General features: G+C 46.3%; 2 protein-coding genes and 1 long non-coding RNA gene across 4 annotated transcripts; 2 read left to right on the top strand and 1 right to left on the bottom strand.

The window, feature by feature from the left end:
- Positions 1-39789: 39789 nt before the first annotated feature.
- On the bottom strand, positions 39790-273096 carry LOC142761180 (uncharacterized). The gene is made up of 5 exons (XR_012883539.1): positions 272809-273096; positions 45844-45956; positions 42511-42612; positions 40670-40952; positions 39790-40364 (listed from the first exon to the last, which is right to left on the bottom strand). It is a non-coding gene; the product is annotated as an uncharacterized LOC142761180 (long non-coding RNA).
- On the top strand, positions 53359-56283 carry LOC142761178 (histone H3-like centromeric protein A). The gene is made up of 4 exons (XM_075864374.1): positions 53359-53444; positions 55145-55281; positions 55350-55427; positions 55730-56283. The coding sequence occupies exons 1-4, from the start codon at positions 53360-53362 to the stop codon at positions 55859-55861; spliced, it is 432 nt and encodes a 143-aa protein (XP_075720489.1). The 5' UTR covers position 53359; the 3' UTR covers positions 55862-56283.
- Positions 115621-206437, top strand: LOC142761177 (histone H3-like centromeric protein A). Of its 2 annotated transcripts, none has more exons than XM_075864371.1 (6): positions 115621-115838; positions 200684-200796; positions 203432-203530; positions 205228-205364; positions 205433-205510; positions 205816-206437. In XM_075864371.1, the coding sequence occupies exons 3-6, from the start codon at positions 203446-203448 to the stop codon at positions 205945-205947; spliced, it is 432 nt and encodes a 143-aa protein (XP_075720486.1). In that variant the 5' UTR covers positions 115621-115838; positions 200684-200796; positions 203432-203445; the 3' UTR covers positions 205948-206437. The 2 variants fall into 2 exon arrangements, with proteins under 2 accessions (XP_075720486.1, XP_075720488.1); XM_075864373.1 differs by having other exon boundaries at positions 203429-203530.
- Positions 273097-276673: the final 3577 nt, after the last annotated feature.

The following is a 276673-nucleotide window of genomic DNA, read 5'->3' as shown; positions in this document are numbered from 1 at the left end:
ATGCCGGTTTATCGGACTGCAGAAAATTCTGGAATTTTGAGCTGAAAATCAGCGCATGATAATCCCCGCAAGTACTCCAATCATGTACACACGTTCTCGGTATTTTGCCGGATTATCGGACTGCACAAAATTTTCGATTTCCGGGCTAAAATTTAGCCTATCATAATCCCCGTAGTCACCTGAAGCATGTACACATGTTTCTGGTAATTTGCCGGATTATCGGAATTTTTTTCCAAAAACAATTTCCTTATTCTAAAATGCATTTGTGACACAAAACTGGGTTTCTACAACATTCATACAAATACTGCCATAGAGATCAGGCACTTTATCCTGAGGGTAGGATTTATTTTAGACTTGACCAGATTTTTACACTAAAAATACCCTCATGTGGCCCCTCTATTCCTTAGGAGTACTACCGGGAAGGTGACCTACCAGACAGGAAGGTGCAGAGCAGAGTTTGTAAGAATTAAGTCTTCTTACCTTGCTGCAGCAGTGGTCTGCACGTTCCTTCGTCCGGGAGGTCGCCATTCAAGTCCCGGGAGATCCCCTGGGTGGGGTGCCGTCCTTCTGGTCAAGTCCCTGTTCGGGCGCCAATTTCTGTGATCGCAATGGGGTCACTTTACGCCTTGATCTCCATGCAGGTTCAAATCGATAGGTAGGACGAGCTGCTCGGAGAAGTAACAGATACACTGAGACGTTTCTCAAGGTAAAATACTTCTAATTTATTGAACTACAAACGTTCATACTTATAGCATCAGACGAACAAAGAACATTCCATAACATATGAGTCATCTGTATATTCAAGCCTTACATCTTCCTTTCCCATAAAGCTCATTGGTGGAGCACCAGGTATTCCCTTATGTTTCCTTTATGCTTAGGGGGGTGGTCAAGTGATTGACCACCATCTGTTTGCAATTTTCAAGGGACGGCAGAGCATCTGCAAACTATTTCTTCTCTTAACCTTTCTAAAATACCCATTATATTGTAACACATGTTCTCCTTTATAACATTTCACTCCTTATGGTCCCAAATACATTATATATGTATATTTATACCATAACAGGAGTAACGGCCGTTTCGGCCGTCCACCCGACATATACAGGAGCTGTGACAGCTGATGTCTCGTACAGCAGCTGTAACAGCTCCTACAGCGGGGACCGATCGCTGTGTCCCCGCTGATTAAACCCTTAAAAGCTGCATTCAATAGAGATCGCGGCTTTTTAGGGGTTAAGCTGCCATCGCCGGCCTGCTACACGATAGCGGCCGGCGATGGTGACTATGGCAACCGGACACCAAACAATGGAGTCCGGTTATGCCATCGGCGGAAGCCTAGTGGGTCCTGACAAAGTCAGGACCCACTATGCTTGCTTTCAGTGAGTAGCTGACAGCTCTAATACACTGCACTATGCATGTAGTGCAGTGTATTAGAATTGCGATCAGGGCCTCCTGCCCTCAAGTCCCCTAGTGGGACAAAGTAATACAGTAAAAAAAAAAGTAAAAAAAAGATGTGTAAAAATAAGAAAATAAAATTAAGTAAAAATCCCTCTTTTTACCTTATCAGTCCTTTATTATTAATAAAAATATATAAATAAACTATACATAATTGGTATCGCCGTGTCCGTAACGGCCTGAACTACAAAATTATTTCATTATTTATCCCGCACGGTGAACGCCGTAAAAGAAAATAATAATAAACCATACCAGAAACACAATTGTTTGGTCACTTCACCTCCCAAAAAATGGAATAAAAAGAGAGAAAAAAGTCGCATGTACCTAAAAATTTAACTTATCGAAACTACAGTTCGTTACGCAAAAAATAAGTCCTCGTACGGCTTTATTGATGGAAAAATAAAAAAGTTCTGGCTCTTAGAATAAGGTAACACAAAAAGTGAATGATTTTTTACAAAACGTATTTTATTGTGCAAACGCTATAAGACATAAAAAAAACTATAAACATATGGTATCGCCATAATCGTATCGCCCCGCAGAATGCAAGTTAAAAAGGCGTATTGTTGGTCACTAAGGGGTTAATGGAGCTGTAGGCACATGTATGCAGTGAGCGCACCCCCTAATAGTCGGCCATAGCGAAGAGACTGCTGAATAAACAACCTGCGACTAGAGACATGCTGGGCGTTATAGTACCACATAGCAGCAGACCACTACTGAACGTCATTACCGGAAAGAGCGTGTCCTGTCAGCGGAGCACACGACACACGAGAAAACCGCCTCCCCTCTCGGGTAATACCTCACGCCGGTCCTGCAGGTGTCGCTGTCCGCGGCCGCTTGGTCTCACGTTTTTTCCTCGCTTTGAATCTAAACATCCGACCACGTCCAGTCCGCTCTCTGCTGTTACTTAGGAAACGGGGCGGAACCTATAACTGGCCAATAGCTGCTGGCCATTTTTTCTTTATCCAATAAACTTTATTGTACAGAACAATTTAGACAACCTAAAGCTGCTGCTCGCTGGCGTTCGCCACCGGGGTGCTTAGGGTGGCAGGAGGTCCTGCCCGTCTTATCAGAGTTGTCCTTGAATTAAATGGAGAAGATGTTTTGGAATATTGGGCAGGGGCATAGCTGGGGGGGAAACAGTTATGAAAAATGGGGGAACCCCACATCGATTTTTCCAATTATTATTTATTTATTTTTTTAGATCGACGTGGGCCCCTCCCCCCCACATTTTTAGAGCCAGCCAGATACAACAGAGCAGCAGCCGAGCATTACCAGGGTGGGAAGGGCCACTGTTTTTGTACTTTACCAGCCTGCGGCCGCCCCGGTGCCGGCCATCACTACAGATGGCGTCCGCCTGCCGGGACCTCCGCCAATCAGCTGTATTGGAAGGGGTGCAGAGATAGTGAAAGCACTGCTTCCCCTTCATTCCCGTCACTTCTGAATCACCGTCAAACCGCAGTGAGAGCGCTGCACCCCCTTCAAAACAGCTGATTGGCGGGAGTCCCGGCAGGCGGACCCCGACCCATCAGCTATTGATAGCCTATCCTGGGGATAGGCCATACATTTTTAGGGACTGGACAACCCAGGCCCCAGCAGGCAGTAATAGTATACTTACCCTCCTCTTCAGCTCCGACCGCAGCGGAGGTCCTGACTCCATCCAGAGTCGGGATTTTGCGCACAGCGATGCGACATCATGACGTGAAGAGACGCCAGGATCTCCCCTGCGCACGGAACAAGGAGGATAAGTATATTGTCAGTAACTATAGTAACAGGGGCCCGTGTAGTTTATTTCACAGGCCCCAGGAGGTACTATAGTAACATTTTATAGACGTGCGGGAGGCCGCGGGAAATTGCGACCACTGCGACCCCTACAGTTATGCCACTGTATGGAGAAATGACTATACAAGGGATAAGATTTATTTGCTAATAGTGGACTGCCCCTTTAAGGGGATTAGTGACTGCTATACTGTATAAAAGGGCGTCTGTTATTCAGGGACTTTGCTGGTTACTCAGAAAGGGGCGTGTGAAACGTTTTCAGCTAAAAAGAGAGCCTTGGTGGACTATTCCTTTAAAGAGGCTCTGTCACCACATTATAAGTGGTCTATCTTGTACATGATGTGATCGGCGCTGTAATGTAGATTGCAGCAGTTTTTTATTTAGAAAAACAATCATTTTTGACGGAGTTATGACCTATTTTAGCTTTATGCTAATGAGTTTCTCAATGGACAACTGGGTGTGTTTTACTATATGACCAAGTGGGCGTTGTGGAGAGAAGTGTATGACGCTGACCAATCAGTGACCAATCAGCATCATACACTTCTCTCCATTCATTTACACAGCACATCTTGATCTTACTAGATCTCTATGTGCAGACACATACACACACTAATGTTATGTTAAGGATCTGCCAGGCACAGCGTCTGTACCCACGCCCATAGGTAATCAGCCTGCACCTGCTTCTATGTCTGTGAGACTGACTCCATCTTCCACCACTCAGGATGGCAGGCTTAGGAGTGGGAGAGCCTATCATAGCCTGGCCAGACGGAGCTAGCTCCCGCCCTCTGTCTATTTATACCTGCCTTTCCTGTTCCTCCTTGCTTGTGATTTTTGTTTTGTTTCCTGGCCCTGCTGCAGCTTCTTTATCCATTTGACCCTGCTTCATATCGACCCTGGCTTACTGACTACTCTCCTGCTCTGCGTTTGGTACCTCGTACACTCCTGGTTTGACTCGGCTTGTTCACTACTCTACTGCTCTGCATTTGGTACCTCGTACACTCCTGGTTTGACTCGGCTCGTTCACCACTCTTGTTGCTCGCGGTGTTGCCGTGGGCAACTGCCCCTTTTCCCTTGCTTCTATGTACCCTTGTCTGTTTGTCTGTCGGGCACTTATTGAGCGTAGGGACCGTCGCCCAGTTGTACCCCGTCGCCTAGGGCGGGTCGTTGCAAGTAGGCAGGGACTGAGTGGCGGGTAGATTAGGGCTCAGTTGTCTGTTTCCTTACCCCGTCATTACATGTTACTCAAGTGTCCTGACAGTGAATAGACATCACTACCAGCCAGGACGTGATGTCTATTCACAATCCCGACACTTCAGTAACGTTTGAGTTTGACTTACAACACAGTTTATCGAGATCACGCTGGGCTGTCATTTACAGCGAGATCTCATTGTGCTGTGCTGTAAATCCCACACAAACATTAGCGAAGTGTCAGGATTCTGAATAGACATCATGTCCTGGCTGGAGATGATGTCTATTAGCTCTCAAGACACTTCAGTAACGTTAATGTGTGTGTATGTGGCTGCACATAGTGATCTAGTAAGATCACTATGTGCAGAGTAAATGAACGGAGAGAAGTGTATGGCGCTGATTGGTCAGCGTCATACACTTCTCTCCACAACGCCCACTTGGCTAAAATGTAAAACACGCCCAGTTGTCTATTAAGAAACTCATTAGCATAAATCTAAAATAGGTCATCACTCCGTCAAAAATAATCGTTTTTCTAAATAAAAAAACACTGCTGTAATCTACATTACAGCGCGGATCACATCATGTACAAGATAGGTCACTTATAATGTGGTGACAGAGCCTCTTTAAGTGTCTTTTAGAATATGTTGGAGATCTGGGATCAGTGTAAGAAGATGTATTACCCATAGTGTTTGCTAGTCGACTTTTCACTCACTAAAATCCAATGTAATTTAATCCGGCATTTGATAATCCAGAAAGTCTGATGATCTGGCTCTTGTTTCCAGCACAAATCTGTATAATGTGGAACCAATGAAGAAATTCCTCTAAGGAAATGTTGTTCTGAAATAATGGAAAGGGTGAAGCTGGGCCCTGAGGAGTCGGGGGCCGACATGCCACATTAGAGGACTCCAGTACTATACATGGACATGATAATTGGGGGTCCCTGATACAGATTTACATTGGGAGCTTCAAGTTATGACTGCTTACAAGTCAGTTTCATATACCTTTGTGTGTCGTCTGATAATCGAGCACCTATAAAGTCCCATTGATGCCAGATTAAAGGAATTTTCTGTACGTTGTGCACTACAGAGTCATGTAACATTGCTGCGTCCCTGAGGCGTCTTGTGAATATACAAGACTGTTCTGGAAACAAGTGCTGAATTATCAGATTTTCTGGATGATCGGAAGCCGGATTAAGGGAATTTCAGTGTATTTACATCACGTGCGCCGCGCGACCTGACTCATCTTTATTTTTATACAGACGTCACATGACCTGGTTGTTGTAGTTTTATTTTTTATTATATGAAAGTTCCCACATATTAAATCCTTGTGTGAATGATGGGAATCCGAATCCCATATATGAGGCCAGCCCCGCAGAGAACAAGATTATGTAATATATTGATTATAGGCGTATGGATAGAGAACAGTCCAGCAGGCAGCACAGTATCGTCTTGTATCTATTGTGAAGCGATTTGGCGGCAGAATCAGGTTTTGTCGTGTACGGGTTGAACCCACGACTATTAGTAATAATGAAGCGGATCATATTGGTACATCGTGCCCCCTCCCCTCTCAGATCCGGTTATTCCGTGTCCATTCGTTGAACGGTTTCTTCCACCAGATCGCAGCGAGTTACGGTTTCGCTCAGGACGGCGGTGGTGCCCCGCAGGTAACGATAAGAAGCGAACCTGGGATGAGAGTAGGGAGGATTATACGTAGACCGTGCGACATTGGTACCATCTGATGGAGTGTCCGCAGCGGGGGCATGTATAGGGGACGGGGCAGGACATGTTCACATTATGGCTCATGGTATATTCACACCCAGGGTCGTACTGGCCCACCAGAAGATCCTGCGGTTGGCCCTGAAGATCAAGCAGAAGACCCCCCCATTGGGAGCTGACACCACACCAATCATAAGTGTAGAGCTAACCTGAGCCCCCGACCCATGGGCACCATAGCAGCCGTAGGGGCTGATTCTATGTACGCACTGCAGGGTTTTATGTAAGTTCTGCAGCTTTCTAATGTGCTTTGTACTTCAATTCTCATCATTTCCAAGATATCTGCTTGCTATCAGTGAATGAAGCATGCATAGTTGCAACCCATTATGTCAAGCTGAAAATGTGCGTTGCTTGTCACAGTCAGACGGTGTGATCAAGTTGTGGTGCATTGCCATGAAATTGTTATGGTAATCACAAATATAAACCGCGATTTGACTGCACCATGTGAATAGACCCTAGCAGAGTTAGGTCAGAACGGATTTTCATTTTCTGGATGTAAACAATTAATATTTCCATTCACTGCAAGCAAGCAGAAATCTTGAAATGGGTGAGGAGTTAGAGCTGATAGTATATTAGAAAGTTGCAGAACCTTTCATTATACAGTGATTAAAACATAAACCCTCCATTATGGACGATCCTTGTTCTCCCCCACAAGAGATTTCAGGGGACACTGCCGCCATCAACATTACATTGTCAGCGAGGTAGCATTGATATGGGGGTACCCTATATATGTATATGGCCTCTTATATTATTTTACCTTTTTCCCTTGGCCTCCATTTCGGTGTAACCCCTTAATACCTGTGCCCCTCCACGTGTAATGACACAAAGATCCACGCCACTGACGGAGCCAAGGTCACAGATGATGCCCGCCGTTATGGAGTCCGTGACTAGTTGCTTAGCGTCCTCCAGCTGAGAGAAGGTGGGAGTCAAATTAAATCTTACTGTCTGCATAGTGAATGAGTCTATTCACAGTATATGAGTCTATTCACACAGTGCGTCATATCGCAGCTCACTGCCACAAAGCAATAAACCACAATTTGACTGCATTGTGTGAATCGACCTATAATGCCACTTGATCAATATTTCAGGCAAACCCCCTCCTTTGCGCAATAATGATCTACTAAAAATGAATTGAACTCATTATTTGGCAGGTATGAAAGTGCCACAGATGACCAACAGCAGCCACTATTGTTGTATAATCTGTGGTGTATGGCCAAATCACCCCGTTATACAGTGACATGACGGATAATGAGGTAATGTTGCCATTCAGGAGCCTGGGAAAGCTGGGCGGCAGTTCCTGGTGGCCATATTAGTTGTCACTAAGAAATGACAGAAAAGAAGGATAACATCTTGATAGAAGAGGGCGGCTTTTTTGGGCTCCGCAGCTGCAGGGATATTACATTTCACATTGATGCCCACATTTATGGCCCCCTGTATTCTGTGAATGGAGAGAGCATAGGGGCTGCCATAAAGTGTGACCGGCCATGACAGCAGTTTTCACTTCCCTCCATTCACGGCCTGGATCCTGCAGACGATGCTGGCGGTGATTTGAGTTCTGGATATATATTAGGGACAAGCTTACAATATATTTCCCCTATAAACTACTTAGAGGGGCTCCATGAGGTGCTCCACTTTCACTGTACTTCACGTCTTATGAGGAATATATGGCTACCTACATGAAGTTATTACGCTCTCTCCTCCATGTCGGGTTTGACCATCAGACCCCAGACCATCACATTACCTCCACCATGCTTGACAGATGGCGTCAGGCACTCTTCCAGCATCTTTTCAGTTGTTCTGCGTCTCACAATATGTTCTTCTGTGCAGGGGCGTAGCTAAAGGCTCATGGGCCCCGATGCAAAAGTTCTTATTGAGCCCCCCCCCCCCCACCCCGCAAACTCTCCTAAGTGACCCAACAATGCAGCACTAGCAGCCGGGGCGTCACTAAGGCTGGGCTCACACACCCTATTTACGGACGTAATTCGGGCGTTTTAGCATTGAATTACGTCTGAAATTGCGGCTCAAAAGCGTTGGCAAACATCTGCCCATTCATTTGAATGGGTCTTACGATGTTCTGTGCCGACGGTCATTTTTTTTACGCGCCGCTGTCAAAAGGCGGCGCGTAAAAAAGACGCCCGCATCAAAGAAGTGCCTGTCACTTCTTCAGACGTAAATGGAGCCGTTTTCCATGGACTCCATGGAAAAACAGCTCCAATTACGTCCGTAATTGACGCAGCGAAAGGCACCTGCACATGCTATTACGGCTGAAATTACGGTGCTGTTTTCTCCTGAAAACAGCACCGTAATTTCAGCCGTAACGGACGCTGCCGTATGAACATACCCTCAGGGCTTAAAATGTCAGGGGAAATAGCCCCAATACATATGTGTCCGCCCCCCAAAAAATGTGTGTATAGGAGACAGCATATCTATAGCACTACGACCCTATAAACTATGGATAGGATTAGATACATTGGCTGAGCAGACAGTATCACACATGATAGGATTAGATACAGTGGCTGAGCAGACAGTATCACACATGATAGGATTAGATACAGTGGCTGAGCAGACAGTATCACACATGATAGGATTAGATACAATGACTCAGCAGACAGTATCACACATGATAGGATTAGATACAGTGGCTCAGCAGACAGTACCACACATGATAGGATTAGATACAGTGGCTCAGCAGACAGTATCACACATGATAGGATTAGATACAGTGGCTGAGCAGACAGTATCACACATGATTAGATTAGATATAGGGCCCAGCAGACAGTATCACACATGATCGGATTAGATATAGGGCCCAGCAGACAGTATCACACATGATCGGATTAGATACAGTGGCTCGGAAGGCAGTATCACACATGATAGGATTAGATACAGCGGCTCAGCAGACAGTATCACACATGATAGGATTAGATACAGGGCTCAGCTCGCTGACATTGCGGCTCCAGCGTTGGACCCAGGAAAGGTAAGAATAATAATTTTGCTTCTTTATGTGTTATTGATTATTTTTGTGCGTTTGTGTTTTTTTACAGGTTCGGTTGTTGGACTTCGGATACGAGGACTTCAATGATGGCGTTTTTTTTATTCTCAATAAAATGGTTAATGAGGGTTGTGTTTTTTTATTTCAATAAAATATTTTTTCTATGTGCTTGTATCTTTTTAAACTTTATTATCACCGCCTTAGTAACGGCCGCTGGCTGATTGACAACCTCCATTACTAAGGCGGGGCTTAATGTTAGCAGGTGCAGAGGCCAACACTAACCCCCCATTATTACCCTGGTACTCACCGCCACCAGGGGTACTCGGAAGAGCCGGGTACGAACCAGTACCCGACCATCTGCAGTGACGGTCAGGCACCGGGGGCGGCCGCAGGCTGGTAGTATTAGGCTGGGTTCACACGACCATGTTACGTCCGTAATGTACGGAACGTATTTCGGCCGGAAGACCCGGACCGAACACACTGCAGGGGGCCGGGCTCCTAGCATCATAGTGATGTACGACGCTAGGAGTCCCTGCCTCGCTGCAGGACAACTGTCTCGTACTGTAATCATGATTACAGTGCGGTACAGTAGTTCCACGCAGAGGCAGGGACTCCTAGCGTCGTACATCACTATGATGCTAGGAGCCCGGCCCCCTGCAGTGTGTTCGGTCCGGGTCTTCCGGCCGAAATACGTTCCGTACATTACGGACGTAACATGGTCTTGTGAACCCAGCCTTAGGCTGGGGAAGGCCAAAAACAGTGCCACCTACCACCCTGGTAATGCTGCCTGCTGCTGCTGTGTTGTATCTGGCTGGTTATGAAAATTGGGGGGGGACCCGACATCAGTCTTTCCAATAATTTTTTATTTATTTTTTTTTAAATGACGTGGGGTCCCCCCCATTTTTCATAACCAGCCAGATACAATAAAGCAGCAGCAGGCTAGCATTACCAGGGTGGGAAGGGCCGCTGTTTTTGGGCTTTCCCCTCCTGATACTACCAGCCTGCGGCCGCCCCACTAGCCGACCATCACTACAGATGGTCAGGTACTGGATCGTACCCGGCTCTTCCCAGCACCCCTGGTGGCGGTGGGTACCGGGGTAATAATGGGGGTTAATGTTAGCCTTTGCACCGGCTAACACTAAGCCCCGCCTTAGCAATGGATGCTGTCAATCAGCCGGCGGCCATTACTAAGGCGGTAGTAATATAGTTTAAAAAAAATCAAAGACATAGAAAAAATATTTAATTGAAATAAAAAAAAAACCCACACAACCCTCATTAACCATTTTATTGATAATAAAAAAAAAAGCCGTCATCGAAGTAGTCCTGGAATCCGACGTAGTCTAATGACCAAACCTGTAAGAAAACACACAAAAAAACACGATTAGTAACACATGTGTTAGGCTTAGATACAGGGCCCATGTGTGATACTGTCTGTGGGACCCTGTATCTAAGCCTACCACAAGTTAGGCTTAGATACAGGGTCCAGCAGACAGTAATCTTATAAAGTATAAGATTACTGTCTGCTGGACCCTGTATCTAAACCTACAGTGTGGTAGGCTTATATACAGGGCCCATCAGACAGGATCACACATGGGCCATGTATCTAAGCCTACCATGTGATTGGCTTAGATACAGGGCCCAGCAGACAGGATCACACATGGGCCATGTATCTAAGCCTACCATGTGATTGGCTTACATACAGGGCCCAGCAGACAGGATCACACAATCTGTGATCCTGTCTCATGGGCCCTCTAAGCCTGCTAAATAGTAGGCTTAAAGGGGTTGTGCAGTCCCTAAACATTGATGGCCTATCCACAGTACAAATCCATCGGTATGATGTGCACGGCCAACTTCTTATACATATAGCATGGCGCTGTAGGGCTTCAGGACTTGATCTGACAAGTCCAACCCTCCCATGTACCTATTGTAATCCAGGATGCAGTCTGGTTTGGGGGTCTCTGTACTGGTACCTCGTACTGGTACATGGGTACTGGTGTGGCCATGTATTGTTGTCAATACAAGGACATCTCTCTTGTCCTTGTACTTGACACACAATATGTTGCTGCTAGAATGTTCCCTGCTCTCACCCCTTCTGAGTGTTTGCCCAAGCAGAGTCTTAGGGAGGCCTCTCAGATTTCTTCTAGCAGTGCCGCATGACTGGAAGCGAGGCAGTTGAAGAGTGGGACGCTGGTATAAAAATAATCCAGGGACAGGTGGTAACCCTGGTCCAGCAGTGGGTGCACCAAATCCCACACAATTTTTGCATTAACTCCCAGTAAGCATTCTGGGGGCTGACTACTGGTGTCCTTCCCTTCATATATCCTAAACCTGTAGGTATACCCTGATGCACTTTCGCACAGCTTATACATCTTCGCGCCATACCTTGCCCTCTTACCCGGCAGGTACTCGCGGAATTGAACCCTCCCTTTAAAATGTACCAAGGACTCATCAATAGAAATACACTTCTTGGGGGTGTATGCTTGGGAAAACCGGGCACTGAAACGGTCTAATAGGGGTCTCCGTTTATACAAACAGTCAAAACTGGGGTAATCTCGGGTGGGCACGGCTCATTATCAGTATAATGTAAGAAGAGAAGTATTGCCTAATTTTTTTATTTTTTAGTTTACAGTTCAGTTTTGAAGTTGCATTGAGGGGCCCATATATTAGAAACCCCTATCAAACACCCCATTTTAGAAACTAGACCCCTCAAAGTATTCACAACAGCATTTAGAAAGTTTATGAACCCTTTATGTGTTTCACAGAAATTTAGAGCAAAGTAGAGGTGAAATTTACATTTTTTTTTTGTCAGAAAATCCTCTTTATACCATTTTTTTTTATAACACAAAAGGTTTTATCAGAGAAACGCAACTCAATACTTAATACCCAGATTCTGCAGTTTTGAGAAATATCCCACAAATGGCCCTAGTGCGGTAATGGACTGAAGCACCGGCCTCCGAAGCAAAGGAGCACCTAGTGGATTTTGAGGAATCTTTTTTATTAGGCACCATGTCCGGTTTGAAGAGGTCTTGTGGTGCCAAAACAGTGGAAACCCCCCAAAAGTGACCCCATTTTGGAAACTAGACCCCTTGAGGAATTCATTGTAGTTTTCTTGGGATTTTTGATCAGTTTTTATTCTATTTTTAGGTGGCGTGGTGACTAAAAAACAGCAATTCTACTATTGTTCTTTTATTCTATTTTTTTTATAGCGTTCACCATGAGCTATAAATGACATATTCACTTTATTCTGCGGGGCGATACGATTATGGCGATACCATATGTTTATAGTTTTTTTTATGTCTTATAGCGTTTGCACAATAAAATACGTTTTGTAAAAAATCATTCACTTTTTGTGTTACCTTATTCTAAGAGCCAGAACATTTTTATTTTTCCATCAATAAAGCCGTACGAGGAATTATTTTTTGCGTAACGAACTGTAGTTTCGATAAGTTAAATTTTTAGGTACATGCGACTTTTTTCTCTCTTTTTATTCCATTTTTTGGGAGGTGAAGTGACCAAACAATTGTGTTTCTGGTATTTATTATTATTTTCTTTTACGGCGTTCACCGTGCGGGATAAATAATGAAATAATTTTGTAGTTCAGGCCGTTACGGACACGGCGATACCAATTATGTATAGTTTATTTATATATTTTTATTAATAATAAAGGACTGATAAGGTAAAAAGAGGGATTTTTACTTACTTTTATTTTCTTATTTTTACACATCTTTTTTAAACTTTTTTTTTTACTTTATTACTTTGTCCCACTAGGGGACTTGAGGGCAGGAGGCCCTGATCGCAATTCTAATACACTGCACTACATGCGTAGTGCAGTGTATTAGAGCTGTCAGCTACTCACTGATAGCAAGCAAAGTGGATCCTGACTTTGTCAGGACCCACTAGGCTTCCGTCGATGGCATAACCGGACTCCATTGTTTGGTGTCCGGTTGAAATAGTCACCATCGCCGGCCGCTATCGTGTAGCAGGCCGGCGATGGCAGCTTAACCCCTAAAAAGCGATCGGTCCCCGCTGTAGGAGCTGTGACAGCTGCTGTACGAGACATCAGCTGTCACAGCTCCTGTATGTGTCGGGTGGACGGCCGAAACGGCCGTTACTCCCGAGACGTACTATTAGGTCATGGAGCGCGAACGATACAGCTACCATGACCTAATAATACGTCCAGGAGCGGGAAGGGGTTAATGAAGCTGCCAGTTGAGGACCTGTGAGGCGTCTATTTCTCAAACTAGAGACTCTAATGTACTTGTCTTGTTGCTCAGTTGAGCAGCGGGGCCTCCCACTTCTCTTTCTACTCTGGTTAGAGCCTGTTTGTGCTGTCCTCTGAAGGGAGTAGTACACATCGTTGTAGGACATCTTCAGTTTCTTGGCAATTTCTCGCATGGAATAGCCTTCATTTCTAAGAACAAGAATAGACTGTCGAGTTTCGCATGAAAGCTCTCTTTTTCTAGCCATTTGCAGAGTTTAATCGAACCCACAAATGTAATGCTCCAGATTCTCAACTAGCTCAAAGGAAGGTCAGTTTTATAGCTCCTCTAAACAGCAAAACTGTTTACAGCGGTGCTAACATAATTGCACAAGGGTTTTCAAGTGTTTTCTAATCATCCATTAGCCTTCTAACACAGTTAGCAAACACAATGTACCATTAGAACACTGGAGTGATGGTTGCTGGAAATGGGCCTCTATACACCTATGTAGATATTGCATTAAAAACCAGACGTTTGCAGCTAGAATAGTCATTTACCACATTAACAATGTATAGAGTGTATTTCTGATTAATTTAATGTTATCTTCATTGAAAAAAACTGTGCTTTTCTTTCAAAAATAAGGAAATTTCTAAGTGACCCTAAACTTTTGAACGGTAGTGTATATGTGTGTATGTATATATATATATATATATATATATACACATGTGTGTGTTATATATATATATAATGTGTGTGTGTGTATGTATATATATGTTTGTATATGTGTGTGTGCGTGTGTGTGTGTGTGATATATATATATATATATATATATATATATATAATGTGTGTGTATATGTATATATATGTGTTTGTATATATGTGTGTGTGTGTATATATACACACACACATACACACACTGCATATTATATTACACACACTGAGGCCTCGTTTCATTTGTCTTATCCATCATTCATCTCCCCTTGACTTATTCTCCGCTCACCCTCTGCGTCCAAGGTCAGTACAGTCCTGTCATTCATTAGAACGTAAAGAGGTAGTGGAAAAAGGGAGGATCCCATGAGGCGCTGCTGCGTGGCTGTTGAAGGAACTCAGCGATGGTAGACAAAATGATATAAATAAATATATGTTTATTGAAAAACATTAATAATAATGGCTACGCGTTTTAACGCTGTACTAGCGTCTTCCTCAGGCCGTTAAAATTACATACAAAAGAGGTTGTGTAATGACGGGGGGTAGGGAAACGGACAAGTGAGCCCTAGTCTACCCGCCACTCTGTCCCTGCCTACTTGCAACGACCCGCCCTAGGCGACGGGGTACAACTGGGCGGCGGTCCCTGCGCTCAGTAAGTGCACGACAAACACGACAAACATACAAGGGAATACAAGCAAGGGAAAGGGGCAGTTGCCCACGGGAACACCATGAGCAACCAGAGTTGTGAACGAGCCGAGTCAAGCCAGGAGTGTGCGAGGTACCAAACGAAGAGCAGAAGAGTAGTCAGTAAGCCAGGGTCTGTATGGAGCAGGATCAAAATAGAAGGAGCTGTAGCTGGGCCAGGAAACCACACGAAAAGAATCACAAGCACCGAGGGACAGGAAGGGCAGGCTTAAATAGACCGAGGGCGGGAGCTAGCTGAGTCAGGCCAGGTTGCGATAGGCTCTCCCACTCCTAAGCCTGCCAGCCTGAGTGGTGGAAGCTGGAGTCAGTCTCAGGGATGTAGATTCAGGTGCTGACTGATTAATTATGGGAGTTAACCCCGAAGCTATGCCTGGCAGATCCTTTACAGTACCCCCCCCTTTTATGAGGGGCCACCGGACCCTTTCTAAGTGGACCTGGCTTACTGGGGAAACGCAGGTGGAACCTCCTGACCAATACCCCAGCGTGAACATCCCGGGCGGGTACCCAAGTCCTCTCCTCGGGCCCGTATCCTCTCCAATGGACCAGGTACTGGAGGGAGCCTTGGACCATCTTGCTGTCCACAATCTTGGCCACCTCGAATTCCACCCCCTCAGGGGTGAGGACGGGAACAGGAGGTCTCCTCGAGGGAGCCAAGGACGGGGAGCAGCGTTTAAGGAGGGAGGCATGAAACACGTCGTGTATACGAAAAGACGGGGGTAACTCCAGCCGGAAGGAGACAGGATTGAGGACCTCAATGACCTTATACGGCCCAATAAACCGGGGAGCAAACTTCTTGGATGGAGCCTTGAGACGCAAGTTCCTAGACGACAACCACACCAGATCCCCGACCATAAACAGGGGGTTAGCAGAACGCTTTCTATCAGCCTGAGTTTTTTGTACGCTCTGGGACGCCTCTAGGTTCTTCTGAACCTGGGCCCAGACTGTGCACAGTTCCCGATGAACGACCTCTACCTCGGGATTGTTGGAACTACCAGGTGAAACGGAGGAGAACCGTGGATTAAACCCAAAATTACAGAAAAAGGGGGAGACCCCTGATGAGTTACTGACCCGGTTATTAAGGGAAAATTCGGCGAGGGGAATGAATGAGACCCAATCATATTGACAGTCAAAGACAAAACACCTTAAATATTGTTCTAGAGATTGATTAGTCCTCTCAGTTTGGCTATTGGTTTCAGGATGGAAGGCAGAGGAGAAGGACAGATCAATCTCCAACTTCATACAGAAGGCTCTCCAAAACAATGAAACAAATTGTACTCCTCTGTCCGAAACAATATTGACAGGGACCCCATGGAGACGCAGGATGTGTTTGACAAACAAGGTAGCCAACGTCTTGGCGTTGGGTAGTTTCTTGAGGGGCACAAAGTGGCACATCTTACTGAAGTGGTCTACTACCACCCACACCACCGACTTGCCTTGGGATGGAGGCAAATCGGTGATAAAATCCATGGAGATATGTGTCCAAGGTCTCTGGGGAATGGGCAACGAACGCAGTAAGCCCGCTGGTCGGGACCTGGGAGTCTTGGACCTAGCACAAACCTCACAAGCGGCGACGTAGGCCTTAACGTCTTTAGGCAACCCAGGCCACCAATAGTTTCTAGTAATGAGGTGTTTGGTACCCAGGATGCCTGGATGACCAGATAGTGCCGAGTCATGATTTTCCCTAAGTACCCTTAGCCAGAATTGCAGGGGAACAAACAGCTTGTTCTCAGGAAGGTTCCCGGGAGCTGAACCTTGATCAGCAGCAATTTCAGAGACTAAATCAGAATCGATCGAGGAAATGATTATACCTGGAGGCAAAATACAAGCAGGATCTTCCTCCGAAAGAGGGCTGGCCATGAAGCTACGCGACAGTGCATCAGCCTTAATATTTTTAGACCCAGCCCTATAGGTAACCAAAAAATTTAATCTGGTAAAAAATAACGCCCATCGAGCTTGTCTCGGGTTTAGCCTCCGGGCAGATTCTAGGAAAACCAGATTCTTGAGGTCGGTAAGGACCGTTACCTGGTGCCTAGCCCCCTCCAGGAAGTGGCGCCACTCTTCAAATGCCCATTTAATGGCTAAGAGTTCGCGGTTGCCAATATCATAGTTACTCTCAGTTGGCGAAAACTTCCTGGAGAAGTAGGCACAGGGGCGGAGATGGGTGAGGGACCTGGTACCCTGGGACAAGACAGCCCCCACTCCCACCTCAGATGCGTAAACTTCCACGATAAATGGCTCCATTTGGTTGGGCTGAACCAGCACCGGGGCCGAGATAAAGCACCTCTTAAAGACCTCAAAAGCCTGGACAGCCTCAGGAGGCCAGTGGAGGAGATCAGCTCCTTTGCGAGTGAGGTCCGTAAGAGGCTTAGCGATGACCGAGAAGTTAGCAATAAATCTCCTGTAATAATTAGCGAACCCCAGAAAACACTGTAATGCCTTCAGGGAGGCAAGTTGGACCCATTCCGCCACAGCCTGAACCTTGGCGGGGTCCATGCGGAATTCATGAGGAGTGAGGATTTGACCCAAAAATTGTATTTCCTGTACCCCAAACACACATTTTTCGGTTTTGGCAAACAGTTTGTTTTCCCGAAGGACCTGGAGCACCTTCCTGACATGCTCAATGTGGGAGGACCAGTCCTTGGAAAACACCAGTATGTCATCAAGGTACACTACAAGAAATATCCCCAGGTAATTTCTCAAAATCTCATTTATGAAATTCTGGAAGACCGCAGGGGCATTACACAACCCAAAGGGCATGACGAGGTATTCGAAATGGCCTTCGGGCGTGTTAAACGCAGTCTTCCACTCATCCCCCTCTTTGATGCGGATAAGGTTATACGCCCCCCGTAGATCCAACTTAGAGAACCATTGGGCCCCCTGAACCTGATTGAAGAGATCAGGAATCAAAGGAAGGGGATACTGGTTCCTTACCGTGACCTTATTCAGGCTACGGTAGTAAATGCATGGCCTAAGACCACCATCCTTCTTCCCTACGAAGAAGAAGCCAGCACCTACCGGAGAAGTAGAGGGACGAATGTAACCCTTGGCCAGGCATTCCTGGATATACTCTATCATGGCTTCACGTTCGGGACAAGAAAGATTAAATATTCTACCCTTAGGAAGCTTAGCTCCTGGTACCAATTCGATAGCGCCATCGTATTCTCTATGAGGAGGTAACACTTCGGAGGCCTCCTTAGAGAAAACATCAGCGAAGTCCTGAACAAACTCGGATAGCGTGTTCGCCTCCTCAGGGGGAGAAATAGAATTAACAGAAAAACATGACGTAAAACATTCATTACCCCATTTGGTTAGCTCCCCAGTATTCCAGTCAAACGTGGGATTATGCAACTGCAACCAGGGAAGGCCTAGAACCAAATCGTACGATAATCCCTGCATCAACAGTACAGAGCACTGCTTCAAATGCATGGAGCCAACAAGGAGTTCAAAAACAGGGGTATGCTGTGTAAAATAACCATTAGCAAGAGGAGTGGAGTCGATACCCACTACCGGGACAGGTTTAGGCAAATCAATCAGAGGCATAGCAAGAGACATAGCAAATTCCACAGACATAATATTAGTAGAGGACCCTGAATCCACGAAGGCACTGTCGGTAGCAGACCTACCACCAAAAGAGACCTGAAAGGGAAGCAAGATCTTAGTACGTTTCCTATTTACGGGAAATACCTGTGCACCCAAGTGACCTCCCCGATGATCACTTAGGCGCGGAAGTTCTCTGGCTGCATTCTTACGCTTAGGACAGTTGTTCACTTGATGCTTGTCATCCCCACAGTAGAAGCAGAGACCATTCTTCCTGCGGAATTCTCTACGTTGTTGGGGGGACACGGAGGCCCCGAGTTGCATAGGTATCTCTGAGTCTTTTGGGGAGGAACGAAGCAACGGAACTTCGGGAGGCATCATGGGGGAGTCGGAGGAGAAAACACATAAACGTTCACGTTGTCGTTCCCTGAGACGTCGGTCAAGTCGTACCGCTAAAGCCATAACCTGGTCTAGGGAGTCAGAAGAGGGATAGCTAACTAGCAGGTCTTTCAGGGCATTCGACAGACCCAACCTAAACTGGCACCTTAAGGCAGGGTCATTCCACCGAGAAGCTACGCACCACTTCCTAAAGTCAGAACAATACTCCTCAACAGGTCTCTTACCCTGACGTAAGGTCACCAGCTGACTCTCGGCAAAGGCAGTCCTGTCAGTCTCGTCATAAATAAGTCCGAGAGCAGAAAAGAAACAATCAACGGAGGAAAGTTCAGGGGCGTCAGGAGCCAAGGAGAAGGCCCACTCTTGGGGCCCTTCCTGGAGCCGGGACATAATTATACCCACCCGCTGGCTCTCAGAACCTGAGGAATGAGGCTTTAAACGAAAGTAAAGCCTACAACTCTCCCGAAAGGAGAGAAAAGCCCTCCGGTCCCCAGAGAACCGGTCGGGCAACTTGAGGTGGGGTTCAAGAGGTGAGGTGAGGGGAACTACCAAGGTAGCATCAGGCTGGTTGACCCTCTGAGCCAGGGCCTGGACCTGTAGGGAGAGACCCTGCATTTGCTGAGCCAGGGTCTCACGGGGGTCCATAGTGGTGTCAGGGACCAGGGTAGACTAGGTATGGGCTTGTGATTATGTAATGACGGGGGGTAGGGAAACGGACAAGTGAGCCCTAGTCTACCCGCCACTCTGTCCCTGCCTACTTGCAACGACCCACCCTAGGCGACGGGGTACAACTGGGCGGCGGTCCCTGCGCTCAGTAAGTGCACGACAAACACGACAAACATACAAGGGAATACAAGCAAGGGAAAGGGGCAGTTGCCCACGGCAACACCGTGAGCAACCAGAGTGGTGAACGAGCCGAGTCAAGCCAGGAGTGTGCGAGGTACCAAACGAAGAGCAGAAGAGTAGTCAGTAAGCCAGGGTCTGTATGGAGCAGGATCAAAATAGGAGCTGTAGCTGGGCCAGGAAACCACACGAAAAGACTCACAAGCACCGAGGGACAGGAAGGGCAGGCTTAAATAGACCGAGGGCGGGAGCTAGCTGAGTCTGGCCAGGTTGCGATAGGCTCTCCCACTCCTAAGCCTGCCAGCCTGAGTGGTGGAAGCTGGAGTCAGTCTCAGGGATGTAGATTCAGGTGCTGACTGATTAATTATAGGAGTTAACCCCGAAGCTGTGCCTGGCAGATCCTTTACAGGCTGCTTATATATCAACGGAAATCTAAGCACACAGGAAGGAAAAAAAAAAGGGGTCAAAAGGGGAAAGGTCAAAGAATGATTGTGACGTCATAAACAATTCTAAACAATTTTCCAATATAGATGTTATTTATGACGTCACAATCATTCTTTGACCTTTCCCCTTTTGACCCCTTTTTTTTCCTTCCTGTGTGCTTAGATTTCCGTTGATATATAAGCAACCTCTTTTGTATGTAATTTTAACGGCCTGAGGAAGACGCTAGTACAGCGTTGAAACGCGTAGCCATTATTATTAATGTTTTTCAATAAACATATATTTATTTATATCATTTTGTCTACCATCGCTGAGTTCCTTCAACAGCCACGCAGCAGCGCCTCACGGTATCCTCCCTTTTTCCACTACCTCTTTACGTTCTAACTAGCGGTGACCACCTGGTTTACCGGTTTGGATCCAGGCAGCAGCACCTGTGCACTTTTTCATTGCCTTTTCCAAGCACTATCGTGGTGAGCATAATAGACCACGTTCAATATTCTATTTAAACCCCATTGACCTGCACTATGTGGCGCCGTGCTTTTTGCTTTTCTGGTCATTCATTAGATGAAGCGATAAAACACAGGGGAAGGTAACCTATTTTCAGACATAAACAAGGCGTATAATGCCTCGTTTTACGTCTGAAAATAGGGCTACAATACGTCGGCAAACATCTGCCCATTCATTTGAATGGGTTTGCCGACGTGCTGTGCCGACGACCTGTCATTTACGCGTCGTCGTTTGACAGCTGTCAAACGACGACGCGTAAAATGACTGCCTCGTCAAAGAAGTGCAGGACACTTATTTGCAACGTAATTTGAGCCGTTCTTCATTGAAGTCAATGAAGAGCAGCTCAAGATTTACGAGCGTCACAGACGCCTCGCATAATGCGAGGAACTTTTACGTCTGAAACGACGCAGCTGTTTTCTCCTGAAAACAGTCTGTCTTTTCAGATGTAAAAGGTAGCTAGCGTGTGCACATACCCTAAAGGTCTGCAATGCTGTAATTGCTGCAAATGGAGCATTCTTTGACGAAAGCAAAGTTTGAAGGAGAAAATTATTATTTCAAATCAAAATCATTATTTCTAACCTTGTCAATGTCTTGACTATATTTTCTAGTCATTTTGCAACTCATTTGATAAATATAAGCGTCAGTTTTCATGGAAAACACAAAATTGTCTGGGTGACCCCAAACTTTTGAACGGTAGTGTACGTACATTAGCGATGCTGAGTTTGTCAGCTTAGCAGAGCTGTAATGGCTACCATCACTAGTTGTCATCTGAAATCTATTTCCTGTGTTAGAGACCAAGATAATATAGGAATGGCAATAATTGTATAAATTAGTGATCATTTTTTTTATGAGTCTAATATAATGTCTAATTTATGTAGTATTTGTCTCAAAAGCAAACAGACTTCTTTAGGCGATACTTAAACAATGAAAGAAATAGTGCTTTACAGAGATCTTAGTAATTTGAAGCTTCTACTGTCCAAAAGGAAAAAATCTATTCCTGCTTGAGTTTATTTTGTAGTATATTATAATGACACCAATGATAATATAATGCATTAAATTAGAAGAATATTTTTTTTGTTATACATGAACACCATGCAAATTCAGAAAGTTTAGTATGATAAATAACATGTACTACATACTAATAGCTACATTATGTAAATGCAGTACAAACTGAAACACAATTCATGCAAGCCTTCAGTTATAATAGTAGGCCCATAAATATATTTACATTAAATCAGAATCAGTCAAACACTTGAGGTTGACTTGGTAACAAAGTAGACCACATACAGTGACCATATTTTAACCAGGCAAGCATGCGGGTGGAACGATAGAACCTTTTCCTTTTAATTTTTTCAAAATGACATTAATGACATGTTATTATTTACTTAAATCACATAACTATTGTAGAGTGCCTGTGATTATTATTATGTTTATTTAATTTTTACTTAATAGAGAAAAGAGAAGAAATGAATAGAAATAGAGCAGATTTGTAATTTTATGTCTTCCATTAAAGGGGTTGCCTCTTGATAACAATCTCCTTCTATATATCCTATTAGCGTGAATAGAGTCGGCCTTAGGATAGATGATGTCCCATCCGAAATCATCTTTCGGCGGTCCACCCCATCATAAATGCCCCATAAATAAGTATAATGCCACCACACAGTGTAATGCCCTATATAGTGCCCCCACATAGTATAATGCCCATTCAGTGCCCCACACACAGTAGAATGCTCCTTTAGTGCCCCCATACAGTATAATAATATTTAATATATATTATTCAAGAACACAGTATTTTGTCCCCTAATGCTGCCCACACAGTATTATGCCCCCTAAGTGTCACACAGTATATTGCTCCCTGTAGTGCCCCTACACTGTATAATATGTCCGCCTAGTGGCCTCCATACAGTATAATGCCCACCTCCCCTGGCTGCCACACACAGCCACCCCCCCCCTTGTAGATAGTGTCCCCCTGTAGATAGTGCCCCCATACCTGTCCCTGTAGACAGTGCCATAATCCCCCACCTGCACCTTGTAGGCAGTGCCACACAGCCCCCTGTAGGTAGTGCCACACAGCCCCTGTAGGTAGTGCCACACAGCCCCCTTGTAGGTAGTGCCACACAGCCCCCTTGTAGGTAGTGCCCCACAGCCCCCTTGTAGGTAGTGCCCCACAGCCCCCTTGTAGGTAGTGCCACACAGCCCCCTTGTAGGTAGCACCCCCCTTCTGTAGATAGCGGCACTATAGCTCCCTGAAGGAGCGGAATCCCCCTGTGGCTGCGGTTTCCGTTCCTGGATGGAGAGCTTGATGTCTCTGTCCAGTGACATCAGGGGCAACTCCTGAAGCGGAATCCCCATCCACAGCGTTGACGACACTGTGACCGGGGATTCCACTCCATGAGAAGCTCCTGACGTCTCTGTCCTTTTATTGACAGTGACGTCAGGGGCTTCGCCTGGAGCCAAATCACTGCGCCAGCAACCCTGTAGGCGGGGATTCCACTTCACGAGTTGCACCTGATGTCACTGTCCATATAATCCCCGGCCACAGGGGGATTCCGCTCCTTCAGGGAGCTACAGTGGAGCTATGTACAGGAAGGGGGGGTGCTATATACAGGAAGGTGGGGTGGGGGGTGCCATCTACAGAGGCTGCAAAAAATCCCCTTCTCCTCCCATGCACTGCACGCTGTGAGGAGGAGGAGAGAAAGCATGGCCGTGGTTCAGAGGAATGTTGCGGCACCCTTGAAGTGTTCTCGCGGTACCCTGGTTGGGAACCACTGGCCTAGTAGATAGAAGAGCAGGGAGATAACATGGGGGAGCCGTCCAGGCGGGAGGCACGTGCACCCTCATGCCCGGTGTTGCCGCTAGTAGCCGCTTTGGCTGCTACAACGATAGTGACGCCACTGACCGAAGAAGCGACCGGACGGAAATGCAGCTGCTGATTCGCCAGGCCCGGGTGCTTCTGAAACACAAGCAGGGGAATGGAGACCTGTGCAATGGCACAGGTCGCACACCAATAAGGTCGGCCCTGAGCATGAATAGACCTAGAGGGGTTTCCTAGTTCCTGGTAACCCCCATCTGAGAAGCTCATGAGAAAATAGAGCATAGAGACCTGACCTATATAAGTAATATAAGTATATTAAAAACCGCAGTTAAAAAAAAAACTTGGTGTGAAAGAGGCCTAAAGGGCTTTTACACTCACATGCAGATCACTGGGAGAATATAGACATGTAGCCTTATCTTTTTTTGTATACACTACCGTTCAAAAGTTTGGGGTAACTCACGCTTATATTTATCAAATGAGTTGCAAAATGACTAGAAAATATAGTCAAGACATTGAGAAAGGTTAGAAATAATGATTTTTATTTGAAATAATAATTTTCTCCTTCAAACTTTGCTTTTGTCAAAGAATGCTTCATTTGCAGCAATTACAGCATTGCAGACCTTTGGCATTCTAGCTGTTAATTTGCTGAGGTAATTGGGAGAAATTTCACCTCATGCTTCTAGAAGTCCCTCCCACAAGTTGGATTGGCTTGATGGGCACTTCTTGCGTACCATACGGTCAAGCTGCTCCCACAACAGCTCTATGGGGTTGAGATCTGGTGACTGCGCTGGCCACTCCATTACAGATAGAATACCAGCTGCCTGCTTCTTCCCTAAATAGTTCTTGCATAATTTGGAGGTGTGCTTTGGGTCATTGTCCTGTTGTAGGATGAAATTGGCTCCAATCAAGCGCCGTCCACAGGGTATGGCATGGCGTTGCAAAATGGAGTGATAGCCTTCCTTATTCAAAATCCCTTTTACCTTGTACAAATCTCCCACTTTACCAGCACCAAAGCAACCCCAGACAATCACATTACCTCCACCATGCTTGACAGATGGCATCAGGCACTCTTCCAGCATCTTTTCAGTTGTTCTGCGTGTCACAAATGTTCTTCTGTGTGATCCAAACACCTCAAACTTCGATTCGTCTGTCCATAACACTTTTTTCCAATCTTCCTTTGTCCAATGTCTGTGTGCATTTGCCCATATTATTCTTTTCCTTTTATTAGCCAGTCTCAGATATGGCTTTTTCTTTGCCACTCTGCCCTGCAGGCCAGCATCCCGGAGTCGCCTCTTCACTGTAGACGTTGACACTGGCGTTTGTTTTGCGGGTACTATTTAATGAAGCTGCCAGTTGAGAACCTGTGAGGTGTCTATTTCTCAAACTAGAAACTCTAATGTACTTGTCTTGTTGCTCAGTTGTGCAGCGTGGCCTCCCACTTCTCTTTCTACTCTGGTTAGAGCCTGTGTGTGCTGTCCTCTGAAGGGAGTAGTACACACCGTTGTAGGAAATCTTCAGTTTCTTGGCAATTTCTCGCATGGAATAGCCTTCATTTCTAAGAACAAGAATAGACTGTCGAGTTTCACATGAAAGTTCTCTTTTTCTAGCCATTTTGAGAGTTTAATCGAACCCACAAATGTAATGCTTCAGATTCTCAACTAGCACAAAGGAAGATCAGTTTTATATCTCCTCTAAAGAGCAAAATTGTTTACAGCGTTGCTAACATAATTGCACAAGGGTTTTCAAGTGTTTTCTAATCATCCATTAGCCTTCTAACACAGTTAGCAAACACAATGTACCATTAGAACACTGGAGTGATGGTTGCTGGAAATGGGCCTCTATACACCTATGTAGATATTGCATTAAAAACCAGAAGTTTGCAGCTAGAATAGTCATTTACCACATTAACAATGTATAGAGTGTATTTCTGATTAATTTAATGTTATCTTCATTGAAAAAAATTGTGCTTTTCTTTCAAAAATAAGGAAATTTCTAAGTGACCCTAAACTTTCGAACGATAGTGTATTTGTGTATATATATATATATATATATATATATATATATATATGTATGTGTGTATGTATAATGTGTGTGTGTGTATGTGTATGTGTATACACACACACACACACAAACACTGCATATTACATTACACACACGGAGGCCTCGTTTCATTTGTCTTATCCATCATTCATCTCTCCTTGACTTATTCTCCGCTCACCCTCCGTCTGCGCCCAAGGTCAGTACAGTCCTGTCATTCATTAGATGAAGCGATAAAACACAGGGGAAGGTCACGGTCACAGGATCTTGGGCTGTGAATAGAAACTCCATCATTTAAAGGGCCCCATCCACCCTATAGATAAACCGCACAGCACCTGGGCAATGTAGTGCGCAGGACCTGTAGGCGATGTGATATAATTTGTAGATTGCTGTAGAGAGGAGTTCAGAGCCCCCAAATCTTGCCGCCAATGTAATTTGGACTTGCAGTGATCCCAGGCTGAGGAGTCCACTGTACTGGGCATGTGCAGCCTGAAGCTTGTGATCCTCTAGAGCGGAGACTCTCCAGCGGTTGTGAAACTACGACTCCCAGCATGCCAGGGCCTTGCCACCTGGTGAGGTTATTAAAGGGGAACTCCACTCAATTTATGGCTGTGCATAAAATGTGTCTTCTCCACACTGAGTGCTCACCCTGTGTACGGGAGAATTGCGGCCCCATTCATTTTTCTGGGGCAATGCACACGACTGTAGTTTTTACGGTCTGTGCATGGCCCGGGAGCCCGCACCGCAGAAAGAACGGACCTGTCTTATTACGGCTGTCTTCTGCGGTCCGGGCTCATTGAAAATAATGGCCGCGGCCATGTGCATGTCCCGCGATTTGCGGGCGGCTCGTGGCTGACAGTCCGCAGCCGGCTGACCCGAAATTCACGGCCGTGCACATGGCTACGGTCGTGTGCATGAGGCCTAAGTCTTCAGCTTCACTATGGTCCCTCTGCTGCTGCCGGCCCTCGTCGTCCTCTTCTTTCTATACTTAAGATGTTCCCACTCCAAATGTCGCCTGTCAGGACTCGACCAGAACCAGCGCCCTCCGCGTCCCGCACCACTGCCCTTCATCGGGAATCTGATGGATCTGGGGCGCAGTGATCTTCCTCGACATTTCATGCGCCTGGCCCAGAAATACGGCCCCATCTATCGTCTCAGCTTCTGGGGTCAAGGTATGTGAGGGTCCGGGGTTTTTTTGTGGTATTTTATTACTAAAACTGCTTTACTTCCAAAACTAGAAATAATAAAAATGACACTGGCACTAAAAAAGTGACGACCAGTGCGCCAAGCATTAGATGTGGTCACTTCTTTAAGGACACTTGCACCGAGACCAGCACCCATTCTGCTGGAACAATGTAAATTGACGATTCACATGGTCATTACGAAGGACTCCTATGGTCAGCCATACAGCAGGCAATAGGTGGCTCATGAGCCACTGGTTGGGAACCCCCGCTGTAGCCTGTGACTTACGGGTAAAATGGTTTACAGCGGGTCTAGAAAATCTTTATTGGCACAACAAGGCAATGTGTTATGCGGGCCGAAAAAATACCCAAAATAGGCCGTGTGAACATACCCTTATAGCTCTTTAATATGTAGCTGCCTCTTTTTCAAAGGACCAAAAGGTAATTGGACAATTATCTCAATAGGCTATTTAATGGGCTGCATGGGCTATTCCCTCGTTATTCCATCACCAATTAAGCAGGTAAAGGGTCTGGAGTTGATTCCAGGTGTGGGATTTGCATTTGGAAGCTGTTGCTGTGAACCCACAACATGAGGTGAAAGGAGCTCTCAATGCAAGTGAAACCGACCATCGCTAGGCTGAAAAAAAATGAAGAAATCCATCAGAGAGAAGCACAAATGTCAGGAGTGGCCAAATCAACAGTTTGGTATACTCTTAAAAAAAAAAAGAAAAAAAAAGAGCACACTGGTGATCTCAGGAACTCCAAAAGGCCTGGACGTCCACGTAAAACAAGAGTGGTGGATGATCGCAGAATCCTTTCCATGGTGAAGAAAACCCCTTCACAACATCTACCCAAGTGACGAACACTCTCCTGGAAGTAGGTGGATCAGTATCTAAGTCCACCATAAAGAGAAGACTTCATGAGAGCAAATACACAGGGTTCACAAGGTGAAAACCATTAATCAGCCTCAGAAAGGCCAGATTAGACTTTACCAAACAACAAGTAAAGAAGCCGCCCAGTTCTGGAACAGCATGTAACTAAGATCAACCTGCACCAGAATGATGGGAGGAAGAAAGTATGGAGAAGGCTCGAACGGCTCATGATCCAAAGCACACCACATCCTGTGTAACACATGTATAGCATGTGTAGCAATGTGGTGGCATGGCGGGGGCAGTGTGGTGGCATGGGCATGCATTGCTGCCTGGCACTGGGTCACTAGTGTTTGTTGATGATGTGACTGAAGACAGAAGCGGCCGGATGAATTCTGAAGTGTTCAGGGATTTACTTTCTGCTCAGATTCAACCACATGCAGCAGGTGATTGGACGTTGCTTCACAGGACAGATGGACAATGACCCAAAACATTCTGCGAAAGCAACCCAGGAGTATATAAGGCAAAAAAGTGGAATATTCTGCAATGACCGAGTCACCAGATCTCAACGCGATCGAGCTGCATTTCTTTAGCTTAAAGGGAATGTGTCGCTAGAAAAATGTTTTTTGTTTTTTTAGTTAAACTGTTAGTATATAAATGATTAAACATTGTTCTAATTTTTTAACATTTTTTCACAAGTCAGGAAATATTATAAATTAGATTCTAATTTATAACATTTCCATGTGCTGGTCACTAGAGGGAGAAATTCCCAAAATTGCAGCATTGGCATGTGGTAAAGCAACCTCATTGCTTTATGCTGCAAAATTGGAGAAGACACACTCGCTTTAGCGTCCTCAAACAATCCCCCCTCCTTTATCCTGGCTAGTGCCAGGAGAAAGGAGGGGGTTGAATGTTCAAACCTCCTACACTGTGTGTCGCCATTTTTTGAGCGAATGTACAGTGTAGGAGGATTAGATACAGTGGTAAATACACAGTATAACACGAACATACACAAACATAACTTACCTGCTCCTGCCGCCGCCGCTCCGTCCGCTCCTAGTCCTTGCTTCTGAACAAATGGACGGAAGCCGCGACCGTAAGTAGTCATCTTACTGTCCGGCCGCGACTTCCGGTCCACATGAAAATGGCGCCGGATGTCGCTCGGCTGAAGACCTTCCTTTTGGACTGTGTGGGAGCGGCGCATGTGCCGTTCCCACACAGACGGCGTACGCTATAGTGAATGAAACGGCTCCCGTTCGCATTCTCTATGGGGATGTATGTGCCGTATTCCATCTCTGTATGTGTCGTTAATCGACACATACAGAGATGAAAATAAAATGGCAGCCCACATAGTGAAGTGAAGTAAAAGTAATAGTAATAAAAAAGTACAACACAAAAACATAATAAATAAAATTTATTTTAATAACATACTAAAAGCAATAACATATAAAAAAATTAATAAATTTGCGCGACACCTTCCCTTTAAAGATTAAAGGTTCTCTTTAATCTGTGTCAATATTGCAGGATGCGATCAGGTGGCCCTGTAAATATAGGAGGTGTCCATTTGCAATAGAAATGAATGGATGAGTATTTTTATCTGCAATTATGGTCCGTAATGGAGTGTGAGGTGTGTGCCAATATACAGAGCTTTACTAGCCTATTCTGCTGCCTTAAAGGGAATGTGTCGCGAATTAAACCTTTTTTTTTTAAGTGTTGTTACTTATTGCTATTATATTTTTTACGTTTTTTTGCTATATTTTTTTTTTCTTCCATATGGTGGAAAGTATTAAAAATTAAATAATAATTTGACATGTTTTCCCATGTTGGCCACCAGGGGGAGAACTTCCCAGAATTACAGCAAGGTGAATAAGGCAAAGCAACCTGACTCACAGCTGCCGTAAATGTGGGAGGGAATCTCACCCCCCCCCCCTCCCACAAGCCAGGAAAAGGTGTCTTCAAATTGCTAAGCAGTGTCCGGCAGCCATTTTGGGTGTGATTCTGCATCTGGCAGAAGTTATAGGAAACACCAAAAGGCTAAGTGTATTTTCACACGCTTACTAAACAAAGGGAAAACTGCTCCTGATTTTCAGCCATTTTTTAATCTAACTCACGTTTTTACGGCCGTTTTTGGAGCTGTTTTTCTATAAAGTCAATTAAAAACGGCTCCAAAAACGTCCCAAGAAGTGATATACACTTCATTTTGGCGGGCGTCTTTTTACGTGCCGGTTTTGGAAAACGACCACGTAAAAAACGCCCTGTCGGAACAGAACGCCGTATCTCCCATTGAAACCAATGGGCAGACGCTTGCAGGCGTCCTGCTTCCGATTTTTCAGCTGAAAACACTGCCTGTGAACATACCCTTAGAATGATGAAAGTGAAGAGAATGACTTTTCAGTTGACCGGTTCACACGCCGTGTATTTTTTGCACATTTTACGTGCCAAAAAGCACATTAAAAAAAATGCTTGATTACACTTGATTTTGCACAACTAGAGATTTATCGTTCGGGGGTCTGGGAAAGCTGGGTGACCACCATTACCCCCTCCTACTGGAGTGTGTTTGGGGATGTGACTAATGAACCTTTCACACTCCAGTAGGAGGGGTAATGGTGGTCACCCAGCTTTCCCAGACCCCTGAACGATAAATCTCTCTAGTTGTGCTGAGACTGAGAGGTTAATTAGTCACATTCCCAAACAGTCTCAGCACAACTAGAGAGATTTATCGTTCAGGGGTCTGGGAAAGCTGGGTGACCACCATTACCCCTCCTACTGGAGTGTGAGAGGTTCATTAGTCACATCCCCAAACAGTCTCAGCACAACTAGAGAGATTTATCGTTCAGGGCTTTCCCAGTACAGTTGCATCATGTGTCCTTCATACAAGGGGGGGGGGGCCCGTCGGGGGCCACGAGAGCGGGGGTCTGTGAGATAGAGAGTGGGACAGACAGAGACACACACCTTACCTGCAGTGCAGCTGGTCTTCAGTATGGCGCCTGCTATCTCCCTGCAAACAGCTGCTCTGCTGTGTGACTCTGACCTGCGTCTGCGCAGTACAGAGACAGAGAGCAGAGTCAATGGAACGGCTCCCGTTCATTGACTCCTATGCCCTGTAGCTGCCGTATTCCATCTCTGTATGCGTCGTTAATCGACACATACAGAGATAAAAAAAAAATGGCAGCCCCCATAGAGTAAAAGAAAGAAAAAAAAGAAAAAGTACAACACAAATAAATAAAATTTATTTTAATGACATACTAAAAGCAATATTATATAGAAAAAAATAATTTTGTGATCATCCTACCATATATCCAACTTTACAGGTGTTTAGAAAGGTGCGGAGTAGAGAGGGAATATCACAACTGTTATCACCCCTCACTCCGGTTTTGGGTAACCCGGAATTTGGCCCAGGTCTGTCAGATCAGACCTTTAAGATATGGGTACAGCAGGGGCATTTTAGAGTAAGTCGTTTTTATAGGGGCAATGCATGGCTGCGTGCAGGGTCGCCATCAGGAATTTCAGGGCCCCCTACAGCTAAATTTTCTGGGCCCCCCTACCGTGGCACCGCCTGTGAACGGTACTCCGTCCAGCACTATATCATGCTACCCAGGGCCGCCATCAGGGGGGGGTATTATGGGTACTGATGTGAGAGGCCCGGCCAAACCTAATTGAAAGGGGAGCCCGGCAACTGCCGCGACTTGCCTTTGGTAGAAAAAAAACAGGTCCCTGCAATGGGGCCCGTTTTTTTCACCAAAAGAATGTCGTGAGCTGCGGGCCCCCTTTCAATTCGGTTTCGCCGGGTCTCTCACATCAGTACCCATAATGCCCCCCCTGATGGCGGCCCTGGGTAGCATGGGGGTCGTCATGGGGGCCGTCAAACACTGCCGCCCGTGCGACCGATCGCGCGCACCCGCAAACTCCCGCGCATGCGCACCCGCGACCGCCTGGAACCGCGCACCGAATTTTGAGGCAGATTTTGACCTGCCCACACTATCTTGCCGCGTTTTTTGCCTGCGGCGATTGAGGACAGCAGACAAAAAACGTAGGGAAAAATGCATTTTCTGCCTCCCATTGATTTAGATGGGAGGTCAGAGGCGGAACCGCGGCAAGAAAGGACGTGCTGCTTTTTCTTTTTTCCGCGACTGGCTCCCATTGATTTCAGATTAAATCAATGGGAGGCGGTTTTGGAAGTTGTTTGGTGCTGATTCTGACGCAGTGTCCGAGTCAATATCAAGGCCCAAAAACTCTGAACTGGGCCTTATTGTTAGGGCTTATTCAGACGAACGTGTAATACATCCGTGCAACGTGCGTGATTTTCACGTGCCTCGCACGGACCTATGTTACTCTATGGGGTCGTGCAGACTGTCAGTGATTTTCAGCCAGCGTGTGTCCGTGTGTCCGCTGCGTAAAACTCACGACATGTCCGATATTGGTGCATTGTTCGCGCATCACGCACCCATTGAAGTCAATGGGTGTGTGAAAATCACGCCCAGCACTTCCGCAGCCGTATAAACTATGAATGAAATTAGAAAAGCACCACGTGCTACAAACATACAAACAGAGTGTCATAATGATGGCGGCTGCGCGAAAATCACGCAGCCGCGCATCATACGCTGCTGACACACGGAGCTGTTATGGACCTTTTGCATGCGCAAAACGCCACGTTTTTTGCGCGTGCAAAAAGCACACGCTTGTGTAAATCCGGCCTTAGGGTAGGGACACACTAGGCATGAACACTGCGGATTTTATGCAACACATTTTATTGTGGAAAATCCGCAGCGTATCACAGTCACAGCCGAGGGGGTCAGATATGAACAAATCTCATCCACACGCTGCAAAAATAATGGACCTGCCGTGTGGCTTTGGCTTTTTAAGTCGCAGCGTGTCAATGTATTCTGTGGAATCGCTGCTCCTCTGTTGCGGAAATGCTGCGGTTCTGCCGCAAAAATCACACAAGAGAAGAAAAAAAAGGTACTTTTTTAAATTGATAAAGTTTAGACTTGCCCCAGCCGTAGTCCTGGTGACGCGATCCTCTATTCTTAGCGCAGCCCGGCCTCCTGTCATGACGTTTCATCCCATGTGACTGCTGCAGCGGTCACACGGTCTACAGCGTCATCCCAGGAGGCGGGGCTATGTTCAGAAGAGAGAGATGCGTCACCAGGACTACGGCCGGGGCAAGTCTAAACTTTTTTTTCCCTGCAGGATTCCCGCAGCGGACACGCCTCACCAAGCCTGCGCCACTATTTGGTGCGGTTTTGCTGGCAGAATTCCCTGCGGCTCCCGGGATAAGCTGTGTAGTTTTACTCAGCATATCCGCCTAGTGAGTCCCTTATGATGTCGCTCCTGGAGCTGCTGCCGGTCTCTAAATAGGCAGTTGGTCCAGTAGAATTTGGAATTATTTTTTTTTGTGAACCAGCTTAAAAAAATACAAAACTTTTGTGTTAGGGCCTGTTCACATCACTGTTCGCTTCCGCTCCGGGGTTCCGTCTGAGGTTTCTGTCGGGTGAACCCCGCAACGGAAAGTGAAAGTGATAGCACAGCTTCCGTTTCCATCACCATTAGCGCAGTCGACTGCGCTATTAATTCCGTCCGAAAACCAGCCGGAATGGTGACGAACGGAAACCATTAGCGATGTTTCCGTCACCATTGAGATCAATGGTGACTGAAACGGAAGCTGTGCTGTCACTTTCACTTTCCGTTGCGGGGTTCACCCGACAGAAACCTCAGACGGAACCCCGGAGCGGAAGCGAACAGTGATGTGAACAGGCACTAACACAAAAGTTTTGTATTTTTTTAAGCTGGTTCACAAAAAAAAATAATTCCAAATTCTACTGGACCAACTGCCTATTTAGAGACCGGCAGCAGCTCCAGGAGCGACATCATAAGGGACACACTAGGCGGATATGCTGAGTAAAACTACACCGCTTATCCCGGGAGCCGCAGGGAATTCCGCCAGCAAAACCGCACCAAATAGTGGCGCAGGTTTCGTGAGGCGTGTCCGCTGCGGGAATCCTGCAGGGAAAAAAAAGTTTAGACTTACCCCGGCCGTAGTTTAAGTGACGCATCTCTCTCTTCTGAACATAGCCCCGCCTCCTGGGTTGACGCTGTAGACCATGTGACCGCTGCAGCAGTCACATGGGATGAAACGTCATGGCAGGAGGCGGGGCTACGCTAAGAATAGAGGATCGCGTCACCAGGACTACGGCCGGGGCAAGTCTAAACTTTTTTATAAATTTAAAAAAGTGCCTTTTTTTTTTTTTCTCATTTGTGATTTTTGCGGCAGAACCGCAGCATTTCTGCAACAGAGGAGCAGCGATTCCACAGAATACATTGACATGCGACTTAAAATGCCAAAAAGCCACACGGCAGGTCCATTATTTTTGCAGCGTGTGGATGAGATTTGTTCATATCTGACCCCCTCTGCTGCGACTGTGATACGCTGCGGATTTTCCACAATAAAATGTGTTGCATAAAATCCGCAGTGTTCATGCCTAGTGTGTTCCTACCCTAAGGCCGGATTTACACAAGCGTGTGCTTTTTGCGCGCGCAAAAACGTGGCGTTTTGCGCTTGCAAAAAGTCCATAACAGCTCCGTGTGTCAGCAGCGTATGATGCGCGGCTGCGTGATTTTCGCGCAGCCGCCATCATTATGACACTCTGTTTGTATGTTTGTAGCACGTGGTGCTTTTCTGTTTTCATTCATAGCTTATACGGCTGCGGAAGTGCTGGGCGTGATTTTCACCCACCCATTGACTTCAATGGGTGCGTGATGCGCGAACAATGCACAAATATCGGACATGTCGTGAGTTTTACGCAGCGGACTCGCGCTGCGTGAAAATCACTGACAGTCCGCACGGCCCCATAGAGTAACATAGGTCCGTGCAAGGCGCGTGAAAATCACACACGTTTCACGGACGTATTACACGTTCGTCTGAATAAGCCCTAACAATAAGGCCCAGTTCAGCGTTTTTGGGCCTTGATATTGACTCGGACACTGCGTCAGAATCAGCACCAAAAAACTTCCAAAACCGCCTCCCATTGATTTAATCTGAAATCAATGGGAGCCAGTCGCGGAAAAAAGAAAAAGCAGCACGTCCTTTCTTGCCGCGGTTCTGCCTCTGACCTCCCTAAATCAATGGGAGGCAGAAAATGCATTTTTCGCTGCGTTTTCTGTCTGCTGTCCTCAATCGCCGCAGGCAAAAAACGCGGCAAGATAGTGTGGGCAGGTCAAAATCTGCATCAAAATTCGGTGCGCGGTTCCAGGCGGTCGCCGGTGCGCATGCGCGGGAGTTTGCGGGTGCGCGTGATCGGTCGCACGGGCGGCGGAGTTTGACGGCCCCCATGCTACCCAGGGCCGCCATCAGGGGGGGTATTAGGGGTACTGATGTGAGAAGCCCGGCCAAACCTAATTGAAAGGGGGGCCCGCAGCTCATGACATTCTTTTGGTGAAAAAAACGGGCCCCATTGCAGGGGCCTGTTTTTTTTCTACCAAAGGCAAGTCGCGGCAGTTTGCCGGGCCCCCCTTTCAATTAGGTTTGGCCGGGCCTCTCACATCAGTACCCCTAATACCCCCCCTGATGGCGGCCCTGGGTACCATGATATAGTACTGGACGGAGTACCGTTAACAGGCGGTGCCACGGTAGGGGGGCCCAGAAAATGTAGCTGTAGGGGGCCCTGAAATTCCTGATGGCGGCCCTGGATGTCGCTCCTGGAGCTGCTGCCGGTCTCTAAATAGGCAGTTGGTCCAGTAGAATTTGGAATTATTTTTTTTTGTGAACCTGCTTAAAAAAATACAAAACTTTTGTGTTAGGGCCTGTTCACATCACCGTTCGCTTCCGTTCCGGGGTTCCGTCTGAGGTTTCCGTCGGGTAAACCCCGCAACGGAAAGTGAAAGTGACAGCACAGCTTCCGTCACCATTAGCGCAGTCGACTACGCTATTGATTCCGTCCGAAAACCTGCCGGAATGGTGACGAACGGAAACCATTAGCGATGCTTCCGTCACCGTTGATCTCAATGGTGACGGAAACATCGCTAATGGTTTCCGTTCGTCACCATTCCGGCTTGTTTTCGGACGGAATCAATAGCGTAGTCGACTGCGCTAAGGGTGACGGAAACTGTGCTGTCACTTTCACTTTCCGTTGCGGGGTTCACCCGACGGAAACCTCAGACGGAACCCCGGAATGGAAGCGAACGGTGATGTGAACAGGCCCTAACACAAAAGTTTTGTATTTTTTTAAGCTGGTTCACAAAAATAAATAAATTCCAAATTCTACTGGACCAACTGCCTATTTAGAGACAGGCAGCAGCTCCAGGAGCGACATCATAAGGGACACACTAGGCGGATATGCTGAGTAAAACTACACAGCTTATCCGCCCCGGTAGCCGAAGGGAATTCTGCCCGCAAAACCGCACCAAATAGTGGCGCCGGTTTCGTGAGGCTTGTCCGCTGCAGGAATCCTGCAGGAAAAAAAAAGTTTAGACTTGCCCCGGCCGTAGTCCTGGTGACGCATCTCTCTCTTCTGAACGTAGCCCCGCCTCCTGGGATGACGCTGTAGACCATGTGACCGCTGCAGCAGTCACATGGGATGAAACGTCATGACAGGAGGCCGGGCTGCGCTAAGAATAGAGGATCGCGTCACCAGGACTACGGCCGGGGGAAGTCTAAACTTTTTTATAAATTTAAAAAAGTACCTTTTTTTTTTTCTCATTTTGTGATTTTTGCGGCAGAACCGCAGCATTTCCGCAACAGAGGAGCAGCGATTCCACAGAATAAATTGACATGCTGCGGCTTAAAAAGCCAAAAGCCACACTGCAGGGCTGTGTGAATGAGATTTGTTCATATCTCATCCACTCTGCTGCGACTGTAAGGGTATGTGCACACACACTAATTACGTCCGGAATTGACGGACGTATTTCGGCCGCAAGTCCCGGACCGAACACAGTGCAGGGAGCCGGGCTCCTAGCATCATATTTATGTACGATGCTAGGAGTCCCTGCCTCTCTGCAGGACAACTGTCCCGTACTGTAATCATGTTTTCAGTACTGGACAGTAGTTCCACGGAGAGGCAGGGACTCCTAGCATCGTACATAAGTATGATGCTAGGAGCCCGGCTCCCTGCAGTGTGTTCAGTCCACTACTTGCGGCCGAAATACGTCCGTCAATTACGGACGTAATTAGTGTGTGTGCACATACCCTTATACGCTGCAGATTTTCCACAATAAAATGTGTTGCATAAAATCTGCAGTGTTCATGCCTAGTGTGTTCCTACCCTAAGGCCGGATTCACACAAGCGTGTGCTTCTTGCACGCGCAAAAAACGTGGCATTTTGCGCATGCAAAAGGTCCATAACAGCTCCGTGTGTCAGCAGCGTATGATGCGCGGCTGCGTGAGTTTTGCGCAGCCGCCATCATTATGACACTCTGTTTGTATGTTTGTAGCACGTGGTGCTTTTCTGTTTTCAGTCATAGTTTATACTGCTGCGGAAGTGCTGGGCGTGATTTTCATGCTCCCATTGACTTCAATGGGTGCGTGATGCGCCAACCACGCACAAATATAGGACATGTCGTGAGTTTTACGCAGCGGACACACGGACACACGCTGCGTGAAAATCACTGACGGTCTGCACGGCCCCATAGACTAACATAGGTCCGTGCGAGGCGCGTGAAAATCACGCACGTTGCACGGACGTATTACACGTTCGTCTGAATAAGCCCTAACAATAAGGCCCAGTTCACAGAGTTTTTGGGCCTTGATATTGACTCGGACACTGCGTCAGAATCAGCACCAAAAAACTTCCAAAACCGCCTCCCATTGATTTAATCTGAAATCAATGGAAGCCAGTCGCGGAAAAAAGAAAAAGCAGCAAGTCCTTTCTTGCCGCGGTTCCGCCTCTGACCTCCCATCGAAATCAATGGGAGGCAGAAAATTCATTTTTCGTTGCGTTTTTTGTCTGCTGTCCTCAATCGCCGCAGGCAAAAAACGCGGCAAAAAAACGCGACAAGATAGTGTGGGCAAGTCAAAATCTGCCTCAAAATTCTTTAAGGAATTTTGAGGCAGATTTTTTTTTGCCTGCAAAATACTGTGTGAACAGGGCCATACATAAACAGCACTTTGAGATAATTTACTCACCGTGTCAGAAGAGCTGCTCCCACTCCAGTCCTCTTCCGGCGATGTCTTCCAGGCGAGGTCTTCGGTCCAGACGTCCAGTCCTTCACCTCCAGCCAGGCTCCAGGTAAGTTTTGTCCATGTGTGACCGCGGCTGCGCGTGCTTCGTTCGCGGGTGCGTGCTTCCGGGCTTTCGCTGGTGCGCGCGAGGGCGGTCTCGAGTGCGGGCGTTCGTGGGTGCGCGCTCGCGACTGCGCACGCGCGGGAGTTTCCTTGTGCGTGCGATCGGTCGCGCGCGGTTTGACGGCCCCCCATGGGGAGGGGGCCCGCAGCAGCTCACGACATTCTTTTGGTGAAAAAAACGGGCCCCATTGCAGGGGCCCGTTTTTTCCTACCAAAAGAATGTCGCGGCAGTTGCCGGGCCCCCCTTTCAGTTAGGTTTGGCCGGGCCCCTCACACCAGTACCCCTAATACGCCCCTGGCTGTGTGGAGAAGAGCTTTCCCAGCCAGAGGGTCTCCCGGACGCGTCCCAATGGCAGGCGTTACAATTGACTCATTACTTGTCAAGACTACCTACACCGGCTTCCTATGACCGAGCTCTATCTTCCTTTGAAACTTTGTGTTCTCAAACGGGGCATGTGAGACGGGCCCTGTCCAGTCTTTACTGCGTGCTGCTCACTCCTGCTGAGGATTTCATCCCACCATATATTACGAAATGGGAAAGAGATCTTCAGATTACTCTAACACAAGAGCAAAGGGAAAAGATCATGCTCCTCACACATAAGGCGTCTATTAGTAACGCCTATCAGGAAACCAGTTTTAAAATACTATCCCGTTGGTACAGAGTCCCACATGTGCTACATAAAATGTTCCCGGATGTTTCTCCTTAATGTTGGAGATGCGGCAGAGAAGAGGGAACGCTTTTACATATATTCTGGAGCTGTGAGAACCTTCGCACCTATTGGTCAGAGGTTCAAGATATCATTCTGGAGATCACAGGAATCTCGCTGGGAGATGATCCGGCATGGATTTTGCTGCACCACCACGATATACCTGTGGGGCGCTACAGGAAGATGTTAGTGAGACATTTGCTTAACGCAGCTAAGGCTTGTATTCCGGGGGGTTGGAGATCCTCTGAGCCTCCTGTGACTAGACAATGGCTGGAGCGCATTCACGAAATTCGGAGAATGGAGGAGTTGCTCCATTCCGCACCCGAACGAGCAACGCAGTTTCAGAAAACCTGGTTCTATTGGTTTGACTTCTGCAAGTCGGACAGACACAAGAGGGCCATGGGTGAACTGATTAGTGGAGAACCAGGGAGCTCTTGAGTTCTCTCTGGTCTGTGATGTGCTGTGGGGGGGGGAGAGTGAGGGGAGAACATCTCCCCTTCTCCCTCTTAAGATTTTCCCTATACCCCCACCCTTCCTTTTGTCCTTCTACCCTTCGTTTACTTCCCTATTTGAATCAATCGTTACTAAGAATTGACTGAGATGTGGGTGATGGAGGAGCGGATGAGGGTGTAATGCTGGTATTCCTGTCTTGCTATACTAATGCTTGTAGTGTATTGATGGTACTATGTTGGGAGGACTTTGATTGCATATTTACTTATTGTTGTTGAAATATAGGTTGAAATGATCGGCCCTCATGGGCTTTTTCTGTACCCATGTCACCCCCTTTTCTTTTTCTGTATCCCCATTTCTTTTCTTGAAAATAAAAAATTAGAAATATAAAAAACAAAAAAAACAAAGGAGGAAACCCAGCGTCTGGTGATGTCCATGGGTTCCAGACTTCAGGCCATCATTGCCTGCAAAGGATTCTCTACAAAGTATTAAAAAAAACATTTATGGTAATGTTAATTTGTCCAATCACTTTTGATCACCTGAAATGAGGAGGTTGTGTAGAAAAATGGTGGCAATTCCTAAACTTTTCACAGGAGATTTTTGTTTAACCCCTTGAAATAAACCTGAAAGTTTAAACTTCAATTGCATCTCAGTTGTTTCATTTCAAATCCAATGTGGTGGCAGCAAAACCCAAATCATGAAGATTGTGTCACTGCCCAAATAATTCTGGACCCAACCCACACCCACCCACACAGCAAACACTCTGAACAAGCATAGCTGCAGTGTAAAGAATGGGGGTGGGACAGAGCAAGAGTATTGAACTACAGCGAAGCTGGAGTCATTGATCATATCCAAGCCCTTATGAAGATTAGTCTAAAACGATGAAGATCAAACTTATAATATACATTTTTTTTTTATTTGAAAAAATTAACAAATCTTCACAGAATAAAAACAGGAAGCGGATCATAAACTTAGCAGAACAATTAGAAGGTCGGCCAGATCAGGTTTCATTAGCGGTTGTGTCCAGCGTCTTTGTTAGCGGTTTTGTCCAGCAGTGCCACCTTGTGGTCATTTTCTGTGCTACATCCTGGACCCCTAAAACCCATTACATAGCTGGACAGAAAAACGACTGCACTACCACCCTGCAAACTGCAGCGGCAGCCATATTGGTTGTAACAACTTTCCCATGAACAGATAAAACAAAGAAAAAACCTCCACTGTAACCAGTGTCAGGAGGGGGCGCTAAAGCCGGTTTACTCTTCCAAACTGGATCTTTTATGCAATGGTAAAACTTGTATTTCCCAATAGATTTTCTCCATTAATATAAAACTATTTACACGTGATCATTCTTCATCAAATCTTGAGAGATAAAACGGCAGCGTTATCACAGTTCATACGGGATGCCTCGGATTCTCCGTGCGAGCTGCATGTCCTTCACAAAGAGAGTGCCCCTATTGGCCTGGTGACTGAAGAGGTAAGAATCTTCAAAGAGACTCACGAGGAAGTCCTCAGCTGACTGTGGATACAGAAGAGCATTAGTCCCTCTTAAAGTGACAGCACTCCCGGTATAATTTACTACACAGCTTGAAGGACTGATCAGATTTCACTTTTATGAGCTGTTAGCTAGAGTGATGGTGTGGGGGGGGGGGGTCTGGCCTCTGGAACTCCCACAATGCATCACAACCCCTATGCAAATGTCCCGCTAGGGCATATGGATGTGTTAGAGGGGGCGGGGGCTGAGTAGTGAACCACTGCAAAGAGCAGCTCCCTCTCTGGTTGACCCATGCGTTACATGGACAGTGCATTGTATGAGATACTGACCTCTTGTAGCGCCATAAGTGCGGTGCTTTGCCAGTAGTAAAACACGCCGCGGGAATACTTCAGGCAGATCTCTCTCACCTGCAAGAATAAAAGGGGAATATCACTGACAATAAAGAGGAGCAGCCGCAGAGGACACATCCACTCACCAGGCGGAAAAACGGGGTTTTCTGAATGAGCAGATTGGTTGATTTTTGGTACTTTCTTATTTCCATCAGCGCACGGGCTCCTGGGCGGTAGCGTCTTCTTCGTTGCGTGCTCGGTCTGTGACTTGTTTCCCCTCTACCTGTAAGAAAGAAATCCATAATCACAGCTGAAAATGAATCTCCCGCTACATGGAAATTCACTGTCTGGCCGGGTTCACACGTAGGGTAAACACGGCGGATTTTCTGCAACCGATTTCATTGCGGAAACTCCACAGCGTAATACAGAAGCAGAAGAGTGGAGGAGATTCAAACAAATCTCATCCAGACGCAGCGGAAAAAAAACCGCCAAACTTACCCAGATCTCTCTGCTCCTGCGTTCAACCCGGCCTCCAGGGATGATGTCTCATCCCATATGACTGCTGCAGAACATCAGAGGGACACGTCACCATGGCTACGGGTAAGTATGGTTTTTTTTCTACCTTCTATGGACATTCCAGCTGAAAAACTGCAGTTTTTCAGCCAGAATTATCTCCGGTGCCCAGGGCCAATACGCTGTGTACTTTTACGCCGCGTATCTGCCCTGTGTGAACATGGCCTATTACCTTAATGTCCCCCAAGGAACATCAGGTAAACAGATTTAAAACATAACATGCTACCTGCAGCCACCACTAGAGGGAGCTCATTGTATATGGTTGTACATTGAACTTGGTAACAAAACAGTATGCAGTGAGCTCCCTCTAGTGGTGGCTGCAGGGAGATACTTTTCTATGACTGATAATTTGGGGTCCATCAAGTCCCATTGATACCTACCTGATTAAAGGGGTTGTACCACGAAAATAATTTTTCACCTATCCACAAGATAGGTGATAAATGCCGGATCGCTGCGGGTTGTTAACAAGAGTGCGGGTCCCAGAGTGGTGGTCACTCAAGTCATTCTCTATGGCAGTGGTCCCCAACCTATTTTGCACCGAGGACCGGTTTGATGCAAGAACATTTTTGCGGGGACTGGCGGGGGGGGGGTGGGGGGTGGGTGGAGGGGTTAGAGTCAGTTCACACATTACGTAAATACGGCATATACCTGTATTATAATGCGGAAAAATCGGCAGCATAATACAGTAGCAGCAAAGTGGATGAGATAAAACACGTCTCATCCACACGCTGCATAAACGGAGTAGAAAAAAGGCTCACAAATTGACGTCACAACATCGCGCCTGCTTGCGCGGAGCCGCTCACGGCAGAGTGCATAATTGGGCAAGGAGCAGTCAAACTTGACTATTTCCGGCGATACCATAGGGAATGAATAGAGCGGTCGGACTGCAGGTTGGAAATTCTTAGATCCCTCATTTCATAATATATCTTCATGGGTGTGAGCTGTGTTCTCAGATTCCCTTCCCAGGGCCATATAGTAACGTGCTTCCTGCAACCACCACTAGGGGGAGACGATTGTGCACATAATACAGCTCATGTTGTGCCTATATAAATCAGTCCTCAGTTTGCTCCCCCTAGTGGCGGCCTTGTGCTACAGAAATTTCTGTATGTAACAGATTTTTACCTGCATAGAAACGAACCCTCTAAGATATAAAGCTGAGAAACGGATTACAATCTAGTATTACACGACCCGAGGTTATCTGGAATTCATTTTTAAAATAAAATATATAATGAGAGTGATAAGATGATCAAGGTGCAACTTTCTCTTACTTGGCAGAGATTGAGGAGGAGCTGCAGGTTTCTTCTGCGGCTGCGCCGACTTCCTGCGGGACGAGCTTTTCTGGGGTGGTTTCATGATGATGTAAAACGCTGCTGAGAGTCATACAATCAGTTAAGCGGATAAGAGACGGTGACAATTCAGCAGAATGACAGGTGACGTAGGATAAACTGAGCGGTTTTATACGGACTGATGCCACCAATGAAAGTGATGACATTGACGGTGAAGATATGAGATTGCCGGATGTCAGTAATTAACGCACGCTGCATCAATGAATACAATAGATCCTCGTGGCATCAATTACCAGAACAGCGACATCAATGATCTATTTAATAATGCGGCAACAGAAGAGCTACCCGCAGCAGATCCCGCAAGCAATGGGCAGATGTTTGCAGACGTAATGGAGCCGTCTTTTCAGGCGTGATTCGAGGCGTAAAACGCCTGAAAATAGGTCGTGTGCACAGAACCTTACAGAGAATCCGTAATCCAGACAAAGGTGGGAAATTTAAAACTGGAGCAAAGGAAAAGTGGAGCAGTCGTCATGGAAATGAAAGGCCGCAGCTGGAGGACGATGAGCTGCAACAATGCAGTACAAATATACAGAAATAAAACATCTAATAATCCATATGATCTCTAGACACGCAGCAGCGAAAATGTACCGTCAGCCCCCCACTCCCAGTAATGACCGTCAGCCCCCCCACTCCCAGTAATGACCGTCAGCCCCCCCACTCTCAGTAATGACGTCAGCCCCCCACACCCAGTAATGACCGTCAGCCCCCCACTCCCAGTAATGACCGTCAGCCCCCCCACTCCCAGTAATGACCGTCAGCCCCCCACTCCCAGTAATGACCGTCAGCCCCCCACTCCCAGTAATGACCGTCAGCCCCCCACTCCCAGTAATGACCGTCAGCCCCCCACTCACATTATAATGATCCCTCAGTAAAGCCACCATCAGCCTCCGTCCCCCCAGTAAAATGACCATCAGCCCCCTCCAGTAAAGCCACCATCAGCCTCAGTCCCCCCGCCCCCCGATAAAATAACCATCTGCCCCTCTAGTAAAGGGACCATCACAGACAGAAAGTGTGCTTACCCCTGGGGAAGGAATAAATAAGGATGTATAAGAACAACAACTCCCAGCATGTCCAGGATGTTATGTGATATCAGAGAAAGTTTACAGGAGGAGGTATAAGAGGAGAGGACTACAACTCCCAGCATGTCCAGACTTAATATGGGATATCAGAGGACATTACAGGGAGGAGGTATAAGAGAAGAGGACTACAACTCCCAGCATGTCCAGACTGTTAGGTCAGATTCACACGAACGTTGCGTTTTTGCGCGCGCAAACAACGCGGCGTTTTGCAAGCGCAAAAAACATTTGACAGCTGCGTGTGTCATGCGTGTCTGATGCGCGGCTGCGTGATTTTCGCGCAGCCGGCATCATAGAGATGAGGCTTGTCGACGCCCGTCACTGTCCAAGGTGCTGAAAGAGCTAAATCTTTCAGCACCCTTGACAGTGAATGCCGAACACAACAGCGAAAAACCTGTAAAAAAAAAAGATAAAGTTCCTACTTACCGAGAACTTCCCGGCCGTTGCCTTGGTGACGCGCCTCTCTTGACATCGGGCCCCACCTCCCTGGATGACGCGGCAGTCCAAGTGACCGCTGCAGCCTGTGATTGGCTGCAGCCTGTGCTTGGCCTGTGATTGGCTGGAGCTGTCACTTGAACTGAAGTGTCATCCCGGGAGGTCGGACTGCAGGAAGGAGACAGGAGTAATCGGTAAGTTAGAACTTCGTTTTTTTTTACAGGTTCATGTATTTTGGGATCGCAAGTCACTGTCCATGGTGCTGAAACAGTTTAAGGGTATGTGCACACACACTAATTACGTCCGTAATTGACGGACTTATTTCGGCCGCAAGTCCCGGACCGAACACAGTGCAGGGAGCCGGGCTCCTAGCATCATACTTATGTACGATGCTAGGAGTCCCAGCCTCGCTGCAGGACAACTGTCCCGTACTGTAATCATGTTTTCAGTACGGGACAGTTGTCCTGCAGCGAGGCAGGGACTCCTAGCATCGTACATAAGTATGATGCTAGGAGCCCGGCTCCCTGCACTGTGTTCGGTCCGGGACTTGCGGCCGAAATACGTCCGTCAATTACGGACGTAATTAGTGTGTGTGCACATACCCTCACTCTTTCAGCACCATGCACAGTGAATGTCTCCCGACGTCGCGGACCGGAAATTTTTTTGCCGAGTTCGGCCAAAACGAGTTTGGCCGAACCCGGTGAAGTTAGCTTCGGTTGTCGTGGTTCGCTCCTCGCAAAGACACTCCGTTTGGATGCTTGGAAACAGAAAAGCACGTGGTGCTTTTCTGTTTCCATTCATCCTTTTGACAGCTCGTGCGCTGTTTCAGTCGGTTCGCACGGAAGAGCTTCCGTGCGACCTGACTGGTTTTCACGCACCCATTGACTTCAATGGGTGCGTGATGCGTGAAATACGCAGAGTTATTGAACCTGTCGCGTATTTTGCGCAGCGAACAAACGCTGCGCAAAATACACGGACTGTGTGTACTGCCCCATAGACTTCTATAGGGCATTGCGTGCCGCGCGAAAACCACGCGGCCTACACGCTGCCAAATCACGCTCGTGTGAATCCCCCCTTATTATGGGATATCAGAGGACATTACAGGGAGGAGGTAGAAGAGGAGAGGACTACAACTACCAGCATGTCCAGGACGTTATTATGGGATATCAGAGGACATTACAGGGAGGATGTATAAGAGAAGAGGACTACAACTCCTAGCATGTCCAGGCTGTTATTATGGGATATCAGAGGACATTACAGTGAGGAGGTTTAAGAGGAGAGAACTACAACTCCTAGCATGTCCAGGCTGTTATTATGGGATATCAGAGGACATTACAGGGAGGAGGTATAAGAGGAGAGGACTACAACTCCCAGCATGTCCATGCTGTTATTATGGGATATCAGAGGACATTACAGGGAGGAGGTATACGAGGAGAGGACTACAACTCCCAGCATGTCCAGGACGTTATTATGGGATATCAGAGGACATTACAGGGAGAAGGTAGAAGAGGAGAGGACTACAACTCCCAGCATGTCCAGGACGTTATTATGGGATATCAGAGGACATTACAGGGAGGAGGTAGAAGAGGAGAGGACTACAACTCCCAGCATGTCCAGGCTGTTATTATGGGATATCAGAGGACATTACAGGGAGGAGGTATAAGAGGAGAGAACTACAACTACCCACATTCCCCTGGCTCCATTTCTCACACAACTGCTAAGAAAGTAAAGAAAACCCACTTACCCTGCCCAGTGTTAATGGCTCCTCTCCCTCCGTCAGGCTTCTAGTGGGAAGCGGTGGGCGGTGCTTGTAACAGACGTCCGCGCGTCACGCCTGCTACAACGTCGGGGGCGGAGCTTGTAGCAAAAAAAAATAAAAAAAATGTAAACAAAAATTTATTTATTTTTGCCGTGGATGAGCCGCGGCACCCCTGAACAGCTCTCGGCACCCCGGTTGGGAACCACTGGTATAGATTATATAATAGCCCCACAATATAAAAGCCAAGAAAAACCAAAAGGCTCCCGCACTGCGTTCTTCCAGGTTATGTATCGCCCCCTTGTGGCTAATAGAAGAAGTACACCAAATGTTCAAACCATCGCTAAAGCCAACAAAACTATATCCTGATGTTTGATCTCCCACAATCTATAATAATAATATAACCGCGCGGTCTCAATGACGTCATCAAGACCTCGGCTGTAAAGAAAAGCCTGTTTATACCCCTGGGTTCCAGGATGGGTCTATTTTAGGCTCGATGGGTTTCTATCAAGTTCTATAGAAAATGCTTAGAAACGTTGTGATATAAAAAAAAAAACCTTTTATTGACATTAAGACCCCTTTACCAATGCCGATAATCATACGAGCGCTTGTTTTCGATCACGGGCAGCGACGATCAGACGATAAACTGCACTCATTGGTCAGCTGATCACATCTTTTATGCGTCCCAAAAAATCCTCGTTGTCCACAGCGTACAAACAGGGGATGTGCTGCCGACAATACGTAAACTGTACGAGCACGGACCATCGTATTAACCATCGCTCATCCCCGTACAGCGTGCGTCGGCTCGTGTAAATGAGCGCCGACTCACTGGATACATCGTTGATCGTGCAAGTTCCATCTAGTGAAAAACTGTAAACAGGGAGGAGGGGGATGCAGCTGCAGTTTCTTATGCCCCACGCACGCGACCGTATTTTTCATCAGTAATTACAGCAGGGACTCTCCCATAGAAGTCTATGGGCGCTTCCGTAAATATGGGCGGCTATGGATACGCATCCGTACTCTGACCGTATTTATGCTACGCACAGCTTACATATATCCTAATGTACTCCGCCCAGCTTACATATACCCTGATGTACTCCGCACAGCTTACATATACCCTGATGTACTCCTCACAGCTTACATATACCCTGATGTACTCCGCACAGCTTACATATACCCTGATGTACTCCGCACAGCTTACATATACCCTGATGTACTCCACAGTTTACATATATCCTGATGTACTCCGCGCATATTACATATACCCTGATGTACTCCGCACAGCTTACATATACCCTGATGTACTCCGCCCAGCTTACATATATCCTGATGTACTCCGCGCATATTACATATACCCTGATGTACTCCGCACAGCTTACATATACCCTGATGTACTCCGCCCAGTTTACATATATCCTGATGTACTCCGCCCAGTTTACATATATCCTGATGCACTCCACCCAGCTAACATATACCCTGATGTACTCCGCACGGCTTACATATACCCTGATGTACTCCTCACAGCTTGCATATAGCCTGATGTACCCGCACATATTACATATACCCTGATGTACCCCACAGTTTACATATATCCTGATGTACCCCACAGTTTACATATATCCTGATGTACTCCACAGTTTACATATATCCTGATGTACTCCGCGCATATTACATATACCCTGATGTACTACACACAGCTTACATATACCCTGATGTACTCTGCGCATATTACATATATCCTGATGTACTCCGCCCAGTTTACATATATCCTGATGCACTCCACCCAGCTAACATATACCCTGATGTACTCCGCACAGCTTACATATACCCTGATGTACTCCCCAGTTTACATATATCCTGATGTACTCTGCGCATATTACATATACCCTGATGTACTCCGCACAGCTTACATATACCCTGATGTACTCCGCACAGCTTACATATACCCTGATGTACTCCGCACAGCTTACATATACCCTGATGTACTCCGCACATATTACATATACCCTGATGTACTCCGCCCAGTTTACATATATCCTGATGCACTCCACCCAGCTAACATATACCCTGATGTACTCCGCCCAGCTTACATATACCCTGATGTCCTCTGATATCCCATAATAACAGCCTGGACATGCTGGGAGTTGTAGTCCTCTCCTCTTCTACCTCCTCCCTGTAATGTCCTCTGATATCCCATAATAACGTCCTGGACGTGCTGGGAGTTGTAGTCCTCTCTTATACCTCCTCCCTGTAATGTCCTCTGATATCCCATAATAACGTCCTGGACATGCTGGGAGTTGTAGTCCTCTCCTCTTATACCTCCTCCCTGTAATGTCCTCTGATATCCCATAATAACGTCCTGGACATGCTGGGAGTTGTAGTTCTCTCCTCTTATACCTCCTCCCTGTAATGTCCTCTGATATCCCATAATAACGTCCTGGACATGCTGGGAGTTGTAGTTCTCTCCTCTTATACCTCCTCCCTGTAATGTCCTCTGATATCCCATAATAACAGCCTGGACATGCTGGGAGTTGTAGTCCTCTCCTCTTCTACCTCCTCCCTGTAATGTCCTCTGATATCCCATAATAACGTCCTGGACATGCTAGGAGTTGTAGTCCTCTCCTCTTATACCTCCTCCCTGTAATGTCCTCTGATATCCCATAATAACGTCCTGGACATGCTGGGAGTTGTAGTCCTCTCTTATACCTCCTCCCTGTAATGTCCTCTGATATCCCATAATAACGTCCTGGACATGCTGGGAGTTGTAGTCCTCTCCTCTTATACCTCCTCCCTGTAATGTCCTCTGATATCCCATAATAACAGCCTGGACATGCTAGGAGTTGTAGTTCTCTCCTCTTATACCTCCTCCCTGTAATGTCCTCTGATATCCCATAATAACGTCCTGGACATGCTGGGAGTTGTAGTCCTCTCCTCTTCTACCTCCTCCCTGTAATGTCCTCTGATATCCCATAATAACGTCCTGGACATGCTGGGAGTTGTAGTCCTCTCCTCTTCTACCTCCTCCCTGTAATGTCCTCTGATATCCCATAATAACGTCCTGGACATGCTGGGAGTTGTAGTCCTCTCCTCTTATACCTCCTCCCTGTAATGTCCTCTGATATCCCATACTAAGTCTGGACATGCTAGGAGTTGTAGTCCTCTCCTCTTATACCTCCTCCCTGTAATTTCCTCTGATATCCCATAATAACAGTCTGGACATGCTGGGAGTTGTAGTCCTCTCCTCTTATACCTCCTCCCTGTAATGTTCTCTGATATCCCATAATAACAGTCTGGACATGCTGGGAGTTGTAGTTCTCTCCTCTTATACCTCCTCCCTGTAATGTCCTCTGATATACCATAATAACAGTCTGGACATGCTGGGAGTTGTAGTCCTCTTCTCTTATACCTCCTCCCTGTAATGTCCTCTGATATCCCATAATAACAGTCTGGACATGCTGGGAGTTGTAGTCCTCTCCTCTTATACCTCCTCCCTGTAATGTCCTCTGATATCCCATAATAACAGTCTGGACATGCTGGGAGTTGTAGTTCTCTCCTCTTATACCTCCTCCCTGTAATGTCCTCTGATATACCATAACAACAGCCTGGACATGCTAGGAGTTGTAGTTCTCTTCTCTTATACCTCCTCCCTGTAATGTCCTCTGATATCCCATAATAACAGTCTGGACATGCTGGGAGTTGTAGTCCTCTTCTCTTATACCTCCTCCCTATAATGTCCTCTGATAACCCATTCTAAGTCTGGACATGCTGGGAGTTGTAGTCCTCTCCTCTTATACCTCCTCCTGTAAACTTTCTCTGATATCACATAACATCCTGGACATGCTGGGAGTTGTTGTTCTTATACCTCCTTATTTATTCCTTCCCCAGGGGTAAGCACACTTTCTGTCTGTGATGGTCCCTTTACTAGAGGGGCAGATGGTTATTTTATCGGGGGGCGGGGGGACTGAGGCTGATGGTGGCTTTACTGGAGGGGGCTGATGGTCATTTTACTGGGGGGACGGAGGCTGATGGTGGCTTTACTGAGGGGTCATTATAATGTGAGTGGGGGGCTGACGGTCATTACTGGGAGTGGGGGGCTGACGGTCATTACTGGGAGTGGGGGGCTGACGGTCATTACTGGGAGTGGGGGGCTGACGTCATTACTGGGAGTGGGGGGGCTGACGTCATTACTGGGAGTGGGGGGGCTGACGTCATTACTGGGAGTGGGGGGGCTGACGGTCATTACTGGGAGTGGGGGGGCTGACGGTCATTACTGTGAGTGGGGGGCTGACGGTCATTACTGTGAGTGGGGGGGCTGACGGTCATTACTGGGAGTGGGGGGCTGACGGTCATTACTGGGAGTGGGGGGCTGACGTCATTACTGGGAGTGGGGGGGCTGACGTCATTACTGGGAGTGGGGGGGCTGACGGTCATTACTGGGAGTGGGGGGGCTGACGGTCATTACTGTGAGTGGGGGGCTGACGGTCATTACTGTGAGTGGGGGGGCTGACGGTCATTACTGTGAGTGGGGGGGCTGACGGTCATTACTGTGAGTGGGGGGGCTGACGGTCATTACTGTGAGTGGGGGGCTGACGGTCATTACTGTGAGTGGGGGGCTGACGGTCATTACTGTGTGTGGGGGGCTGACGGTCATTACTGTGTGTGGGGGGCTGACGGTCATTACTGTGAGTGGGGGCTGACGGTCATTACTGGGAGTGGGGGGGCTGACGGTCATTACTGTGAGTGGGGGGCTGACGGTCATTACTGGGAGTGGGGGGCTGACGGTCATTACTGTGAGTGGGAGGCTGACGGTCATTACTGTGAGTGGGGGGCTGACGGTCATTACTGGGAGTGGGGGGCTGACGGTCATTACTGGGAGTGGGGGGCTGACGGTCATTACTGTGAGTGGGGGGCTGACGGTCATTACAGTGAGTGGGGGGCTGACGGTCATTACTGTGAGTGGGGGGCTGACGGTCATTACTGTGAGTGCGGGGGCTGACGGTCATTACTGTGAGTGGGGGGCTGACGGTCATTACTGGGAGTGGGGGCTGACGGTCATTACTGGGAGTGGGGGGCTGACGGTCAGTACTGTGTGTGGGGGGCTGACGGTCATTACTGGGAGTGGGGGCTGACGGTAATTACTGGGAGTGGGGGGCTGACGGTCATTACTGGGAGTGGGGGGCTGACGGTCATTACTGTGAGTGGGGGGCTGACGGTCATTACTGTGAGTGGGGGGCTGACGGTCATTACTGTGAGTGGGGGGCTGACGGTCATTACTGGGAGTGGGGGGCTGACGGTAATTACTGGGAGTGGGGGGCTGACGGTCATTACTAGGAGTGGGGGCTGACGGTCATTACTGTGAGTGGGGGGCTGACGGTCATTACTGGGAGTGGGGGGCTGACGGTCATTACTGTGAGTGGGGGGCTGACGGTCATTACTGGGAGTGGGGGGCTGACGGTCATTACTGGGAGTGGGGGGCTGACGGTCATTACTGGGAGTGGGGGGCTGACGGTCATTACTGGGAGTGGGGGGCTGACGGTCATTACTGTGAGTGGGGGGCTGACGGTCATTACTGGGAGTGGGGGGCTGACGGTCATTACTGTGAGTGGGGGGCTGACGGTCTTCAAGTGGTTTCCGCCTCTGACCTCCCATTGAAATTAATAGGAGGCAGAAAAAACCTGCGGCGCTCGTTTGGTGCTTTTTTGTCTGCGGTTTTTGCATTCGCTTCAACGGCTTAAAAAAAATGTGGGAAAAAAATAAATAAAAAAAAGTCAAACAGCGCTGTCAATTCATAATCTGCCTCAAAATTCGTAAATGAATTTCGAGGCAGACTTTTTGTTTCTGCCTTACAAAAAAACGTTGTGTGAACATAACCTAAGAGTGTACTGCTTGTTTTTCGCCATTTTTTGTCGTTTTGCAAACAATTTTTGGTAGGGGTGCCCTGAGAATTATTTTTTTTCCCTGGGGTGCCTCGAGCCTGAAAAGGTTGGGAAACTCTGATGTATACAGTCGTCCTGGTGTATCTGGCAGTTTTCTAGAGTTCAGTGTATAATCATTGATAGATACGGTGACGCTGAGATCACGCCGGGCAGCACGTGCGTCCTCATGAATTATACAGGATACAGACAATATTATTAAAGAGGAGCCGTCACTTCTCCTGACGTGTCTGTAAGGCTCTGTTCACACGCAGTGAGCAAAAACGTCTGAAAATACGGAGCTGTTTTCAGGCGAAAACAGCTCCTGATTTTCAGATGTTTTTTTAACCACTCGCGTTTTTCGCTGCGTTTTTTACAGCCGTTTTTGGAGCTGTTTTCACGAATCTATGAGAAAACGGCTCCAAAAACGTCCCAAAAAGTGTCCTGCACTTCTTTTGACGAGCCGTCATTTTGCGCGCCGTATTTTGACAGCGACACGTAAATTTAAGGCTCGTGCGAACAGAACATCGTAATTCCCATTGAAAGCAATGGGCAGATGTTTGTAGGCGTATTAGGGGCGTTTTTTCAGCCGTAATTCGAGGCGTAAAATGCCAGAATTAGGTCTGAAACCACTGCGTGTGAACATACCCTTATAGTAAATACCTGTATTCCCCATGAAATAACTATTCTGGAGCGTATTTTCTCAGATCTCTGGCTTGTGCCATTCCTCTGTGGTTCCTCCTAGAAATGTATGTATTAATAGATAACTTGGTGTTGCCATTCTCCTCATCAAAGGTCGTGTCCCTACAGTCTCTCTGTCAGCACTGATTGGACGTTGTCAGTTTGTGTAGGGACACACCCCCAACTGGTAACACACAGCTGTCAATTCTTACATTTCCAGGAGGAATAACAGAGAAACGGTACAAAGCAGAGAGTCCTAAGAAAAGTTGCGCACTCGACTGAATGTTTCTTCTCCTCGTCTATCGTGTGTGTTGATTTTATACATTTCCGCTGCTGCGTGTCTAGAGATCATATGGATTATTAGATGTTTTATTTCTGTATATTTATACTGCATTGTTGCAGCTCATCGTCCTCCAGCTGCGGCCTTTCATTTCCATGACGACTGCTCCACTTTTCCTTTGCTCCAGTTTTAAATTTACCACCTTTGTCTGGATTACGGATTCTCTGTAAGGTTCTGTGCACACGACCTATTTTCAGGCGTTTTACGCCTCGAATCACGCCTGAAAAGACGGCTCCATTACATCTGCAAACATCTGCCCATTGCTTGCGGGATCTGCTGCGGGTAGCTCTTCTGTTGCCGCATTATTAAATAGATCATTGATGTCGCTGTTCTGGTAATTGATGCCACGAGGATCTATTGTATTCATTGATGCAGCGTGCGTTAATTACTGACATCCGGCAATCTCATATCTTCACCGTCAATGTCATCACTTTCTTGTCACTTGCATTGGTGGCATCAGTCAGTATAAAACCGCTCAGTTTATCCTACGTCACCTGTGATTCTGCTGAATTGTCACCGTCTCTTATCTGCTTAACTGATTGTATGACTCTCAGCAGCGTTTTACATCATCATGAAACCACCCCAGAAAAGCTCGTCCCGCAGGAAGTCGGCGCAGCCGCAGAAGAAACCTGCAGCTCCTCCTCAATCTCCGCCAAGTAAGAGAAAGTTGCACCTTGATCATCTTATCACTCTCATTATATATTTTATTTTAAAAATGAATTCCAGATAACCTCGGGTCGTGTAATACTAGATTGTAATCCGTTTCTCAGCTTTATATCTTAGAGGGTTCGTTTCTATGCAGGTAAAAATCTGTTACTTACCGAAATTTCTGTAGCACAAGGCCGCCACTAGGGGGAGCAAACTGAGGACTGATTTATATAGGCACAACAGGAGCTGTATGCATGTGCACAATCGTCTCCCCCTAGTGGTGGTTGCAGGAAGCACGTTACTATATGGCTCTGGGAAGGGAATCTGAGAACACAGCTCACACCCATGAAGATATATTATGAAATGAGGGATCTAAGAATTTCCAACCTGCAGTCCGACCGCTCTATTCATTCCCTATGGGATCGACGGAAATAGTCAAGTTTGACTGCTCCTTGCCCAATTATGCACTCTGCCGTGAGCGGCTCCGCGCAGGCAGGCGCGATGTTGTGACGTCAATTTCTGAGCCTTTTTTCTACTCCGTTTATGCAGCGTGTGGATGAGACGTGTTTTATCTCATCCACTTTGCTGCTACTGTATTATGCTGCCGATTTTTCCGCATTATAATACAGGTATACGCCGTATTTACGCAATGTGTGAACTGACTCTAACCCCCCACCCACCCCCCCCCCCCGCCAGTCCCCGCAAAAATGTTCTTGCATCAAACCGGTCCTCGGTGCAAAATAGGTTGGGGACCACTGCCATAGAGAATGACTTGAGTGACCACCACTCTGGGACCCGCACTCTTGTTAACAACCCGCAGCAATCCGGCATTTATCACCTATCTTGTGGATAGGTGAAAAATTATTTTCGTGGTACAACCCCTTTAATCAGGTATCAATGGGACTTGATGGACCCCAAATTATCAGTCATAGAAAAGTATCTAAAATTTGAACGTCCACATTTATATCCTTTTTAGGTCCAACATTCTGTGCTGATTAATTTCTTAATGTCGTTTTACAGCAGTGTGAGCACAGTTTTCTGAAACGGAGCTCTAAATCTCCTGCGTAGACAGTTACATGGTATAATTTTGTCTCCCTGCAGCCACCACTAGAGGGAGCTCACTGCATACTGTTTTGTTACCAAGTTCAATGTACAACCATATACAATGAGCTCCCTCTAGTGGTGGCTGCAGGTAGCATGTTATGTTTTAAATCTGTTTACCTGATGTTCCTTGGGGGACATTAAGGTAATAGGCCATGTTCACACAGGGCAGATACGCGGCGTAAAAGTACACAGCGTATTGGCCCTGGGCACCGGAGGTAATTCTGGCTGAAAAACTGCAGTTTTTCGGCTGGAATGTCTATAGAAGGTAGAAAAAAATCCATACTTACCCGTAGCCATGGTGACGTGTCCCTCTGATGTTCTGCAGCAGTCATATGGGATGAGACATCATCCCTGGAGGCCGGGTTGAACCCAGGAGCAGAGAGATCTGGGTAAGTTTGGCGGGTTTTTTTCGGCTGCGTCTGGATGAGATTTGTTTGAATCTCCTCCACTCTTCTGCTTCTGTATTACGCTGTGGAGTTTCCGCAATGAAATCGGTTGCAGAAAATCCGCCGTGTTTACCCTACGTGTGAACCCGGCCAGACAGTGAATTTCCATGTAGCGGGAGATTCATTTTCAGCTGTTATTATGGATTTCTTTCTTACAGGTAGTGGGGAAACAAGTCACAGACCGAGCACGCAACGAAGAAGACGCTACCGCCCAGGAGCCCGTGCGCTGATGGAAATAAGAAAGTACCAAAAATCAACCAATCTGCTCATTCAGAAAACCCCGTTTTTCCGCCTGGTGAGTGGATGTGTCCTCTGCGGCTGCTCCTCTTTATTGTCAGTGATATTCCCCTTTTATTCTTGCAGGTGAGAGAGATCTGCCTGAAGTATTCCCGCGGCGTGTTTTACTACTGGCAAAGCACCGCACTTATGGCGCTACAAGAGGTCAGTATCTCATACAATGCACTGTCCATGTAACGCATGGGTCAACCAGAGAGGGAGCTGCTCTTTGCAGTGGTTCACTACTCAGCCCCCGCCCCCTCTAACACATCCATATGCCCTAGCGGGACATTTGCATAGGGGTTGTGATGCATTGTGGGAGTTCCAGAGGCCAGACCCCCCCCCCCACCATCACTCTAGCTAACAGCTCATAAAAGTGAAATCTGATCAGTCCTTCGAGCTGTGTAGTAAATTATACCGGGAGTGCTGTCACTTTAAGAGGGACTAATGCTCTTCTGTATCCACAGTCAGCTGAGGACTTCCTCGTGAGTCTCTTTGAAGATTCTTACCTCTTCAGTCACCAGGCCAATAGGGGCACTCTCTTTGTGAAGGACATGCAGCTCGCACGGAGAATCCGAGGCATCCCGTATGAACTGTGATAACGCTGCCGTTTTATCTCTCAAGATTTGATGAAGAATGATCACGTGTAAATAGTTTTATATTAATGGAGAAAATCTATTGGGAAATACAAGTTTTACCATTGCATAAAAGATCCAGTTTGGAAGAGTAAACCGGCTTTAGCGCCCCCTCCTGACACTGGTTACAGTGGAGGTTTTTTCTTTGTTACAACCAATATGGCTGCCGCTGCAGTTTGCAGGGTGGTAGTGCAGTCGTTTTTCTGTCCAGCTATGTAATGGGTTGTAGGGGTCCAGGATGTAGCACAGAAAATGACCACAAGGCGGCACTGCTGGACAAAACCGCTAACAAAGACGCTGGACACAACCGCTAATGAAACCTGATCTGGCCGACCTTCTAATTGTTCTGCTGAGTTTATGATCCGCTTCCTGTTTTTATTCTGTGAAGATTTGTTAATTTTTTCAAATAAAAAAAAATGTATATTATAACTTTGATCTTCATCATTTTAGACTAATCTTCATAAGGGCTTGGATATGATCAATGACTCCAGCTTCGCTGTAGTTCAATACTCTTGCTCTGTCCCACCCCCATTCTTTACACTGCAGCTATGCTTGTTCAGAGTGTTTGCTGTGTGGGTGGGTGTGTGGGTTGGGTCCAGAATTATTTGGGCAGTGACACAATCTTCATGATTTGGGTTTTGCTGCCACCACATTGGATTTGAAATGAAACAACTGAGATGCAATTGAAGTTGAAACTTTCAGGTTTATTTCAAGGGGTTAAACAAAAATCTCCTGTGAAAAGTTTTGGAATTGCCACCATTTTTCTACATAACCTCCTCATTTCAGGTGATCAAAAGTGATTGGACAAATTAACATTACCATAAATGTTTTTTTTAATACTTTGTAGAGAATCCTTTGCAGGCAATGATGGCCTGAAGTCTGGAACCCATGGACATCACTGGGTTTCCTCATTTGTTTTTTTTTGTTTTTTATATTTCAAATTTTTTATTTTCAAGAAAAGAAATGGGGATACAGAAAAAAAAAGGGGGTGACATGGGTACAGAAAAAGCCCATGAGGGCCGATCATTTCAACCTATATTTCAACAACAATAAGTAAATATGCAATCAAAGTCCTCCCAACATAGTACCATCAATACACTACAAGCATTAGTATAGCAAGACAGGAATACCAGCATTACACCCTCATCCGCCCCTCCATCACCCACATCTCAGTCAATTCTTAGTAACGATTGATTCAAATAGGGAAGTAAACGAAGGGTAGAAGGACAAAAGGAAGGGGGGGGGGTATAGGGAAAATCTTAAGAGGGAGAAGGGGAGATGTTCTCCCCTCACTCTCCCCCCCCCACAGCACATCACAGACCAGAGAGAACTCCTCCATTCTCCGAATTTCGTGAATGCGCTCCAGCCATTGTCTAGTCACAGGAGGCTCAGAGGATCTCCAACCGCCCAGAATACAAGCCTTAGCTGGTTCAACAAATGTCTCACTAACATCTTCCTGTAGCGCCCCACAGGTATATCGTGGTGGTGCAGCAAAATCCATGCCGGATCATCTCCCAGCGAGATTCCTGTGATCTCTAGAATGATATCTTGAACCTCTGACCAATAGGTGCGAAGGTTCTCACAGCTCCAGAATATATGTAAAAGCGTTCCCTCTTCTCTGCCGCATCTCCAACATAAAGGAGAAACATCCGGGAACATTTTATGTAGCACATGTGGGACTCTGTACCAACGGGATAGTATTTTAAAACTGGTTTCCTGATAGGCGTTACTAATAGACGCCTTATGTGTGAGGAGCATGATCTTTTCCCTTTGCTCTTGTGTTAGAGTAATCTGAAGATCTCTTTCCCATTTCGTAATATATGGTGGGATGAAATCCTCAGCAGGAGTGAGCAGCACGCAGTAAAGACTGGACAGGGCCCGTCTCACATGCCCCGTTTGAGAACACAAAGTTTCAAAGGAAGATAGAGCTCGGTCATAGGAAGCCGGTGTAGGTAGTCTTGACAAGTAATGAGTCAATTGTAACGCCTGCCATTGGGACGGGTCCGGGATAACCCTCTGGCTGGGAAAGCTCTTCTCCACGCAGCCAGGGCCGCCATCAGGGGGTATTAGGGGTACTGGTGTGAGGGGCCCGGCCAAACCTAACTGAAAGGGGGCCCGGCAACTGCCGCGACATTCTTTTGGTAGGAAAAAACGGGCCCTTGCAATGGGGCCCGTTTTTTTCACCAAAAGAATGTCGTGAGCTGCTGCTGCTGCGGGCCCCCTCCCCATGGGGGGCCGTCAAACCGCCCGCGCGCGACCGATCGCGCGCACAAGGAAACTCCCGCGCGTGCGCAGTCGCGAGCGCGCACCCACGAACGCCCGCACTCGAGACCGCGCGCACCCGCGAAAGCCCGGAAGCGCGCACCCGCGATCGATCGTCCGCGCGCGCACCCGCGATCGCCCGCGCACTAGCGAACGAAGCACGCGCAGCCGCGGTCACACATGGACAAAACTTACCTGGAGCCTGGCTGGAGGTGAAGGACTGGACGTCTGGACCGAAGACCTCGCCTGGAAGACATCGCCGGAAGAGGACTGGAGTGGGAGCAGCTCTTCTGACACGGTGAGTAAATTATCTCAAAGTGCTGTTTATGTATGGCCCTGTTCACACAGTATTTTGCAGGCAAAAAAAAATCTGCCTCAAAATTCCTTAAAGAATTTTGAGGCAGATTTTGACTTGCCCACACTATCTTGCCGCGTTTTTTGCTGCGTTTTTTGCCCGCGCCGATTGAGGACAGCAGACAAAAAACGCAGCGAAAAATGAATTTTCTGCCTCCCATTGATTTCGATGGGAGGTCAGAGGCGGAACCGCGGCAAGAAAGGACTTGCTGCTTTTTCTTTTTTCCGCGACTGGCTCCCATTGATTTCAGATTAAATCGATTGGAGGCGGTTTTGGAAGTTGTTTGGTGCTGATTCTGACGCAGTGTCCGAGTCAATATCAAGGCCCAAAAACTCTGTGAACTGGGCCTTATTGTTAGGGCTTATTCAGACGAACGTGTAATACGTCCGTGCAACGTGCGTGATTTTCACGCGCCTCGCACGGACCTATGTTAGTCTATGGGGCCGGGCAGACCGTCAGTGATTTTCACGCAGCGTGTGTCCGCTGCGTAAAACTCACGACATGTCCTATATTTGTGCGTGGTTGGCGCATCACGCACCCATTGAAGTCAATGGGAGCATGAAAATCACGCCCAGCACTTCCGCAGCAGTATAAACTATGACTGAAAACAGAAAAGCACCACGTGCTACAAACATACAAACAGAGTGTCATAATGATGGCGGCTGCGCAAAACTCACGCAGCCGCGCATCATACGCTGCTGACACACGGAGCTGTTATGGACCTTTTGCATGCGCAAAATGCCACGTTTTTTGCGCGTGCAAAAAGCACACGGTTGTGTGAATCCGGCCTTAGGGTAGGAACACACTAGGCATGAACACTGCGGATTTTATGCAACACATTTTATTGTGGATAATCCGCAGCGTATCACAGTCGCAGCAGAGTGGATGAGATTTGAACAAATCTCATTCACACGCTGCAAAAAAAATGGACCTGCCGTGTGGCTTTTGGCTTTTTAAGCCGCAGCATGTCAATGTATTCTGTGGAATCGCTGCTCCTCTGTTGCGGAAATGCTACGGTTCTGCCGCAAAAAGCACACATGAGAAAAAAAAAAAAGGCACTTTTTTAAATATATAAAAAAGTTTAGACTTGCCCCGGCCGTAGTCCTGGTGACGCGATCCTCTATTCTTAGCGCAGCCCGGCCTCCTGTCATGACGTTTCATCCCATGTGACTGCTGCAGCGGTCACATGGTCTACAGCGTCATCCCAGGAGGCGGGGCTACGTTCAGAAGAGAGAGATGCGTCACCAGGACTACGGCCGGGGCAAGTCTATGGGTATGTTCACACGGCCTATTTACGGACGTAATTCGGGCGTTTTTCCCCCGAATTACGTCTGAAAATAGCGCCTCAATAGCGCTGACAAACATCTGCCCATTGAAAGCAATGGGCAGACGTTTGTCTGTTCACACGAGGCGTATATTTACGCGCCGCTGTCAAAAGACGGCGCGCAAATAGACGCCCGCGTCAAAGAAGTGACCTGTCACTTCTTTGGCCGTAATTGGAGACGCTATTCATTGACTCCAATGAATAGCAGCGCTAATTACGGCCGTAATTGACGCGGCGTTCAAGCGCCTGCACATGCCGCTACGGCTGAAATTACGGGGATGTTTTCAGGCTGAAACATCCCCGTAAATTCAGCCGTTACGGACCCCCGCCGTGTGAACATACCCTAAACTTTTTTTTTCCTGCAGGATTCCCGCAGCGGACAAGCCTCATGAAACCTGCGCCACTATTTGGTGCGGTTTTGCGGGCAGAATTCCCTTCGGCTACCGGGGCGGATAAGCCGGAATGGTGACGAACGGAAACCATTAGCGATGTTTTCGTCACCATTGAGATCAATGGTGACGGAAACATCGCTAATGGTTTCCGTTCGTCACCGTTCCGGCAGGTTTTCGGACGGAATCAATAGCGTAGTCGACTGCGCTAATGGTGACGGAAGCTGTGCTGTCACTTTCACTTTCCGTTGCGGGGTTCACCCGACGGAAACCTCAGACGGAACCCCAGAACGGAAGCGAACGGTGATGTGAACAGGCCCTAACACAAAAGTTTTGTATTTTTTTAAGCTGGTTCACAAAAAAAATAATTCCAAATTCTACTGGACCAACTGCCTATTTAGAGACCGGCAGCAGCTCCAGGAGCGACATCATAAGGGTAGGAACACACTAGGCGGATATGCTGAGTAAAACTCCCGGTAGCCGCAGGGAATTCCGACAGCAAAACCGCACCAAATAGTGGCGCAGGTTTCGTGAGGCTTGTCCGCTGCGGGAATCCTGCAGGGAAAAAAAAGTTTAGACTTGCCCCGGACGTAGTCCTGGTGACGCATCTCTCTCTTCTGAACGTAGCCCCGCCTCCTGGGATGACGCTGTAGACCATGTGACCGCTGCAGCAGTCACATGGGATGAAACGTCATGACAGGAGGCCGGGCTGCGCTAAGAATAGAGGATCGCGTCACCAGGACTACGGCCGGGGCAAGTCTAAACTTTTTTATAATTTTAAAAAGTGCCTTTTTTTTTTCTCATGTGTGATTTTTGCGGCAGAACCGCAGCATTTCCGCAACTGAGGAGCAGCGATTCTACAGAATAAATTGACATGCTGCGGCTTAAAAAGCCAAAAGCCGCACTGCAGGTCCATTATTTTTGCAGCGTGTGGATGAGATTTGTTCAAACCTCATCCACTCTGCTGCGACTGTAATACGCTGCGGATTTTCCACAATAAAATGTGTTGCATAAAATCCGCAGTGTTCATGCCTAGTGTGTTCCTACCCTAAGGCCGGATTTACACGAGCGTGTGCTTTTTGCGTGCGCAAAAACGTGGCATTTTGCGCATGCAAAAGGTCCATAACAGCTCCGTGTGGCAGCAGCGTATGATGCGTGGCTGCGTGATTTTCGCGCAGCCGCCATCATTATGACACTCTGTTTGTATGTTTGTAGCACGTGGTGCTTTTCTGTTTTCAGTCATAGTTTATACTGCTGCGGAAGTGCTGGGCGTGATTTTCACGCACCCATTGACTTCAATGGGTGCGTGATGCGCGAACAATGCACAAATATAGGACATGTCATGAGTTTTACGCAGCGGACACACGGACACACGCTGCATGAAACTCACTGACAGTCTGCACGGCCCCGTAGAGTTAGATAGGTCCGTGCGAGGCGCGTGAAAATCACGCACGTTGCACGGATGTATTACACGTTCGTCTGAATAAGCCCTAACAATAAGGCCCAGTTCAGAGTTTTTGGGCCTTGATATTGACTCGGACACTGCGTCAGAATCAGCACCAAACAACTTCCAAAACCGCCTCCCATTGATTTAATCTGAAATCAATGGGAGCCAGTCGCGGAAAAAAGAAAAAGCAGCACGTCCTTTCTTGCCGCGGTTCCGCCTCTGACCTCCCATCGAAATCAATGGGAGGCAGAAAATGCATTTTTCCCTACGTTTTTTGTCTGCTGTCCTCAATCGCCGCGGGCAAAAAACGCTGCAAGATAGTGTGGGCAGGTCAAAATCTGCCTAAAAATTCGGTGCGCGGTTCCAGGCAGTCGCGGGTGCGCATGCGCGGGAGTTTGCGGGTGCGCGCGATCGGTCGCACGGGCGGCAGTGTTTGCCGGCCCCCATGACGACCCCCATGCTACCCAGGGCCGCCATCAGGGGGGGTATTATGGGTACTGATGTGAGAGACCCGGCCAAACCTAATTGAAAGGGGGGCCCGCAGCTCACGACATTCTTTTGGTGAAAAAAACGGGCCCCATTGCAGGGGCCTGTTTTTTTTCTACCAAAGGCAAGTCGCGGCAGTTGCCGGGCCCCCCTTTCAATTAGGTTTGGCCGGGCCTCTCACATCAGTACCCATAATACCCCCCCTGATGGCGGCCCTGGGTAGCATGATATAGTGCTGGACGGAGTACCTTTAACAGGCGGTGCCACGGTAGGGGGGCCCAGAAAATTTAGCTGTAGGGGGCCCTGAAATTCCTGATGGCGACCCTGCATGCAGCCATGCATTGCCCCTATAAAAATGACTTACTCTAAAATGCCCCTGCTGTACCCATATCTTAAAGGTCTGATCTGACAGACCTGGTGTAATGATAGGGGTAGGGAAACGGACAAGTGAGCCCTAATCTACCCGCCACTCTGTCCCTGCCTACTTGCAACGACCCGCCCTAGGCGACGGGGTACAACTGGGCGGCGGTCCCTACGCTCAGTAAGTGCACAAGACAAACATACAAGGGAATATAAAGCAAAGGGAAAGCGGCAGTTGCCCACGGCAACACCGTGAGCAACAGAGTGGTGAACGAGCCAAGTCAAACCAGGAGAGCACGAGGTACAAAACGCAGAGCAGAAGAGTCGTCAGAAAGCCAGGGTCAGAATGGAGCAGGATCAAATTGTTCGGAGCTGTAGCTGGGCCAGGAAACCACACGGAAAGAATCACAAGCAAGGAGGAACAGGAAAGGCAGGTATAAATAGACAGAGGGCGGGTGCTAGCTGAGTCTGGCCAGGCTGCGATAGGTTATACGGCCCAATAAACCGGGGAGCAAACTTCTTGGACGGGACCTTAAGACGCAAGTTCCTAGATGATAACCACACCAGATCCCCGACCATAAACAAGGGGTTAGCAGAACGTTTTCTATCAGCCTGAGTTTTTTGTACGCTCTGGGACGCCTCTAGGTTCTTCTGAACCTGGGCCCAGACTGTGCACAGTTCCCGATGAACGACCTCTACCTCGGGATTGTTGGAACTACCAGGTGAAACTGAGGAGAACCGTGGATTAAACCCAAAATTACAGAAAAAGGGGGAGACCCCTGACGAGTTACTGACCCGGTTATTAAGGGAAAATTCAGCGAGGGGAATGAATGAGACCCAATCATATTGACAGTCAGAGATAAAACACCTTAAATATTGTTCTAGAGATTGATTAGTCCTCTCAGTTTGGCCATTGGTTTCAGGATGGAAAGCAGAGGAGAAGGACAGATCAATCTCCAACTTCTTACAGAAGGCTCTCCAAAACAAAGAAACAAATTGTACCCCTCTGTCCGAAACAATATTTACAGGGACCCCATGGAGACGCAGGATGTGTTTGACAAACAAGGTAGCTAACGTCTTGGCGTTGGGTAGTTTCTTGAGGGGCACAAAGTGGCACATCTTACTGAAGCGGTCTACTACCACCCACACCACCGACTTGCCTTGGGATGGAGGCAAATCGGTGATAAAATCCATGGAGATATGTGTCCAAGGTTTCTGGGGAATGGGCAACGAACGTAGTAAGCCCGCTGGTCGGGACCTGGGAGTCTTGGACCTAGCACAAACCTCACAAGCGGCGACGTAGGCCTTAACGTCTTTAGGCAACCCAGGCCACCAATAGTTTCTGGCAATGAGGTGTTTGGTGCCCAGGATGCCTGGATGACCAGATAGTGCGGAGTCATGATTTTCCCTAAGTACCCTTAGCCGGTATTGCAGGGGAACAAACAGCTTGTCCTCAGGAAGGTTCCCGGGAGCTGAACCTTGATCAGCTGCAATTTCAGAGACTAAATCAGAATCAATAGAATAAATGATTATACCGGGAGGCAAAATACAAGCAGGATCTTCCTCCGAAGGAGGGCTGGCCATGAAGCTACGCGACAGTGCATCGGCCTTAATATTTTTAGACCCAGCCCTATAGGTAACCAAAAAGTTGAATCTGGTAAAAAATAGCGCCCATCGAGCTTGTCTCGGGTTTAGCCTCCGGGCAGATTCTAGGAAAACCAGATTCTTGTGGTCGGTAAGGACCGTTACCTGGTGCCTAGCCCCCTCCAGGAAGTGGCGCCACTCTTCAAATGCCCATTTAATGGCTAAGAGTTCGCGGTTGCCAATATCATAGTTACTCTCAGTGGGCGAAAACTTCCTGGAGAAGTAGGCACAGGGGCGGAGATGGGTGAGGGACCTAGTACCCTGGGACAAGACAGCACCCACTCCCACCTCGGATGCGTCAACTTCCACGATAAATGGCTCCATTTGGTTGGGCTGAACCAGCACCGGGGCCGAGATAAAGCACTTCTTAAGGACCTCAAAAGCCTGGACAGCCTCTGGAGACCAGTGGAGGAGATCAGTACCTTTGCGAGTGAGGTCCGTAAGAGGCTTAGCGATGACCGAGAAGTTAGCAATGAATCTCCTGTAATAATTAGCGAACCCCAAAAAACACTGTAGCGCCTTCAGGGAGGCAAGTTGGACCCATTCCGCCACAGCCTGAACCTTGGCGGGGTCCATGCGGAATTCATGAGGAGTGAGGATTTGACCCAAAAATGGTATCTCCTGTACCCCAAACACACATTTTTCGGTTTTTGCAAACAGTTTGTTTTCCCGAAGGACCTGGAGCACCTTCCTGACATGCTCAATGTGGGAGGGCCAGTCCTTGGAAAACACCAGTATGTCATCAAGGTACACTACAAGAAATATCCCCAGGTAATCTCTCAAAATCTCATTTATGAAATTCTGGAAGACCGCCGGCGCATTACACAACCCAAAGGGCATGACGAGGTATTCGAAATGACCTTCGGGCGTGTTAAACACAGTCTTCCACTCATCCCCCTCTTTGATGCGGATAAGATTATACGCCCCCCGTAGATCAAACTTAGAGAACCATTGGGCCCCCTGAACCTGATTAAAGAGATCAGGAATCAAAGGAAGGGGATACTGGTTCCTTACAGTGACCTTATTCAGGTTACGGTAGTCAATGCATGGCCTAAGACCACCATCCTTCTTCCCTACGAAGAAGAAGCCAGCACCTACCGGAGAAGTAGAGGGGCGAATGTAACCCTTGGCCAGGCATTCCTGGATATACTCTCTCATGGCTTCACGTTCGGGACAAGAAAGATTAAATATCCTACCCTTAGGAAGCTTAGCTCCTGGTACCAATTCGATAGCGCAATCGTATTCTCTATGAGGAGGTAACACTTCGGAGGCCTCCTTAGAGAAAACATCAGCAAAGTCCCAAACAAACTCAGGTAGCGTGTTCACCTCCTCAGTGGGAGAAATAGAATTAACAGAAAAACATGACGTCAAACATTCATTACCCCATTTGGTAAGCTCCCCAGTATTCCAGTCAAACGTGGGATTATGCAACTGCAACCAGGGAAGGCCTAAAACCAAATCGGACGATAATCCCTGCATCAACAGTACAGAGCACTGCTCCAAATGCATGGAGCCAACAAGGAGTTCAAAAACAGGGGTATGCTGTGTAAAATAACCATTAGCAAGAGGAGTGGATTCGATACCCACTACCGGGACAGGTTTAGGCAAATCAATCAAAGGCATAGCAAGAGACATAGCAAATTCCACAGACATGATATTAGCAGAGGACCCTGAATCCACGAAGGCGCTGCCGGTAGCAGACCTACCACCAAAAGAGACCTGAAAGGGAAGCAAGATCTTATTACGTTTCATATTTACGGGAAATACCTGTGCGCCCAAGTGACCTCCCCGATGATCACTTAGGCGCGGAAGTTCTCCGGCTGCATTCTTACGCTTAGGACAGTTGTTCACTTGATGCTTGTCATCCCCACAGTAGAAGCAGAGACCATTCTTCCTGCGGAAATCTCTACGTTGTTGGGGGGACACGAAGGCCCCGAGTTGCATAGGTACCTCTGAGTCTTCCGGGGAAGAACGAAGCGACGGAACCTCGGGAGGCATCATGGGGGAGTCGGAGGAGAAAACACATAAACGTTCGCGTTGTCGTTCCCTGAGACGTCGGTCAAGTCGTACCGCTAAAGCCATAACCTGGTCTAGTGAGTCAGAAGAGGGATAACTAACTAGCAGGTCTTTCAGGGCATTCGACAGACCCAACCTAAACTGGCACCTTAAGGCAGGGTCATTCCACCGAGAAGCTACGCACCACTTCCTAAAGTCAGAACAATACTCCTCAACAGGTCTCTTACCCTGACGTAAGGTCACCAGCTGACTTTCGGCAAAGGCAGTCTTGTCAGTCTCGTCATAAATGAGTCCGAGAGAAGAAAAGATCAACGGAGGAAAGTTCAGGGGCGTCAGGAGCCAAGGAGAAGGCCCATTCTTGGGGCCCGTCCTGGAGCCGGGACATAATTATACCCACTCGCTGGCTCTCAGAACCTGAGGAGTGGGGCTTTAAGCGAAAGTAAAGCCTGCAACTTCCCCGAAAGGAGAGAAAAGCCCTCCGGTCCCCTGAGAACCGGTCGGGCAACTTGAGGTGGGGTTCAGGAGTTGAGGTGAGGGGAACTACCAAGGTAGCATCAGGCTGGTTGACCTTCTGAGCCAGGGCCTGGACCTGTAGGGAGAGACCCTGCATTTGCTGAGCCAGGGTCTCAAGGGGGTCCATAGTAGTGTCAGGGACCAGGGTAGACTAGGTATATGGGCTTGTGATTATGTAATGATAGGGGTAGGGAAACGGACAAGCGAGCCCTAATCTACCCGCCACTCTGTCCCTGCCTACTTGCAACGACCCGCCCTAGGCGACGGGGTACAACTGGGCGGCGGTCCCTACGCTCAGTAAGTGCACAAGACAAACATACAAGGGAATATAAAGCAAAGGGAAAGGGGCAGTTGCCCACGGCAACACCGTGAGCAACAGAGTGGTGAACGAGCCAAGTCAAACCAGGAGAGCACGAGATACAAAACGCAGAGCAGAAGAGTCGTCAGAAAGCCAGGGTCAGAATGGAGCAGGATCAAATTGTTCGGAGCTGTAGCTGGGCCAGGAAACCACACGGAAAGAATCACAAGCAAGGAGGAAGAGGAAAGGCAGGTATAAATAGAGAGAGGGCGGGAGCTAGCTGAGTCTGGCCAGGCTGCGATAGGCTCTCCCACTCCTAAGCCTGCCAGCCTGAGTGGTGGAAGCTGGAGTCAGTCTCAGAGAGATAGACTCAGGTGAAGACTGATTACCTCTGGAAGTTAACCCCGAAGCTGTGCCTGGCAGATCCTTTACACCTGGGCCAAATTCCGGGTTACCCAAAACCGGAGTGAGGGGTGATAACAGTTGTGATATTCCCTCTCTACTCCGCACCTTTCTAAACACCTGTAAAGTTGGATATATGGTAGGATGATCACAAAATTATTTTTTTCTATATAATATTGCTTTTAGTATGTCATTAAAATAAATTTTATTTATTTGTGTTGTACTTTTTCTTTTTCTTTTTTTTCTTTCTTTTACTCTATGGGGGCTGCCATTTTTTTTTTTATCTCTGTATGTGTCGATTAACGACGCATACAGAGATGGAATACGGCAGTTACAGGGCATAGGAGTCAATGAACGGGAGCCGTTCCATTGACTCTGCTCTCTGTCTCTGTACTGCGCAGACGCAGGTCAGAGTCACACAGCAGAGCAGCTGTTTGCAGGGAGATAGCAGGCGCCATGCTGAAGACCAGCTGCACTGCAGGTAAGGTGTGTGTCTCTGTCTGTCCCACTCTCTATCTCACAGACCCCCGCTTTCGTGACCCCCGACGGGCCCCCCCCCCTTGTATGAAGGACACATGATGCAACTGTACTGGGAAAGCCCTGAACGATAAATCTCTCTAGTTGTGCTGAGACTGTTTGGGGATGTGACTAATGAACCTCTCACACTCCAGTAGGAGGGGTAATGGTGGTCACCCAGCTTTCCCAGACCCCTGAACGATAAATCTCTCTAGTTGTGCTGAGACTGTTTGGGAATGTGACTAATGAACCTCTCAGTCTCAACACAACTAGAGAGATTTATCGTTCAGGGGTCTGGGAAAGCTGGGTGACCACCATTACCCCTCCTACTGGAGTGTGAAAGGTTCATTAGTCACATCCCCAAACACACTCCAGTAGGAGGGGGTAATGGTGGTCACCCAGCTTTCCCAGACCCCCGAACGATAAATCTCTAGTTGTGCAAAATCAAGTGTAATCAAGCATTTTTTTTAATGTGCTTTTTGGCACGTAAAATGTGCAAAAAATACACGGCGTGTGAACCGGTCAACTGAAAAGTCATTCTCTTCACTTTCATCATTCTAAGGGTATGTTCACACGCAGTGTTTTCAGCTGAAAAATCGGAAGCAGGACGCCTGCAAGCGTCTGCCCATTGGTTTCAATGGGAGATACGGCGTTCTGTTCCGACAGGGCGTTTTTTACGTGGTCGTTTTCCAAAACCGGCACGTAAAAAGATGCCCGCCAAAATGAAGTGTACATCACTTCTTGGGCCGTTTTTGGAGCCGTTTTTAATTGACTTTATAGAAAAACAGCTCCAAAAACGGCCGTAAAAACTTGAGTTAGATTAAAAAATGGCTGAAAATCAGGAGCGGTTTTCCCTTTGTTTAGTAAGCGTGTGAACATACACTTAGCCTTTTGGTGTTTCCTATAACTTCTGCCAGATGCAGAATCACACCCAAAATGGCTGCCGGACACTGCTTAGCAATTTGAAGACACCTTTTCCTGGCTTGTGGGAGGGGGGGGGGGGGTGAGATTCCCTCCCACATTTACGGCAGCTGTGAGTCAGGTTGCTTTGCCTTATTCACCTTGCTGTAATTCTGGGAAGTTCTCCCCCTGGTGGCCAACATAGGAAAACATGTCAAATTATTATTTAATTTTTAATACTTTCCACCATATGGAAGAAAAAAAAAAATACAGCAAAAAACTTAAAAAATATAATAGCAATAAGTAACAACACTTAAAAAAAAAAAGGTTTAATTCGCGACACATTCCCTTTAAGGCAGCAGAATAGGCTAGTAAAGCTCTGTATATTGGCACACACCTCACACTCCATTACGGACCATAATTGCAGATAAAAATACTCATCCATTCATTTCTATTGCAAATGGACACCTCCTATATTTACAGGGCCACCTGATCGCATCCTGCAATATTGACACAGATTAAAGAGAACCTTTAATCTTTAAAGGGAAGGTGTCGCGCAGATTTTTTTTTTTTATATGTTATTGCTTTTAGTATGTTATTAAAATAAATTTTATGTATTTGTGTTTTTGTGTTGTACTTTTTTATTACTATTACTTTTACTTCACTTCACTATGTGGGCTGCCATTTTATTTTCATCTCTGTATGTGTCGATTAACGACACATACAGAGATGGAATACGGCACATACATCCCCATAGAGAATGCGAACGGGAGCCGTTCCATTCACTATAGCGTACGCCGTCTGTGTGGGAACGGCACATGCGCCGCTCCCACACAGTCCAAAAGGAAGGTCTTCGGCCGAGCGACATCCGGCGCCATTTTCATGTGGACCGGAAGTCGCGGCCGGACAGTAAGATGACTACTTCCGGTCGCGGCTTCCGTCCATATGTTCAGAAGCAAGGACTAGGAGCGGACGGAGCGGCGGCGGCAGGAGCAGGTAAGTTATGTTTGTGTATGTTCGTGTTATACTGTGTATTTACCACTGTATCTAATCCTCCTACACTGTACATTTGCTCAAAAAATGGCGACACACAGTGTAGGAGGTTTGAACATTCAACCCCCTCCTTTCTCCTGGCACTAGCCAGGATAAAGGAGGGGGGATTGTTTGAGTACGCTAAAGCGAGTGTGTCTTCTCCAATTTTGCAGCATAAAGCAATGAGGTTGCTTTACCACATGCCAATGCTGCAATTTTGGGAATTGCTCCCTCTAGTGACCAGCACATGGAAATGTTATAAATTAGAATCTAATTTATAATATTTGCTGACTTGCGAAAAAATGTTAAAAAATTAGAACAATGTTTAATCATTTATATACTAACAGTTTAACTAAAAAAAAAAAAAAACATTTTTCTAGCGACACATTCCCTTTAAGCTAAAGAAATGCAGCTCGATCGCGTTGAGATCTGGTGACTCGATCATTGCAGAATATTCCACTTTTTTGCCTTATATACTCCTGGGTTGCTTTCGCAGAATGTTTTGGGTCATTGTCCATCTGTCCTGTGAAGCAACGTCCAATCACCTGCTGCATGTGGTTGAATCTGAGCAGAAAGTAAATCCCTGAACACTTCAGAATTCATCCGGCCGCTTCTGTCTTCAGTCACATCATCAACAAACACTAGTGACCCAGTGCCAGGCAGCCATGCATGCCCATGCCACCACACTGCCCCCGCCATGCCACCACATTGCTACACATGCTATACATGTATTACACAGGATGTGGTGTGCTTTGGATCATGAGCCGTTCCGAGCCTTCTCCATACTTTCTTCCTCCCATCATTCTGGTGCAGGTTGATCTTAGTTTCATGCTGTTCCAGAACTGGGCGGCTTCTTTACTTGTTGTTTGGTAAAGTCTAATCTGGCCTTTCTGAGGCTCATTAATGGTTTTCACCTTGTGAACCCTCTGTATTTGCTCTCATGAAGTCTTCTCTTTATGGTGGACTTAGATACTGATCCACCTACTTCCAGGAGAGTGTTCGTCACTTGGGTAGATGTTGTGAAGGGGTTTTCTTCACCATGGAAAGGATTCTGCGATCATCCACCACTCTTGTTTTACGTGGACGTCCAGGCCTTTTGGAGTTCCTGAGATCACCAGTGCGCTCTTTTTTTTTCTTTTTTTTTTTAAGAATATACCAAACTGTTGATTTGGCCACTCCTGACATTTGTGCTTCTCTCTGATGGATTTCTTCATTTTTTTTCAGCCTAGCGATGGTCGGTTTCACTTGCATTGAGAGCTCCTTTCACCTCATGTTGTGGGTTCACAGCAACAGCTTCCAAATGCAAATCCCACACCTGGAATCAACTCCAGACCCTTTACCTGCTTAATTGGTGATGGAATAACGAGGGAATAGCCCATGCAGCCCATTAAATAGCCTATTGAGATAATTGTCCAATTACCTTTTGGTCCTTTGAAAAAGAGGCAGCTACATATTAAAGAGCTATAAGGGTATGTTCACACGGCCTATTTTGGGTATTTTTTCGGGCCGCATAACACATTGCCTTGTTGTGCCAATAAAGATTTTCTAGACCCGCTGTAAACCATTTTACCCGTAAGTCACAGGCTACAGCGGGGGTTCCCAACCAGTGGCTCATGAGCCACCTATTGCCTGCTGTATGGCTGACTATAGGAGTCCTTCGTAATGACCATGTGAATCGTCAATTTACATTGTTCCAGCAGAATGGGTGCTGGTCTCGGTGCAAGTCGCCTTAAAGAAGTGACCACATCTAATGCTTGGCACACTGGTCGTCACTTTTTTAGTGCCAGTGTCATTTTTATTATTTCTAGTTTTGGAAGTAAAGCAGTTTTAGTAATAAAATACCACAAAAAAACCCCGGACCCTCACATACCTTGACCCCAGAAGCTGAGACGATAGATGGGGCCGTATTTCTGGGCCAGGCGCATGAAATGTCGAGGAAGATCACTGCGCCCCAGATCCATCAGATTCCCGATAAATGGCAGTGGTGCGGGACGCGGAGGGCGCTGGTTCTGGTCGAGTCCTGACAGGCGACATTTGGAGTGGGAACATCTTAAGTATAGAAAGAAGAGGACGACGAGGGCCGGCAGCAGCAGAGGGACCATAGTGAAGCTGAAGACTTAGGCCTCATGCACACGACCGTAGCCATATGCACGGCCGTGAATTTTGGGTCGGCCGGCTGCGGACTGTCAGCCACGAGCCGCCCGTAAATCGCGGGACATGCACATGGCCACGGCCATTATTTTCAATGAGCCCGGATCGCAGAACACAGCCGTAATAAGACAGGTCCGTTCTTTCTGCGGTGCGGGCTCCCGGGCCATGCACAGACCGTAAAAACTACGGTCGTGTGCATTGCCCCAGAAAAATGAATGGGGCCGCAATTCTCCCGTGGATTTTCGGGGGAATTGCGGCCGCAAAAGCACGTTCGTGTAGATGGGGCCTTAGGAGATGCTGGGTGTATATGTAGAGACAGGCGTAACCTTGAGGACAGGAAATATACAGAGGGAGGCATGGAGATTGATAGGAGAGGAGGCAGCGGACACAGGGTGAGCACTCAGTGTGGAGAAGACACATTTTATGCACAGCCATAAATTGAGTGGAGTTCCCCTTTAATAACCTCACCAGGTGGCAAGGCCCTGGCATGCTGGGAGTCGTAGTTTCACAACCGCTGCACATGCCCAGTACAGTGGACTCCTCAGCCTGGGATCACTGCAAGTCCAAATTACATTGGCGGCAAGATTTGGGGGCTCTGAACTCCTCTCTACAGCAATCTACAAATTATATCACATCGCCTACAGGTCCTGCGCACTACATTGCCCAGGTGCTGTGCGGTTTATCTATAGGGTGGATGGGGCCCTTTAAATGATGGAGTTTCTATTCACAGCCCAAGATCCTGTGACCGTGACCTTCCCCTGTGTTTTATTGCTTCATCTAATGAATGACAGGACTGTACTGACCTTGGGCGCAGACGGAGGGTGAGCGGAGAATAAGTCAAGGAGAGATGAATGATGGATAAGACAAATGAAACGAGGCCTCCGTGTGTGTAATGTAATATGCAGTGTTTGTGTGTGTGTGTGTGTGTGTGTATACACATACACATACACACACACACATTATACATACACACATATATATATATATATATATACAAACACACATATATATACATATATACACACACATTTTATATATATATATATATATTACATACACACACACACATATACAGTATATACACACACACACATATACATATATAAGTATACATATATAAGTATATATATATATACACACATACATATATATATATATATATATATATATACACACAAATACACTACCGTTCGAAAGTTTAGGGTCACTTAGAAATTTCCTTATTTTTGAAAGAAAAGCACAGTTTTTTTCAATGAAGATAACATTAAATTAATCAGAAATACACTCTATACATTGTTAATGTGGTAAATGACTATTCTACCTGCAAACGTCTGGTTTTTAATGCAATATCTACATAGGTGTATAGAGACCCATTTCCAGCAACCATCACTCCAGTGTTCTAATGGTACATTGTGTTTGCTAACTGTGTTAGAAGGCTAATGGATGATTAGAAAACACTTGAAAACCCTTGTGCAATTATGTTAGCACCGCTGTAAACAATTTTGCTGTTTAGAGGAGATATAAAACTGATCTTCCTTTGTGCTAGTTGAGAATCTGAAGCATTACATTTGTGGGTTCGATTAAACTCTCAAAATGGCTAAAAAAAGAGAACTTTCATGTAAAACTCGACAGTCTATTCTTGTTCTTAGAAATGAAGGCTATTCCATGCGAGAAATTGCCAAGAAACTGAAGATTTCCTACAACGGTGTGTACTACTCCCTTCAGAGGACAGCACACACAGGCTCTAACCAGAGTAGAAAGAGAAGTGGGAGGCCACGCTGCACAACTGAGCAACAAGACAAGTACATTAGAGTCTCTAGTTTGAGAAATAGACACCTCACAGGTCCTCAACTGGCAGCTTCATTAAATAGTACCCGCAAAACAAACGCCAGTCTCAACGTCTACAGTGAAGAGGCGACTCCGGGATGCTGGCCTGCAGGGCAGAGTGGCAAAGAAAAAGCCATATCTGAGACTGGCTAATAAAAGGAAAAGAATAATATGGGCAAAAGCACACAGACATTGGACAAAGGAAGATTGGAAAAAAGTGTTATGGACAGACGAATCGAAGTTTGAGGTGTTTGGATCACACAGAAGAACATTTGTGACACGCAGAACAACTGAAAAGATGCTGGAAGAGTGCCTGATGCCATCTGTCAAGCATGGTGGAGGTAATGTGATTGTCTGGGGTTGCTTTGGTGCTGGTAAAGTGGGAGATTTGTACAAGGTAAAAGGGATTTTGAATAAGGAAGGCTATCACTCCATTTTGCAACGCCATGCCATACCCTGTGGACAGCGCTTGATTGGAGCCAATTTCATCCTACAACAGGACAATGACCCAAAGCACACCTCCAAATTATGCAAGAACTATTTAGGGAAGAAGCAGGCAGCTGGTATTCTATCTGTAATGGAGTGGCCAGCGCAGTCACCAGATCTCAACCCCATAGAGCTGTTGTGGGAGCAGCTTGACCGTATGGTACGCAAGAAGTGCCCATCAAGCCAATCCAACTTGTGGGAGGCCCTCCTGGAAGCATGGGGTGAAATTTCTCCCGATTACATCAGCAAATTAACAGCTAGAATGCCAAAGGTCTGCAATGCTGTAATTGCTGCAAATGGAGCATTCTTTGACAAAAGCAAAGTTTGAAGGAGAAAATTATTATTTCAAATAAAAATCATTATTTCTAACCTTTCTCAATGTCTTGACTATATTTTCTAGTCATTTTGCAACTCATTTGATAAATATAAGCGTGAGTTACCCCAAACTTTTGAACGGTAGTGTATACAAAAAAAGATAAGGCTACATGTCTATATTCTCCGAGTGATCTGCATGTGAGTGTAAAAGCCCTTTAGGCCTCTTTCACACCAAGTTTTTTTTTAACTGCGGTTTTTAATATACTTATATTACTTATATAGGTCAGGTCTCTATGCTCTATTTTCTCATGAGCTTCTAAGAGGGGGGTTACCAGGAACTAGGAAAACCCTCTAGGTCTATTCATGCTCAGGGCCGACCTTATGGGTGTGCGACCTGTGCCATTGCACAGGTCTCCATTCCCCTGCTTGTGTTTCAGAAGCACCCGGGCCTGGCGAATCAGCAGCTGCATTTCCGTCCGGTCGCTTCTTCGGTCAGTGGCGTCACTATCGTTGTAGCAGCCAAAGCGGCTACTAGCGGCAACACCGGGCATGAGGGTGCAGGTGCCTCCCGCCTGGACGGCACCCCCATGTTATCTCCCTGCTCTTCTATCTACTAGGCCAGTGGTTCCCAACCAGGGTGCCGCGAGAACACATCAAGGGTGCCGCAACATTCCTCTGAACCACGGCCATGCTTTCTCTCATCACAGCGTGCAGTGCATGGGAGGAGAAGGGGATTTTTTGCAGCCTCTGTAGATGGCACCCCCCACCCCACCTTCCTGTATATAGCACCCCCCCCCTTCCTGTACATAGCTCCACTGTAGCTCCCTGAAGGAGCGGAATCCCCCTGTGGCCGGGGATTATATGGACAGTGACATCATGGGCAACTCGTGAAGTGGAATCCCCGCCTACAGGGTTGCTGGCGCAGTGATTTGGCTCCAGGCAAAGCCCCTGACGTCACTGTCAATAAAAGGACAGAGACGTCAGGAGCTTCTCATGGAGTGGAATCCCCGGTCACAGTGTCGTCAATGCTGTGGATGGGGATTCCGCTTCAGGAGTTGCCCCTGATGTCACTGGACAGAGACATCAAGCTCTCCATCCAGGAACGGAAACCTCAGCCACAGGGGGATTCCGCTCCTTCAGGGAGCTATAGTGCCGCTATCTACAGAAGGGGGGTGCTACCTACAAGGGGGCTGTGTGGCACTACCTACAAGGGGGCTGTGGGGCACTACCTACAAGGGGGCTGTGGGGCACTACCTACAAGGGAGCTGTGTGGCACTACCTACAAGGGGGCTGTGTGGCACTACCTACAGGGGCTGTGTGGCACTACCTACAGGGGGCTGTGTGGCACTGCCTACAAGGTGAAGGTGGGGGATTATGGCACTGTCTACAGGGACAGGTACGGGGGCACTATCTACAGGGGGACACTATCTACAAGGGGGGTGGCTGTGTGTGGCAGCCAGGGGAGGTGGGCATTATACTGTATGGAGGCCACTAGGCGGACATATTATACAGTGTAGGGGCACTACAGGGAGCAATATACTGTGTGACACTTAGGGGGCATAATACTGTGTGGGCAGCATTAGGGGACAAAATACTGTGTTCTTGAATAATATATATTAAATATTATTATACTGTATGGGGGCACTAAAGGAGCATTCTACTGTGTGTGGGGCACTAAAGGGGCATTATACTATGTGGGGGCACTATATAGGGCATTACACTGTGTGGTGGCATTATACTTATTTATGGGGCATTTATGATGGGGTGGACCGCCGAAAGATAATTTCGCATGGGACATCATCTATCCTAAGGCCGACTTTATTCACGCTAATAGGATATACAGAAGGAGATTGTTATCAAGAGGCAACCCCTTTAATGGAAGACATAAAATTACAAATCTGCACTATTTCTATTCATTTCTTCTCTTTTCTCTATTAAGTAAAAATTAAATAAACATAATAATAATCACAGGCACTCTACAATAGTTATGTGATTTAAGTAAATAATAACAAGTCATTAATGTCATTTTGAAAAAATTAAAAGGAAAAGGTTCTATCGTTCCACCCGCATGCTTGCCTGGTTAAAATATGGTCACTGTATGTGGTCTACTTTGTTACCAAGTCAACCTCAAGTGTTTGACTGATTCTGATTTAATGTAAATATATTTATGGGCCTACTATTATAACTGAAGGCTTGCATGAATTGTGTTTCAGTTTGTACTGCATTTACATAATGTAGCTATTAGTATGTAGTACATGTTATTTATCATACTAAACTTTCTGAATTTGCATGGTGTTCATGTATAACAAAAAAAATATTCTTCTAATTTAATGCATTATATTATCATTGGTGTCATTATAATATACTACAAAATAAACTCAAGCAGGAATAGATTTTTTCCTTTTGGACAGTAGAAGCTTCAAATTACTAAGATCTCTGTAAAGCACTATTTCTTTCATTGTTTAAGTATCGCCTAAAGAAGTCTGTTTGCTTTTGAGACAAATACTACATAAATTAGACATATATATTAGACTCATAAAAAAAATGATCACTAATTTATACAATTATTGCCTTTCCTATATTATCTTGGTCTCTAACACAGGAAATAGATTCCAGATGACAACTAGTGATGGTAGCCATTACAGCTCTGCTCAGCTGACAAACTCAGCATCGCTAATGTACGTACACGACCGTTCAAAAGTTTGGGGTCACCCAGACAATTTTGTGTTTTCCATGAAAACTGACGCTTATATTTATCAAATGAGTTGCAAAATGACTAGAAAATATAGTCAAGACATTGACAAGGTTAGAAATAATGATTTTTATTTGAAATAATAATTTTCTCCTTCAAACTTTGCTTTCGTCAAAGAATGCTCCATTTGCAGCAATTACAGCATTGCAGACCTTTAGGATATGTGCACATGCTAGCTACCTTTTACGTCTGAAAAGACAGACTGTTTTCAGGAGAAAACAGCTGCGTCGTTTCAGACGTAAAAGTTCCTCGCATTATGCGAGGCGTCTGTGACGCTCGTAAATCTTGAGCTGCTCTTCATTGACTTCAATGAAGAACGGCTCAAATTACGTTGCAAATAAGTGTCCTGCACTTCTTTGACGAGGCAGTCATTTTACGCGTCGTCGTTTGACAGCTGTCAAACGACGACGCGTAAATGACAGGTCGTCGGCACAGCACGTCGGCAAACCCATTCAAAAGAATGGGCAGATGTTTGCCGACGTATTGTAGCCCTATTTTCAGACGTAAAATGAGGCATTATACGCCTTGTTTACGTCTGAAAATAGGTTACCTTCCCCTGTGTTTTATCGCTTCATCTAATGAATGACCAGAAAAGCAAAAAGCACGGCGCCACATAGTGCAGGTCAATGGGGTTTAAATAGAATATTGAACGTGGTCTATTATGCTCACCATGATAGTGCTTGGAAAAGGCAATGAAAAAGTCCACAGGTGCTGCTGCCAGGATCCAAACCGGTAAACCAGGTGGTCACCGCTAGTTAGAACGTAAAGAGGTAGTGGAAAAAGGGAGGATCCCGTGAGGCGCTGCTGCATGGCTGTTGAAGGAACTCAGCGATGGTAGACAAAATGATATAAATAAATATGTTTATTGAAAAACATTAATAATAATGGCTACGCGTTTCAACGCTGTACTAGCGTCTTCCTCAGGCCGTTAAAATTACATACAAAAGAGGTTGCTTATATATCAACGGAAATCTAAGCACACAGGAAGGAAAAAAAAGGGGTCAAAAGGGGAAAGGTCAAAGAATGATTGTGACGTCATAAATAACATCTATATCGGAAAATTGTTTAGAATTGTTTATGACGTCACAATCATTCTTTGACCTTTCCCCTTTTGACCCCTTTTTTTTTTCCTTCCTGTGTGCTTAGATTTCCGTTGATATATAAGCAACCTCTTTTGTATGTAATTTTAACGGCCTGAGGAAGACGCTAGTACAGCGTTGAAACGCGTAGCCATTATTATTAATGTTTTTCAATAAACATATATTTATTTATATAATTTTGTCTACCATCGCTGAGTTCCTTCAACAGCCACGCAGCAGCGCCTTACGGGATCCTCCCTTTTTCCACTACCTCTTTACATTCTAATGAATGACAGGACTGTACTGACCTTGGACGCAGACGGAGGGTGAGCGGAGAATAAGTCAAGGGGAGATGAATGATGGATAAGACAAATGAAATGAGGCCTCAGTGTGTGTAATATAATATGCAGTGTGTGTATGTGTGTGTATATATACACACACACACACATATATACAAACACATATATATACATATACACACACATTATATATATATATATATATATATATATATATATATATCACACACACACACACGCACACACACATATACAAACATATATATACATACACACACACACACACACACATTATATAAATATATATAACACACACATGTGTATATATATATAAACATACACACATATACGCTACCGTTCAAAAGTTTAGGGTCACTTAGAAATTTCCTTATTTTTGAAAGAAAAGCACAGTTTTTTTCAATGAAGATAACATTAAATTAATCAGAAATACACTCTATACATTGTTAATGTGGTAAATCACTATTCTAGCTGCAAACGTCTGGTTTTTAATGCAATATCTACATAGGTGTATAGAGGCCCATTTCCAGCAACCATCACTCCAGTGTTCTAATGGTACATTGTGTTTGCTAACTGTGTTAGAAGGCTAATGGATGATTAGAAAACACTTGAAAACCCTTATGCAATTATGTTAGCACCGCTGTAAACAGTTTTGCTGTTTAGAGGAGCTATAAAACTGACCTTCCTTTGAGCTAGTTGAGAATCTGGAGCATTACATTTGTGGGTTCGATTAAACTCTGCAAATGGCTTGAAAAAGAGAGCTTTCATGCGAAACTCGACAGTCTATTCTTGTTCTTAGAAATGAAGGCTATTCCATGCGAGAAATTGCCAAGAAACTGAAGATTTCCTACAACGGTGTGTACTACTCCCTTCAGAGGACAGCACACACAGGCTCTAACCAGAGTAGAAAGAGAAGTGGGAGGCCACGCTGCACAACTGAGCAACTAGACAAGTACATTAGAGTCTCTAGTTTGAGAAATAGACGCCTCACACGTCCTCAACTGGCAGCTTCATTAACCCCTTCCCGCTCCTGGACGTATTATTAGGTCATGGTAGCTGTATCGTTCGCGCTCCATGACCTAATAGTACGTCTCGGGAGTAACGGCCGTTTCGGCCGTCCACCCGACACATACAGGAGCTGTGACAGCTGATGTCTCGTACAGCAGCTGTCACAGCTCCTACAGCGGGGACCGATCGCTGTGTCCCCGCTGATTAACTCCTTAAAAGCCGCATTCAATAGAGATCGCGGCTTTTTAGGGGTTAAGCTGCCATCGCCGGCCTGCTACACGATAGCGGCCGGCGATGGTGACTATTTCAACTGGACACCAAACAATGGAGTCCGGTTATGCCATCGACGGAAGCCTAGTGGGTCCTGACAAAGTCAGGATCCACTTTGCTTGCTATCAGTGAGTAGCTGACAGCTCTAATACACTGCACTACGCATGTAGTGCAGTGTATTAGAATTGCGATCAGGGCCTCCTGCCCTCAAGTCCCCTAGTGGGACAAAGTAATAAAGTAAAAAAAAAAAGTAAAAAAAAGATGTGTAAAAATAAGAAAATAAAAGTAAGTAAAAATCCCTCTTTTTACCTTATCAGTCCTTTATTATTAATAAAAATATATAAATAAACTATACATAATTGGTATCGCCGTGTCCGTAACGGCCTGAACTACAAAATTATTTCATTATTTATGCCGCACGGTGAACGCCGTAAAAGAAAATAATAATAAACCATACCAGAAACACAATTGTTTGGTCACTTCACCTCCCAAATAATGGAATAAAAAGAGAGAAAAAAGTTGCATGTACCTAAAAATGTAACTTATCGAAACTACAGTTCGTTACGCAAAAAATAAGTCCTCGTACGGCTTTATTGATGGAAAAATAAAAAAGTTCTGGCTCTTAGAATAAGGTAACACAAAAAGTGAATGATTTTTTACAAAACGTATTTTATTGTGCAAACGCTATAAGACATAAAAAAAACTATAAACATCTGGTATCGCCATAATCGTATCGCCCCGCAGAATAAAGTGAATATGTCATTTATAGCTCACGGTGAACGCTGTAAAAAAAATAGAATAAAAACAATAGTAGAATTGCTGTTTTTTAGTCACCACGCCACCTAAAAATAGAATAAAAACTGATCAAAAAGCCCAAGAAAACTACAATGAATTCCTCAAGGGGTCTAGTTTCCAAAATGGGGTCACTTTTGGGGGGTTTCCACTGTTTTGGCACCACAAGACCTCTTCAAACCGGACATGGTGCCTAATAAAAAAGATTCCTCAAAATCCACTAGGTGCTCCTTTGCTTCGGAGACCGGTGCTTCAGTCCATTACCGCACTAGGGCCACATGTGGGATATTTCTCAAAACTGCAGAATCTGGGTATTAAGTATTGAGTTGCGTTTCTCTGATAAAACCTTTTGTGTTATAAAAAAAATGGTATAAAGAGGATTTTCTGACAAAAAAAAAATGTACATTTCACCTCTACTTTGCTCTAAATTTCTGTGAAACACATAAAGGGTTCATAAACTTTCTAAATGCTGTTGTGAATACTTTGAGGGGTCTAGTTTCTAAAATGGGGTGTTTGATAGGGTTTCTAATATATGGGCCCCTCAATGCAACTTCAAAACTGAACTGTAAACTAAAAAATAAATAAATTAGGCAATACTTCTCTTCGTACATTATATTGATAATATGCCGTGCCCACCCCGAGATTACCCCAGTTTTGACTTTTTGTATAAACGGAGACCCCTATTAGACCGTTTCAGTGCCCGGTTTTCCCAAGCATACACCCCCAAGAAGTGTATTTCTATTGATGAGTCCTTGGTACATTTTAAAGGGAGGGTTCAATTCCGCGAGTACCTGCCGGGTAAGAGGGCAAGGTATGGCGTGAAGATGTATAAGCTGTGCGAAAGTGCATCAGGGTATACCTACAGGTTTAGGATATATGAAGGGAAGGAAACCAGTAGTCAGCCCCCAGAATGCTTACTGGGAGTTAATGCAAAAATTGTGTGGGATTTGGTGCACCCACTGCTGGACCAGGGTTACCACCTGTCCCTGGATTATTTTTATACCAGCGTCCCACTCTTCAACTGCCTCGCTTCCAGTCATGCGTCACTGCTAGAAGAAATCTGAGAGGCCTCCCTAAGACTCTGCTTGGGCAAACACTCAGAAGGGGTGAGAGCAGGGAACATTCTAGCAGCAACATATTGTGTGTCAAGTACAAGGACAAGAGAGATGTCCTTGTATTGACAACAATACATGGCCACACCAGTACCCATGTACCAGTACGAGGTACCAGTACAGAGACCCCCAAACCAGACTGCATCCTGGATTACAATAGGTACATGGGAGGGTTGGACTTGTCAGATCAAGTCCTGAAGCCCTACAGCGCCATGCTATATGTAAAAGAAGTTGGCCGTGCACATCATACCGATGGATTTGTACTGTGGATAGGCCATCAATGTTTAGGGACTGCACAACCCCTTTAAGCCTACGATTTAGCAGGCTTAGAGGGCCCATGAGACAGGATCACAGATTGTGTGATCCTGTCTGCTGGGCCCTGTATGTAAGCCAATCACATGGTAGGCTTAGATACATGGCCCATGCGTGATCCTGTCTGCTGGGCCATGTATCTAAGCCAATCACATGGTAGGCTTAGATACATGGCCCATGCGTGATCCTGTCTGCTGGGCCCTGTATCTAAGCCAATCACATGGTAGGCTTAGATACATGGCCCATGTGTGATCCTGTCTGATGGGCCCTGTATATAAGCCTACCACACTGTAGGTTTAGATACATGGCCCATGCGTGATCCTGTCTGCTGGGCCCTGTATCTAAGCCAATCACATCGTAGGCTTAGATACATGGCCCATGTGTGATCCTGTCTGATGGGCCCTGTATATAAGCCTACCACACTGTAGGTTTAGATACAGGGTCCAGCAGACAGTAATCTTATACTGTATAAGATTACTGTCTGCTGGACCCTGTATCTAAGCCTACCTTGTGGTAGGCTTAGATACAGGGTCCCACAGACAGTATCACACATGGGCCCTGTATCTAAGCCTAACACATGTGTTACTAATCGTGTTTTTTTGTGTGTTTTCTTACAGGTTTGGTCATTGGACTACGTCGGATTCCAGGACTACTTCGATGATGGCTTTTTTTTTTATTATCAATAAAATGGTTGATGAGGGTTGTGTGGGGTTTTTTTTTATTTCAATAAAATATTTTTTCTATGTCTTTGATTTTTTTTAAACTATATTACTACCGCCTTAGTAATGGCCGCCGGCTGATTGACAGCATCCATTGCTAAGGCGGGGCTTAGTGTTAGCCGGTGCAGAGGCTAACACTAACCCCCATTATTACCCCGGTACCCACCGCCACCAGGGGTGCTGGGAAGAGCCGGGTACGATCCAGTACCTGACCATCTGTAGTGATGGTCGGCTACTGGGGCGGCCGCAGGCTGGTAGTATCAGGAGGGGAAAGCCCAAAAACAGTGGCCCTTCCCCCCCTGGTAATGCTAGCCTGCTGCTGCTTTATTGTATCTGGCTGGTTATGAAAAATGGGGAAGACCCCACGTAATTCAAAAAAATAAAAATAAAAAATAATTGGAAAGACTGATGGCGGGTCCCCCCCCCAATTTTCATATCCAGCCAGATACAACACAGCAGCAGCAGGCAGCATTACCAGGGTGGTAGGTGCCACTGTTTTTGGCCTTCCCCAGCCTAATACTACCAGCCTGCGGCCGCCCCGGTGCCTGACCATCACTGCAGATGGTCGGTACTAGTTTGTACCCGGCTCTTCCGAGTACCCCTGGTGGCGGTGAGTACCGGGGTAATAATGGGGGGTTAGTGTTGGACTCTGCACCTGCTAACATTAAGCCCCGCCTTAGTAATGGAGGTTGTCAATCAGCCAGCGGCCGTTACTAAGGCGGTGATAATAAAGTTTAAAAAGATACAAGCACATAGAAAAAATATTTTATAGAAATAAAAAAACACAACCCTCATTAACCATTTTATTGAGAATAAAAAAAACGCCGTCATTGAAGTCCTCGTATCCGAAGTCCAACAACCGAACCTGTAAAAAAACACAAACGCACAAAACGCACCTGTATCTAATCCAATCATGTGTGATACTGTCTGCTGAGCCGCTGTATCTAATCCTATCATGTGTGATACTGCCTTCCGAGCCACTGTATCTAATCCGATCATGTGTGATACTGTCTGCTGGGCCCTATATCTAATCCGATCATGTGTGATACTGTCTGCTGGGCCCTATATCTAATCTAATCATGTGTGATACTGTCTGCTCAGCCACTGTATCTAATCCTATCATGTGTGATACTGTCTGCTGAGCCACTGTATCTAATCCTATCATGTGTGGTACTGTCTGCTGAGCCACTGTATCTAATCCTATCATGTGTGATACTGTCTGCTGAGTCATTGTATCTAATCCTATCATGTGTGATACTGTCTGCTCAGCCACTGTATCTAATCCTATCATGTGTGATACTGTCTGCTCAGCCACTGTATCTAATCCTATCATGTGTGATACTGTCTGCTCAGCCAATGTATCTAATCCTATCCATAGTCTCCTATACACACATTTTTTGGGGGGCGGACACATATGTATTGGGGCTATTTCCCCTGACATTTTAAGCCCTGAGGGTATGTTCATACGGCAGCGTCCGTTACGGCTGAAATTACGGTGCTGTTTTCAGGAGAAAACAGCACCGTAATTTCAGCCGTAATAGCATGTGCAGGCGTCTTTCGCTGCGTCCATTACGGACGTAATTGGAGCTGTTTTTCCATGGAGTCCATGGAAAACGGCTCCATTTACGTCTGAAGAAGTGACAGGCACTTCTTTGATGCGGGCGTCTTTTTTACGCGCCGCCTTTTGACAGCGGCGTGTAAAAAAAATGACCGTCGGCACAGAACATCGTAAGACCCATTCAAATGAATGGGCAGATGTTTGCCAACGCTGTTGAGCCGCACTTTCAGACGTATTTCAATGCTAAAACGCCCGAATTACGTCCGTAAATAGGGTGTGTGAACCCAGCCTTATTGACACCCCGGCTGCTAGTGCTGCATTGTTGGGTCACTTAGGAGAGTTTGCGGGGGGGGGGGGGGGCGGGCTCAATAAGAATTTTTGCATCGGGGCCCATGAGCCTTTAGCTACGCCCCTGCACAGAAGAAGATTTGTGAGACGCAGAACAACTGAAAAGATGCTGGAAGAGTGCCTGACGCCATCTGTCAAGCATGGTGGAGGTAATGTGATGGTCTGGGGTCTGATGGTCAAACCCGACATGGAGGAGAGAGCGTAATAACTTCATGTAGGTAGCCATATATTCCTCATAAGACGTGAAGTACAGTGAAAGTGAAGCCCCTCATGGAGCCCCTCTAAGTAGTTTATAGGGGAAATATATTGTAAGCTTGTCCCTAATATATATCCAGAACTCAAATCACCGCCAGCATTGTCCGCAGGATCCAGGCCGTGAATGGAGGGAAGTGAAAACTGCTGTCATGGCCGGTCACACTTTATGGCAGCCCCTATGCTCTCTCCATTCACAGAATACAGGGGGCCATAAATGTGGGCATCAATGTGAAATGTAATATCCCTGCAGCTGCGGAGCCCAAAAAAGCCGCCCTCTTCTATCAAGATGTTATCCTTCTTTTCTGTCATTTCTTAGTGACAACTAATATGGCCACCAGGAACTGCCGCCCAGCTTTCCCAGGCTCCTGAATGGCAACATTACCTCATTATCCGTCATGTCACTGTATAACGGGGTGATTTGGCCATACACCACAGATTATACAACAATAGTGGCTGCTGTTGGTCATCTGCGGCACTTTCATACCTGACAAATAATGAGCTCAATTCATTTTTAGTAGATCATTATTGCGCAAAGGAGGGGGTTTGCCTGAAATATTGATCAAGTGGCCTTATAGGTCGATTCACACAATGCAGTCAAATTGTGGTTTATTGCTTTGTGGCAGTAAGCTGCGATATGACGCACTGTGTGAATAGACTCATATACTGTGAATAGACTCATTCACTATGCAGACAGTAAGATTTAATTTGACTCCCATCTTCTCTCAGCTGGAGGACGCTAAGCAACTAGTCACGGACTCCATAACGGCGGGCATCATCTGTGACCTTGGCTCCGGCAGTGGCGTGGATCTTTGTGTCATTACACGTGGAGGGGCACAGGTATTAAGGGGTTACACCGAAATGGAGGCCAAGGGAAAAAGGTAAAATAATATAAGAGGCCATATACATATATAGGGTACCCCCATATCAATGCTACCTCGCTGACAATGTAATGTTGATGGCGGCAGTGTCCCCTGAAATCTCTTGTGGGGGAGAACAAGGATCGTGCATAATGGAGGGTTTATGTTTTAATCACTGTATAATGAAAAGTTCTGCAACTTTCTAATATACTATCAGCTCTAACTCCTCACCCAGTTCAAGATTTCTGCTTGCTTGCAGTGAATGGAAATATTAATTGTTTACATCCAGAAAATGAAAATCCGTTCTGACCTAACTCTGCTAGGGTCTATTCACATGGTGCAGTCAAATCGCGGTTTATATTTGTGATTACCATAACAATTTCATGGCAATGCACCACAACTTGATCACACCGTCTGACTGTGACAAGCAACGCACATTTTCAGCTTGACATAATGGGTTGCAACTATGCATGCTCCATTCACTGATAGCAAGCAGATATCTTGGAAATGATGAGAATTGAAGTACAAAGCACATTAGAAAGCTGCAGAACTTACATAAAACCCTGCAGTGCGTACATAGAATCAGCCCCTACGGCTGCTATGGTGCCCATGGGTCGGGGGCTCAGGTTAGCTCTACACTTATGATTGGTGTGGTGTCAGCTCCCAATGGGGGGGTCTTCTGCTGGATCTTCAGGGCCAACCGCAGGATCTTCTGGTGGGCCAGTACGACCCTGGGTGTGAATATACCATGAGCCATAATGTGAACATGTCCTGCCCCGTCCCCTATACATGCCCCCGCTGCGGACACTCCATCAGATGGTACCAATGTCGCACGGTCTACGTATAATCCTTCTCCCTACTCTCATCCCAGGTTCGCTTCTTATCGTTACCTGCGGGGCACCACCGCCGTCCTGAGCGAAACCGTAACTCGCTGCAATCTGGTGGAAGAAACCGTTCAACGAATGGACACGGAATAACCGGATCTGAGAGGGGAGGGGGCACGATGTACCAATATGATCCGCTTCATTATTACTAATAGTCGTGGGTTCAACCCGTACACGACAAAACCTGATTCTGCCGCCAAATCGCTTCACAATAGAGACAAGACAATACTGCGCTGCCTGCTGGACTGTTCTCTATCCATACGCCTATAATCAATATATTACATAATCTTGTTCTCTGCGGGGCCGGCCTCATATATGGGATTCGGATTCCCATCATTCACACAAGGATTTAATATGTGGGAACTTTCATATAATAAAGAATAAAACTACAACAACCAGGTCATTTGACGTCTGTATAAAAATAAAGATGAGTCAGGTCGCGCGGCGCACGTGATGTAAATACACAGAAATTCCCTTAATCCGGCTTCCGATCATCCAGAAAATCTGATAATTCAGCACTTGTTTCCAGAACAGTCTTGTATATTCACAAGACGCCTCAGGGACGCAGCAATGTTACATGACTGTAGTGCACAACGTACGGAAAATTCCTTTAATCTGGCATCAATGGGACTTTATAGGTGCTCGATTATCAGACGACACACAAAGGTATATGAAACTGACTTGTAAGCAGTCATAACTTGAAGCTCCCAATGTAAATCTGTATCAGGGACCCCCAAATATCATGTCCATGTATAGTACTGGAGTCCTCTAATGTGGCATGTCGGCCCCCCACTCCTCAGGGCCCAGCTTCACCCTTTCCATTATTTCAGAACAACATTTCCTTAGAGGAATTTCTTCATTGGTTCCACATTATACAGATTTGTGCTGGAAACAAGAGCCAGATCATCAGACTTTCTGGATTATCAAATGCCGGATTAAATTACATTGGATTTTAGTGAGTGAAAAGTCGACTAGCAAACACTATGGGCAATACATCTTCTTACACTGATCCCAGATCTCCAACATATTCTAAAAGACACTTAAAGAGGCTCTGTCACCACATTATAAGTGGCCTATCTTGTACATGATGTGATCCGCGCTGTAATGTAGATTACAGCAGTGTTTTTTTATTTAGAAAAACGATTATTTTTGACGGAGTGATGACCTATTTTAGATTTATGCTAATGAGTTTCTTAATAGACAACTGGGCGTGTTTTACATTTTAGCCAAGTGGGCGTTGTGGAGAGAAGTGTATGACGCTGACCAATCAGCGCCATACACTTCTCTCCATTCATTTACTCTGCACATAGTGATCTTACTAGATCACTATGTGCAGCCACATACACACACATTAACGTTACTGAAGTGTCTTGAGAGCGAATAGACATCACCTCCAGCCAGGACGTGATGTCTATTCAGAATCCTGACACTTCGCTAATGTTTGTGTGGGATTTACAGCACAGCACAACGAGATCTCCCTGTAAATGACAGCCCAGCGTGATCTCGATAAACTGTGTTGTAAGTCAAACTCAAACGTTACTGAAGTGTCGGGATTGTGATTAGACATCACGTCCTGGCTGGTAGTGATGTCTATTCACTGTCAGGACACTTGAGTAACATTAATAAGTATCATTCTATCACCCTGATTGTCAGGAAATCCAAGGCCTCCACGGGGACTCCTTACTGTACACGGCAGATGTCTTCAGCCGGCTCTATCCAGAGATTTCTGACCGACGCTGCATCTGGAACATCATCTAAGATGGCGCCGCTGGAGGGGAGGTGTGATGGCGCCGGGACTTCGCTTTCAGAGGGGCTATCATCTGCAGCCGGCGTCGCTGCATCAGGTACCGCTAGTGCCTTCCCCTCGATATCGGGCTCTCAGGGGCAGTTTCCCTCCTTGCTGGATGGGATTGAGCCGAGCTCTTCTGGGGCTGAGATGGCGCTGCCTGCGCGGGACTGCTCGCCACGTGGTGCCTGTCATGGCGGCCGGGTTTCTCCCTTATCCTCCCCTCATGTGCGGGGGCCTGCAATGCTGTCTTCTACCTCTCCCAGAGATATGGCTGTTCATCCCTCCTCTCACATAGGGGGTTCTGCTGTCCTAGGGGATGATTTACAGGGCTTGAGACAGCAGTTATCAGCATTGCCCACTAAACAGGACATGGAACGTTATGTAAACCGTCTGGAGACGACATATAAATCGGAAATACAATCTCTTACTACCAATTTATCTCAATTGTCCGATCAAGTACAGCGGATGGAAAGCGATGTATCCAGTATTACTCAGCAACAAGTTTCTCATGCCGACTGATTGGATTAGCACTCTCAGCAGATCCACACATTATTTAATCTTGCTGAGGATCATGAGAATCGGAATCGCCGTAATAATATTCGGCTGCGGGGCATTCCTCAGGATATCTCTCCGGGTCAACTTATTCCTGCTCTACAGTCTCTGTTTAATTCTGTACTCGGGTGCCCTGCTGATGATCCTCTGGAGCTGGATAGAGCTCACAGGACTCTAGGTCCGCGCAACCCGGATCCTGATAGGCCTAGAGATGTGCTATGTCGTGTCCATTTTTTCTCTCTTAAGGAGCAGATCATGAGGAAGGCCCGGGATAAAGGCGAGGTGTTATTACAGGGAGTCAAGATCCAGCTACTGTCTGATTTGTCCAGGATGACTTTGGACAAGCGCCGAGTGCTATGTCCTTTGCTGGATGCCTTGAGAGAACATGAGATCTCCTACTCTTGGGGTCACCCCTTTCAATTGCAGGTTCGCAGGAACGGGGCACTGCTGAGTGTTCGTGAACCGGGGGATGTTCCAGATTTCTGCGAGGCTCTCCGTTTGCCTAGAGTCTCTCTCCCTGATTGGCCTTATGTTCCCATCCCGCCGCCGCGTCCACGATCACGCAGGCGAGGTCGTTCTCCTGCCTCTCCTATGAGGTGTCATGATGGTCGGCCTGTGGAGCCGATGTGATGCCCTTTTTAATGTCTCTTAATTGCAGCCTGCTATCGGAGCCTAATTACAATGGTTATTGTGTTTATCAGCTGAAGCAATTGTATGCGGAGTTACATATGGTCATTACTGAATAGGTCTGCATTATGTATCACAGGTGATTGCTGTTGGAGACCTGGTGGCTATATAGGTCGATTGCCGTTAACACGCCACAATCGTGAATGTATTATTATTTTTATTATTTTTCTTTATTGCTAACCTGTTTGTACATTTATGCTGACAATGAATGTATGCAGGGGTGTTCGCTGTTGGGGTTTCTTTAGGGCCCTACTAACAACGTAACTCTTATTTAATTATTTTTGGGTATCACACTAAGTGCCTTGGTTTTCCTTTCTTGTGTGTTATATCGTTATTTGCTATATAAAATTTGCTGGGTTGGGGGGTGCGGGGCACTGGCTAGACCTTGTCCTGACACTCCTCCTCTTAGGGTTTCACTGGTTATATCCGGTGTATATTGGATTGTTTCTCCTTGATTAGATCAAGGAGTGGGTGCTTGTTCACCCGCTTGTTTGTCCTCGTTGTCGTGTCTCCCTTCCTTGTCTGTCTTGTCCTTCTCTTCACTGTTGTAGCACATTTCTTGATTTGCTAGACATACGTGCGTTGGAAATGGCGCAGCTGAAAATCTGTACCTTTAATGCTAGAGGGCTTAATGTCCCCGAAAAGCGTTCGCAGATATTGTACAACATGCACAAAGAACGTGTGAATATCCTGTTTTTACAGGAGACTCATTTTCAGGTGGGCCACACCCCACAGTTTACAAATCGTTATTATCCAGTCTGGTTCCACAGTACCAACCCGGAATCCAAGTCCAAGGGTGCTAGTATTTGTATCCACAAGTCACTCTCTCATAAACTGGTAGACGTTCTGGTTGACCCGGGTGGTCGTTATGTGTTTCTTAAACTGTCCATTCGGAATAAGCTGTTCACCTTAGCTAATTTGTACCTCCCCAATCAGGATCAGGCGCGAGTGTGCTGCAGGTATTTGCGGAAATTGGAGGAGTTCACGGAGGGAGTTTTGATTGTGGGCGGTGATTTTAACCTGACGTTCGATGCCAGGCTTGACACCTCCTCGGGCAGGTCAGCGGTTCCGAAGTCCCACTTGGGAGCCTTGAAAACTGTGATGCATTCCATGCAATTGATTGACGTGTGGAGGATCCTGCATCCTCAGGCAAGAGAATACACTTACTTCTCCCCGCTACACAATATGTATAGTAGATTGGACGCCATTCTTATTAGCCACCGTATTCTTACCTGGCATCCTATTTCTGAGGTGGGCCCTATGGTTTGGTCGGATCATTCCCCTGTATTTCTGACACTTACGTTTCCTAGTTCAGTACCCAATTTCCAATCTTGGAAACTTAACGATAATCTATTGGGTGACTCAGTGTGTGTGTCAGCTCTTAAGGACTCGCTAAACGTTTTTTTGAGGTACATACACGTGACACCACCCCATTACCGTTACAGTGGGAGGCGCTAAAGTGTGTAGTCAGGGGAGTCCTGATCCAGCATGGGGCTCGTTTGAAGCGGGAAAAAGGGGTGGCCATTACGCGGCTCCTTGCTCAGATACGGGACCTTGAATCCCGTCATAAGCGAGTGCTTTCCTCACAGATATTTGCGGAACTTACTGCAGCGAGAGAATCCTTGCGGTCTTTGATAGACCAGTCACACGCTCGATTCAGGGACCGTATGCGAAAACACTTGTACGAATTTGCAGATAAATGTGGCAGGTCTCTGGCACGGATACTACATCCTCGCACCCAGGCGTCATATATCCCTAAAATTACTTCTCCTTCGGGCGGTGAGGTTCATGATCCGGTGGGCATCACTGATTGCTTCAGACAGTATTACTCGGCATTATACAATCTTAAAGGCCATTTTCAGGATATGCAGGCGGATGCGTTGCGTGATAAAATAGACCGTTATGTGCACGACACTGCGCTACCGTCCCTGGGGGACGGGGAGGCTTTGGGACTTGAGGAAGATTTTCTGGAAACGGAGGTGGAGCGCGCTATTGGAGATTCCCCCTTGGGCAAAAGTCCAGGACCCGATGGGTTTAATAATAAATTCTACAAGACATTTAAGGATCAATTGGCTCCGTTCTTGACGAAAGTTTTTAATTCAGTGTCTTCCTCATGTCCCTTTGCACCCCAATCCCTTGAGGCTCATATTACCCTTTTACCAAAACCGGGCAAAGATCCGACGGCGTGCGCAAACTTCCGACCAATATCATTGATAAATGTTGACTTATCATTGTTAAATATCATTGTTAAATGTTAAGATTTTTGCGAAGTTGCTGGCCTCTCGACTCTCGCCTCTCTTACACGATTTGGTCACAGATGACCAGGTGGGGTTTGTGCGTGGTAGAGAAGCACGGGACAACACTAACAAGACCCTACTTTTAACATCATACTGCCAATCCCATAAGATACCGATGTGTTTACTCTCGGTCGATGCGGAAAAAGCATTTGACAGGGTACATTGGGTGTTTCTCCGCAGTGCCCTGACACAGGTTGGCCTAGGCGCCATTATGGTGGATAGGATTATGGCATTATATCATGGGCCTACGGCACGGGTTCGAGTTAATGGTCTGTTATCTGAATCTTTGTCTATTTCTAATGGCACGAGGCAGGGGTGCCCACTCTCACCTTTACTCTATGTTTTGGTCATGGAACACCTGGCCGTGGCACTGCGGAACAACCCTAATGTTAATGGTGTCTGTGTTGGCGCAAAACATCACAAATTAGCATTGTATGCCGATGATCTCCTGGTATACATTACGACTCCCATGGAATTTAAGCGGTTTGGCCATGTGAGCAATTTCAAAGTCAATTATTCCAAATCGGAGGCATTGAATATATCTCTCGATACTGCCTTAGCCACCCATCTCGCTCGAGTTTTCCCGTTCAAATGGCAATCTAAATCTCTAAAATATCTGGGGGTGCAAATTCCCATACACCAGTCGGATTTGTTCGCTCTAAATTACACACCCATCCTGCAACGCACCTTGAAGGATTTAATGGCGTATGGTGGGAGTCGCATATCGTGGTTTGGGCGCATTAACGCGGTAAAAATGGACATCCTACCCAAATTCCTTTACATATTCCAAACCGTCCCTATCATAATTCCAACGAGCTTCTTCCAAATATTGCATAGGGCCATAACTAAATTTGTTTGGGGCTCCTCTAAGCCTCGTGTTCGTTTTACTGTCCTTAGTCGACCGAAAATGGAGGGGGGGGGCAGGATTGCCGGATTTTAAACGCTACCACCAAGCTGCGTTACTGATGCGATTGGTAGACTGGTTCCGCTCAGGTGCGGGTAAGCAATGGGTGCGCATTGAGAAGGCTATGTCTCCCATTGCACTGTCGTCTCTGCCTTGGTTGTCTGCTTCTCAGCGGCCTACATCTTCTCTGCCTTCCCTCACACGTCAGTTTCTTGTAGTCTGGGAGCGGATCATTGCTACGATGGACATTGTTCACCGTCCAGGTCCTCTAACTCCTCTGTTTGATGATCCTTCCTTCCCTCCGGCGGTGGGTGTGGACACATTCCTCTGTTGGGAGAGACAGGACGGTGGTTTCTTGGCTAAGACTCTTACACCTGAGGGTACAATATTGTCACAGTCTGAGGTCTCTGGGGCCTGCCCGGGGGGACGTCCGGTTTGGTGGTCCTATTTTCAGTTGTACTCCTATCTTTTTTCAATGGGCGACCGTTGTGCTTTGCTGCAGGATAAGACTCCTCTGGAACACTACTTGTTGTTGACCACTGCCCCCTCTCATGTGCTGTCCTTTTTACACAGGATCCTTCTACCTAAATACGATTACTCTCAGCTGACATTCACTACCGCATGGGATGAGGAATTGGGGACTAGACACTCTGCTGAGGAGTGGGGCACATCTTTCTTCCTGGCGCATAAGCTACCGACCTCGTGCTTTGCTCAGGAAAAAAATTATAAGATTCTCACTAGATGGTATCGCTGTCCTTCTTTGCTGCATAGGATATTCCCTGATGTACCTGATGAGTGCTGGAGGTGTGGGGAGGCTCCTGGAACCATGCTGCACATTTGGTGGGATTGTCCCAAACTTCGTCCCTTTTGGGGAAAGATTTTTGATCTCGGTAATAAACTTTGTCATACTGAGGTTCAGACCTCGGCCTCCATTGGTTTACTTTCCATGGTTCCGGGATCACTCTCACACCTCAAAAAGAGTGTCTTTCGGCATTTTTTAACCGCAGCAAGAGCAGTGATTCCTCGTCATTGGAAATCTAGCACTGTGCCTTCCCTGAAGGAATGGGTGACGGAGGTGAACGGAATTATGAGGATGGAGGAGTTGATGTCTGCTGATCAGGGTAAAGCTGAGCTCTTTGTCCGCACCTGGGCAGTGTGGTGTGGATTCCGGGGTGGTGATGATTTACCTCTCTGGCTGGATGGCCTTTTTTGAATACCTATATCAAGTCTACCTTTTGCGTGCTATGTCCGTATGTGTTTCCCTTTGTTGTCTTGTGTCTGTGTTAGTCTGTCGTATAATGTGCACTTTTATGCGATAATTGTCATCCACCTGTGGGGACTGGTTTCCCTAAATAATGCACTATCTTTGCTGCACTTATGATATTGTTATTTTCACTGCATTTTTATTTCGTTTTTGCTTACTGACTAGGAGGTTGCCTCCTTCTACTGTTCTATGTCTTTGCATATGTTAGGTGATATTGAAGTGGTTATATTGCACTGTGTGTGAATTTTGCAAATGTATGAAACCATGTATATGCTGTTATGTTGTGTATATTCTCAAAAATAAAAATCTTTGATAAAGAAAAAAAAAAAGAGAGAAGTGTATGACACTGATTGGTCACTGATTGGTCAGCGTCATACACTTCTCTCCACAACGCCCACTTGGTCATATAGTAAAACACACCCAGTTGTCAATTGAGAAACTCATTAGCATAAAGCTAAAATAGGTCATAACTCTGTCAAAAATGATTGCTTTTCTAAATAAAAAACTGCTGTAATCTACATTACAGCGCCGATCACATCATGTACAAGATAGACCACTTATAATGTGGTGACAGAGCCTGTTTAAAGGAATAGTCCACCTAGGCTCTCTTTTTAGCTGAAAACGTTTCACACGCCCCTTTCTGGGTGACCAGCAAAGTCCCTGAATAACAGACGCCCCTTTTATACAGTATAGCAGTCACTAATCCCCTTAAAGGGGCAGTCCAATGTCAAGTCCGTATTTCACACCGAATAACCACCTCTGTAAATTGAAAGCTGAAGGCATGCCTGGAAGAAGTAAACCAGCCAAATATGTTTGGTACACAGCTTCCCTCTCTCAGCCAGGAGGAAGACTGAAAATGTTTATTCAGAACAAAGAAACACAGAAAGAGACACATGCCTCCTCCCCAGAGATGTGGGAGTGCCCAAGCCCCCACCAGTTTCTCAGACTCATTCTTCTTGCATTCCAGGGGGCGGTGTCTTCCATAGGTGTGTCCGACATGAACAAAGAACTTGTTATATATGTCAGTATATTACACAAAGAACTGAAATGTATATACATATGTGTGAGGATAATATTTTTCAAACAATATACATAGTAATGATCCCTGACAGTCCCCCCTAAAAATATTATTACTCTATCCCTGAGTCTTGCCTAGCAACCTATCACTGACCACTCGAACCAGGCGGGTAGGGGTTTTGGATTTCTTCACCAGCTTGAGACGAGCTACTCCTGATGAGTAACCCCCCTTTGTACCTGGACTTCCAAGGTGTCGGAGTGGTCCTAACTTTCCCTATTCTCCTCTGGATACAGGATGGTTGTCTTGATATAATCTACAAACCGCTGCTGGTTGTAATATATATATATATATAATTAATCCGGTCTACATTTTTATTAACAGTAATAATTGTCGCACTGTCACTTACTGTCCTAATGGGACTTTACCCCTGCAGATATGACAGGTCATGGGCAGCACAGTGATCTTCACCTCACACCTCCACATAAAACTCCTCAGATTGTAATTTGCAGCACCGTGGCATATTTACACACATTATAATTATAAACCTCAGACATTATGAACAATAGGGCCTCAACTAATAATCATAATGCTATCACCCTCAGGTTTCGGGTCCCATCAGTTCATTGCCAGTCCTGTACACCATCGTCTTCTTCTTCTCCTGTCTTCTGCTCTTCACTGACTGTCACCCTCAGGGTAACCCACACAATTGTGGAGTCAGACTACGTTGGTGTCCAGTGGGGGAGTTATTATTACCCCCTCCTAGTCACTTACTTATCAAAATACTTGATCCTGCTGACGGATTCACTCAGGTCTTTGGTCTTTACTTTGATCTTTGCTGATGTCATCAGGACTTGGTTTGATCCTTCTCATCTGTCCGACACCGTCTCCTTTAGTTTACGTCATCAGGCTGTACATAGCACCTCATGCTGTGAGCCTGGGGTGAGATCCCACGTAGGCGGATTAGTGGAGTTGTATTGTGACTATCACGAACCCTCCGCATCTGTACTCTTTCTCTGGCAAGTTACTTGTCTGGGTGGCCGCTTAGAATTGTGACACTGCCGTCTGTTCATGATAAACGCGTTGTAGTGGCTCAGGCTGCGCCTGCCGCATCTCAGTGATGGAGTTCATCATATAAAAAGTCTCTTAGTTCATATTTACTGGCACTTGCTGGGGACCCCCAACTCTTGTCAATTGTTAAAATAAATACTAATCTGGTGATAACATCATCCGCATACACTATAAACGTTGTTCTAAGTACATACAATAATGTCAGGCCCTTAAACGACATCAAACACCTTTATATAAGGAAAAAAACAAAAAAAAAACTTCTCTGTTACAATGGACATGGCACCTAGAAGATGTGTAATTATTGGGTACTTCATTTGCACTTGGTGATACTCTTTCAGCAGGATTTCTACCTTGATCTCAGCTGATTGCCTAGAACATCTCCACCTCACAGAAACATACACAGATTCCACATGTTTATTTGACAAGTGTCTCAAACCAATTTTTTCTTACTCTAATCTGGTTCGTTCTACCTGGGAAGGCCTCTCAAGGTCGGTTCTCTTTGTGGGAGGCGGGTATGATAAGGTTGGCACCGGTCTGCGAGGACTGTTCTGTAGGCAAATCAAACAGCTCTAACAGAATTTAGCAGCAACAGCTGTAAAACCTGGGACATACCAATTAGATCTTACCAAATCGATCCTTGCAGTCTTGGGGCATATGTGAGGTCATACACCATCAATGCAAAAGCCATCAAGAGTGCCTTGGGTGTTACCGGTTCACATTCCCTTATCCGTCCACATTCTGTTAGAATCTGGTTCTCACGCCTTCCGCTCCCAGTTGGACTCTTCCTGTGGAGAACAAGCTTTTCATAGCCTAATCAGTAATTGATCTTAATCAGATAATTAACTTGAAGAAAAACATAAACAATGACAGATTTATGTTAAACGTTCACACTGGTCAGTAACTAAAACTGATACCTACAAACTGATTTCTCTTTCCTTTATATATATATCTATACATACACATATATACACTGCACAGAATTCTCTGCTCTAAAATTTCCCTTTCACAACAAAAATAAAAAGAAACAAATAAAAATGTTTTCGAATGGGAATATTCCGCTTCTGTACCTTTTATCTGACGCATGACTCTAATAGTCCAATGCTAAGGCTGGTCTAGAACTTTACATAAAACTTAACCTCAGTATTTAATATTCCCACAACACTTCTTAAATACAGTTATTAAACAAACTAACTTTGGGATAACATCTGGAGAACTGCTGATATCTTATTGTACAAACATCAGGTCAATACTTGGGATAACATTGTTCCCCCGTCACTTACACACAACATCTGCAGTGGGGAAGATACAGGCCGGGCTTCAGGCCCCCCTGAGAACAAGTCTACACACACGAGCACATTGTCATACACTTCTACCTCGGGTAGTTGTATGTTCTGCAGTCGCTGGAACTGGTAATCTGGCCGGGCTGCACTTTTCACAGGTACCTTTGCTGTTTTACCTATGTCATGCCGTACGCACATCATGCCGGCTGCTTCAAACCTAGTGGTGGCATTATTGTATCCAGGGACAAGCCAATTTACTGACACCTGGCTGCACATACCCTTGTTGTCAGGTCTGTCTTCTCTCGCTCTCTCAATTGGCTTACCCGATGATCCAATAAAGTTCCTACTACCAATGGGCCCATAATTGTGGGAGATGCCAAAAGCGTACCTAGAGTCAGTGTAAATGTCGGCCGTCTTACCTTTTGCCAGGTTACAATCCTCAGCGAGCACCTCCAGCTCCGCTCCTTGAGATGAACAAGAAGGTGAGAGTGGTTTCTGGGTAATTTACCTGGTGCCTCGTATCCTGTCTTGTACATACTGTATAATAAAATCTCTTTATTACAAATTTACATTAGAAACCCATGTCGCATATAGATAGAACATCTCAAAGGGGTGGCGTCTTCATCCTCTAAAATAAAACTAAATGTTATACACTTGTCCACACTCATCTGATAATCCAGAACACTTTGAGAATCTCACTTTTATCAGGTTCTGCAAATACTTGATTAATACAAAGACAAATAAAAAATAAAAGAAATTCCTAAAAACTTTACATCAAATTAACAATGTCCAGACAATTTTTGTTTTGCCTTCTCCCCCATCTAAATCCATAAAGACTCGTGTGGGTGACGTTACCTCTGCCTCCTGTGTAAATTTGCTGGAGGGGGATGGTCTTTTACACAATACCTCATATTGGATGGAGACTACAGCACAGCTTACCCAGTGCCATATTTACTGTTCTGGAAAGATCTGGAACCATCTACACAGAAAAACCTCAACATTTAGGTTACTCTCATACACATTTAATCTGGATTACTCATTGGGGTCTCTTACACATTTTTAGATCTCCTGAAACCAAATTAATTAATTCAAAACAAACCAAAATTGTACCTGATCAGTCCCTTCACCATTCCCCCCTTTGTGGACTCTGCGAAAGTAATGTAGCAGAGTTCAAAACTACATCTCAACATAACAAAGTCGGGCACTAGTTTACCCTGTAATGTACAACAGCCTGAAACAAAAATGACTTTTTCCTGACGAAAATACATTTTATCTTTACAATGACATAACTCATGTGTGAAATCATTATAATGTGAAAATATTATATCTGATAACATTAATTACTGCAAACCAATAAACTGTATATAAAAATAGGGAACGGTGGGGGCACATACATTTTCAAACCCCCCCCCCCCCCGTGTCTCACAGTATCTATAGCTTAATACATCTGAATTAACATCAAAACACATGAAATCTGATCACATCACAACACATAAATATCGTAACTTTTATAAACAACAGCGCATGCGCAAAGAGAAGAAATTTATTTAGGTTTGTAGACATCACTGATATATATATATATCTCTATCCTTTGTCTCATCAGCCCTGCAGACTGCACCCAGTCAGCCCCCCTCCTCCTCCCAAACACAGCATACTACAGGGGGGAGGCGGGGGGGTCACACACTCACAGCTTCTAACAGCGTCTAGTCTCACAATCTTAACACTTTGAATGCCGGGAAAACTACATACGTATCTGCAATCATTCATCACACCATTGTATAGGAATTATCTATATTCAAAACATCAACCACATAATCTGTAACAGTATCCAATCTGTCGGCCACCATCTCTATATTATGATGACGTGTTGCTTCATCAGTGAACAGCGTCTAGCATGGAACCTAAAAATAGGAAAGACACTAAAAATGACAAAACTAACAAGGCGATTATTTCATACTGATTTGGTTGGGCCGGGCGTGGCCACATCAGGGGTGGGTGGTGGGGGGCAGCCTCTCCCATTGGAAACACAGTGCGCAGCTGTGAGGGGGGGGGGGTTTCCCACCCACAATGAGGACACACTCAACATGAGGTACGGACACCATTACCGGGCGTCGGCTGGTCCTGTGTTTTCTAATACCTATAACATACAATACCTTTCTTATTCCTAACTTCCATTCACTTCACCAAATCATGAATAGGATCGGGTGATCCTGATGATTTGAATATGGACCATAAACCATCCATTCTAACAGTCTATATTATACACGTAATTTATATAACAATCTTCGGTCTATAACTCTCTGACATGGTTAATATATATATATATATATATATATATATATATTACCCACGACTTATCACACAACTTAACAGGTTGTTTTTTTTGTTTTTTTTTCATACACCCCGCGTATGCCTTATCACACGACTTATCAGTGTTTTTTGTTTTTTTTTCAGTTTATACACCCCGCGTATGCCTTATCACACGACTTATCAGTGTTTTGCATTGCACCCCGCGTGCACCTGTCTCACGTCTTATCACACGTCTTATCAGCGCATCATTGCACCCCGTGTGCCCGCGTATAGGACAGGTTATAATACTATCCACGACTTATCACACATCTATATTGTGTCCGCGTATTTTCTATCTAGTCCCTAATTACCCAGACGATGGTTAGTCGAGCGCGACTAAGGTCTCACAGGTTTTTTTGACCTCACAGCGGAAAATATCACCTCTGTCGCCTGAGATAATCCAGGAAATCAACAAAAGGGTTCTACAGATCGCCACAAGACTGTCCACTAACACAGATAAGTCGAAGATTCATAAAATTAACTCGCTTACCGTGTTGCGGAGGTGATCAAATTCCTTCAGTGGGCAACTTTGAGTCCTCTGTTTCACCCTGTGATTGTCGATTGTCCGGATTTTGATATTTCCTCGAGTGAGGCCCCACGTTCGGGCGCCAAATGTTAAGTCCGTATTTCACACCGAATAACCACCTCTGTAAATTGAAAGCTGAAGGCATGCCTGGAAGAAGTAAACCAGCCAAATATGTTTGGTACACAGCTTCCCTCTCTCAGCCAGGAGGAAGACTGAAAACTTTTTATTCAGAACAAAGAAACACAGAAAGAGACACATGCCTCCTCCCCAGAGATGTAGGAGTGCCCAAGCCCCCACCAGTTTTTCAGACTCACTCTTCTTGCATTCCAGGGGGCGGTGTCTTCCATAGGTGTGTCCGACATGAACAAAGAACTTGTTATATATGTCAGTATATTACACAAAGAACTGAAATGTATATACATATGTGTGAGGATAATATTTTTCAAACAATATACATAGTAATGATCCCTGACACCACTATTAGCAAATAAATCTTATCCCTTGTATAGTCATTTCTCCATACAGTGGCATAACTATAGGGGTCGCAGCTGCCACAATTGCCTGCGGCCCCTCGCACCACATCTATAAAATGTTACTATAGTACCTCCTGGGGCCTATGAAATAAACTACACGTGCCCCTGTTACTATAGTGGTTGACAATATACTTATCCTCCTCGTTCCGAGCGCAGGGGAGATCCTGGCGTCTCTTCACGTCATGACGTCGCATCGCTGTGCGCAACATCCCGACTCTGGATGGAGTCAGGACCTCCGCTGCGGCTGGAGCTGAAGAGGAGGGTAAGTATACTATTACTGCCTGCTGGGGCCCGGGTTGTCCAGTCCCTAAAAATGTATGGCCTATCCCAAGGATAGGCTATCAATAACTGATGGGTCGGGGTCCGCCTGCCGGGACCCCCGCCAATCAGCTGTTTTGAAGGGGGTGCAGCGCTCTCACTGCGGTGTGACGGCGATTCAGAAGTGACCGGAATGAAGGGGAAGCAGCGCTCTCACTATCGCTGCACCCCCTCCAATACAACTGATTGGCGGAGGTCCAGGCAGGTGGACCCCATCTGTAGTGATGGCCGGCACCGGGGCGGCCGCAGGCTGGTAAAGTACAAAAACAGTGGCCCTTCCCACCCTGGTAATGCTCGGCTGCTGCTCTGTTGTATCTGGCTGGCTATAAAAATGTGGGGGGGAGGGGCCCACGTCGATCTAAAAAAATAAAAAAAATAATAATTGGAAAAATCGATGTAGGGTTCCCCCATTTTTCATAATGTTTCCCCCCAGCTACGCCCCTGCCCAATATTCCAAAACATCTTCTCCATTTAATTCAAGAACAACTCTGATAAGACAGGCAGGACCTCCTGCCACCCTAAGCACCCCGGTGGCAAACGCCAGCGAGCAGCAGCTTTAGGTTGTCTAAATTGTTCTGTACAATAAAGTTTATTGATTAAAGAAAAAATGGCCAGCAGCTATTGGCCAGTTATAGGTTCCGCCCCGTTTCCTAAGTAACAGCAGAGAGCGGACTGGACGTGGTCAGATGTTTAGATTCAAAGTGAGGAAAAAACGTGAGACCAAGCGGACGTGGACAGCGACACCTGCAGGACCGGCGTGAGGTATTACCCGAGAGGAGAGGCGGTTTTCTCGTGTGTCGTGTGCTCCGCTGACAGGACGCGCTCTTTCCGGTAATGACGTTCAGTAGTGGTCTGCTGATATGTGGTACTATAACGCCCAGCATGTCTCTAGTCGCAGGTTGTTTATTCAGCAGTCTCTTCGCTATGGCCGACTATTAGCGGGTGGGCTCACTGCATACATGTGCGTACAGCTCCATTAACCCCTTAGTGACCAACAATACTCCTTTTCACGTTCATCACTAAGGGGCCTTAGGCTAGGCTTACGCCTTTTCACGTTTGTCACTAAGGGGCCTTAGGCTAGGCTGACACCTTTTCACGTTCGCCTAGTCTAAGTCCTGCACGTGTCTCCCGTGCAGGCTGGAGTCGGGGCTCAGCTGTCTGATGACAGCCGAGCTCCTGCTAAAATGCCCGCGATAGAAGTTGACTTCGATCGCGGCCGTTTAACCCGTTAAATGCCGCCAATAGTGACCGCGGCATTTAACTTGTTCACCCATCGGCGGCCCGCAAATGCAATCGCGGGTCTCCGAAGGGTTGTCATGGCAGCCATGGGCTTGATAAAAGCCCCCCGTTCTGCCCTGGACATATGCCTGTTAGGACGCGCCGGAGGCACGTCCTAATAGATTGCCTGTCAGATTTACACTGACAGGCAATAATGCTCTGGTATACGAAGTATACCAAAGTATTATAGCAGCGATCTGAAGATCGCACAGTAAAGTCCCCTAGTGGGACTAATGAAATAAGTAATAAATGTGAAATAAAGATTATTAACCCCTTCCCGCGATTGGGCGTGACTGTACGTCCGAAATCAAAGTGATTTCCCGCAGACGGGCGTACAGTTACGCCCTGCAGATAAAGCAAGCACAGGAGCTGTGCGCGCTTTATCTTCAGCGGCTGTCAGCTGTTATACACAGCTGACATGCCGCTGCAATGGCTGCGATGGCTGTTACCGCCGATCGCAGCCATTTAACCCCCTCAATGCGGCTGTCAATGACGTCCGCCGCATTGAAGTGGTTGACAGAGGGAGGGAGCTCCCTCTGTACCCCCCGCGCGCCCCGCGATGGATCGCGGGTGGCGATAGTTGCTATTGCAACCGGGAAGCCGTTACTAGGCTTCCTGGTTGCCCAGGTATGGTAGCCTATTAGGTCCTGCCCGAGGCACGACCTAATACGCTAACTGTCAAATGAAGAATGACAGTTACGATGCACTGCACTACATAAGTAGTGCAGTGTATCGTACCGGGGATCAGAAGACCAGATCTTCAAGTCCCCAGGTCAATGTAAAAGAAAAAGTAAAAAATGTAAAAAAAAATGTGAAAGAAAAATAAATAAATAAAAGTTAATAAATAATAAATAAATAATAAAAACAACACTTGCCCTGTTTCCCTGATCAACTTCTTTATTAGAAAAAAAATTAAAATATGAAAAAAACCTATACATAATAGGTATTGCCGCGTTCGGAACGGCCTGATCTATAAAAATATCACATTATTTTTACCGCACGGTGAACACCGTAAACATTTTTAATAAAAAACAATGACAGCATTTTAGTTTTTGGTCATCTTGTCTCAAAATTTTTTTAATAAAAAGTGATCAAAAAGTTGCAAGTAACGCAATATGGTACCAATAGAAACTACAGTTCGTCCCGCATAAAATAAGCCGTCCCGCAGCGATATCAACTAAAAAATAAAAAAGTTATGGCTGTCAGAAAATGGCGACACTAAAACATGATTTTTTTAGAAAAGAGTATTTTTATTGTGGGAACGTAGTGAAACGTAAAAAAACGATATAAATTTGGTGTCGCTGTAATCGTATCGCCCCACAGAATAAAGTTAACATGTTGTTTATACTGCACGGTGAACACTGTAAAAAAAAACAAAGAAAAGTGCTAGAATTGCTGTTTTGTTGTTTCCTCATCTCCCAAAAAATGGAATACATAGTGATAAAAAAATCGCATGTACCCCAAAATGGAACCAATAAAAATTACAGCTCGTTCCACAAAAAACGCGCCCTCACACCGCTCAGAAAAATAACACGTTATGGCTCTCAAAACGCAATGATGCTAAATGACGACCCAGACTAATTTTTTAGGTCCAGTAGAATTTCACTAAATATCCCACATCGTCATTTGCTGGACCCCACAGGTGGACCCTGTAGATGCATCGGAGATGAGGAAACTTTAGGGCCTTGTGCGGCTTATAGGGCTAGTGAAGAAGTCAAAGATTAGGCAATACTGGAGCACAGATATGTTGCATAATACCCAATAAACCCGGCCTGTGTATAAAGGATTGGTTCAAAGCGTACCACACCAATCCATGGATTATTCATTCACCCCATTATTACATCATCCTATTATGCCCTGATGTACTCCGCCCAGCTAACATATACCCTGATGTACGCCACCCAGCTTACATATACCCTGATGTACTCCGCCCAGCTTACATATACCCTGATGTACTCCGCCCAGTTTACATATGCCCTGATGTACTCCGCCCAGCTTACATATACCCTGATGTACTCCGCCCAGCTTACATATACCCTGATGTACTCCGCCCAGCTTACATATACAATGATGTACTCCGCCCAGCTTACATATACAATGATGTACTCCGCACAGCTTACATATGCCCTGATGTACTCCGCCCAGCTTACATATACCCTGATGTACCCGCACATATTACATATATCCTGATGTACTCTACAGTTTACATATATCCTGATGTACTCTGCGCATATTACATATACCCTGATGTACTCCGCACAGTTTACATATACCCTGATGTACTCCGCCCAGTTTACATATATCCTGATGCACTCCACCCAGCTAACATATACCCTGATGTACTCCGCACAGCTTACATATATCCTGATGCACTCCACCCAGCTAACATATACCCTGATGTACTCCGCACAGCTTACATATACCCTGATGTACTACACAGTTTACATATATCCTGATGTACTACGCACAGCTTACATATATCCTGATGTACTCCGCACATATTACATATACCCTGATGTACTCCGCCCAGCTTACATATACCCTGATGTACTCCGCACAGCTTACATATACCCTGATGTACTCCGCCCAGCTTACATATACCCTGATGTACTCCGCCCGGCTTACATATGCCCTGATGTACTCCGCCCAGCTTACATATACCCTGATGTACTTCGCCCAGTTTACATATACCCGGATGTTCTCCGCCCAGCTTACATATGCCCTGATGTACTCCACCCAGCTTACATATACCCTGATGTACTCCGCCCAGCTTAAATATGCCCTGATGTACTCCGCCCGGCTTACATATACCCTGATGTACTCCGCCCAGCTTACATATGCCCTGATGTACTCCGCACAGTTTACATATACCCTGATGTACTCCGCCCAGTTTACATATATCCTGATGCACTCCACCCAGCTAACATATACCCTGATGTACTCCGCACAGCTTACATATATCCTGATGCACTCCACCCAGCTAACATATACCCTGATGTACTCCGCACAGCTTACATATACCCTGATGTACTACACAGTTTACATATATCCTGATGTACTACGCACAGCTTACATATATCCTGATGTACTCCGCGCATATTACATATACCCTGATGTACTCCGCCCAGCTTACATATACCCTGATGTACTCCGCACAGCTTACATATACCCTGATGTACTCCGCCCAGCTTACATATACCCTGATGTACTCCGCCCAGCTTACATATGCCCTGATGTACTCCGCCCAGCTTACATATACCCTGATGTACTTCGCCCAGCTTACATATACCCGGATGTTCTCCGCCCAGCTTACATATGCCCTGATGTACTCCGCCCAGCTTACATATACCCTGATGTACTCCGCCCAGCTTAAATATGCCCTGATGTACTCCGCCCGGCTTACATATACCCTGATGTACTCCGCCCAGCTTACATATGCCCTGATGTACTCCGCCCAGCTTACATATATCCTGATGTACTCCGCCCAGATTACATATACCCTGATGTACTCCGCCCAGCTTACATATATAATTGTCACGGACACAGGGTATGTGGACCCACTAGGCCGCACCGCCGTAGCGGGGAGGCAGCTGACCAGGTCACAGTCTATGCGGAAGTCAATGGCAGACAGTAATGCTTTGGGTACCTGAAATAGTCCCGGCGGTGGCTGTGGCTACAGCACGGATGGAGGCAGATGTGACAGGTGGCGCAAGACGTGGCGGGCAGTATCCGATGAAGCGGAAGACACTTGGCGTGGCAGATGACACTTGGCGTGGCAGATGACACTTGGCGTGGCAGAAGACACTTGGCGTGGCAGAAGACACTTGGCGTGGCAGATGACACTTGGCGTGGCAGAAGACACTTGACGCTGGTAGGCACAGGAATTGGATACGGGATACGGAATACAGGAGCAAGGTACACTGGGAGGCTGGAAGACACTGGGAGACCATAAGCAAGACGAACAACGGGAAAACTAACTGGCAAAGGGCAAGAGGGCAGAGCCCTTTTTATAGCCTGGGCCAGATTACAGCTTTTTACAAAAACGCGCGCACTGGCACCCGCCGGAGACACTCGGAATCCGGAAGAGAGTGCCGGCGCCTGACTGGGTGACGACGCTGCAGGCAGGTAAGCTGTCCATGGCCACGGCCATCGGGGTTAACGACCGATCGACGGGCCGTGGCCATAGACGTTACAGTATCCCCCCTCTTACGCCCCCTCTTCTTGGGACCAGAGCGAGAGAGAAACTTCCTCACAAGAACAGGGGCATCGATGTTCTCCTCTGGCTCCCAAGACCTCTCTTCTGGGCCGAACCCCCTCCAGTCCACCAAATAAAATGTCCTTCCTCCCACCTTCTTGGTAGCCAGAATCTCCTTTACCTCGAAAGTCCCAGATGGACCGGCAGGAACCACTGTGGTACTAGGAGTCCTGGAGTAGCGGTTCAGGACCACCGGTTTTAGCAGGGAGACGTGAAAGGAGTTAGGAATCCTGAGAGTGGGGGGGAGCCGCAGCTTGTAGGATACCGGGTTAATTTGTAGCAGGACTTCAAAGCGACCAAGGAACCTCGGGGCAAATTTGCATGACGGCACCTTCAGCCGGATATTCCTAGAGGACAGCCAGACTTTAGTCCCTGGAAGGAACTGCGGAGGAACCCGTCTTCTTGTATCTGCCTTTCTCTTCATGCGGTCCACCGCCAAGAGGATAGAAGATCGGGTCTGTTGCCATATCTGTAGAAAGTCCCTGAAGGTGGAGTCGGCTGCAGGCACCTGGGACATTGTAGAAACAGGAAGAGGTATACGAGGATGTTGGCCGTAGACGATGAAAAATGGACTGGATGTGGTCGACTCACTGGTGTGGTTGTTATAGGAGAACTCTGCCCACGGGAGCAACTGCACCCAATCATCATGGTGCCTGGACACAAAGTGACGTAGGTAGTTCTCCATAACCTGGTTAACTCTCTCGACTTGCCCGTTGGACTGGGGATGATAAGCCGAAGAGAAGTCCAATTTCACACCAAGGAGCCCGCAGAGTGCTCTCCAAAACTTCGAGGTGAACTGGACACCTCTGTCCGAGACAATATGCAGGGGCAATCCATGCAGACGGAAGATGTGCTGTATGAAGAGGTCAGCCAACCGCGTAGCAGACGGCAGAGCGGTCAACGGGATGAAGTGAGCCATCTTGGAAAATCGATCCACCACCACCCAGATCACACTGCAACTCGCAGAAGGGGGAAGATCCGTGACGAAGTCCATAGCGACATGTTGCCACGGGGCAACGGGCACAGGCAGTGGTTGGAGCAGGCCCGCAGGTCTGGAGTGAGCAACTTTATTTGCTGCACAGACTGTGCAAGAGGAGACAAAGTCCATGACATCTTTGGGCAGCGTGGGCCACCAGAACTGACGGGTGATTAAATCTTGGGTCTTACGAGCACCCGCGTGACCTGCCAGCTTAGAGCTGTGACCCCAGCAAAGAATTCTTCCTCGGTCAACCAGACGCACAAAAGTCCTACCCAGAGGAATGTCTCTAACTTGCAGGGGATTCACAGAGAAGATACAGGATGGGTCAATGATATTTTGTGGAGATTCCATGGAGTCCTCGGTTTCGAAAGATCTAGACAAGGCATCGGCCCTCACATTCTTGTCGGCGGGACGGTAGTGGAGTTCGAACCGGAACCGAGCAAAGAACAATGACCACCTGGCTTGACGAGGATTCAACCGCTGGGCCGTCTATAGGTAGGTCAAATTCTTGTGATCCGTGAAGATCAGGATAGGGTGAACCGCGCCTTCCAGTAGGTGTCTCCACTCCTGCAGAGCCAGTTTGATGGCCAGTAACTCCCGGTCCCCAATCGAGTAGTTACGCTCTGCGGGAGAAAACAGCTTGGAATAGTAGCCGCATACCACGGCCTTGCCTTTCGGTCTTTTCTGGAACAACAGTGCACCAGCACCCACTGAGGAGGCGTCCACCTCTAACGAAAACTGTAAGGATACGTCCGGATGGTGCAGAATGGAGGCAGATGTGAAAGCTTTCTTTAAGGATTCAAATGCGGCTTCAGCCTCCGGAGTCCACATCTTGGCATTCATACCTTTCTTAGTGAGGGTGGAAATAGGTGCTGTCAAAGATGAGAAGTTGGGGGATGAAGAGTCGGTAAAAGTTGGTGAATCCTAGAAAGCGTTGGATGGCCCTTAAGCCTTGGGGGCGTGGCCACTCCTGGACGGCCTTTACCTTCTGGGGATCCATCTTGAGACCCTGATCTGAGATAATATAGCCCAGGAAGGATAGAGACTTCTTCTCGAACACACACTTCTCCAATTTGGCGTAAAGTCGATTCTCTCTTAGACGGAGCAACACCTGGCGGACATGACTTTGATGAGTTACTGGGTCTGGGGAAAAAATCAGAATGTCATCGAGGTACACCACAACACAAACATACAGGAGATCACGAAAAATGTCATTGACAAATTCTTGGAATACTGCGGGAGCGTTACACAGGCCGAAGGGCATGACTAAGTATTCGTAATGCCCATCACGAGTATTAAAGGCAGTCTTCCACTTGTCACCTCGACGAATCCGGATCAGATTATAGGCCCCCCGCAGGTCCAGTTTAGAAAAACTTTTTGCCCCCCGTATGCGATCAAACAGTTCAGAAATTAAAGGCAGAGGATACCTGTTCTTTACCGTGATCTGGTTTAGGCCTCGGTAGTTGATGCAAGGTCGTAATGATCCATCTTTCTTTTTAACAAAGAAGAACCCTGCTCCGGCCGGGGATGAAGATTTACGAATGAAACCCCTCTCCAGGTTCTCCTTGATGTAAGCCAACATGGACTGGGTCTCTGGCAAGGAGAGAGGATAAACTCTACTACGAGGGGGAGACGATTCCGGGACCAGGTTGATTGGGCAGTCATATGCCCGGTGTGGCGGCAAGGTCTCGGCCTCCTTTTTATTGAAGACATCGCCGAACATGGAGAAACAGAGGGGCAAACCTGCCAATGACTGAAGAGGAGCGGGCTGTGGCGACTGGATGTGACTCAGACAGCGGTCAAGACACTTCGGGCCCCACTGGAGAACCTCTCCAGAGTTCCAATCCAGGACGGGGGCGTGCAGACGAAGCCAAGGCAACCCCAGCAGCATGGGGTTGACGGCCTTGGACAGGACGAACAGAGAGATGATCTCAGCATGAAGGGCTCCCACTTGGAGTTTCAACGGCTTGGTTATGGACACAACTGGGTCTGGTAATGGCAGTCCATCCACCGAGGCAACGATCAACGGCCTTTCAAGCGGGATAGTGGGCAACTGTAGGAGATCCACAAGATCCTGGCAGATGAAGTTGGCTGCAGAGCCGGAGTCCAGATATGCGGAGACCTGATGAGACCTCTCGCCTGCAATGATGGTTACAGGGATAAATAGTTTGGAGGAGAGTTCTTGCTTCAATGTGTTGACGCCCAGGGTTGTCTCTCCAACCAAGCCTAGGCGCTGGGGTTTTTTGGCTTGTGAGGACACAGACGCACGACGTGGCCAGCGAGGCCGCAATATAAGCACAGTCCAGAGGTGCGCCTGCGCTGTTTCTCCTGGACCGATAATTTTAGTCGGTCAACTTACAACGGAACCTCGGGCAAAGCGGTAGAAGCAGGCAAGAGGGGTTGCTGAAAGTTGGGCGCCAGTCTAGGGCGCCGGCGCTCCTGACGAACCTCATGGGATCTCTCCCTCAGCTTTATGTCAACCCGAGTGGCAAGCAGAATCAAGTCATTCAACGCGGGAGGCAGGTCTCGAGCAGCCAGTTCGTCCTTGATCTCGGGCGACAGGCCATGCCAATAGGATGCCACAAATGCCTCATTGTTCCAGGATAGGTCTCCTGCCAGGGTCCGGAAATGAATAGTATACTCGCCCACGGAGTTGTCCTCTTGGCGAAGGTTGAAGATGGCAGTGGCGGCTGATGAGACTTGCCCTGGCTCCTCAAAAACGGTTCAGAAAATCCGTGCGAACTCCTGGAAGTCTCGGGTCTCGGATCCCTGACGTTCCCAGATAGGGTTAGCCCATGCCAGGGCCTTGCCGGTCAGGAGGGAGATGATAAATGCGATCTTGGATCCATCTGACGGAAATGCCCGAGAGTGCAGGGTAAAATGAATGTGGCATTGGTTCAGGAACCCCCGACAAGCACTGGCGTCTCCATCGAACCGAGAGGGCAATGGCAGCGAGAACCGAGGGTCCGTACAGGAACTGCCAGGAGGAGCAACAGGAGGTTCGGTTTGAGGAACTTGCATAGAAGCAGGAATGGAGGCAACTAGCGTCCCTAGCTGCTTCGCCATAGAGTCCATGGCCACGAGGAGCTGGTCCTGCCTAGCTCGGAGATCCAGCAGATCCGCCTGCATGGCTTGGGAGGGTGACAAGCCCTTGAATTGGCCAGCGGGGTCCATGGCCAGAGCGTACTGTCACGGACACAGGGTATGTGGACCCACTAGGCCGTTCCGCCGTAGCGGGGAGGCAGCTGACCAGGTCACAGTCTATGCGGAAGTCAATGGCAGACAGTACTGCTTTGGGTACCTGAAATAGTCCCGGCGGTGGCTGTGGCTACAGCACGGATGGAGGCAGATGCGGCAGGTGGCCCCAGACGTGGCGGGCAGTATCCGATGAAGCGGAAGACACTTGGCGTGGCAGATGACACTTGGCGTGGCAGATGACACTTGGCGTGGCAGAAGACACTTGGCGTGGCAGAAGACACTTGGCGTGGCAGAAGACACTTGGCGTGGCAGATGACACTTGGCGTGGCAGAAGACACTTGACGCTGGTAGGCACAGGAACTGGATACGGGATACGGAATACAGGAGCAAGGTACACTGGGAGGCTGGAAGACACTGGGAGACCATAAGCAAGACGAACAACGGGAAAACTAACAACGCTCTGGCAAAGGGCAAGAGGGCAGAGCCCTTTTTAAAGCCCAGGGCATCCTGGGCCAGATTACAGCTTTTTACAAAAACGCGCGCACTGGCCCTTTAAGGCCATGCACGCGCGGGCGCGCGCACTCGCCGGAGACACTCAGAATCTAGAAGAGAGTGCCGGCGCCTGACTGGGGGACGACGCTGGAGGCAGGTAAGCTGTCCATGGCCACGGCCGTCGGGGTTAACGATCGATCGACGGGCCGTGGCCATAGACGTTACAATAATGATGTACTCCGCCCAGTTTACATATGCCCTGATGTACTCCACCCAGCTTACATATACCCTGATGTACTCCACAGTTTACATATATCCTGATGTACTACACACAGCTTACATATATCCTGATGTACTCTGCGCATATTACATATACCCTGATGTACGCCGCACAGCTTACATATACCGATGTACTCCGCACAGCTTACATATACCCTGATGTACTCCGCACAGCTTACATATACCGATGTACTCCGCACAGCTTACATATATAATGATGTACTACGCACAGCTTACATATACCCTGATGTACTCCTCACATATTACATATACCCTGATGTACTCCGCACAGCTTACATATACCCTGATGTACTCCGCCCAGCTTACATATACCCTGATGTACTCCGCACAGCTTACATATACCCTGATGTACTCCGCCCAGTTCACATATGCCCCCACATTATAAGCTGAAATACCACTAATACACCAAGCAAAATCTGCGCTTCAAAAGCCAAATGGTGGTCCAACTGAGCCTGGCAGTGTACCCAAACGGCAATTTATGACCACATATGGTGTATTCTGGAGAACCCGCTTAACAATTTATGGGATGTGTGTCTACGGTGGTACAAGCTGGGCACAACACATTGGGCACTGAAATGGCATATTTGTGGAAAAAGCCATTTTCAATCTGCAACATCTATTGTTTACTCATTTTTGCAAAACACTTGTGCGGTCAAAATGCTCACTACACCCCTAGATCAATTCTTTGAGGGATCTAGTTTCCAAAATGGGGTAATTTTTCGGGGGGTACCGCTGTACTGGTACTATAGCTCAATGCAACATGGTGTCAAAAAACGAATCTTATAAAATCTCCACTCCAAATACTAAATGGCGCTCCTTCCCTTTAGAGCCTTGCTGTGTGTCCAAATAGCAGTTTATGACCACGTGTGGGGTATTTCCCTACTCTGAAGAAGTTGCTTTACAAATGTTACGGTGCTTTTTCTCCTTTATTTGTTGAGAAAATGAAACATTTTTAACTAATGCTGCGTCTTATTGGAAAATAATGTCATTTTTCATTTTCACTGCCCATTTCTAATAAAATATATGAGACACCTGTGGGGTGCTGAAAAAATAAAAAAGTTAGAGCTCTTTGAATGCGACTATAGAAAAACGAATAAAATAGCTCGGTCATTAGGGCCTAAAATGGGATGGTCACTAAGGGGTTAACGTCAGTTAGCACAATATAAATACATTTACAGTATCTCCCCCTAGTGGCGACTGCCGGTAGCTTTCCACTGAAGTGTAGTAACCAGGACATGAGTCTAAGGCTATGTTCACACAGAGTTTTTTGCAGGAGGAATATCTGCCTCAAAATTCCGTTTGGAAGTTTGAGGCACATTTTCCTCTCCCTGCACGCCGATTTTCGCTGCGTTTTTCGCCCGCGGCCATTGAGCGCCGCGGGCATAATACACCGCGAAATACGCTTTCTCTGCCTCCCATTGAAGTCAATGGGAGGTCAGAGGCATAAACGCCCGAAGATAGGGCATGTCGCTTCTTTTTCTCGCGAGGCAGTTTTACTGCTCGCGGGAAAAAGACGCCGACGCCTCCCATTGAAATCAATGGGAGGCATTATAGGGCAGTTTTTGACGAGTTTTGCGGCGCGGTTTCCGCGAAAAAAAAACTCGTCAAAAAACTCAGTGTGAACTTAGCCTAAAATGTTCTTTACACAGGACGATTATCGGGCAGACAAGTGTTCATATAACGCTCGTTGCTGATAATTGCGCTTTGTAAAAAGGGCAGCAATCCGCAGATGAACGAGCAAACACCCAATCATCTGCTGGTCGTATCGTTTTAAAAAAGTGAAATATTATTGTTGTCTGCAGCGCATCTCCCTGTGTAAACAGAAAAACGCGCTGCCGACATGATAATATCGTTTGGGGACGAGCGATCGGAGTAACGACCGCTCGCCCTCATCCATAGCTCCGTGTTATCCATAGCTCCGTGTTATCCATAGCTCCGTATCATCCATAGCTCCGTGTCATCCATAGCTCCGTGTTATCCATAGCTCCGTGTCATCCATAGCTCCGTGTTATCCATAGCTCCGTGTTATCCATAGCTCCGTGTCATCCATAGCTCCGTGTCATCCATAGCTCCGTGTCATCCATAGCTCCGTGTCATCCATAGCTCCGTGTCATCCATAGCTCCGTGTCATCCATAGCTCCGTGTTATCCATAGCTCCGTGTTATCCATAGCTCCGTGTTATCCATAGCTCCGTGTTATCCATAGCTCCGTGTTATCCATAGCTCCGTGTTATCCATAGCTCCGTGTTATCCATAGCTCCGTGTTATCCATAGCTCCGTGTTATCCATAGCTCCGTGTTATCCATAGCTCCGTGTCATCCATAGCTCCGTGTTATCCATAGCTCCTTGTTATCCATTGCTCTGTGTCATCCATAGCTCCGTGTCATCCATAGCTCCGTGTTATCCATAGCTCCGTGTGACCGGAGCAAACGAGCAGATATGTCATAAATGTCAGGTAGATTGGGGTTCCACCTCTGGGACACGCATTCACTACTATGGGAGTTACGGAAACAGATCAGACAAAGCCGGAGGTGGGACCCTCATCTATCTGACATCCTATGGATACGTCATAAATGTGTCTGATGGGAAGACCCCTTTAATGAGTATATCAGTAATAGTATAACTAGCAAGTACCAGCCGCTACCCCTCCCCCCTCATTGCAACACCAAGTAAGGCCCCATGCACACGACCGTATTTTCATCTATCCCGAAAAACTGTCCATATTGCATCGGTATATACGGATCCGTAAAAAAAAGAGGGAGGATGCAAATGATGTCATCAGCATGTTGCATAGCAACACTTCCATAAATATGGTCAGAGTACGGATGCGTATCCATAGCCACCCATATATACGGAAGCGCCCATAGACTTCTATGGGAGAGTCCCTGCTGTAATTACTGATGAAAAATACGGTCGCGTGCGTGGGGCATAAGAAACTGCAGCTGCATCCCCCTCCTCCCTGTTTACAGTTTTTCACTAGATGGAACTTGCACGATCAACGATGTATCCAGTGACTCGGTGCTCATTTACACGAGCCGACGCACGCTGTACGGGGATGAGCGATGGTTAATACGATGGTCCGTGCTCGTACAGTTTACGTATTGTCGGCAGCACATCCCCTGTTTGTACGCTGTGGACAACGAGGATTTTTTGGGACGCATAAAAGATGTGATCAGCTGACCAATGAGTGCAGTTTATCGTCTGATCGTCGCTGCTTGTGATCGAAAACAAGCGCTCGTATGATTATCGGCATTGGTAAAGGGGTCTTAATGTCAATAAAAGGTTTTTTTTTAATATCACAACGTTTCTAAGCATTTTCTATAGAACTTGATAGAAACCCATCGAGCCTAAAATAGACCCATCCTGGAACCCAGGGGTATAAACAGGCTTTTCTTTACAGCCCGAGGTCTTGATGACGTCATTGAGACCGCGCGGTGATCGTGTATTATAATTATTATAGATTGTGGGAGATCAAACATCAGGATATAGTTTTGTTGGCTTTAGCGATGGTTTGAACATTTGGTGTACTTCTTCTATTAGCCACAAGGGGGCGATACATAACCTGGAAGAACGCAGTGCGGGAGCCTTTTGGTTTTTCTTGGCTTTTATATTGTGGGGCTATTATATAATCTATACCAGTGGTTCCCAACCGGGGTGCCGAGAGCTGTTCAGGGGTGCCGCGGCTCATCCACGGCAAAAAAAAAAAAAAAAAATAGAATTTTTTTTTTACATTTTTTTTTTTTTTTTTGGTACAAGCTCCGCCACCCACGTTGTAGCAGACGTGACGCGCGGACTTCTGTTACAAGCACCGCCCACAGCTTCCCACTAGAAGCCTGACGGAGGGAGAGGAGCCATTAACACTGGGCAGGGTAAGTGCGGTTTTCTTTACTTTCTTAGCAGTTGTGTGAGAAATGGAGCCAGGGGAATGTGGGTAGTTGTAGTTCTCTCCTCTTCTACCTCCTCCCTGTAATGTCCTCTGATATCCCATAATAACGTCCTGGACATGCTGGGAGTTGTAGTCCTCTCCTCTTATACCTCCTCCCTGTAATGTCCTCTGATATCCCATAATAACAGCCTGGACATGCTGGGAGTTGTAGTTCTCTCCTCTTATACCTCCTCTCTGTAATGTCCTCTGATATCCCATAATAACGTCCAGGACATGCTGGGAGTTGTAGTCCTCTCCTCTTATACCTCCTCCCTGTAATGTCCTCTGATATCCCATAATAACAGCCTGGACATGCTGGGAGTTGTAGTTCTCTCCTCTTATACCTCCTCTCTGTAATGTGCTCTGATATCCCATAATAACGTCCTGGACATGCTGGGAGTTGTAGTCCTCTCCTCTTATACCTCCTCCCTGTAATGTCCTCTGATATCCCATAATAACAGTCTGGACATGCTGGGAGTTGTAGTTCTCTCCTCTTATACCTCCTCCCTGTAATGTCCTCTGATATCCCATAATAACGTGCTGGACATGCTAGGAGTTGTAGTTCTCTCCTCTTCTACCTTCTCCCTGTAATGTCCTCTGATATCCCATAATAACGTCCTGGACATGCTGGGAGTTGTAGTCCTCTCCTCTTATACCTCCTCCCTGTAATGTCCTCTGATATCCCATAATAACAGCATGGACATGCTGGGAGTTGTAGTCCTCTCCTCTTATACCTCCTCCCTGTAATGTCCTCTGATATCCCATAATAACAGTCTGGACATGCTGGGAGTTGTAGTCCTCTCCTCTTCTACCTCCTCCCTGTAATGTCCTCTCTGATATCCCATAATAACAGCCTGGACATGCTAGGAGTTGTAGTTCTCTCCTCTTATACCTCCTCCCTGTAATGTCCTCTGATATCCCATAATAACAGTCTGGACATGCTGGGAGTTGTAGTCCTCTTCTCTTATACCTCCTCCCTGTAATGTCCTCTGATATCCCATACTAAGTCTGGACATGCTGGGAGTTGTAGTCCTCTCCTCTTATACCTCCTCCTGTAAACTTTCTCTGATATCACATAACATCCTGGACATGCTGGGAGTTGTTGTTCTTATACCTCCTTATTTATTCCTTCCCCAGGGGTAATCACACTTTCTGTCTGTGATGGTCCCTTTACTAGAGGGGCAGATGGTTATTTTATCGGGGGGCGGGGGGACTGAGGCTGATGGTGGCTTTACTGGAGGGGGCTGATGGTCATTTTACTGGGGGGACGGAGGCTGATGGTGGCTTTACTGAGGGGTCATTATAATGTGAGTGGGGGGCTGACGGTCATTACTGGGAGTGGGGGGCTGACGGTCATTACTGGGAGTGGGGGGCTGACGGTCATTACTGTGAGTGGGGGGCTGACGGTCATTACTGGGAGTGGGGGGGCTGACGGTCATTACTGGGAGTGGGGGGCTGACGGTCATTACTGGGAGTGGGGGGCTGACGGTTATTACTGTGAGTGGGGGGCTGACGGTCATTACTGTGAGTGGGGGGGCTGTCGGTCATTACTGGGAGTGGGGGGCTGACGGTTATTACTGTGAGTGGGGGGCTGACGGTCATTACTGGGAGTGGGGGGCTGACGGTCATTACTGGGAGTGGGGGGCTGACGGTCATTACTGGGAGTGGGGGGCTGACGGTCATTACTGTGAGTGGGGGGCTGACGGTCATTACTGTGAGTGGGGGGCTGACGGTCATTACTGGGAGTGGGGGGCTGACAGTCATTACTGGGAGTGGGGGGCTGACGGTCATTACTGTGAGTGGGGGGCTGACGGTCATTACTGTGAGTGGGGGGCTGACGGTCATTACTGGGAGTGGGGGGCTGACGGTCATTACTGTGAGTGGGGGGCTGACGGTCATTACTGGGAGTGGGGGGCTGACGGTCATTACTGGGAGTGGGGGGCTGACGGTCATTACTGGGAGTGGGGGGCTGACGGTCATTACTGGGAGTGGGGGCTGACGGTCATTACTGGGAGTGGGGGACTGACGGTCATTACTGTGAGTGGGGGGCTGACGGTCATTACTGTGAGTGGGGGGCTGACGGTCATTACTGGGAGTGGGGGGCTGACGGTCATTACTGTGAGTGGGGGGCTGACGGTCATTACTGGGAGTGGGGGGCTGACGGTCATTACTGGGAGTGGGGGGCTGACGGTCATTACTGGGAGTGGGGGGCTGACGGTCATTACTGGGAGTGGGGGGCTGACGGTCATTACTGTGAGTGGGGGGCTGACGGTCATTACTGTGAGTGGGGGGCTGACGGTCATTACTGGGAGTGGGGGGCTGACGGTCATTACTGGGAGTGGGGGGGCTGACGGTCATTACTGGGAGTGGGGGGCTGACGGTCATTACTGATAGTGGGGGGCTGACGGTCATTACTGTGAGTGGGGGGCTGACGGTCATTACTGGGAGTGGGGGGCTGACGGTCATTACTGGGAGTGGGGGGCTGACGGTTATTACTGTGAGTGGGGGGCTGACGGTCTTCAAGTGGTTTCCGCCTCTGACCTCCCATTGAAATTAATAGGAGGCAGAAAAAACCTGCGGCGCTCGTTTGGTGCTTTTTTGTCTGCGGTTTTTGCATTCGCTTCAACGGCTTAAAAAAAATGTGGGAAAAAAATAAATAAAAAAAAGTCAAACAGCGCTGTCAATTCAAAATCTGCCTCAAAATTCGTAAATGAATTTCGAGGCAGACTTTTAGTTTCTGCCTTACAAAAAAACGTTGTGTGAACATAACCTAAGAGTGTACTGCTTGTTTTTCGCCATTTTTTGTCGTTTTGTAAACAATTTTTGGTAGGGGTGCCCTGAGAATTATTTTTTTCCTTGGGGTGCCTCGAGCCTGAAAAGGTTGGGAAACTCTGATGTATACAGTCGTCCTGGTGTATCTGGCAGTTTTCTAGAGTTCAGTGTATAATCATTGATAGATACGGTGACGCTGACATCACGCCGGGCAGCACGTGCGTCCTCATGAATTATACAGGATACAGACAATATTATTAAAGAGGAGCCGTCACTTCTCCTGACGTGTCTGTAAGGCTCTGTTCACACGCAGTGAGCAAAAACGTCTGAAAATACGGAGCTGTTTTCAGGCGAAAACAGCTCCTGATTTTCAGATGTTTTTTTAACCACTCGCGTTTTTCGCTGCGTTTTTTACAGCCGTTTTTGGAGCTGTTTTCACGAGTCTATGAGAAAACGGCTCCAAAAACGTCCCAAAAAGTGTCCTGCACTTCTTTTGACGAGCCGTCATTTTGCGCGCCGTATTTTGACAGCGACACGTAAATTTAAGGCTCGTGCGAACAGAACATCGTAATTCCCATTGAAAGCAATGGGCAGATGTTTGTAGGCGTATTAGGGGCGTTTTTTCAGCCGTAATTCGAGGCGTAAAATGCCAGAATTAGGTCTGAAACCACTGCGTGTGAACATACCCTTATAGTAAATACCTGTATTCCCCATGAAATAACTATTCTGGAGCGTATTTTCTCAGATCTCTGGCTTGTGCCATTCCTCTGTGGTTCCTCCTAGAAATGTATGTATTAATAGATAACCTGGTGTTGCCATTCTCCTCATCAAAGGTCGTGTCCCTACAGTCTCTCTGTCAGCACTGATTGGACGTTGTCAGTTTGTGTAGGGACACACCCCCAACTGGTAACACACAGCTGTCAATTCTTACATTTCCAGGAGGAATAACAGAGAAACGGCACAAAGCAGAGAGTCCTAAGAAAAGTTGCGCACTCGACTGAATGTTTCTTCTCCTCGTCTATCGTGTGTGTTGATTTTATACATTTTCGCTGCTGCGTGTCTAGAGATCATATGGATTATTAGATGTTTTATTTCTGTATATTTGTACTGCATTGTTGCAGCTCATCGTCCTCCAGCTGCGGCCTTTCATTTCCATGACGACTGCTCCACTTTTCCTTTGCTCCAGTTTTAAATTTCCCACCTTTGTCTGGATTACGGATTCTCTGTAAGGTTCTGTGCACACGACCTATTTTCAGGCGTTTTACGCCTCGAATCACGCCTGAAAAGACGGCTCCATTACGTCTGCAAACATCTGCCCATTGCTTGCGGGATCTGCTGCGGGTAGCTCTTCTGTTGCCGCATTATTAAATAGATCATTGATGTCGCTGTTCTGGTAATTGATGCCACGAGGATCTATTGTATTCATTGATGCAGCGTGCGTTAATTACTGACATCCGGCAATCTCATATCTTCACCGTCAATGTCATCACTTTCTTGTCACTTGCATTGGTGGCATCAGTCAGTATAAAACCGCTCAGTTTATCCTACGTCACCTGTGATTCTGCTGAATTGTCACCGTCTCTTATCTGCTTAACTGATTGTATGACTCTCAGCAGCGTTTTACATCATCATGAAACCACCCCAGAAAAGCTCGTCCCGCAGGAAGTCGGCGCAGCCGCAGAAGAAACCTGCAGCTCCTCCTCAATCTCCGCCAAGTAAGAGAAAGTTGCACCTTGATCATCTTATCACTCTTATTATATATTTTATTTTAAAAATGAATCCCAGATAACCTCGGGTCGTGTAATACTAGATTGTAATCCGTTTCTCAGCTTTATATCTTAGAGGGTTCGTTTCTATGCAGGTAAAAATCTGTTACATACAGAAATTTCTGTAGCACAAGGCCGCCACTAGGGGGAGCAAACTGAGGACTGATTTATATAGGCACAACAGGAGCTGTATGCATGTGCACAATCGTCTCCCCCTAGTGGTGGTTGCAGGAAGCACGTTACTATATGGCCCTGGGAAGGGAATCTGAGAACACAGCTCACACCCATGAAGATATATTATGAAATGAGGGATCTAAGAATTTCCAACCTGCAGTCCGACCGCTCTATTCATTCCCTATGGGATCGACGGAAATAGTCAAGTTTGACTGCTCCTTGCCCAATTATGCACTCTGCCGTGAGCGGCTCCGCGCAGGCAGGCGCGATGTTGTGACGTCAATTTCTGAGCCTTTTTTCTACTCCGTTTATGCAGCGTGTGGATGAGACGTGTTTTATCTCATCCACTTTGCTGCTACTGTATTATGCTGCCGATTTTTCCGCATTATAATACAGGTATACGCCGTATTTACGTAATGTGTGAACTGACTCTAACCCCTCCACCCACCCCCCCGCCAGTCCCCGCAAAAATGTTCTTGCATCAAACCGGTCCTCGGTGCAAAATAGGTTGGGGACCACTGCCATAGAGAATGACTTGAGTGACCACCCTCTGGGACCCGCACTCTTGTTCACAACCCGCAGCGATCCGGCATTTATCACCTATCTTGTGGATAGGTGAAAAATTATTTTCGTGGTACAACCCCTTTAATCAGGTATCAATGGGACTTGATGGACCCCAAATTATCAGTCATAGAAAAGTATCTAAAATTTGAACGTCCACATTTATATCTTTTTAGGTCCAACATTCTGTGCTGATTAATTTCTTAATGTCGTTTTACAGCAGTGTGAGCACAGTTTTCTGAAACGGAGCTCTAAATCTCCTGCGTAGACAGTTACATGGTATAATTTTGTCTCCCTGCAGCCACCACTAGAGGGAGCTCACTGCATACTGTTTTGTTACCAAGTTCAATGTACAACCATATACAATGAGCTCCCTCTAGTGGTGGCTGCAGGTAGCATGTTATGTTTTAAATCTGTTTACCTGATGTTCCTTGGGGGACATTAAGGTAATAGGCCATGTTCACACAGGGCAGATACGCGGCGTAAAAGTACACAGCGTATTGGCCCTGGGCACCGGAGGTAATTCTGGCTGAAAAACTGCAGTTTTTCGGCTGGAATGTCCATAGAAGGTAGAAAAAAAAACATACTTACCCGTAGCCATGGTGACGTGTCCCTCTGATGTTCTGCAGCAGTCATATGGGATGAGACATCATCCCTGGAGGCCGGGTTGAACGCAGGAGCAGAGAGATCTGGGTAAGTTTGGCGGGTTTTTTTCGGCTGCGTCTGGATGAGATTTGTTTGAATCTCCTCCACTCTTCTGCTTCTGTATTACGCTGTGGAGTTTCCGCAATGAAATCCGTTGCAGAAAATCCGCCGTGTTTACGCTACGTGTGAACCCGGCCAGACAGTGAATTTCTATGTAGCGGGAGATTCATTTTCAGCTATGATTATGGATTTCTTTCTTACAGGTAGAGGGGAAACAAGTCACAGACCGAGCACACAACGAAGAAGACGCTACCGCCCAGGAGCCCGTGCACTGATGGAAATAAGAAAGTACCAAAAATCAACCAATCTGCTCATTCAGAAAACCCCGTTTTTCCGCCTGGTGAGTGGATGTGTCCTCTGCGGCTGCTCCTCTTTATTGTCGGTGATATTCCCCTTTTATTCTTGCAGGTGAGAGAGATCTGCCTGAAGTATTCCCGCGGCGTGTTTTACTACTGGCAAAGCACCGCACTTATGGCGCTACAAGAGGTCAGTATCTCATACAATGCACTGTCCATGTAACGCATGGGTCAACCAGAGAGGGAGCTGCTCTTTGCAGTGGTTCACTACTCAGCCCCCGCCCCCTCTAACACATCCATATGCCCTAGCGGGACATTTGCAGAGGGGTTGTGATGCATTGTGGGAGTTCCAGAGGCCAGACCCCCCCCCCCCCACCATCACTCTAGCTAACAGCTCATAAAAGTGAAATCTGATCAGTCCTTCGAGCTGTGTAGTAAATTATACCGGGAGTGCTGTCACTTTAAGAGGGACTAATGCTCTTCTGTATCCACAGTCAGCTGAGGACTTCCTCGTGAGTCTCTTTGAAGATTCTTACCTCTTCAGTCACCAGGCCAATAGGGGCACTCTCTTTGTGAAGGACATGCAGCTCGCACGGAGAATCCGAGGCATCCCGCATGAACTGTGATAACGCTGCCGTTTTATCTCTCAAGATTTGATGAAGAATGATCACGTGTAAATAGTTTTATATTAATGGAGAAAATCTATTGGAAAATACAAGTTTTACCATTGCATAAAAGATCCAGTTTGGAAGAGTAAACCGGCTTTAGCGCCCCCTCCTGACACTGGTTACAGTGGAGGCTTTTTCTTTGTTTTATCTGTTCATGGGAAAGTTGTTACAACCAATATGGCTGCCACTGCAGTTTGCAGGGTGGTAGTGCAGTCGTTTTTCTGTCCAGCTTTGTAATGGGTTATAGGGGTCCAGGATGTAGCACAGAAAATGACCACAAGGCGGCACTGCTGGACAAAACCGCTAACAAAGACGCTGGACACAACCGCTAATGAAACCTGATCTGGCCGACCTTCTAATTGTTCTGCTGAGTTTATGATCCGCTTCCTGTTTTTATTCTGTGAAGATTTGTTAATTTTTTAAAATAAAAAAAAAATGTATATTATAACTTTGATCTTCATCATTTTAGACTAATCTTCATAAGGGCTTGGATATGATCAATGACTCCAGCTTCGCTGTAGTTCAATACTCTTGCTCTGTCCCACCCCCATTCTTTACACTGCAGCTATGCTTGTTCAGAGTGTTTGCTGTGTGGGTGGGTGTGTGGGTTGGGTCCAGAATTATTTGGGCAGTGACACAATCTTCATGATTTGGGTTTTGCTGCCACCACATTGGATTTGAAATGAAACAACTGAGATGCAATTGAAGTTGAAGCTTTCAGGTTTATTTCAAGGGGTTAAACAAAAATCTCCTGTGAAAAGTTTAGGAATTGCCACCATTTTTCTACACAACCTCCTCATTTCAGGTGATCAAAAGTGATTGGACAAATTAACATTACCATAAATGTTTTTTTTAATACTTTGTAGAGAATCCTTTGCAGGCAATGATGGCCTGAAGTCTGGAACCCATGGACATCACCAGACGCTGGGTTTCCTCCTTTGTTTTTTTTGTTTTTTATATTTCAAATTTTTTATTTTCAAGAAAAGAAATGGGGATACAGAAAAAGAAAAGGGGGTGACATGGGTACAGAAAAAGGACAAAAGGAAGGGGGGGGGTATAGGGAAAATCTTAAGAGGGAGAAGGGGAGATGTCCTCCCCTCACTCTCCCCCCCCACAGCACATCACAGACCAGAGAGAACTCAAGAGCTCCCTGGTTCTCCACTAATCAGTTCACCCATGGCCCTCTTGTATCTGTCCGACTTGCAGAAGTCAAACCAATAGAACCAGGTTTTCTGAAACTGCGTTGCTCGTTCGGGTGCGGAATGGAGCAACTCCTCCATTCTCCGAATTTCGTGAATGCGCTCCAGCCATTGTCTAGTCACAGGAGGCTCAGAGGATCTCCAACCCCCCGAGAATACAAGCCTTAGCTGCGTTCAGCAAATGTCTCACTAACATCTTCCTGTAGCGCCCCACAGGTATATCGTGGTGGTGCAGCAAAATCCATGCCGGATCATCTCCCAGCGAGATTCCTGTGATCTCCAGAATGATATCTTGAACCTCTGACCAATAGGTGCGAAGGTTCTCACAGCTCCAGAATATATGTAAAAGCGTTCCCTCTTCTCTGCCGCATCGCCAACATAAAGGAGAAACATCCGGGAACATTTTATGTAGCACATGTGGGACTCTGTACCAACGGGATAGTATTTTAAAACTGGTTTCCTGATAGGCGTTACTAATAGACGCCTTATGTGTGAGGAGCATGATCTTTTCCCTTTGCTCTTGTGTTTGGGTATGTTCACACGGCCTATTTACGGACGTAATTCGGGCGTTTTTGCCCCGAATTACGTCTGAAAATAGCGCCTCAATAGCGCTGACAAACATCTGCCCATTGTAAGCAATGGGCAGACGTTTGTCTGTTCACACGAGGCGTATATTTACGCGCCGCTGTCAAATGACGGCGCGTAAATAGACGCCCGCGTCAAAGAAGTGACCTGTCACTTCTTTGGCCGTAATTGGAGCCGTTATTCATTGACTCCAATGAATAGCAGCGCTAATTACGGCTGTAATGGACGCGGCGTACAAGCGCCTGCACATGCCGGTACGGCTGAAATTACGGGGATGTTTTCAGGCTGAAACATACCCGTAATTTCAGCCGTAACGGACACCCTCGTGTGAACATACCCTTAGAGTAATCTGAAGATCTCTTTCCCATTTCGTAATATATGGTGGGATGAAATCCTCAGCAGGAGTGAGCAGCACGCAGTAAAGACTGGACAGGGCCCGTCTCACATGCCCCGTTTGAGAACACAAAGTTTCAAAGGAAGATAGAGCTCGGTCATAGGAAGCCGGTGTAGGTAGTCTTGACAAGTAATGAGTCAATTATAACGCCTGCCATTGGGACGGGTCCGGGATAACCCTCTGGCTGGGAAAGCTCTTCTCCACGCAGCCAGGGCCGCCATCAGGGGGTATTAGGGGTACTGGTGTGAGGGGCCCGGCCAAACCTAACTGAAAGGGGGCCCGGCAACTGCTGCGACATTCTTTTGGTAGGAAAAAACGGGCCCTTGCAATGGGGCCCGTTTTTTTCACCAAAAGAATGTCGTGAGCTGCTGCTGCTGCGGGCCCCCTCCCCATGGGGGGCCGTCAAACCGCCCTCGCGCGACCGATCCCGCGCACAAGGAAACTCCCGCACGTGCGCAGTCGCGAGCGCGCACCCACTAACGCCCGCACTCGAGACCGCACGCACCCGCGAAAGCCCGGAAGCGCGCACCCGCGATCGTCCGCGCGCGCACCCACGATCACCCGCGCGCGCACTAGCGAACGAAGCACGCGCAGCCGCGGTCACACATGGACAAAACTTACCTGGAGCCTGGCTGGAGGTGAAGGACTGGACGTCTGGACCGAAGACCTTGCCTGGCAGACATCGCCGGAAGAGGACTGGAGTGGGAGCAGCTCTTCTGACACGGTGAGTAAATTATCTCAAAGTGCTGTTTATGTATGGCCCTGTTCACACAGTATTTTGCAGGCAAAAAAAAATCTGCCTCAAAATTCCTTAAAGAATTTTGAGGCAGATTTTGACTTGCCCACACTATCTTGCTGCGTTTTTTGCTGCGTTTTTTGCCCGCGCCGATTGAGGACAGCAGACAAAAAACGCAGCGAAAAATGAATTTTCTGCCTCCCATTGATTTCGATGGGAGGTCAGAGGCGGAACCGCGGCAAGAAAGGACTTGCTGCTTTTTCTTTTTTCCGCGACTGGCTGCCATTGATTTCAGATTAAATCAATTGGAGGCGGTTTTGGAAGTTTTTTGGTGCTGATTCTGACGCAGTGTCCGAGTCAATATCAAGGCCCAAAAACTCTGAACTGGGCCTTATTATTAGGGCTTATTCAGACGAACGTGTAATACGTCCGTGCAACGTGCGTGATTTTCACGCGCCTCGCACGGACCTATGTTAGTCTATGGGGCCGTGCAGACCGTCAGTGATTTTCACGCAGCGTGTGTCCGCTGCGTAAAACTCACGACATGTCCTATATTTGTGCGTGGTTTGCGCATCACGCACCCATTGAAGTCAATGGGAGCATGAAAATCACGCCCAGCACTTCCGCAGCAGTATAAACTATGAATGAAAACAGAAAAGCACCACGTGCTACAAACATACAAACAGAGTGTCATAATGATGGCGGCTGCGCAAAACTCACGCAGCCGCGCATCATACGCTGCTGACACACGGCGCTGTTATGGACCTTTTGCATGCGCAAAATGCCACGTTTTTTTCGCGTGCAAAAAGCACACGCTTGTGTGAATCCGGCCTTAGGGTAGGAACACACTAGGCATGAACACTGCGGATTTTATGCAACACATTTTATTGTGGAAAATCTGCAGCGTATTACAGTCGCAGCAGAGTGGATGAGGTTTGAACAAATCTCATTCACACGCTGCAAAAAAAATGGACCTGCCGTGTGGCTTTTGGCTTTTTAAGCCGCAGCATGTCAATGTATTCTGTGGAATCGCTGCTCCTCTGTTGCGGAAATGCTGCGGTTCTGCCGCAAAAAGCACACATGAGATAAAAAAAAAAGGCACTTTTTTAAATTTATAAAAAAGTTTAGACTTGCCCCGGCCGTAGTCCTGGTGACGCGATCCTCTATTCTTAGCGCAGCCCGGCCTCCTGTCATGACGTTTCATCCCATGTGACTGCTGCAGCGGTCACATGGTCTACAGCGTCATCCCAGGAGGCGAGGCTACGTTCAGAAGAGAGAGATGCGTCACCAGGACTACGGCCGGGGCAAGTCTAAACTTTTTTTTTCCTGCAGGATTCCCGCAGCGGACAAGCCTCACGAAACCTGCGCCACTATTTGGTGCGGTTTTGCGGGCAGAATTCCCTTCTGCTACCGGGGCGGATAAGCCGGAATGGTGACGAACGGAAACCATTAGCGATGTTTTCGTCACCAGTGAGATCAATGGTGACGGAAAAATCGCTAATGGTTTCCGTTCGTCACCGTATCGGCAGGTTTTCGGACGGAATCAATAGCGTAGTCGACTGCGCTAATGGTGACGGAAGCTGTGCTGTCACTTTCACTTTCCGTTGCGGGGTTCACCCGACGGAAACCTCAGACGGAACCCCGGAACGGAAGCGAACGGTGATGTGAACAGGCCCTAACACAAAAGTTTTGTATTTTTTTAAGCTGGTTCACAAAAAAAAATAATTCCAAATTCTACTGGACCAACTGACTATTTAGAGACCGGCAGCAGCTCCAGGAGCGACATCATAAGGGTAGGAACACACTAGGCGGATATGCTGAGTAAAACTCTCGGTAGCCGCAGGGAATTCCGACAGCAAAACCGCACCAAATAGTGGCGCAGGTTTCGTGAGGCTTGTCCGCTGCGGGAATCCTGCAGGGAAAAAAAAGTTTAGACTTGCCCCGTAGTCCTGGTGACGCATCTCTCTTCTGAACGTAGCCCCGCCTCCTGGGATGACGCTGTAGACCATGTGACCGCTGCAGCAGTCACATGGGATGAAACGTCATGACAGGAGGCCGGGCTGCGCTAAGAATAGAGGATCGCGTCACCAGGACTACTGCCGGGGCAAGTCTAAACTTTTTTATAATTTTAGAAAGTGCCTTTTTTTTTTCTCATGTGTGATTTTTGCGGCAGAACCGCAGCATTTCCGCAACAGAGGAGCGGCGATTCTACAGAATAAATTGACATGCTGCGGCTTAAAAAGCCAAAAGCCGCACTGCAGGTCCATTATTTTTGCAGCGTGTGGATGAGATTTGTTCAAACCTCATCCACTCTGCTGCGACTGTAATACGCTGCAGATTTTCCACAATAAAATGTGTTGCATAAAATCCGCAGTGTTCATGCCTAGTGTGTTCCTACCCTAAGGCCGGATTTACACGAGCGTGTGCTTTTTGCGTGCGCAAAAACGTGGCATTTTGCGCATGCAAAAGGTCCATAACAGCTCCGTGTGGCAGCAGCGTATGATGCGTGGCTGCGTGATTTTCGCGCAGCCGCCATCATGACACTCTGTTTGTATGTTTGTAGCACGTGGTGCTTTTTCTGTTTTCAGTCATAGTTTATACTGCTGCGGAAGTGCTGGGCGTGATTTTCACGCACCCATTGACTTCAATGGGTGCGTGATGCGCGAACAATGCACAAATATAGGACATGTCATGAGTTTTACGCAGCGGACACACGGACACACGCTGCATGAAACTCACTGACAGTCTGCACGGCCCCGTAGAGTTAGATAGGTCCGTGCGAGGCGCGTGAAAATCACGCACGTTGCACGGATGTATTACACGTTCGTCTGAATAAGCCCTAACAATAAGGCCCAGTTCAGAGTTTTTGGGCCTTGATATTGACTCGGACACTGCGTCAGAATCAGCACCAAACAACTTCCAAAACCGCCTCCCATTGATTTAATCTAAAATCAATGGGAGCCAGTCGCGGAAAAAAGAAAAAGCAGCACGTCCTTTCTTGCCGCGGTTCCGCCTCTGACCTCCCATCGAAATCAATGGGAGGCAGAAAATGCATTTTTCCCTAAGTTTTTTGTCTGCTGTCCTCAATCGCCGCGGGCAAAAAACGCGGCAAGATAGTGTGGGCAGGTCAAAATCTGCCTCAAAATTCGGTGCGCGGTTCCAGGCGGTCGCGGGTGCGCATGCGCGGGAGTTTGCGGGTGCGCGCGATCGGTCGCACGGGCGGCAGTGTTTGCCGGCCCCCATGACGACCCCCATGCTACCCAGGGCCGCCATCAGGGGGGGTATTATGGGTACTGATGTGAGAGACCCGGCCAAACCTAATTGAAAGGGGGGCCCGCAGCTCACGACATTCTTTTGGTGAAAAAAACGGGCCCCATTCCAGGGGCCTGTTTTTTTTCTACCAAAGGCAAGTCGCGGCAGTTGCCGGGCCCCCCTTTCAATTAGGTTTGGCCGGGCCTCTCCCATCAGTACCCATAATACCCCCCCTGATGGCGGCCCTGGGTAGCATGATATAGTGCTGGACGGAGTACCTTTAACAGGCGGTGCCACGGTAGGGGGGCCCAGAAAATTTAGCTGTAGGGGGCCCTGAAATTCCTGATGGCGACCCTGCACGCAGCCATGCATTGCCCCTATAAAAATGACTTACTCTAAAATGCCCCTGCTGTACCCATATCTTAAAGGTCTGATCTGACAGACCTGGTGTAATGATAGGGGTAGGGAAACGGACAAGTGAGCCCTAATCTACCCGCCACTCTGTCCCTGCCTACTTGCAACGACCCGCCCTAGGCGACGGGGTACAACTGGGCGGCGGTCCCTACGCTCAGTAAGTGCACAAGACAAACATACAAGGGAATATAAAGCAAAGGGAAAGGGGCAGTTGCCCACGGCAACACCGTGAGCAACAGAGTGGTCAAACGAGCCAAGTCAAACCAGGAGAGCACGAGGTACAAAACGCAGAGCAGAAGAGTCGTCAGAAAGCCAGGGTCACAATGGAGCAGGATCAAATTGTTCGGAGCTGTAGCTGGGCCAGGAAACCACACGGAAAGAATCACAAGCAAGGAGGAACAGGAAAGGCAGGTATAAATAGACAGAGGGCGGGAGCTAGCTGAGTCTGGCCAAGCTGCTATAGGTTATACGGCCCAATAAACCGGGGAGCAAACTTCTTGGACGGGACCTTAAGACGCAAGTTCCTAGATGATAACCACACCAGATCCCCGACCATAAACAAGGGGTTAGCAGAACGTTTTCTATCAGCCTGAGTTTTTTGTACGCTCTGGGACGCCTCTAGGTTCTTCTGAACCTGGGCCCAGACTGTGCACAGTTCCCGATGAACGACCTCTTCCCCGGGATTGTTGGAACTACCAGGTGAAACTGAGGAGAACCGTGGATTAAACCCAAAATTACAGAAAAAGGGGGAGACCCCTGACGAGTTACTGACCCGGTTATTAAGGGAAAATTCAGCGAGGGGAATGAATGAGACCCAATCATATTGACAGTCAGAGATAAAACACCTTAAATATTGTTCTAGAGAATGTCCTCTCAGTTTGGCCATTGGTTTCAGGATGGAAAGCAGAGGAGAAGGACAGATCAATCTCCAACTTCTTACAGAAGGCTCTCCAAAACAAAGAACCAAATTGTACCCCTCTGTCCGAAACAATATTTACAGGGACCCCATGGAGACGCAGGATGTGTTTGACAAACAAGGTAGCTAACGTCTTGGCGTTGGGTAGTTTCTTGAGGGGCACAAAGTGGCACATCTTACTGAAGCGGTCTACTACCACCCACACCACCGACTTGCCTTGGGATGGAGGCAAATCGGTGATAAAATCCATGGAGATATGTGTCCAAGGTTTCTGGGGAATGGGCAACGAACGTAGTAAGCCCGCTGGTTGGGACCTGGGAGTCTTGGACCTAGCACAAACCTCACAAGCGGCGACGTAGGCCTTAACGTCTTTAGGCAACCCAGGCCACCAATAGTTTCTGGCAATGAGGTGTTTGGTGCCCAGGATGCCTGGATGACCAGATAGTGCGGAGTCATGATTTTCCCTAAGTACCCTTAGCCGGTATTGCAGGGGAACAAACAGCTTGTCCTCAGGAAGGTTCCCGGGAGCTGAACCTTGATCAGCTGCAATTTCAGAGACTAAATCAGAATCAATAGAAGAAATGATTATACCGGGAGGCAAAATACAAGCAGGATCTTCCTCCGAAGGAGGGCTGGCCATGAAGCTACGCGACAGTGCATCGGCCTTAATATTTTTAGACCCAGCCCTATAGGTAACCAAAAAGTTGAATCTGGTAAAAAATAGCGCCGATCGAGCTTGTCTCGGGTTTAGCCTCCGGGCAGATTCTAGGAAAACCAGATTCTTGTGGTCGGTAAGGACCGTTACCTGGTGCCTAGCCCCCTCCAGGAAGTGGCGCCACTCTTCAAATGCCCATTTAATGGCTAAGAGTTCGCGGTTGCCAATATCATAGTTACTCTCAGTGGGCGAAAACTTCCTGGAGAAGTAGGCACAGGGGCGGAGATGGGTGAGGGACCTGGTACCCTGGGACAAGACAGCACCCACTCCCACCTCGGATGCGTCAACTTCCACGATAAATGGCTCCATTTGGTTGGGCTGAACCAGCACCGGGGCCGAGATAAAGCACTTCTTAAGGACCTCAAAAGCCTGGACAGCCTCTGGAGACCAGTGGAGGAGATCAGCACCTTTGCGAGTGAGGTCCGTAAGAGGCTTAGCGATGACCGAGAAGTTAGCAATGAATCTCCTGTAATAATTAGCGAACCCCAAAAAACACTGTAGCGCCTTCAGGGAGGCAAGTTGGACCCATTCCGCCACAGCCTGAACCTTGGCGGGGTCCATGCGGAATTCATGAGGAGTGAGGATTTGACCCAAAAATGGTATCTCCTGTACCCCAAACACACATTTTTCGGTTTTTGCAAACAGTTTGTTTTCCCGAAGGACCTGGAGCACCTTCCTGACATGCTCAATGTGGGAGGGCCAGTCCTTGGAAAACACCAGTATGTCATCAAGGTACACTACAAGAAATATCCCCAGGTAATCTCTCAAAATCTCATTTATGAAATTCTGGAAGACCGCCGGCGCATTACACAACCCAAAGGGCATGACGAGGTATTCGAAATGACCTTCGGGCGTGTTAAACACAGTCTTCCACTCATCCCCCTCTTTGATGCGGATAAGATTATACGCCCCCCGTAGATCAAACTTAGAGAACCATTGGGCCCCCTGAACCTGATTAAAGAGATCAGGAATCAAAGGAAGGGGATACTGGTTCCTTACAGTGACCTTATTCAGGTTACGGTAGTCAATGCATGGCCTAAGACCACGATCCTTCTTCCCTACGAAGAAGAAGCCAGCACCTACCGGAGAAGTAGAGGGGCGAATGTAACCCTTGGCCAGGCATTCCTGGATATACTCTCTCATGGCTTCACGTTCGGGACAAGAAAGATTAAATATCCTACCCTTAGGAAGCTTAGCTCCTGGTACCAATTCGATAGCGCAATCGTATTCTCTATGAGGAGGTAACACTTCGGAGGCCTCCTTAGAGAAAACATCAGCAAAGTCCCGAACAAACTCAGGTAGCGTGTTCACCTCCTCAGGGGGAGAAATAGAATTAACAGAAAAACATGACGTACAACATTCATTACCCCATGGTTAGCTCCCCAGTATTCCAGTCAAACGTGGGATTATGCAACTGCAACCAGGGAAGGCCTAAAACCAAATCGGACGATAATCCCTGCATCAACAGTACAGAGCACTGCTCCAAATGCATGGAGCCAACAAGGAGTTCAAAAACAGGGGTATGCTGTGTAAAATAACCATTAGCAAGAGGAGTGGAGTCGATACCCACTACCGGGACAGGTTTAGGCAAATCAATCAAAGGCATAGCAAGAGACATAGCAAATTCCACAGACATGATATTAGCAGAGGACCCTGAATCCACGAAGGCGCTGCCGGTAGCAGACCTACCACCAAAAGAGACCTGAAAGGGAAGCAAGATCTTATTACGTTTCATATTTACGGGAAATACCTGTGCGCCCAAGTGACCTCCCCGATGATCACTTAGGCGCGGAAGTTCTCCGGCTGCATTCTTACGCTTAGGACAGTTGTTCACTTGATGCTTGTCATCCCCACAGTAGAAGCAGAGACCATTCTTCCTGCGGAAATCTCTACGTTGTTGGGGGGACACGAAAGCCCCGAGTTGCATAGGTACCTCTGAGTCTTCCGGGGAAGAACGAAGCGACGGAACCTCGGGAGGCATCATGGGGGAATCGGAGGAGAAAACACATAAACGTTCGCGTTGTCGTTCCCTGAGACGTCGGTCAAGTCGTACCGCTAAAGCCATAACCTGGTCTAGGGAGTCAGAAGAGGGATAACTAACTAGCAGGTCTTTCAGGGCATTCGACAGACTCAACCTAAACTGGCACCTTAAGGCAGGGTCATTCCACCGAGAAGCTACGCACCACTTCCTAAAGTCAGAACAATACTCCTCAACAGGTCTCTTACCCTGACGTAAGGTCACCAGCTGACTCTCGGCAAAGGCAGTCTTGTCAGTCTCGTCATAAATGAGTCCGAGAGAAGAAAAGATCAACGGAGGAAAGTTCAGGGGCGTCAGGAGCCAAGGAGAAGGCCCATTCTTGGGGCCGTCCTGGAGCCGGGACATAATTATACCCACTCGCTGGCTCTCAGAACCTGAGGACTGGGGCTTTAACCGAAAGTAAAGCCTGCAACTTCCCCGAAAGGAGAGAAAAGCCCTCCGGTCCCCTGAGAACCGGTCGGGCAACTTGAGGTGGGGTTCAGGAGTTGAGGTGAGGGGAACTACCAAGGTATCATCAGGCTGGTTGACCTTCTGAGCCAGGGCCTGGACCTGTAGGGAGAGACCCTGCATTTGCTGAGCCAGGGTCTCAAGGGGGTCCATAGTAGTGTCAGGGACCAGGGTAGACTAGGTATATGGGCTTGTGATTATGTAATGATAGGGGTAGGGAAACGGACAAGCAAGCCCTAATCTACCCGCCACTCTGTCCCTGCCTACTTGCAACGACCCGCCCTAGGCGACGGGGTACAACTGGGCGGCGGTTCCTACGCTCAGTAAGTGCACAAGACAAACATACAAGGGAATATAAAGCAAAGGGAAAGGGGCAGTTGCCCACGGCAACACCGTGAGCAACAGAGTGGTGAACAAGCCAAGTCAAACCAGGAGAGCACGAGGTACAAAACGCAGAGCAGAAGAGTCGTCAGAAAGCCAGGGTCAGAATGGAGCAGGATCAAATTGTTCGGAGCTGTAGCTGGGCCAGGAAACTACACGGAAAGAATCACAAGCAAGGAGGAACAGGAAAGGCAGGTATAAATAGACAGAGGGCGGGAGCTAGCTGAGTCTGGCCAGGCTGCAATAGGCTCTCCCACTCCTAAGCCTGCCAGCCTGAGTGGTGGAAGCTGGAGTCAGTCTCAGAGAGATAGACTCAGGTGAAGACTGATTACCTCTGGAAGTTAACCCTGAAGCTGTGCCTGGCAGATCCTTTACACCTGGGCCAAATTCCGGGTTACCCAAAACCGGAGTGAGGGGTGATAACAGTTGTGATATTCCCTCTCTACTCCGCACCTTTCTAAACACCTGTAAAGTTGGATATATGGTTGTAATGGCAGGAAGGAGGTGAAGGGAAAGTGAGCCCTAATCTACCCACCGCCCTGTCCCTGCCTACTTGCAACGACCCGCCCTAGGCGACGAGGTACAACTGGGCGGCGGTCCCTACGCTGTCTAAGTGCACAGGAAAACAAACAGGGAACACGCAAGGGAAGGGGCAGTAGCCACGGAACGCCACGAGGAAACGGAGCGGCGAACGAACAGTCAGGACCAGGACGAAGTGAGTACACCCGAGCGGGCACGGAGACAGAAGCAAGCCAGGGGCAAAGCAAAGCAGGTCAAGCAGAACTGCAGCAAGGCAGAAGCACGGCAGAAGCAGGCTGGAGCAAGCAGCAGTGGGGCCAGGAATCCAAAAGAATTACAAGCACTGAGGGAGAGAACAGGGCAGGTAATAAAGGACAGGGGGCGGAGCTAACTCCGACAGACCAGGCCGCGATAGGCTCTCCCACTCCTGAGCCTGCCACCCTGGTTGGTGGGAGATGGTGTCAGTCGAACAGGTCTGGCCTCAGGTGTGGATTGATTAATCCCAGGAGTATACCTAGATGAAGTACCTGGCAGATCCCTAACAGTACTCCCCCTTTTATGAGGGGCCACCGGACCCTTACTAAGGGGGCCCGGTTTAGTGGGGAAGAGAAGGTGGAACCTCCTGATCAATACCCCAGCGTGAACATCACGGGCAGGTACCCAAGTCCTCTCCTCCGGCCCGTATCCTCTCCAATGGACCAGGTACTGGTGGGAGCCCTGGACCATCCTACTGTCCATAATCTTGGCCACCTCGAATTCCACCCCCTCAGGGGTGAGAACGGGAACAGGACGTATCCTCGAGGGGGACCAGGACGGGGAGCAGCGTTTAAGGAGGGAGGCATGGAAGACGTCATGTATGCGAAAGGATGGGGGGAGCTCCAGACGGAAGGATACAGGGTTGAGGACTTCAATGATCTTATAAGGTCCAATAAATCGGGGAGCAAACTTCCTGGACGGGACCTTAAGGCGCAAGTTCCTGGACGACAACCAGACCAAATCCCCGACGACAAACCGGGGGTTAGCAGAACGTCTACTATCCGCCTGAATCTTTTGTGCGCTATGGGACGCCTCTAGGTTCTTCTGAACCTGGGCCCAGACAGTGCACAGTTCCCGATGAACATCCTCTACCTCAGGATTATTGGAACAACCAGGGGAGACGGAGGAGAACCTTGGGTTAAACCCGAAATTACAGAAAAACGGGGAGACCCCTGACGAGTTACTGACCCGGTTATTCAGGGAAAATTCAGCAAGGGGAAGGAATGAGACCCAATCGAATTGACAGTCAGAGATGAAACACCTTAAATATTGTTCCAGGGATTGGTTGGTCCTTTCCGTTTGGCCATTAGTTTCGGGATGGAAGGCGGAGGAGAAGGACAGATCAATCTCCAACTTTTTACAAAAAGCTCTCCAAAATAAGGAAACAAATTGTACCCCTCTGTCAGAAACTATATTGACTGGGGCCCCATGGAGACGCAGGATGTGTTTCACAAACAAAGAAGCTAACGTCTTGGCGTTAGGTAGCTTCTTAAGGGGCACAAAGTGGCACATCTTGCTGAAGCGGTCGACTACCACCCACACCACCGACTTGCCCTGAGATGGAGGCAAATCGGTGATAAAATCCATGGAGATATGGGTCCAAGGTCTCTGGGGAATGGGCAAGGAACGTAGTAGGCCCGCAGGTCGGGACCTAGGGGTTTTGGACCTAGCGCAAACCTCACAAGCGGCGACGTAAGCCCTAACATCTTTAGGCAACCCAGGCCACCAATAGTTTCTGGTAATGAGGTGTTTGGTGCCCAAGATGCCAAGATGACCAGATAGAGCGGAGTCATGGTTTTCCCTGAGTACCCTCAGCCGGTATTGCAGGGGAACAAACAGTTTGTCCCCAGGGACGTTCCCGGGAGCTGCACCCTGATCAGCCGCGATATCAGAAGCTAAATCAGAATCCGTGGCAGAGACGATTATACCAGGGGGTAAAATACAAGCAGGATCCTTCTCGGAAGGAGGATTGGCCATGAAACTACGTGACAGAGCATCAGCCTTAATATTCTTGGACCCAGCCCTATAGGTAACCAAGAAATTAAATCTGGTAAAGAATAGTGCCCACCGAGCTTGTCTAGGATTAAGCCTCCGGGCCGATTCTAGGAAAACCAGATTCTTGTGATCCGTAAGGACCGTTACCTGGTGTCTGGCCCCCTCCAGGAAGTGCCGCCACTCCTCAAAAGCCCATTTAATGGCTAGAAGTTCGCGGTTGCCAATATCATAGTTACTCTCCGTGGGCGAAAACTTCCTAGAGAAGTAAGCACAGGGGCGGAGATGGGTGAGGGAGCTGGTACCCTGGGACAAGACGGCCCCCACTCCCACCTCGGAAGCGTCAACCTCCACAATAAATGGCTCCTCTTGGTTGGGCTGAATCAGCACGGGGGCCGAGATAAAGCACTTCTTGAGAGTCTCAAAGGCTTGGACGGCCTCAGGGGGCCAATGGAGGACATCAGCACCCTTGCGGGTAAGGTCCGTAAGAGGCTTAGCGACGACCGAGAAGTTGGCAATAAATCTCCTGTAATAGTTGGCGAACCCTAAAAAACACTGTAACGCCTTAAGGGAGGCAGGTTGGACCCATTCCGCCACAGCTTGAACCTTGGCAGGGTCCATGCGGAATTCATGAGGAGTGAGGATTTGCCCTAAAAATGGTATCTCCTGTACCCCAAAGACACATTTTTCAGTCTTAGCAAACAGATTATTCTCCCGAAGGACCTGGAGCACCTTCCTGACATGCTCCACGTGGGAGGACCAGTCCTTGGAAAACACCAGTATGTCATCAAGGTACACAACAAGAAAATTACCCAGGTACTCTCTCAGGATTTCATTAATAAAATTCTGGAAGACAGCAGGGGCATTACACAACCCAAAGGGCATGACCAGGTATTCGAAATGACCCTCGGGTGTGTTGAACGCAGTTTTCCACTCATCCCCCTCTTTGATGCGGATAAGGTTATATGCCCCCCGTAGATCGAACTTAGAAAACCATTGGGCTCCCTGAACCTGATTAAAAAGATCCGGAATCAAAGGAAGTGGGTACTGGTTCCTTACGGTGACCTTATTCAGGTTACGATAATCAATGCACGGCCTAAGACCACCATCCTTCTTCCCCACGAAGAAGAAGCCAGCACCTACAGGAGAAGTCGAGGGGCGAATGAAACCCTTGGCCAGGCATTCTTGGATATACACCCTCATAGCTTCACGTTCAGGACATGAAAGATTAAATATCCTACCCTTAGGAAGCTTGGCACCAGGCACCAAATCGATAGCGCAATCGTAATCTCTATGGGGGGGCAACACCTCGGAGGCCTCCTTAGAAAACACATCGGCGAAGTCCTGAACAAACTCAGGAAGCGTGTTTACCTCCTCCCGGGGAGAAATAGAGTTAACAGAAAGACATGACATAAGACATTCATTACCCCATTTGGTGAGATCCCCAGTATTCCAATCAAACGTGGGATTATGCAACTGCAACCAGGGAAGGCCTAAAACCAGATCAGACGATAATCCCTGCATCACCAGTACAGAGCACTGCTCCAAATGCATGGAGCCAACCAGGAGTTCAAAAACAGGAGTATGCTGAGTAAAATAACCAATAGCAAGGGGAGTTGAGTCGATTCCTACTACAGGGATAGGATAAGGTAAATCAATACAAGGCATCTTTAGAGACATAGCAAATTCCACAGACATGATATTAGCAGATGAGCCAGAATCCACGAAAGCACTGCCCGTGGCAGACCGGCCAGCAAACGAGACCTGAAAGGGAAGCAAAATTTTATTGCGTTTCACATTAACGGGAAATACCTGTGCGCCCAAGTGACCTCCCCGATGATCACTTAGGCGCGGAAGTTTTCCGGCTTCTTATTCTTGCGCCTGGGACAGGTGTTCAGTAGATGCTTGTCGTCCCCACAGTAGAAGCAGAGACCATTCATTCTGCGAAACTCCCTACGTTGTCGAGGGGACATGGAGGCCCCGAGTTGCATAGGTACCTCCGAGTCCTCCGTGGGGGGGCAAGGAGACGGGACCTCGGGGGGGATCGCAGAAAAGTCAGAGGGGAGCACACTGAAGCGTTCTAGCTGACGTTCCCTGAGACGTCGGTCAAGTCGTACTGCTAGGGCCATAACCTGGTCAAGGGAGTCAGACGAGGGGTAGCTAACCAGCAGATCCTTCAGGGCGTCAGATAATCCTAACCTAAACTGGCACCTTAGGGCCGGATCGTTCCACTGAGAAGCTACGCACCACTTCCTAAAATCAGAACAGTATTCCTCAACCGGTCTCCTACCCTGACGTAAGGTCACCAGCTGACTCTCGGCTAAAGCAGTCCTGTCAGTCTCGTCGTAAATGAGTCCGAGGGCAGAGAAAAAACGATCAACAGAGGAAAGTTCAGGGGCGTCAGGAGCCAAGGAGAAGGCCCACTCTTGGGGCCCTTCCTGGAGTCGGGATATGATGATACCCACCCGCTGGTTCTCGGAACCTGAGGAGTGGGGCTTTAGGCGGAAATACAGTCTGCAACTCTCCCGGAAGGAGAGAAACGTCTTACGGTCCCCTGAAAACCGGTCAGGTAACTTGAGGTCGGGTTCTAGAGGTGAGGTGAGGGGTACTACTAAAGCAGCGTCACCCTGATTGACCCTTTGGGCCAGGGCCTGGACCTGTAGGGAGAGGCCCTGCATCTGCTGGGTCAGGGTCTCAAGGGGGTCCATGATAGCGTCAGCGTAGGAGAAATGGTACACTAGGTAAGGGCTTGTAATTATGTAATGGCAGGAAGGAGGTGAAGGGAAAGTGAGCCCTAATCTACCCACCGCCCTGTCCCTGCCTACTTGCAACGACCCGCCCTAGGCAACGAGGTACAACTGGGCGGCGGTCCCTACGCTGTCTAAGTGCACAGGAAAACAAACAGGGAACACGCAAGGGAAGGGGCAGTAGCCACGGAACGCCACGAGGAAATGGAACGGCGAACCAACAGTCAGGACCAGGACGAAGTGAGTACACCCGGGCGGGCACGGAGACAGAAGCAAGCCAGGGGCAAAGCAAAGCAGGTCAAGCAGAACTGCAGCAAGGCAGAAGCACGGCAGAAGCAGGCTGGAGCAAGCAGCAGTGGGGCCAGGAATCCAAAAGAATTACAAGCACTGAGGGAGAGAACAGGGCAGGTAATAAAGGACAGGGGGCGGAGCTAACTCCGACAGACCAGGCCGCGATAGGCTCTCCCACTCCTGAGCCTGCCACCCTGGTTGGTGGGAGATGGTGTCAGTCGAACAGGTCTGGCCTCAGGTGTGGATTGATTAATCCCAGGAGTATACCTAGATGAAGTACCTGGCAGATCCCTAACAATGGTAGGATGATCACAAAATTATTTTTTTCTATATAATATTGCTTTTAGTATGTCATTAAAATAAATTTTATTTATTTGTGTTGTACTTTTTCTTTTTCTTTTTTTTCTTTCTTTTACTCTATGGGGGTGCCATTTTTTTTTATCTCTGTATGTGTCGATTAACGACGCATACAGAGATGGAATACGGCAGTTACAGGGCATAGGAGTCAATGAACGGGAGCCGTTCCATTGACTCTGCTCTCTGTCTCTGTACTGCGCAGACGCAGGTCAGAGTCACACAGCAGAGCAGCTGTTTGCAGGGAGATAGCAGGCGCCATACTGAAGACCAGCTGCACTGCAGGTAAGGTGTGTGTCTCTTTCTGTCCCACTCTCTATCTCACAGACCCCCGCTTTCGTGACCCCCGACGGGCCCCCCCCCCCTTGTATGAAGGACACATGATGCAACTGTACTGGGAAAGAGCTGAACGATAAATCTCTCTAGTTGTGCTGAGACTGTTTGGGGATGTGACTAATGAACCTCTCACACTCCAGTAGGAAGGGTAATGGTGGTCACCCAGCTTTCCCAGACCCCTGAACGATAAATCTCTCTAGTTGTGCTGAGACTGTTTGGGAATGTGACTAATGAACCTCTCAGTCTCAGCACAACTAGAGAGATTTATCGTTCAGGGGTCTGGGAAAGCTGGGTGACCACCATTACCCCTCCTACTGGAGTGTGAAAGGTTCATTAGTCACATCCCCAAACGCACTCCAGTAGGAGGGGGTAATGGTGGTCACCCAGCTTTCCCAGACCCCCGAACGATAAATCTCTAGTTGTGCAAAATCAAGTGTAATCAAGCATTTTTTTTAATGTGCTTTTTGGCACGTAAAATGTGCAAAAAATACACGGCGTGTGAACCGGTCAACTGAAAAGTCATTCTCTTCACTTTCATCATTCTAAGGGTATGTTCACACGCAGTGTTTTCAGCTGAAAAATCGGAAGCAGGACGCCTGCAAGCGTCTGCCCATTGGTTTCAATGGGAGATACGGCGTTCTGTTCCGACAGGGCGTTTTTTACGTGGTCGTTTTCCAAAACCGGCACGTAAAAAGATGCCCGCCAAAATGAAGTGTACATCACTTCTTGGGACGTTTTTGGAGCCGTTTTTAATTGACTTTATAGAAAAACAGCTCCAAAAACGGCCGTAAAAACGTGAGTTAGATTAAAAAATGGCTGAAAATCAGGAGCGGTTTTCCCTTTGTTTAGTAAGCGTGTGAACATACACTTAGCCTTTTGGTGTTTCCTATAACTTCTGCCAGATGCAGAATCACACCCAAAATGGCTGCCGGACACTGCTTAGCAATTTGAAGACACCTTTTCCTGGCTTGTGGGAGGGGGGGGGGTGAGATTCCCTCCCACATTTACGGCAGCTGTGAGTCAGGTTGCTTTGCCTTATTCACCTTGCTGTAATTCTGGGAAGTTCTCCCCCTGGTGGCCAACATAGGAAAACATGTCAAATTATTATTTAATTTTTAATACTTTCCACCATATGGAAGAAAAAAAAAAATACAGCAAAAAACTTAAAAAATATAATAGCAATAAGTAACAACACTTAAAAAAAAAAAAGTTTAATTCGCGACACATTCCCTTTAAGGCTGCAGAATAGGCTAGTAAAGCTCTGTATATTGGCACACACCTCACACTCCATTACGGACCATAATTGCAGATAAAAATACTCATCCATTCATTTCTATTGCAAATGGACACCTCCTATAATTACAGGGCCACCTGATCGCATCCTGCAATATTGACACAGATTAAAGAGAACCTTTAATCTTTAACCCCTTAACGACCAAGGACGAAAATGAACGTCATGGTCGGCTGCTAGTTCCCGCACCATGACGTTCATTTTCGTCCGCATTTCAAACTGTCACTCTGTGTAAACACAGAGTGACAGACCCGCGCTGACAGTTGTCCCCGACAGCTGAGACATCAGTCTTGCCGGACAGCGGACCATCGCCGCTGATTTCGGCAGTTAACCCCTTAAGTGCGGCGACGGAATGCCGTCGCCGCATTTAAGTGGTTTGAAGCACATCAGCAGCCCCCACGAAGTGATCGTGGGGGCTACCGATGCTTGTCACGGCAATCGGAGGTCAGATAATGACCTCCGGGTTGCCATGCACGGAAGCCTCGGAGGAACAGCCTCCGGCCGTTCCTCCTCTGCTTCCTGTCAGTGTGACAGTCACGTCACAATGACAGTTAGAGTACATTACACTACGTGTGTAGTGTAATCTACTCTAGCAGCGATCAAAGCTGCAAGACTAAGTGTCCCCTAGTGGGACAAGAAAAAAAAGTAATAAAAATGTTTTAAAAAAAGTGTAAAAATAAAAGTTATAAGTTCTATAAACACTAAATGCTTTTTTTCCTATAATAAAACTTTTATTATAGAAAAAAAAATGAACACGTTAAAAAAGTACACATATCTGGTATCACCGCGTTCGTAACGACCCCGACTATAAAAATATAATGTTGTTTTTCCCGCACGATGAACACCCCAAAAAAAAATCAATAAAAAACTACGACAGAATCGCAATTTTTTGGGTCACCACCGCTCCCTAAATAAAGAATAAAAAGTGATCAAAAAGTCGCATGTACCCGAAAATAGTACCAATAAAAACTTCTATCCGTCCCGCAAAAAACAAGCCCTTACACAGCTTTTTTGACTAAAAAATTTAAAAATTACGGCTCTCAGAATATGGTGACACAGAAATTTTTTTTTTTATAAATAAGTCATTTTATTGCGCAAGCGCTAAAAAAAAGGACCAAACCTATATACATATGGTATCGCCGTAATCGTACCAACCAGCAGAATAAAGTAAAAATGTCATTTATAGCGTACGGTGAACGCCGCAAAAAGAAAACCTAAAAAACGGTGTCAGAATTCCTGTTTTTTGCTCAGGATTGCAAAAAAATTGAATAAAAAGTGATCAAAAAAAATCGCATGTACCCCAAAATGGTACCAATGAAAACTACAGATTGTCCCGCAACAAATAAGCCTTCACACCACTCTATTGATGGAAAAATAAAAAAGTTATGGCTCTTGGAAAGCGGTGAGTGAAAATCTAAAATATGAAAGCAAAAAATAGATCAGTCCTGAAAGGGTTAACTCATTTCTAATGAAAAAACGTATGACAACATGTTGGGTATTTCCGTACTCGGGAGAAATTGCTTTATAAAAAAATGGTTGTTTTTTTCCTCCTTTATCCCTTGTGAAAATGAGAAAATGCAACATTTTAGTGGAAAAAATGTTGATATTAATTTTCGCGCCCTAATTCTAATAAACTCTGCAAAAGACCTGTGGGGTCTAAATGCTCACTATACCCCTAGAAAAATTCCTTGAAGGTTTTTCCAAAATGGGGTCACTTTTGGTGGGTTTCCACTGTTTTGGTCCCTCCAGTGCATTGCAAATGCGACATGGCACCGAAAACCATTCCAGCAAAATCATAAATCCAAATGGCGCTCCTTCCCTTCTGAGCCCTGCTGTGGGTCCAAACAGCAGTTTATTACCACATATGGGGTATTGTCGTAATCGGGAGACATTGCTTTACAAATGTTGGGGTGCATTTTCTTCGTTATTCCTTGTAAATAATAAAAATTTCTATGTTGTTTCAGAAAAAAAGTACATTTTAATTCTTAGAGACTAATTTCAATATATTTAGCGAAAAACCTGTGTGGTCAAAATGCTAACTATACCCCTAGATAAATACCTTAAGGGGTCTAGTTTTCGAAATGGGGTCGTTTATGGGGAGTTTCTATCATTCTGGCAGCTCAAAGCTTCTCCAAATGTACATTGGGGCCTAAAACATTTTCAAGCAAAATATGAGTCCTGAAAGCCTCCGGGTGTTCCCTTCCTTTGGGGCCCTGCCGTGTGTCCAAACAACGCATTAGGGCCATAATGTGGGTATTTTTGAAAACAGGAGAAAGAGGGTGATAGATTTTGGGGTGTGTTTCTTCATTTTCATGGTCGCTTTACAAAGAAATCGGTCTTCAAACTGATACTTTTATGAAAAAAGTGAAATTATTATTTTTTTCACCTGATATGCATTAAATTTAGCAAAAAACTGTGGGGTCAAAGTAATTACTATACCCCTAAATAAATACCTTATGGGGTCTAGTTTTCTAAATGGGGTCATTTATGGGGAGTTTCTATCGTTCTGGCAGCTCAAAGCCTCTCCAAATGTACAGTGGGGTCTAAAACATTTTCAAGCAAAATATGAGTCCTGAAAGCCTCCGGGTGTTCCCTTCCTTTTGGGTCCTGCCGTGTGTCCAGGCAGCGCATTAGGGCCACAATGTGGGTATTTTTGAAAACAGGAGAAAGAGGGTGATAGATTTTGTGGTGTGTTTCTTCATTCTCATGGTCGCTTTACAAAGAAATTGGTCTTCAAACTGATACTTTTATGAAAAAAAGTGAAATTTTTTTTTTTTTCACCTGCTATGTATTAAATTTAGCAAAAAACTGTGGGGTCAAAATACTTACTATACCCTTAGGTAAATACCTTAATGGGTCTAGTTTTCTAAATGGGGTCATTTGTGGGGGTTTCCATCACTCTGAGACCTATGAGCCTCTGAAAACCTGGCTTGGTGCAGGAAAACAAAATGTACTTCAAAATGTATAAAATTATTATTCAATTTGTAAGTCCTCTAAATTGCTGAAAATTTATTTTATTTTTTCAAAAGTGCTGCCAAAATAGAGTAAAGAGATAGAAATATATATTTAATTAAAAAAATTGTACAGTATGTATGTACATATGTGACATATTGCAGTTAAAAATAGGGGAAAATGGTAATTTTTACAAAATTTCTTCTGTTTTTTAATTACCGTATTTTCCGGACTATAAGGCGCACCGGATTATAAGGCGCACTTTCTATGAGCGCCTTGTAAGCAATCATGTTTCATATATAAGGCGCACTGGATTATAAGGCGCAGCACATTACCGTTAAATAAACCATTGCTCAGACTGCAAGTCAAAATTTATTACACTTTTTAACAATAACTTGCAACTGGTTCAGCTGTAATTGCAAATCAAAACGTTAAGGGTATGTGCACACACACTAATTACGTCCGTAATTGACGGACGTATTTCGGCCGCAAGTCCCGGACCGAACAGTGCAAGGAGCCGGGCTCCTAGCATCATACTTATGTACGACGCTAGGAGTCCCTGCCTCGCTGCAGGACAACTGTCCCGTACTGTAAACATGATTATACTACGGGACAGTTGTCCTGCAGCAAGGCAGGGACTCCTAGCGTCGTACATAAGTATGATGCTAGGAGCCCGGCTCCTTGCACTGTGTTCGGTCCGGGACTTGCGGCCGAAATACGTCCGTCAATTACGGACGTAATTAGTGTGTGTGCACATACCCTTACCGTACTTTTTCAGTTCATTCCTCCACCAGAAATCCATCAAATCCGTCATCTTCAGTGTCGGAGTTGAACAGTTGGGCGATTTCGGCATCAAGCATGGGGTCCTCCTCTTCATTATCCGAGTCGGTTTCGTTGCTGCTGCTAGGCTCTTCAGTGGTGATTCCAGCCTTCCTGAAAGCTCGGATGACACTGGAGACTGATACATTCTTCCAGGCATCCACGATCCACTGGCACATAGTGGCATAACTCGCACGGCGTTGCCTCCCTGTTTTGGTGAATGTGTGGTCACCTTCTGTCATCCAATGCTCCCATGCAGCTCGCAATTTAACTTTAAATGACCTGTTGATGCTGATATCTAGCGGCTGGAGCTCTTTGGTTAATCCACCAGGGATGACAGCAAGCTCCGAATTAGTTTTCTTCACTTGGGCTTTGACAGTATCGGTCAAGTGGGCGCGCATCGAGTCACAGACCAATAGGGATGGGGATTTGTGAAAAAAGCCACCCGGTCTCTTGACGTAGACCTCCCTCAGCCACTCACTCATCTTCTCCTCATCCATCCAGCCCTTTGGGTTAGCCTTAATGATGACACCAGCAGGAAAATTTTCTTTAGGCAAAGTCTTCCTCTTGAAAATTACCATGGGTGGTAGTTTCTGGCCATTAGCCTGACAAGCGAGAACTACAGTGAAAGATGACTTCTCATTTCCTGTGGTACGTATAGATATCGTACTGGTCCCTGTTTTCTCAACAGTACGGTTTACGGGGATATCGAAAGTGAGGGGAACCTCATCCATGTTAATAATGTGTTCTGGCTGGATATTCTTTTCATTTATCTTGGTTATGCAGTAGGTGCGGAAAATGGCCAGCTTCTCTTCATAATCCTTTGGTAATTGCTGGCACACAGTAGTTCTGGTGCGAATGGAGAGATGACGCCTTTGCATGAAACGAAAGCACCATGAAGGACCTCCTCGAAAGTCCTTGATCTCCATGTCACGTGCTAAAGCAGTGGCTTTGAGTCTAATAGAGACAGTGGAGACGCTTCTACATGCGTTTCTCTGTTCCATAACCCACTGTTCTATTTTGTCCTCCAACTGTGGCCACCTTGCTTTGTTTCCTCGGAAACTCAGTTTGGTCTTCTTTACTTGGCGGAGGTCATCTTCTTGTTTTCTCCACTTACGCACCATGGATTCATTAATGTTGAATTCTCTTGCAGCTGCCCTATTTCCATGCTCTACTGCATAACTTATAGCTTTAAGCTTGAAACCTGCATCATAAGCATGTCTCTTAACAGGAGGCATTTTTTGGGGTAGTGGGTATAGTTAACGCTAAAGCAAAGATATATTGCAAGGATCCTACAGAGCTGTAAGTATCACTCAGTGTGGCTCCTGATTACGGTGGCCGTAATGCTCAATCCATTTATGGATACTGTAAAAACCCAAGTGAAGAATAAATTCATAGGCGCACGGGGGGGAGGAGCATGGTGTGTGCTGTGGTATGCCGCCGCCGACCCCTGCCGCCCACGATAGAGGTAAAGGATCCTGTATGAACCCCTCTCTTTACTGTCGGGTTCATATATAAGGCGCACCGGATTATAAGGCGCACTTTCTATTTCTGAGAAATTCTCAACATTTTATGTGCGCCTTATAGTCCGGAAAATACGGTAATTTCCGCAAATCGTATCAGTCTACTTTTACCACTAAAATAAAGTACAACATGTGACGAAAAAACAATGTCAGAATTACTTGGATATTCAAAACTTTCACAGAGTTATTCTCTGATAAAGTCAGACATACCAGATTTGACAAATCTGGCTTGGTCATTAAGGTACAAACATGCCCGGTCATTAAGGGGTTAAAGGGAAGGTGTCGCGCAGATTTTTTTTTTTTTATATGTTATTGCTTTTAGTATGTTATTAAAATAAATTTTATGTATTTGTGTTTTTGTGTTGTACTTTTTTATTACTATTACTTTTACTTCACTTCACTATGTGGGCTGCCATTTTATTTTCATCTCTGTATGTGTCGATTAACGACACATACAGAGATGGAATACGGCACATACATCCCCATAGAGAATGCGAACGGGAGCCGTTCCATTCACTATAGCGTACGCCGTCTGTGTGGGAATGGCACATGCGCCGCTCCCACACAGTCCAAAAGGAAGGTCTTCGGCCGAGCGACATCCGGCGCCATTTTCATGTGGACCGGAAGTCACGGCCGGACAGTAAGATGACTACTTCCGGTCGCGGCTTCCGTCCATATGTTCAGAAGCAAGGACTAGGAGCGGACGGAGCGGCGGCGGCAGGAGCAGGTAAGTTATGTTTGTGTATGTTCGTGTTATACTGTGTATTTACCACTGTATCTAATCCTCCTACACTGTACATTTGCTCAAAAAATGGCGACACACAGTGTAGGAGGTTTGAACATTCAACCCCCTCCTTTCTCCTGGCACTAGCCAGGATAAAGGAGGGGGGATTGTTTGAGTACGCTAAAGCGAGTGTGTCTTCTCCAATTTTGCAGCATAAAGCAATGAGGTTGCTTTACCACATGCCAATGCTGCAATTTTGGAAATCGCTCCCTCTAGTGACCAGCACATGGAAATGTTATAAATTAGAATCTAATTTATAATATTTCCTGACTTGTGAAAAAATGTTAAAAAATTAGAACAATGTTTAATCATTTATATACTAACAGTTTAACTAAAAAAAAAACAAAAGCATTTTTCTAGCGACACATTCCCTTTAAGCTAAAGAAATGCAGCTCGATCGCGTTGAGATCTGGTGACTCAGTCATTGCAGAATATTCCACTTTTTTGCCTTATATACTCCTGGGTTGCTTTCGCAGAATGTTTTGGGTCATTGTCTATCTGTCCTGTGAAGCAACGTCCAATCACCTGCTGCATGTGGTTGAATCTGAGCAGAAAGTAAATCCCTGAACACTTCAGAATTCATCCGGCCGCTTCTGTCTTCAGTCACATCATCAACAAACACTAGTGACCCAGTGCCAGGCAGCCATGCATGCCCATGCCACCACACTGCCCCCACCATGCCACCACATTGCTACACATGCTATACATGTATTACACAGGATGTGGTGTGCTTTGGATCATGAGCCGTTCCGAGCCTTCTCCATACTTTCTTCCTCCCATCATTCTGGTGCAGGTTGCTCTTAGTTTCATGCTGTTCCAGAACTGGGCGGCTTCTTTACTTGTTGTTTAGTAAAGTCTAATCTGGCCTTTCTGAGGCTCATTAATGGTTTTCACCTTGTGAACCCTCTGTATTTGCTCTCATGAAGTCTTCTCTTTATGGTGGACTTAGATACTGATCCACCTACTTCCAGGAGAGTGTTCGTCACTTGGGTAGATGTTGTGAAGGGGTTTTCTTCACCATGGAAAGGATTCTGCGATCATCCACCACTCTTGTTTTACGTGGACGTCCAGGCCTTTTGGAGTTCCTGAGATCACCAGTGCGCTCTTTTTTTTAATTTTTTTTTTTAAGAATATACCAAACTGTTGATTTGGCCACTCCTGACATTTGTGCTTCTCTCTGATGGATTTCTTCATTTTTTTTCAGCCTAGCGATGGTCGGTTTCACTTGCATTGAGAGCTCCTTTCACCTCATGTTGTGGGTTCACAGCAACAGCTTCCAAATGCAAATCCCACACCTGGAATCAACTCCAGACCCTTTACCTGCTTAATTGGTGATGGAATAACGAGGGAATAGCCCATGCAGCCCATTAAATAGCCTATTGAGATAATTGTCCAATTACCTTTTGGTCCTTTGAAAAAGAGGCAGCTACATATTAAAGAGCTATAAGGGTATGTTCACACGGCCTATTTTGGGTATTTTTTCGGGCCGCATAACACATTGCCTTGTTGTGCCAATAAAGATTTTCTAGACCCGCTGTAAACCATTTTACCCGTAAGTCACAGGCTACAGCGGGGGTTCCCAACCAGTGGCTCATGAGCCACCTATTGCCTGCTGTATGGCTGACCATAGGAGTCCTTCGTAATGACCATGTGAATCGTCAATTTACATTGTTCCAGCAGAATGGGTGCTGGTCTCGGTGCAAGTCGCCTTAAAGAAGTGACCACATCTAATGCTTGGCGCACTTGTCGTCACTTTTTTAGTGCCAGTGTCATTTTTATTATTTCTAGTTTTTGAAGTAAAGCAGTTTTAGTAATAAAATACCACAAAAAAAACCCGGACCCTCACATACCTTGACCCCAGAAGCTGAGACGATAGATGGGGCCGTATTTCTGGGCCAGGCGCATGAAATGTCGAGGAAGATCACTGCGCCCCAGATCCATCAGATTCCCGATAAATGGCAGTGGTGCGGGACGCGGAGGGCGCTGGTTCTGGTCGAGTCCTGACAGGCGACATTTGGAGTGGGAACATCTTAAGTATAGAAAGAAGAGGACGACGAGGGCCGGCAGCAGCAGAGGGACCATAGTGAAGCTGAAGACTTAGGCCTCATGCACACGACCGTAGCCATATGCACGGCCGTGTATTTCGGGTCGGCCGGCTGCGGACTGTCAGCCACGAGCCGCCCGCAAATCGCGGGACATGCACATGGCCGCGGCCATTATTTTCAATGAGCCCGGATCGCAGAAGACAGCCGTAATAAGACAGGTCCGTTCTTTCTGCGGAGCGGGCTCCCGGGCCATGCACAGACCGTAAAAACTACGGTCGTGTGCATTGCCCCAGAAAAATGAATGGGGCCGCAATTCTCCCGTGGATTTTCGGGGGAATTGCGGCCGCAAAAGCACGTTCGTGTAGATGGGGCCTTAGGAGATGCTGGGTGTATATGTAGAGACAGGCGTAACCTTGAGGACAGGAAATATACAGAGGGAGGCATGGAGATTGATAGGAGAGGAGGAAGCGGACACAGGGTGAGCACTCAGTGTGGAGAAGACACATTTTATGCACAGCCATAAATTGAGTGGAGTTCCCCTTTAATAACCTCACCAGGTGGCAAGGCCCTGGCATGCTGGGAGTCGTAGTTTCACAACCGCTGCACATGCCCAGTACAGTGGACTCCTCAGCCTGGGATCACTGCAAGTCCAAATTACATTGGCGGCAAGATTTGGGGGCTCTGAACTCCTCTCTACAGCAATCTACAAATTATATCACATCGCCTACAGGTCCTGCGCACTACATTGCCCAGGTGCTGTGCGGTTTATCTATAGGGTGGATGGGGCCCTTTAAATGATGGAGTTTCTATTCACAGCCCAAGATCCTGTGACCGTGACCTTCCCCTGTGTTTTATCGCTTCATCTAATGAATGACAGGACTGTACTGACCTTGGGCGCAGACGGAGGGTGAGCGGAGAATAAGTCAAGGAGAGATGAATGATGGATAAGACAAATGAAACGAGGCCTCCGTGTGTGTAATGTAATATGCAGTGTTTGTGTGTGTGTGTGTATACACATACACATACACACACACACACATTATACATACACACATATATATATATATATATATATATATATACAAACACACATATATATACATATATACACACACATTATATATATATGTATATATATATATATATATATATATTACATACACACACACACATATACAGTATATACACACACACACACACATATACATATATAAGTATACATATATAAGTATATATATATATACACACATACATATATATATATACACAAATACACTACCGTTCGAAAGTCTAGGGTCACTTAGAAATTTCCTTATTTTTGAAAGAAAAGCACAGTTTTTTTCAATGAAGATAACATTAAATTAATCAGAAATACACTCTATACATTGTTAATGTGGTAAATGACTATTCTACCTGCAAACGTCTGGTTTTTAATGCAATATCTACATAGGTGTATAGAGACCCATTTCCAGCAACCATCACTCCAGTGTTCTAATGGTACATTGTGTTTGCTAACTGTGTTAGAAGGCTAATGGATGATTAGAAAACACTTGAAAACCCTTGTGCAATTATGTTAGCACCGCTGTAAACAATTTTGCTGTTTAGAGGAGATATAAAACTGATCTTCCTTTGTGCTAGTTGAGAATCTGAAGCATTACATTTGTGGGTTCGATTAAACTCTCAAAATGGTAAAAAAAAGAGAACTTTCATGTGAAACTCGACAGTCTATTCTTGTTCTTAGAAATGAAGGCTATTCCATGCGAGAAATTGCCAAGAAACTGAAGATTTCCTACAACGGTGTGTACTACTCCCTTCAGAGGACAGCACACACAGGCTCTAACCAGAGTAGAAAGAGAAGTGGGAGGCCACGCTGCACAACTGAGCAACAAGACAAGTACATTAGAGTCTCTAGTTTGAGAAATAGACACCTCACAGGTCCTCAACTGGCAGCTTCATTAAATAGTACCCGCAAAACAAACGCCAGTGTCAACGTCTACAGTGAAGAGGCGACTCCGGGATGCTGGCCTGCAGGGCAGAATGGCAAAGAAAAAGCCATATCTGAGACTGGCTAATAAAAGGAAAAGAATAATATGGGCAAAAGCACACAGACATTGGACAAAGGAAGATTGGAAAAAAGTGTTATGGACAGACGAATCGAAGTTTGAGGTGTTTGGATCACACAGAAGAACATTTGTGACACGCAGAACAACTGAAAAGATGCTGGAAGAGTGCCTGATGCCATCTGTCAAGCATGGTGGAGGTAATGTGATTGTCTGGGGTTGCTTTGGTGCTGGTAAAGTGGGAGATTTGTACAAGGTAAAAGGGATTTTGAATAAGGAAGGCTATCACTCCATTTTGCAACGCCATGCCATACCCTGTGGACAGCGCTTGATTGGAGCCAATTTCATCCTACAACAGGACAATGACCCAAAGCACACCTCCAAATTATGCAAGAACTATTTAGGGAAGAAGCAGGCAGCTGGTATTCTATCTGTAATGGAGTGGCCAGCGCAGTCACCAGATCTCAACCCCATAGAGCTGTTGTGGGAGCAGCTTGACCGTATGGTACGCAAGAAGTGCCCATCAAGCCAATCCAACTTGTGGGAGGGACTTCTAGAAGCATGGGGTGAAATTTCTCCCAATTACCTCAGCAAATTAACAGCTAGAATGCCAAAGGTCTGCAATGCTGTAATTGCTGCCAATGGAGCATTCTTTGACAAAAGCAAAGTTTGAAGGAGAAAATAATTATTTCAAATAAAAATCATTATTTCTAACCTTTCTCAATGTCTTGACTATATTTTCTAGTCATTTTGCAACTCATTTGATAAATATAAGCGTGAGTTACCCCAAACTTTTGAACGGTAGTGTATACAAAAAAAGATAAGGCTACATGTCTATATTCTCCCAGTGATCTGCATGTGAGTGTAAAAGCCCTTTAGGCCTCTTTCACACCAAGTTTTTTTTTAACTGCGGTTTTTAATATACTTATATTACTTATATAGGTCAGGTCTCTATGCTCTATTTTCTCATGAGCTTCTCAGAGGGGGGTTACCAGGAACTAGGAAACCCCTCTAGGTCTATTCATGCTCAGGGCCGACCTTATGGGTGTGCGACCTGTGCCATTGCACAGGTCTCCATTCCCCTGCTTGTGTTTCAGAAGCACCCGGGCATGGCGAATCAGCAGCTGCATTTCCGTCCGGTCGCTTCTTCGGTCAGTGGCGTCACTATCGTTGTAGCAGCCAAAGCGGCTACTAGCGGCAACACCGGGCATGAGGGTGCAGGTGCCTCCCGCCTGGACGGCACCCCCATGTTATCTCCCTGCTCTTCTATCTACTAGGCCAGTGGTTCCCAACCAGGGTGCCGCGAGAACACTTCAAGGGTGCCGCAACATTCCTCTGAACCACGGCCATGCTTTCTCTCCTCCTCCTCACAGCGTGCAGTGCATGGGAGGAGAAGGGGATTTTTTGCAGCCTCTGTAGATGGCACCCCCCACCCCACCTTCCTGTATATAGCACCCCCCCCCCCCCGTTCCTGTACATAGCTCCACTGTAGCTCCCTGAAGGAGCGGAATCCCCCTGTGGCCGGGGATTATATGGACAGTGACATCAGGGGCAACTCATGAAGTGGAATCCCCGCCTACAGGGTTGCTGGCGCAGTGATTTGGCTCCAGGCGAAGCCCCTGACGTCACTGTCAATAAAAGGACAGAGACGTCAGGAGCTTCTCATGGAGTGGAATTCCCGGTCACAGTGTCGTCAACGCTGTGGATGGGGATTCCGCTTCAGGAGTTGCCCCTGATGTCACTGGACAGAGACATCAAGCTCTCCATCCAGGAACGCAAACCTCAGCCACAGGGGGATTACGCTCCTTCAGGGAGCTATAGTGCCGCTATCTACAGAAGGGGGGTGCTACCTACAAGGGGGCTGTGTGGCACTACCTACAAGGGGGCTGTGTGGCACTACCTACAAGGGGGCTGTGGGGCACTACCTACAAGGGGGCTGTGGGGCACTACCTACAAGGGGGCTGTGTGGCACTACCTACAAGGGGGCTGTGTGGCACTACCTACAGGGGCTGTGTGGCACTACCTACAGGGGGCTGTGTGGCACTGCCTACAAGGTGAAAGTGGGGGATTATGGCACTGTCTACAGGGACAGGTACGGGGGCACTATCTACAGGGGGACACTATCTACAAGGGGGGGTGGCTGTGTGTGGCAGCCAGGGGAGGTGGGCATTATACTGTATGGAGGCCACTAGGCGGACATATTATACAGTGTAGGGGCACTACAGGGAGCAATATACTGTGTGACACTTAGGGGGCATAATACTGTGTGGGCAGCATTAGGGGACAAAATACTGTGTTCTTGAATAATATATATTAAATATTATTATACTGTATGGGGGCACTAAAGGAGCATTCTACTGTGTGTGGGGCACTAAAGGGGCATTATACTATGTGGGGGCACTATATAGGGCATTACACTGTGTGGTGGCATTATACTTATTTATGGGGCATTTATGATGGGGTGGACCGCCGAAAGATAATTTCGCATGGGACATCATCTATCCTAAGGCCGACTCTATTCACGCTAATAGGATATACAGAAGGAGATTGTTATCAAGAGGCAACCCCTTTAAAGGAACAGTGTCATCACCCAAAAAAAATTTCATATGTTCAAGATGTTAGTGCTTTATTAAAAACGTTTATATTTATTTGTATGTTTGTGTTTTACTTTTTCTTATTTTTACACTTTTTCTTCCCTATGGGGGCTGCCATTTTTTGTTCCATTTCTGTCTGTGTCGATTAACGACACATACAGACATGGAATACGGCAGCCACAGTCCCATAGGGACTGCGAACGGCTCCCGTCCCATTGACTTCAGTGTACGGCGTCTGTGTGGGAACTGCGCATGCGCCGCTCCCACACAGTCCAATTCTAAATTGGCGCCGTCCGGCGCCATTTTCCTGTGGACCGGAAGTCGCGGCCGGACAGTAATATTACTACTTCCGGTCGCGGCTTCCGGATTTGTGCACTTGGACCAGCGGCAGCAAGCGGAGCGGACGGGCCGGAGGGAGCCGCGGCGGCAGGAGCAGGTAAGAGATTTCAATGTATGTTCGTGTTTGTGTGTGTTTACTACTGTATGTAAACCTACTACACTGTGTGTTAGCTCAAAAAATGGCGACACACAGTGTAGGAGGTTACACCGTTCAAACCCATCGTTTATCCCGGCACTAGCCAGGATAAAGGAGGGGGGATGCTGAGAGCTCACTAGAGCGAGGGCTTTTAACCCAATGTTGCAATGCTGCAATTTTGGGAATAGCTCCATCTAGTGACCAAAAATGGGTAGTATTATAAATTAGAATTAATTTATAATATTTCCTGACTATTTCCTGACTCGTGAAAAAAATAAAAAAAATTTGAACAATGTTTAATCACCCACACACTAAATGTTTAATTTTTAAAAAAAAAACATGTTTTTCTGGCAACACATTCCCTTTAATGGAAGACATAAAATTACAAATCTGCACTATTTCTATTCATTTCTTCTCTTTTCTCTATTAAGTAAAAATTAAATAAACATAATAATAATCACAAGCACTCTACAATAGTTATGTGATTTAAGTAAATAATAACATGTCATTAATGTCATTTTGAAAAAATTAAAAGGAAAAGGTTCTATCGTACCACCCGCATGCTTGCCTGGTTAAAATATGGTCACTGTATGTGGTCTACTTTGTTACCAAGTCAACCTCAAGTGTTTGACTGATTCTGATTTAATGTAAATATATTTATGGGCCTACTATTATAACTGAAGGCTTGCATGAATTGTGTTTCAGTTTGTACTGCATTTACATAATGTAGCTATTAGTATGTAGTACATGTTATTTATCATACTAAACTTTCTGAATTTGCATGGTGTTCATGTATAACAAAAAAAATATTCTTCTAATTTAATGCATTATATTATCATTGGTGACATTATAATATACTACAAAATAAACTCAAGCAGGAATAGATTTTTTCCTTTTGGACAGTAGAAGCTTCAAATTACTAAGATCTCTGTAAAGCACTATTTCTTTCATTGTTTAAGTATCGCCTAAAGAAGTCTGTTTGCTTTTGAGACAAATACTACATAAATTAGACATTATATTAGACTCATAAAAAAAATGATCACTAATTTATACAATTATTGCCTTTCCTATATTATCTTGGTCTCTAACACAGGAAATAGATTCCAGATGACAACTAGTGATGGTAGCCATTACAGCTCTGCTCAGCTGACAAACTCAGCATCGCTAATGTACGTACACGACCGTTCAAAAGTTTGGGGTCATCCAGACAATTTTGTGTTTTCCATGAAAACTCACGCTTATATTTATCAAATGAGTTGCAAAATGACTAGAAAATATAGTCAAGACATTGACAAGGTTAGAAATAATGATTTTTATTTGAAATAATAATTTTCTCCTTCAAACTTTGCTTTCATCAAAGAATGCTCCATTTGCAGCAATTACAGCATTTCAGACCTTTAGGGTATGTGCACACGCTAGCTACGTTTTACGTCTGAAAAGACAGACTGTTTTCAGGAGAAAACAGCTGCGTCGTTTCAGACGTAAAAGTTCCTCGCATTATGCGAGGCGTCTGTGACGCTCGTAAATCTTGAGCTGCTCTTCATTGACTTCAATGAAGAACGGCTCAAATTACGTTGCAAATAAGTGTCCTGCACTTCTTTGACGAGGCAGTCATTTTACGCGTCGTCGTTTGACAGCTGTCAAACGACGACGCGTAAATGACAGGTCGTCGGCACAGCACGTCGGCAAACCCATTCAAATGAATGGGCAGATGTTTGCCGACGTATTGTAGCCCTATTTTCAGACGTAAAATGAGGCATTATACGCCTTGTTTACGTCTGAAAATAGGTTACCTTCTCCTGTCTTTTATCGCTTCATCTAATGAATGACCAGAAAAGCAAAAAGCACGGCGCCACATAGTGCAGGTCAATGGGGTTTAAATAGAATATTGAACGTGGTCTATTATGCTCACCACGATAGTGCTTGGAAAAGGCAATGAAAAAGTCCACAGGTGCTGCTGCCAGGATCCAAACCGGTAAACCAGGTGGTCACCGCTAGTTAGAACGTAAAGAGGTAGTGGAAAAAGGGAGGATCCCGTGAGGCGCTGCTGCATGGCTGTTGAAGGAACTCAGCGATGGTAGACAAAATGATATAAATAAATATATGTTTATTGAAAAACATTAATAATAATGGCTACGCGTTTCAACGCTGTACTAGCGTCTTCCTCAGGCCGTTAAAATTACATACAAAAGAGGTTGCTTATATATCAACGGAAATCTAAGCACACAGGAAGGAAAAAAAAGGGGTCAAAAGGGGAAAGGTCAAAGAATGATTGTGACGTCATAAATAACATCTATATCGGAAAATTGTTTAGAATTGTTTATGACGTCACAATCATTCTTTGACCTTTCCCCTTTTGACCCCTTTTTTTTTTCCTTCCTGTGTGCTTAGATTTCCGTTGATATATAAGCAACCTCTTTTGTATGTAATTTTAACGGCCTGAGGAAGACGCTAGTACAGCGTTGAAATGCGTAGCCATTATTATTAATGTTTTTCAATAAACATATATTTATTTATATAATTTTGTCTACCATCGCTGAGTTCCTTCAACAGCCACGCAGCAGCGCCTTACGGGATCCTCCCTTTTTCCACTACATCACACACACACACACGCACACACACATATACAAACATATATATACATACACACACACATTATATATATATATATATATAACACACACATGTGTATATATATATACACATACACACATATACGCTACCGTTCAAAAGTTTAGGGTCACTTAGAAATTTCCTTATTTTTGAAAGAAAAGCACAGTTTTTTTCAATGAAGATAACATTAAATTAATCAGAAATACACTCTATACATTGTTAATGTGGTAAATGACTATTCTAGCGGCAAACGTCTGGTTTTTAATGCAATATCTACATAGGTGTATAGAGGCCCATTTCCAGCAACCATCACTCCAGTGTTCTAATGGTACATTGTGTTTGCTAACTGTGTTAGAAGGCTAATGGATGATTAGAAAACACTTGAAAACCCTTGTGCAATTATGTTAGCACCGCTGTAAACAGTTTTGCTGTTTAGAGGAGCTATAAAACTGACCTTCCTTTGAGCTAGTTGAGAATCTGGAGCATTACATTTGTGGGTTCGATTAAACTCTGCAAATGGCTTGAAAAAGAGAGCTTTCATGCGAAACTCGACAGTCTATTCATGTTCTTAGAAATGAAGGCTATTCCATGCGAGAAATTGCCAAGAAACTGAAGATGTCCTACAACGATGTGTACTACTCCCTTCAGAGGACAGCACAAACAGGCTCTAACCAGAGTAGAAAGAGAAGTGGGAGGCCCCGCTGCTCAACTGAGCAACAAGACAAGTACATTAGAGTCTCTAGTTTGAGAAATAGACGCCTCACAGGTCCTCAACTGGCAGCTTCATTAACCCCTTCCCGCTACTGGACGTATTATTAGGTCATGGTAGCTGTATCGTTCGCGCTCCATGACCTAATAGTACGTCTCGGGAGTAACGGCCGTTTCGTCCGTCCACCCGACACAGGAGCTGTGACAGCTGTTGTCTCGTACAGCAGCTGTAACAGCTCCTACAGCGGGGACCGATCGCTGTGTCCCCGCTGATTAACTCCTTAAAAGTCGCATTCAATAGAGATCGCGGCTTTTTAGGGGTTAAGCTGCCATCGCCGGCCTGCTACACGATAGCGGCCGGCGATGGTGACTATTTCAACCGGACACCAAACAATGGAGTCCGGTTATGCCATCGACGGAAGCCTAGTGGGTCCTGACAAAGTCAGGATCCACTTTTCTTGCTATCAGTGAGTAGCTGACAGCTCTAATACACTGCACTACGCATGTAGTGCAGTGTATTAGAATTGCGATCAGGGCCTCCTGCCCTCAAGTCCCCTAGTGGGACAAAGTAATAAAGTAAAAAAAAAAGTAAAAAAAAGATGTGTAAAAATAAGAAAATAAAAGTAAGTAAAAATCCCTCTTTTTACCTTATCAGTCCTTTATTATTAATAAAAATATATAAATAAACTATACATAATTGGTATCGCCGTGTCCGTAACGGCCTGAACTACAAAATTATTTCATTATTTATGCCGCACGGTGAACGCTGTAAAAGAAAATAATAATAAACCATACCAGAAACACAATTGTTTGGTCACTTCACCTCCCAAATAATGGAATAAAAAGAGAGAAAAAAGTCGCATGTACCTAAAAATGTAACTTATCGAAACTACAGTTCATTACGCAAAAAATAAGTCCTCGTACGGCTTTATTGATGGAAAAATAAAAAAGTTCTGGCTCTTAGAATAAGGTAACACAAAAAGTGAATGATTTTTTACAAAACGTATTTTATTGTGCAAACGCTATAAGACATAAAAAAAACTATAAACATCTGGTATCGCCGTAATCGTATCGCCCCGCAGAATAAAGTGAATATGTCATTTATAGCTCACGGTGAACGCTGTAAAAAAAATTGAGTAAAAGAACAATAGTAGAATTGCTGTTTTTTAGTCACCACGCCACCTAAAAATAGAATAAAAACTGATCAAAAAGCCCAAGAAAACTACAATGAATTCCTCAAGGGGTCTAGTTTCCAAAATGGGGTCACTTTTCGGGGGTTTCCACTGTTTTGGCACCACAAGACCTCTTCAAACCGGACATGGTGCCTAATAAAAAAGATTCCTCAAAATCCACTAGGTGCTCCTTTGCTTCGGAGACCGGTGCTTCAGTCCATTACCGCACTAGGGCCACATGTGGGATATTTCTCAAAACTGCAGAATCTGGGTATTAAGTATTGAGTTGCGTTTCTCTGATAAAACCTTTTGTGTTATAAAAAAAATGGTATAAAGAGGATTTTCTGACAAAAAAAAAATGTACATTTCACCTCAACTTTGCTCTAAATTTCTGTGAAACACATAAAGGGTTCATAAACTTTCTAAATGCTGTTGTGAATACTTTGAGGGGTCTAGTTTCTAAAATGGGGTGTTTGATAGGGGTTTATAATATATGGGCCCCTCAATGCAACTTCAAAACTGAACTGTAAACTAAAAAATAAATAAATTAGGCAATACTTCTCTTCGTACATTATATTGATAATATGCCGTGCCCACCCCGAGATTACCCCAGTTTTGACTTTTTGTATAAACGGAGACCCCTATTAGACCGTTTCAGTGCCCGGTTTTACCAAGCATACACCCCCAAGAAGTGTATTTCTATTGATGAGTCCTTGGTACATTTTAAAGGGAGGGTTCAATTCCGCGAGTACCTGCCGGGTAAGAGGGCAAGGTATGGCGTGATGATGTATAAGCTGTGCGAAAGTGCATCAGGGTATACCTACAGGTTTAGGATATATGAAGGGAAGGAAACCAGTAGTCAGCCCCCAGAATGCTTACTGGGAGTTAATGCAAAAATTGTGTGGGATTTGGTGCACCCACTGCTGGACCAGGGTTACCACCTGTCCCTGGATTATTTTTATACCAGCGTCCCACTCTTCAACTGCCTCGCTTCCAGTCATGCGGCACTGCTAGAAGAAATCTGAGAGGCCTCCCTAAGACTCTGCTTGGGCAAACACTCAGAAGGGGTGAGAGCAGGGAACATTCTAGCAGCAACATATTGTGTGTCAAGTACAAGGACAAGAGAGATGTCTTTGTATTGACAACAATACATGGCCACACCAGTACCTATGTACCAGTACAAGGTACCAGTACAGAGACCCCCAAACCAGACTGCATCCTGGATTACAATAGGTACATGGGAGGGTTGGACTTGTCAGATCAAGTCCTGAAGCCCTACAGCACCATGCTATATGTAAAAGAAGTTGGCCGTGCACATCATACCGATGGATTTGTACTGTGGATAGGCCATCAATGTTTAGGGACTGCACAACCCCTTTAAGCCTACGATTTAGGAGGCTTAGAGGGCCCATGAGACAGGATCACAGATTGTGTGATCCTGTCTGCTGGGCCCTGTATGTAAGCCAATCACATGGTAGGCTTAGATACATGGCCCATGCGTGATCCTGTCTGCTGGGCCATGTATCTAAGCCAATCACATGGTAGGCTTAGATACATGGCCCATGCGTGATCCTGTCTGCTGGGCCCTGTATCTAAGCCAATCACATGGTAGGCTTAGATACATGGCCCATGTGTGATCCTGTCTGATGGGCCCTGTATATAAGCCTACCACACTGTAGGTTTAGATACATGGCCCATGCGTGATCCTGTCTGCTGGGCCCTGTATCTAAGCCAATCACATCGTAGGCTTAGATACATGGCCCATGTGTGATCCTGTCTGATGGGCCCTGTATATAAGCCTACCACACTGTAGGTTTAGATACAGGGTCCAGCAGACAGTAATCTTATACTGTATAAGATTACTGTCTGCTGGACCCTGTATCTAAGCCTACCTTGTGGTAGGCTTAGATACAGGGTCCCACAGACAGTATCACACATGGGCTCTGTATCTAAGTCTAACACATGTGTTACTAATCGTGTTTTTTTGTGTGTTTTCTTACAGGTTTGGTCATTGGACTACGTCGGATTCCAGGACTACTTCGATGATGGCTTTTTTTTTTATTATCAATAAAATGGTTGATGAGGGTTGTGTGGGTTTTTTTTTTATTTCAATAAAATATTTTTTCTATGTCTTTGATTTTTTTTAAACTATATTACTACCGCCTTAGTAATGGCCTCCGGCTGATTGACAGCATCCATTGCTAAGGCGGGGCTTAGTGTTAGCCGGTGCAGAGGCTAACACTAACCCCCATTATTACCCCGGTACCCACCGCCACCAGGGGTGCTGGGAAGAGCCGGGTACGATCCAGTACCTGACCATCTGTAGTGATGGTCGGCTACTGGGGCGGCCGCAGGCTGGTAGTATCAAGAGGGGAAAGCCCAAAAACAGTGGCCCTTCCCACCCTGGTAATGCTAGCCTGCTGCTGCTTTATTGTATCTGGCTGGTTATGAAAAATGGGGGGGACCCCACGTCATTTAAAAAAATAAAAATAAAAAATAATTGGAAAGACTGATGGCGGGTCCCCCCCCAATTTTCATATCCAGCCAGATACAACACAGCAGCAGCAGGCAGCATTACCAGGGTGGTAGGTGCCACTGTTTTTGGCCTTCCCCAGCCTAATACTACCAGCCTGCGGCCGCCCCGGTGCCTGACCATCACTGCAGATGGTCGGTACTAGTTCGTACCCGGCTCTTCCGAGTACCCCTGGTGGCGGTGAGTACCGGGGTAATAATGGGGGGTTAGTGTTGGACTCTGCACCTGCTAACATTAAGCCCCGCCTTAGTAATGGAGGTTGTCAATCAGCCAGCGGCCGTTACTTAGGCGGTGATAATAAAGTTTAAAAAGATACAAGCACATAGAAAAAATATTTTATTGAAATAAAAAAACAACCCTCATTAACCATTTTATTGAGAATAAAAAAAACGCCGTCATTGAAGTCCTCGTATCCGAAGTCCAACAACCGAACCTGTAAAAAAACACAAACGCACAAAACGCACCTGTATCTAATCCTATCATGTGTGATACTGTCTGCTGAGCCGCTGTATCTAATCCTATCATGTGTGATACTGCCTTCCGAGCCACTGTATCTAATCCGATCATGTGTGATACTGTCTGCTGGGCCCTATATCTAATCCGATCATGTGTGATACTGTCTGCTGGGCCCTATATCTAATCTAATCATGTGTGATACTGTCTGCTCAGCCACTGTATCTAATCCTATCATGTGTGATACTGTCTGCTGAGCCACTGTATCTAATCCTATCATGTGTGGTACTGTCTGCTGAGCCACTGTATCTAATCCTATCATGTGTGATACTGTCTGCTGAGTCATTGTATCTAATCCTATCATGTGTGATACTGTCTGCTCAGCCACTGTATCTAATCCTATCATGTGTGATACTGTCTGCTCAGCCACTGTATCTAATCCTATCATGTGTGATACTGTCTGCTCAGCCAATGTATCTAATCCTATCCATAGTTTATAGGGTCGTAGTGCTATAGATATGCTGTCTCCTATACACACATTTTTTGGGGGGCGGACACATATGTATTGGGGCTATTTCCCCTGACATTTTAAGCCCTGAGGGTATGTTCATACGGCAGCGTCCGTTACGGCTGACATTCCGGTGCTGTTTTCAGGAGAAAACAGCACCGTAATTTCAGCCGTAATAGCATGTGCAGGCGTCTTTCGCTGCGTCCATTACGGACGTAATTGGAGCTGTTTTTCCATGGAGTCCATGGAAAACGGCTCCATTTACGTCTGAAGAAGTGACAGGCACTTCTTTGATGCGGGCGTCTTTTTTACGCGCCGCCTTTTGACAGCGGCGTGTAAAAAAAATGACCGTCGGCACAGAACATCGTAAGACCCATTCAAATGAATGGGCAGATGTTTGCCAACGCTGTTGAGCCGCATTTTCAGACGTAATTCAATGCTAAAACGCCCGAATTACGTCCGTAAATAGGGTGTGTGAACCCAGCCTTAGTGACGCCCCGGCTGCTAGTGCTGCATTGTTGGGTCACTTAGGAGAGTTTGCGGGGGGGGGGGGGCTCAATAAGAATTTTTGCATCGGGGCCCATGAGCCTTTAGCTACGCCCCTGCACAGAAGAACATTTGTGAGACGCAGAACAACTGAAAAGATGCTGGAAGAGTGCCTGACGCCATCTGTCAAGCATGGTGGAGGTAATGTGATGGTCTGGGGTCTGATGGTCAAACCCGACATGGAGGAGAGAGCGTAATAACTTCATGTAGGTAGCCATATATTCCTCATAAGACGTGAAGTACAGTGAAAGTGGAGCACCTCATGGAGCCCCTCTAAGTAGTTTATAGGGGAAATATATTGTAAGCTTGTCCCTAATATATATCCAGAACTCAAATCACCGCCAGCATTGTCCGCAGGATCCAGGCCGTGAATGGAGGGAAGTGAAAACTGCTGTCATGGCCGGTCACACTTTATGGCAGCCCCTATGCTCTCTCCATTCACAGAATACAGGGGGCCATAAATGTGGGCATCAATGTGAAATGTAATATCCCTGCAGCTGCGGAGCCCAAAAAAGCCGCCCTCTTCTATCAAGATGTTATCCTTCTTTTCTGTCATTTCTTAGTGACAATTAATATGGCCACAAGGAACTGCCGCCCAGCTTTCCCAGGCTCCTGAATGGCAACATTACCTCATTATCCGTCATGTCACTGTATAACGGGGTGATTTGGCCATACACCACAGATTATACAACAATAGTGGCTGCTGTTGGTCATCTGCGGCACTTTCATACCTGCCAAATAATGAGCTCAATGCATTTTTAGTAGATCATTATTGCGCAAAGGAGGGGGTTTGCCTGAAATATTGATCAAGTGGCCTTATAGGTCGATTCACACAATGCAGTCAAATTGTGGTTTATTGCTTTGTGGCAGTAAGCTGCGATATGACGCACTGTGTGAATAGACTCATATACTGTGAATAGACTCATTCACTATGCAGACAGTAAGATTTAATTTGACTCCCACCTTCTCTCAGCTGGAGGACGCTAAGCAACTAGTCACGGACTCCATAACGGCGGGCATCATCTGTGACCTTGGCTCCGGCAGTGGCGTGGATCTTTGTGTCATTACACGTGAAGGGGCACAGGTATTAAGGGGTTACACCGAAATGGAGGCCAAGGGAAAAAGGTAAAATAATATAAGAGGCCATATACATATATAGGGTACCCCCATATCAATGCTACCTCGCTGACAATGTAATGTTGATGGTGGCAGTGTCCCCTGAAATCTCTTGTGGGGGAGAACAAGGATCGTCCATAATGGAGGGTTTATGTTTTAATCACTGTATAATGAAAAGTTCTGCAACTTTCTAATATACTATCAGCTCTAACTCCTCACCCAGTTCAAGATTTCTGCTTGCTTGCAGTGAATGGAAATATTAATTGTTTACATCCAGAAAATGAAAATCCGTTCTGACCTAACTCTGCTAGGGTCTATTCACATGGTGCAGTCAAATCGCGGTTTATATTTGTGATTACCATAACAATTTCATGGCAATGCACCACAACTTGATCACACCGTCTGACTGTGACAAGCAACGCACATTTTCAGCTTGACATAATGGGTTGCAACTATGCATGCTCCATTCACTGATAGCAAGCAGATATCTTGGAAATGATGAGAATTGAAGTACAAAGCACATTAGAAAGCTGCAGAACTTACATAAAACCCTGCAGTGCGTACATAGAATCAGCCCCTACGGCTGCTATGGTGCCCATGGGTCGGGGGCTCAGGTTAGCTCTACACTTATGATTGGTGTGGTGTCAGCTCCCAATGGGGGGGTCTTCTGCTGGATCTTCAGGGCCAACCGCAGGATCTTCTGGTGGGCCAGTACGACCCTGGGTGTGAATATACCATGAGCCATAATGTGAACATGTCCTGCCCCGTCCCCTATACATGCCCCCGCTGCGGACACTCCATCAGATGGTACCAATGTCGCATGGTCTACGTATAATCCTTCTCCCTACTCTCATCCCAGGTTCGCTTCTTATCGTTACCTGCGGGGCACCACCGCCGTCCTGAGCGAAACCGTAACTCGCTGCGATCTGGTGGAAGAAACCGTTCAACGAATGGACACGGCATAACCGGATCTGAGAGGGGAGGGGGCACGATGTACCAATATGATCCGCTTCATTATTACTAATAGTCGTGGGTTCAACCCGTACACGACAAAACCTGATTCTGCCGCCAAATCGCTTCACAATAGAGACAAGACGATACTGCGCTGCCTGCTGGACTGTTCTCTATCCATACGCCTATAATCAATATATTACATAATCTTGTTCTCTGTGGGGCCGGCCTCATATATGGGATTCGGATTCCCATCATTCACACAAGGATTTAATATGTGGGAACTTTCATATAATAAAGAATAAAACTACAACAACCAGGTCATTTGACGTCTGTATAAAAATAAAGATGAGTCAGGTCGCGCGGCGCACGTGATGTAAATACACTGAAATTCCCTTAATCCGGCTTCCGATCATCCAGAAAATCTGATAATTCAGCACTTGTTTCCAGAACAGTCTTGTATATTCACAAGACGCCTCAGGGACGCAGCAATGTTACATGACTGTAGTGCACAACGTACGGAAAATTCCTTTAATCTGGCATCAATGGGACTTTATAGGTGCTCGATTATCAGACGACACACAAAGGTATATGAAACTGACTTGTAAGCAGTCATAACTTGAAGCTCCCAATGTAAATCTGTATCAGGGACCCCCAATTATCATGTCCATGTATAGTACTGGAGTCCTCTAATGTGGCATGTCGGCCCCCCACTCCTCAGGGCCCAGCTTCACCCTTTCCATTATTTCAGAACAACATTTCCTTAGAGGAATTTCTTCATTGGTTCCACATTATACAGATTTGTGCTGGAAACAAGAGCCAGATCATCAGACGTTCTGGATTATCAAATGCCGGATTAAATTACATTGGATTTTAGTGAGTGAAAAGTCGACTAGCAAACACTATGGGCAATACATCTTCTTACACTGAGCCCAGATCTCCAACATATTCTAAAAGACACTTAAAGAGGCTCTGTCACCACATTATAAGTGGCCTATCTTGTACATGATGTGATCCGCGCTGTAATGTAGATTACAGCAGTGTTTTTTTATTTAGAAAAACGATTATTTTTGACGGAGTGATGACCTATTTTAGATTTATGCTAATGAGTTTCTTAATAGACAACTGGGCGTGTTTTACATTTTAGCCAAGTGGGCGTTGTGGAGAGAAGTGTATGACGCTGACCAATCAGCGCCATACACTTCTCTCCATTCATTTACTCTGCACATAGTGATCTTACTAGATCACTATGTGCAGCCACATACACACACATTAACGTTACTGAAGTGTCTTGAGAGCTAATAGACATCACCTCCAGCCAGGACGTGATGTCTATTCAGAATCCTGACACTTCGCTAATGTTTGTGTGGGATTTACAGCACAGCACAACGAGATCTCGCTGTAAATGACAGCCCAGCGTGATCTCGATAAACTGTGTTGTAAGTCAAACTCAAACGTTACTGAAGTGTCGGGATTGTGATTAGACATCACGTCCTGGCTGGTAGTGATGTCTATTCACTGTCAGGACACTTGAGTAACATTAGTGTGTGTATGTGTCTGTACATAGAGATCTAGTAAGATCAAGATGTGCTGTGTAAATGAATGGAGAGAAGTGTATGACGGGGGCGTGGCTTGGACATGGCGCTGACCAGACGTGCTGCTTGAGAGCTCCGTTCCTGCACTTCCCTAACCCACTCATAAGCACATTAATAAGTATCATTCTATCACCCTGATGGTCAGGAAATCCAAGGCCTCCACGGGGACTCCTTACTGTACACGGCAGATGTCTTCAGCCGGCTCTATCCAGAGATTTCTGACCGACGCTGCATCTGGAACATCATCTAAGATGGCGCCGCTGGAGGGGAGGCGTGATGGCGCAGGGACTTCGCTTTCAGAGGGGCTATCATCTGCAGCCAGCGTCGCTGCATCAGGTACCGCTAGTGCCTTCCCCTCGATATCGGGCTCTCAGGGGCAGTTTCCCTCCTTGCTGGATGGGATTGAGCCGAGCTCTTCTGGGGCTGAGATGGCGCTGCCTGCGCGGGACTGCTCGCCACGTGGTGCCTGTCATGGCGGCCAGGTTTCTCCCTTATCCTCCCCACATGTGCGGGGGCCTGCAATGCTGTCTTCTACCTCTCCCAGAGATATGGCTGTTCATCCCTCCTCTCACATAGGGGGTTCTGCTGTCCTAGGGGATGATTTACAGGGCTTGAGACAGCAGTTATCAGCATTGCCCACTAAACAGGACATGGAACGTTATGTAAACCGTCTGGAGACGACATATAAATCGGAAATACAATCTCTTACTACCAATTTATCTCAATTGTCCGATCAAGTACAGCGGATGGAAAGCGATGTATCCAGTATTACTCAGCAACAAGTTTCTCATGCCGACCGATTGGATCAGCACTCTCAGCAGATCCACACATTATTTAATCTTGCTGAGGATCATGAGAATCGGAATCGCCGTAATAATATTCGGCTGCGGGGCATTCCTGAGGATATCTCTCCGGGTCAACTTATTCCTGCTCTACAGTCTCTGTTTAATTCTTTACTCGGGCGCCCTGCTGATGATCCTCCGGAGCTGGATAGAGCTCACAGGACTCTAGGTCCGCGCAACCCGGATCCTGATAGGCCTAGAGATGTGCTATGTCGTGTCCATTTTTTCTCTCTTAAGGAGCAGATCATGAGGAAGGCCCGGGATAAAGGCGAGGTGTTATTACAGGGAGTCAAGATCCAGCTACTGTCTGATTTGTCCAGGATGACTTTGGACAAGCGCCGAGTGCTACGTCCTTTGCTGGATGCCTTGAGAGAACATGAGATCTCCTACTCTTGGGGTCACCCCTTTCAATTGCAGGTTCGCAGGAACGGGGGCACTGCTGAGTGTTCGTGAACCGGGGGATGTTCCAGATTTCTGCGAGGCTCTCCGTTTGCCTAGAGTCTCTCTCCCTGATTGGCCTTATGTTCCCATCCCGCCGCCGCGTCCACGATCACGCAGGCGAGGTCGTTCTCCTGCCTCTCCTATGAGGCGTCATGATGGTCGGCCTGTGGAGCCGATGTGATGCCCTTTTTAATGTCTCTTAATTGCAGCCTGCTGTCGGAGCCTCATTACAATGGTTATTGTGTTTATCAGCTGAAGCAATTGTATGCGGAGTTACATATGGTCATTACTGAATAGGTCTGCATTATGTATCACAGGTGATTGCTATTGGAGACCTGGTGGCTATATAGGTCGATTGCCGTTAACACGCCACAATCGTGAATGTATTATTATTTTTCTTTATTGCTAACCTGTTTGCACATTTATGCTGACAATGAATGTATGCAGGGGTGTTCGCTGTTGGGGTTTCTTTAGGGCCCTACTAACAACGTAACTCTTATTTAATTATTTTTGGGTATCACACTAAGTGCCTTGGTTTTCCTTTCTTGTGTGTTATATCGTTATTTGCTATATAAAATTTGCTCGGTTGGGGGGTGCGGGGCACTGGCTAGACCTTGTCCTGACACTCCTCCTCTTAGGGTTTCACTGGTTATATCCGGTGTATATTGGATTGTTTCTCCTTGATTAGATCAAGGAGTGGGTGCTTGTTCACCCGCTTGTTTGTCCTCGTTGTCGTGTCTCCCTTCCTTGCCTGTCTTGTCCTTCTCTTCACTGTTGTAGCACATTTCTTGATTTGCTAGACATACGTGCGTTGGAAATGGCGCAGCTGAAAATCTGTACCTTTAATGCTAGATGGCTTAATGTCCCCGAAAAGCGTTCGCAGATATTGTACAACATGCACAAAGAACGTGTGAATATCCTGTTTTTACAGGAGACTCATTTTCAGGTGGGCCACACCCCACAGTTTACAAATCGTTATTATCCAGTCTGGTTCCACAGTACCAACCCGGAATCCAAGTCCAAGGGTGCTAGTATTTGTATCCACAAGTCACTCTCTCATAAACTGGTAGACGTTCTGGTTGACCCGGGTGGTCGTTATGTGTTTCTTAAACTGTCACTGTATAACGGGGTGATTTGGCCATACACCACATATTATACAACAATAGTGGCTGCTGTTGGTCATCTGTGGCACTTTCATACCTGCCAAATAACAAATCGCGGTTTATATTTGTGATTACCATAACAATTTCATGGCAATGCACCACAACTTGATCACACCGTCTGACTGTGACAAGCAACGCACATTTTCAGCTTGACATAATGGGTTGCAACTATGCATGCTCCATTCACTGATAGCAAGCAGATATCTTGGAAATGATGAGAATTGAAGTACAAAGCACATTAGAAAGCTGCAGAACTTACATAAAACCCTGCAGTGCGTACATAGAATCAGCCCCTACGGCTGCTATGGTGCCCATGGGTCGGGGGCTCAGGTTAGCTCTACACTTATGATTGGTGTGGTGTCAGCTCCCAATGGGGGGGTCTTCTGCTGGATCTTCAGGGCCAACCGCAGGATCTTCTGGTGGGCCAGTACGACCCTGGGTGTGAATATACCATGAGCCATAATGTGAACATGTCCTGCCCCGTCCCCTATACATGCCCCCGCTGCGGACACTCCATCAGATGGTACCAATGTCGCATGGTCTACGTATAATCCTTCTCCCTACTCTCATCCCAGGTTCGCTTCTTATCGTTACCTGCGGGGCACCACCGCCGTCCTGAGCGAAACCGTAACTCGCTGCGATCTGGTGGAAGAAACCGTTCAACGAATGGACACGGCATAACCGGATCTGAGAGGGGAGGGGGCACGATGTACCAATATGATCCGCTTCATTATTACTAATAGTCGTGGGTTCAACCCGTACACGACAAAACCTGATTCTGCCGCCAAATCGCTTCACAATAGAGACAAGACGATACTGCGCTGCCTGCTGGACTGTTCTCTATCCATACGCCTATAATCAATATATTACATAATCTTGTTCTCTGCGGGGCCGGCCTCATATATGGGATTCGGATTCCCATCATTCACACAAGGATTTAATATGTGGGAACTTTCATATAATAAAGAATAAAACTACAACAACCAGGTCATTTGACGTCTGTATAAAAATAAAGATGAGTCAGGTCGCGCGGCGCACGTGATGTAAATACACTGAAATTCCCTTAATCCGGCTTCCGATCATCCAGAAAATCTGATAATTCAGCACTTGTTTCCAGAACAGTCTTGTATATTCACAAGACGCCTCAGGGACGCAGCAATGTTACATGACTGTAGTGCACAACGTACGGAAAATTCCTTTAATCTGGCATCAATGGGACTTTATAGGTGCTCGATTATCAGACGACACACAAAGGTATATGAAACTGACTTGTAAGCAGTCATAACTTGAAGCTCCCAATGTAAATCTGTATCAGGGACCCCCAATTATCATGTCCATGTATAGTACTGGAGTCCTCTAATGTGGCATGTCGGCCCCCCACTCCTCAGGGCCCAGCTTCACCCTTTCCATTATTTCAGAACAACATTTCCTTAGAGGAATTTCTTCATTGGTTCCACATTATACAGATTTGTGCTGGAAACAAGAGCCAGATCATCAGACGTTCTGGATTATCAAGTGCCGGATTAAATTACATTGGATTTTAGTGAGTGAAAAGTCGACTAGCAAACACTATGGGCAATACATCTTCTTACACTGATCCCAGATCTCCAACATATTCTAAAAGACACTTAAAGAGGCTCTGTCACCACATTATAAGTGGCCTATCTTGTACATGATGTGATCCGCGCTGTAATGTAGATTACAGCAGTGTTTTTTTATTTAGAAAAACGATTATTTTTGACGGAGTGATGACCTATTTTAGATTTATGCTAATGAGTTTCTTAATAGACAACTGGGCGTGTTTTACATTTTAGCCAAGTGGGCATTGTGGAGAGAAGTGTATGACGCTGACCAATCAGCGCCATACACTTCTCTCCATTCATTTACTCTGCACATAGTGATCTTACTAGATCACTATGTGCAGCCACATACACACACATTAACGTTACTGAAGTGTCTTGAGAGCTAATAGACATCACCTCCAGCCAGGACGTGATGTCTATTCAGAATCCTGACACTTCGCTAATGTTTGTGTGGGATTTACAGCACAGCACAACGAGATCTCGCTGTAAATGACAGCCCAGCGTGATCTCGATAAACTGTGTTGTAAGTCAAACTCAAACGTTACTGAAGTGTCGGGATTGTGATTAGACATCACGTCCTGGCTGGTAGTGATGTCTATTCACTGTCAGGACACTTGAGTAACATTAGTGTGTGTATGTGTCTGCACATAGAGATCTAGTAAGATCAAGATGTGCTGTGTAAATGAATGGAGAGAAGTGTATGACGGGGGCGTGGCTTGGACATGGCGCTGACCAGACGTGCTGCTTGAGAGCTCCGTTCCTGCACTTCCCTAACCCACTCATAAGCACATTAATAAGTATCATTCTATCACCCTGATGGTCAGGAAATCCAAGGCCTCCACGGGGACTCCTTACTGTACACGGCAGATGTCTTCAGCCGGCTCTATCCAGAGATTTCTGACCGACGCTGCATCTGGAACATCATCTAAGATGGCGCCGCTGGAGGGGAGGCGTGATGGCGCCGGGACTTCGCTTTCAGAGGGGCTATCATCTGCAGCCGGCGTCGCTGCATCAGGTACCGCTAGTGCCTTCCCCTCGATATCGGGCTCTCAGGGGCAGTTTCCCTCCTTGCTGGATGGGATTGAGCCGAGCTCTTCTGGGGCTGAGATGGCGCTGCCTGCGCGGGATTGCTCGCCACGTGGTGCCTGTCATGGCGGCCAGGTTTCTCCCTTATCCTCCCCACATGTGCGGGGGCCTGCAATGCTGTCTTCTACCTCTCCCAGAGATATGGCTGTTCATCCCTCCTCTCACATAGGGGGTTCTGCTGTCCTAGGGGATGATTTACAGGGCTTGAGACAGCAGTTATCAGCATTGCCCACTAAACAGGACATGGAACGTTATGTAAACCGTCTGGAGACGACATATAAATCGGAAATACAATCTCTTACTACCAATTTATCTCAATTGTCCGATCAAGTACAGCGGATGGAAAGCGATGTATCCAGTATTACTCAGCAACAAGTTTCTCATGCCGACCGATTGGATCAGCACTCTCAGCAGATCCACACATTATTTAATCTTGCTGAGGATCATGAGAATCGGAATCGCCGTAATAATATTCGGCTGCGGGGCATTCCTGAGGATATCTCTCCGGGTCAACTTATTCCTGCTCTACAGTCTCTGTTTAATTCTTTACTCGGGCGCCCTGCTGATGATCCTCCGGAGCTGGATAGAGCTCACAGGACTCTAGGTCCGCGCAACCCGGATCCTGATAGGCCTAGAGATGTGCTATGTCGTGTCCATTTTTTCTCTCTTAAGGAGCAGATCATGAGGAAGGCCCGGGATAAAGGCGAGGTGTTATTACAGGGAGTCAAGATCCAGCTACTGTCTGATTTGTCCAGGATGACTTTGGACAAGCGCCGAGTGCTACGTCCTTTGCTGGATGCCTTGAGAGAACATGAGATCTCCTACTCTTGGGGTCACCCCTTTCAATTGCAGGTTTGCAGGAACGGGGCACTGCTGAGTGTTCGTGAACCGGGGGATGTTCCAGATTTCTGCGAGGCTCTCCGTTTGCCTAGAGTCTCTCTCCCTGATTGGCCTTATGTTCCCATCCCGCCGCCGCGTCCACGATCACGCAGGCGAGGTCGTTCTCCTGCCTCTCCTATGAGGCGTCATGATGGTCGGCCTGTGGAGCCGATGTGATGCCCTTTTTAATGTCTCTTAATTGCAGCCTGCTGTCGGAGCCTAATTACAATGGTTATTGTGTTTATCAGCTGAAGCAATTGTATGCGGAGTTACATATGGTCATTACTGAATAGGTCTGCATTATGTATCACAGGTGATTGCTGTTGGAGACCTGGTGGCTATATAGGTCGATTGCCGTTAACACGCCACAATCGTGAATGTATTATTATTTTTATTATTTTTCTTTATTGCTAACCTGTTTGCACATTTATGCTGACAATGAATGTATGCAGGGGTGTTCGCTGTTGGGGTTTCTTTAGGGCCCTACTAACAACGTAACTCTTATTTAATTATTTTTGGGTATCACACTAAGTGCCTTGGTTTTCCTTTCTTGTGTGTTATATCGTTATTTGCTATATAAAATTTGCTGGGTTGGGGGGTGCGGGGCACTGGCTAGACCTTGTCCTGACACTCCTCCTCTTAGGGTTTCACTGGTTATATCCGGTGTATATTGGATTGTTTCTCCTTGATTAGATCAAGGAGTGGGTGCTTGTTCACCCGCTTGTTTGTCCTCATTGTCGTGTCTCCCTTCCTTGTCTGTCTTGTCCTTCTCTTCACTGTTGTAGCACATTTCTTGATTTGCTAGACATACGTGCGTTGGAAATGGCGCAGCTGAAAATCTGTACCTTTAATGCTAGAGGGCTTAATGTCCCCGAAAAGCGTTCGCAGATATTGTACAACATGCACAAAGAACGTGTGAATATCCTGTTTTTACAGGAGACTCATTTTCAGGTGGGCCACACTCCACAGTTTACAAATCGTTATTATCCAGTCTGGTTCCACAGTACCAACCCGGAATCCAAGTCCAAGGGTGCTAGTATTTGTATCCACAAGTCACTCTCTCATAAACTGGTAGACGTTCTGCTTGACCCGGGTGGTCGTTATGTGTTTCTTAAACTGTCCATTCGGAATAAGCTGTTCACCTTAGCTAATTTGTACCTCCCCAATCAGGATCAGGCGCGAGTGTGCTGCAGGTATTTGCGGAAATTGGAGGAGTTCACGGAGGGAGTTTTGATTGTGGGCGGTGATTTTAACCTGACGTTCGATGCCAGGCTTGACACCTCCTCGGGCAGGTCAGCGGTTCCGAAGTCCCACTTGGGAGCCTTGAAAACTGTGATGCATTCCATGCAATTGATTGACGTGTGGAGGATCCTGCATCCTCAGGCAAGAGAATACACTTACTTCCCCCCGCTACACAATATGTATAGTAGATTGGACGCCTTTCTTATTAGCCACCATTTGCTTACCTGGCATCCTATTTCTGAGGTGGGCCCTATGGTTTGGTCGGATCATTCCCCTGTATTTCTGACACTTACGTTTCCTAGTTCAGTACCCAATTTCCAATCTTGGAAACTTAACGATAATCTATTGTGTGACTCAGTGTGTGTGTCAGCTCTTAAGGACTCGCTAAACGGTTTTTTTGAGGTACATACACGTGACACCACCCCATTACCGTTACAGTGGGAGGCGCTAAAGTGTGTAGTCAGGGGAGTCCTGATCCAGCATGGGGCTCGTTTGAAGCGGGAAAAAGGGGTGGCCATTACGCGGCTCCTTGCTCAGATACGGGACCTTGAATCCCGTCATAAGCGAGTGCTTTCCTCACAGATATTTGCGGAACTTACTGCAGCGAGAGAATCCTTGCGGTCTTTGATAGACCAGTCACACGCTCGATTCAGGGACCGTATGCGAAAACACTCGTACGAATTTGCAGATAAATGTGGCAGGTCTCTGGCACGGATACTACATCCTCGCACCCAGGCGTCATATATCCCTAAAATTACTTCTCCTTCGGGCGGTGAGGTTCATGATCCGGTGGGCATCACTGATTGCTTCAGACAGTATTACTCGGCATTATACAATCTTAAAGGCCATTTTCATGATATGCAGGCGGATGCGTTGCGTGATAAAATAGACCGTTATGTGCACGACACTGCGCTACCGTCCCTGGGGGACGGGGAGGCTTTGGGACTTGAGGAAGATTTTCTGGAAACGGAGGTGGAGCGCGCTATTGGAGATTCCCCCTTGGGCAAAAGTCCAGGACCCGATGGGTTTAATAATAAATTCTACAAGACATTTAAGGATCAATTGGCTCCGTTCTTGACCAAAGTTTTTAATTCAGTGTCTTCCTCATGTCCCTTTGCACCCCAATCCCTTGAGGCTCATATTACCCTTTTACCAAAACCGGGCAAAGATCCGACGGCGTGCGCAAACTTCCGACCAATATCATTGATAAATGTTGACGTTAAGATTTTTGCGAACTTGCTGGCCTCTCGACTCTCGCCTCCCTTACACGATTTGGTCACAGATGACCAGGTGGGGTTTGTGCGTGGTAGAGAAGCACGGGACAACACTAACAAGACCCTACTTTTAACATCATACTGCCAATCCCATAAGATACTGATGTGTTTACTCTCGGTCGATGCGGAAAAAGCATTTGACAGGGTACATTGGGTGTTTCTCCGCAGTGCCCTGACACAGGTTGGCCTAGGCGCCATTATGGTGGATAGGATTATGGCATTATATCATGGGCCTACGGCACGGGTTCGAGTTAATGGTCTGTTATCTGAATCTTTGTCTATTTCTAATGGCACGAGGCAGGGGTGCCCACTCTCACCTTTACTCTATGTTTTGGTCATGGAACACCTGGCCGTGGCACTGCGGAACAACCCTAATGTTAATGGTGTCTGTGTTGGCGCAAAACATCACAAATTAGCATTGTATGCCGATGATCTCCTGGTATACATTACGACTCCCATGGTTTCCTTGCCATCTTTGACCGGGGAATTTGAGCGGTTTGGCCATGTGAGCAATTTCAAAGTCAATTATTCCAAATCGGAGGCATTGAATATATCTCTCGATACTGCCTTAGCCACCCATCTCGCTCGAGTTTTCCCGTTCAAATGGCAATCTAAATCTCTAAAATATCTGGGGGTGCAAATTCCCATACACCAGTCGGATTTGTTCGCTCTAAATTACACACCCATCCTGCAGCGCACCTTGAAGGATTTAATGGCGTATGGTGGGAGTCGCATATCGTGGTTTGGGCGCATTAACGCTGTAAAAATGGACATCCTACCCAAATTCCTTTACATATTCCAAACCGTCCCTATCATAATTCCAACGAGCTTCTTCCAAATATTGCATAGGGCCATAACTAAATTTGTTTGGGGCTCCTCTAAGCCTCGTGTTCGTTTTACTGTCCTTAGTCGACCGAAAATTGAGGGGGGGGGCAGGATTGCCGGATTTTAAATGCTACCACCAAGCTGCGTTACTGATGCGATTGGTAGACTGGTTCCAGGTGCGGGTAAGCAATGGGTGCGCATTGAGAAGGCTATGTCTCCCATTGCACTGTCGTCTCTGCCTTGGTTGTCTGCTTCTCAGCGGCCTACATCTTCTCTGCCTTCCCTCACACGTCAGTTTCTTGTAGTCTGGGAGCGGATCATTGCTACGATGGACATTGTTCACCGTCCAGGTCCTCTAAATCCTCTGTTTGATGATCCTTCCTTCTCTCCGGCGGTGGGTGTGGACACATTCCTCTGTTGGGAGAGACAGGACGGTGGTTTCTTGGCTAAGACTCTTACACCTGAGGGTACAATATTGTCACAGTCTGAGGTCTCTGGGGCCTGCCCGGGGGGACGTCCGGTTTGGTGGTCCTATTTTCAGTTGTGCTCCTATCTTTTTTCAATGGGCGACCATTGTGCTTTGCTGCAGGATAAGACTCCTCTGGAACACTACTTGTTGTTGACCACTGCCCCCTCTCATGTGCTGTCCTTTTTACACAGGATCCTTCTACCTAAATACGATTACTCTCAGCTGACATTCACTACCGCATGGGATGAGGAATTGGGGACTAGACACTCTGCTGAGGAGTGGGGCACATCTTTCTTCCTGGCGCATAAGCTACCGACCTCGTGCTTTGCTCAGGAAAAAAATTATAAGATTCTCACTAGATGGTATCGCTGTCCTTCTTTGCTGCATAGGATATTCCCTGATGTACCTGATGAGTGCTGGAGGTGTGGGGAGGCTCCTGGAACCATGCTGCACATTTGGTGGGATTGTCCCAAACTTCGTCCCTTTTGGGGAAAGATTTTTGATCTCGGTAATAAACTTTGTCATACTGAGGTTCAGACCTCGGCCTCCATTGGTTTACTTTCCATGGTTCCGGGATCACTCTCACACCTCAAAAAGAGTGTCTTTCGGCATTTTTTAACCGCAGCAAGAGCAGTGATTCCTCGTCATTGGAAATCTAGCACTGTGCCTTCCCTGAAGGAATGGGTGACGGAGGTGAACGGAATTATGAGGATGGAGGAGTTGATGTCTGCTGATCAGGGTAAAGCTGAGCTCTTTGTCCGCACCTGGGCAGTGTGGTGTGGATTCCGGGGTGGTGATGATTTACCTCTCTGGCTGGATGGCCTTTTTTGAATACCTATATCAAGTCTACCTTTTGCGTGCTATGTCCGTATGTGTTTCCCTTTGTTGTCTTGTGTCTGTGTTAGTCTGTCGTATAATGTGCACTTTTATGCGATAATTGTCATCCACCTGTGGGGACTGGTTTCCCTAAATAATGCACTATCTTTGCTGCACTTATGATATTGTTATTTTCACTGCATTTTTATTTCGTTTTTGCTTACTGACTAGGAGGTTGCCTCCTTCTACTGTTCTATGTCTTTGCATATGTTAGGTGATATTGAAGTGGTTATATTGCACTGTGTGTGAATTTTGCAAATGTATGAAACCATGTATATGCTGTTATGTTGTGTATATTCTCAAAAATAAAAATCTTTGATAAAGAAAAAAAAAAAGAGAGAAGTGTATGACGCTGATTGGTCACTGATTGGTCAGCGTCATACACTTCTCTCCACAACGCCCACTTGGTCATATAGTGAAACACACCCAGTTGTCAATTGAGAAACTCATTAGCATAAAGCTAAAATAGGTCATAACTCTGTAAAAAATGATTGCTTTTCTAAATAAAAAACTGCTGTAATCTACATTACAGCGCCGATCACATCATGTACAAGATAGACCACTTATAATGTGGTGACAGAGCCTGTTTAAAGGAATAGTCCACCAAGGCTCCCTTTTTAGCTGAAAATGTTTCACACGCCCCTTTCTGGGTGACCAGCAAAGTCCCTGAATAACAGACGCCCCTTTTATACAGTATAGCAGTCACTAATCCCCTTAAAGGGGCAGTCCAATGTCAAGTCCGTATTTCACACCGAATAACCACCTCTGTAAATTGAAAGCTGAAGGCATGCCTGGAAGAAGTAAACCAGCCAAATATGTTTGGTACACAGCTTCCCTCTCTCAGCCAGGAGGAAGACTGAAAATGTTTATTCAGAACAAAGAAACACAGAAAGAGACACATGCCTCCTCCCCAGAGATGTGGGAGTGCCCAAGCCCCCACCAGTTTCTCAGACTCACTCTTCTTGCATTCCAGGGGGCGGTGTCTTCCATAGGTGTGTCCGACATGAACAAAGAACTTATTATATATGTCAGTATATTACACAAAGAACTGAAAGGTATATACATATGTGTGAGGATAATATTTTTCAAACAATATACATAGTAATGATCCCTGACAGTCCCCCCTAAAAATATTATTACTCTATCCCTGAGTCTTGCCTAGCAACCTATCACTGACCACTCGAACCAGGCGGGTAGGGGTTTTGGATTTCTTCACCAGCTTGAGACGAGCTACTCCTGATGAGTAACCCCCCTTTGTACCTGGACTTCCAAGGTGTCGGAGTGGTCCTAACTTTCCCTATTCTCCTCTGGATACAGGATGGTTGTCTTGATATAATCTACAAACCGCTGCTGGTTGTAATATATATATATATAATTAATCCGGTCTACATTTTTATTAACAGTAATAATTGTCGCACTGTCATTTACTGTCCTAATGGGACTTTACCCCTGCAGATATGACAGGTCATGGGCAGCACAGTGATCTTCACCTCACACCTCCACATAAAACTCCTCAGATTGTAATTTGCAGCACCGTGGCATATTTACACACATTATAATTATAAACCTCAGACATTATGAACAATAGGGCCTCAACTAATAATCATAATGCTATCACCCTCAGGTTTCGGGTCCCATCAGTTCATTGCCAGTCCTGTACACCATCGTCTTCTTCTTCTCCTGTCTTCTGCTCTTCACTGACTGTCACCCTCAGGGTAACCCACACAATTGTGGAGTCAGACTACGTTGGTGTCCAGTGGGGGAGTTATTATTACCCCCTCCTAGTCACTTACTTATCAAAATACTTGATCCTGCTGACGGATTCACTCAGGTCTTTGGTCTTTACTTTGATCTTTTCTGATGTCATCAGGACTTGGTTTGGTCCTTCTCATCTGTCCGACACCGTCTCCTTTAGTTTATGTCATCAGACTGTACATAGCACCTCATGCTGTGAGCCTGGGGTGAGATCCCACGTAGGCGGATTAGTGGAGTTGTATTGTGACTATCACGAACCCTCCGCATCTGTACTCTTTCTCTGGCAAGTTACTTGTCTGGGCGGCCGCTTAGAATTGTGACACTGCCGTCTGTTCATGATAAACGCGTTGTAGTGGCTCAGGCTGCGCCTGCCGCATCTCAGTGATGGAGTTCATCATATTAAAAGTCTCTTAGTTCATATTTACTGGCACTTGCTGGGGACCCCCAACTCTTGTCAATTGTTAAAATAAATACTAATCTGGTGATAACATCATCCGCATACACTATAAACGTTGTTCTAAGTACATACAATAATGTCAGGCCCTTAAACGACATCAAACACCTTTATATAAGGAAAAAAACAAAATAAAACTTCTCTGTTACAATGGACATGGCACCTAGAAGATGTGTAATTATTGGGTACTTCATTTGCACTTGGTGATACTCTTTCAGCAGGATTTGTACCTTGATCTCAGCTGATTGCCTAGAACATCTCCACCTCACAGAAACATACACAGATTCCACATGTTTATTTGACAAGTGTCTCAAACCAATTTTTTCTTACTCTAATCTGGTTCGTTCTACCTGGGAAGGCCTCTCAAGGTCGGTTCTCTTTGTGGGAGGCGGGTATGATAAGGTTGGCACCGGTCTGTCTGGACTGTTCTGTAGGCAAATCAAACAGCTCTAACAGAATTTAGCAGCAACAGCTGTAAAACCTGGGACATACCAATTAGATCTTACCAAATCGATCCTTGCAGTCTTGGGGCATATGTGAGGTCATACACCATCAATGCAAAAGCCATCAAGAGTGCATTGGGTGTTACCGGTTCACATTCCTTTATCCGTCCACATTCTGTTAGAATCTGGTTCTCATGCCTTCCGCTCCCAGTTGGACTCTTCCTGTGGAGAACAAGCTTTTCATAGCCTAATCAGTAATTGATCTTAATCAGATAATTAACTTGAAGAAAAACATAAACAATGACAGATTTATGTTAAACGTTCAAACTGGTCAGTAACTAAAACTGATACCTACAAACTGATTTCTCTTTCCTTTATATATATATCTATACATACACATATATACACTGCACAGAATTCTCTGCTCTAAAATTTCCCTTTCACAACAAAAATAAAAAGAAACAAATAAAAATGTTTTCGAATGGGAATATTCCGCTTCTGTACCTTTTATCTGACGCATGACTCTAATAGTCCAATGCTAAGGCTGGTCTAGAACTTTACATAAAACTTAACCTCAGTATTTAATATTCCCACAACACTTCTTAAATACAGTTATTAAACAAACTAACTTTGGGATAACATCTGGAGAACTGCTGATATCTTATTGTACAAACATCAGGTCAATACTTGGGATAACATTGTTCCCCCGTCACTTACACACAACATCTGCAGTGGGGAGGATACAGGCCGGGCTTCAGACCCCCCTGAGAACAGGTCTACACACACGAGCACATTGTCATACACTTCTACCTCAGGTAGTTGTATGTTCTGCAGTCGCTGGAACTGGTAATCTGGCCGGGCTGCACTTTTCACAGGTACCTTTGCTGTTTTACCTATGTCATGCCATACGCACATCATGCCGGCTGCTTCAAACCTAGTGGTGGCATTATTGTATCCAGGGACAAGCCAATTTACTGACACCTGGCTGCACATACCCTTGTTGTCAGGTCTGTCTTCTCTCACTCTCTCAATTGACTTACCCGATGATCCAATAAAGTTCCTACTACCAATGGGCCCATAATTGTGGGCGATGCCAAAAGCGTACCTAGAGTCAGTATAAATGTCGGCCGTCTTACCTTTTGCCAGGTTACAAGCCTCAGCGAGCACCTCCAGCTCCGCTCCTTGAGATGAACAAGAAGGTGAGAGTGGTTTCTGGGTAATTTACCTGGTGCCTCGTATCCTGTCTTGTACATACTGTATAATAAAATCTCTTTATTACAAATTTACATTAGAAACCCATGTCGCATATAGATAGAACATCTCAAAGGGGTGGCGTCTTCATCCTCTAAAATAAAACCAAATGTTATACACTTCTCCACACTCATCTGATAATCCAGAACACTTTGAGAATCTCACTTTTATCAGGTTCTGCAAATACTTGATTAATACAAAGACAAATAAAAAATAAAAGAAATTCCTAAAAACTTTACATCAAATTAACAATGTCCAGACAATTTTTGTTTTGCCTTCTCCCCCATCTAAATCCATAAAGACTCGTGTGGGTGACGTCACCTCTGCCTCATGTGTAAATTTGCTGGAGGGGGATGGTCTTTTACACAATACCTCATATTGGATGGAGACTACAGCACAGCTTACCCAGTGCCGTATTTACTGTTCTGGAAAGATCTGGAACCATCTACACAGAAAAACCTCAACATTTAGGTTACTCTCATACACATTTAATCTGGATTACTCATTGGGGTCTCTTACACATTTTTAGATCTCCTGAAACCAAATTAATTAATTCAAAACAAACCAAAATTGTACCTGATCAGTCCCTTCACCATTCCCCCCTTTGTGGACTCTACGAAAGTAATGTAGCAGAGTTCAAAACTACATCTCAACATAACAAAGTCGGGCACTAGTTTAACCCCCTGTAATGTACAACAGCCTGAAACAAAAATGACCTTTTCCTGACGAAAATACATTTTATCTTTACAATGACATAACTCATGTGTGAAATCATTATAATGTGAAAATATTATATCTGATAACATTAATTACTGCAAACCAATAAACTGTATATAAAAATAGGGAACGGTGGGGGCACTGTGACACTATTTACAGTGGGCACTGGCACTATGTGGGCAATGTGGCACTATCTACAGTGGTATTGCATCACTATCTACATGGGCACTGTGGTGTTTTCAGGGGGGTGGGACAAAAAAAACTTAAATATAATTCATCCATTTTTTTAACGTCCATGAAAAACGGATGGCAAATGGCGGTGAAAAATGGTGTCAGACGGCCAGGAAACGAATTAAAATTTTGAGACACATGGATGCAAAATAGCCATGTAAAACTGACAGTTGATCCGTTGTTGACTGTCATTGTTTTCACGGTCGGTCGTGTGTATATAGCCCTCCTCACAGCGATCCAGGGTGACTAATTGTTACAGAGCTCTACGGTGTGTGTGTGTATATATATATATATATATATATATATATATATATATATATAATTTTTTTATTTATGTGATTTGTCTGCTCATAAGAAAAATTTAAAAACACTGAACTAATCTAGAAAATTAAAGCCTTATAAGTCTTGTAAAAAAAACCATAATGAAATTAATTGGGATATTCAAAGCAGTTCCAAAGATATTATCGTTTAAAGAAGTGCATATCAAAAATGGAAAATTTGACCAGGACACAGAGGCATCAATGACCCTTGGTCATGAAAGGGTTAATGGGTCGCACATTCAATTACCCAGAGTAGCAACATATAAGTGGCCCTAGAAAAGCAGTTTTCTCCATACTGGAAGAGCGCTAATTTTCATAAAATGCATTTACACCTGGGCAGTCCTCTTGGAATACAGGATTTAGAAGCCGATTGGTCAATTATATGACCTCACATACTATGCTAAGCTACACAGAAGCTGATTGGTCAGAGCCCTCACTGCAGCTCAAAACTTTAGACTCCTTCAGACACAAGTCACCCTTTGAGGTTGGGTACACTGTGGAACCTGCCTCAAAATCCATACCAAAATCTGCAAATTTTGTTGTTGATTTTAGTGTGCAATTTAGCTGCCGATTTCATTCATAGCAATGGATAGTGCCGCCACCCCCCCCCCCCTGCAAATCACAACCCCACCACAGTAGATAGTGCCTGGACTGACTCTAGGAGCAGAATCCCCAGTGTCAGATCGCACTGGCCGGGGATTCCGCTTCTAGAGAGCCCCTGACGGCACTGTCCATTTGGACATTGTCACTAGTGGCTCTCTCTAGGAGCGGAATCCCCGGCCGTCACTCTGTCGGGGATTCCGCTACTGGAGAAGCGCCTGGTGTCACAATCCATATATGGACAGAGACATCAGGGGCTTCCTATAGGTGTGGAATCTTCGGCCAGAGGGATTCCGCTTCTACAGGGAGCTACAGTGGTGCTAATTACAGAAAGGGTAGTGCCATATACAGGGGGGGGGGGTGCTATCTGCAGCGGGAATATTGCTAAAATACAGGGGGGAATGTTGCCAAGTATAGGGCGGTGGCGATATCTACAGGGGGGGGTGGCACTATCTACATGGGTATTGTGGCATTATATTGGCACCATCTAAAGGGAACACTGGCGCTATCTACATGGGCACTGTGTGGCACTATGTGGGCATTATCTACAGGGAGAACTGTGACTCTCCGAAAGTAATGTAGAAGAGTTCAAAACTACATCTCAACATAACAAAGTCGGGCACTAGTTTAACCCCCTGTAATGTACAACAGCCTGAAACAATAATGACTTTTTCCTGACGAAAATACATTTTATCTTTACAATGACATAACTCATGTGTGAAATCATTATAATGTGAAAATATTATATCTGATAACATTAATTACTGCAAACCAATAAACTGTATATAAAAATAGGGAACGGTGGGGGCACATACATTTTCAAACCCCCCCCCCCCCCGTGTCTCACAGTATCTATAGCTTAATACATCTGAATTAACATCAGAACACATGAAATCTGATCACATCACAACACATAAATATCGTAACTTTTATAAACAACAGCGCATGCGCAAAGAGAAGAAATTTATTTAGGTTTGTAGACATCACTGATATATATATATCTCTCAGCAGTGCATACTGAAATCCTTTGTCTCATCAGCTCTGCAGACTGCACCCAGTCAGCCCCCCTCCTCCTCCCAAACACAGCATACTACAGGGGGGAGGCGGGGGGGTCACACACTCACAGCTTCTAACAGCGTCTAGTCTCACAATCTTAACACTTTCAATGCCGGCAAAACAACATAGGTATCTGCAATCATTCATCACACCATTGTATAGGAATTATCTATATTCAAAACATCAACCACATAATCTGTAACAGTATCCAATCTGTCAGCCACCATCTCTATATTATGATGACGTGTTGCTTCATCAGTGAACAGCGTCTAGCATGGAACCTAAAAATAGGAAAGACACTAAAAATGACAAAATTAACAAGGCGATTATTTCATACTGATTTGGTTGAGCCGGGCGTGACCACATCAGGGGTGGGTGGTGGGGGGCAGCCTCTCCCATTGGAAACACAGTGCGCAGCTGTGAGGGGGGGGGGTTTCCCACCCACAATGAGGACACACTCAACATGAGGTACGGACACCATTACCGGGCGTCGGCTGGTCCTGTGTTTTCTAATACCTATAACATACAATACCTTTCTTATTCCTAACTTCCATTCACTTCACCAAATCATGAATAGGATCGGGTGATCCTGATGATTTGAATATGGACCATAAACCATCCATTCTAACAGTCTATATTATACACGTAATTTATATAACAATCTTCGGTCTATAACTCTCTGACATGGTTAATATATATATATATATATATTACCCACGACTTATCACACAACTTAACAGGTTGTTTTTTTTGGGTTTTTTTCATACACACCGCGTATGCCTTATCACACGACTTATCAGTGTTTTGCATTGCACCCCGCTTGCACCTGTCTCACGTCTTATCACACGTCTTATCAGTGCATCATTGCACCCTGTGTGCCCGCGTATAGGACAGGTTATAATACTATCCACGACTTATCACACATCTATATTGTGTCCGCGTATTTTCTATCTAGTCCCTAATTACCCAGACGATGGTTAGTCGAGCGCGACTAAGGTCTCACAGGTTTTTTTGACCTCACAGCGGAAAATATCACCTCTGTCGCCTGAGATAATCCAGTAAATCAACAAAAGGGTTCTACAGATCGCCACAAGACTGTCCACTAACACAGATAAGTCGAAGATTCATAAAATTAACTTGCTTACCGTGTTGCGGAGGTGATCAAATTCCTTCAGTGGGCAACTTTGAGTCTTCAGTTTCACCCTGTGATTGTCGATTGTCCGGATTTTGATATTTCCTCGAGTGAGGCCCCACGTTCGGGCGCCAAATGTCAAGTCCGTATTTCACACCGAATAACCACCTCTGTAAATTGAAAGCTGAAGGCATGCCTGGAAGAAGTAAACCAGCCAAATATGTTTGGTACACAGCTTCCCTCTCTCAGCCAGGAGGAAGACTGAAAACTTTTTATTCAGAACAAAGAAACACAGAAAGAGACACATGCCTCCTCCCCAGAGATGTGGGAGTGCCCAAGCCCCCACCAGTTTCTCAGACTCACTCTTCTTGCATTCCAGGGGGCGGTGTCTTCCATAGGTGTGTCCGACATGAACAAAGAACTTGTTATATATGTCAGTATATTACACAAAGAACTGAAATGTATATACATATGTGTGAGGATAATATTTTTCAAACAATATACATAGTAATGATCCCTGACACCACTATTAGCAAATAAATCTTATCCCTTGTATAGTCATTTCTCCATACAGTGGCATAACTATAGGGGTCGCAGCTGCCACAATAGCCCGCGGCCCCTCGCACCACATCTATAAAATGTTACTATAGTACCTCCTGGGGCCTATGAAATAAACTACACGTGCCCCTGTTACTATAGTAACTGACAATATACTTATCCTCCTCGTTCCGAGCGCAGGGGAGATCCTGGCGTCTCTTCACGTCATGACGTCGCATCGCTGTGCGCAACATCCCGACTCTGGATGGAGTCAGGACCTCCGCTGCGGCTGGAGCTGAAGAGGAGGGTAAGTATACTATTACTGCCTGCTGGGGCCTGGGTTGTCCAGTCCCTAAAAATGTATGGCCTATCCCCAGGATAGGCTATCAATAACTGATGGGTCGGGGTCCGCCTGCCGGGACCCCCGCCAATCAGCTGTTTTGAAGGGGGTGCAGCGCTCTCACTGCGGTGTGACGGCGATTCAGAAGTGACCGGAATGAAGGGGAAGCAGCGCTCTCACTATCGCTGCACCCCCTCCAATACAACTGATTGGCGGAGGTCCAGGCAGGCGGACCCCATCTGTAGTGATCACCGGCACCGGGGCAGCCGCAGGCTGGTAAAGTACAAAAACAGTGGCCCTTCCCACCCTGGTAATGCTCGGCTGCTGCTCTGTTGTATCTGGCTGGCTATAAAAATGTGGGGGGGAGGGGCCCACGTCGATCTAAAAAAAAAAAAAAAATAATAATTGGAAAAATCGATGTGGGGTTCCCCCATTTTTCATAATGTTTCCCCCCAGCTACGCCCCTGCCCAATATTCCAAAACATCTTCTCCATTTAATTCAAGGACAACTCTGATAAGACGGGCAGGACCTCCTGCCACCCTAAGCACCCCGGTGGCGAACGCCAGCGAGCAGCAGCTTTAGGTTGTCTAAATTGTTCTGTACAATAAAGTTTATTGAATAAAGAAAAAATGGCCAGCAGCTATTGGCCAGTTATAGGTTCCGCCCCGTTTCCTAAGTAACAGCAGAGAGCGAACTGGACGTGGTCAGATGTTTAGATTCAAAGTGAGGAAAAAACGTGAGACCAAGCGGCCGCGGACAGCGACACCTGCAGGACCGGCGTGAGGTATTACCCGAGAGGAGAGGCGGTTTTCTCGTGTGTCGTGTGCTCCGCTGACAGGACGCGCTCTTTCCGGTAATGACGTTCAGTAGTGGTCTGCTGCTATGTGGTACTATAACGCCCAGCATGTCTCTAGTCGCAGGTTGTTTATTCAGCAGTCTCTTCGCTATGGCCGACTATTAGCTGGTGGGCTCACTGCATACATGTGCGTACAGCTCCATTAACCCCTTAGTGACCAACAATACGCCTTTTCACGTTCATCACTATGGAGCCTTAGGCTAGGCTGACGCCTTTTCACGTTCGCCTAGTCTAAGTCCTGCACGGGTCTCCAGTGCAGGCTGGAGTCGGGGCTCAGCTGTCTGATGACAGCCGAGCTCCTGCTCCAATGCCCGCGATAGAAGTTGACTTCGATCGCGGCCGTTTAACCCGTTAAATGCCGCCAATAGTGACCGCGGCATTTAACTTGTTCACCCATCGGCGGCCCGCAAATGCAATCGCGGGTCTCCGAAGGGTTGTCATGGCAGCCGTGGGCTTGATAAAAGCCCCCAGTTCTGCCCTGGACATATGCCTGTTAGGACGCGCCGGAGGCACGTCCTAATAGATTGCCTGTCAGATTTACACTGACAGGCAATAATGCTCTGGTATACGAAGTATACCAAAGTATTATAGCATTGATCTGAAGATCGCACAGTAAAGTCCCCTAGTGGGACTAATGAAATAAGTAATAAATGTGAAATAAAGATTATTAACCCCTTCCCGCGATTGGGCGTGACTGTACGTCCGAAATCAAAGTGATTTCCCGCAGACGGGCGTACAGTTACGCCCTGCAGATAAAGCAAGCACAGGAGCTGTGCGCGGTTTATCTTCAGCGGCTGTCAGCTGTTATACACAGCTGACATGCCGCTGCAATGGCTGCGATGGCTGTTACCGCCGATCGCAGCCATTTAACCCCTTCAATGCGGCTGTCAATGACGTCCGCCACATTGAAGTGGTTGACAGAGGGAGGGAGCTCCCTCTGTACCCCCCGCGCGCCCCGCGATGGATCGCGGGTGGCGATAGTTGCTATGGCAACCAGGAAGCCGTTACTAGGCTTCCTGGTTGCCCAGGTATGGTAGCCTATTAGGTCCTGCCCGAGGCACGACCTAATACGCTAACTGTCAAATGAAGAATGACAGTTACGATGCACTGCACTACATAAGTAGTGCAGTGTATCGTACCGGGGATCAGAAGACCAGATCTTCAAGTCCCCAGGTCAATGTAAAAGAAAAAGTAAAAAATGTAAAAAAAAATGTGAAAGAAAAATAAATAAATAAAAGTTAATAAATAATAAATAAATAATAAAAACAACACTTGCCCTGTTTCCCTGATCAACTTCTTTATTAGAAAAAAAATTAAAATATGAAAAAAACCTATACATAATAGGTATTGCCGCGTTCGGAACGGCCTGATCTATAAAAATATCACATTATTTTTACCGCACGGTGAACACCGTAAACATTTTTAATAAAAAACAATGACAGCATTTTAGTTTTTGGTCATCTTGTCTCAAAATTTTTTTAATAAAAAGTGATCAAAAAGTTGCAAGTAACGCAATATGGTACCAATAGAAACTACAGTTCGTCACGCATAAAAGAAGCCATCCCGCAGCGATATCAACTAAAAAATAAAAAAGTTATGGCTGTCAGAAAATGGCGACACTAAAACATGATTTTTTTAGAAAAGAGTATTTTTATTGTGGGAACGTAGTGAAACGTAAAAAAACGATATAAATTTGGTGTCGCTGTAATCGTATCGCCCCACAGAATAAAGTTAACATGTTGTTTATACTGCACGGTGAACACTGTAAAAAAAAAACAAAGAAAAGTGCTAGAATTGCTGTTTTGTTGTTTCCTCATCTCCCAAAAAATGGAATAAATAGTGATAAAAAAATCGCATGTACCCCAAAATGGAACCAATAAAAATTACAGCTCGTTCCGCAAAAAACGCGCCCTCACACAGCTCAGAAAAATAACACGTTATGGCTCTCAAAACGCAATGATGCTAAATGACGACCCAGACTAATTTTTCAGGTCCAGTAGAATTTCACTAAATATCCCACATCGTCATTTGCTGGACCCCACAGGTGGACCCTGTAGATGCATCGGAGATGAGGAAACTTTAGGGCCTTGTGCGGCTTATAGGGCTAGTGAAGAAGTCAAACATTAGGCAATACTGGAGCACAGATATTTTGCATAATACCCAATAAACCCGGCCTGTGTATAAAGGATTGGTTCAAAGCGTACCACACCAATCCATGGATTATTCATTCACCCCATTATTACATCATCCTATTATGCCCTGATGTACTCCGCCCAGCTAACATATACCCTGATGTACGCCGCCCAGCTTACATATACCCTGATGTACTCCGCCCAGCTTACATATACCCTGATGTACTCCGCCCAGTTCACATATGCCCTGATGTACTCCGCCCAGCTTACATATACCCTGATGTACTCCATCCAGCTTACATATACAATGATGTACTCCGCCCAGCTTACATATACAATGATGTACTCCGCACAGCTTACATATGCCCTGATGTACTCCGCCCAGCTTACATATACCCTGATGTACTCCGCACAGCTTACATATACCCTGATGTACTCCTCACAGCTTGCATATAGCCTGATGTACCCGCACATATTACATATATCCTGATGTACTCTACAGTTTACATATATCCTGATGTACTCCGCGCATATTACATATACCCTGATGTACTCCGCACAGCTTACATATACCCTGATGTACTCCGCCCAGTTTACATATATCCTGATGCACTCCACCCAGCTAACATATACCCTGATGTACTCCGCACAGCTTACATATATCCTGATGCACTCCACCCAGCTAACATATACCCTGATGTACTCCGCACAGCTTACATATACCCTGATGTACTCCACAGTTTACATATATCCTGATGTACTACGCACAGCTTACATATATCCTGATGTACTCCGCGCATATTACATATACCCTGATGTACTCCGCCCAGCTTACATATACCCTGATGTACTCCGCACAGTTTACATATACCCTGATGTACTCCGCCCAGCTTACATATACCCTGATGTACTCCGCCCAGCTTACATATGCCCTGATGTACTCCGCCCAGCTTACATATACCCTGATGTACTTCGCCCAGCTTACATATACCCGGATGTTCTCCGCCCAGCTTACATATGCCCTGATGTACTCCGCCCAGCTTACATACACCCTGATGTACTCCGCCCAGCTTAAATATGCCCTGATGTACTCCGCCCGGCTTACATATACCCTGATGTACTCCGCCCAGCTTACATATGCCCTGATGTACTCCGCCCTGCTTACATATATCCTGATGTACTCCGCCCAGATTACATATACCCTGATGTACTCCGCCCAGCTTACATATATAATTGTCACGGACACAGGGTATGTGGACCCACTAGGCCGCACCGCCGTAGCGGGGAGGCAGCTGACCAGGTCACAGTCTATGCGGAAGTCAATGGCAGACAGTAATGCTTTGGGTACCTGAAATAGTCCCGGCGGTGGCTGTGGCTACAGCACGGATGGAGGCAGATGTGACAGGTGGCGCCAGACGTGGCGGGCAGTATCCGATGAAGCGGAAGACACTTGGCGTGGCAGATGACACTTGGCGTGGCAGAAGACACTTGGCGTGGCAGAAGACATTTGGCGTGGCAGAAGACACTTGGCGTGGCAGATGACACTTGGCGTGGCAGAAGACACTTGACGCTGGTAGGCACAGGAACTGGATACGGGATACGGAATACAGGAGCAAGGTACACTGGGAGGCTGGAAGACACTGGTAGACCATAAGTAAGACGAACAACGGGAAAACTAACTGGCAAAGGGCAAGAGGGCAGAGCCCTTTTTATAGCCTGGGCCAGATTACAGCTTTTTACAAAAATGCGCGCACTGGCCCTTTAAGGCCGTGCACGCGCGGGCGCGCGCACCCGCCGGAGACACTCAGAATCTGGAAGAGAGGGCCGGCGCCTGACTGGGGGACGACGCTGGAGGCAGGTAAGCTGTCCATGGCCACGGCCGTCGGGGTTAACGACCGATCGACGGGCCGTGACCATAGACGTTACAATAATGATGTACTCCGCCCAGTTTACATATGCCCTGATGTACTCCGCCCAGCTTACATATACCCTGATGTACTCTGCCCAGCTTACATATACCCTGATGTACTCCACAGTTTACATATACCCTGATGTACTCCGCACAGCTTACATATACCGATGTACTCCGCACAGCTTACATATATAATGATGTACTACGCACAGCTTACATATACCCTGATGTACTCCTCACATATTACATATACCCTGATGTACTCCGCACAGCTTACATATACCCTGATGTACTCCGCCCAGCTTACATATACCCTGATGTACTCCGCACAGCTTACATATACCCTGATGTACTCCGCCCAGTTCACATATGCCCCCACATTATAAGCTGAAATACCACTAATACACCAAGCAAAATCTGCGCTTCAAAAGCCAAATGGTGGTCCAACTGAGCCTGGCAGTGTACCCAAACGGCAATTTATGACCACATATGGTGTATTCTGGAGAACCCGCTTAACAATTTATGGGATGTGTGTCTACGGTGGTACAAGCTGGGCACAACACATTGGGCACTGAAATGGCATATTTGTGGAAAAAGCCATTTTCAATCTGCAACATCTATTGTTTACTCATTTTTGCAAAACACTTGTGCGGTCAAAATGCTCACTACACCCCTAGATCAATTCTTTGAGGGATCTAGTTTCCAAAATGGGGTAATTTTTCGGGGGGTACCACTGTACTGGTACTATAGCTGTAAAGGATCTGCCAGGTACTACATCTGGGTATACTCCCAGGATTAATCAGTCGACACCTGAGGCCAGACCTCTGAGACTGACACCTGCTCCCACCAATCAGGGTGGCAGGCTCAGGAGTGGGAGAGCCTATCGCGGCCTGGTCAGTCAGAGTTAGCTCCGCCCCCTGTCCATTTATACCTGCTGTTTTCTCTTCCTCCTTGCTTGTTATACTTTTTGGATTCCTGGCCCCACTGCTGCCTTGCTCCAGCCTGCTTCTGCCGTGCTTCTGCTTTGCTTCAGTTCCGTTTATCCTGCGTTGCTCTACCCCTGGCTTGCTTCTGCTCCGTGCTCCCGTTTGTATACTCCACTACTTCCTGATCCTGACTGGCTCATTAACCCTCCGTTTCCTCGCGGCGTTCCGTGGGCTACTGTATTCCCTTGCGTGTTCCCTGTTTGTCTCCCTTGCACTTAGACAGCGTAGGGACCGCCGCCAAGTTGTACCCCGTCGCCTAGGGCGGGTCGTTGCAAGTAGGCAGGGACAGGGCGGTGGGTAGATTAGGGCTCACTTGTTCCCTTCACCTCCTTCCTGCCATTACATAATAACAAGCGCTAATAACAAGCCCTTACCTAGTCTACCATTTCTTCTACGCTGACGTTATCATGGACCCCCTTGAGACCCTGACCCAGCAGATACAGGGCCTCTCCCTACAGGTCCAGGCCCTGGCTCAGAGGGTCAATCAGTCTGACGCTGCCTTTGTAGTACCCCTCACCTCACCTTTAGAACCCAACCTCAAGTTACCTGACCGGTTCTCAGGGGACCGTAAGACTTTTCTCTCCTTCCGGGAGAGTTGCAGACTTTATTTCCGCCTAAGACCTCACTCCTCAGGTTCCGAGAACCAGCGGGTGGGTATCATTATATCCCGACTCCAGGAAGGGCCCCAAGAGTGGGCCTTCTCCTTGGCTCCTGACGCCCCTGAACTTTCCTCCGTTGATCGGTTTTTCTCTGCCCTCGGTCTCATTTACGACGAGACTGACAGGACTGCCTTAGCCGAGAGTCAGCTGGTGACCTCTCCTGGTGGGAGACCTGTTGAGGAATACTGTTCTGATTTTAGAAAGTGGTGCGTAGCTTCTCGGTGGAACGACCCGGCCCTAAAGTGCCAGTTTAGGTTAGGATTATCTGACACCCTCAAGGATCTGCTGGTTAGCTACCCCTCTTCTGACTCCCTAGACCAGGTTATGGCCCTAGCAGTACGACTTGACCGACGTCTCAGGGAACGTCAGCTTGAACGTTTCAATGTTTTCCCCTCTGACTGCCCTGCGATTCCCCCCGAGGTCCCGTCTCCTCGCTCTTCCACGGAGGACTCGGAGGTACCTATGCAACTCGGGGCCTCCATGTCCCCTCCACAACGTAGAGAGTTTCGCAGGAAGAATGGTCTCTGCTTCTATTGTGGGGACGACAAGCATCTACTGAACACCTGTCCCAGGCGCAAGAATAAGCAGCCGGAAAACTTCCGCGCCTAAGTGATCATCGGGGAGGTCACTTGGGCGCACAGGTATTTCCCGTTAATACTAAACGCAATAAGATTTTGCTTCCCTTTCAGGTCTCGTTTGCTGGCCGGTCTGCCACTGGCAGTGCCTTCGTGGATTCGGGCTCATCTGCTAATATCATGTCTGTGGAATTTGCTATGTCTCTAAAAATGCCATTTATTGATTTACCTTATCCTATCCCTGTAGTAGGTATCGACTCCACTCCTCTTGCTAATGGTTATTTTACTCAGCATACTCCTGTTTTTGAACTCCGTGTTGGCTCCATGCATTTGGAGCAGTGCTCTGTACTGGTGATGCAGAGATTATCGTCCGATCTGGTATTAGGTCTTCCCTGGTTGCAGCTGCATAATCCCAATTGCCGGATGTCATGTCTTTCGGTTAACTCTATTTCTCCCCGGGAGGCGGTAAACTCGCTTCCTGAGTTTGTTCAGGACTTCGCTGATGTGTTTTCTAAGGAGGCCTCCGAGGTGTTGCCCCCTCATAGAGATTACGATTGCGCCATCGATTTGGTGCCTGGTGCCAAGCTTCCTAAGGGGAGGATATTTAATCTTTCATGTCCTGAACGTAAAGCTATGAGGGAGTATATCCAAGAATGCCTGGCCAAGGGTTTCATTCGCCCCTCGACTTCTCCTGTAGGTGCTGGCTTCTTTTTCATGGGGAAGAAGGATGGTGGTCTTAGGCCGTGCATTGATTATCGGAACTTGAATAAGGTCACAGTAAGGAACCAGTATCCCCTTCCTTTGATTCCGGATCTTTTTAATCAGGTTCAGGGGGCCCAATGGTTCTCTAAGTTCGATCTACGGGGGGCATATAACCTTATCCGCATCAAAGAGGGGGATGAGTGGAAAACTGCGTTCAACACGCCCGAAGGTCATTTCGAATACCTAGTCATGCCCTTTGGGTTGTGTAATGCCCCTGCCGTCTTCCAGAATTTTATTAATGAAATTCTGAGAGATTACCTGGGTAATTTTCTTGTAGTGTACCTTGATGACATACTGGTGTTTTCCAAGGACTGGTCCTCCCACGTGGAGCATGTCAGGAAGGTCCTCCAGGTCCTTCGGGAAAATAATCTGTTTGCGAAGACCGAAAAATGTGTGTTTGGGGTACAGGAGATACCATTTTTAGGTCAAATCCTCACTCCTCATGAATTCCGCATGGACCCTGCCAAGGTTCAGGCTGTGGCGGAATGGGTCCAACCTGCCTCCCTGAAGGCGCTACAGTGTTTTTTGGGGTTCGCTAACTATTACAGGAGATTTATTGCCAACTTCTCGGTCGTCGCTAAGCCTCTTACGGACCTCACTCGCAAGGGTGCTGATGTCCTCCATTGGCCCCCTGAGGCCGTCCAGGCTTTTGAGACCCTCAAGAAGTGCTTTATCTCGGCCCCCGTGCTGGTTCAGCCCAACCAAAGGGAGCCATTTATTGTGGAGGTTGACGTGTCCGAGGTGGGAGTGGGGGCCGTCTTGTCCCAGGGTACCAGCTCCCTCACCCATCTCCGCCCCTGTGCTTACTTCTCTAGGAAGTTTTCGCCCACGGAGTGTAACTATGATATTGGCAACCGCAAACTTTTAGCCATTAAATGGGCTTTTGAAGAGTGGCGTCACTTCTTGGAGGGGGCCAGACACCAGGTAACGGTCCTTACTGACCACAAGAATCTGGTTTTCCTAGAATCTGCCCGGAGGCTTAATCCTAGACAAGCTCGTTGGGCACTGTTCTTTACCAGATTTAATTTCTTGGTTACCTATAGGGCTGGGTCCAAAAATATTAAGGCTGATGCACTGTCACGTAGTTTCATGGCTAATCCTCCTTCTGAGAAGGATCCTGCTTGTATTTTACCCCCTGGTATAATTGTTTCTGCCACTGATTCTGACTTAGCGTCTGACATCGCAGCTGATCAAGGTTCAGCTCCCGGGAACCTCCCTGGGGACAAACTGTTTGTCCCCCTGCAATACCGGCTAAGGGTACTCAGGGAAAACCATGACTCCGCTCTATCTGGTCATCCTGGCATCTTGGGTACCAAACTCCTCATTACCAGAAACTATTGGTGGCCTGGGTTGCCTAAAGATGTTAGGGCTTACGTCGCCGCTTGTGAGGTCTGTGCTAGGTCCAAGACCCCTAGGTCCCGACCTGCGGGCTTACTACGTTCCTTGCCCATTCCCCAGAGACCTTGGACCCATATCTCCATGGATTTTATCACCGATTTGCCTCCATCTCAGGGCAAGTCGGTGGTGTGGGTGGTAGTAGACCGCTTCAGCAAGATGTGCCACTTTGTGCCCCTTAAGAAACTACCTAACGCCAAGACGTTAGCTTCTTTGTTTGTGAAACACATTCTGCGTCTCCACGGGGCCCCGGTCAATATAGTTTCGGACAGAGGGGTACAATTTGTTTCCTTATTTTGGAGAGCTTTTTGTAAAAAGTTGGAGATTGATCTATCCTTCTCCTCCGCCTTCCATCCCGAAACTAATGGCCAAACGGAAAGGACTAACCAATCCCTGGAACAATATTTAAGGTGTTTCATTTCTGACTGTCAATTTGATTGGGTCTCATTCCTTCCCCTCGCCGAATTTTCCCTGAATAACCGGGTCAGTAACTCGTCAGGGGTCTCCCCGTTTTTCTGTAATTTCGGGTTTAATCCTAGGTTCTCCTCCGTTTCCCCTGGTTGTTCCAATAATCCCGAGGTAGAGGACGTTCATCGGGAACTGTGCACAGTCTGGGCCCAGGTTCAGAAGAACCTAGAGGCGTCCCAGAGCGTACAAAAGATTCAGGCTGATTGTAGACGTTCTGCTAACCCCCGGTTTGTCGTCGGGGATCTGGTGTGGTTGTCGTCAAGGAACTTGCGCCTTAAGGTCCCGTCCAGGAAGTTTGCTCCCCGATTTATTGGACCTTATAAGGTCATTGAAGTCCTCAACCCTGTATCCTTCCGTCTGGAGCTGCCCCCATCCTTTCGCATACACGACGTCTTCCATGCCTCCCTCCTGAAACGCTGCTCCCCGTCCTGGTCCCCCTCGAGGAAACCTCCTGTTCCCGTTCTCACCCCTGAGGGGGTGGAATTCGAGGTGGCCAAGATTGTGGACAGTAGGATGATCCAGGGCTCCCTCCAGTACCTGGTCCATTGGAGAGGATACGGGCCGGAGGAGAGGACTTGGGTACCTGCTCGAGATGTTCACGCTGGGGTATTGATAAGGAGGTTCCACCTTCTCTTCCCCACTAAACCGGGTCCTCTTAGTAAGGGTCCGGTGGCCCCTCATAAAAGGGGGAGTACTGTAAAGGATCTGCCAGGTACTACATCTGGGTATACTCCCAGGATTAATCAGTCGACACCTGAGGCCAGACCTCTGAGACTGACACCTGCTCCCACCAATCAGGGTGGCAGGCTCAGGAGTGGGAGAGCCTATCGCGGCCTGGTCAGTCAGAGTTAGCTCCGCCCCCTGTCCATTTATACCTGCCGTTTTCTCTTCCTCCTTGCTTGTTATTCTTTTTGGATTCCTGGCCCCACTGCTGCCTTGCTCCAGCCTGCTTCTGCTTTGCTTCAGTTCCGTTTATCCTGCGTTGCTCTACCCCTGGCTTGCTTCTGCTCCGTGCTCCCGTTTGTATACTCCACTACTTCCTGATCCTGACTGGCTCATTAACCCTCCGTTTCCTCGCGGCGTTCCGTGGGCTAATGTATTCCCTTGCGTGTTCCCTGTTTGTCTCCCTTGCACTTAGACAGCGTAGGGACCGCCGCCAAGTTGTACCCCGTCGCCTAGGGCGGGTCGTTGCAAGTAGGCAGGGACAGGGCGGTGGGTAGATTAGGGCTCACTTGTTCCCTTCACCTCCTTCCTGCCATTACAATAGCTCAATGCAACATGGTGTCAAAAAACGAATCTTATAAAATCTCCACTCCAAATACTAAATGGCGCTCCTTCCCTTTAGAGCCTTGCTGTGTGTCCAAATAGCAGTTTATGACCACGTGTGGGGTATTTCCCTACTCTGAAGAAGTTGCTTTACAAATGTTACGGTGCTTTTTCTCCATTATTTGTTGAGAAAATGAAAAAATTTTAACTAATGCTGCGTCTTATTGGAAAATAATGTCATTTTTCATTTTCACTGCCCATTTCTAATAAAATATATGAGACACCTGTGGCGTGCTGAAAAAATAAAAAAGTTAGAGCTCTTTGAATGCGACTATAGAAAAACGAATAAAATAGCTCGGTCATTAGGGCCTAAAATGGGATGGTCACTAAGGGGTTAACGTCAGTTAGCACAATATAAATACATTTACAGTAGCTCCCCCTAGTGGCGACTGCCGGTAGCTTTCCACTGAAGTGTAGTAACCAGGACATGAGTCTAAGGCTATGTTCACACAGAGTTTTTTGCAGGAGGAATATCTGCCTCAAAATTCCGTTTGGAAGTTTGAGGCACATTTTCCTCTCCCTGCACGCCGATTTTCGCTGCGTTTTTCGCCCGCGGCCATTGAGCGCCGCGGGCATAATACACCGCGAAATACGCTTTCTCTGCCTCCCATTGAAGTCAATGGGAGGTCAGAGGCATAAACGCCCGAAGATAGGTCATGTCGCTTCTTTTTCTCGCGAGGCATTATAGGTCAGTTTTTGACGAGTTTTGCGGTGCGGTTTCCGCGTAAAAAAAAGTCGTCAAAAAACTCAGTGTGAACTTAGCCTAAAATGTTCTTTACACAGGACGATTATCGGGCAGACAAGTGTTCATATAACGCTCGTTGCTGATAATTGCGCTTTGTAAAAAGGGCAGCGATCCGCAGATGAACGAGCAAACACCCAATCATCTGCTGGTCGTATCGTTTTAAAAAAGTGAAATATTATTGTTGTCGGCAGCGCATCTCCCTGTGTAAACAGAAAAACGCGCTGCCGACATGATAATAACGTTTGGGGACGAGCGATCGGAGTAACGACCGCTCGCCCTCATCCATAGCTCCGTGTTATTCATAGCTCCGTGTTATCCATAGCTCCGTGTTATCCATAGCTCCGTGTTATCCATAGCTCCGTGTTATCCATAGCTCCGTGTTATCCATAGCTCCGTGTTATCCATAGCTCCGTGTCATCCATAGCTCCGTGTTATCCATAGCTCCGTGTTATCCATAGCTCCGTGTCATCCATAGCTCCGTGTTATCCATAGCTCCGTGTTATCCATAGCTCCGTGTTATCCATAGCTCCGTGTTATCCATAGCTCCGTGTTATCCATAGCTCCGTGTTATCCATAGCTCCGTGTTATCCATAGCTCCGTGTCATCCATAGCTCCGTGTCATCCATAGCTCCGTGTTATCCATAGCTCCGTGTCATCCATAGCTCCGTGTCATCCATAGCTCCGTGTCATCCATAGCTCCGTGTCATCCATAGCTCCGTGTCATCCATAGCTCCGTGTCATCCATAGCTCCGTGTTATCCATAGCTCCGTGTTATCCATAGCTCCATGTTATCCATAGCTCCGTGTCATCCATAGCTCCGTGTTATCCATAGCTCCGTGTTATCCATAGCTCCGTGTCATCCATAGCTCCGTGTCATCCATAGCTCCGTGTTATCCATAGCTCCGTGTCATCCATAGCTCCGTGTTATCCATAGCTCCGTGTCATCCATAGCTCCGTGTCATCCATAGCTCCGTGTCATCCATAGCTCCGTGTCATCCATAGCTCCGTGTCATCCATAGCTCCGTGTTATCCATAGCTCCGTGTTATCCATAGCTCCGTGTCATCCATAGCTCCGTGTTATCCATAGCTCCGTGTGACCGGAGCAAACGAGCAGATATGTCATAAATGTCAGGTAGATTGGGGTTCCACCTCTGGGACCCGCATTCACTACTATGGGAGTTACGGAAACAGATCAGACAAAGCCGGAGGTGGGACCCTCATCTTTCTGACATCCTATGTATACGTCATAAATGTGTCTGATGCGAAGACCCCTTTAATGAGTATATCAGTAATAGTATAACTAGCAAGTACCAGCCGCTACCCCTCCCCCATCATTGCAACACCAAGTAAGGCGCCATGCACACGACCGTATTTTCATCTATCCCGGAAAACTGTCCATATTGCATCGGTATATACGGATCCGTAAAAAAAAAGAGGGAGGATGCAAATGATGTCATCAGCATGTTGCATAGCAACGCTTCCATAAATATGGTCAGAGTACGGATGCGTATCCATAGCCGCCCATATTTACGGAAGCGCCCATAGACTTCTATGGGAGAGTCCCTGCTGTAATTACTGATGAAAAATACGGTCGCGTGCGTGGGGCATAAGAAACTGCAGCTGCATCCCCCTCCTCCCTGTTTACAGTTTTTCACTAGATGGAACTTGCACGATCAACGATGTATCCAGTGACTCGGTGCTCATTTACACGAGCCGACGCACGCTGTACGGGGATGAGCGATGGTTAATACGATGGTCCGTGCTCGTACAGTTTACGTATTGTCGGCAGCACATCCCATTTGTACGCTGTGGACAACGAGGATTTTTTGGGATGCATAAAAGATGTGATCAGCTGACCAATGAGTGGTTTATCGTCTGATCGTCGCTGCCTGTGATCGAAAACAAGCGCTCGTATGATTATCGGCATTGGTAAAGGGGTCTTAATGTCAATAAAAGTTTTTTTTTTAATATCACAACGTTTCTAAGCATTTTCTATAGAACTTGATAGAAACCCATCGAGCCTAAAATAGACCCATCCTGGAACCCAGGGGTATAAACAGGCTTTTCTTTACAGCCGAGGTCTTGATGACGTCATTGAGACCGCGCGGTTATATTATTATTATAGATTGTGGGAGATCAAACATCAGGATATAGTTTTGTTGGCTTTAGCGATGGTTTGAACATTTGGTGTACTTCTTCTATTAGCCACAAGGGGGCGATACATAACCTGGAAGAACGCAGTGCGGGAGCCTTTTGGTTTTTCTTGGCTTTTATATTGTGGGGCTATTATATAATCTATACCAGTGGTTCCCAACCGGGGTGCCGAGAGCTGTTCAGGGGTGCCGCGGCTCATCCACGGCAAAAAAAAAAAAAATAATCGAATTTTTTTTTGACTTTTTTTTTTTTTTTTTTTTTTGCTACAAGCTCCGCCCCCGACGTTGTAGCAGGCGTGACGCGCGGACGTCTGTTACAAGCACCGCCCACAGCTTCCCACTAGAAGCCTGACGGAGGGAGAGGAGCCATTAACACTGGGCAGGGTAAGTGCGGTTTTCTTTACTTTCTTAGCAGTTGTGTGAGAAATGGAGCCAGGGGAATGTGGGTAGTTGTAGTTCTCTCCTCTTATACCTCCTCCCTGTAATGTCCTCTGATATCCCATAATAACAGTCTGGACATGCTGGGATTTGTAGTTCTCTCCTCTTATACCTCCTCCCTGTAATGTCCTCTGCTATCCCATAATAACAGCCTGGACATGCTAGGAGTTGTAGTCCTCTCCTCTTATACCTCCTCCCTGTAATGTCCTCTGATATCCCATAATAACAGCCTGGACATGCTGGGAGTTGTAGTTCTCTCCTCTTACACCTCCTCCCTGTAATGTCCTCTGATATCCCATAATAACAGCCTGGACATGCTGGGAGTTGTAGTTCTCTCCTCTTATACCTCCTCCCTGTAATGTCCTCTGATATCCCATAATAACAGTCTGGACATGCTGGGAGTTGTAGTTCTCTCCTCTTATACCTCCTCCCTGTAATGTCCTCTGATATCCCATAATAACGTCCTGGACATGCTGGGAGTTGTAGTCCTCTCCTCTTATACCTCCTCCCTGTAATGTCCTCTGATATCCCATAATAACAGCATGGACATGCTGGGAGTTGTAGTCCTCTCCTCTTATACCTCCTCCCTGTAATGTCCTCTGATATCCCATAATAACAGCCTGGACATGCTAGGAGTTGTAGTTCTCTCCTCTTATACCTCCTCCCTGTAATGTCCTCTGATATCCCATAATAACAGTCTGGACATGCTGGGAGTTGTAGTCCTCTCCTCTTCTACCTCCTCCCTGTAATGTCCTCTCTGATATCCCATAATAACAGCCTGGACATGCTAGGAGTTGTAGTTCTCTCCTCTTATACCTCCTCCCTGTAATGTCCTCTGATATCCCATAATAACAGCCTGGACATGCTGGGAGTTGTAGTCCTCTTCTCTTATACCTCCTCCCTGTAATGTCCTCTGATATCCCATACTAAGTCTGGACATGCTGGGAGTTGTAGTCCTCTCCTCTTATACCTCCTCCCTGTAATGTCCTCTGATATCCCATACTGTCTGGACATGCTGGGAGTTGTAGTCCTCTTATACCTCCTCCTGTAAACTTTCTCTGATATCACATAACATCCTGGACATGCTGGGAGTTGTTGTTCTTATACCTCCTTATTTATTCCTTCCCCAGGGGTAATCACACTTTCTGTCTGTGATGGTCCCTTTACTAGAGGGGCAGATGGTTATTTTATCGGGGGGCGGGGGGACTGAGGCTGATGGTGGCTTTACTGGAGGGGGCTGATGGTCATTTTACTGGGGGGATGGAGGCTGATGGTGGCTTTACTGAGGGGTCATTATAATGTGAGTGGGGGGCTGACGGTCATTACTGTGAGTGGGGGGCTGACGGTCATTACTGGGAGTGGGGGGCTGACGGTCATTACTGTGAGTGGGGGGCTGACGGTCATTACTGTGAGTGGGGGGCTGACGGTAATTACTGTGAGTGGGGGGCTGACGGTCATTACTGGGAGTGGGGGGGCTGACGGTCATTACTGTGAGTGGGGGGCTGACGGTCATTACTGGGAGTGGGGGGCTGACGGTCATTACTGGGAGTGGGGGGCTGACGGTCATTACTGGGAGTGGGGGGCTGACGGTCATTACTGGAGTGGGGGGGCTGACGGTCATTACTGGGAGTGGGGGGGCTGACGGTCATTACTGGGAGTGGGGGTGCTGACGGTCATTACTGGGAGTGGGGGGGCTGACGGTCATTACTGGGAGTGGGGGTGCTGACGGTCTTTACTGGGAGTGGGGGGCTGACGGTCATTACTGTGAGTGGGGGGCTGACGGTCATTACTGGGAGTGGGGGGGGGCTGACGGTCATTACTGTGAGTGGGGGGGCTGACGGTCATTACTGTGAGTGGGGGGCTGACGGTCATTACTGAGAGTGGGGGGGCTGACGGTCATTACTGGGAGTGGGGGGCTGACGGTCATTACTGGGAGTGGGGGGCTGACGGTCAGTACTGGGAGTGGGGGGCTGACGGTCATTACTGGGAGTGGGGGGCTGACGGTACATTTTCGCTGCTGCGTGTCTAGAGATCATATGGATTATTAGATGTTTTATTTCTGTATATTTGTACTGCATTGTTGCAGCTCATCGTCCTCCAGCTGCGGCCTTTCATTTCCATGACGACTGCTCCACTTTTCCTTTGCTCCAGTTTTAAATTTCCCACCTTTGTCTGGATTACGGATTCTCTGTAAGGTTCTGTGCACACGACCTATTTTCAGGCGTTTTACGCCTCGAATCACGCCTGAAAAGACGGCTCCATTACGTCTGCAAACATCTGCCCATTGCTTGCGGGATCTGCTGCGGGTAGCTCTTCTGTTGCCGCATTATTAAATAGATCATTGATGTCGCTGTTCTGGTAATTGATGCCACGAGGATCTATTGTATTCATTGATGCAGCGTGCGTTAATTACTGACATCCGGCAATCTCATATCTTCACCGTCAATGTCATCACTTTCTTGTCACTTGCATTGGTGGCATCAGTCAGTATAAAACCGCTCAGTTTATCCTACGTCACCTGTGATTCTGCTGAATTGTCACCGTCTCTTATCCGCTTAACTGATTGTATGTCTCTCAGCAGCGTTTTACATCATCATGAAACCACCCCAGAAAAGCTCGTCCCGCAGGAAGTCGGCGCAGCCGCAGAAGAAACCTGCAGCTCCTCCTCAATCTCCGCCAAGTAAGAGAAAGTTGCACCTTGATCATCTTATCACTCTCATTATATATTTTATTTTAAAAATGAATTCCAGATAACCTCGGGTCGTGTAATACTAGATTGTAATCCGTTTCTCAGCTTTATATCTTAGAGGGTTCGTTTCTATGCAGGTAAAAATCTGTTACATACAGAAATTTCTGTAGCACAAGGCCGCCACTAGGGGGAGCAAACTGAGGACTGATTTATATAGGCACAACAGGAGCTGTATGCATGTGCACAATCGTCTCCCCCTAGTGGTGGTTGCAGGAAGCACGTTACTATATGGCCCTGGGAAGGGAATCTGAGAACACATCTCACACCCATGAAGATATATTATGAAATGAGGGATCTAAGAATTTCCAACCTGCAGTCCGACCGCTCTATTCATTCCCTATGGGATCGCCGGAAATAGTCAAGTTTGACTGCTCCTTGCCCAATTATGCACTCTGCCGTGAGCGGCTCCGCGCAGGCAGGCGCGATGTTGTGACGTCAATTTCTGAGCCTTTTTTCTACTCCGTTTATGCAGCGTGTGGATGAGACGTGTTTTATCTCATCCGCTTTGCTGCTACTGTATTATGCTGCCGATTTTTCCGCATTATAATACAGGTATATGCCGTATTTACGTAATGTGTGAACTGACTCTAACCCCTCCACCCACCCCCCTCCGCCAGTCCCAGCAAAAATGTTCTTGCATCAAACCGGTCCTCGGTGCAAAATAGGTTGGGGACCACTGCCATATAGAATGACTTGAGTGACCACCACTCTGGGACCCGCACTCTTGTTAACAACCCGCAGCGATCCGGCATTTATCACCTATCTTGTGGATAGGTGAAAAATTATTTTCGTGGTACAACCCCTTTAATCAGGTATCAATAGGACTTGATGGACCCCAAATTATCAGTCATAGAAAAGTATTTAAAATTTGAACGTCCACATTTATATCATTTTTTGGTCCAACATTCTGTGCTGATTAATTTCTTAATGTCGTTTTACAGCAGTGTGAGCACAGTTTTCTGAAACGGAGCTCTAAATCTCCTGCGTAGACAGTTACATGGTATAATTTTGTCTCCCTGCAGCCACCACTAGAGGGAGCTCACTGCATACTGTTTTGTTACCAAGTTCAATGTACAACCATATACAATGAGCTCCCTCTAGTGGTGGCTGCAGGTAGCATGTTATGTTTTAAATCTGTTTACCTGATGTTCCTTGGGGGACATTAAGGTAATAGGCCATGTTCACACAGTGCAGATACGCGGCGTAAAAGTACACAGCGTATTGGCCCTGGGCACCGGAGGTAATTCTGGCTGAAAAATTGCAGTTTTTCGGCTGGAATGTCCATAGAAGGTAGAAAAAAACCCATACTTACCCGTAGCCATGGTGACGTGTCCCTCTGATGTTCTGCAGCAGTCATATGGGATGAGACATCATCCCTGGAGGCCGGGTTGAACGCAGGAGCAGAGAGATCTGGGTAAGTTTGGCGGTTTTTTTCCGCTGCGTCTGGATGAGATTTGTTTGAATCTCCTCCACTCTTCTGCTTCTGTATTACGCTGTGGAGTTTCCGCAATGAAATCGGTTGCAGAAAATCCGCCGTGTTTACGCTACGTGTGAACCCGGCCAGACAGTGAATTTCCATGTAGCGGGAGATTCATTTTCAGCTATGATTATGGATTTCTTTCTTACAGGTAGTGGGGAAACAAGTCACAGACCGAGCACACAACGAAGAAGACGCTACCGCCCAGGAGCCCGTACGCTGATGGAAATAAGAAAGTACCAAAAATCAACCAATCTGCTCATTCAGAAAACCCCGTTTTTCCGCCTGGTGAGTGGATGTGTCCTCTGCGGCTGCTCCTCTTTATTGTCAGTGATATTCCCCTTTTATTCTTGCAGGTGAGAGAGATCTGCCTGAAGTATTCCCGCGGCGTGTTTTACTACTGGCAAAGCACCGCACTTATGGCGCTACAAGAGGTCAGTATCTCATACAATGCACTGTCCATGTAACGCATGGGTCAACCAGAGAGGGAGCTGCTCTTTGCAGTGATTCACTACTCAGCCCCCGCCCCCTCTAACACATCCATATGCCCTAGCGGGACATTTGCATAGGGGTTGTGATGCATTGTGGGAGTTCCAGAGGCCAGACCCCCCCCCCCCCCACCATCACTCTAGCTAACAGCTCATAAAAGTGAAATCTGATCAGTCCTTCGAGCTGTGTAGTAAATTATACCGGGAGTGCTGTCACTTTAAGAGGGACTAATGCTCTTCTGTATCCACAGTCAGCTGAGGACTTCCTCGTGAGTCTCTTTGAAGATTCTTACCTCTTCAGTCACCAGGCCAATAGGGGCACTCTCTTTGTGAAGGACATGCAGCTCGCACGGAGAATCCGAGGCATCCCGTATGAACTGTGATAACGCTGCCGTTTTATCTCTCAAGATTTGATGAAGAATGATCACGTGTAAATAGTTTTATATTAATGGAGAAAATCTATTGGGAAATACAAGTTTTACCATTGCATAAAAGATCCAGTTTGGAAGAGTAAACCGGCTTTAGCGCCCCCTCCTGACACTGGTTACAGTGGAGTTTTTTTCTTTGTTTTATCTGTTCATGGGAAAGTTGTTACAACCAATATGGCTGCCACTGCAGTTTGCAGGGTGGTAGTGCAGTCGTTTTTCTGTCCAGCTATGTAATGGGTTTTAGGGGTCCAGGATGTAGCACAGAAAATGACCACAAGGCGGCACTGCTGGACAAAACCGCTAACAAAGACGCTGGACACAACCGCTAATGAAACCTGATTTGGCCGACCTTCTAATTGTTCTGCTGAGTTTATGATCCGCTTCCTGTTTTTATTCTGTGAAGATTTGTTAATTTTTTCAAATAAAAAAAAAATGTATATTATAACTTTGATCTTCATCATTTTAGACTAATCTTCATAAGGGCTTGGATATGATCAATGACTCCAGCTTCGCTGTAGTTCAATACTCTTGCTCTGTCCCACCCCCATTCTTTACACTGCAGCTATGCTTGTTCAGAGTGTTTGCTGTGTGGGTGGGTGTGTGGGTTGGGTCCAGAATTATTTGGGCAGTGACACAATCTTCATGATTTGGGTTTTGCTGCCACCACATTGGATTTGAAATGAAACAACTGAGATGCAATTGAAGTTGAAACTTTCAGGTTTATTTCAAGGGGTTAAACAAAAATCTCCTGTGAAAAGTTTAGGAATTGCCACCATTTTTCTACACAACCTCCTCATTTCAGGTGATCAAAAGTGATTGGACAAATTAACATTACCATAAATGTTTTTTTTAATACTTTGTAGAGAATCCTTTGCAGGCAATGATGGCCTGAAGTCTGGAACCCATGGACATCACCAGACGCTGGGTTTCCTCCTTTGTTTTTTTTGTTTTTTATATTTCTAATTTTTTATTTTCAAGAAAAGAAATGGGGATACAGAAAAAGAAAAGGGGGTGACATGGGTACAGAAAAAGCCCATGAGGGCCGATCATTTCAACCTATATTTCAACAACAATAAGTAAATATGCAATCAAAGTCCTCCCAACATAGTACCATCAATACACTACAAGCATTAGTATAGCAAGACAGGAATACCAGCATTACACCCTCATCCGCCCCTCCATCACCCACATCTCAGTCAATTCTTAGTAATGATTGATTCAAATAGGGAAGTAAACGAAGGGTAGAAGGACAAAAGGAAGGGGGGGGGGGGGGTATAGGGAAAATCTTAAGAGGGAGAAGGGGAGATGTTCTCCCCTCACTCTCACCCCCCCCCCCCCCCCACAGCACATCACAGACCAGAGAGAACTCAAGAGCTCCCTGGTTCTCCACTAATCAGTTCACCCATGGCCCTCTTGTATCTGTCCGACTTGCAGAAGTCAAACCAATAGAACCAGGTTTTCTGAAACTGCGTTGCTCGTTCGGGTGCGGAATGGAGCAACTCCTCCATTCTCCGAATTTCGTGAATGCGCTCCAGCCATTGTCTAGTCACAGGAGGCTCAGAGGATCTCCAACCCCCCGGAATACAAGCCTTAGCTGCGTTCAACAAATGTCTCACTAACATCTTCCTGTAGCGCCCCACAGGTATATCGTGGTGGTGCAGCAAAATCCATGCCGGATCATCTCCCAGCGAGATTCCTGTGATCTCCAGAATGATATCTTGAACCTCTGACCAATAGGTGCGAAGGTTCTCACAGCTCCAGAATATATGTAAAAGCGTTCCCTCTTCTCTGCCGCATCTCCAACATAAAGGAGAAACATCCGGGAACATTTTATGTAGCACATGTGTGACTCTGTACCAACGGGATAGTATTTTAAAACTGGTTTCCTGATAGGCGTTACTAATAGACGTCTTATGTGTGAGGAGCATGATCTTTTCCCTTTGCTCTTGTGTTAGAGTAATCTGAAGATCTCTTTCCCATTTCGTAATATATGGTGGGATGAAATCCTCAGCAGGAGTGAGCAGCACGCAGTAAAGACTGGACAGGGCCCGTCTCACATGCCCCGTTTGAGAACACAAAGTTTCAAAGGAAGATAGAGCTCGGTCATAGGAAGCCGGTGTAGGTAGTCTTGACAAGTAATGAGTCAATTGTAACGCCTGCCATTGGGACGCGTCCGGGAGACCCTCTGGCTGGGAAAGCTCTTCATGCAGCCATGCATTGCCCCTATAAAAATGACTTACTCTAAAATGCCCCTGCTGTACCCATATCTTAAAGGTCTGATCTGACAGACCTGGGCCAAATTCCGGGTTACCCAAAACCGGAGTGAGGGGTGATAACAGTTGTGATATTCCCTCTCTACTCCGCACCTTTCTAAACACCTGTAAAGTTGGATATATGGTAGGATGATCACGAAATTATTTTTTTCTATATAATATTGCTTTTAGTATGTCATTAAAATAAATTTTATTTATTTGTGTTGTACTTTTTCTTTTTCTTTTTTTCTTTCTTTTACTCTATGGGGGCTGCCATTTTTTTTTTATCTCTGTATGTGTCGATTAACGACGCATACAGAGATGGAATACGGCAGCTACAGGGCATAGGAGTCAATGAAAATATGTGAAATTATTATTTAATTTTTAATACTTTCCACCATATGGAAGAAAAAAAAAATACAGCAAAAAACGTAAAAAATATAATAGCAATAAGTAACAACACTTAAAAAAAAAAAGGTTTAATTCGCGACACATTCCCTTTAAGGCAGCAGAATAGTCTAGTAAAGCTCTGTATATTGGCACACACCTCACACTCCATTACGGACCATAATTGCAGATAAAAATACTCATCCATTCATTTCTATTGCAAATGGACACCTCCTATATTTACAGGGCCACCTGATCGCATCCTGCAATATTGACACAGATTAAAGAGAACCTTTAATCTTTAAAGGGAAGGTGTCGCGCAAATATTTTTTTTTTATATGTTATTGCTTTTAGTATGTTATTAAAATAAATTTTATTTATTTGTGTTTTTGTGTTGTACTTTTTTATTACTATTACTTTTACTTCACTTCACTATGTGGGCTGCAATTTTATTTTCATCTCTGTATGTGTCGATTAACGACACATACAGAGATGGAATACGGCACATACATCCCCATAGAGAATGCGAACGGGAGCCGTTCCATTCACTATAGCGTACGCCGTCTGTGTGGGAGCGGCACATGCGCCGCTCCCACACAGTCCAAAAGGAAGGTCTTCCGCCGAGCGACATCCGGCGCCATTTTCATGTGGACCGGAAGTCGCGGCCGGACAGTAAGATGACTACTTCCGGTCCCGGCTTCCGTCCATATGTTCAGAAGCAAGGACTAGGAGCGGACGGAGCGGCGGCGGCAGGAGCAGGTAAGTTATGTTTGTGTATGTTCGTGTTATACTGAGTATTTACCACTGTATCTAATCCTCCTACACTGTACATTCGCTCAAAAAATGGCGACACACAGTGTAGGAGGTTTGAACATTCAACCCCCTCCTTTCTCCTGGCACTAGCCAGGATAAAGGAGGGGGGATTGTTTGAGGACGCTAAAGCGAGTGTGTCTTCTCCAATTTTGCAGCATAAAGCAATGAGGTTGCTTTACCACATGCCAATGCTGCAATTTTGGGAATTTCTCCCTCTAGTGACCAGCACATGGAAATGTTATAAATTAGAATCTAATTTATAATATTTCCTGACTTGTGAAAAAATGTTAAAAAATTAGAACAATGTTTAATCATTTATATACTAACAGTTTGACTAAAAAAAAAAAAAAAAAATTTTTCTAGCGACACATTCCCTTTAAGCTAAAGAAATGCAGCTCGATCGGGTTGAGATCTGGTGACTCGGTCATTGCAGAATATTCCACTTTTTTGCCTTATATACTCCTGGGTTGCTTTCGCAGAATGTTTTGGGTCATTGTCCATCTGTCCTGTGAAGCGACGTCCAATCACCTGCTGCATGTGGTTGAATCTGAGCAGAAAGTAAATCCCTGAACACTTCAGAATTCATCCGGCCGCTTCTGTCTTCAGTCACATCATCAACAAACACTAGTGACCCAGTGCCAGGCAGCCATGTATGCTATACATGTATTACACAGGATGTGGTGTGCTTTGGATCATGAGCCGTTCCGAGCCTTCTCCATACTTTCTTCCTCCCATCATTCTGGTGCAGGTTGATCTTAGTTTCATGCTGTTCCAGAACTGGGCGGCTTCTTTACTTGTTGTTTGGTAAAGTCTAATCTGGCCTTTCTGAGGCTGATTAATGGTTTTCACCTTGTGAACTCCCTGTATTTGCTCTCATGAAGTCTTCTCTTTATGGTGGACTTAGATACTGATCCACCTACTTCCAGGAGAGTGTTCGTCACTTGGGTAGATGTTGTGAAGGGGTTTTGTTCACCATGGAAAGGATTCTGCGATCATACACCACTCTTGTTTTACGTGGACGTCCAGGCCTTTTGGAGTTCCTGAGATCACCAGTGCGCTCTTTTTTTTTTCTTCTTTTTTTTAAGAATATACCAAACTGTTGATTTGGCCACTCCTGACATTTGTGCTTCTCTCTGATGGATTTCTTCATTTTTTTTCAGCCTAGCGATGGTCGGTTTCACTTGCATTGAGAGCTCCTTTCACCTCATGTTGTGGGTTCACAGCAACAGCTTCCAAATGCAAATCCCACACCTGGAATCAACTCCAGACCCTTTACCTGCTTAATTGGTTATGGAATAACGAGGGAATAACCCATGCAGCCCATTAAATAGCCTATTGAGATAATTGTCCAATTACCTTTTGGTCCTTTGAAAAAGAGGCAGCTACATATTAAAGAGCTATAAGGGTATGTTCACACGGCCTATTTTGGGTATTTTTTCGGCCCGCATAACACATTGCCTTGTTGTGCCAATAAAGATTTTCTAGACCCGCTGTAAACCATTTTACCCGTAAGTCACAGGCTACAGCGGGGGTTCCCAACCAGTGGCTCATGAGCCACCTATTGCCTGCTGTATGGCTGACCATAGGAGTCCTTCGTAATGACCATGTGAATCGTCAATTTACATTGTTCCAGCAGAATGGGTGCTGGTCTCGGTGCAAGTCGCCTTAAAGAAGTGACCACATCTAATGCTTGGCGCGTTGGTCGTCACTTTTTTAGCGCCAGTGTCATTTTTATTATTTCTAGTTTTGGAAGTAAAGCAGTTTTAGTAATAAAATACCACAAAAAAACCCCGGACCCTCACATACCTTGACCCCAGAAGCTGAGACAATAGATGGGGCCGTATTTCTGGGCCAGGCGCATGAAATGTCGAGGAAGATCACTGCGCCCCAGATCCATCAGATTCCCGATGAAGGGCAGTGGTGCGGGACGCGGAGGGCGCTGGTTCTGGTCGAGTCCTGACAGGCGACACTTGGAGTGGGAACATCTTAAGTATAGAAAGAAGAGGACGACGAGGGCCGGCAGCAGCAGAGGGACCATAGTGAAGCTGAAGACTTAGGCCTCATGCACACGACCGTAGCCATGTGAATTTCGGGTCGGCCGGCTGCGGACTGTCAGCCACGAACCGCCCGCAAATCGCGGGACATGCACATGGCCGCGGCCATTATTTTCAATGAGCCCGGACCGCAGAAGACAGCCGTAATAAGACAGGTCCGTTCTTTCTGCGGTGCGGGCTCCCGGGCCATGCACAGACCGTAAAAACTACGGTCGTGTGCATTGCCCCAGAAAAATGAATGGGGCCGCAATTCTCCCGTGGATTTTCGGGGGAATTGCGGCCGCAAAAGCACGTTCGTGTAGATGGGGCCTTAGGAGATGCTGGGTGTATATGTAGAGACAGGCGTAACCTTGAGGACAGGAAATATACAGAGGGAGGCATGGAGATTGATAGGAGAGGAGGCAGCGGACACAGGGTGAGCACTCAGTGTGGAGAAGACACATTTTATGCACAGCCATAAATTGAGTGGAGTTCCCCTTTAATAACCTCACCAGGTGGCAAGGCCCTGGCATGCTGGGAGTCGTAGTTTCACAACCGCTGGAGAGTCTCCGCTCTAGAGGATCACAAGCTTCAGGCTGCACATTCCCAGTACAGTGGAATCCTCAGCCTGGGATCACTGCAAGTCCAAATTACATTGGCGGCAAGATTTGGGGGCTCTGAACTCCTCTCTACAAGCAATCTACAAATTATATCACATCGCCTACAGGTCGTGTGCACTACATTGCCCAGGTGCTGTGCGGTTTATCTATAGGGTGGATGGGGCCCTTTAAATGATGGAGTTTCTATTCACAGCCCAAGATCCTGTGACCGTGACCTTCCCCTGTGTTTTATCGCTTCATCTAATGAATGACAGGACTGTACTGACCTTGGGCGCAGACGGAGGGTGAGTGGAGAATAAGTCAAGGAGAGATGAATGATGGATAAGACAAATGAAACGAGGCCTCCGTGTGTGTAAAGTAATATGCAGTGTTTGTGTGTGTGTGTGTGTGTGTGTGTGTGTGTGTATACACATACACACACATTATACATACACACATATATATATATATATATATATATATATATATACAAACACATATATATACATATATACACACACATATATATATATATATTACATACACACACATATACAGTATATACACACACACACACATATACATATATAAGTATATATATATATATATATATATACACATATATATATATATATATATATATATATATATATATACACAAATACACTACCGTTCGAAAGTTTAGGGTCACTTAGAAATTTCCTTATTTTTGAAAGAAAAGCAGTCTTTTTCAATGAAGATAACATTAAATTAATCAGAAATACACTCTATACATTGTTAATGTGGTAAATGACTATTCTACCTGCAAACGTTGTGTTTTTAATGCAATATCTACATAGGTGTATAGAGGCCCATTTCCAGCAACCATCACTCCAGTGTTCTAATGGTACATTATGTTTGCTAACTGTGTTAGAAGGCTAATGGATGATTAGAAAACACTTGAAAACCCTTGTGCAATTATGTTAGCACCGCTGTAAACAATTTTGCTGTTTAGAGGAGATATAAAACTGATCTTCCTTTGTGCTAGTTGAGAATCTGAAGCATTACATTTGTGGGTTCGATTAAACTCTCAAAATGGCTAGAAAAAGAGAACTTTCATGTGAAACTCGACAGTCTATTCTTGTTCTTAGAAATGAAGGCTATTCCATGCGAGAAATTGCCAAGAAACTGAAGATTTCCTACAACAGTGTGTACTACTCCCTTCAGAGGACAGCACAAACAGGCTCTAACCAGAGTAGAAAGAGAAGTGGGAGGCCACGCTGCACAACTGAGCAACAAGACAAGTACATTAGAGTCTCTAGTTTGAGAAATAGACACCTCACAGGTCCTCAAATGGCAGCTTCATTAAATAGTACCCGCAAAACAAACGCCAGTGTGATGGTCTGGGGTTGCTTTGGTGCTGGTAAAGTGGGAGATTTGTACAAGGTAAAAGGGATTTTGAATAAGGAAGGCTATCACTCGATTTTGCAACGCCATGCCATACCCTGTGGACAGCGCTTGATTGGAGCCAATTTCATCCTATAACAGGACAATGACCCAAAGCACACCTCCAAATTATGCAAGAACTATTTAGGGAAGAAGCAGGCAGCTGGTATTCTATCTGTAATGGAGTGGCCAGCGCAGTCACCAGATCTCAACCCCATAGAGCTGTTGTGGGAGCAGCTTGACCGTATGGTACGCAAGAAGTGCCCATCAAGCCAATCCAACTTGTGGGAGGGACTTCTAGAAGCATGGGGTGAAATTTCTCCCAATTACCTCAGCAAATTAAGAGCTAGAATGCCAAAGGCCTGCAATGCTGTAATTGCTGCAAATGGAGCATTCTTTGACAAAAGCAAAGTTTGAAGGAGAAAATTATTATTTCAAATAAAAATCATTATTTCTAACCTTTCTCAATGTCTTGACTATATTTTCTAGTCATTTTGCAACTCATTTGATAAATATAAGCGTGAGTTACCCCAAACTTTTGAACGGTAGTGTATACAAAAAAAGATAAGGCTACATGTCTATATTCTCCCAGTGATCTGCATGTGAGTGTAAAAGCCCTTTAGGCCTCTTTCACACCAAGTTTTTTTTTTAACTGCGGTTTTTAATATACTTATATTACTTATATAGGTCAGGTCTCTATGCTCTATTTTCTCATGAGCTTCTCAGAGGGGGGTTACTAGGAACTAGGAAACCCCTCTAGGTCTATTCATGCTCAGGGCAGACCTTATGGGTGTGCGACCTGTGCCATTGCACAGGTCTCCATTCCCCTGCTTGTGTTTCAGAAGCACCCGGGCCTGGCGAATCAGCAGCTGCATTTCCGTCCGGTCGCTTCTTCGGTCAGTGGCGTCACTATCGTTGTAGCAGCCAAAGCGGCTACTAGCGGCAACACCGGGCATGAGGGTGCACGTGCCTCCCGCCTGGACGGCACCCCCATGTTATCTCCCTTCTCTTCTATCTACTAGGCCAGTGGTTCCCAACCAGGGTGCCGCGAGAACACTTCAAGGGTGCCGCAACATTCCTCTGAACCACGGCCATGCTTTCCTCCTCCTCACAGCGTGCAGTGCATGGGAGGAGAAGGGGATTTTTTGCAGCCTCTGTAGATTGCACCCCCCACCACACCTTCCTGTATATAGCACCCCTCCTTCCTGTACATAGCTCCACTGTAGCTCCCTGAAGGAGCGGAATCCCCCTGTGGCCGGGGATTATATGGACAGTGACATCAAGCTCTCCATCCAGGAACGGAAACCTCAGCCACAGGGGGATTCCGCTCCTTCAGGGAGCTATAGTGCCGCTATCTACAGAAGGGGGGTGCTACCTACAAGGGGGCTGTGTGGCACTACCTACAAGGGGGCTGTGGGGCACTACCTACAAGGGGGCTGTGTGGCACAACCTACAAGGGGGCTGTGTGGCACTACCTACAGGGGCTGTGTGGCACTACCTACAGGGGGCTGTGTGGCACTGCCTACAAGGTGAAGGTGGGGGATTATGGCACTGTCTACACGGACAGGTACGGGGGCACTATCAACAGGGGGACACTATCTACAAGGGGGGGTGGCTGTGTGTGGCAGTCGGGAGGTGGGCATTATACTGTATGGAGGCCACTAGGCGGACATATTATACAGTGTAGGGGCACTACAGGGAGCAATATACTGTGTGACACTTAGGGGGCATAATACTGTGTGGGCAGCATTAGGGGACAAAATACTGTGTTCTTGAATAATATATATTAAATATTATTATACTGTATGGGGGCACTAAAGGAGCATTCTACTGTGTGTGGGGCACTAAAGGGGCATTATACTATGTGGGGGCACTATATAGGGCATTACACTGTGTGGTGGCATTATACTTATTTATGGGGCATTTATGATGGGGTGGACCGCCGAAAGATAATTTCGCATGGGACATCATCTATCCTAAGGCCGACTCTATTCACGCTAATAGGATATACAGAAAGAGATTGTTATCAAGAGGCAACCCCTTTAATGGAAGACATAAAATTACAAATCTGCTCTATTTCTATTCATTTCTTCTCTTTTCTCTATTAAGTAAAAATTAAATAAACATAATAATAATCACAGGCACTCTACAATAGTTATGTGATTTAAGTAAATAATAACATGTCATTAATGTCATTTTGAAAAAATTAAAAAGAAAAGGTTCTATCGTACCACCCGCATGCTTGCCTGGTTAAAATATGGTCACTGTATGTGGTCTACTTTGTTACCAAGTCAACCTCAAGTGTTTGACTGATTCTGATTTAGGCTGGGTTCACACGTGGCGGAATTTCACTTGAATTCCGCTGCGGACACTCCGCAGCGTTAATCCGCAGCGGAGCCGTTTCTCCATTGACTTCCGCTTCTATTTAGAAGTGTTCGTTTAGACGATGCGTAAAATTCCGCTGCGGAGCATAGGCTGCGGAGCGGAATTTGGTGTCCGCAGCATGCTCTGTCTGTTGTGGAGCAGTGGCGGACTGGTTGCGGACTCATGGCGGAATTTCTCCATTGACTTCAATGGAGATTCTAAATTCCGCAATGAAGTCCGCAGCTGTCATGCACATGTCATGTGTGCTGCGGATGCGTCTTGCTTTTTGGACATGACATTTCTTCATTCTGGCTGGACCTATGTATTTCTAGGTCTACAGCCAGACTGAGGAAGTCAATGGGGCTCCCGTAATTACGGGAGCGTTGCTAGGAGACGTCAGTAAATAGTCACTGTCCAGGGTGCTGAAAGAGTTAAGCGATCGGCAGTAACTGTTTCTGCACCCTGGACAGTGACTACCGATCCCAATATACAGCAACCTGTAAAAAAATTGAAGTTCATACTTACCGAGAACTCCCTGCTTCTGTCTCCAGTCCGGCTTCTCAGGATGACGTTTCAGTGTAAGTGACGGCTGCAGCCAATCACAGGCTGCAGCGGTCACATGGACTGACGCGTCATCCAGGGAGGTCGGGCTGGATGCCGAAAGAGGGACGCGTCACCAAGACAACGGCCGGTAAGTATGAAAGTCGTTTACTTTCACTAGGGAAAGTGCTGTCCCTTCTCTCTATCCTGCACTGATAATAGAGAGAAGGGAAGCACTTTTCCCGCAGTCCGCAGCAGCTAGTCCGCATCAATTTACTGCACATTTTGGGCAGATCCGCAGCCGTAATCCGCAACCCGGATTAGGTGCGGCATTGATGCGGACAGTTGCGGAGGAATTCCGCCACGTGGGGGCATGCCCTTAATGTAAATATATTTATGGGCCTACTATTATATTATTATTTGTGTTTCAGTTTGTACTGCATTTACATAATGTAGCTATTAGTATGTAGTACATGTTATTTATCATACTAAACTTTCTGAATTTGCATGGTGTTCATGTATAACAAAAAAAATATTCTTCTAATTTAATGCATTATATTATCATTGGTGTCATTATAATATACTACAAAATAAACTCAAGCAGGAATAGATTTTTTCCTTTTGGACAGTAGAAGCTTCATATTACTAAGATCTCTGTAAAGCACTATTTCTTTCATTGTTTAAGTATCGCCTAAAGAAGTCTGTTTGCTTTTGAGACAAATACTACATAAATTAGACATTATATTAGACTCATAAAAAAAATGATCACTAATTTATACAATTATTGCCTTTCCTATATTATCTTGGTCTCTAACACAGGAAATAGATTCCAGATGACAACTAGTGATGGTAGCCATTACAGCTTTGCTCAGCTGACAAACTCAGCATCGCTAATGTACGTACACGACCGTTCAAAAGTTTGGGGTCACCCAGACAATTTTGTGTTTTCCATGAAAACTCACGCTTATATTTATCAAATGAGTTGCAAAATGACTAGAAAATATAGTCAAGACATTGACAAGGTTAGAAATAATGATTTTTATGTGAAATAATAATTTTCTCCTTCAAACTTTGCTTTCGTCAAAGAATGCTCCATTTGCAGCAATTACAGCATTTCAGACCTTTAGGGTATGTGCACACGCTAGCTACCTTTTACGTCTGAAAAGACAGACTGTTTTCAGGAGAAAACAGCTGCGTCGTTTCAGACGTAAAAGTTCCTTGCATTATGCGAGGCGTCTGTGACGCTCGTAAATCTTGAGCTGCTCTTCATTGACTTCAATGAAGAACGGCTCAAATTACGTTGCAAATAAGTGTCCTGCACTTCTTTGACGAGGCAGTCATTTTACGCGTCGTCGTTTGACAGCTGTTAAACGACAACGCGTAAATGACAGGTCGTCGGCACAGCACGTCGGCAAACCCATTCAAATGAATGGGCAGATGTTTGCCGACGTATTGTAGCCCTATTTTCAGACGTAAAACGAGGCATTATACGCCTTGTTTACGTCTGAAAATAGGTTACCTTTCCCTGTCTTTTATCGCTTCATCTAATGAATGACCAGAAAAGCAAAAAGCACGGCGCCACATAGTGCAGGTCAATGGGGTTTAAATAGAATATTGAACGTGGTCTATTATGCTCACCACGATAGTGCTTGGAAAAGGCAATGAAAAAGTCCACAGGTGCTGCTGCCAGGATCCAAACCGGTAAACCAGGTGGTCACCGCTAGTTAGAACGTAAAGAGGTAGTGGAAAAAGGGAGGATCCCGTGAGGCGCTGCTGCATGGCTGTTGAAGGAACTCAGCGATGGTAGACAAAATGATATAAATAAATATATGTTTATTGAAAAACATTAATAATAATGGCTACGCGTTTCAACGCTGTACTAGCGTCTTCCTCAGGCCGTTAAAATTACATACAAAAGAGGTTGCTTATATATCAACGGAAATCTAAGCACACAGGAAGGAAAAAAAAGGGGTCAAAAGGGGAAAGGTCAAAGAATGATTGTGACGTCATAAATAACATCTATATCGGAAAATTGTTTCGAATTGTTTATGACGTCACAATCATTCTTTGACCTTTCCCCTTTTGACCCCTTTTTTTTTCCTTCCTGTGTGCTTAGATTTCTGTTGATATATAAGCAACCTCTTTTGTATGTAATTTTAACGGCCTGAGGAAGACGCTAGTACAACGTTGAAACGCGTAGCCATTATTATTAATGTTTTTCAATAAACATATATTTATTTATATTATTTTGTCTACCATCGCTGAGTTCCTTCAACAGCCACGCAGCAGCGCCTCACGGGATCCTCCCTTTTTCCACAACCTCTTTACGTTCTAATGAATGACAGGACTGTACTGACCTTGGACGCAGACGGAGGGTGAGCGGAGAATAAGTCAAGGGGAGATGAATGATGGATAAGACAAATGAAACGAGTCCTCAGTGTGTGTACTATAATATGCAGTGTGTGTATGTGTGTGTATATATACACACACACACATATATACAAACACATATATATACATATACACACACATTTTATATATATATATATATATATATATATATCACACACACACACACACACACACACATATACAAACATATATACATACACACACACACACACACACATTATATATATATATATATATATATAACACACATGTGTGTGTGTGTGTATATATATATATATATATATATATAGCAGATATAAAAAAATGGCGACAGCACCCTGCTTAAAACACTAATGCCACCTAAACCACTAAATATAAATAGATATGCACTAAAGCTAAATCTACCTACAAATAGGGAGGTTCTTAGTGCACATTTTGATCAAAAAGTGTTAGCCCACCTGCCACAACAAGGCGACCTCTGTAAGGTGGGAACCTACGCTGCACATACACCCAGAACTGGGACTAAGCCTACATATATACCTGGGGATGGTAGAATCCAGCATTGAACTGATTAAAATCACCCAGGGCAGAGTGGGAGGAGTGCAAGAACAACAAGTGGAGGCAGTCACTAACCCCACATATATGGATACCATAAACACAACAAAAATTGAACAGCACATTCCAACTAAATGATACAAAATACGCAGGTGCAAGAACACCTATGACTGCAGATATACAGCAGATATAAAAAAATGGCGACAGCACCCTGCTTAAAACACTAATGCCACCTAAACCACTAAATATAAATAGATATGCACTAAAGCTAAATCTACCTACAAATAGGGAGGTTCTTAGTGCACATTTTGATCAAAAAGTGTTAGCCCACCTGCCACGACAAGGCGACCTCTGTAAGGTGGGAACCTACGCTGCACATACACCCAGAACTGGGACTAAGCCTACATATATACCTGGGGATGGTAGGATCCAGCATTGAACTGATTAAAATCACCCAGGGCAGAGTGGGAGGAGTGCAAGAACAACAAGTGGAGGCAGTCACTAACCCCACATATATGGATACCATAAACACAACAAAAATTGAACAGCACATTCCAACTAAATGATACAAAATACGCAGGTGCAAGAACACCTATGACTGCAGATATACAGCAGATATAAAAAAATGGCGACAGCACCCTGTATATATATATATACACATACACACATATACGCTACCGTTCAAAAGTTTAGGGTCACTTAGAAATTTCCTTATTTTTGAAAGAAAAGCACAGTTTTTTTCAATGAAGATAACATTAAATTAATCAGAAATACACTCTATACATTGTTAATGTAGTAAATGACTATTCTAGCTGCAAACGTCTGGTTTTTAATGCAATATCTACATAGGTGTATAGAGGCCCATTTCCAGCAACCATCACTCCAGTGTTCTAATGGTACATTGTGTTTGCTAACTGTGTTAGAAGGCTAATGGATGATTAGAAAACACTTGAAAACCCTTGTGCAATTATGTTGGCACTGCTGTAAACAGTTTTGCTGTTTAGAGGAGCTATAAAACTGACCTTCCTTTGAGCTAGTTGAGAATCTGGAGCATTACATTTGTGGGTTCGATTAAACTCTGCAAATGGCTAGAAAAAGAGAGCTTTCATGCGAAACTCGACAGTCTATTCTTGTTCTTAGAAATGAAGGCTATTCCATGCGAGAAATTGACAAGAAACTGAAGATGTCCTACAACGGTGTGTACTACTCCCTTCAGAGGACAGCACAAACAGGCTCTAACCAGAGTAGAAAGAGAAGTGGGAGGCCCCGCTACTCAACTGAGCAACAAGACAAGTACATTAGAGTCTCTAGTTTGAGAAATAGACGCCTCACAGGTCCTCAACTGGCAGCTTCATTAACCCCTTCCCGCTCCTGGACGTATGATTAGGTCATGGTAGCTGTATCGTTCGCGCTCCATGACCTAATATTACGTCTCGGGAGTGTGATCGCAATGGGGTCACTTTACGCCTTGATCTCCATGCAGGTTCAAATCGATAGATAGGACGAGCTGCTCGGAGAAGTAACAGATACACTGAGACGTTTCTCAAGGTAAAATACTTCTAATTTATTGAACTACAGACGTTCATACTTAAAGCATCAGACGAACAAAGAACATTCCATAACATATGAGTCATCTGTATATTCAAGCCTTACAGCTTCCTTTCCCATAAAGCTCATTGGTGGAGCACCAGGTATTCCCTTATGTTTCCTTTATGCTTAGGGGGGTGGTCAAGTGATTGACCACCATCTGTTTGCAATTTTCAAGGGACGGCAGAGCATCTGCAAACTATTTCTTCTCTTAACCTTTCTAAAATACCCATTATATTGTAACACATGTTCTCCTTTATAACATTTCACTCCTTATGGTCCCAAATACATTATATATGTATATTTATACCATAACAATCCCTCCTTTTGTGATTTTACCAACACCTAAATTCCAATGCTACTTCTATCTCCGGATAGCAAGGCTTCGATGCATTTCTTCACTTGATTCACACAGGTATGTAGGTGGGGTAATCTCACAACATTCTTTCATCATAATGTATAGGCCTCTGATTGAATGCTTCCCTTATTTTACAAAATGCATAACAATTAAAACATGTAAGCAATACAAATAATATCATTAAACAAATCAATGGTTGGAAAAGCACATGTAATATTTTAGTAGCTGTAGGTGAGAATCCTGTAAAAACGTCATACCAGTGATGGGCACTAGCATCTTTAATTGCTGATGACAAATGTATCACTTCCCTAGCTGCTATTGTAGCCAATATTTTCACCCTACTTAGAGTTACATTATGGGCTTGGATTCGTTTTTCAACTTCTCCTGATCGTTGTAACACCTTTTTCAATTCGTCTAAAGATAAACTAAAGTTTCCATAGGGCAAAGGTTCAGGTACCCATATAGTGGACATTATTTCTTCTAAAGTAGGCAGGAACACTATAGTTTGGTTCCCCCAAGTCAAATGCGTCACATTGTATAGACATCCTGAAAATGGTCCTGTGAGTTTAAACTGGCTAAGGGTCTACTTGTTGTTAGTTATTAAACATACATGCTGTGGACCTACTTCAATATAAACCTGTAGGTTAGCTTCTGGGATTATAGTGAGTGCGCATACATTATCCTGGTGCTGCATTAGACAGGGTTCATATATCCCTGACTGTTGATTACATACATATCCTTGCTCTGTTAACTGGCACAAATCTATATTCCTTGTCTTATTTTGAGAATCTATGTGTGTTCCTTTCATTTCCGGCATCCAATATTGTCCTAATAATGTCACCGGATCAATCATTACCATTGGCATAACAATAAATTTGCATAATAGAGTAGGATTTTTCACATTAAATGCTATTAGTCTTCCTGCACACCATATAGGTGTACACTCAGTATACTCAGGCTGTAACAATAACCACGTATCATTTCTCTTTCCTATGGGCAGAATGTCTGTCCATTGCCTAACATGACTACTAAACAATTTATTCATCTGTTCTTGTTGCCACATCGTTTTAAGCGTACATACTGTCCAATTTACAAAAGTTGATACATTCTGTAATGTTCTATATTCGGTTAGCATACTTTCATTAAAAACATTTAGAAACAGTTCATCTATAGCTAACCCTTTTTGCTGTAAGTCAAAGGTAGTAGGTAACCATGACGCACCTATCCTTAATGCAGTAGATGTGTCATCTCCCACTGAGTTTAATTTGTTCATAACTGTTTCTAACTGTATACCATTCAATACTCCTAATCCCGTTCCTACCCCTCCTAATAGCGTGTCATACCATTCTCTTTTTTGTCTATGACAGCTGGGGGATTCAGGGAAGGAAATATTGAAGTGTACATTCTTTTTCTGCTGTTGGGTTACAGCACTCTTACAAGTGTGTGGGATTCTTTCCAGACTTTGTACTGTTATATGTGGCTTAAAACTATCTCTTAAAATTGTTATCAAGAATACAAAATATATTCTATTTCTTATTTCGCTATTATTCATACATAATATCATCCCATCAGTTTCTTTTATTACAATCGTAGAGTTGAGCCTCTCCTTGTTGCATCTTTCATAAGTCTTATTTATCATTTCGTTTCTATTTTTACTGGTTGTATATTTCTGTAGATACTGTAAATCTGGTTCATAACAACAAAGCAACAGCCCCGGCGTCTCTTCTTGTATGCTAATGTTGGCTGTTTTGTCTATGTGAAGGTACACAGTCCCTCCATGTGGTCCCTTTTTCCAAGTCCCTTCGGTTATAGTCACATTTGTAGTATAACACGGGGCATTGGCCTTACAGGTGTAGTTACCCTGCTTTCTATCCACTGTGGCATTCGCCCACCCTGTCCTGAACTGTTCCAGTGATTCTGTACTGATTACGTGTACAGGAGTAGCAGTTCTGCCTTTTTGTATAAGAGCAGACGCAACAACCGCCGCAACAACCGCAAAGATCTTCATTCTTCTGGCTGAAGAACCTTTTTACAATGACTGGCATCAATCCAGCTTGCCTTTCCTTCGAGCTTCACTGAGGTGCTTGTTGTGAGTAGGACTTGAAACGGTCCGTCAAATCTTGGGTCTAGACTTTTCCTCACGTGTCTCTTAACGACCACCCAATCTCCCGGTTCTAACTTATGCGTCCCTTCAACTGAATCAGGATCTGGAATGGAAGCAAAGACTTGTGCATGCACCTTGGTCAATTGTTTGTTCAGCGTTGATACATAATCTGTTAGTCTACCATACTGCATTTGGAGCACCTGTGGAAAATAACATCCTAATCTGGGAGCCGATCCAAATAAGATCTCATATGGGCTGAGACCTGTTCTTTTTGTTGTAGTGTATCTTACTGAGAACAAGGCTAATGGTAGACACTCGGTCCATGGTTTCCCGGTTTCTACCATTGCTTTTTGGATTTTCAATTTGAGAGTCCCATTTAGTCTCTCAACCTTCCCACTGCTCTGTGGATGGTATGGTGTATGTAGGGCTTGACTTATGCCTAGAGCTGACAACACATGGTTCATGATTTCACCCGTAAAATGAGTTCCTCTGTCGCTCTCGATCACCTCTGGAACTCCATATCTGCACACCACCTCGTTGATCAGTTTCTTTGCTGTGGCTACGGCTGTAGCTTTGGTTACTGGAAATGCTTCTGGCCATCCTGAAAAGAGATCAATACAAACAAGCACATACTCATAGGTACCGACTTTTGGTAATTGAATATAGTCTATCTGTAGTCTCTGGAATGGGTAAATTGACTTTGGGGTGTGTTTTTGTGGCACTTTCACTGTTCTCCCCACGTTATTGGTGGCACATACCATACACCCTTGTACAAACTTACTCGCTACAGTGCTAAACCCTGGAGCATACCAGGTTTTGTTAACCAAGTCCATCATTGCTGTTTTTGACTGGTGTGTCTGTCCATGCGTTACCTGTGCCATCATAGGGAACATTGTTTGTGGCAGACACAGCTTATTTTGTTGTTGCCATAGTCCATCCGCTCTCAGGGTAGCTCCCTGATTCTGCCATCTAGTCTGCCATCTTCTTCTTTGGATATTTGGTTTTGCAGATTTTGTAGTATTGTGGGGCTGATGTTGACCATGGAGTCTTCAGGATGTTGGTACATCATAACTGTTAGGGTATGTTCACACGCTGAGAGGCAGTTACGTGTGAAAAGACAGACTGTTAACAGCTGCCTCGTTTCACACGTAAAAGCTCCTCCTCGTAATTTACGAGGCGTCTGAGACGCTAGTAAACCTTGAGCCGTGCTTCATTGATTTCAATGAAGAACGGCTCAAATTACGTGGCAAAGAAGTGCCCTGCACTTCTTTGCCGAGGCAGTAAATTTACGGGTCGTCGTTTGACAGCTGTCAAACGACGACTCGTAAATAACAGGTCGTCTGCACAGTACGTCGGCAAACCCATTCAAATGAATGGGCAGATGTTTGCCGACGTATTGTAGCCCTATTTTCAGACGTAAAACGAGGCATAATACGCCTCGTATACGTCTGAAATTTGGCCGTGTGAACATACCCTTACTGGACCTACTGGCTTTAAGGCTGCTGCTTTTGCGGCTTGGTCTGCCAAAGCATTTCCTTTTGTCTCTGGTGAACTCACCTTAGTGTGAGCTTTAATTTTTACTACTGCTACTTCTGTGGGTAACATCAGGGTCTCCATCAAGTATTTTACAAAGTCTGCATTCTTTACAGGTGTACCTGCAGAGGTCAAAAATTGTCTTGCCCTCCATATGGGGCCATAGTCATGTGCAATGCCAAAAGCATATCGAGAGTCAGTGTATATATTTGCTGTCTTTCCTTCTGCATGTTGGCATGCTGCTGCCAGGGCCTTAAGCTCCGCTTCTTGTGCTGAGCGGGACGCTGGTAAGGAGGCTGCTTCTAGGACTACATCTTCGGTGGTTACTGCATATCCTGTAAGAAAAGATCCTTCTACAAAATACATTGAACCATCCACAAAGAGTATTAGGTCTGGGTTTTGGAGTGGGGTATCTTTTACATGTGCAAACCCCACTGTTTCCTGGGCCATACAATCATGTTCATCAGTTTCAGGCAAAAATTGTGACCATACTTTACCTACGTCTTCTCCCCCTTGCTCCAAAGGCAGTAAGGTAGCTGGGTTCAATGTAGTACAGCGGTGTAAAGTAACCTGCTCAGGAAGAAGAAGTGCACAGGTTAATCTCAAATGTCTTGCTGTTGACAAGTGCTTCGGCTGTACTTGAGTAAAAATAGCAGTAATATCATGTGGTACAAAAACTTGGACTGGAAATGCCAGGACCAAATCTGAGGCCTTGTTTAACATTGAATTTACAGCAATGATAGCTCTCACACATGATGGGGAACCTCGGGCCACAGGGTCTAGTCTAGCTGAATAATATGCTACCGGGCGCTGCTGTGGTCCATGACTTTGTGTGAGAACTGCAGTGGCATGTCCATTTTGTTCAGTACAGTACAACCTGAAGGGTTTGTCATAGTCTGGAGTACCAAGGGCTGGTGCTGTTTGTACTACTAATTTAAGGCTATGAAAATTCTCTTCAGCTTCTGGGGTGAGTCCGAATGGCTGACTTTTTAGGCAATCATACAGGGGCTGCATGAGGATCGATGCTGATCTGATCCAGGGCCTGCAATAGGATACAAGACCCAGGAATGTCCTGAGGGTGTTTAATGACGTGGGCAATGGCAATAGAGTAATGGCTTGAACCCTATCAGGAGTAAGGTGTCGTGTGCCTTGAGCCACACAATGTCCCAAAAATACCACTTGTGTGCAACAAAACTGCAACTTGTCTTTTGATGCTTTGCAGCCATGGTTAGCTAGGAACGTGAGGAGTGACACAGAAGCCTCTGCGCACTCTGGTTGGGAGGGACAGCAAAGGAGTAGATCATCAACATACTGCAATCCTCTCTTTTTGCATTGTCCTTCCTGTTTTGCTCTTTTTGCTCCTCTTCGTCTTGCTGCCCCACATGCAAAACAAGTATCCCTCCATGCTTGATTCTGCTGACCACACACTCTACACGTCCATCCCCCTGGTCCCTGCGTCGTGACTACCCCATACCCCGGTGGGCTACTTGCTTTTTCCTGGATTTTCATTATAGCAATCATAATAAAACTTTTTCTTACATTCTGTTTCCATGCATCCCCCTCGCGTTACTTCCTCTGACACCTTCTCCCATGCTTCTGCTTTCCCCTGTAACTTTTTATCTTTCAACCATCCACGTTTTGTGTCACAACATTCATTCAATTTTTCCGGATCTAATCTTCCCGCTTTTCCCATTCCACATGCCTTCATTAACTGATTCGTTCCTTTTGTCACATCCTTTCCCTCTCTTTCCGCCACTACCTGTTTGGCTGTCAGTCCTTGTGGGTGCTCATCTCGTAATAGGGACACCAAGTTCCCCATTGTTGCCTAGTTATAAGTGGTCGCCTATGGGCAGACCCTAAGTTATGTAGGGGGTAATTTTCCTGATAGGTGAATTCCTTTCTCACCTATTTGAGACAGTTACTTATACCCTCGAAACTTCTTTTTAAAGAGGGTAACCAAGTTTCCCATCTTGTGACTGTAAGTGGTGGCCTTAGGCACACCCGTATTTTGTTACAGATTTTAGCTACTGACAGATGAATTCTATTCTCATCTATTTTAGACAGTTTCTAGTTTCCATACTTACTTATTTTGTTACAGATTTTAGCTACTGACAGATGAATTCTATTCTCATCTATTTTAGACAGTTTCTAGTTTCGGTACTTACTTTCTACTCTGGCCAGAGAATCTTCCTTTTACAGTCCTTTTATAACTAGCTTACTTTCTTCGTCTGAGACACCACTCGAGTACGTGCCCTCCGCACCATAAGAGTAATATGACAAATATTCCTAATCCAAATAACAAGGCAAACGTAAAATCAAGCTGTTCATTTGACATGCCGGTTTATCGGACTGCAGAAAATTCTGGAATTTTGAGCTGAAAATCAGCGCATGATAATCCCCGCAAGTACTCCAATTGTGTACACAAGTTCTCGGTATTTTGCCGGATTATCGGACTGCACAAAATTTTCGATTTCCGGGCTAAAATTTAGCCTATCATAATCCCCGTAGTCACCTGAAGCATGTACACATGTTTCTGGTAATTTGCCGGATTATCGGAATTTTTTTCCAAAAACAATTTCCTTATTCTAAAATGCATTTGTGACACAAAACTGGGTTTCTACAACATTCATACAAATACTGCCATAGAGATCAGGCACTTTATCCTGAGGGTAGGATTTATTTTAGACTTGACCAGATTTTTACACTAAAAATACCCTCATGTGGCCCCTCTATTCCTTAGGAGTACTACCGGGAAGGTGACCTACCAGACAGGAAGGTGCAGAGCAGAGTTTGTAAGAATTAAGTCTTCTTACCTTGCTGCAGCAGTGGTCTGCACGTTCCTTCGTCCGGGAGGTCGCCATTCAAGTCCCGGGAGATCCCCTGGGTGGGGTGCCGTCCTTCTGGTCAAGTCCCTGTTCGGGCGCCAATTTCTGTGATCGCAATGGGGTCACTTTACGCCTTGATCTCCATGCAGGTTCAAATCGATAGGTAGGACGAGCTGCTCGGAGAAGTAACAGATACACTGAGACGTTTCTCAAGGTAAAATACTTCTAATTTATTGAACTACAAACGTTCATACTTATAGCATCAGACGAACAAAGAACATTCCATAACATATGAGTCATCTGTATATTCAAGCCTTACATCTTCCTTTCCCATAAAGCTCATTGGTGGAGCACCAGGTATTCCCTTATGTTTCCTTTATGCTTAGGGGGGTGGTCAAGTGATTGACCACCATCTGTTTGCAATTTTCAAGGGACGGCAGAGCATCTGCAAACTATTTCTTCTCTTAACCTTTCTAAAATACCCATTATATTGTAACACATGTTCTCCTTTATAACATTTCACTCCTTATGGTCCCAAATACATTATATATGTATATTTATACCATAACAGGAGTAACGGCCGTTTCGGCCGTCCACCCGACATATACAGGAGCTGTGACAGCTGATGTCTCGTACAGCAGCTGTGACAGCTCCTACAGCGGGGACCGATCGCTGTGTCCCCGCTGATTAAACCCTTAAAAGCTGCATTCAATAGAGATCGCGGCTTTTTAGGGGTTAAGCTGCCATCGCCGGCCTGCTACACGATAGCGGCCGGCGATGGTGACTATGGCAACCGGACACCAAACAATGGAGTCCGGTTATGCCATCGACGGAAGCCTAGTGGGTCCTGACAAAGTCAGGACCCACTATGCTTGCTATCAGTGAGTAGCTGACAGCTCTAATACACTGCACTATGCATGTAGTGCAGTGTATTAGAATTGCGATCAGGGCCTCCTGCCCTCAAGTCCCCTAGTGGGACAAAGTAATACAGTAAAAAAAAAAGTAAAAAAAAGATGTGTAAAAATAAGAAAATAAAAGTAAGTAAAAATCCCTCTTTTTACCTTATCAGTCCTTTATTATTAATAAAAATATATAAATAAACTATACATAATTGGTATCGCCGTGTCCGTAACGGCCTGAACTACAAAATTATTTCATTATTTATCCCGCACGGTGAACGCCGTAAAAGAAAATAATAATAAACCATACCAGAAACACAATTGTTTGGTCACTTCACCTCCCAAAAAATGGAATAAAAAGAGAGAAAAAAGTCGCATGTACCTAAAAATTTAACTTATCGAAACTACAGTTCGTTACGCAAAAAATAAGTCCTCGTACGGCTTTATTGATGGAAAAATAAAAAAGTTCTGGCTCTTAGAATAAGGTAACACAAAAAGTGAATGATTTTTTACAAAACGTATTTTATTGTGCAAACGCTATAAGACATAAAAAAAACTATAAACATATGGTATCGCCATAATCGTATCGCCCCGCAGAATGCAAGTTAAAAAGGCGTATTGTTGGTCACTAAGGGGTTAATGGAGCTGTAGGCACATGTATGCAGTGAGCGCACCCCCTAATAGTCGGCCATAGCGAAGAGACTGCTGAATAAACAACCTGCGACTAGAGACATGCTGGGCGTTATAGTACCACATAGCAGCAGACCAATACTGAACGTCATTACCGGAAAGAGCGTGTCCTGTCAGCGGAGCACACGACACACGAGAAAACCGCCTCTCCTCTCGGGTAATACCTCACGCCGGTCCTGCAGGTGTCGCTGTCCGCGGCCGCTTGGTCTCACGTTTTTTCCTCGCTTTGAATCTAAACATCCGACCACGTCCAGTCCGCTCTCTGCTGTTACTTAGGAAACGGGGCGGAACCTATAACTGGCCAATAGCTGCTGGCCATTTTTTCTTTATCCAATAAACTTTATTGTACAGAACAATTTAGACAACCTAAAGCTGCTGCTCGCTGGCGTTCGCCACCGGGGTGCTTAGGGTGGCAGGAGGTCCTGCCCGTCTTATCAGAGTTGTCCTTGAATTAAATGGAGAAGATGTTTTGGAATATTGGGCAGGGGCATAGCTGGGGGGGAAACAGTTATGAAAAATGGGGGAACCCCACATCGATTTTTCCAATTATTATTTATTTTATTTTTTTAGATCGACGTGGGCCCCTCCCCCCCACATTTTTAGAGCCAGCCAGATACAACAGAGCAGCAGCCGAGCATTACCAGGGTGGGAAGGGCCACTGTTTTTGTACTTTACCAGCCTGCGGCCGCCCCGGTGCCGGCCATCACTACAGATGGCGTCCGCCTGCCGGGACCTCCGCCAATCAGCTGTATTGGAAGGGGTGCAGAGATAGTGAAAGCACTGCTTCCCCTTCATTCCCGTCACTTCTGAATCACCGTCAAACCGCAGTGAGAGCGCTGCACCCCCTTCAAAACAGCTGATTGGCGGGAGTCCCGGCAGGCGGACCCCGACCCATCAGCTATTGATAGCCTATCCTGGGGATAGGCCATACATTTTTAGGGACTGGACAACCCAGGCCCCAGCAGGCAGTAATAGTATACTTACCCTCCCCTTCAGCTCCGACCGCAGCGGAGGTCCTGACTCCATCCAGAGTCGGGATTTTGCGCACAGCGATGCGACATCATGACGTGAAGAGACGCCAGGATCTCCCCTGCGCACGGAACAAGGAGGATAAGTATATTGTAAGTAACTATAGTAACAGGGGCCCGTGTAGTTTATTTCACAGGACCCAGGAGGTACTATAGTAACATTTTATAGACGTGCGGGAGGCCGCGGGAAATTGCGACCACTGCGACCCCTACAGTTATGCCACTGTATGGAGAAATGACTATACAAGGGATAAGATTTATTTGCTAATAGTGGACTGCCCCTTTAAGGGGATTAGTGACTGCTATACTGTATAAAAGGGCGTCTGTTATTCAGGGACTTTGCTGGTTACTCAGAAAGGGGCGTGTGAAACGTTTTCAGCTAAAAAGAGAGCCTTGGTGGACTATTCCTTTAAAGAGGCTCTGTCACCACATTATAAGTGGTCTATCTTGTACATGATGTGATCGGCGCTGTAATGTAGATTGCAGCAGTTTTTTATTTAGAAAAACAATCATTTTTGACGGAGTTATGACCTATTTTAGCTTTATGCTAATGAGTTTCTCAATGGACAACTGGGTGTGTTTTACTATATGACCAAGTGGGCGTTGTGGAGAGAAGTGTATGACGCTGACCAATCAGTGACCAATCAGCATCATACACTTCTCTCCATTCATTTACACAGCACATCTTGATCTTATTAGATCTCTATGTGCAGACACATACACACACTAATGTTATGTTAAGGATCTGCCAGGCACAGCGTCTGTACCCACGCCCATAGGTAATCAGCCTGCACCTGCTTCTATGTCTGTGAGACTGACTCCATCTTCCACCACTCAGGATGGCAGGCTTAGGAGTGGGAGAGCCTATCATAGCCTGGCCAGACGGAGCTAGCTCCCGCCCTCTGTCTATTTATACCTGCCTTTCCTGTTCCTCCTTGCTTGTGATTTTTGTTTTGTTTCCTGGCCGTGCTGCAGCTTCTTTATCCATTTGACCCTGCTTCATATCGACCCTGGCTTACTGACTACTCTCCTGCTCTGCGTTTGGTACCTCGTACACTCCTCGTTTGACTCGGCTTGTTCACTACTCTACTGCTCTGCATTTGGTACCTCGTACACTCCTGGCTTGACTCGGCTCGTTCACCACTCTTGTTGCTCGCGGTGTTGCCGTGGGCAACTGCCCCTTTTCCCTTGCTTCTGTGTACCCTTGTCTGTTTGTCTGTCGGGCACTTATTGAGCGTAGGGACCGTCACCCAGTTGTACCCCGTCGCCTAGGGCGGGTCGTTGCAAGTAGGCAGGGACTGAGTGGCGGGTAGATTAGGGCTCAGTTGTCTGTTTCCTTACCCCGTCATTACATGTTACTCAAGTGTCCTGACAGTGAATAGACATCACTACCAGCCAGGACGTGATGTCTATTCACAATCCCGACACTTCAGTAACGTTTGAGTTTGACTTACAACACAGTTTATCGAGATCACGCTGGGCTGTCATTTACAGCGAGATCTCGTTGTGCTGTGCTGTAAATCCCACACAAACATTAGCGAAGTGTCAGGATTCTGAATAGACATCATGTCCTGGCTGGAGATGATATCTATTAGCTCTCAAGACACTTCAGTAACGTTAATGTGTGTGTATGTGGCTGCACATAGTGATCTAGTAAGATCACTATGTGCAGAGTAAATGAACGGAGAGAAGTGTATGGCGCTGATTGGTCAGCGTCATACACTTCTCTCCACAACGCCCACTTGGTTAAAATGTAAAACACGCCCAGTTGTCTATTAAGAAACTCATTAGCATAAATCTAAAATAGGTCATCACTCCGTCAAAAATAATCGTTTTTCTAAATAAAAAAACACTGCTGTAATCTACATTACAGCGCGGATCACATCATGTACAAGATAGGTCACTTATAATGTGGTGACAGAGCCTCTTTAAGTGTCTTTTAGAATATGTTGGAGATCTGGGATCAGTGTAAGAAGATGTATTGCCCATAGTGTTTGCTAGTCGACTTTTCACTCACTAAAATCCAATGTAATTTAATCCGGCATTTGATAATCCAGAAAGTCTGATGATCTGGCTCTTGTTTCCAGCACAAATCTGTATAATGTGGAACCAATGAAGAAATTCCTCTAAGGAAATGTTGTTCTGAAATAATGGAAAGGGTGAAGCTGGGCCCTGAGGAGTGGGGGGCCGACATGCCACATTAGAGGACTCCAGTACTATACATGGACATGATAATTGGGGGTCCCTGATACAGATTTACATTGGGAGCTTCAAGTTATGACTGCTTACAAGTCAGTTTCATATACCTTTGTGTGTCGTCTGATAATCGAGCACCTATAAAGTCCCATTGATGCCAGATTAAAGGAATTTTCTGTACGTTGTGCACTACAGAGTCATGTAACATTGCTGCGTCCCTGAGGCGTCTTGTGAATATACAAGACTGTTCTGGAAACAAGTGCTGAATTATCAGATTTTCTGGATGATCGGAAGCCGGATTAAGGGAATTTCAGTGTATTTACATCACGTGCGCCGCGCGACCTGACTCATCTTTATTTTTATACAGACGTCACATGACCTGGTTGTTGTAGTTTTATTTTTTATTATATGAAAGTTCCCACATATTAAATCCTTGTGTGAATGATGGGAATCCGAATCCCATATATGAGGCCGGCCCCGCAGAGAACAAGATTATGTAATATATTGATTATAGGCGTATGGATAGAGAACAGTCCAGCAGGCAGCACAGTATCGTCTTGTATCTATTGTGAAGCGATTTGGCAGCAGAATCAGGTTTTGTCGTGTACGGGTTGAACCCACGACTATTAGTAATAATGAAGCGGATCATATTGGTACATCGTGCCCCCTCCCCTCTCAGATCCGGTTATTCCGTGTCCATTCGTTGAACGGTTTCTTCCACCAGATCGCAGCGAGTTACGGTTTCGCTCAGGACGGCGGTGGTGCCCCGCAGGTAACGATAAGAAGCGAACCTGGGATGAGAGTAGGGAGAAGGATTATACGTAGACCGTGCGACATTGGTACCATCTGATGTAGTGTCCGCAGCGGGGGCATGTATAGGGGACGGGGCAGGACATGTTCACATTATGGCTCAGGGTATATTCACACCCAGGGTCGTACTGGCCCACCAGAAGATCCTGCGGTTGGCCCTGAAGATCAAGCAGAAGACCCCCCCATTGGGAGCTGACACCACACCAATCATAAGTGTAGAGCTAACCTGAGCCCCCGACCCATGGGCACCATAGCAGCCGTAGGGGCTGATTCTATGTACGCACTGCAGGGTTTTATGTAAGTTCTGCAGCTTTCTAATGTGCTTTGTACTTCAATTCTCATCATTTCCAAGATATCTGCTTGCTATCAGTGAATGAAGCATGCATAGTTGCAACCCATTATGTCAAGCTGAAAATGTGCGTTGCTTGTCACAGTCAGACGGTGTGATCAAGTTGTGGTGCATTGCCATGAAATTGTTATGGTAATCACAAATATAAACCGCGATTTGACTGCACCATGTGAATAGACCCTAGCAGAGTTAGGTCAGAACGGATTTTCATTTTCTGGATGTAAACAATTAATATTTCCATTCACTGCAAGCAAGCAGAAATCTTGAAATGGGTGAGGAGTTAGAGCTGATAGTATATTAGAAAGTTGCAGAACCTTTCATTATACAGTGATTAAAACATAAACCCTCCATTATGGACGATCCTTGTTCTCCCCCACAAGAGATTTCAGGGGACACTGCCGCCATCAACATTACATTGTCAGCGAGGTAGCATTGATATGGGGGTACCCTATATATGTATATGGCCTCTTATATTATTTTACCTTTTTCCCTTGGCCTCCATTTCGGTGTAACCCCTTAATACCTGTGCCCCTCCACGTGTAATGACACAAAGATCCACGCCACTGACGGAGCCAAGGTCACAGATGATGCCCGCCGTTATGGAGTCCGTGACTAGTTGCTTAGTGTCCTCCAGCTGAGAGAAGGTGGGAGTCAAATTAAATCTTACTGTCTGCATAGTGAATGAGTCTATTCACAGTATATGAGTCTATTCACACAGTGCGTCATATCGCAGCTCACTGCCACAAAGCAATAAACCACAATTTGACTGCATTGTGTGAATCGACCTATAAGGCCACTTGATCAATATTTCAGGCAAACCCCCTCCTTTGCGCAATAATGATCTACTAAAAATGAATTGAACTCATTATTTGGCAGGTATGAAAGTGCCACAGATGACCAACAGCAGCCACTATTGTTGTATAATCTGTGGTGTATGGCCAAATCACCCCGTTATACAGTGACATGACGGATAATGAGGTAATGTTGCCATTCAGGAGCCTGGGAAAGCTGGGCGGCAGTTCCTGGTGGCCATATTAGTTGTCACTAAGAAATGACAGAAAAGAAGGATAACATCTTGATAGAAGAGGGCGGCTTTTTTGGGCTCCGCAGCTGCAGGGATATTACATTTCACATTGATGCCCACATTTATGGCCCCCTGTATTCTGTGAATGGAGAGAGCATAGGGGCTGCCATAAAGTGTGACCGGCCATGACAGCAGTTTTCACTTCCCTCCATTCACGGCCTGGATCCTGCAGACGATGCTGGCGGTGATTTGAGTTCTGGATATATATTAGGGACAAGCTTACAATATATTTCCCCTATAAACTACTTAGAGGGGCTCCATGAGGTGCTCCACTTTCACTGTACTTCACGTCTTATGAGGAATATATGGCTACCTACATGAAGTTATTACGCTCTCTCCTCCATGTCAGGTTTGACCATCAGACCCCAGACCATCACATTACCTCCACCATGCTTGACAGATGGCGTCAGGCACTCTTCCAGCATCTTTTCAGTTGTTCTGCGTCTCACAATATGTTCTTCTGTGCAGGGGCGTAGCTAAAGGCTCATGGGCCCCGATGCAAAAGTTCTTATTGAGCCCCCCCCCCCCCCCGCAAGCTCTCCTAAGTGACCCAACAATGCAGCACTAGCAGCCGGGGCGTCACTAAGGCTGGGCTCACACACCCTATTTACGGACGTAATTCGGGCGTTTTAGCATTGAATTACGTCTGAAATTGCGGCTCAAAAGCGTTGGCAAACATCTGCCCATTCATTTGAATGGGTCTTACGATGTTCTGTGCCGACGTTCATTTTTTTTACGCGCCGCTGTCAAAAGGCGGCGCGTAAAAAAGACGCCCGCATCAAAGAAGTGCCTGTCACTTCTTCAGACGTAAATGGAGCCGTTTTCCATGGACTCCATGGAAAAACAGCTCCAATTACGTCCGTAATTGACGCAGCGAAAGGCACCTGCACATGCTATTACGGCTGAAATTACGGTGCTGTTTTCTCCTGAAAACAGCACCGTAATTTCAGCCGTAACGGACGCTGCCGTATGAACATACCCTCAGGGCTTAAAATGTCAGGGGAAATAGCCCCAATACATATGTGTCCGCCCCCCAAAAAATGTGTGTATAGGAGACAGCATATCTATAGCACTACGACCCTATAAACTATGGATAGGATTAGATACATTGGCTGAGCAGACAGTATCACACATGATAGGATTAGATACAGTGGCTGAGCAGACAGTATCACACATGATAGGATTAGATACAGTGGCTGAGCAGACAGTATCACACATGATAGGATTAGATACAATGACTCAGCAGACAGTATCACACATGATAGGATTAGATACAGTGGCTCAGCAGACAGTACCACACATGATAGGATTAGATACAGTGGCTCAGCAGACAGTATCACACATGATAGGATTAGATACAGTGGCTGAGCAGACAGTATCACACATGATTAGATTAGATATAGGGCCCAGCAGACAGTATCACACATGATCGGATTAGATATAGGGCCCAGCAGACAGTATCACACATGATCGGATTAGATACAGTGGCTCGGAAGGCAGTATCACACATGATAGGATTAGATACAGTGGCTCAGCAGACAGTATCACACATGATAGGATTAGATACAGGTCTCAGCTCGCTGACATTGCGGCTCCAGCGTTGGACCCAGGAAAGGTAAGAATAATAATTTTGCTTCTTTATGTGTTACTGATTATTTTTGTGCGTTTGTGTTTTTTACAGGTTCGGTTGTTGGACTTCGGATACGAGGACTTCAATGATGGCGTTTTTTTTATTCTCAATAAAATGGTTAATGAGGGTTGTGTTTTTTTATTTCAATAAAATATTTTTTCTATGTGCTTGTATCTTTTTAAACTTTATTATCACCGCCTTAGTAACGGCCGCTGGCTGATTGACAACCTCCATTACTAAGGCGGGGCTTAATGTTAGCAGGTGCAGAGGCCAACACTAACCCCCCATTATTACCCTGGTACTCACCGCCACCAGGGGTACTCGGAAGAGCCGGGTACGAACCAGTACCCGACCATTTGCAGTGACGGTCAGGCACCGGGGGCGGCCGCAGGCTGGTAGTATTAGGCTGGGTTCACACGACCATGTTACGTCCGTAATGTACGGAACGTATTTCGGCCGGAAGACCCGGACCGAACACACTGCAGGGGGCCGGGCTCCTAGCATCATAGTGATGTACGACGCTAGGAGTCCCTGCCTCGCTGCAGGACAACTGTCTCGTACTGTAATCATGATTACAGTACGGTACAGTAGTTCCACGCAGAGGCAGGGACTCCTAGCGTCGTACATCACTATGATGCTAGGAGCCCGGCCCCCTGCAGTGTGTTCGGTCCGGGTCTTCCGGCCGAAATACGTTCCGTACATTACGGACGTAACATGGTCTTGTGAACCCAGCCTTAGGCTGGGGAAGGCCAAAAACAGTGCCACCTACCACCCTGGTAATGCTGCCTGCTGCTGCTGTGTTGTATCTGGCTGGTTATGAAAATTGGGGGGGGACCCGACATCAGTCTTTCCAATAATTATTTTATTTTTTTTTTTTAAATGACGTGGGGTCCCCCCCATTTTTCATAACCAGCCAGATACAATAAAGCAGCAGCAGGCTAGCATTACCAGGGTGGGAAGGGCCGCTGTTTTTGGGCTTTCCCCTCCTGATACTACCAGCCTGCGGCCGACCCACTAGCCGACCATCACTACAGATGGTCAGGTACTGGATCGTACCCGGCTCTTCCCAGCACCCCTGGTGGCGGTGGGTACCGGGGTAATAATGGGGGTTAATGTTAGCCTTTGCACCGGCTAACACTAAGCCCCGCCTTAGCAATGGATGCTGTCAATCAGCCGGCGGCCATTACTAAGGCGGTAGTAATATAGTTTAAAAAAAATCAAAGACATAGAAAAAATATTTTATTGAAATAAAAAAAAAACCCACACAACCCTCATTAACCATTTTATTGATAATAAAAAAAAAAGCCGTCATCGAAGTAGTCCTGGAATCCGACGTAGTCTAATGACCAAACCTGTAAGAAAACACACAAAAAAACACGATTAGTAACACATGTGTTAGGCTTAGATACAGGGCCCATGTGTGATACTGTCTGTGGGACCCTGTATCTAAGCCTACCACAAGTTAGGCTTAGATACAGGGTCCAGCAGACAGTAATCTTATAAAGTATAAGATTACTGTCTGCTGGACCCTGTATCTAAACCTACAGTGTGGTAGGCTTATATACAGGGCCCATCAGACAGGATCACACATGGGCCATGTATCTAAGCCTACCATGTGATTGGCTTAGATACAGGGCCCAGCAGACAGGATCACACATGGGCCATGTATCTAAGCCTACCATGTGATTGGCTTACATACAGGGCCCAGCAGACAGGATCACACAATCTGTGATCCTGTCTCATGGGCCCTCTAAGCCTGCTAAATAGTAGGCTTAAAGGGGTTGTGCAGTCCCTAAACATTGATGGCCTATCCACAGTACAAATCCATCGGTATGATGTGCACGGCCAACTTCTTATACATATAGCATGGCGCTGTAGGGCTTCAGGACTTGATCTGACAAGTCCAACCCTCCCATGTACCTATTGTAATCCAGGATGCAGTCTGGTTTGGGGGTCTCTGTACTGGTACCTCGTACTGGTACATGGGTACTGGTGTGGCCATGTATTGTTGTCAATACAAGGACATCTCTCTTGTCCTTGTACTTGACACACAATATGTTGCTGCTAGAATGTTCCCTGCTCTCACCCCTTCTGAGTGTTTGCCCAAGCAGAGTCTTAGGGAGGCCTCTCAGATTTCTTCTAGCAGTGCCGCATTACTGGAAGCGAGGCAGTTGAAGAGTGGGACGCTGGTATAAAAATAATCCAGGGACAGGTGGTAACCCTGGTCCAGCAGTGGGTGCACCAAATCCCACACAATTTTTGCATTAACTCCCAGTAAGCATTCTGGGGGCTGACTACTGGTGTCCTTCCCTTCATATATCCTAAACCTGTAGGTATACCCTGATGCACTTTCGCACAGCTTATACATCTTCGCGCCATACCTTGCCCTCTTACCCGGCAGGTACTCGCGGAATTGAACCCTCCCTTTAAAATGTACCAAGGACTCATCAATAGAAATACACTTCTTGGGGGTGTATGCTTGGGAAAACCGGGCACTGAAACGGTCTAATAGGGGTCTCCGTTTATACAAACAGTCAAAACTGGGGTAATCTCGGGGTGGGCACGGCTCATTATCAGTATAGTGTAAGAAGAGAAGTATTGCCTAATTTTTTTATTTTTTAGTTTACAGTTCAGTTTTGAAGTTGCATTGAGGGGCCCATATATTAGAAACCCCTATCAAACACCCCATTTTAGAAACTAGACCCCTCAAAGTATTCACAACAGCATTTAGAAAGTTTATGAACCCTTTATGTGTTTCACAGAAATTTAGAGCAAAGTAGAGGTGAAATTTACTTTTTTTTTTGTCAGAAAATCCTCTTTATACCATTTTTTTTTATAACACAAAAGATTTTATCAGAGAAACGCAACTCAATACTTAATACCCAGATTCTGCAGTTTTGAGAAATATCCCACAAATGGCCCTAGTGCGGTAATGGACTGAAGCACCGGCCTCCGAAGCAAAGGAGCACCTAGTGGATTTTGAGGAATCTTTTTTATTAGGCACCATGTCCGGTTTGAAGAGGTCTTGTGGTGCCAAAACAGTGGAAACCCCCCAAAAGTGACCCCATTTTGGAAACTAGACCCCTTGAGGAATTCATTGTAGTTTTCTTGGGATTTTTGATCAGTTTTTATTCTATTTTTAGGTGGCGTGGTGACTAAAAAACAGCAATTCTACTATTGTTCTTTTATTCTATTTTTTTTACAGCGTTCACCATGAGCTATAAATGACATATTCACTTTATTCTGCGGGGCGATACGATTATGGCGATACCATATGTTTATAGTTTTTTTTATGTCTTATAGCGTTTGCACAATAAAATACGTTTTGTAAAAAATCATTCACTTTTTGTGTTACCTTATTCTAAGAGCCAGAACATTTTTATTTTTCCATCAATAAAGCCGTACGAGGACTTATTTTTTGCGTAACGAACTGTAGTTTCGATAAGTTAAATTTTTAGGTACATGCGACTTTTTTCTCTCTTTTTATTCCATTTTTTGGGAGGTGAAGTGACCAAACAATTGTGTTTCTGGTATTTATTATTATTTTCTTTTACGGCGTTCACCGTGCGGGATAAATAATGAAATAATTTTGTAGTTCAGGCCGTTACGGACACGGCGATACCAATTATGTATAGTTTATTTATATATTTTTATTAATAATAAAGGACTGATAAGGTAAAAAGAGGGATTTTTACTTACTTTTATTTTCTTATTTTTACACATCTTTTTTAAACTTTTTTTTTTACTTTATTACTTTGTCCCACTAGGGGACTTGAGGGCAGGAGGCCCTGATCGCAATTCTAATACACTGCACTACATGCGTAGTGCAGTGTATTAGAGCTGTCAGCTACTCACTGATAGCAAGCAAAGTGGATCCTGACTTTGTCAGGACCCACTAGGCTTCCTTCGATGGCATAACCGGACTCCATTGTTTGGTGTCCGGTTGAAATAGTCACCATCGCCGGCCGCTATCGTGTAGCAGGCCGGCGATGGCAGCTTAACCCCTAAAAAGCGATCGGTCCCCGCTGTAGGAGCTGTGACAGCTGCTGTACGAGACATCAGCTGTCACAGCTCCTGTATGTGTCGGGTGGACGGCCGAAACGGCCGTTACTCCCGAGACGTACTATTAGGTCATGGAGCGCGAACGATACAGCTACCATGACCTAATAATACGTCCAGGAGCGGGAAGGGGTTAATGAAGCTGCCAGTTGAGGACCTGTGAGGCGTCTATTTCTCAAACTAGAGACTCTAATGTACTTGTCTTGTTGCTCAGTTGAGCAGCGGGGCCTCCCACTTCTCTTTCTACTCTGGTTAGAGCCTGTTTGTGCTGTCCTCTGAAGGGAGCAGTACACATCGTTGTAGGACATCTTCAGTTTCTTGGCAATTTCTCGCATGGAATAGCCTTCATTTCTAAGAACAAGAATAGACTGTCGAGTTTCGCATGAAAGCTCTCTTTTTCTAGCCATTTGCAGAGTTTAATCGAACCCACAAATGTAATGCTCCAGATTCTCAACTAGCTCAAAGGAAGGTCAGTTTTATAGCTCCTCTAAACAGCAAAACTGTTTACAGCGGTGCTAACATAATTGCACAAGGGTTTTCAAGTGTTTTCTAATCATCCATTAGCCTTCTAACACAGTTAGCAAACACAATGTACCATTAGAACACTGGAGTGATGGTTGCTGGAAATGGGCCTCTATACACCTATGTAGATATTGCATTAAAAACCAGACGTTTGCAGCTAGAATAGTCATTTACCACATTAACAATGTATAGAGTATATTTCTGATTAATTTAATGTTATCTTCATTGAAAAAAACTGTGCTTTTCTTTCAAAAATAAGGAAATTTCTAAGTGACCCTAAACTTTTGAACGGTAGTGTATATGTGTGTATGTGTATATATATATATATATATATATATATATACACATGTGTGTGTTATATATATATATAATGTGTGTGTGTGTATGTATATATATGTTTGTATATGTGTGTGTGCGTGTGTGTGTGTGTGATATATATATATATATATATATATATATATATATATATATATATATGTGTGTGTATATGTATATATATGTGTTTGTATATATGTGTGTGTGTGTATATATACACACACACATACACACACTGCATATTATATTACACACACTGAGGCCTCGTTTCATTTGTCTTATCCATCATTCATCTCCCCTTGACTTATTCTCCGCTCACCCTCTGCGTCCAAGGTCAGTACAGTCCTGTCATTCATTAGAACGTAAAGAGGTAGTGGAAAAAGGGAGGATCCCGTGAGGCGCTGCTGCGTGGCTGTTGAAGGAACTCAGCGATGGAAGACAAAATGATATAAATAAATATATGTTTATTGAAAAACATTAATAATAATGGCTACGCGTTTCAACGCTGTACTAGCGTCTTCCTCAGGCCGTTAAAATTACATACAAAAGAGGTTGTGTAATGACGGGGGGTAGGGAAACGGACAAGTGAGCCCTAGTCTACCCGCCACTCTGTCCCTGCCTACTTGCAACGACCCGCCCTAGGCGACGGGGTACAACTGGGCGGCGGTCCCTGCGCTCAGTAAGTGCACGACAAACACGACAAACATACAAGGGAATACAAGCAAGGGAAAGGGGCAGTTGCCCACGGGAACACCGTGAGCAACCAGAGTTGTGAACGAGCCGAGTCAAGCCAGGAGTGTGCGAGGTACCAAACGAAGAGCAGAAGAGTAGTCAGTAAGCCAGGGTCTGTATGGAGCAGGATCAAAATAGAAGGAGCTGTAGCTGGGCCAGGAAACCACACGAAAAGAATCACAAGCACCGAGGGACAGGAAGGGCAGGCTTAAATAGACCGAGGGCGGGAGCTAGCTGAGTCAGGCCAGGTTGCGATAGGCTCTCCCACTCCTAAGCCTGCCAGCCTGAGTGGTGGAAGCTGGAGTCAGTCTCAGGGATGTAGATTCAGGTGCTGACTGATTAATTATGGGAGTTAACCCCGAAGCTATGCCTGGCAGATCCTTTACAGTACCCCCCCCTTTTATGAGGGGCCACCGGACCCTTTCTAAGTGGACCTGGCTTACTGGGGAAACGCAGGTGGAACCTCCTGACCAATACCCCAGCGTGAACATCCCGGGCGGGTACCCAAGTCCTCTCCTCGGGCCCGTATCCTCTCCAATGGACCAGGTACTGGAGGGAGCCTTGGACCATCTTGCTGTCCACAATCTTGGCCACCTCGAATTCCACCCCCTCAGGGGTGAGGACGGGAACAGGAGGTCTCCTCGAGGGAGCCAAGGACGGGGAGCAGCGTTTAAGGAGGGAGGCATGAAACACGTCGTGTATACGAAAAGACGGGGATAACTCCAGCCGGAAGGAGACAGGATTGAGGACCTCAATGACCTTATACGGCCCAATAAACCGGGGAGCAAACTTCTTGGACGGAACCTTGAGACGCAAGTTCCTAGACGACAACCACACCAGATCCCCGACCATAAACAGGGGGTTAGCAGAACGTTTTCTATCAGCCTGAGTTTTTTGTACGCTCTGGGACGCCTCTAGGTTCTTCTGAACCTGGGCCCAGACTGTGCACAGTTCCCGATGAACGACCTCTACCTCGGGATTGTTGGAACTACCAGGTGAAACGGAGGAGAACCGTGGATTAAACCCAAAATTACAGAAAAAGGGGGAGACCCCTGATGAGTTACTGACCCGGTTATTAAGGGAAAATTCGGCGAGGGGAATGAATGAGACCCAATCATATTGACAGTCAAAGACAAAACACCTTAAATATTGTTCTAGAGATTGATTAGTCCTCTCAGTTTGGCTATTGGTTTCAGGATGGAAGGCAGAGGAGAAGGACAGATCAATCTCCAACTTCATACAGAAGGCTCTCCAAAACAATGAAACAAATTGTACTCCTCTGTCCGAAACAATATTGACAGGGACCCCATGGAGACGCAGGATGTGTTTGACAAACAAGGTAGCCAACGTCTTGGCGTTGGGTAGTTTCTTGAGGGGCACAAAGTGGCACATCTTACTGAAGCGGTCTACTACCACCCACACCACCGACTTGCCTTGGGATGGAGGCAAATCGGTGATAAAATCCATGGAGATATGTGTCCAAGGTCTCTGGGGAATGGGCAACGAACGCAGTAAGCCCGCTGGTCGGGACCTGGGAGTCTTGGACCTAGCACAAACCTCACAAGCGGCGACGTAGGCCTTAACGTCTTTAGGCAACCCAGGCCACCAATAGTTTCTAGTAATGAGGTGTTTGGTACCCAGGATGCCTGGATGACCAGATAGTGCGGAGTCATGATTTTCCCTAAGTACCCTTAGCCAGAATTGCAGGGGAACAAACAGCTTGTTCTCAGGAAGGTTCCCGGGAGCTGAACCTTGATCAGCAGCAATTTCAGAGACTAAATCAGAATCGATCGAGGAAATGATTATACCTGGAGGCAAAATACAAGCAGGATCTTCCTCCGAAAGAGGGCTGGCCATGAAGCTACGCGACAGTGCATCAGCCTTAATATTTTTAGACCCAGCCCTATAGGTAACCAAAAAATTTAATCTGGTAAAAAATAACGCCCATCGAGCTTGTCTCGGGTTTAGCCTCCGGGCAGATTCTAGGAAAACCAGATTCTTGAGGTCGGTAAGGACCGTTACCTGGTGCCTAGCCCCCTCCAGGAAGTGGCGCCACTCTTCAAATGCCCATTTAATGGCTAAGAGTTCGCGGTTGCCAATATCATAGTTACTCTCAGTTGGCGAAAACTTCCTGGAGAAGTAGGCACAGGGGCGGAGATGGGTGAGGGACCTGGTACCCTGGGACAAGACAGCCCCCACTCCCACCTCAGATGCGTAAACTTCCACGATAAATGGCTCCATTTGGTTGGGCTGAACCAGCACCGGGGCCGAGATAAAGCACCTCTTAAAGACCTCAAAAGCCTGGACAGCCTCAGGAGGCCAGTGGAGGAGATCAGCTCCTTTGCGAGTGAGGTCCGTAAGAGGCTTAGCGATGACCGAGAAGTTAGCAATAAATCTCCTGTAATAATTAGCGAACCCCAAAAAACACTGTAATGCCTTCAGGGAGGCAAGTTGGACCCATTCCGCCACAGCCTGAACCTTGGCGGGGTCCATGCGGAATTCATGAGGAGTGAGGATTTGACCCAAAAATTGTATTTCCTGTACCCCAAACACACATTTTTCGGTTTTGGCAAACAGTTTGTTTTCCCGAAGGACCTGGAGCACCTTCCTGACATGCTCAATGTGGGAGGACCAGTCCTTGGAAAACACCAGTATGTCATCAAGGTACACTACAAGAAATATCCCCAGGTAATTTCTCAAAATCTCATTTATGAAATTCTGGAAGACCGCAGGGGCATTACACAACCCAAAGGGCATGACGAGGTATTCGAAATGGCCTTCGGGCGTGTTAAACGCAGTCTTCCACTCATCCCCCTCTTTGATGCGGATAAGGTTATACGCCCCCCGTAGATCCAACTTAGAGAACCATTGGGCCCCCTGAACCTGATTGAAGAGATCAGGAATCAAAGGAAGGGGATACTGGTTCCTTACCGTGACCTTATTCAGGCTACGGTAGTAAATGCATGGCCTAAGACCACCATCCTTCTTCCCTACGAAGAAGAAGCCAGCACCTACCGGAGAAGTAGAGGGACGAATGTAACCCTTGGCCAGGCATTCCTGGATATACTCTCTCTTCACGTTCGGGACAAGAAAGATTAAATATTCTACCCTTAGGAAGCTTAGCTCCTGGTACCAATTCGATAGCGCCATCGTATTCTCTATGAGGAGGTAACACTTCGGAGGCCTCCTTAGAGAAAACATCAGCGAAGTCCTGAACAAACTCGGATAGCGTGTTCGCCTCCTCAGGGGGAGAAATAGAATTAACAGAAAAACATGACGTAAAACATTCATTACCCCATTTGGTTAGCTCCCCAGTATTCCAGTCAAACGTGGGATTATGCAACTGCAACCAGGGAAGGCCTAGAACCAAATCGTACGATAATCCCTGCATCAACAGTACAGAGCACTGCTTCAAATGCATGGAGCCAACAAGGAGTTCAAAAACAGGGGTATGCTGTGTAAAATAACCATTAGCAAGAGGAGTGGAGTCGATACCCACTACCGGGACAGGTTTAGGCAAATCAATCAGAGGCATAGCAAGAGACATAGCAAATTCCACAGACATGATATTAGTAGAGGACCCTGAATCCACGAAGGCACTGTCGGTAGCAGACCTACCACCAAAAGAGACCTGAAAGGGAAGCAAGATCTTAGTACGTTTCCTATTTACGGGAAATACCTGTGCACCCAAGTGACCTCCCCGATGATCACTTAGGCGCGGAAGTTCTCTGGCTGCATTCTTACGCTTAGGACAGTTGTTCACTTGATGCTTGTCATCCCCACAGTAGAAGCAGAGACCATTCTTCCTGCGGAATTCTCTACGTTGTTGGGGGGACACGGAGGCCCCGAGTTGCATAGGTATCTCTGAGTCTTTTGGGGAGGAACGAAGCAACGGAACTTCGGGAGGCATCATGGGGGAGTCGGAGGAGAAAACACATAAACGTTCACGTTGTCGTTCCCTGAGACGTCGGTCAAGTCGTACCGCTAAAGCCATAACCTGGTCTAGGGAGTCAGAAGAGGGATAGCTAACTAGCAGGTCTTTCAGGGCATTCGACAGACCCAACCTAAACTGGCACCTTAAGGCAGGGTCATTCCACCGAGAAGCTACGCACCACTTCCTAAAGTCAGAACAATACTCCTCAACAGGTCTCTTACCCTGACGTAAGGTCACCAGCTGACTCTCGGCAAAGGCAGTCCTGTCAGTCTCGTCATAAATAAGTCCGAGAGCAGAAAAGAAACAATCAACGGAGGAAAGTTCAGGGGCGTCAGGAGCCAAGGAGAAGGCCCACTCTTGGGGCCCTTCCTGGAGCCGGGACATAATTATACCCACCCGCTGGCTCTCAGAACCTGAGGAGTGAGGCTTTAAACGAAAGTAAAGCCTACAACTCTCCCGAAAGGAGAGAAAAGCCCTCCGGTCCCCAGAGAACCGGTCGGGCAACTTGAGGTGGGGTTCAAGAGGTGAGGTGAGGGGAACTACCAAGGTAGCATCAGGCTGGTTGACCCTCTGAGCCAGGGCCTGGACCTGTAGGGAGAGACCCTGCATTTGCTGAGCCAGGGTCTCACGGGGTCCATAGTGGTGTCAGGGACCAGGGTAGACTAGGTATGGGCTTGTGATTATGTAATGATGGGGGGTAGGGAAACGGACAAGTGAGCCCTAGTCTACCCGCCACTCTGTCCCTGCCTACTTGCAACGACCCACCCTAGGCGACGGGGTACAACTGGGCGGCGGTCCCTGCGCTCAGTAAGTGCACGACAAACACGACAAACATACAAGGGAATACAAGCAAGGGAAAGGGGCAGTTGCCCACGGCAACACCGTGAGCAACCAGAGTGGTGAACGAGCCGAGTCAAGCCAGGAGTGTGCGAGGTACCAAACGAAGAGCAGAAGAGTAGTCAGTAAGCCAGGGTCTGTATGGAGCAGGATCAAAATAGGAGCTGTAGCTGGGCCAGGAAACCACACTAAAAGAATCACAAGCACCGAGGGACAGGAAGGGCAGGCTTAAATAGACCGAGGGCGGGAGCTAGCTGAGTCTGGCCAGGTTGCGATAGGCTCTCCCACTCCTAAGCCTGCCAGCCTGAGTGGTGGAAGCTGGAGTCAGTCTCAGGGATGTAGATTCAGGTGCTGACTGATTAATTATAGGAGTTAACCCCGAAGCTGTGCCTGGCAGATCCTTTACAGGCTGCTTATATATCAACGGAAATCTAAGCACACAGGAAGGAAAAAAAAAAAGGGGTCAAAAGGGGAAAGGTCAAAGAATGATTGTGACGTCATAAACAATTCGAAACAATTTTCCAATATAGATGTTATTTATGACGTCACAATCATTCTTTGACCTTTCCCCTTTTGACCCCTTTTTTTTCCTTCCTGTGTGCTTAGATTTCCGTTGATATATAAGCAACCTCTTTTGTATGTAATTTTAACGGCCTGAGGAAGACGCTAGTACAGCGTTGAAACGCGTAGCCATTATTATTAATGTTTTTCAATAAACATATATTTATTTATATCATTTTGTCTACCATCGCTGAGTTCCTTCAACAGCCACGCAGCAGCGCCTCACGGTATCCTCCCTTTTTCCACTACCTCTTTACGGTCTCACTAGCGGTGACCACCTGGTTTACCGGTTTGGATCCAGGCAGCAGCACCTGTGCACTTTTTCATTGCCTTTTCCAAGCACTATCGTGGTGAGCATAATAGACCACGTTCAATATTCTATTTAAACCCCATTGACCTGCACTATGTGGCGCCGTGCTTTTTGCTTTTCTGGTCATTCATTAGATGAAGCGATAAAACACAGGGGAAGGTAACCTATTTTCAGACGTAAACAAGGCGTATAATGCCTCGTTTTACGTCTGAAAATAGGGCTACAATACGTCGGCAAACATCTGCCCATTCATTTGAATGGGTTTGCCGACGTGCTGTGCCGACGACCTGTCATTTACGCGTCGTCGTTTGACAGCTGTCAAACGACGACGCGTAAAATGACTGCCTCGTCAAAGAAGTGCAGGACACTTATTTGCAACGTAATTTGAGCCGTTCTTCATTGAAGTCAATGAAGAGCAGCTCAAGATTTACGAGCGTCACAGACGCCTCGCATAATGCGAGGAACTTTTACGTCTGAAACGACGCAGCTGTTTTCTCCTGAAAACAGTCTGTCTTTTCAGATGTAAAAGGTAGCTAGCGTGTGCACATACCCTAAAGGTCTGCAATGCTGTAATTGCTGCAAATGGAGCATTCTTTGACGAAAGCAAAGTTTGAAGGAGAAAATTATTATTTCAAATCAAAATCATTATTTCTAACCTTGTCAATGTCTTGACTATATTTTCTAGTCATTTTGCAACTCATTTGATAAATATAAGCGTCAGTTTTCATGGAAAACACAAAATTGTCTGGGTGACCCCAAACTTTTGAACGGTAGTGTACGTACATTAGCGATGCTGAGTTTGTCAGCTGAGCAGAGCTGTAATGGCTACCATCACTAGTTGTCATCTGAAATCTATTTCCTGTGTTAGAGACCAAGATAATATAGGAATGGCAATAATTGTATAAATTAGTGATCATTTTTTTTATGAGTCTAATATAATGTCTAATTTATGTAGTATTTGTCTCAAAAGCAAACAGACTTCTTTAGGCGATACTTAAACAATGAAAGAAATAGTGCTTTACAGAGATCTTAGTAATTTGAAGCTTCTACTGTCCAAAAGGAAAAAATCTATTCCTGCTTGAGTTTATTTTGTAGTATATTATAATGACACCAATGATAATATAATGCATTAAATTAGAAGAATATTTTTTTTGTTATACATGAACACCATGCAAATTCAGAAAGTTTAGTATGATAAATAACATGTACTACATACTAATAGCTACATTATGTAAATGCAGTACAAACTGAAACACAATTCATGCAAGCCTTCAGTTATAATAGTAGGCCCATAAATATATTTACATTAAATCAGAATCAGTCAAACACTTGAGGTTGACTTGGTAACAAAGTAGACCACATACAGTGACCATATTTTAACCAGGCAAGCATGCGGGTGGAACGATAGAACCTTTTCCTTTTAATTTTTTCAAAATGACATTAATGACATGTTATTATTTACTTAAATCACATAACTATTGTAGAGTGCCTGTGATTATTATTATGTTTATTTAATTTTTACTTAATAGAGAAAAGAGAAGAAATGAATAGAAATAGAGCAGATTTGTAATTTTATGTCTTCCATTAAAGGGGTTGCCTCTTGATAACAATCTCCTTCTATATATCCTATTAGCGTAAATAGAGTCGGCCTTAGGATAGATGATGTCCCATGCGAAATCATCTTTCGGCGGTCCACCCCATCATAAATGCCCCATAAATAAGTATAATGCCACCACACAGTGTAATGCCCTATATAGTGCCCCCACATAGTATAATGCCCATTTAGTGCCCCACACACAGTAGAATGCTCCTTTAGTGCCCCCATACAGTATAATAATATTTAATATATATTATTCAAGAACACAGTATTTTGTCCCCTAATGCTGCCCACACAGTATTATGCCCCCTAAGTGTCACACAGTATATTGCTCCCTGTAGTGCCCCTACACTGTATAATATGTCCGCCTAGTGGCCTCCATACAGTATAATGCCCACCTCCCCTGGCTGCCACACACAGCCACCCCCCCCCTTGTAGATAGTGTCCCCCTGTAGATAGTGCCCCCGTACCTGTCCCTGTAGACAGTGCCATAATCCCCCACCTTCACCTTGTAGGCAGTGCCACACAGCCCCCTGTAGGTAGTGCCACACAGCCCCTGTAGGTAGTGCCACACAGCCCCCTTGTAGGTAGTGCCACACAGCCCCCTTGTAGGTAGTGCCCCACAGCCCCCTTGTAGGTAGTGCCCCACAGCCCCCTTGTAGGTAGTGCCACACAGCCCCCTTGTAGGTAGCACCCCCCTTCTGTAGATAGCGGCACTATAGCTCCCTGAAGGAGCGGAATCCCCCTGTGGCTGCGGTTTCCGTTCCTGGATGGAGAGCTTGATGTCTCTGTCCAGTGACATCAGGGGCAACTCCTGAAGCGGAATCCCCATCCACAGCGTTGACGACACTGTGACCGGGGATTCCACTCCATGAGAAGCTCCTGACGTCTCTGTCCTTTTATTGACAGTGACGTCAGGGGCTTCGCCTGGAGCCAAATCACTGCGCCAGCAACCCTGTAGGCGGGGATTCCACTTCACGAGTTGCACCTGATGTCACTGTCCATATAATCCCCGGCCACAGGGGGATTCCGCTCCTTCAGGGAGCTACAGTGGAGCTATGTACAGGAAGGGGGGGTGCTATATACAGGAAGGTGGGGTGGGGGGTGCCATCTACAGAGGCTGCAAAAAATCCCCTTCTCCTCCCATGCACTGCACGCTGTGAGGAGGAGGAGAGAAAGCATGGCCGTGGTTCAGAGGAATGTTGCGGCACCCTTGAAGTGTTCTCGCGGTACCCTGGTTGGGAACCACTGGCCTAGTAGATAGAAGAGAAGGGAGATAACATGGGGGAGCCGTCCAGGCGGGAGGCACGTGCACCCTCATGCCCGGTGTTGCCGCTAGTAGCCGCTTTGGCTGCTACAACGATAGTGACGCCACTGACCGAAGAAGCGACCGGACGGAAATGCAGCTGCTGATTCGCCAGGCCCGGGTGCTTCTGAAACACAAGCAGGGGAATGGAGACCTGTGCAATGGCACAGGTCGCACACCAATAAGGTCGGCCCTGAGCATGAATAGACCTAGAGGGGTTTCCTAGTTCCTGGTAACCCCCATCTGAGAAGCTCATGAGAAAATAGAGCATAGAGACCTGACCTATATAAGTAATATAAGTATATTAAAAACCACAGTTAAAAAAAAACTTGGTGTGAATGAGGCCTAAAGGGCTTTTACACTCACATGCAGATCACTGGGAGAATATAGACATGTAGCCTTATCTTTTTTTGTATACACTACCGTTCAAAAGTTTGGGGTAACTCACGCTTATATTTATCAAATGAGTTGCAAAATGACTAGAAAATATAGTCAAGACATTGAGAAAGGTTAGAAATAATGATTTTTATTTGAAATAATAATTTTCTCCTTCAAACTTTGCTTTTGTCAAAGAATGCTTCATTTGCAGCAATTACAGCATTGCAGACCTTTGGCATTCTAGCTGTTAATTTGCTGAGGTAATTGGGAGAAATTTCACCTCATGCTTCTAGAAGTCCCTCCCACAAGTTGGATTGGCTTGATGGGCACTTCTTGCGTACCATACGGTCAAGCTGCTCCCACAACAGCTCTATGGGGTTGAGATCTGGTGACTGCGCTGGCCACTCCATTACAGATAGAATACCAGCTGCCTGCTTCTTCCCTAAATAGTTCTTGCATAATTTGGAGGTGTGCTTTGGGTCATTGTCCTGTTGTAGGATGAAATTGGCTCCAATCAAGCGCCGTCCACAGGGTATGGCATGGCGTTGCAAAATGGAGTGATAGCCTTCCTTATTCAAAATCCCTTTTACCTTGTACAAATCTCCCACTTTACCAGCACCAAAGCAACCCCAGACAATCACATTACCTCCACCATACTTGACAGATGGCATCAGGCACTCTTCCAGCATCTTTTCAGTTGTTCTGCGTGTCACAAATGTTCTTCTGTGTGATCCAAACACCTCAAACTTCGATTCGTCTGTCCATAACACTTTTTTCCAATCTTCCTTTGTCCAATGTCTGTGTGCATTTGCCCATATTATTCTTTTCCTTTTATTAGCCAGTCTCAGATATGGCTTTTTCTTTGCCACTCTGCCCTGCAGGCCAGCATCCCGGAGTCGCCTCTTCACTGTAGACGTTGACACTGGCGTTTGTTTTGCGGGTACTATTTAATGAAGCTGCCAGTTGAGGACCTGTGAGGTGTCTATTTCTCAAACTAGAAACTCTAATGTACTTGTCTTGTTGCTCAGTTGTGCAGCGTGGCCTCCCACTTCTCTTTCTACTCTGGTTAGAGCCTGTGTGTGCTGTCCTCTGAAGGGAGTAGTACACACCGTTGTAGGAAATCTTCAGTTTCTTGGCAATTTCTCGCATGGAATAGCCTTCATTTCTAAGAACAAGAATAGACTGTCGAGTTTCACATGAAAGTTCTCTTTTTCTAGCCATTTTGAGAGTTTAATCGAACCCACAAATGTAATGCTTCAGATTCTCAACTAGCACAAAGGAAGATCAGTTTTATATCTCCTCTAAAGAGCAAAATTGTTTACAGCGTTGCTAACATAATTGCACAAGGGTTTTCAAGTGTTTTCTAATCATCCATTAGCCTTCTAACACAGTTAGCAAACACAATGTACCATTAGAACACTGGAGTGATGGTTGCTGGAAATGGGCCTCTATACACCTATGTAGATATTGCATTAAAAACCAGAAGTTTGCAGCTAGAATAGTCATTTACCAAATTAACAATGTATAGAGTGTATTTCTGATTAATTTAATGTTATCTTCATTGAAAAAAATTGTGCTTTTCTTTCAAAAATAAGGAAATTTCTAAGTGACCCTAAACTTTCGAACGGTAGTGTATTTGTGTATATATATATATATATATATATATATATATATATATGTATGTGTGTATGTATAATGTGTGTGTGTGTGTATGTGTATGTGTATACACACACACACACACACAAACACTGCATATTACATTACACACATGGAGGCCTCGTTTCATTTGTCTTATCCATCATTCATCTCTCCTTGACTTATTCTCCGCTCACCCTCCGTCTGCGCCCAAGGTCAGTACAGTCCTGTCATTCATTAGATGAAGCGATAAAACACAGGGGAAGGTCACGGTCACAGGATCTTGGGCTGTGAATAGAAACTCCATCATTTAAAGGGCCCCATCCACCCTATAGATAAACCGCACAGCACCTGGGCAATGTAGTGCGCAGGACCTGTAGGCGATGTGATATAATTTGTAGATTGCTGTAGAGAGGAGTTCAGAGCCCCCAAATCTTGCCGCCAATGTAATTTGGACTTGCAGTGATCCCAGGCTGAGGAGTCCACTGTACTGGGCATGTGCAGCCTGAAGCTTGTGATCCTCTAGAGCGGAGACTCTCCAGCGGTTGTGAAACTACGACTCCCAGCATGCCAGGGCCTTGCCACCTGGTGAGGTTATTAAAGGGGAACTCCACTCAATTTATGGCTGTGCATAAAATGTGTCTTCTCCACACTGAGTGCTCACCCTGTGTACGCTGCCTCCTCTCCTATCAATCTCCATGCCTCCCTCTGTATATTTCCTGTCCTCAAGGTTACGCCTGTCTCTACATATACACCCAGCATCTCCTAAGGCCCCATCTACACGAACGTGCTTTTGCGGCCGCAATTCCCCCGAAAATCCACGGGAGAATTGCGGCCCCATTCATTTTTCTGGGGCAATGCACACGACTGTAGTTTTTACGGTCTGTGCATGGCCCGGGAGCCCGCACCGCAGAAAGAACGGACCTGTCTTATTACGGCTGTCTTCTGCGGTCCGGGCTCATTGAAAATAATGGCCGCGGCCATGTGCATGTCCCGCGATTTGCGGGCGGCTCGTGGCTGACAGTCCGCAGCCGGCTGACCCGAAATTCACGGCCGTGCACATGGCTACGGTCGTGTGCATGAGGCCTAAGTCTTCAGCTTCACTATGGTCCCTCTGCTGCTGCCGGCCCTCGTCGTCCTCTTCTTTCTATACTTAAGATGTTCCCACTCCAAATGTCGCCTGTCAGGACTCGACCAGAACCAGCGCCCTCCGCGTCCCGCACCACTGCCCTTCATCGGGAATCTGATGGATCTGGGGCGCAGTGATCTTCCTCGACATTTCATGCGCCTGGCCCAGAAATACGGCCCCATCTATCGTCTCAGCTTCTGGGGTCAAGGTATGTGAGGGTCCGGGTTTTTTTTGTGGTATTTTATTACTAAAACTGCTTTACTTCCAAAACTAGAAATAATAAAAATGACACTGGCACTAAAAAAGTGACGACCAGTGCGCCAAGCATTAGATGTGGTCACTTCTTTAAGGAGACTTGCACCGAGACCAGCACCCATTCTGCTGGAACAATGTAAATTGACGATTCACATGGTCATTACGAAGGACTCCTATGGTCAGCCATACAGCAGGCAATAGGTGGCTCATGAGCCACTGGTTGGGAATCCCCGCTGTAGCCTGTGACTTACGGGTAAAATGGTTTACAGCGGGTCTAGAAAATCTTTATTGGCACAACAAGGCAATGTGTTATGCGGGCCGAAAAAATACCCAAAATAGGCCGTGTGAACATACCCTTATAGCTCTTTAATATGTAGCTGCCTCTTTTTCAAAGGACCAAAAGGTAATTGGACAATTATCTCAATAGGCTATTTAATGGGCTGCATGGGCTATTCCCTCGTTATTCCATCACCAATTAAGCAGGTAAAGGGTCTGGAGTTGATTCCAGGTGTGGGATTTGCATTTGGAAGCTGTTGCTGTGAACCCACAACATGAGGTGAAAGGAGCTCTCAATGCAAGTGAAACCGACCATCGCTAGGCTGAAAAAAAATGAAGAAATCCATCAGAGAGAAGCACAAATGTCAGGAGTGGCCAAATCAACAGTTTGGTATACTCTTAAAAAAAAAAAGAAAAAAAAAGAGCACACTGGTGATCTCAGGAACTCCAAAAGGCCTGGACGTCCACGTAAAACAAGAGTGGTGGATGATCGCAGAATCCTTTCCATGGTGAAGAAAACCCCTTCACAACATCTACCCAAGTGACGAACACTCTCCTGGAAGTAGGTGGATCAGTATCTAAGTCCACCATAAAGAGAAGACTTCATGAGAGCAAATACACAGGGTTCACAAGGTGAAAACCATTAATCAGCCTCAGAAAGGCCAGATTAGACTTTACCAAACAACAAGTAAAGAAGCCGCCCAGTTCTGGAACAGCATGTAACTAAGATCAACCTGCACCAGAATGATGGGAGGAAGAAAGTATGGAGAAGGCTCGAACGGCTCATGATCCAAAGCACACCACATCCTGTGTAACACATGTATAGCATGTGTAGCAATGTGGTGGCATGGCGGGGGCAGTGTGGTGGCATGGGCATGCATTGCTGCCTGGCACTGGGTCACTAGTGTTTGTTGATGATGTGACTGAAGACAGAAGCGGCCGGATGAATTCTGAAGTGTTCAGGGATTTACTTTCTGCTCAGATTCAACCACATGCAGCAGGTGATTGGACGTTGCTTCACAGGACAGATGGACAATGACCCAAAACATTCTGCGAAAGCAACCCAGGAGTATATAAGGCAAAAAAGTGGAATATTCTGCAATGACCGAGTCACCAGATCTCAACGCGATCGAGCTGCATTTCTTTAGCTTAAAGGGAATGTGTCGCTAGAAAAATGTTTTTTGTTTTTTTAGTTAAACTGTTAGTATATAAATGATTAAACATTGTTCTAATTTTTTAACATTTTTTCACAAGTCAGGAAATATTATAAATTAGATTCTAATTTATAACATTTCCATGTGCTGGTCACTAGAGGGAGAAATTCCCAAAATTGCAGCATTGGCATGTGGTAAAGCAACCTCATTGCTTTATGCTGCAAAATTGGAGAAGACACACTCGCTTTAGCGTCCTCAAACAATCCCCCCTCCTTTATCCTGGCTAGTGCCAGGAGAAAGGAGGGGGTTGAATGTTCAAACCTCCTACACTGTGTGTCGCCATTTTTTGAGCGAATGTACAGTGTAGGAGGATTAGATACAGTGGTAAATACACAGTATAACACGAACATACACAAACATAACTTACCTGCTCCTGCCGCCGCCGCTCCGTCCGCTCCTAGTCCTTGCTTCTGAACAAATGGACGGAAGCCGCGACCGTAAGTAGTCATCTTACTGTCCGGCCGCGACTTCCGGTCCACATGAAAATGGCGCCGGATGTCGCTCGGCTGAAGACCTTCCTTTTGGACTGTGTGGGAGCGGCGCATGTGCCGTTCCCACACAGACGGCGTACGCTATAGTGAATGAAACGGCTCCCGTTCGCATTCTCTATGGGGATGTATGTGCCGTATTCCATCTCTGTATGTGTCGTTAATCGACACATACAGAGATGAAAATAAAATGGCAGCCCACATAGTGAAGTGAAGTAAAAGTAATAGTAATAAAAAAGTACAACACAAAAACATAATAAATAAAATTTATTTTAATAACATACTAAAAGCAATAACATATAAAAAAATTAATAAATTTGCGCGACACCTTCCCTTTAAAGATTAAAGGTTCTCTTTAATCTGTGTCAATATTGCAGGATGCGATCAGGTGGCCCTGTAAATATAGGAGGTGTCCATTTGCAATAGAAATGAATGGATGAGTATTTTTATCTGCAATTATGGTCCGTAATGGAGTGTGAGGTGTGTGCCAATATACAGAGCTTTACTAGCCTATTCTGCTGCCTTAAAAGGAATGTGTCGCGAATTAAACCTTTTTTTTTTAAGTGTTGTTACTTATTGCTATTATATTTTTTACGTTTTTTTGCTATATTTTTTTTTTCTTCCATATGGTGGAAAGTATTAAAAATTAAATAATAATTTGACATGTTTTCCCATGTTGGCCACCAGGGGGAGAACTTCCCAGAATTACAGCAAGGTGAATAAGGCAAAGCAACCTGACTCACAGCTGCCGTAAATGTGGGAGGGAATCTCACCCCCCCCCCCTCCCACAAGCCAGGAAAAGGTGTCTTCAAATTGCTAAGCAGTGTCCGGCAGCCATTTTGGGTGTGATTCTGCATCTGGCAGAAGTTATAGGAAACACCAAAAGGCTAAGTGTATTTTCACACGCTTACTAAACAAAGGGAAAACTGCTCCTGATTTTCAGCCATTTTTTAATCTAACTCACGTTTTTACGGCCGTTTTTGGAGCTGTTTTTCTATAAAGTCAATTAAAAACGGCTCCAAAAACGTCCCAAGAAGTGATATACACTTCATTTTGGCGGGCGTCTTTTTACGTGCCGGTTTTGGAAAACGACCACGTAAAAAACGCCCTGTCGGAACAGAACGCCGTATCTCCCATTGAAACCAATGGGCAGACGCTTGCAGGCGTCCTGCTTCCGATTTTTCAGCTGAAAACACTGCCTGTGAACATACCCTTAGAATGATGAAAGTGAAGAGAATGACTTTTCAGTTGACCGGTTCACACGCCGTGTATTTTTTGCACATTTTACATGCCAAAAAGCACATTAAAAAAAATGCTTGATTACACTTGATTTTGCACAACTAGAGATTTATCGTTCGGGGGTCTGGGAAAGCTGGGTGACCACCATTACCCCCTCCTACTGGAGTGTGTTTGGGGATGTGACTAATGAACCTTTCACACTCCAGTAGGAGGGGTAATGGTGGTCACCCAGCTTTCCCAGACCCCTGAACGATAAATCTCTCTAGTTGTGCTGAGACTGAGAGGTTAATTAGTCACATTCCCAAACAGTCTCAGCACAACTAGAGAGATTTATCGTTCAGGGGTCTGGGAAAGCTGGGTGACCACCATTACCCCTCCTACTGGAGTGTGAGAGGTTCATTAGTCACATCCCCAAACAGTCTCAGCACAACTAGAGAGATTTATCGTTCAGGGCTTTCCCAGTACAGTTGCATCATGTGTCCTTCATACAAGGGGGGGGGGCCCGTCGGGGGTCACGAGAGCGGGGGTCTGTGAGATAGAGAGTGGGACAGACAGAGACACACACCTTACCTGCAGTGCAGCTGGTCTTCAGTATGGCGCCTGCTATCTCCCTGCAAACAGCTGCTCTGCTGTGTGACTCTGACCTGCGTCTGCGCAGTACAGAGACAGAGAGCAGGGTCAATGGAACGGCTCCCGTTCATTGACTCCTATGCCCTGTAGCTGCCGTATTCCATCTCTGTATGCGTCGTTAATCGACACATACAGAGATAAAAAAAAAATGGCAGCCCCCATAGAGTAAAAGAAAGAAAAAAAAGAAAAAGTACAACACAAATAAATAAAATTTATTTTAATGACATACTAAAAGCAATATTATATAGAAAAAAATAATTTTGTGATCATCCTACCATATATCCAACTTTACAGGTGTTTAGAAAGGTGCGGAGTAGAGAGGGAATATCACAACTGTTATCACCCCTCACTCCGGTTTTGGGTAACCCGGAATTTGGCCCAGGTCTGTCAGATCAGACCTTTAAGATATGGGTACAGCAGGAGCATTTTAGAGTAAGTCGTTTTTATAGGGGCAATGCATGGCTGCGTGCAGGGTCGCCATCAGGAATTTCAGGGCCCCCTACAGCTAAATTTTCTGGGCCCCCCTACCGTGGCACCGCCTGTTAACGGTACTCCGTCCAGCACTATATCATGCTACCCAGGGCCGCCATCAGGGGGGGTATTATGGGTACTGATGTGAGAGGCCCGGCCAAACCTAATTGAAAGGGGGGCCCGGCAACTGCCGCGACTTGCCTTTGGTAGAAAAAAAACAGGTCCCTGCAATGGGGCCCGTTTTTTTCACCAAAAGAATGTCGTGAGCTGCGGGCCCCCTTTCAATTCGGTTTCGCCGGGTCTCTCACATCAGTACCCATAATGCCCCCCCTGATGGCGGCCCTGGGTAGCATGGGGGTCGTCATGGGGGCCGTCAAACACTGCCGCCCGTGCGACCGATCGCGCGCACCCGCAAACTCCCGCGCATGCGCACCCGCGACCGCCTGGAACCGCGCACCGAATTTTGAGGCAGATTTTGACCTGCCCACACTATCTTGCCGCGTTATTTGCCTGCGGCGATTGAGGACAGCAGACAAAAAACGTAGGGAAAAATGCATTTTCTGCCTCCCATTGATTTAGATGGGAGGTCAGAGGCGGAACCGCGGCAAGAAAGGACGTGCTGCTTTTTCTTTTTTCCGCGACTGGCTCCCATTGATTTCAGATTAAATCAATGGGAGGCGGTTTTGGAAGTTGTTTGGTGCTGATTCTGACGCAGTGTCAGAGTCAATATCAAGGCCCAAAAACTCTGAACTGGGCCTTATTGTTAGGGCTTATTCAGACGAACGTGTAATACATCCGTGCAACGTGCGTGATTTTCACGCGCCTCGCACGGACCTATGTTACTCTACGGGGCCGTGCAGACTGTCAGTGAGTTTCATGCAGCGTGTGTCCGTGTGTCCGCTGCGTAAAACTCACGACATGTCCTATATTTGTGCATTGTTCGCGCATCACGCACCCATTGAAGTCAATGGGTGCGTGAAAATCACGCCCAGCACTTCCGCAGCAGTATAAACTATGACTGAAAACAGAAAAGCACCACGTGCTACAAACATACAAACAGAGTGTCACCTGGTCACATGGTCTACAGCGTCATCCCAGGAGGCGGGGCTACGTTCAGAAGAAAGAGATGCGTCACCAGGACTACGGCCGGGGCAAGTCTAAACTTTTTTTTCCCTGCAGGATTCCCGCAGCGGACAAGCCTCACGAAACCTGCGCCACTATTTGGTGCGGTTTTGCTGTCGGAATTCCCTGCGGCTACCGGGGCGGATAAGCTGTGTAGTTTTACTCAGCATATCCGCCTAGTGTGTTCCTACCCTTATGATGTCGCCAGGGCCGCCATCAGGGGGGTATTAGGGGTAGTGGTGTGAGGGGCCCGGCCAAACCTAATTGAAAGGGGGGCCCGGCAACTGCCTCGACATTCTTTTGGTAGGAAAAAACGGGCCCCTGCAATGGGGCCCGTTTTTTTCACCAAAAGAATGTCGTGAGCTGCTGCTGCTGCTGCTGCGGGCCCCCTCCCCTCGTCATGGGGGGCCGTCAAACCGTCCGCCCGCGCGCGCGCACCCGATCGCGCGCACAATGAAACTTCCGGCTGGTTTTCGGACGGAATTAATAGCGCAGTCGACTGCGCTAATGGTGATGGAAACGGAAGCTGTGCTATCACTTTCACTTTCCGTTGCGGGGTTCACCCGACAGAAACCTCAGACGGAACCCCGGAGCGGAAGCGAACAGTGATGTGAACAGGCCCTAACACAAAAGTTTTGTATTTTTTTAAGCTGGTTCACAAAAAAAAATAATTCCAAATTCTACTGGACCAACTGCCTATTTAGAGACCGGCAGCAGCTCCAGGAGCGACATCATAAGGGACACACTAGGCGGATATGCTGAGTAAAACTACACCGCTTATCCCGGGAGCCGCAGGGAATTCCGCCAGCAAAACCGCACCAAATAGTGGCGCAGGTTTCGTGAGGCGTGTCCGCTGCGGGAATCCTGCAGGGAAAAAAAAGTTTAGACTTACCCCGGCCGTAGTTTAAGTGACGCATCTCTCTCTTCTGAACGTAGCCCCGCCTCCTGGGTTGACACTGTAGACCATGTGACCGCTGCAGCAGTCACATGGGATGAAACGTCATGGCAGGAGGCGGGGCTACGCTAAGAATAGAGGATCGCGTCACCAGGACTACGGCCGGGGCAAGTCTAAACTTTTTTATAAATTTAAAAAAGTGCCTTTTTTTTTTTTTCTCATTTGTGATTTTTGCGGCAGAACCGCAGCATTTCTGCAACAGAGGAGCAGCGATTCCACAGAATACATTGACATGCTGCGACTTAAAAAGCCAAAAAGCCACACGGCAGGTCCATTATTTTTGCAGCGTGTGGATGAGATTTGTTCATATCTGACCCCCTCTGCTGCGACTGTGATACGCTGCGGATTTTCCACAATAAAATGTGTTGCATAAAATCCGCAGTGTTCATGCCTAGTGTGTTCCTACCCTAAGGCCGGATTTACACAAGCGTGTGCTTTTTGCGCGCGCAAAAACGTGGCGTTTTGCGCTTGCAAAAGGTCCATAACAGCTCCGTGTGTCAGCAGCGTATGATGCGCGGCTGCGTGATTTTCGCGCAGCCGCCATCATTATGACACTCTGTTTGTATGTTTGTAGCACGTGGTGCTTTTCTGTTTTCATTCATAGCTTATACGGCTGCGGAAGTGCTGGGCGTGATTTTCACCCACCCATTGACTTCAATGGGTGCGTGATGCGCGAACAATGCACAAATATCGGACATGTCGTGAGTTTTACGCAGCGGACTCGCGCTGCGTGAAAATCACTGACAGTCCGCACGGCCCCATAGAGTAACATAGGTCCGTGCAAGGCGCGTGAAAATCACACACGTTTCACGGACGTATTACACGTTCGTCTGAATAAGCCCTAACAATAAGGCCCAGTTCAGCGTTTTTGGGCCTTGATATTGACTCGGACACTGCGTCAGAATCAGCACCAAAAAACTTCCAAAACCGCCTCCCATTGATTTAATCTGAAATCAATGGGAGCCAGTCGCGGAAAAAAGAAAAAGCAGCACGTCCTTTCTTGCCGCGGTTCTGCCTCTGACCTCCCATCTAAATCAATGGGAGGCAGAAAATGCATTTTTCGCTGCGTTTTCTGTCTGCTGTCCTCAATCGCCGCAGGCAAAAAACGCGGCAAGATAGTGTGGGCAGGTCAAAATCTGCCTCAAAATTCGGTGCGCGGTTCCAGGCGGTCGCCGGTGCGCATGCGCGGGAGTTTGCGGGTGCGCGTGATCGGTCGCACGGGCGGCGGTGTTTGACGGCCCCCATGCTACCCAGGGCCGCCATCAGGGGGGGTATTAGGGGTACTGATGTGAGAAGCCCGGCCAAACCTAATTGAAAGGGGGGCCCGCAGCTCATGACATTCTTTTGGTGAAAAAAACGGGCCCCATTGCAGGGGCCTGTTTTTTTTCTACCAAAGGCAAGTCGCGGCAGCTTGCCAGGCCCCCCTTTCAATTAGGTTTGGCCGGGCCTCTCACATCAGTACCCCTAATACCCCCCCTGATGGCGGCCCTGGGTACCATGATATAGTACTGGACGGAGTACCGTTAACAGGCGGTGCCACGGTAGGGGGGCCCAGAAAATGTAGCTGTAGGGGGCCCTGAAATTCCTGATGGCGGCCCTGGATGTCGCTCCTGGAGCTGCTGCCGGTCTCTAAATAGGCAGTTGGTCCAGTAGAATTTGGAATTATTTTTTTTTGTGAACCTGCTTAAAAAAATACAAAACTTTTGTGTTAGGGCCTGTTCACATCACCGTTCGCTTCCGTTCCGGGGTTCCGTCTGAGGTTTCCGTCGGGTAAACCCCGCAACGGAAAGTGAAAGTGACAGCACAGCTTCCGTCACCATTAGCGCAGTCGACTACGCTATTGATTCCGTCCGAAAACCTGCCGGAATGGTGACGAACGGAAACCATTAGCGATGCTTCCGTCACCGTTGATCTCAATGGTGACGGAAACATCGCTAATGGTTTCCGTTCGTCACCATTCCGGCTTGTTTTCGGACGGAATCAATAGCGTAGTCGACTGCGCTAAGGGTGACGGAAACTGTGCTGTCACTTTCACTTTCCGTTGCGGGGTTCACCCGACGGAAACCTCAGACGGAACCCCGGAATGGAAGCGAACGGTGATGTGAACAGGCCCTAACACAAAAGTTTTGTATTTTTTTAAGCTGGTTCACAAAAATAAATAAATTCCAAATTCTACTGGACCAACTGCCTATTTAGAGACAGGCAGCAGCTCCAGGAGCGACATCATAAGGGACACACTAGGCGGATATGCTGAGTAAAACTACACAGCTTATCCGCCCCGGTAGCCGAAGGGAATTCTGCCCGCAAAACCGCACCAAATAGTGGCGCAGGTTTCGTGAGGCTTGTCCGCTGCAGGAATCCTGCAGGAAAAAAAAAGTTTAGACTTGCCCCGGCCGTAGTCCTGGTGACGCATCTCTCTCTTCTGAACGTAGCCCCGTCTCCTGGGATGACGCTGTAGACCATGTGACCGCTGCAGCAGTCACATGGGATGAAACGTCATGACAGGAGGCCGGGCTGCGCTAAGAATAGAGGATCGCGTCACCAGGACTACGGCCGGGGGAAGTCTAAACTTTTTTATAAATTTAAAAAAGTACCTTTTTTTTTTTCTCATTTTGTGATTTTTGCGGCAGAACCGCAGCATTTCCGCAACAGAGGAGCAGCGATTCCACAGAATAAATTGACATGCTGCGGCTTAAAAAGCCAAAAGCCACACTGCAGGTCCATTTTTTTTGCAGCGTGTGAATGAGATTTGTTCATATCTCATCCACTCTGCTGCGACTGTAAGGGCATGTGCACACACACTAATTACGTCCGGAATTGACGGACGTATTTCGGCCGCAAGTCCCGGACCGAACACAGTGCAGGGAGCCGGGCTCCTAGCATCATATTTATGTACGATGCTAGGAGTCCCTGCCTCTCTGCAGGACAACTGTCCCGTACTGTAATCATGTTTTCAGTACTGGACAGTAGTTCCACGGAGAGGCAGGGACTCCTAGCATCGTACATAAGTATGATGCTAGGAGCCCGGCTCCCTGCAGTGTGTTTAGTCCACTACTTGCGGCCGAAATACGTCCGTCAATTACGGACGTAATTAGTGTGTGTGCACATACCCTTATACGCTGCAGATTTTCCACAATAAAATGTGTTGCATAAAATCTGCAGTGTTCATGCCTAGTGTGTTCCTACCCTAAGGCCGGATTCACACAAGCGTGTGCTTCTTGCACGCGCAAAAAACGTGGCATTTTGCGCATGCAAAAGGTCCATAACAGCTCCGTGTGTCAGCAGCGTATGATGCGCGGCTGCGTGAGTTTTGCGCAGCCGCCATCATTATGACACTCTGTTTGTATGTTTGTAGCACGTGGTGCTTTTCTGTTTTCAGTCATAGTTTATACTGCTGCGGAAGTGCTGGGCGTGATTTTCATGCTCCCATTGACTTCAATGGGTGCGTGATGCGCCAACCACGCACAAATATAGGACATGTCGTGAGTTTTACGCAGCGGACACACGGACACACGCTGCGTGAAAATCACTGACGGTCTGCACGGCCCCATAGACTAACATAGGTCCGTGCGAGGCGCGTGAAAATCACGCACGTTGCACGGACGTATTACACGTTCGTCTGAATAAGCCCTAACAATAAGGCCCAGTTCACAGAGTTTTTGGGCCTTGATATTGACTCGGACACTGCGTCAGAATCAGCACCAAAAAACTTCCAAAACCGCCTCCCATTGATTTAATCTGAAATCAATGGAAGCCAGTCGCGGAAAAAAGAAAAAGCAGCAAGTCCTTTCTTGCCGCGGTTCCGCCTCTGACCTCCCATCGAAATCAATGGGAGGCAGAAAATTCATTTTTCGTTGCGTTTTTTGTCTGCTGTCCTCAATCGCCGCAGGCAAAAAACGCGGCAAAAAAACGCGACAAGATAGTGTGGGCAAGTCAAAATCTGCCTCAAAATTCTTTAAGGAATTTTGAGGCAGATTTTTTTTTGCCTGCAAAATACTGTGTGAACAGGGCCATACATAAACAGCACTTTGAGATAATTTACTCACCGTGTCAGAAGAGCTGCTCCCACTCCAGTCCTCTTCCGGCGTTGTCTTCCAGGCGAGGTCTTCGGTCCAGACGTCCAGTCCTTCACCTCCAGCCAGGCTCCAGGTAAGTTTTGTCCATGTGTGACCGCGGCTGCGCGTGCTTCGTTCGCGGGTGCGCGCGAGGGCGATCGCGGGTGCGTGCTTCCGGGCTTTCGCTGGTGCGCGCGCGGGCGGTCTCGAGTGCGGGCGTTCGTGGGTGCGCGCTCGCGACTGCGCGGGAGTTTCCTTGTGCGTGCGATCGGTCGCGCGCGGTTTGACGGCCCCCCATGGGGAGGGGGCCCGCAGCAGCTCACGACATTCTTTTGGTGAAAAAAACGGGCCCCATTGCAGGGGCCCGTTTTGTCCTACCAAAAGAATGTCGCGGCAGTTGCCGGGCCCCCCTTTCAGTTAGGTTTGGCCGGGCCCCTCACACCAGTACCCCTAATACGCCCCTGGCTGCGTGGAGAAGAGCTTTCCCAGCCAGAGGGTCTCCCGGACGCATCCCAATGGCAGGCGTTACAATTGACTCATTACTTGTCAAGACTACCTACACCGGCTTCCTATGACCGAGCTCTATCTTCCTTTGAAACTTTGTGTTCTCAAACGGGGCATGTGAGACGGGCCCTGTCCAGTCTTTACTGCGTGCTGCTCACTCCTGCTGAGGATTTCATCCCACCATATATTACGAAATGGGAAAGAGATCTTCAGATTACTCTAACACAAGAGCAAAGGGAAAAGATCATGCTCCTCACACATAAGGCGTCTATTAGTAACGCCTATCAGGAAACCAGTTTTAAAATACTATCCCGTTGGTACAGAGTCCCACATGTGCTACATAAAATGTTCCCGGATGTTTCTCCTTTATGTTGGAGATGCGGCAGAGAAGAGGGAACGCTTTTACATATATTCTGGAGCTGTGAGAACCTTCGCACCTATTGGTCAGAGGTTCAAGATATCATTCTGGAGATCACAGGAATCTCGCTGGGAGATGATCCGGCATGGATTTTGCTGCACCACCACGATATACCTGTGGGGCGCTACAGGAAGATGTTAGTGAGACATTTGCTTAACGCAGCTAAGGCTTGTATTCCGGGGGGTTGGAGATCCTCTGAGCCTCCTGTGACTAGACAATGGCTGGAGCGCATTCACGAAATTCGGAGAATGGAGGAGTTGCTCCATTCCGCACCCGAACGAGCAACGCAGTTTCAGAAAACCTGGTTCTATTGGTTTGACTTCTGCAAGTCGGACAGACACAAGAGGGCCATGGGTGAACTGATTAGTGGAGAACCAGGGAGCTCTTGAGTTCTCTCTGGTCTGTGATGTGCTGTGGGGGGGGGAGAGTGAGGGGAGAACATCTCCCCTTCTCCCTCTTAAGATTTTCCCTATACCCCCACCCTTCCTTTTGTCCTTCTACCCTTCGTTTACTTCCCTATTTGAATCAATCGTTACTAAGAATTGACTGAGATGTGGGTGATGGAGGGGCGGATGAGGGTGTAATGCTGGTATTCCTGTCTTGCTATACTAATGCTTGTAGTGTATTGATGGTACTATGTTGGGAGGACTTTGATTGCATATTTACTTATTGTTGTTGAAATATAGGTTGAAATGATCGGCCCTCATGGGCTTTTTCTGTACCCATGTCACCCCCTTTTCTTTTTCTGTATCCCCATTTCTTTTCTTGAAAATAAAAAATTAGAAATATAAAAAACAAAAAAAACAAAGGAGGAAACCCAGCGTCTGGTGATGTCCATGGGTTCCAGACTTCAGGCCATCATTGCCTGCAAAGGATTCTCTACAAAGTATTAAAAAAAACATTTATGGTAATGTTAATTTGTCCAATCACTTTTGATCACCTGAAATGAGGAGGTTGTGTAGAAAAATGGTGGCAATTCCTAAACTTTTCACAGGAGATTTTTGTTTAACCCCTTGAAATAAACCTGAAAGTTTAAACTTCAATTGCATCTCAGTTGTTTCATTTCAAATCCAATGTGGTGGCAGCAAAACCCAAATCATGAAGATTGTGTCACTGCCCAAATAATTCTGGACCCAACCCACACACCCACCCACACAGCAAACACTCTGAACAAGCATAGCTGCAGTGTAAAGAATGGGGGTGGGACAGAGCAAGAGTATTGAACTACAGCGAAGCTGGAGTCATTGATCATATCCAAGCCCTTATGAAGATTAGTCTAAAACGATGAAGATCAAACTTATAATATACATTTTTTTTTTATTTGAAAAAATTAACAAATCTTCACAGAATAAAAACAGGAAGCGGATCATAAACTCAGCAGAACAATTAGAAGGTCGGCCAGATCAGGTTTCATTAGCGGTTGTGTCCAGCATCTTTGTTAGCGGTTTTGTCCAGCAGTACCGCCTTGTGGTCATTTTCTGTGCTACATCCTGGACCCCTATAACCCATTACATAGCTGGACAGAAAAACGACTGCACTACCACCCTGCAAACTGCAGCGGCAGCCATATTGGTTGTAACAACTTTCCCATGAACAGATAAAACAAAGAAAAAACCTCCACTGTAACCAGTGTCAGGAGGGGGCGCTAAAGCCGGTTTACTCTTCCAAACTGGATCTTTTATGCAATGGTAAAACTTGTATTTCCCAATAGATTTTCTCCATTAATATAAAACTATTTACACGTGATCATTCTTCATCAAATCTTGAGAGATAAAACGGCAGCGTTATCACAGTTCATACGGGATGCCTCGGATTCTCCGTGCGAGCTGCATGTCCTTCACAAAGAGAGTGCCCCTATTGGCCTGGTGACTGAAGAGGTAAGAATCTTCAAAGAGACTCACGAGGAAGTCCTCAGCTGACTGTGGATACAGAAGAGCATTAGTCCCTCTTAAAGTGACAGCACTCCCGGTATAATTTACTACACAGCTCGAAGGACTGATCAGATTTCACTTTTATGAGCTGTTAGCTAGAGTGATGGTGTGGGGGGGGGGGGGGGTGTCTGGCCTCTGGAACTCCCACAATGCATCACAACCCCTATGCAAATGTCCCGCTAGGGCATATGGATGTGTTAGAGGGGGCGGGGGCTGAGTAGTGAACCACTGCAAAGAGCAGCTCCCTCTCTGGTTGACCCATGCGTTACATGGACAGTGCATTGTATGAGATACTGACCTCTTGTAGCGCCATAAGTGCGGTGCTTTGCCAGTAGTAAAACACGCCGCGGGAATACTTCAGGCAGATCTCTCTCACCTGCAAGAATAAAAGGGGAATATCACTGACAATAAAGAGGAGCAGCCGCAGAGGACACATCCACTCACCAGGCGGAAAAACGGGGTTTTCTGAATGAGCAGATTGGTTGATTTTTGGTACTTTCTTATTTCCATCAGCGCACGGGCTCCTGGGCGGTAGCGTCTTCTTCGTTGCGTGCTCGGTCTGTGACTTGTTTCCCCTCTACCTGTAAGAAAGAAATCCATAATCACAGCTGAAAATGAATCTCCCGCTACATGGAAATTCACTGTCTGGCCGGGTTCACACGTAGGGTAAACACGGCGGATTTTCTGCAACCGATTTCATTGCGGAAACTCCACAGCGTAATACAGAAGCAGAAGAGTGGAGGAGATTCAAACAAATCTCATCCAGACGCAGCGGAAAAAAACCCGCCAAACTTACCCAGATCTCTCTGCTCCTGCGTTCAACCCGGCCTCCAGGGATGATGTCTCATCCCATATGACTGCTGCAGAACATCAGAGGGACACGTCACCATGGCTACGGGTAAGTATGTTTTTTTTTCTACCTTCTATGGACATTCCAGCTGAAAAACTGCAGTTTTTCAGCCAGAATTATCTCCGGTGCCCAGGGCCAATACGCTGTGTACTTTTACGCCGCGTATCTGCCCTGTGTGAACATGGCCTATTACCTTAATGTCCCCCAAGGAACATCAGGTAAACAGATTTAAAACATAACATGCTACCTGCAGCCACCACTAGAGGGAGCTCATTGTATATGGTTGTACATTGAACTTGGTAACAAAACAGTATGCAGTGAGCTCCCTCTAGTGGTGGCTGCAGGGAGATACTTTTCTATGACTGATAATTTGGGGTCCATCAAGTCCCATTGATACCTGATTAAAGGGGTTGTACCACGAAAATAATTTTTCACCTATCCACAAGATAGGTGATAAATGCCGGATCGCTGCGGGTTGTTAACAAGAGTGCGGGTCCCAGAGTGGTGGTCACTCAAGTCATTCTCTATGGCAGTGGTCCCCAACCTATTTTGCACCGAGGACCGGTTTGATGCAAGAACATTCTTGCGGGGACTGGCGGGGGGGGGGGGGTGGGTGGAGGGGTTAGAGTCAGTTCACACATTACGTAAATACGGCATATACCTGTATTATAATGCGGAAAAATCGGCAGCATAATACAGTAGCAGCAAAGTGGATGAGATAAAACACGTCTCATCGACACGCTGCATAAACGGAGTAGAAAAAAGGCTCACAAATTGACGTCACAACATCGCGCCTGCTTGCGCGGAGCCGCTCACGGCAGAGTGCATAATTGGGCAAGGAGCAGTCAAACTTGACTATTTCCGGCGATACCATAGGGAATGAATAGAGCGGTCGGACTGCAGGTTGGAAATTCTTAGATCCCTCATTTCATAATATATCTTCAAGGGTGTGAGCTGTGTTCTCAGATTCCCTTCCCAGGGCCATATAGTAACGTGCTTCCTGCAACCACCACTAGGGGGAGACGATTGTGCACATAATACAGCTCATGTTGTGCCTATATAAATCAGTCCTCAGTTTGCTCCCCCTAGTGGCGGCCTTGTGCTACAGAAATTTCGGTAAGTAACAGATTTTTACCTGCATAGAAACGAACCCTCTGATATAAAGCTGAGAAACGGATTACAATCTAGTATTACACGACCCGAGGTTATCTGGAATTCATTTTTAAAATAAAATATATAATGAGAGTGATAAGATGATCAAGGTGCAACTTTCTCTTACTTGGCGGAGATTGAGGAGGAGCTGCAGGTTTCTTCTGCGGCTGCGCCGACTTCCTGCGGGACGAGCTTTTCTGGGGTGGTTTCATGATGATGTAAAACGCTGCTGAGAGTCATACAATCAGTTAAGCGGATAAGAGACGGTGACAATTCAGCAGAATGACAGGTGACGTAGGATAAACTGAGCGGTTTTATACTGACTGATGCCACCAATGAAAGTGATGACATTGACGGTGAAGATATGAGATTGCCGGATGTCAGTAATTAACGCACGCTGCATCAATGAATACAATAGATCCTCGTGGCATCAATTACCAGAACAGCGACATCAATGATCTATTTAATAATGCGGCAACAGAAGAGCTACCCGCAGCAGATCCCGCAAGCAATGGGCAGATGTTTGGAGACGTAATGGAGCCATCTTTTCAGGCGTGATTCGAGGCGTAAAACGCCTGAAAATAGGTCGTGTGCACAGAACCTTACAGAGAATCCGTAATCCAGACAAAGGTGGGAAATTTAAAACTGGAGCAAAGGAAAAGTGGAGCAGTCGTCATGGAAATGAAAGGCCGCAGCTGGAGGACGATGAGCTGCAACAATGCAGTACAAATATACAGAAATAAAACATCTAATAATCCATATGATCTCTAGACACGCAGCAGCGAAAATGTACCGTCAGCCCCCCACTCCCAGTAATGACCGTCAGCCCCCCCACTCCCAGTAATGACCGTCAGCCCCCCCACTCCCAGTAATGACGTCAGCCCCCCACACCCAGTAATGACCGTCAGCCCCCCACTCCCAGTAATGACCGTCAGCCCCCCCACTCCCAGTAATGACCGTCAGCCCCCCACTCCCAGTAATGACCGTCAGCCCCCCACTCCCAGTAATGACCGTCAGCCCCCCACTCACAGTAATGACCGTCAGCCCCCCACTCACAGTAATGACCGTCAGCCCCCCACTCACAGTAATGACCGTCAGCCCCCCACTCACATTATAATGATCCCTCAGTAAAGCCACCATCAGCCTCCGTCCCCCCAGTAAAATGACCATCAGCCCCCTCCAGTAAAGCCACCATCAGCCTCAGTCCCCCCGCCCCCCGATAAAATAACCATCTGCCCCTCTAGTAAAGGGACCATCACAGACAGAAAGTGTGCTTACCCCTGGGGAAGGAATAAATAAGGATGTATAAGAACAACAACTCCCAGCATGTCCAGGATGTTATGTGATATCAGAGAAAGTTTACAGGAGGAGGTATAAGAGGAGAGGACTACAACTCCCAGCATGTCCAGACTTAATATGGGATATCAGAGGACATTACAGGGAGGAGGTATAAGAGAAGAGGACTACAACTCCCAGCATGTCCAGACTGTTAGGGCAGATTCACACGAACGTTGCGTTTTTGCGAGCGCAAAAAACATTTGACAGCTGCGTGTGTCATGCGTGTCTGATGCGCGGCTGCGTGATTTTCGCGCAGCCGGCATCATAGAGATGAGGCTTGTCGACGCCCGTCACTGTCCAAGGTGCTGAAAGAGCTAAATCTTTCAGCACCCTTGACAGTGAATGCCGAACACAACAGCGAAAAACCTGTAAAAAAAAAAGATAAAGTTCCTACTTACCGAGAACTTCCCGGCCGTTGCCTTGGTGACGCGCCTCTCTTGACATCGGGCCCCACCTCCCTGGATGACGCGGCAGTCCAAGTGACCGCTGCAGCCTGTGATTGGCTGCAGCCTGTGCTTGGCCTGTGATTGGCTGGAGCTGTCACTTGAACTGAAGTGTCATCCCGGGAGGTCGGACTGCAGGAAGGAGACAGGAGTAATCGGTAAGTTAGAACTTCGGTTTTTTTTACAGGTTCATGTATTTTGGGATCGCAAGTCACTGTCCATGGTGCTGAAACAGTTTAAGGGTATGTGCACACACACTAATTACGTCCGGAATTGACGGACGTATTTTGGCCGCAAGTCCCGGACCGAACACAGTGCAGGGAGCCGGGCTCCTAGCATCATACTTATGTACGATGCTAGGAGTCCCTGCCTCGCTGCAGGACAACTGTCCCGTACTGTAATCATGTTTTCAGTACGGGACAGTTGTCCTGCAGCGAGGCAGGGACTCCTAGCATCGTACATAAGTATGATGCTAGGAGCCCGGCTCCCTGCACTGTGTTCGGTCCGGGACTTGCGGCCGAAATACGTCCGTCAATTACGGACGTAATTAGTGTGTGTGCACATACCCTCACTCTTTCAGCACCATGCACAGTGAATGTCTCCCGACGTCGCGGACCGGAAATTTTTTTGCCGAGTTCGGCCAAAACGAGTTTGGCCGAACCCGGTGAAGTTAGCTTCGGTTGTCGGGGTTCGCTCCTCGCAAAGACACTCCGTTTGGATGCTTGGAAACAGAAAAGCACGTGGTGCTTTTCTGTTTCCATTCATCCTTTTGACAGTTCGTGCGCTGTTTCAGTCGGTTCGCACGGAAGAGCTTCCGTGCGACCTGACTGGTTTTCACGCACCCATTGACTTCAATGGGTGCGTGATGCGTGAAATACGCAGAGTTATTGAACCTGTCGCGTATTTTGCGCAGCGAACAAACGCTGCGCAAAATACACGGACTGTGTGTACTGCCCCATAGACTTCTATAGGGCATTGCGTGCCGCGCGAAAACCACGCGGCCTACACGCTGCCAAATCACGCTCGTGTGAATCCCCCCTTATTATGGGATATCAGAGGACATTACAGGGAGGAGGTAGAAGAGGAGAGGACTACAACTACCAGCATGTCCAGGACGTTATTATGGGATATCAGAGGACATTACAGGGAGGATGTATAAGAGAAGAGGACTACAACTCCTAGCATGTCCAGGCTGTTATTATGGGATATCAGAGGACATTACAGTGAGGAGGTTTAAGAGGAGAGAACTACAACTCCTAGCATGTCCAGGCTGTTATTATGGGATATCAGAGGACATTACAGGGAGGAGGTATAAGAGGAGAGGACTACAACTCCCAGCATGTCCATGCTGTTATTATGGGATATCAGAGGACATTACAGGGAGGAGGTATACGAGGAGAGGACTACAACTCCCAGCATGTCCAGGACGTTATTATGGGATATCAGAGGACATTACAGGGAGAAGGTAGAAGAGGAGAGGACTACAACTCCCAGCATGTCCAGGACGTTATTATGGGATATCAGAGGACATTACAGGGAGGAGGTAGAAGAGGAGAGGACTACAACTCCCAGCATGTCCAGGCTGTTATTATGGGATATCAGAGGACATTACAGGGAGGAGGTATAAGAGGAGAGAACTACAACTACCCACATTCCCCTGGCTCCATTTCTCACACAACTGCTAAGAAAGTAAAGAAAACCCACTTACCCTGCCCAGTGTTAATGGCTCCTCTCCCTCCGTCAGGCTTCTAGTGGGAAGCGGTGGGCGGTGCTTGTAACAGACGTCCGCGCGTCACGCCTGCTACAACGTCGGGGGCGGAGCTTGTAGCAAAAAAAAAATTTAAAAAATGTAAACAAAAATTTATTTATTTTTGCCGTGGATGAGCCGCGGCACCCCTGAACAGCTCTCGGCACCCCGGTTGGGAACCACTGGTATAGATTATATAATAGCCCCACAATATAAAAGCCAAGAAAAACCAAAAGGCTCCCGCACTGCGTTCTTCCAGGTTATGTATCGCCCCCTTGTGGCTAATAGAAGAAGTACACCAAATGTTCAAACCATCGCTAAAGCCAACAAAACTATATCCTGATGTTTGATCTCCCACAATCTATAATAATTATAATACACGATCACCGCGCGGTCTCAATGACGTCATCAAGACCTCGGGCTGTAAAGAAAAGCCTGTTTATACCCCTGGGTTCCAGGATGGGTCTATTTTAGGCTCGATGGGTTTCTATCAAGTTCTATAGAAAATGCTTAGAAACGTTGTGATATAAAAAAAAAACCTTTTATTGACATTAAGACCCCTTTACCAATGCCGATAATCATACGAGCGCTTGTTTTCGATCACGGGCAGCGACGATCAGACGATAAACTGCACTCATTGGTCAGCTGATCACATCTTTTATGCGTCCCAAAAAATCCTCGTTGTCCACAGCGTACAAACAGGGGATGTGCTGCCGACAATACGTAAACTGTACGAGCACGGACCATCGTATTAACCATCGCTCATCCCCGTACAGCGTGCGTCGGCTCGTGTAAATGAGCACCGAGTCACTGGATACATCGTTGATCGTGCAAGTTCCATCTAGTGAAAAACTGTAAACAGGGAGGAGGGGGATGCAGCTGCAGTTTCTTATGCCCCACGCACGCGACCGTATTTTTCATCAGTAATTACAGCAGGGACTCTCCCATAGAAGTCTATGGGCGCTTCCGTAAATATGGGCGGCTATGGATACGCATCCGTACTCTGACCGTATTTATGCTACGCACAGCTTACATATATCCTGATGTACTCCGCCCAGCTTACATATACCCTGATGTACTCCGCACAGCTTACATATACCCTGATGTACTCCGCACAGCTTACATATACCCTGATGTACTCCGCACAGCTTACATATACCCTGATGTACTCCGCACAGCTTACATATACCCTGATGTACTCCACAGCTTACATATACCCTGATGTACTCCACAGCTTACATATATCCTGATGTACTCCTCACAGCTTACATATACCCTGATGTACTCCGCACAGCTTACATATACCCTGATGTACTCCGCACAGCTTACATATACCCTGATGTACTCCACAGCTTACATATACCCTGATGTACTCCGCACAGCTTACATATACCCTGATGTACTCCGCCCAGCTTACATATATCCTGATGTACTCCGCGCATATTACATATACCCTAATGTACTCCGCACAGCTTACATATACCCTGATGTACTCCGCCCAGTTTACATATATCCTGATGTACTCCGCCCAGTTTACATATATCCTGATGCACTCCACCCAGCTAACATATACCCTGATGTACTCCGCACGGCTTACATATACCCTGATGTACTCCTCACAGCTTGCATATAGCCTGATGTACCCGCACATATTACATATACCCTGATGTACCCCACAGTTTACATATATCCTGATGTACCCCACAGTTTACATATATCCTGATGTACTCCACAGTTTACATATATCCTGATGTACTCCGCGCATATTACATATACCCTGATGTACTACACACAGCTTACATATACCCTGATGTACTCTGCGCATATTACATATATCCTGATGTACTCCGCCCAGTTTACATATATCCTGATGCACTCCACCCAGCTAACATATACCCTGATGTACTCCGCACAGCTTACATATACCCTGATGTACTCCCCAGTTTACATATATCCTGATGTACTCTGCGCATATTACATATACCCTGATGTACTCCGCACAGCTTACATATACCCTGATGTACTCCGCACAGCTTACATATATCCTGATGCACTCCACCCAGCTAACATATATCCTGATGTACTCCGCACAGCTTACATATACCCTGATGTACTCCCCAGTTTACATATATCCTGATGTACTCTGCGCATATTACATATACCCTGATTTACTCCGCACAGCTTACATATACCCTGATGTACTCCTCACAGCTTACATATACCCTGATGTACTCCGCACAGCTTACATATACCCTGATGTACTCCGCACAGCTTACATATACCCTGATGTACTCCACAGCTTACATATACCCTGATGTACTCCGCACAGCTTACATATACCCTGATGTACTCCGCACAGCTTACATATACCCTGATGTACTCCGCCCAGCTTACATATATCCTGATGTACTCCGCGCATATTACATATACCCTAATGTACTCCGCACAGCTTACATATACCCTGATGTACTCCGCCCAGTTTACATATATCCTGATGTACTCCGCCCAGTTTACATATATCCTGATGCACTCCACCCAGCTAACATATACCCTGATGTACTCCGCACGGCTTACATATACCCTGATGTACTCCTCACAGCTTGCATATAGCCTGATGTACCCGCACATATTACATATACCCTGATGTACCCCACAGTTTACATATATCCTGATGTACCCCACAGTTTACATATATCCTGATGTACTCCACAGTTTACATATATCCTGATGTACTCCGCGCATATTACATATACCCTGATGTACTACACACAGCTTACATATACCCTGATGTACTCTGCGCATATTACATATATCCTGATGTACTCCGCCCAGTTTACATATATCCTGATGCACTCCACCCAGCTAACATATACCCTGATGTACTCCGCACAGCTTACATATACCCTGATGTACTCCCCAGTTTACATATATCCTGATGTACTCTGCGCATATTACATATACCCTGATGTACTCCGCACAGCTTACATATACCCTGATGTACTCCGCACAGCTTACATATATCCTGATGCACTCCACCCAGCTAACATATATCCTGATGTACTCCGCACAGCTTACATATACCCTGATGTACTCCCCAGTTTACATATATCCTGATGTACTCTGCGCATATTACATATACCCTGATTTACTCCGCACAGCTTACATATACCCTGATGTACTCCTCACAGCTTACATATACCCTGATGTACTCCGCACAGCTTACATATACCCTGATGTACTCCGCACAGCTTACATATACCCTGATGTACTCCACAGCTTACATATACCCTGATGTACTCCGCACAGCTTACATATACCCTGATGTACTCCGCCCAGCTTACATATATCCTGATGTACTCCGCGCATATTACATATACCCTAATGTACTCCGCACAGCTTACATATACCCTGATGTACTCCGCCCAGTTTACATATATCCTGATGTACTCCGCCCAGTTTACATATATCCTGATGCACTCCACCCAGCTAACATATACCCTGATGTACTCCGCACGGCTTACATATACCCTGATGTACTCCTCACAGCTTGCATATAGCCTGATGTACCCGCACATATTACATATACCCTGATGTACCCCACAGTTTACATATATCCTGATGTACCCCACAGTTTACATATATCCTGATGTACTCCACAGTTTACATATATCCTGATGTACTCCGCGCATATTACATATACCCTGATGTACTACACACAGCTTACATATACCCTGATGTACTCTGCGCATATTACATATATCCTGATGTACTCCGCCCAGTTTACATATATCCTGATGCACTCCACCCAGCTAACATATACCCTGAT

This window comes from Rhinoderma darwinii, chromosome 4, assembly GCF_050947455.1.
Source record: "Rhinoderma darwinii isolate aRhiDar2 chromosome 4, aRhiDar2.hap1, whole genome shotgun sequence".
Taxonomy (NCBI): Eukaryota; Metazoa; Chordata; class Amphibia; order Anura; family Rhinodermatidae; genus Rhinoderma; species Rhinoderma darwinii.
This window is presented reverse-complemented; position numbering and strand designations above follow the sequence as displayed.

What these genes read in the sequence shown, in the direction of transcription:
- LOC142761178 (XM_075864374.1), top strand. Translation starts at nt 53,360, where the DNA reads ATGAAACCACCCCAGAAAAGCTCGTCCCGCAGGAAGTCGGCGCAGCCG. An exon ending in TCCTCCTCAATCTCCGCCAA is followed by an intron (nt 53,445 to 55,144) that starts GTAAGAGAAAGT and finishes TCTTTCTTACAG; the next exon opens with GTAGTGGGGAAACAAGTCAC. An exon ending in AAACCCCGTTTTTCCGCCTG is followed by an intron (nt 55,282 to 55,349) that starts GTGAGTGGATGT and finishes TTATTCTTGCAG; the next exon opens with GTGAGAGAGATCTGCCTGAA.
- LOC142761177 (XM_075864371.1), top strand. Translation starts at nt 203,446, where the DNA reads ATGAAACCACCCCAGAAAAGCTCGTCCCGCAGGAAGTCGGCGCAGCCG. An exon ending in TCCTCCTCAATCTCCGCCAA is followed by an intron (nt 203,531 to 205,227) that starts GTAAGAGAAAGT and finishes TCTTTCTTACAG; the next exon opens with GTAGTGGGGAAACAAGTCAC. An exon ending in AAACCCCGTTTTTCCGCCTG is followed by an intron (nt 205,365 to 205,432) that starts GTGAGTGGATGT and finishes TTATTCTTGCAG; the next exon opens with GTGAGAGAGATCTGCCTGAA.